This window comes from Eptesicus fuscus, chromosome 3 (genome assembly GCF_027574615.1).
Source record: "Eptesicus fuscus isolate TK198812 chromosome 3, DD_ASM_mEF_20220401, whole genome shotgun sequence".
Taxonomy (NCBI): Eukaryota; Metazoa; Chordata; class Mammalia; order Chiroptera; family Vespertilionidae; genus Eptesicus; species Eptesicus fuscus.
Genome location: NC_072475.1, coordinates 49,092,404 through 49,380,761, shown reverse-complemented (window position 1 = coordinate 49,380,761; position 288,358 = coordinate 49,092,404). Strand labels below are relative to the sequence as shown.

General features: G+C 38.8%; 2 protein-coding genes, 1 long non-coding RNA gene and 1 pseudogene across 4 annotated transcripts; all 4 read right to left on the bottom strand.

Annotated features, from left to right (window-relative positions):
* Positions 1 to 115,140: 115,140 nt before the first annotated feature.
* CCDC50 (coiled-coil domain containing 50) lies at positions 115,141 to 188,545 on the bottom strand. 2 transcript variants are annotated; one of them, XM_028160702.2, is made up of 12 exons: positions 188,161 to 188,545; positions 159,544 to 159,606; positions 157,937 to 158,063; positions 153,093 to 153,183; positions 143,703 to 143,820; positions 139,167 to 139,685; positions 128,521 to 128,636; positions 125,985 to 126,029; positions 125,781 to 125,879; positions 122,890 to 122,969; positions 119,053 to 119,141; positions 115,141 to 115,319 (listed from the first exon to the last, which is right to left on the bottom strand). In XM_028160702.2, exons 1-12 carry the CDS (start codon positions 188,207 to 188,209, stop codon positions 115,300 to 115,302), a joined length of 1,416 nt encoding a protein of 471 aa, XP_028016503.2. In that variant the 5' UTR covers positions 188,210 to 188,545; the 3' UTR covers positions 115,141 to 115,299. The 2 variants fall into 2 exon arrangements, with proteins under 2 accessions (XP_028016503.2, XP_028016506.1); XM_028160705.2 differs by lacking the exon at positions 139,167 to 139,685 and having other exon boundaries at positions 188,161 to 188,525.
* Positions 168,762 to 175,993, bottom strand: LOC129148570 (uncharacterized). The gene is made up of 3 exons (XR_008555556.1): positions 175,825 to 175,993; positions 169,182 to 169,278; positions 168,762 to 169,084 (listed from the first exon to the last, which is right to left on the bottom strand). It is a non-coding gene; the product is annotated as an uncharacterized LOC129148570 (long non-coding RNA).
* A 13,909-nt stretch (positions 188,546 to 202,454) lies between the features above and the next one.
* LOC103295170 (phagosome assembly factor 1-like) lies at positions 202,455 to 215,717 on the bottom strand (annotated as a pseudogene).
* A 24,492-nt stretch (positions 215,718 to 240,209) lies between these two features.
* Positions 240,210 to 284,122, bottom strand: OSTN (osteocrin). Its single transcript, XM_054711580.1, has 5 exons — positions 284,059 to 284,122; positions 266,591 to 266,689; positions 265,049 to 265,263; positions 243,828 to 243,924; positions 240,210 to 240,390 (listed from the first exon to the last, which is right to left on the bottom strand). The coding sequence occupies exons 2-4, from the start codon at positions 266,687 to 266,689 to the stop codon at positions 243,840 to 243,842; spliced, it is 399 nt and encodes a 132-aa protein (XP_054567555.1). The 5' UTR covers positions 284,059 to 284,122; the 3' UTR covers positions 240,210 to 240,390; positions 243,828 to 243,839.
* Between the last annotated feature and the right edge of the window lie 4,236 nt (positions 284,123 to 288,358).

The window sequence follows — 288,358 nt, the reverse complement described above, 5'->3', positions numbered from 1 at the left end:
ATTAGCATAAGTAACTTCATGCATTTGGAATTAAATTCCAGGTTCATTTAAAGGTTAACAGTCGATGTGTATTTTGTGGTGGTTTTTTGTTTTTGTTTTGCCAAACCATCTTATTTTTATATGATTTTTTCTATCCTTCTTTATTTACTTCTCACTTTCTAACAGTTTCTACTTATATTCTCCAGCCCATCAATCAAGAAAAACATTGATAACATTCCCCAGATACAACCCTGCAAGTATATAGGGACCCTACAGAGCACTTAGTTGCAAAGTAGTTTGATTTGGTTCCTATTCTCAAAGCTGTATCTGTACCCCTCCTTTCAGCTCCCAAATTCAGGATTCCATATACGCTCTAGCCCTAGGCAGCCATGGGTAATTGTTATGTTCTGCCTTCTTAGATAAGGAAAGAATAACACACTCCATCTCTGTTTCCAAGTAGCAAGATTGGCTCCAGTTCCCAATTTGTGTAGAACACTCCTATTCCTTTTTACCATTCAGGAGCCAAGCCTATTTGCTTTTAAATCAAGACCACAACATTCATTATAGTTTGTCTGCTTCTAACCAATTTGCCTCTCTCTGTCTCTGATCCACTGAGATGGATTAGCTGTTTTTATTACTCTGGCTATCTTTTGTGTATCTTACTTGCTATATTCTCTCTGTCTCTCTATTATGTCTTCTCTGTATCTATCTATCTATCATCTATCCATCTTTTTATTTTCTGTCTACTATATACAATTTAATTGCTAAATATTTGGAGCCAAAGAGGTTTGAATAATGAACATACTGAACCTTTTGACCTGAAGACACCATGATTTCTTAAAATCCAGAAATTATTTAGAAGGAATTTGTATTATTTGTTTATTTAACTTCTGGTATCTTTGTTACCTATGACATTAACAAAAATTGTTTTTGTTTTACTTCATTTAGTTTTTATTTGGACAATTTATACAGGGTCCCCCCCCCCCCAAATGTATATACACTTTAACAGCTGATAGTTCAATTTTGAAAATGAAATATATTTTAATAAACACTGCCTTTATAATGATTCAAAGTGTTTGTATACATTTGGGGGGGACACCCTATATTATTCTTGCCTAGGATTTTTATTTGGTTCATTCACAAATTTATTAAGTTTAGTCTCTATTTGAAATCGTGTTTTTGATTCATGGGTTTTCTTCTTTTTTTTTATTTTTCAACATTTAAACATAACTAAAGTTCCTGTCAGTTCAGTCCACATCTCTGGTCCTTTGGGCATCAGTTTACTTATATGTCACTAGAGGCCCAGTGCACAGATTCGTGCACCGGTGGGGTCCCTCTGCCTGGCCTGAGCCCTCTCACCCTCCGGGACCCCTCAGGGGATGTCAGACTGCCAGTTTCAGCCTGATCCCTAAACCGGCAGCCCAACATCCCCCAAAAGATGTAGTAATGTGCAAAGTGGCAGGCGATCGGGGAGAAGCCTGAGCCCAGGCCGGGCACCGTGCCACTCATCCCGGCCCTGCTGTGTCTGCAACCACCGCTGCTTGGTAAGTTCGCTGAGCAGCGTTCCCACTGTCAGAGCACACTGACCACCAGGAGGAAGCTCCTGCATTGAGTGTCTGCCCCCTGGTGGTCAGTGTGCATCATAGCAATTGATCAAATGGTCGACCGGTCAAACGCTTGACTGGTCACTTAGGGTTTTATATATACAGATATTCATCGATTGCTTTACATAACTGTGTATTGTCTTCCATGTGGTAAAATGTTCATCTACAATGCTATCTTTAGAGGTCTTTCTCTTCCACCATGAAATGTGGTTTTGCAGTTATCTTTACATATCCTTACTGGGCTCACTGGTTCCATTACATTTTTTTTAAGTTTTCAATTTTTATTTTTCTGTATTGTTCTGCATCTTCATTTAGTACAAGCTTGAGCTTCCAAATGTCCCTTAAAGAATTATTATTATTATATCCAAAGACAGGGGCGGGTAAATATATCCTTAGTCTTTTGGGGCTGCATTTTTCTAGTACTGGTAAATAAACAACAAACAAACAAATAGTATCTCTTGCAGATTTCTGTTTTATAAAGGGACCCTAATATGAAACTTTCTAGTTGGCATGACCCTAGTCTCTGTGTGGACTTTAAAATGCTCAAAGACACAATGGCTTTGATCTTGCATACTATGTGAAATGAGGCTACCACTCCCACTCACTTTAGAGCTATACACTCAATCTTCATCTTTGACATCTGAAATTTTCCCTTTCTTACTTGGCTCACAGTATCATTTTGAACAGAAGCACAATATTTTATTTTTATTGCTTCTAAGTATCTGGAGGTAAGAAGTAGTTGAATAAGTGAAAGAGAACTTTGTGCCATTTAAAGCTGTCTAATAGTGAACCTGTTCTACAAAATAGCAAGTTTCCCTTTACTGTTTGTGATAAATCATAGGGTAGATGGTTATCTACCAAGGGTGCCTAAAGAAAATTCTTTTTTTGTAAGAAGTTAGATGATGCTACTTAAATTCTTAAGTTAAATGATCTAAAGGTGTATATGTTCCATAAAGACATTCAGGAAGCTGAATAAGGTGTCCTCAGAGGCTCAGCTCTCTCACCTATAAGCTATATGACTTTGAGTAAGTCACTTTACTTCCAAGGGTCTTAGTTTCATCATCTAGAGACAGATAAAATATCTCTAAGCTTTAAAATTCTTAGGATTCTATGACTATCACTTTTCTTCATATTGCTTTATTTAAAGAATATTTTTAACAGAAGTTTGACTCTTGAACTGCTGACTGAAATACTTTTATGACTCTTCAAGCCCATAAAGTACATTAAACTGCTAGGAGAAATGGTTTTATCTGACCACGGGATTATATGTTACACTCATTTAGTGCTAATATAAATTCAGAATTTCTATATAGCTTCTCAGTTAGAAAGTTTAGACTGCTGTTATACTGTTGGCCAGAAAAGCAGATATTTTCATTATCCTAATGATCAGCTTATGTTGGCAAAAATACATGAAGTTGGTGGCTAAAAGCAAGATGCTTGTTGTCAACAAACCACTTAAGCACACTCTATCACATGAATTCTAATGATGTTTTCTTCTCTGTGCTTTCAACTAGATTGCAAGATACTTGAGGACAGTAGTTGTGATTTATGCACCACTATGTCCCTAGCAACTGATACAATAGACATACTAGCTATGTGGCATCATGCTGATTTGCTCACATGGATTATCTTATTTAAGATAACATCTTAAATATTATCAGGATTATCTGGCAACCACCTTTTAGAGAGGTACAAATGCTATTCCAGTGTTACAGATGAAAAATTAAGGAAATGAAAGACAACAATTTATTCAATCTATTTAAGTGGTAGAGATAAGATTCTTATTTTATGTTATCTGACTCCAAAAACTGAGCTCTTTTTTGGGGGGGTATTTTAAGTAGCTCATAAGACTTTATTTTACTTGAGTTCTTTTGGAAATATTATATTCTGTGGATGCTAGGTTAAATGCAACTCTGCCACCATCAGTAAAGAAATGAAGTTCTCCACTGCAGCAACTCTATAGCCACACCCAAATCCTGAGCTCTTAACAATCATATGACACTGTCTTTAATGGTCAGTCCAATATGTTTACTTACATTCTTAACCTATTAAATGAATCATCAATTAAGTTGAAAATTTGGAAAAATTTATTTAGAATGTCATTCAATTTAATAAAATAAAATAAAATAAAATAAAATGTTAGAGCACCTGCCAGGAGCCAGATGCTCTGCTAGTCAATTGGGATGGAATAGAGAGAAGTAGAAGACAGTTTCTGCATTTAGAGTTCAGGGTCTAGAGGAGTGAATGAAGTTGAACATAAATGACTTTAATATAAGCCAGAGAGATTAGAGAGTACATGAAAGGCACCAAGACCAAGTACTTTGGAGGCTGATATGAAAGGAGTTTGAATCCCAATCAGAATAGATACTAAGAGGAGATGACATTTGAGAATGTCTTAAAGATAGATAAGAGTTTGATAAGAAATAAATATTATGGGAGTGAAGAAAGAAAATGGCATAAATCATCATCAAAAATAGTGTATAAGTAATAGATTGGCTCAAGCACAGGGTGACTACACAAAAGTAAGTGGATAGTCAGCCTTAAGAAAGGTAGCTAAGGAATTCAAATGTTGTTTTCTTCCTCTTCATCCAACTCAGAGCTTTATTGGTGCCCATTAGTGTTTGGGCAGGAGTATCAAACAATGTCAGCTAAAGTTCTGTTCTAGTTGTATCATCTTTAGAATTAGGATGTGGTCTTTGCAGTCCAAGAGAGTATTATATGTCATTAGCATTGACAAATAATGTTGTCCATAAACTATATTGTTTTCTGAAAGATTTCCTTTCTTGAAGATTTGGCAAGAAAAAAATCTGCTTCTACCCACATCCTAGTATTCTATTAGCTCTCAAACTCACAGACTTATAGCAATGGAGGAGGCCTCAAGCAATCATAGCCACTCAAGGTTGAAAGCTGCTTTGCATATCTTCTAACTAGTTCTATTTCCCCATCTTCCAGGGATTTTTCTGTGGCTAAGTTAAAAGGCTGCATAGTCTCTTCTTCTAGCTTTCCAGAGGAAAAAACTCTCTAAGGCATCTCTAGGTCATATGGTCTTTCTTCTTCAAGTAATAAGAAATGGTCCTATTGCCCTGATTTAGAGTCATGCATTAATGCTTCCCTCTACCAAGAAGGGCCAAGTGACACCAAGGGTATCAAGAAGGATGGATTGCAACCTTGAGATTTGTGACAAATAGAGCATGCTATTTAGAATGGCAGAAGATATAAAGGGTGAATGAGAACTTAAGGCCTAAATATCAAGAACTTTTCTTCTCTTCATTAATAATAGAGCCAAGTCACTCAATTTGTTAGTGCCTGAATTTTTCCAGTCCCAAAAATGGAAAGGTTGGTTCTATATCATAAAATTCTTTGAAATCTTTCCATAAATGTGTCAATAATAAAAATGAAAATTAAGTAGCAATGAAATATAACTTATACACATATAATTCTACTATTTTATGTGGATCACAGTTTCCAAAATTAGTCCTCACTCTTGTTTGCTTACTTTTCATTACCCAATCCTATATAATAAAAGCCTAATATGCAAATTGCCCCCTCAGGCAGTCGTTCCACTGGGAGTTCCACCACTCGCTATGACGTGCACGGATCACCAGGGGGCAGTGCGAACATGTGGGCATCAGCAACACTGCACTGGCAGCGTGCGGCAGTGGAAGCACTGCAGGCCCTGATGGGCCCCGAGGAGAGCAGGACCACCGCGGGATAGTGGAACAGGTGAGCGGGTGGTGCCAGGCCAAGGCAGGTGTGAGCAGGGGCCTGATCATCCCACCGATCGCCCCATAGAAGTCTATTAGTGGCAGTGGCAAGGGGTGGGGCCACTACCCCCAAGCACTGAGGGAGCTGGGTGGGGGGCCCAGCCCCAATTGATCACCCAACAGGTGGGATGGTGGAGCAGGTGAGGGGGCAGCACCAGGCCAAGGCAAGATGCCAGGTGAGGCTGGGGGCACGAGCTGGGACCCAATCACTACAGGCCACCCTGAGGGATCCCGCCTGTGCATGAATTCATGCACTGGGCCTCTATAAGTTTCATGAGGGTGAATCCATACCTCTTGGAAGTCTGTTTCTTTCCAGCTTCCAGCACAAGCTTTAGCCCACTCAAAAAACATTTTAATAAATGGAAGCTTTGCATTTTTTATCTTGCCAGAATTGCCATTTAGAATTATTGTATTAAATCTGCAGTTACTTTATTTGTCTTTTCTTCGTTTTTACTGTAATCACAATGATTACATCACTACTTGGCTATACAAATCATGATTTAATTGGAGAATAAATTTCCTACATTTTGTCTACTTGCAAATAACTAAAAACAAAAGATTTTATCCCCAAGATTTTTTTAGAAATTTGCTGGAAGCTAAAGTAAAAATAATTTTATTAGAACTCTACACACACACACACACACACACACACACACACACACACACAATTTACTCCTTAGGATGAAACAATATCTCCTTGAAAAAAAGGTCGTATAATAAACCAGTAAAAGGCAATGTGTGAATCAGAAATATCAAACTTCAGTAAAGAAAACTGATTTGTAATATTTAGGCCAAATGCATTTCTAGGATGCCAAGTGATTTTGGCTTTTGAAAACAATACATTCCGCCCCCCCCCCCCTTTTTATATGCTTATGCAATTATGCATATTTGCATTACTAGTATAATCATTATCTTCTAAGGTACAAAAAAGAATATTAAAGAACATAATAAATTCTCATTTGTGTAGAATTCATCATGAATTCTATAGAATTTTATGATTATAAATATAATTTTGGGAGTGTCACCAGCTCTGAAGTACCAACCCTCACCTGCCTGCATCCTAGGTAATGGTTGGAGGTGGGCCAGGTACATAGGAAACTCCATCTGTTTAGAGGTGAGCACTCATTTAAAAAGAACCATTTCAATCCATATATTTTCAGCATGCCACAGAGGCCAGAGCATGCCCAGTGCTGTGCTAAGGTAATAGGAATTAAGCCGTCAAACAATAGCCCTTTGTTTTATAGGGCCCAAAGTATTCTGAGGCAACCCCACCCCTGGACATATTGAACATCCAATGGAACTTCAAACATTATATTACATGGCTGCTGAAACGCATAACAGAATATTTTCGTGTCATTTGATTTGCTATTGAACAACAACAATCAATATCCATATTATTAACAGTGATTATCTCTGGGTGGTAAGATCTGAAATGAACTTTATGTTCTTTGTGTGTTTTTTTGTTTTGTTTTGTTTGTGTGTGTCTTTTGAAAATGCTCCAGCAAAGAAAAAAGATGAAACAGCTTTTTTTTTAAGAGACAGGAGGGCATAGTGAGGAGGATCATGGACAGCGGAGCCAGACCACATGGTTCAAATTCTAGTTTAAGCCCTTGCCAGCTGTGTGACCTTCAGCAAGTTACATATCCTCTGTGGCAGGAATTTCCTTACTTGCAAAGTATGAATAATGGTGATGGTAACTACCATAAATTGTTGTAAGGGTCAATAAGTTAAAATAGGTAAAGCAATTAAAATAATGTTGTCATAAAATAAGCACTTTGTAACAGATAATAATTATTTTTAAAGACACATCTTCAACACTGATTCTGCTTATACATAGCATGATATGGTATTATCTTTCCTCTAGATAGCCACCTAGCCATCTTTAGCTTCTGTATAAAAACAAAACAAAACAAAACAAAAACTCTCCAATTTTGATAAGCGATTGAATCATTCTTTTAATTCTCAATATTGATCTATTTCTAAGAAAAGGGCAATGTGAACACTAGACACAACACATGAAGTAGAGGCTTGAAAATTTCAGGTGAATAGGGTAAAAGATCAAAGAACATTAACACTGGAATGAGGGAACCTTATTGTTAGTGTCAATTCCATTACTATCTTTGGGGGCAACCTCAGGCAAGTTACTTCCTTCCTCTGGGCCTTCTCAGTTTCTTTATCTGCCAGTGTTGTCTATTCCAGTAGTTCTCTCTTATTCATCACCTCTATTCCTCTATCCTTAAAATGGAGAAAAAAGTACTGACCTACTGAGTAAACAGTAGCAATAAAATATTCAAAATAACAGTATTTCCATGCAAAATATTTTAGAGTCTTGCACTATACAAGCTGATCCTTACAATGTTTCTGTGATGAGAGTGATACCTCCTGCATACCTTAGAAGTTAAGTAAGCAACACATTGGCAGGTTATATTTAGACACCATGCTACTCTCATCAAAGTCAGAGGACAAAGGGGAGCAACTGAGCATCTGCTAAAGTGGATGTGGAATTGTGTTGTCTTCCCTGGAGAGAATTTAAATGATTTATCTTTGCCTTGTAGTCTAGCACTATATATCCCCATTCTTCATCACTCTTGATTTTTTCTAGGTAAGGGGATTGTCTAATATGACAATAAGAAGAGATTCTTGCACCAAGTTGGTTATCTTTAATGATTACATAACAATACTAAAAGAGAAACATTCAGAGATGGCCCTGCCCTTGAGGAACTTGGCATCCTGAAAAATGGGTAGGTAGGTACACTAAATACCAAACTACAAAAGGCAAACATGGAAGGTGCCATATGACATTCCAGGCTCTGGGGAGCCTGAAAGACTATAATAAGAAATGACTGTACTTCAATTTATATGAACTCCAAATGACTTTGGTTCATTGTTATTATCTTCTAGAATAGTGCTTCTGAATGGATCTATAGAGAAGCCAAAAGTTTTTAAAGTTTCTCATGAATCAAAGACAGATAGTTTTGTAAAATATAATACTAATGATTTCCTATAAATAAAAGGAAAGAAAACAAAGACATATAAAAAAAATATTCATCATATGACTATCTGTGTTTCCAAACTGGGTGGCTATCCTATAGAATGCCAGGGATTCAAGGAATCTTGAAATATTCACTTCCAATTAAGCCATTTGATACATATGGGCCCTAAGAATTAGAGATGTAAAGGGAATTTACACCAAACTCTGATGTTTGCCATTCTATGTGAAGAATTTGGGAATTCCTATTATATCCCCTATGCAGCTGCTTTTGTTCTATATACTCTAATCTTCTCTTCAGAGAAGTGGATGCTAACGGATGCTCTCTTCTAGCCCTAGCTGCTTTGGCTCAGTGGCTAGAGAATTGGCCTGCAGAATGAAGGGTCCCGGGTTTGATTCTGGTCAAGGGTACATGTCTGGTTGCAGCTTGATCTCCAATAGGAGGCAGCTGATCAATTATTCTCTCTCATCATTGATGTTTCTAACTCTCTTTCCCTTTCCTTTCCTCTCTGAAATCAATAGAAATATATTAAAAGATGCTCTCCTCTGAATTTCCTGTTAAAAATATGCTCTACTTTATATAAAAGCATATTCTTAACTTATTGAAAAAATACTGTTTTTTTTTAAGCTACCTACCTTAATCTTCATTGTGATCACTTACTAATGTTGGTTTATCTTCCTTTGTACTTCAGCTAAATCCATAGTAAATATATATAAAGATAAAATTGCAAAGACATGGCTGTACCCTCAGAAGTCCAGCCTCTGAACTATATTACTATCTATCCAGGTTCCTTGCTTGTTTTTTCTTTTGATATTCAGGTCTTAACTTTAATTTAGAACATAGATGAGTAACAATCCTCTTATAAGATCAAGGGTATGTCATCTAATCATTCAAACCGGTATGGTCATTATCACCTGACAATTCTAGTTGATCTAAAATGCAGAATGCTTATAATATTTATAACACTAAGGCAAAGAGATAGGGGGATCTATTTTTAATCCCAGACATTCTGTCAACTCTTAATGACTATAGCAAATTCATAACTGTGATACTTTTTAAATGATAAGGACCCCAAATGAAACTATAGGCCTTCAATATCAAAGTTAAGCTACTTCTTACCTGTTACATCAACACATGTTTCTAAGACCTTCTGAATAATGGGCTCAACATGGAAGGATAATACTAAATATAATCCTTTGTATTCTTTAATTTAGATAAAGAATTCTCAAAATTTCTGAAGAAAATAATCTTTCTATTTCTACCAGTTATGGGAATGTCTATGAGGAAAGCACAAACCATACACTGCTTTCACTCTTGTCCACACTTCTCTGAGAATCTTGGAAAACCAGGAGGGAAGAAAGGAGAATCATAGTAGGGATGACACAGGGTCTACTGGATGACTCTTCAGAGCAAGCAATGGGAAACTTTCCATAACCTGTTTCTTTATTTTTAAAAAAAAATCCTTATGTGTGTTAGAGAAGTCAACATCTGACTATTTGGAAATTACAAAATACAAAATTAGAACTCTACTCAATTCCCAACACACCACACTCCTTTATGGTCACTAAATGCCAGAGCCAACACAAAACCTCTCAGTTAACTTTCAAGCTTTAGCAATAAATGGAATAAATTAATTTATGGTCCTTCCCTTTTCTGAACATTAGCCATTATGTTTTTAGTTGTAGCGTGCTTTTTTGTTTTTCAAGTCTCTATATTGCATCTTCAATTTATTTCTATGTAACCTATATTAAAAATCTTTGAACTAACCAGGCAGAAATACACTAAACTATAGCCCCAGAAATAGGTGAAATGAAATCAGTGTTACTAAATCTGCATGTAGTGATTATAGATGGAAAAATTTCATCGTTGCCATGACAATACCACATATGCCTTAGACTTTTTTAACAGAACAACAAAATGTACATTTAATAGAGATATGTAATTGTCTTTTACCCTGGTTTTTGCTCACCAACATAGCAACATACTTTTTGCTAAACATCACAGTATTGAAGTTGCTCCTTCTCCAGTCGACATTAGTATATTTTGTATGCATGCTTTGTATAAATTCTGGAAAATGTGTTCAGTTTAGCTTCCCAACAATGCATTTAATTTATATTTAATGAGACAGAGGAATGCTAAGCAAGTTGAATTAATTGGCATAAAGTAGATATAGTGTTGTTTATTAACCTAACAGTAGGTAATTTCATTGACTATCTCCTGAAGTTGTTAAACCATAATACCTAAACAATTTTCTTCATGAGGTTCAAAGGTAAATTTAAGCACAGACAGATTAAGATAACCCGGGGACTATCTTTGTCTTGATATTAAAGTCTTGTGAATAGCCCAGTTTCTTCAAGCAATTTATGAAAAGGTCCTTAGGAGTCTGTTGATCCTTTTTCTACTAAAAATACAACTTTCTTTTACAGCCAAACCAGTAAATGGTTATGTTTAGCCACCTTGACAAAATGAGTCAATATTTCCTTAGGCATTTCATTCCAAGTTTGGAAAGCTCTGATAGTTAGAAAAGTCTCCACTCAATAAAACCATGATTTGTTAGATGCAAATCGTACTATTAGTCTTAAATTGTGACACTGATATAATAAAGCTTTATGTGTTTAACACAGCTCTCAGGTCCCTCATAAAACTATTCTTCTTTTAACAAATCAGTCTCAGGTATGGATAACACTCATATGAACAAGTATCTATTTAATCCTGCTATCTCTGTACATCAGTTTCTTCCTTAAATAAAGGACCTAATGTCCATTTATAGAAGGATCAGCCATAATTCAGTAATATTTATGTATTACATTCCAGTCACTCCAACCCACATATTTTCCCCAACTTCCAATAATAGGAGCTGCAATGAAGTGTTTTAAGTTTTGATCTGGTTTTCATTTTCATTAACTTTGATTTCTTTTAGGTACCTGGATTAGGCAATGGTTTCTGGTATGGCTGATATTTGGTGAAAGTACTTACCAGCTATCAGACTGCTCTAGGGAAGATACTTTTATGGCAAGGTCTTCTTGGCATTTCAAAAACATACCTCTTGAGATGAAATTCTGAAAAATTAACATAGATACAATAGAAGCCTGGCTAAAAAAAACAATATTCTATTGGGAGTCTGTGGGACTTCCAACTGAGGATTATAAATATATTATGAAATAAATGGAGAAAGACATTATATGTAGTGAACTCCTTTTAAGAATTTTGGTTCATACACTTATTTTCCTTAATTTTCTCATAGTCACACCATACCTAAGTAGAAGATAATAGATTCACTCCAGTGCATGACTTGAAAAGACTATGCACTTTTATTAAGCCCAGTTTCATTAGTACTGAGACCTGCCTGAAGGGTAGAATAGACAATGAACTCCACTACCAAGAAATTTTCTCACTATATTTACCACATGTGCTATAGTAGGAACTAACCCAAGGACATGGGAACATATCATTAAAACATACCAATGCCTATTTTAAATTACTTACTCAGCAGAAGGGATCTCAGGACAGGATGGCACACCAGCAAGTTATCAGAAGTCTTTATGTTTTGTAGTCCTACCATTTTGCCTTCAAATTAGCACCTTCTTATGATTCCTCCATTTCTGTAGTGAATGTCACCATTTCTCTCCTCCCTGGCTAATTACCATAAATTGAGCAACCTGATCCATTCACCTTTAGATTCCTAGCCTAGCACCGCAGTATCACCCAAGTCAAACACTGCATGTGGTTTCACTGTCCCTGTTCCGGCTGCTTCATTTCTAGAGTAGCCTGCAGAGTTTACTAAATTAATCTATTTAGAATTACCTCTGAACACATAAGCTACCCACTCAAAAACTTCTGGATTACCCATTATCTATTAGGTAGTTATTTCCTTACCATTTAAAAAAACACCACAATATCTAATTTCTATCTTTCTACTTTCATCTCATATAACCCTGAACTGATAACATACATTTAAGCCAAACTGCCCTATTTAATTTTCTGAACATGCACTAAATTCTCTAATCGTTAGGCCATTGCCTTAGGGCTAAAATAACTTTCCAAACCCAGGGTTATCCTATTTAACTTCAGTGAATCATTCAAGACCCACCTCAAATAGATCTACCACCCTGAAACTGATTCTTATTTTGCAGCCACCACCATATTGTGATCATATGAGATCGTACCTCTTTAAAATTCCTCATAGGACATTACTTAAAATATTGTTCTCTCTCTCTCTCTCTCTCTCTCTCTCTCTCTCTCTCTCTCTCTCTATGTGTGTGTGTGTGTATGTGTGTGTGTGTGTAAAAGAGAGAGAAAGATATATCTTTCTCTCTCTTTTACACACACACACACATACACACACATACACACACACACACACACACACATACACACACACACACACACTGCCCATCCTTTTTAGATGCAATTATTCATCCCTACATCCCTCATAGCATAGGGTCTTTATAACAAGTGCTGCTTCAAAGAAATTAAAGTAACATAAGCACCCTCTATAAAACATGGAAAGGATGTCCCAGTGTTTTCATATCAATATGCTTAGGAGTGAACACCACAGTGCTTTTCTACAGTAGTAAAACTGCCTGCCTTCATTAATGCAAGGTCAGAATATGGGCAGCTTGGTGAAGTAAGTACTTCCCTATCAACCTCACTCCCACCCATCATACACCTAGGGACAGTTGGGTTGTGTGTGTGTTGTTGTTGTTGTTTTTTCATGTGTGTGTGTTTTGTTTTGTTTTGTGTTTTTGTGTTTTTTTTCTGAGTCACAGATGGCACAGGAGAGAAAATGGAAGAACAGCTGGTAGTCTCACAAAGGTACCTTGGGCTCTCTCAGAAACTCAGTTCAAAATGTCCCCATAGCCTGAACAAAGCAGTGAAAGAAGCAAAATTGCCCTGCAATAAAGCACTTTATTTCACTTAGATTGCTCGAATAATAGCCTCTACCTCTATTTAGCTTTAACTTAGGTGACCTGGCAGGTACAATTGCAGTGTGGGCTCCTCAATAACAGCAACAAAGGCACAGTCCCTGAAAGCTGCCAGAAGTGTTAGCCTCTGGGTGTCACTGGCCAGTGGAGCACAGGCTGGGAGAAGAAAATACAAAGATGAAAGGAAGAAGGGGAGTCAGAGAGATGGGAGAGGGCAACCGGGGTAGAATAGAGCATCACTTCCCCACTGGTAGGTAAAACAGTCTTATTTGTGAAATCAGTAATGATTCCTTTAAAGATTTACTATATGTCCTATTTGAACAGACTGTATAGTTTATATCTCAAGCAGAAGAAAATAAAATAATGAGAAGACTAAGTGGAAAATGTATTTTCTACTAAAGTAGTATATTCATCAGAAAAAGGGGATTTCTGTCCCAGAGCTGGGGTTTGGATGAATAATTCCCTAAATACATGTAATTCTAGATTCAATATATAAAATAAGGCTTTTTCTCTTTTTGGAAGCCTCTTTGGCTGGAGCTTTATTCTCAAAATGTCACCTCCTAATTGAAACTGTCCCCCACCCTCCTATGAAAAATGTATATATTTATAAAGTAAACATAAAGTGCTTACAATGTGCCAAGCAATACTTTAAACACTGGGGATATAACTGTCAATACCAGATGCATTTTCCTCAGATTGCTTGGACTTTATAATTTAGTACAGGGAGCAGGGACCAGTGTGTATAGTGGGGGAGGAGAGGGAACAAATGGATAAACAGAAATTAACCAGATAATTTCAGAGAATGTTAAGTGTTCTAAAGAAGACACAATAAAGATATGCGATAGGGCATGGTCAAATTTGGGGGATACTGTTATTAAGGTAATCATGGAAGAGTTCTCTGGAAAAAGGAGATTTGAGTTTTGACCTAAATGACAAAATTAAGCTGAGAGATAGAGATGATGATAAAGATAGAGAGAGAGAGAGAGACATAGAGATATAGACATAGATAGAGATATAGATAGAATAAACATGACCCCAGAGCATTCCAAGCCAAAGGTTCAGAATGTTTCTGGCACAGAGGCCCTAAGAAGGAAATTAGTACAAAGAAAGCCAATACGTGTATGGCAGTAGGACAGTGAACGGAGTGGAAGGTGATCACCTGAAAGGCTGGAATAATAGGCAGAGGCCAAATGTTGTAGGGGATTGTGGGCTCTGGCACGGGGTTGAATTTGATTCTAGGTTCAGTCATGGGAAGCCTTTTGAGGATTTTAAATAGAGGACTTACATGATCTAATTTCCAGTTTTTGTGAGGAGAATGACTGTGCAGAGCCAGGTAGCAAAGAAGGGAAAGGAAATAGAAAGTGAGGATAGTAGCTCAGGGGAAAGCTGTTGGTGGCTGGAATCAGAACGAATAGGAGCAGTGCTAGCTTCACTGTGCTGCTGCAATACTCTGGATGAGCCAACCACAGAATCATCACACTCTATATACCCTACTTTTATATGTCTGTTGCCTACACTAGACAATAAGCCATTTGAAAAATGAGACTGTGTCTTCTTCATCTTCCTCATCCCCACTATGCAATGCAAAGCATTGACTCAGTAAATGTTATGGCACGAATTACAATGATTTCCTGTGATCCTGAGAGGCAGCATTGATGTAGATGCCAACAGCCCAAGGGCCCAACCTTGGCCCCACTACTCACACCTCCTCACCTTGAGGAGATTATTTGACCAAACATCCCCCAAGCCTTGGTTTTATCACCTGCCAAAGTGTATGCCATCATTTATGCTCATAGTCTTACTAAAAGCAAAGTAGATCATGGACGAGGCAATAATGCCATATTATTTCTTATATAATACTAGAGGCCCGATGCACAAAGATTCGTGCAAGAATAGGCCTTCCTTCCCCTGGCTGCCGGCACCAGCTTCCCTCCAGGACCCGGGCCTTCGCTCTGGTCGCCACCTTCCGCCTTCGCTCCAGCCCTGCCGCCCTCCTGTAGCTTTCTCCTCACACACCAGGCGCCCCCCACCCCACCTCCCCCTCCTCATAGCAGGCTTCTGGCCCCGCCCTGGCTACTCTGCGCCTGTGCGAGCTGCCAGAGGCCCTGAGCTGCCTGGGCTGGGCAGAATGCCTGTGTCGTCGCCATGGTGATGACACAAGCGAGTCCCAGCCCAGCAGCCGCCATCTTTGTCATGTCAATTTGCATCTTCAGTCTTTATTAGATAGGATGGCATCATTGCCCATTTTTCTCTTCTCCTTTTAAACACTTGCCTTTCTTATGAGAGAAAAAATTTCCCCCCAAATTAGAACTCATTAGAAGTCTCTTTGAAAATCTTAGGAGATCTACTGATAATTTAGGAATTCAAAATAATCATTTGATTATCACAAACTTCTGTTGTGGGTAGGTGGTTTCAAAAGTAAAGATAAGTTCTATCCCTTTGTCAATTTCCCAAGCATCCTAACTCTTATCCCCTGCAGAAGACTGGCCTCTACCAGTGGATAAAAAGCAGATACATAATGTGTCTTATAAGGGCAGGGAGGTGTAGAGAAAAGATCACCACAGTTATAGTCAGGAGGCCTGGGTCACTTGCTGGTTTTGCTACCTTCCAGTGTAGTTTGCTGCATAATTTTAGGTAGATCACTTACCATGTCTCAGTTTTAAACTTCTCATCAGTATTGAGAAGATTGGAAAAAAATAATTATTCCAACAACAAATAATTCTGCAACACCAACTGAATGCCCTACAATTCAACTCAGTTCTGATACTACCTGTTCAGAGTTAGTACAGATTCCAAGATGAATGGCTCAGACCCACAAAACTGCCTCCAGTTCAGATGCCAGCCACAGAGGAGGTCTTCAACCTACTTGTACTTCAGCCAATTATAAATTCAGGGGAGGGGGGGTCACAATGTACCTCTCAGGTTAAAAAAAAATTGTTAGAATGCCTCATAAGTCTCAGGAAAGCATTATACTTGCAAATACAGTTTTGTTATAAAGATTTTAAGGCACGCCCAGCCAAATGGAAGAGATGCGTAAGGCAAGTACTAGGGGAGTGGGGATGTGCAGAGTTTTCATGCCCTCTTTGGGCATACCCTCCTCCCAGCACATCAGTGTGTTCACCAATCTGGAAGTTCCCCTAGCAAAGTTGTTTCAGAGTTTTTATCAAAATTTATTCCATAGATAAGATTGATTACATTATTGACACCAGTGATTAAACTCAATCTTCAGCCCCTCTACCCTCCTAGGAGTTTGGGAGTCAGGGGTAAAAATTCTAATCCTCTAATCATGTTTTTATTTTGGCAACTGGCCTCTTTCTCCCCCTATCTTCTTTCCCCCAGTTATCTCGTTAGCATAAACTCAGCTATGGTCAAGAGAGGCTCATTATGAGTGACAAACACACTTTTCACTCAGGAAATTCCAGTGGTTTTAAGGGCTCTGTGTCAGGAATCAGGGACAAAGTCCAAACATATATATTATTATATCATAACAGTCAATTAACTAGATTATTTCTAAGTCCCTTTCCAATCCTAAACATTCTGCTACTGCTTACATTTTATTTAAACTCCAGTTACTAAAGTCAAGTTCTGTATTATTGAGCACAACACCACATAGGTATAGATGTATGAGGACTCTATGAATATTAACACAAAAATGGGATGAAAATGATTAGTTTTTCATTCCTTACCACCACCACAAAAAGAAAAGATTCATAATGCTAATGAACATTTCCAAGATTAAGGTCAAAGAAAGTGAAATAGAAATAAAATAACAATTTTGGGTGTGGAGGAACAAAACAAGTTAATGAAATAAATCTTATTAATTCTGACTCCTTTCTAGATTTTATTATATCTTTGGTTACAAATAATAGCAAATGTTTTCCCACAGACAATTCAAATAAGTGGAATAAACATATTTTCTAAGAGGACTACTTCAAATGTATTTAAGGTAATTACATCAAATAATCTGAATTATAAATATATATTCATGAACAAAAAATATAAATACTCATACACTCGTCATAAAAATTTAACTAGTCATAAAAACACAAATTCCCTAAGTACCACATTAATCTAGATTTTTAGAGATCCAATACTATTAGCCTTCAGTTCCTATAGATTTCAGCATTTCTTTTAAATTATAGAATTCCAAATAGGAAAAGAAAAAGGAGAAAGAAAACTGGCCTTAGTTCTGATGAATCAAACATGGTGAGAATTTTCTGTTCTCGTGGGTTTTTGCCACACAGTTGTATCTGTGGGGATTCTAACTAGAGATTGGTCACTTCAGGATACATAGACAACTATGGAGTGAGGATTTCACTTACTGCCTTGGGAGCAAAATAGATTTCATTTTTTCTCCAGATTATTTCCCTATGCATTCTCTCATGATTAATAACAAGTGACCATAAAGTCACTAACACTTTATTGCTAACTGACAAGTAACCATAAAACAGAGTGTTTAGCCACTAAACTTAAAATTATTCCAAAATGTACTGTACCAAAGGTATCATATTCCAGTCAGTAAAGGAAAGTTACATTTATAGCACCACCTAGTGAAAGAATAAGGAACTGGCTTGCCAAAGTAACAAGCAAAGAGTAAGCCTTTCCAAGCTCATTAAAGGAGATTGTTTTAAAAATTCATTTATTTTTAGTTGTCTATTTGTTCTATCACAGTGTATATGTATGTTTATAGAAAATTCAATCTGGAAAATGTTTCTACTCATTTTCAATATATTCTCTAAACACAGTTAAATCATTTTGATATTAATCATTAGAGCCACCTGAAATAAACTCTACATGTAATAGTTAAATATAAGTTAATATTCAGAAAAAATAATTATCACCTTCTTTTTCTGTCTCTCAGTATTTTCTTTTTTAACTTATTTTCTTGTCTCTCCATAGATACGAAGACAATCAATTATTTTAAAAGAATGGACAAATTGAGGTCAGGGAGTTTATTTCTAATAGTGTTTTATAGCAGGGGATAAATCAGAGCAACATAAATTGTGTGTGTATTCCAATCAATACTTGCTCTACAAATTAAAAGTAGAAAATTTATGGATGCTATGTTGCTCATTATGAAGTTAGATCTCTGGACTTCAGAAATAACTCACCAATGCTTTACTCATTAAATTCTGCAAAATGTCATTTCTCTTTCTAATTATGTGCAATGTGTACAATTACCTAGTCCAGTGGTTTTCAGACTTTAGTGTGCATACGAAATATCTACAGTACTTGTTATTTGATACCAATCATATATCTACCCCTATTCTTAGGGTCTGGTTCCACAGAACTGAAGTTGAAACCCTATAACCTACATTCCAACCAACCCACAGTAATTCTAAAGTGGGTGAGCTATGACTCGCACTAAGTAACACTGGCCTGACTTTACACCATCTCATTTTACTATTTGGATCTGTTGGGCTCTTGTAGGACCCTTAACTTATGCTTATTCCCCTCTCCTCATTTAATCAATTAACTCTCCTCTTCTATCACATTTTCAATCTTGGTCCAGGATCTTCTGCTTTTCTATATGTATGTTGCTCAATCCTCTGAATTCCTATAAATCATATAGATTTATTTTCCAGCATCTGACTTTGGATAAGAGGACAGTCTGTTAATGTCTAGAACAAAGGGAACATGTAAAAGCACAACAATTAAGAACATCCTAATAAGATTTTGAGTTCCTGAAGGAATTGGATGTCCTATTCTACAATAGTGTTCCATGACTTAGTGTAATACCTATCACACAATAAGTCAATAAATATTTACTAAATAATTACTAAACATGTATTGGGGAAAAATTAGCTTGAAATAACAACAGAAATAGTTAGTTACATTGGCTCTTAAAATAATGAATGCCATCTTCCTCATTTTACAGACAGTTACACAGAGGCCCTCCTGAGGCACATGCTTTGTGCAAGCCAATTATGGAAATAGAAGTCTTCTGACTCCCAGTGAGATGCACCTCCCCCCCCCATTATAATAGCAGATTGTCCAGGTGTTTTCTTACTAAATAACACTATAGCAAGTCAGTTGTTGTTTTTAACTAATGTTCAATTCTAATCAGACTGCTTTTTCTAAAACACTTAGGATTTCTAAGGGCTGATATCTGTCCACTCCTGTTCTCTGACCTTTAACTTCCAAAATCTAATGATCTCTTACTTCAAAATCTGCTTGGGTAAAATCCTGAACCTGAAAGACCAGGCACAGCTGTACTATGAGCACAGTTCTATCTACTTCCATTGTTTTGAATTCTCTAATTACATTTCCAATAGTTGGGCATTTATAGAGTATGTTCAGTAGCTTTGTTTTCACCACATTCAAGGTGGATCAGGAGTTTGTGGAATAAGTGTGTATGTGTAAATATATGTATACATATGTATGTATGAGGTATGTATATATTATACAATGTGTACATTGTAAGTATATGCAAATATATAATATACAGGCCTATAAATAATGAAAAGAAAACCATTTGGTATGGTTGAGAGAACACTCAAGTGGTTATTAGCAACATGAATCTAAGTCTTGATTCTGCCATTAGCTTTTGCAGTATTTCCTTCCTTCTCTGGGCTCAGTCCCCATGTTTCAAATTAGGGTTTGAATTTCATTGTCTATGGAGGTCTAAGATTCGTTCTACTTATCTTAAAAATATTAAGGTGCAGAGTAGGCAAATTGCTCACTTTAAATGATATAGTCAGTACAGTCATACAGTCAGAAAGTGATCTGTACAGAAGGAGAGATTGGACCTTTATTCTACTGTCAGTTCATTTCTAGGCTTCACTGATAGGTCTGTCCTAGCAAAAGGATGTGGAACTAAGGCACTTGTTTCTGTCACTATTCACATAGGCTAAGTCTACCCTTGTCCTCCCACACTCCTCATTCTCAGCCTGAGTTGTAGGCCACTGTGTATGTTTCCAGAGCTGATCAAGTTCACAACCATCCATGTCATCTCTTGGCTTCATGGTAATCAGCACTCCCTAATAGAAAGATCCATTCTCTACCTTTAAGAACTCTGCTAGGAAGCCTTTTACAAAACCTTATTCTGAATTCTGGAACTGAACTTCCAAAGGTTCATGAGATGTTTAAAAAAGCACAGCTAGATAAAGAATCCTATCTCTGCTAGTTAAAATCTTTGAGACCTCTAATACACTCCTTAATTGTACTGAGCATCTTAAATGAATATTTTTAACACCCACATCACAAAATTGGTGTTGGTTATCAAAGATAATATTGTGCAAGCAATCTATCACAGAGCCTGGCCTACCACAGTGGCTAAAACTGTTAAAATGCCCAAGAGGCTCTTTCCATTCCTCACATTTCAAAGAGGTGTCTGAGAGATAAATCCCATTTTACATGATTTAGAGTCTATAAAAATATCATGTTATTGTCATCCTTTGAGAAACAAAGTTCAGTGCCGTGCAAAGAACACATAGAAAGCTGCCCACGCACATCCTGTCACTGTCATTTAGGAAGCAGTTTTAATTCTACAAAATAATGCATAGAGATGAAGCTATACAGCTGTACCTGATTTCTAGCTGATTTCTGACTTGATATGTGGGTAAATTGCTTGGCCTCTTGGGTTGTCTGGGGACCCCATCTGTGCAGTGTGGGATGGAGCTGGGCGACCTCTAATTGTCCTTCCTATACAGCAATTGCAGCAGTGCAGCCAGACAGCTGCTGGCTTGGTGCCTGAAGGACTCCCTCCTTCCTCCTCCCTCCTCCCTCCTCCCTCCTCCCTCGCCAGGGCTTCCCTTGCCTGCACTCAGGCAGGCTGGGCTCTCCCTAGCAACTCCTGGGAGACAAGGCCAGAGCTGTCTTCAGACCATCCATAATGCAATCTTTTGTCAGCAATACATTTCCTCCAAAATTAATGAAACAGCCCTTTTGAATTCTCATTTCACTGACTCATACAGCAGGAGCTGGGCTCACTCAATAAATATAAAAGCCAAATAAATTGCCCAGAGGCGATATCTAGGTTGCTGGGCCACAGTCTAATATCCTCAATTGCCTAAGGAAAAAAGAAGGATGGAAACCCAGGACCAATGTTTGGTCTCTACTGCAGAAGGCATTCACTCTATCACCCATGCTGGAGCCCACACAGGGGGTAGGTTTTGCTGACATCCACCTCCTAGTTCACTTTCACTTTACAGTAGTCTGCTGTGTGACCTAGAGGGTACCAGTAAGGAATATTAGAGCAGACGGACAGGTTAAGAAATCAGAGCCCAGAAGAAGAAACAAAAGCCCACAATCTGCTCTCTCGTGTCTTAGTATTCTAAATCAGTGCCTCTCAAATCTTAATGTGCATGTTTCAGTATGTCTGGGGTTGAGAGAGTATTTCTAGTATCAACTGTCCAGAAGGCCGTGAGCTCCAAGACAGAGCTAGACTTATTTTTTACTGTGTTCCCAGCACTTAACACATCAGGGCAGTAGGTTTCTTAGAAGGTTTATTGGATAGTTAATTGGTACATAAAAAAGGCAGCATTGCAGAGTGGTTAGAGATTTAGACTCTGGAGCTCTTCTAACTAGGCTCACATCCTGGCAATGCCACCAACAAGTTATGTACCATGGGCAAGTTACTTAACCTCTCTGTATTTCAGTTTTCTCAACTGTAACATTGCATTGCTAATAATATGTCTCATAAGGTTTTTGAGACAGAGGGAAATGAGCTAATAAAACAGTTCTCGGAAAGTGGTTTTATTATGAAAGTGTGACTTGTTTAAGGTCACACAGCTGCTTGGAAGATCTGGGCCTCTGCTTATATCTCTTGTCATTTTTCATTCAGCATCCACATGCAATGCCCAGTAGAAAAACATTCTACTTATTTAATTACAAAGGATGACAGTTCCACCCAACAAACCCTTCGAGTAAGGAAATGTGAATGTAAGTCCCATGAAAAGGTGTTCTCTGGTTGAAGGTAGCAAACAATTCAACATACACCTTCAAGCTAAGTAGCAACTCAAACACATATGACTTACTACTGAGAAGGAGCCCAGGTCATCCACATCCAAAGAGTGGAAAGGTGAGCCACTTAGTCTCTTGTATGATAATTGGCATGTGAATAAAATGGAGAGATATTTTACCTAATTTAGAGGGTTAACATGCAGAATAAATGAAATAATGTGTGGAAGGCATATAATGCTTCTTTACAAATAGCAAGAGCTTAAGAAAAAACAACCTGTAATGGTGGTGGCAGTAAAGCCATGACACATTTATAAGAGGCACAGATTTAAAAAGCAACTGACTGTTTTCCTGTGCTGCGTCAGCACAGCCAAGAGTAAACCTGAGGAGGGGCGGTGAAGGGTTAAAGAAGACAGACAAAGAGAATGCAGCTGGGGCTTGGAGGATCTCCCATGCCTGGATGAGGACATAGAAAGATCCAGCCTGCAAGCTGATGCTATATTTTAGAGACTCATTAAAACAAGGGCAGATTAACATGTATACAAATGTTCTTGTTTTGGCAACACTTGCTGCACCTCCCACAGCCCATTAGCTACTTAGGAAGGAATTAGGGAGGGTTATAAGGTCAGGCTTAATTATGCTAGGAGAGCTCTGCCCTCCGGGCTGGGACTTGCTTGTGACCTTGCCACAGATCAGTCCAAGGCTCAATCCTATAGCTGCTCCCTTCATTTTCCAAGTGCTGTCCTTACAGAAAGGGTTCCTGTACTCTCCCAAAGGGACTGGGAGATTGTTCAGGCTTTTTCCAGCTCTGCCTATACCATAATCTGATCCCCAAATAATAGAAAGTGGTAGCTTAGAGCCTGAATTGGAGGTTGTTTCAGGCCAGCAGAAAGCCTGATGGAGATATGGTGAGGGACCAGAATAGAGACCTGAAAGGTCTGGGTGGAACCAAACACTAGAGTAAAGTGATATGTTGTCATATGATTTTGAGTCCTAAGATGAGGATTTTGAATGATAGACTATTGCAACTCTCATTTTTAACTTGTGGAAACTGGCACACAGAAAGATTGTTTAAATGTGAATGAATCAGTAACCAGATCGATTGGCATAACCTGAAGCCTATGCCCACACTCAAATAGCAATCCCATAAGTCCATGCTCAAATGTTTAAAAAGTAACATAGAGAGAGAACTGCTGGGATCAGCTTTGATATGTAAAGCCATTAGAAATCATCAACAAGAAAAAGCTGGACAAACTGAAAATCAATAACATTTCTCCAATTTATCAGATAATTGAGGTTTCAGGGCAAACTGCTACCCCTAAAATCTGGAGAGATAGGCAAATCCAGAGAGTTACAGCAACCAAGGTCTACTTACTTGAATCCCAACCCATTGGAAACTTAAATGGGTAGGAGCACTTAAATGATGATTTTGATGAATTGCATGAGGCTGACAGAGGAAATCCTGGGGACTTTAGTCTCATGGCCAAAGGCTCCACATTTTCATGGGCTTTCACTCCAGAAATCCCAGCAAGTTGTCACTGGAGAATCTCAGAAAAATCTCAGCATGGGTCAAGACAGCATGGCTCAGTGGTTGAGCATTAACCTATGAACCAGGAGGTCACAATTCGATTCAGGGCACATGCCCAGGTTATGGGCTTGGTCCTGATCAATGATTCTCTCTCATCATTGATGTTTCTATCTCTCTCTTCCTCTCCCTTCCTTTCCTCTCTTAAATCAATAAAAAATATATTAAAAGAAAAATCCCATCATGGTTCTACAGCAGGAGGGGAAGAGGAAATTGTGAATTATACCCAGAGTTTTCTCTATAACCTCTAGGAAAAATGATTTTGCCTGAGCACAGTTTTGAAATCATACCCAAACTGGGGGGGGGAAAAATTCCTCTCCATTCAAGACCCCTCCAGAAATCCTTTCCCAATTAAGAGGCTTGGGGGGGGGGGGATGGGGAGCAATCAGTCCACAAGGATAGCTTTTTTGAGAAAACAGATTGAAAACTCTGCAACCAGGAAAAGGGGTAGAAGTCAGGAGAGAAAGAAAGTATATGGTTAAAATATTATTTATAAAGTTCACAACTAGGTACAGAGGCCTATTCAAAATGTGAGTCTAAGTTGTATTGTTATAGTGTTCTATAGTGTCCTCCACCCCCTTACTTTACCATCACACCAATAGGGCTCTAGTATAGAAATAGCACTTTATGGCAGAAAGACCTGTGAAACACAGACTTTCCCTGAGGATGAGTACACAGAAAAACCACAAAGTGAAAGGGTAAACTAATGCAAGGACACAAGAGGCATTTGAAGCCACTGGTACCTATCACAAAATCATTAAACACAGCTCAACTTCTAGCCAGTTTAAAATAAATCCTCCCACTATGCAGTGAGCAAATCCTTACAGATTCATTTGAGTCTTGTTTACCTCACTTTCTATTGCAAAATATAACATACTTGGCTTCTACCATAAAAATTAGAAGACATACCAAAAGCAAAAAATAATATACCCAATTTGATCTGTAGGCTCAATGCAACCCCAATAAAAATCCTTGCAAGTTGTTTTATAGATATCAACAAACTGATTCTAAAGTTTATATGGAGAGGCAAAGGAACCAGAATAGTCAACACAATATTGAAGAACAAAGTTGGAGGACTGATACTACCTGACTTTAAGACTTATTATAAAGCTAGAGTAATCAAAATAGTGTTGGCAAAAGAACAGACAAATAGATCAATGGAACAGAATAGAGAGTCCAGATATAGACCTCCATAGAGTCAACTGAACTTTGAGGAGGGAACAAAAGCAATTACAATGTAGAAAGACAGTCTCTTCAACAAATGGAGCTGGAACAAGAGGACATCCACATGCAAATAATAATAATAATAATAATAATAATAATAATAATAATAAATGTATATATAGACCTTATACCTTTTATAAAAATCAAGTCTAAATGGATATCAGATTTATTGTAAAATATAAAACTGTAAAACTTAGGGAGGATAACATAGAACAATTAGATGACCTTGTTATGGAAATGACTTTTTAGATACAATACCAAAGGCGTAATTCATGAAAGAAAAGTTAACAAACTAGACTTCATTAAAATTTAAAATCCTGCTCTATGAAAGGCAATGAGAAAACATTTCTCAAGGGAATAAGAAAACTTGCCAGAGACTGGGAGGAAATATTTGCAAAAAACAAAACAAAACAAAAAACAAAAAAACCACAACCCATCTGATAGAGAACTGTTATCCAAAATATACAAACAACTTTTAAAACTCAACAGTAAGGTAACCAACAAGTCAATTTAAAAAATGGGTAAAAACATGTATGATACTGTAATGGTGGTTACACAGTGTTATGCCTTTATTAAACACCCAGAGGTGCACAGTATAAAACATGAATATTAATGTATGAAATTTAAGAAAAAGCATTTATGAGTTTGGGAAATCCTGAGGATAGAGTGCATACTGACTAAAATCTAACTGTACTATAAATTTATGAAATAACCTCATTGAAGTGGACTGGGGAAAGGTGCTAAACTGAAATAACTTTGGAAATGAGTATAATCTGTAAGAATAAAGTCTAAAAGAACTGTATATAACCACTCTATTTCTAAAGTTATTTCCCATATGGGTTGGACTAGCAGCTCTGAAACCACTGTGTATATATATTGCAATTGAACAATTAAATAAATGAATGACAGATGGTAAGAGCAAATGTCTCACTCTTAACAGATAACCAAGGCCAGAATAATCCATATGATAATAGATTAGAGTTGGAAAAAAAAAAGTACAAACTGATATTAGTTTAATATAGCCACAGATGGCTACAAATAGTAAAACTTTTAGATATGTATATATACACAGGTTAATATATCCTAGTAGCAATGGTACAGACACTTTATAAGTCAGTTTAGATATCTGGATAACTGATACACAGATCTTGGTTTTAAATACCAAGTTTTAAATGTTTAAATGATTTTAAGTACCATTTAAATGGCAAATTTAAATGGTTTTAAATACCATTTTAAAACACACTTTCCTAATAAAGGACACCTTCAAGGGATGGTTGATTCTGGGACTAGGGAAGGAAATACACAAGTTAAAGTTGAAGCATCTGGTATTGCCAGAAATTAAGGAAATTCTCAAAATACACAATGATGGGAACATATTAAATGCACACAAGGGCCAACTGAAAGAACTCCCAACAGCCAATGCTGTAACAATATAAGAAGAAAAAAAGGTTGAATTTTACCCCAAGAATCCATGCTGCTATAAATAAATGACTGAAAAATAAATTGATGTGGGTGAATAAACAAATCTGCTGTGCAAAAGTATTATGAATAACGTATGAAGAAGATGAAAATTAACCCCCACTCTTTAAATGTGGGGTGCACATACTGACTTCCTTCCAAAGAGTACTGCATGAAAACCTGACAAACTACTCCAGCTAAGTGATAAAGTTTAACATCAACAGTTATAAATAAGATTATCCTTGCCATGATGTGATGATAATGGCACTATCCCTTTCCAGTCTTCCTCCCCAAAACCCATAATTCCAGGCTAATTGTGAGAAAAATATCATAACAAATACCAATTGAGTGACATTTTTAAAAATACCTGACCACTTATCTTAAAGTGGTAAGGCCATTAAAAACAAAGTCTAAGAAATTCTCTTAGCCTAAAAGAACCTAAGAAGACATGATAAATAAATGTAAGGAGTTATCCTGAGTAGAATTTTGGAACAGAACAAGGAAATTAGGCAAAAATGAAGCAAATCTGAATAAAGCATAAGCATTAGTTAATAACAACATATCAATATTGATTCTATTCATTGTGATCAATATGAATATCAATATAATTATGTTAACAATAGGGGGAGTGGATGTGGAGTATATGCACTCTCTACTATCTTCATAATATTTCTGTGAATATAAAACCTTTCTAAAATAAAAGTTTATTAAGACAATAACTGAGGGTCTCTTGAGTATTTATGAAACTACAAATGCTTTATAGAAGGGATACTCTTTATCTGTTACAAGCCACTTACATGGTAGTAAGCAGAGACGAGTGTGAGCAAATACTGGCATGAACTTTGCAGAAAAGAAAAGAAAGAGTACTGTGGTTCTTGAATGTAAATAGGTAAAAAGAACTAATATATGTGGGGTATGCAAGGTGCATGAAAATAATTTTTAAATTTATGTCCATGTCATAGAAAAGGCAGGTACCATGAGTTCCAGGATGTTTTGGGATAGAGTGGAAAGAGCAAATGACCTTTCTTGTGTTATCTTGGTCAAGTGATTTCCTAATTTTTGGATTACAATGTTTCTGTATACTTAAATCACAAAATTGGATGAGAACAATTAAAGGGTCATCCAGCTCCAGTCTTATATGATGACATAGGTATGGTTCTATCATGGGTTAAATGACAAAGAAAATTAACATGAAGCAGAAAGTTTTAGTTAAATTAATTCAATTTAACTTTTGTGAGTGTCATATCCACATTCAAGGAAAATGACCTCTTGCATATTTTTATTTGACACATTATTACCTACTTTAAAAAATGAGGGAATAAAATGAACCTCAATGCTATCTCATTCATCTTTTGGTAATGAAAAATTTACCTTTTAAGCAGAAAATCTGCATTTGACCAGAAAGGGAACACACAGTTGGCTTATTCCTTTGGCTTGGTTATACTTCACAGAAACAGACTCATAGGGTAATATCTGCATGTCACAGATGCCAGAGAATTATTTATGGCATAAGAGAATAGAAGCATATGTCTATTTAGACAAAACAACATAAAAATTACACTTTCCACTTTCTATACAGATTGCCATTTCATGAAATCTCTCAGATGTGACATCATCAAACCATGCTGCATTGCCAGAATTCCATAAAGAGATCACATTTTTTAAATGCACATTTTTAGAAACAGATTAATGATATAAAAGTTAATGGTACAAGCATGTTTCATTTAGTGGAGAAAGCATAATTAATGAAAGAATAAACAAACTGCCGAAAATGAAGAATTGTTTTAACCCAATTTATAGTTGTGTCAGAGAAGCAGAATGCCTACTCAAAATGTAATCTATAATAAACAAAACCAATAGAAGAAGAAAATGCATTTATAGCAATTTAATCTTAAATTTTTATCCTATTTTGCCGATAGTACTGATATTTCATGCTTGCACATTGAAAGTCATTGTGATTGATAATGGGAACACTTGGCACCTTTGACTGCTATAGCCAGAATAAATCTTAGAGAACATCAATTCAACCACCATATTTTGCAATTGAGAAGACTGAAACTTGAGAGACATGATATATCTAACCTAGAGTCCACGGTAAGTTTATGCTAGGACCAGAACAGAATCCCACATCATGAGATTCCCATTTTAGTGCTGCTTTACTCATTGAAATAGACACAAAATTAGACAGTGATATGTTGGCACAGGCTTGTAATTGCTTGTAAAAGCCAACTGTTAAATATTCAGGAATTTTGTGAGTCAGATGTTAAGGCTTTGGCAACTTGAAATTTACTGTGGCGGGAGTATTTATACCATGGAAATGGGCAATCATGACAATTGTGGCTTTGTAAAAATGTCTTTCTCTTTTTACAGGGAGCTGGTTTACCAATACACCACTGCCCCCAGGCTTTAAGTTGCAATCATATACAGTAGTTAGTGGTTTCACAAAAATAAAACTGTTTAATAAAGACTAAGAACATTTATATCGTTAGGTCCATACTTAGCATCCCTAGGTTATGGTGTACTCTCCCAATGTAGGAAAATCTTAAAAATAGCATTCCATATTTTAATGATTTACACTTGAAAATATGTGAAATTTGTATAACCATATTTGATAGAGTATGTCAATCCACAGTAAAGGGGATTGAGGGTTTCAATTCTAGTTGTGCTTCTCTTGTATTAATTTTTTTTACCAAATTAGAAATAGGCATAGTTACTTTACAAAAGCAGATTATTTATTTAATATTTTTATTGATTTTTAGAGAGAGAGGGAATATCGATGTGAAAGGAAAACGTTGATCTGCTGCCTCCTACACACCCCCTACAAGGGATCAAGCCACAACCTTGGCATGTGCCCTGACCAGGAATGAAACAGCAACTTTTCAGTGCAGGGACAATGTTCAACCACTGAGCCATACTGGCCAGGGTAAAGGCAGGTTTATTTTTATGGTGATGTTATAAAGACATGGTGACTAGTTAATTTAGCCAAAAATGAAGTGGTCATAACCTGCAGAAGAGCATGACTAGAATTGGAAGTGCTGAGGGACCAAGGGAAGAACAAAATAAAATAAATCAATTCCCAAACAAATATAAACCTGATACAGAAAACACAAGTTCATGGGCCAGCTGCTTCAAGTCCTTGCTCCCCGATTTTTTGTGGTGATTACATGAAGAAATGACTCAATTATTTCTTGTATAACCTAACTTCATTATAGAAACTATCACAGTTAATAAATACATATTATCAAGGTTTAACCATACTGGACACTGTCAAAAATTCTTTTTTTTATTAAGTAGAATTTGAGGCATTTATGAGGTACTCAAATAAAGAAGACCAATCAGCAGCTTCACATCTGGATCTGTAGCAGGGTTTCTCAATCTCAGCACTACTGACAAAATTCCATAGAGAAGTTTGTACTGGATCACTCTTTGTTGGGAGTAGTGGGGAAAAGGGAGAGTATCCTGTGCGTTCAGGGATATTTATCAACATCCTTGCCCTTAACTCACTAGATTCCAATAGCATATCCCTCCCCTGCCCATCAAAAATGTCTTTAGACATTGCCAAGTGTCCCCTGGGTGGGAGCAAAATGACTCCTAGCTGAGAACCATAGGTCTATAGCGTAGGAATAAAGTATGGAATCAAGAAATAGATTGGGAAATCACCTCTTAGGTATTTTTCAAATCCTAAATAGTGGTGGAAATCTCCCAGAAACATGTTTAAAGTAAAAGAAAGAAAAAAGAAAAAAGAAGGAAGGAAGGAAGGAAGGAAGGAAGGAAGGAAGGAAGGAAGGAAGGAAGGAAGGAAGGAAGGAAGACAAAAATAAGGATCCAAAGACAGTGGATAAATTAGAACTCTTTCTGTTAAACATGATAGTTACTAACTCAAACTAAAGAAATTGGGAATTTATTGGATCTCTAGAAATGAGATCCTGTTAACAACAACATTTAAGGAGCCAGTGAATTATGTGTTCATGATGGAGAAGAAAGAACAGGCAATGATGTTAACGACAATGGCCTAATAAAAGCCAAGAAATTGTCTTCTCTACTCAACTCTTACTCTGAGCTCCCTGTTCTTTAAGGCACAGTTCAACTCTCAGGTTTTCTTTGTAGCAATTTTTAACTCTTAGTCATTATTGTCATTCCTGTCTCTGATTCCTTTTCTTAGCCACTATGCCAAATAAACTTAAAATTAAGTGGATATTTTTTCAGTAGCATTTGTTGTTGTTTTATAAATTTCATTCTTTCCCCTTCAAGCTACATTTTAATTTTCTGGAGTATGAGGACCTGTCATGCTCTAGTAATCTAATCCCCGAGAGCCTTTGACTGGGCTCAGTGTAGTTATAAGTCAATGGCTATTTCAGTATTAACTATTGAATGGTCCCTTCGAGTGTTTTAGAAGAGAATCATTTCAATTACATTAGTGAGAACTCTCATGCAGCGTGCTTTGTTTTAGGCACACTATGAAAAGTAAAGATGCTGCATGTGGTCAGAGCAATAGCAGCCCAATATCACGCTCCGATAGTGCCCGATTTCCATCATCTAACGACATGCTAATTACTACCCATCTAAAAGGGAGGTAAATCTGATGTGTTTATTCTCCCAAAAATCATACCTAGTTTTTCATTTAAACATTCTAAGAGATGCTTGTAATTGCCATCCTTTAACTCAACCTGTGCTTCCAATAAGAAATAGTAGAAATAGTAGGAAATAGGAAGACATTTCTATTCTTACATTACCACAAACTTTTACTATGAAATTTCATGAAAGTATTGCTTTTTCTGGCCTTCAGTTTCCCACTCTAGAAAATGAGGTGGTTCGATAAATGATTTCTAAGTGCCTTCTAATTCTGACATAGAATTTAGTGATTTCGCCAAGTAAGTCTTTCTACTTAATGTTTGACTGCAGTATCTGGGAAGTTAAATGCATTGCAGGTGATAGCAATACATACATATATTTTGATGACTACAAAAAGTTAATTTAGTAAAAGCACCAAGTGAGTATGTAGCTTTATAATAAGTCACCCCAATTGACAACATTTTTTTTTTTTTGCAGCAAAGAAGTCTAGTTCATCTTGGCAATAAGATAGAAGTGGATAGACCTATGGATACTATTGCAACTAATTCTGCTTCCAGCTACCTTGAGAGAATGCTGAGGTTAGCAAGACAATGAGGTGGGCAATAAATTGCTTTCCGGATAGATGGATATATTTTACTTTCTATCATAAGACTGCCTAATAAGGGAGTCCCTGGAGCACAAGTTGGCTTCTACCAAATGTTATTTAATCTTTGCAGTTCATCACTTTAATTTAAATGATATCCTATATTTCACTTCTTCTACAGATAGCCAAGCTTTGTCATCACAATACCCTGCTAAAAATTCTGCCCTTCCTATAAAATGGGTACTTATTAGATGAGTCTTGGCTCTGGGTAGGGACACCTTGCTCATATACTTTATGCCTCCCTTCAAATGCTAATAATTGTGAGAAAAGAAAAGAGAACTTGTGTCCATGTCTTTGTTTTGCAGGGTTCCTATAAATTAAATAGTGTATATAATGAGCACCAAGTTTAATGTGCAAGTTATTTGTATTTTTAAACTACTTATATGCATCTCAAACCCTCATATCTGCAAAATGTAACCATCCACAAACCACTTTCATGCATTTCTAACTTCTGTACACATAATAATCATCAGGAAAGAAAAGAACTAACAGGAATGCTTCCACCTAAAATTGCCTATTTATAAATGTTGTGGTTGGTATTTCCTTCCAGCCTTTTCTCATGTGCAAACATAATTTACAAAGCTGAAGTTACAGCTCAGATATAATTTTACATTTGGCTTTTTTACACTGCATAATAGGAAGCATTTCTCATCCTGCCTCATAGTCATTATAATGTAAAATGGCTGCTTAACATTCAATTGCTCATGCTCAAACTAAGCCAAATGGTATGTCTTTGCCATTTCTTATACCCAGGCCATGATTTTTGGCCTCAGAACCTTTGCATGTACTGTTCTTGTGGCTTAAAATGTAGGCCCATCTTTGCGTGTTCAAATTCTACACATTCTTAAAGATTAAGTCCTAAAAGTAGGACTTCTAAAAATGAAAGTGTTAGCTGTGCATAAGATGCATCTCTGCTGACTAACTACAAGATCCTTGGGGAGAAAACCCCTATCTGATTCTTTATTGTTTCTCTACAGCAATTGGTGCATATTGGAAATAAATAAATGCTAATAGAATGAGTTATATGCATTCTGTATTCATTTTCTTTAGCTGCTTTATCAAATTACTGAAAAATTGGTCATGTGAAACAACTCAAATATATGATCATACAGATCAATAGATTAGAAATCTAACTCAGGTCTCCCTGAGCTAAAGTCAAGCTGTCAGTGGGGTTATATTCCTTCCTGTAGGGTTTTCTAGGTGAGGATCTGCTTCCTTGCCTGTGCCTTTCTTCTGTGATCACATCTTCTTCTCACTCTGACTCAGTGGGAAAAGGTGCTCTGATTTTAAGGATTCATGAGATTAAATTGGGCCCTTCTGGATAATGCTGGATAATATCCCCAACCCAAAGTCTTTAGTCACATCTATAAAGTTACTTTTTCCATGTAAAGTACATATGCACAGGTTCTGGGGATTAAGATATGGATATCTTGGGGCACCATTATTCTGCCTACTACAGATGCTCACATTAGAGTTAAAATAGAATTGAACAGAGTGTATTCTAAAAATGACTGGGAATGTCCCTACTTATGCAGAGAAGGAAACTGATATCCAGAAAGGTCAAATAATATCTTGCCCCAAACTCTAAATATAATAAATGGAAAGTTTAGATCCTGACTCACTGTGCAGTCATATTCCCATTTAATTACATCTGTTCCCCATAACACAGTTCCTTATTAGAAACAGAAAATAATTTATTTTACAAGATGTATAAAGCTCAGAGTGGCAAAGGTATTTGCTCAAAACCACACAGTAAAAAGAGAAAGAGCCAGGCTTAAGTTCTTCATCTTTATGAATTCTATTCTAGTTCTTTTCCTTCTATACCACGCTGGTAACCAACTCCACATAAGTCTAATAAACACATATTTTTAAACAATTCAAATAATGATTTACAATAACAAAAATTAATCTATTTTTTAAATTCTCAACAATAATAAAAGGTTTGTTAATAAATCGAAGTTGTCTAGATTCACTTAGGGGTTGAAAGTAGGGGGTCTAAAATTATATCCATCTGTCCATGACAGTCTGGATAGTAAGGTAATATAGTCCTTTCTAAGGACCTTCAAGTATATCCTCTTTTTTTTAATTTAATTTTTTTTATTGTTTAAAGTATTACATATAGTAGTACATATATCTCCTTTTTTCCCCCCCATTGACCTTCCCCCAGCCTCACCTACCACCTGAGGCATGCCCTCATCCCACCTCCACCCCCAGAGTCTTGTATCCATTTGTTATGCTTATATGCATGCAAACAAGTCCTTTGGTTGATCTCTTTCCTCCCCTCCCCAACACTCTCCAGCCTTCCTGCTGTAATTTGACAGTCTGTTTGGTGCTTTACTGCCTCTGTATCTATCTTTTTGTTCATCAGGTTATAATGTTCTTTATTTTCCATAAATGAGTGATATCATTTAATTGCCCTTGGAAAGAGTCAAACTACTGAAGAGACCTTTAGCCTCAGGGCTGGCCAAGCCAGCCAATTATGTTGTGAGGAGAATGAGGACTCTACTTATCTCACCGCTTCACCAGCCAGGGATAGGAAGGCTTGTCTGAGCCCCAGATGTTCGAGAACTTTCCAAAGAAAAAAATTTCTGAAATTACGTTAGTCTATAGAATGAAAATGAACAGTTCTATAGCCCATTAGAGTTTATGTAAGACTTTCACAGCTCTCCATCTAGGTCTTACAATACTTTGTGAGAAGGGGGCTTTTCTTATTCCCAATTATAGATTGAAATATTAGGCTCTGATCACCTTAGAGGGACTTGTGTAAGACTTATGTAAGATCTTTTGCACATAGTTCCTCTGAGCAAATTGTTCCCGTGATGTCATATTGCTGTAGCAAAATGTCTTCATATAAATACAAGTTAAAATATTTACCTTTATCAAGTGTCTATATAAAAGACAACAAATAAGTATAACTGATTTTTCCTCTTTTCTAATTATGTCTTCAGGGAGATCGCATGAAGAAGCTGGTCACCTTCCATATAAAATCCACCATTTTTTATTTTTTCTTCTAAACTGATGTCCCTTTTCTGGGACTACTGCATCTGGTACAAGCATTTTCTGTGTGGGTTGCCATTTCTCCCAGCATGAATTGTTTTCAGTAGGTGCTACAGCTCTTTCTGGGCACTAACACCTTTGCTGGATCCACATCTGCTTCTTCTTGATGCCTACATGCCCATTGCATAGATTCTGCTGTGATCCAGGTGCCCTTATATACTGTATGTCCACCCAACCCCACAACCTCCATTAGGCTCTATTGACGATATCATTAAGAATCATTAAGGTCCTGGGCATTTCACTTTGGGCAGAGTCTATAAATATTCCTCTTACTATTTTTGTATTTTATTCCATTATCAGCATATCAAATTATCAAAGCAATGATTCCTTAAGTGCCCTTGATAATTTTTAATAAAAATAATTATCTTTGATTTTTCTAATGGGAGCCAGACACAAGTCTAAGGGAGACCTCTTGGCTCTGACAGTTAAAGCCTTGTTCAAACAGTCCTGACCTAGTCTCTCTTCCCTTAGACATTCCCTCCAAAGGCTCCCCAGTCTCTGAGGCAGATTTCTGAAAGGCTCATTTCCTCATGGTCCAGGCATGAATTGATCTATAATATGGCATGACTTTGAACAATTAATAGACTGTAAGAAATGAATTCATTTGACCTTGCCTTGCAGAAAATTCTCTGTAGAGTGACTCATTTATTAATGTTTTAGGAATACATTTTCTTTTATCTCCTGATCCAATTATACAGCTTGGTTCTACAGTGAATGATATTTACATAATTCTAATAATGTAAACACTGTTTGAGTTTTATTTTTCACAATTTTGAAACATAGCATAGAATTCTCAAGTCTATAAAGCATGGAAATGTTAAAATTGTGGGAAAATTCTTAGAAACTGGGAGATAAAAGGAGGGAAGAAGAGACTGTGGTAGTTTATACATGAGCAAAGTACATCCTTTGTTTTTGCAATCAACTGCTACTGCTAAAAGTTGATGAATAAAGAAATACAGTTATTATGTTTTTCTTTTTAAACATATGGGCAGTGGAGTGGGGAGTTAACAGGTATCCACCAGCAAAATGTCAATCAGAGAGAGGTAAAAGTGATTGTCTCATGCTGTGGACCTGCAGTGAGGAGGTGGGGTGGGAGACTTTTAATTTTTATTTTATGCTCTGCCATAGTAAGAGAATATTGTTGGGATCAAGTAAGCCTTTGTGCTTACTTGAATAAATGTTTTTAATGTTCACATGGACTGCACCTAGTCTAGCTAATATCCACGAAGTACAGGGGGAAGAAAACCAGCCTATTCTAACAGAGTAGGGACTCCCAGAAGGTTTCTCATTCCAGCTCTTTTCCAGGTAAGAAAGACCAGTCACTGGACACCGTGAGAAGTCCCAAAGATCAGGGAATCAAATCTTCACCTGACCCTTCCTCCTCATCACCGCAGTTTTCCTTAAGGCACACTGTAGGACAGACACCCATGCTAGGCCCAATGAAAAAGGCCCTGGGACTTCTAAACACTAACGTTTCTCAATTATTTATAAATGTGCTTTCACAATAAAGGCCAAATCCCATGCTTTCCACATACATTTTATAATTCAGGTGAGCAGAAAAAGAACACAAGCGTGATAACGTAACATGGAAACACCACATATGAAGAAAGGGTGCTGTCATCAGCCATTTTCCAGCGACTTGCTTTCAGTCCTGCTCTGCCTGATCCCTGCTGAATGAACAGACTTGTCACTTAGAAGAATGACGTACACTGGACCAACTTTTTGCTTCCAAAAGTCATGCACATATAAATAAGAAGTATAAAAAAGAAAACTAACTCTCTCCCAAAATCTTTAGGCAAATGTTTGTTAACCAAATAGTAACTGTAAAATTTTTATATTATAACATCTAGGAGGCCCTAAAAAAACATTTGTTGAAAGCAAAAATTATAAATATTTCATAAAAATGGTAATCTGTATCACAATAGAGATAAATATTTTTCCCTAAGATCATGAGAATGGAAAAAGAAGGTAGGAGTCCAGTTGCCCATCAGACTTTTAACATCCTCTTTGGAAGGTAGGCGTATAGAAAACATTTTTTCTATATCCAAATTACAATCCATATGTACAATATAAGTTACAATACCTATTAAGAAATAGGACATTTTATATATTACAAATAACTGCTCATAAACCTTTCTTTAAGTCTGAAATTGAATGTTAGTTTTCCTGTTGGAAGAATTTTTAAAATAATCTGGACCATCTAAAGCTTATAAAACAGCAAACTGTTATTTTCTATTATTTCTTTCATCCTGTGAAATAATTCTCTCAGCAGTTAGAAAGCATTTGGGTGCCTCGCTGATTTATAGCCTGCAATGATTTTTTTTTTAAATATAACCATAAACACTAAACTTTGGATGGCCCATCTAGTGCGTGATACTGATTCTAAGATAGTGAGGGATTAAATGAATTTCAAAACTGCAACTCACCAGAAGAGGTCCAGAGATTATATCGACCCATCTGTGTTTAAACCGCAGAATCATTCAAGAAAAAATTGCTACCATAGCGCCAAGCCTGGAAGTGATCCCTGATCATCTTTGACATTTTCAAAAACTGAAAATTATTTGGCTTTATTTTAAATGTCACTCCTCTGCAGGTGAAAAAGTTATTCATTTAGGGGAGTACAGGATGGAATAAACTGTGCTGATGCATACTGACTACAGAAAGTTTAATAGAATTGACTACATTCTTGTGAAATAGAATTAGAGTATTTGCTGAATCATGTAGAGGCACTGCTCAAAAGACAAGCTCTTACTTAATTTCCAGAAGCAATAGTGTGTAGAGGGAAGAATCATGGTCTAACAGTCAGAATGAAGGATTTGAGTTCCAACTTCATAAATTACTAGCTCCAAATCTTTGGGCCAGTTCAACCACTTCCACGGGTATCTGCTTCTGCATCTGTACAGTAAAGATGTACTAGTCCTCTGGTCTCTTCAAAAGCCTTTGACTCCCCAGAAAGTTATGTAATACCAATTCTCAGTCTCCTCATCTGAAAAATAGAAATACATTTATTTCTATGCCCTGATAATAACAAAAGCTATGAGAATGCAATTGAGAATGTGGATATGAATCCATTTTGAAAACCAAAAGAAGCTACCAAAATATATGTTTTAGTAATTCATACAGTTATAAAATAATGATATATTGAAGAGAAACTATTGCCTCTATTTGATTAAAAACTTATTTTTAAAAATTCTAACCAAGTATTAAAATTAGGAGTGATGGCTATAACCTAGTTTGTTTGGATTGGTTGGCTATTTCTAATTTCTTTACTCATCTGGACATGTTATCTCTCAGGAACAGACATGGCATTTTCTTGCTGGACAAGAGCATGAATGGTTCAGCATTTGCACCCATCATCCTCTAAGTCTATATCATAAGCCTGTAGTTTGGGGCATTAGAAATAAAGAAAAGGTGGCAAGATGCAATTACAGTTGTCAGAGTCAGCACCTTTTCATTTTCCTTTGAAGCAATGTCCACTGGTATCGTCTGAGGAAAGCAGTGATATTTCTTTTGCAGCGGAAAGAAAGCTCACAGCCTTCTAAAGCAGCTTCATGTTTTCTTATGTGGACTCTTTACTAGTATTTCTCTGCCCTTCTGACATTCTTTATGGTTATAAATTTGGCATCGATTGAAAGAACTTCTTTGATGAATATGCTTTACAAAGACATCCGCTCTGACATTTCTTTAGCCATACAAAACCCTTCCCTACAATCTTTACCACTAACCCAATCAAACTAAATTTCTCACTATTTGCACCATGTCCTACTTCTGCTCATGCTGTCCCTTCACTCGGGGGTGCTTTCCCTCCATGGGTGCATGGTGAGATCTTCCCCATTTTTCAAGACCATCTGAAATGCCAACTAGTGGATGAAGATTTCTATGATGTCGCTGAGTTCTTAAATATCTCCATCGTCTTGGATTCCATGGACTTTTATCCACATCTTAGAAGGTACTTATCATTTTAGCTCTTATTGTTGATCCACCTTTGTTGTCTGTCCTTTTAGATCAAAACGACTTGAGAACAAGATGTGATCATTGAAGTATTTTCCAAAGGGCCTGGCACATACTAGAGAATATATGTTAAATAAATGGGTATGGGTTATTAAATTTAAATGCTACCAATTGCCTTATTTTTCACCAAGCTACTAGTAAAACCAATGTTTAATTGCATTAATAACTGAATCTTGTTAGTTCTGAGTCTCCAATATCTATGGGAAATTCCGTCCCCTGCAGAGAATCCTTTTCACTTGGAAATTTCTGATTATCACCCAAGAAGTCTGCTCAGGTTTTGCTTAAAATTGTTCATAATATGCCATAACTCTTATCAGCTAATCTGTCCCGGTACCTTTAATGAAAGCACAATTAATACAGTTAAAGGTAGCTTCTCCACTTCCTCCCTAGTAGTTTACCAGAATGTCATTGTAACTGAACTCATACCTGAATGTCTTATACCTGTATCTGTTATGCACACTCTACTCTCTGCTGGTTGTCATGCCTGCATGTCAAAATCTTAGCTATCCTTAAAAATGTTGGATCAAGTGCCCTATGGATGCGATCCCTAATCCCTTCACAGGATTTTATTCTACTTTTCTTTGAACTTTGATTAACAATTTGTATTAACTTACTTCCCTCAGGAATAAAGTTAACCTCATCCCTATTACCACTAACAACTCTCTTTTCTAAACCTCTGCTACACCTCTAACTCCTTCAGCCCTCTATAGACACAATATTTAGTCTCTCTGGGGGCAAAATCCAAGTGTATTTCATCTTTATATCTCATGGTACCTGATATATTACTATGTTACATAGTTGTGGATCAGTAAACATTGATAAATCTAAACTACATCAATGAATTTTGGCATTTGTCTTCCAATTACTCTATCCTGATTGGGTAAACAGTCTGGTAGCATTATACAGAAATACGGTACAAAAGCTAAGCACTCCAGAATCCTGGCCCAGGCTACTACTAGATGTATAGCTATATCAAAGCATCAATATTAAAACTGCAAAATGTAAATAAGGACTGACTACATAATCTAGAAGGCTGGTGGAAAAATCCAAATTCAGGGTTCCCAGGAGTGAGGGAGGGGCTGGTCAGTGCCCTCTTCCCATGGGCTTGCCACCCAATCCATAGTGAATGGGTGATACCCAGAGGAACTGAAACTTTTGCACTGAAATGAGTTTAATATCTGGATTATAGGTGGATGAGAGGCCTGTGCCAAGTTGGTTGCCCAATACTACATGCGCAGAGAACAATGGTGGCATTGTCACCTCCCTCAGCAAAGGACTCCAGTTTGTCTCAGGGCAGAAGGAAGCAGCCAAGAACCCATCCCAGAGAGGTAGGGAGGTGGTGAGAGGCAGGACAATGTATGTACTTAGATGCCAATCCTACTGCATATACTCCACTGTCCCTTCAGATTTAGCTTATAACTTTCAAACCATAAATTTAAGTATTAAATTATTAAGGATTTCAAAACAGAACATTAAATATTAGTGCAGGGCCCCTTGTGGATGCAGTACTTGCAGGCCCATGAAACCACCTAAAAATAATATAAAATAAAAATAAGCTATATTTACATGTGTTGAATAGTTAAAAGGATATTTAAAACTTTAAGATTTAATTTGTTCTTTATACTGAATTACTGGACATCAAACTATAAATATGGAGCTAGCTTGAATCAGAATATTCCTCCCTTCTTATCCCAAACCCTTTATTAAGAAAATGAGCCCGGCCAGCATGGACCAGTGGTTTGAGTGTCAAGGCACATGCCCAAGTTGTGGGCTCAATTCCCAGTGAGGGGCATGCTGGAGGCATCCCATCAATGATTCGCTCTCATCCTTGATGTTTCTGTCTCTTTCTCCCTCTCCCTTCCTCTCTGAAATCAATTTAAAAATATATATTTTTTTAAAGAAAATTATAGCAAGAAAGAGAGAAAGGGAGGAAAGAAGGGAAGAAGAAAAACAAATTCCATTTTTGCTTAACTAGGACACAGAAAAAATATTCAGATTCAAAAATATTGTCTAAAGCAGCTGAAACTGAACTTAGCTCCATGGGACACAATGGAATCAAAAGTAGTGGTGCGTCATAGAGAAAGAATTTCAAGGGAGGCTAAAAATAGTAGAAAGATCCCTACCTCCTAAAAAACAAACAAGAAAACCCAAACAAACAAAAACAAACAACCAACAAAAGACATGTGTTTCCTGGAGGTCAGGAGCACAGGGGACAGAAAATCTGGATAGGTAAGTGTTTTGAATAAGGATGAGTTGAAATAATTGAAATAGACTAAGATCAGACTGAACCTGCATATGGGGTAAAATGTAGTGATAAAATGGAAAAAATGTCAAGGGGTGAGGGAATTCAGCCTTTATAAATTCAGAAAAATCCATAAAAGCACAGCTTCTGACATTAAGAGGATCAGCCATGTCCCTTAGACAAGAACTGTGTACCTTGGTTGCATTAACCAAAAAGTGAGCTGGAGAGCCCAGGACAGGAAGAAGCCCTCCACACCCCGTTTGCTTGAGAGAAATGAAGGTGGTATATCCTCACAGAGGAGTCCATAGAGGGGCTCTATCTGAAGAAAACACTTGGTGTCATTTGAGAGACAAATCCTGGAAGGCTACAGAAATCCTTGTTCCCTCTCCCCCCTTCACAAATCTTGAAAAAAGCTATGTTAGGAAAATTCAGCTCATTCAATCATATATTATAAGTAGAGAAACTGACACAGCCTTGATAAAAGATACTATTAAAAAGGTGAAAGAGAGATACAAAACTTACTATCAGAAAAAAACATGAACAACAAATACATATCTATCAACAAGTGAATCCAAAAATCAAGTGAATTAAAAATCTGAGGAACAGAATAAACTGATAAACTTATTAGAATCAGAGGCATAGAATGGGAGTGGATTGATAATTCTCAGGGGGAAAGGGGTGTCTGTGTGGGGAGTATGGGAAGAGACTGGACAAAAATCATACACCTATGGATAAGGACAGCGGGGGGGGGGGGAGGTAAGGGCAGAGGGGGGGTGGGAACTGGGTGGTGGGGAGATATGTGGGGAAAAAGGAGAAACAATTGTAATCTGAACAATAAAGATTCATTTAAAAAAAAAAAAAAAGAAAGAAAGAATATATGCACCGCTATATTCATAGCAGTGTTATTTACAATAGCTAAGATCTGGAAATAGCCCAAGTACCCATCAGTAGATGAGTGGATAAAAATGCTGTGGTACATTTACACCATGGAACATTATGTATTGGTAAAAAAGAAGGATCTCTTACTCTTTGAGACAGTATGGAGGGGCCTGGAGAGTATTAAGATAAGCAAAATAAGCCAGTCAGAGAAAGACAAATATCCACATGATCTCACTCATATGTGTATTCTAAAGAACAAAATAAACTGATGAACAAAATAGATCCAGAGACAGAAAAGCAGGAACAGACTGACGAATCTCAGAGGGATGGTGGGGAGGGGGTTGTGGGATTGTGGGGGGGTGAAATTAACCAGGGAACTTATACGTATGTATGCATAGCCCATGGACATAGACAATAGTGTGGTGAAGGCCTGGGATGGGTGGTTGTGGGGTCAGGGGGGTCAATAGGGAAGGAAAAGGGGAGATCTGTAATACTTTCAACAATAAAGGTAAATTTTAAAAATAGTGAAAATTATGAAACATTATGAAAATAGAATAAAGAAACATGAAAAGAGTAAAAGTGACAGATATATAAGACTGGAAAAGCCAATAAAATATAAACATAAGGTAGTCTCTGAAGAAAAAAGAACAAATAATGAGACAAAAATCTTTTAAAATATAACTGATGGAAAGTTTTGTGGCTTATAGGCTTAAATTTACACTAGAGGCCCAGTGCACGAAATTCATGCATGGCGGGGGGCGGGGGGGGTGTCCCTCAGCCCAGCCTCCTGCACCCTCTCCAATCTGGAACCCCTCGAGGGAGGTCCGACTGCCCATTTAAGCCTGATCCCAGTGGGTAGGGCCTAAACAGGCAGTCAGACATCCCTCTCACAATCCAGGACTGCTGGCTCCCAACCACTCGCCTGCCTGCCTGATTGCCCCTAACCGCTTCTGCCTGCCAGCCTGATCACCCCCTAACCACTACTCTACCAGCCTGATGGATGCCTAACTGCCCTCCCCTGCTGATCTGGTCACCCTTAATTGCCCTCCCCTGCAGGCCTGGTCGCCCCCAACTGCCCTCCCCTGCCAGCTCGGTCACCCCTAACAGCCCTCCCCTGCCAGCCTGGTCACCCCTAGCTGTCCTTCCCTGCAGGCCTGGTCACCCCCAACTGCCCTCCTCTGCTGGCCTGATCGCCCACAACTGCCCTCCCCTGCTGGCCATCTTGTGGCTGCCATCTTGTGTCCACATGGGAGCAGCCATCTTGTGTGTTGGAGTGATGGTCAATTTGCATATTGCCTCTTAATTATATCGGATATTAAAAGAGTAAGTTATGCATCAGGGAAAAGTAACTCAGACCAGTCAATATTCAGCTGTTTCCTATTAAATCTAAAGTTACTTGACATTGAACAAAGGATCATTTGTAAGGTGACCAGAAGTCCCGCTTTTGGCAGGACAGTCCTGATTTTTAACAATTTGTCCCACGTCCCGCGGCGTTTTAAAAAAGTCCCAATTTTTGGAAAGAATGTACAACAAGCTAGGGAACGGCAGGAGAATGGAAAGGGAATATACGGTTTTTGGCGGCCATGTGGCTATTTAGCCAGGATATGAGTTTTATATTATTTTTGTTAATTTTATAATGTTAAACTTTAATAATAACAAATAATTGTTGAGAACTGTTTATCAAGAACTGCTTATCAAAGTTCGCATTGTTGATCAGTTGTTAGAATTCGACCACCATTGTTTGGACTTAATGAACAATGGCATTTTTGGGGATTGGCAATGACGAAAACATTTTGTAACTGTCTCTCAGATGATACACATCGTACTGCATGCTAGTAAGCTAGTTAAACAAGTGATGTCATTACAAATCAGCTATTCAGATAATTTAGGTAAGTAATTTATTTATTTATTTCATAAATACATAAATTTTCTTGAATTTAGCAGACAGTACTCATATTATTTATATTTTATAGTGGCAGCAAAAAGTCTAGCGCCGGCCTTGAAAGTGACACTTATGACTTACATTATGGCAAATTCAGAGGAAAAATAATACAAGTTAGTATTGTTATTATTTAGAAAGAAATATAGGATTAAAATAATTTTTAAAATATACTTTATAACAATCAAATTAATTTAATTTATAAAATAACAATAAAATATGTTCATGTAATTATATACCTACTTACTGTGTTTTTAAGCAATATGTATATAATAATTTATAATTTAATTTTAAATTTTTTTTTTAGATTTTTAACACAATGAGTAAGAAAAGAGGATGCAAATTCAACGATGATCTAAGAAGTGAATTTCCTTTTATTAAAAACACAAAAGTGATTATAATATAGGCCAAATTTTTAATCAAGAGCACCCCCCCGGGCCAAAACCGGTTTGGCTCAGTGGATAGAGCGTGGGCCTGCAGACTCAAGGGTTCCAGGTTCAATTCCGGTCAAGGGCATGTACCTTGGTTTCGGGCACATCCCCAGTGGGGGGTGGGGAGGGGAGTGTGCAGGAGGCAGCTGATCGATGTTTCTATCTCATCGATGTTTCTAACTCTCTATCCCTCTCTCTTCCTCTCTGTAAAATATCAATAAAATATATTTTTTTTAAAAAGACACCCCCTCCTCCCCCCGGTCAGTGGTGTCCCGCTTTACCAATGTTAAAATCTGGTCACCTTAATCATTTGGGAAGTCAGGCAAAAAGTTCAAATTATGTTGTGAAAAACTTAAAAGTCATGTTGGTCTCAGATTACTCCACAGCAATGTTCAATGGCAGAAGATGATGAAGTAACATATCTTATTTAAGAAAATAAAATGTAGTCCAAAGAATTTCCATCAAACCAACCTGAGTTTTAAGTATAAAGAAGACAAACCACAGCTTATCACAAGAGACTGTCTGGGGGGGAAAAGAACAAAAGCAATTGGAGAACTTTAGTGAACCAAGAGATGATTCGAAAAATGTAAAAGAATTGGCAGTAAAGATAGAATATATTTGATTGCAAAACCAAGACTTTTAAAAAAATTAGGACTAGGTGGCCAGCTAGAATGTAATTATAAGAGCTGATGATGTCAAAGAATAAAATTAACATGAGAGGGAAAAAGTGGGAAAGAAGAACAAAATTGAAGAAATCTAGGAGATGGCTTCTCCAACATTAACTCTGACTCAAGGGATAACATCTAAAGTGACAAGAAAAGCAACCATCAACAAAACAACAAGAAAGCCCACTGTATGGGAGAACATATTAGCCAATGTTATCTCTGATAAGGGTTTAATCTCCAACATTTACAGAGAACTCATACAACTTAACAAAAGGAAAATAAACATTTCAATCAAAAAAATGGGCAAAGGACCTAAATAGACACTTTTCAAAAGAGGACATACAGAAGGCCAAGAGACATGAAAACATGCTCAAAGTCACTAATCATCCAAGAGATGCAAATCAAAACAACAATGAGGTACCATCTCACACCTGTCAGAATGGCTATCATCAACAAATCAACAAATGACAACTGCTGGCAAGGCTGTGGGAAAAAAGGAATCCTCGTGCACTGCTGATGGGAATGCAGACTGGTGCAGCCACTGTGGAGAACAGTATGGAGTTTCCTCAAAAAGTTAAAAGTGGAACTCCCATTTGACCCAGTAATCCCACTGCTAGGAATATATCCCAAGAAATCAGAAACACCAATCAAAAAGGATATATGCACCCCTATGTTGATAGCAGCACAATTTACAATAGCTAAGATTTAGAAACAGCCTCAGTGCCCATCAGCAGATGAGTGGATTAAAAAACAGTGGTAAATCTACACAATGGAATACTATGCTGCTATAAAAAAGAAGGAACTTTTACCATTTGCAACAGCATGGATGGAACTGAGAGCATTATTCTAAGTGAAATAAGCCAGTCAGAGAAAGATAAATATCACATAATCTCACTCATACATGGGATATAACGAACAACATAAACTGATGAACAAAAATAGATCCAGAGACAAAGAAACACTGAACAGACCATTCAACTTCAGAGAGAAGGCAGCGGGAAGAGGGGTAAGAGATCAACCAAAGGACTCGTATGCATGCATATTAGCATAACCAATGGACACGGACACTGGGGCAGTGGGGGGCTTGTACTGAGGGGTGGCAGTTGCTGGGGAGGGGTCAATTAGGGAAAAAGGGGACATATGTAATACTTTAAACAGTAAAAAAAAGAAAAGCAACAGAAAAATAGTCATTGTTATAATACAAAGGTAGATATTATGAAAGTTAATAGTATTGACTAAATTGGGTGAGAAGAGAAAGAGGATACAAACTATAATAGATACTATGTAGAGGCTCAGAGAACTATGCATATTATACAGTGGTATATTGTAAATATATATACTATATATATATATATATATATATATATATATATATATTCTCATAAAGGTAATTATGAGAAAAACATAATAGCCATCTTAGATATCAGAAGAATTACAAATAAATAAATATAGAAAAGAGTTTATAAAATTTAAAAATGTGTAATGAAAAATTTAACGTAAAATTATTGCAAAACTGAAACCAAATAAATATGTAACATCAATGAATGTAAAGCTTATTCACCATTTCAGCCCTAGCCAGTGTGGCTCAGTTGGTTGAGCATTGCCACATGCACTAAAAGTTGCCTGTATTTTAAAAAAGAAAAAGATTTCACTTTGAAGTCCAAAGTAGCATGTGAGCATGTAAGCATACAAAGTCACTTAAAGTGATTCAGAAAAGTTTTTTTAAAAGGATGGGCAACAGTATCATATATAATAAAAGCCTAATATGCAAATTGTTTGACTGGGAGTTCCACCAGGAGTTCGACCATTCACTATGACATGCACTGACCACCAAGGGGCGGCGCGAACATGGCAGGCGTCAGTAACGCAGCCCTGGCAGCAGGTAGCAGTGGAGGCGCTGCCAGCCCCGATGGGCCCTGATGAGAGCTGGACCATGGTGGGATGGTGGAGCAGGTGAGCGGGAGGTGCCAGGCCAAGGCAGATATGAGTGTGGGCCCGATCCCATTGCCCCACCGGTTGCCCTGCAGATGGCAACCAGCAGGGGGCGGGGCCACTGCCAGGCTCCCAGGCGCTGAGGGAGCTGGGCAGGAGGTCCAGCCCCAATCAATCACCTCACAGGCAGGATGGTGGAGCAGGTAAGGGGGCAGTGCCAAGTCATGGCGGGGTGCCAGGCGGGGCTACGAGGCTGCAAGGTTGGGGGTGCCAGCTGGGGCTGCGAGCCTGGGGGCATGAGCTGGGGTCAGATATCCACAGGCCACCCCGAGGGACCCCACCCATGCACAAATTCGTGCACCAGGTCTCTAGTATTAAATAAATGCAGAGCAGAAAAGCATGGGTCATAATCTATATATCAGAAAAAGTCAAAGACTAGGAAACTATTCACAAAGAACTGCTTATAATGCTAAAGAATGCAAATCACTATGAACAGTTATGAATATTCATAAACTAAATAAATTACTGTAACTTTCATAAAACAGAAATTAAGATGATACAGAGGAATTGCATCAAAATACATTAACAATGGGATACTTTACTTCCTCTAATCCAAGACAGAACAATGTTTAAAAACTAAACAATATAATAAAAAAGTATGTGATTAATATATCTTAAATTCTGTGCCTAGATACTTGCAAATAATATTATATTCCTTAAACTTTACCCTTAATTTCTCAGGAAACTAATAAAATATATAGAAAAATCTCAATAATTACTCAAAGTAGAAATAATACAGAACAAATATTATAATTTCAATGCAATAATTCTAGACCTTAGCAAAGAAAACAAATAAAATGCATTTTATAATTACCCATATATTAAAAAATAACACATTGTTATCAAATGGGGTTTATTCCAGAAATGTAAGGATGTTATAATACCATATCATGTTGATGGATCTAAGGAGAAATATTATTTGATGACATCCAGTTAAACATTTGAACTCTTTATAATGAACTTGTGGATACTAATATAATAAAAAGTAATTTAACATAACATAATGTAAGATAACCATATTTGTGAGGGACATATGTTTTAGCACAAAATCTAGCATCATGCTTAAGTGTGACACAAGAAAGAAATTTGCCTTTAACTTTTTAATATAAAAAAGAAAAAGAAATTATAAGTCTATAAATTGGAAATCAGCACATACGTTGGTTCACAAACTGGCCCCTATACAGGGAAGACAAGGAGAGACCAAGGAAAGATGCAGACCACGCTATAGATGGTAGATGACAGTTATAATAAGTAAGGGAACTTACATACAAGGCTGGACTCGGGAGGCTGCAAGATGCTTATATCTTTGCAGCCACCCACTAGAATCTTAAAAGTTAATATAGAGGCCTTTACATATTCAGTCCACGGGGGGTCTCAAAATGCCTATTCCCTAGGGAATTTTCTCAAAACAGCTCCTACTAGGGGAATGGTGGCCAGAACATACATTCCAAGGACAAGGAAGGGGGTAAGGTGCCTCCAATTGCCCAGTTCAAACAGTGGTCACGTCTTCTTGACAACCTCGCAACAACATAGATGACACTTGCAAATGATATGATTACATTCCTTGACCCAAGTAACTAACTAAAAGCCTAATGCAGTTAGAGAAGTGAGTAGAGTACCAATCAACAAATTATAAATCAAATGGTTAAATGTATATAGAAAATAGGCTAGAGGATTAAATGAAGGAAAATATTTATAACAGCAGGAAAAAAAATAAATAAGATACCATTCTTGGAAAGAAACTCAAGAAGTATTCATGTTTTACATAAGAAAACTTTAGGGCACTACTAAAAGTCTCAAAGAATGGAATTAAAAGTTAGACCTTCCTCTTAAGTAGGAAGAATCAAGATCAGAAGGATGTCAATGCCACCTGTGTTTACTTATAATGTAACATGCTGTTTAAAAAATAACTATCAGCCTCTGTTGTTTTTATCTTGTGAGGCCGATGCATGAAGATTCGTGCAAGAATAGGCCTTCCTTTCCCTGGCTGCTGACACTGCCTTTGCTCCAGCCAGAGCCGCCTTCCACCTCTCGCCTTGTTGCATCAATTTGCATATTCCCTACCTTATTGGCTGTGGACGCCGCCATCTTTGTCGCAGAGTTACAGCAATTTGTATATTCCATCTATATTAGATAGGATAAGGGGATCTAATGTTTGTTTGTGTTTTTGTTTGTGAACTGGAATTAGAAAGCTGATTTTAAAGTTCATAAATAAAAAATAAACAATCAAGACTAACCAGAAAGGCACCTTTAAAAAAAATAAAAAGGGTATTTTTGTTGACAGATAGCCTATATAATAAAAGGCTAATATGCATATTATCCCATTGGGAGTTTGACCAACTGGGAGTTCAACTGCTCACTATGACATGTGCTGACCACCAGGGGGTGGCGCAGAACAAAGGAAGGCCCTGGCTGGCAGCTGGAAGCTGGGGAAGAGAGGCCCTGATTGGCCCTGATCACTGGCCAGGCTTAGAGGCCCTACCCATGCATGAATTTTATGCACCGGCCTCTAGTTAAAATATATTTATATAGCTTGTAAGTTTAAAATGCTATGATATTGGTGCATGAAGAGATAGGCAGACCAATGGTATAGGATAGAAAGTCAAGAAATAAAGCCAAGTATATTACTAAGTTTATTATATAATGAAAATAACATTTCAGATCTGAGATTTATAATGAGGAGTTCTGCTACCATTGGCTGGTTGCCTAAAAAAAAATACTGGATTCATACTGCAGACTTTTGTTAGGGAAAATACTAAATAGATTAAAGATTTAAAGGCAAAATTTACAGCTTAACCATAAATTAACTAGGAGTAAACAAAGGGGAATTATTTTATTGCCTTGGAGTGGGAAAGGATTTTCTATGACTCTAATCTAGAAGCCATAAAAGTAGCAATAGATTAGTACACCTACATAAAATTACAGGCTTTTGCCTATGGGGAAAAACATAAACAAAGTCAAAAGACATGACAAGGAACAAAATTTGCAGCTCATATCCAGATAAGAATAATCTCCCAAGTATAAAAGAATTAATGAGAAAAGAAAAAAAAGTCATGGGTATGAATAAGTAGTTCAAATAGAAATATTACTGCTACTCAAACATCTGAAAAGATGCTAACTAGTCGTTGTTTTGCATTTTAACAGCTGTATTTAACATAATTCATAAGCCACACAATCCAGACATTTAAAGCATACAATTTGATCATTTTTAGCTTATTCACAGATATGTACAACCACCACTACAGTTGATTTTGGAATATTTTATCGTCTCACAGAGAAACCATATGCTTTAGCTACCATCCCTGTCTGCCAACCTCCTCCTTAGTCCTAAGCTACCACTAATCCACTCTCTGATTATATATTTAGCCATTCTGGACTTCCATATAAATGGAGTATTATACAATGCGATGTACTATACGTAGAATAAGTAGTCTCTCATGACCAGTTTTTTTTTCCTTAGTATAATACTTTCAAGGTTCATCCATGTTGTAGCACATATCCTACCTAATAAAAGGGAAGTATGCAAATAACCATCACTCCGCTACACCCACGATTGGGCTGGTGGGAGGCTGGGGGCGGGACTCGGGGTGGCTGATCGCGCTGGCGGGAGGCGCTCCGATCGGCGGGTGGCCAGAGGAAAACTGGTGCTGGCGGAAAACTGGTGCCAGCAGCCAGGTGAAGGAAGGTCTATTACACGAAACTTCGTGCAACGGGCTTCTAGTCAATACTATGTTCATTTTTATTGCCATATGATATTCCATTGTATGGATATACCACTGTTTGTTTTTCCATTTGTTTACTGATGGACATTGAGTTGTTTCCACCCTTTAGCTATTATAAATAACTGTGCTATGAACATTTGCATTATATGTTATTATTTCTCTTGGGCATATATATAGAAGTAGAATAATGGGTAAGATGATAACACTATGTATAAACATTTGAAGAACTGCCATTCTGTTTTCCAAAATGTCTGTACCATGTCACATTTCCTCTACCAGCATGTGAATGTTCTAATTTCTCCACATCTTTGCCAACACTTGCTATTATATGACTTTTTTATCCTAGTTGTCCTAGTAGGTATGAAGCAGTATCTTATGGTGGCCTCAGTTTACATTTTCCTGGTAACTAATGATGTTGACCATCTTTTCATGTTCGAATAAGTATATATTTACATGTATTATTTGAAGAACTGTCTCTTCAGAACACTTCCCCGTTTTTAATTGGGTTACTTGCCTTTTTATTATTAAGTTGCAAGTATTCTTTATACACATATTCTAGATACAATTCTCTTATTTATACACACACACACACACACACACACACACACACACACACATATATATATATATATATATATATATATATATATATATATATATATGATTTGAAAATATATTCTCCCATTCTGTAGATTGCCTTTTCACTTTATTGGTGGTGTCCTTTGAAGCAGTTTTAAAATAAAAGTAAAACCTTTTAATTTTGATGAAATCCAATATATCTTTTTTTTACTCAATGCTTGTGCTTTCATTGTCATATCTAAGAATGCTTTGTCAAGTCAAAGGATGTGAAGATATTTCCCTATGCTTTCTTCTAAGAGTTTTATAGTTACAGCTCTCATATTTATGTCTTAATCCATTTTGAGTTAGTTTTTATATGTTGTGTGAGGTAGATATGCAACTTTTGCATGTGAAAATCTACTTGTGTTAGCTCCACTTGTTGAAAATTATTTTTATCCATTGCATTGCCCAGGCACCTTTGCTGAAGATCAGCTGACCATGGTTATATGAGTTTATTTCTTCATTTTCAATTCTATTCCATTATATGTCTATCTTTGTGTCAGTACCATTCCATTTTGATTACTGCTGTTTTGTAGTTTTGAAATAAAAAAAGGATGAGTTCTAGTTTGTTAATATTTTTCATGATTGTGTTGGCCTTTGCAATTCTAGGTCCTTTGCAATTCTGAATCAATTTTAGAATTAGCGTGTCAATTTCTACATAGAAAGTAGCTGGTTCTATGTCTCTAGATCTATTTTTGTTCATCACAGACTGACAAGCCCAGGAGTCCTCAAACTTTTTAAACAGGAGACCAGTTCACTGTCCCTCAGACCGTTGAAGGGCCAGACTATAGTTTAAAAAAAAAGTATGAACAAATTCCTATGCACACTGCTAAGTCGGCTGCTAAGCAGGACAGACAGCAGTGGCAAAAACACCTGGTGGGCCGGATAAATGTCCTCGGTGCGCCGCATGTGGCCTGGGCCGTAGTTTGAGGACCCCTGGACAAGCCTCAGAGGGAAGCCAGGGGAAGATGGAGGATAAGAGATCAACCAAAGAACTTGTATGCATATAAGTATAAACAATGGACACAGACAATAGGGGGTGAAGGCATGGGCTGGAGGCAGGGATGGGCTAGGAGAGAACAATGGGGGGAAAAGGTGACATATATAATACTTTCAAAAATAAAGAATTAAAAAAAAAACAGAAGTAGAAATTAGCAGGTACATAATAGTCATGAGGATGTAAAGTACAGCATAGGAAATATAGTCAATAATCTATCCTATCTAATAAAGAGGGAATATGCAAATTGACTACCACACCATCACAAAGATGGTGGTGCCCATAGCCACAAGATGGCGGTGCCCAGTCCCCTCAGCCCTGCTGGAGTCCCCCAGTCCTTTCAGCCCTGCCTGGTGTGGGGGTGCCCTCTGCCCCCCAGCCGCCCAGGGCTGGCCCGAGGTGCAGTTAAGCCTCGGATGGCAGCTGCCCAGCCGCCCAGGGCCACCCGAGGCTCTGGTAATCAGGGCCGGCCAAGGCTTGCGCTGCTGGCAGTGGCAGCAGCAGATGTGTGATGGGGGCGTTGCCTTCCTCTGATCACTGGGTCACCTACTGTCTCTGAGGGCTCCCAGACTGTGAGAGGGGGCAGGCCAGGCTGAGGGGCCCCCCTACAGTGCATGAATTTTTCATGCAACGGGCCTCTAGTATATATATAAAAGCCTAAGCAACTGTTACGACCGAAAATCTGGTCAACCAGTGGCTATGACTCGCACTGACCACCAGGGGGCAGATGCTCAATGCAGGAGTTGCCCCCTTATGGTCAGTGCACTCCCACAGCCAACCTCCCATAGTACCTCCCCCCAGCCGGCCAACCTCCCATGGTCCCTCCTCCCCACCCAGCTGGCTGGCCCCAATCGGCCCCTCCCCCCCACCAGCCAACCTCCCACGCTCACTTCCCCCCAGTCGGCTGGCCCTAATCAACCCGATAGAAACTGGGTGAGATGACCCTGATTGCCCTGATCACTGGCCAGGCCAAGGGACCCCACTTGTGCATGAATTTGTGCACCGGGCCTTTAGTCTATATATATATAAAAGCCTAAACAACCGGCCGACCAACTGACTGGCTGACTGGCTGACCGTTTGGTAACTATGACATGCACTGACCACCAGAGGTCAGAAGCTCAATGCAGGCTTGGAAACCACAGGCATGGAAACATGAAACAGACTGATGAATCTCAGAGGGAAGGGGGAGGGGAGAGGACAAGAAGAGATTAACCAAAGATCTTATATGTATACTGGAGGTCTGGTGCATAGATTCGTGCACCAGTGGGGTCCCCCAGCCTGGCCTGTGGGGATTAGGCTGAAACCAGCTCTCCAACATCCCCTGAGGGATCCCAGATTGTGAGAGGGTACAGGCCAGGCCAAGGGACTCCACCAGGGCACAAATCCATGCACTGAGCCAATTTCAGCCCAACCCCCACAGGCCAGGCCAAGGGACCCCGCTCGTTTACAAATTTGTCCACTGGGACTCTAGTATTAAAATAACTATGTATGGTGTTACATGGTACTAGATTTATTGGAATGATCACTTTGTAAGTTATATAAATGTCCAATCACTGGGTTGTGTACCTGAAATTATACTGTACCTCAACTCTAATTGAAAAATGAAAAAAATGTATTTTTTTAAAAAGAAAGTAAACTGGTATTCTGCTAGTGGTTGTGTTGACCTATAGATTGGTGTAGGGATTAGTACCACCTTAGCAATATTAAGCCTTCCAATTGATGAACATGGATTATATTTTTTCACTTATTTAAATTTTTAATATTTCTTAACAATGTTCTGTAGTTTTCATAGTAAAACTTTTGTACTTCTTTTGTTATTCCTCAGTATTATATTCTTTTTGATACAATTGTGAATGGAATTTTTTTTTTTTTGAACTAGAAGCCCAGTGCTTAAAATTGTATACTGGAGGGGGAGGGGGTCCCTCAGCCTGGCCTGCACCATCTCACAGTCTGGGAGCCCTCATGGGATGTCTGACTGCCAGCTTAAGCCTGGAAATCGGAACTCCTTAGCGCTGCCTTGAAGGCTGTAGAGGCTCCCGCCACTGCCGCTGCGCTCACCAGACGAGAGCCTGGCTTCTGGCTGAGCAGCGCTGCCCCAGTGGGAGTGCACTGACCACCAGGGGGCAGCTCCTGTGTTGAGTGTCTCCCTCCTGGTGGTCAGTGTGCATCATAGCAACCGGTCGTTCCGCTGTTTGGTTGATTTGCACATTCGCCTTTTATTATATAGGATTGTTCATTTCAAGTGTATAGAAATAAAACTGTTTTTTATGAATTGATTTTGTGTCCTGAAACTTTGCTAAACTCAGTTGTTACTTCTAATAGCTTTTTAGTGGATTCCTTAGGGTTTCCTATACAGGAGATCATGTCATCTGCAAATAGACATAGTTTTACTTCTTTCATTCTAATCTGGATGCCATTTATTTCTATTTCTTGATTCATTGCCCTGGTTAGAACCTCCAATATAATGTTGTATTTAAATAGTGAGAGCAGACATCCTTGCCATGATTCTTATCTTATGGAGAAAAGATCCAGTTTTTCTACATTAACTCTGATGTTAGGTGTGGGGTTTTCACAGATGACCTTTACCAGGTGAGTAAGTTCCCTTCTATTCCTAGTTTGTTGGATATTTTTATCATGAAAGGGTGTTTGATTTTGTCAAGTTATTTTTCTGTACTTATTGAAATATTCATGTCATTTTTAATTTTTAGTTATTGATATAATGAATTATATTGATTGATTTTTAGATGTTAAACCAACCATGCATTCCTGAGATAAATCCCACTTGATCATATAAATTATGTTTTATATTACTGAATTCAGTTTGCTAGCACATTCTGGAAAAATTTTTTGGCAATAGTAAAAAGAGATATTGGTCTGTAGTTTTCTTGTGATGTCTTTGTTTGGTTTTGATATCAGGATAATATTGGCCTCATAAAAAAGACTGGGGAGTGTCTTTCTTCCTTTTATTTTTTTTGGAAGATTTTATGAATAATTGTCATGAATTCTTCTTAAAATGCTTGGTGGAATTCAGTAATAAAGCAATCTGGGCCTGAGCTTTTCTTTGTGAGTAGTTTTAAATTACAAATTCAATTTCTTCACATTATGGATCTACACAGATTGTCTATTCTTGAATCAGTTTCAATCATTGTGTCATGTGAGGAACTTGTTCATTTTATGTAAGTTTATCTAAATTGGTGTCATAATTTTTCAGACATGATTGCTTTATGATCATTTTACCTTTGAAAGGTGTATAGTCATATCCTCCCCCTCACTTTGATTTTAGTAATTTGAATCTTTTCTTCTTTTCCTTGGTCAACCTCGTTAAAGATGTATAAATTACATTGATCTTTTCAAATCAGCTTTTGGTTTTATTGATTTTTTTTCTCTATTTTTCTATTTTATTAATATCCACCATAATATTCATTGTTCTCTTCTTTTTACTTGATTTCAGTTAAGCTTGCTCTTGTTTTTCCAGTGTCTTAAGATGGAAGATTACATTATTGATTTGAGATTTATTTTTAATGTTGGCATTTCAGCTACCAATTTTCCTTTAAGCAGTGCTTTATCTGCATTCTCTAAATTTTATTATGTTGTGTCTTCATTTTTATTCATGTCAAAGTATTTTCTTAAATCCTTTGAAAGAGAGAGAGGCAAAGAGACAGAGACAGAAAGAGAGACAGAAATTGAGATTTATTATAAGGGACTCGCTGATGTGATTATGGAGACTGAAACCCATAGGACAGGCCATCAGGACAGAAACTGAGGTAAGAGTTGATTTTGTTATATTGACCCTGAATTTTCTAAGACAGCAGTGGAAACTTTCCTGTTTTATGCACGCCACATAATTTTACTAGTAAATACAGCGACTCTGAGTACTGGTTCCTCCTCTGTGGAACTTGACTAGTGACTGACTGGATTACTTTGGTGAAGTCTATTCCTTGCCCTTCTCTCCTCACCGGTTTAAGTCTCTGATGTTGTGCCTCAGGGAGGCCCAGCTTTGAGTATGCCCACAGTCACCCTGGAACAACAGTGGTGTTGGTAAGACTCTTTTCCTCTATCTCTGACCATACCCAGCTATTAAACTCCATCAATTGCCCACTAATGGCACTGTTGTTTTCAACAATGCCCATGGTGCATAAATTGCTCCACAAACTAATCCAATCAAATTGTTCCTTTGAAGGGCTGCTTTCTGAGGCCAGTGTTTGATATTTGTTCTGACCTCAGGATTCCTTCCAGGTGTCTTATTTTCTGGTTTCACTGCAAACGAGCTAACTTTCCGTCCAGGTTGATTCTTCATTAAATCCGCATATCTACCAATTTCCTTTCACAACTCCACTGTTCTTGAGAGTGCCCTTAGGCTTGAACTTCTCCATGCTCTATTGCAAACTAATTCGACTCCTATGAAAATTGATTAGGAGCTATCTATTACATAATCTGCTTCTGTTCCTAGGCATAACCTCTGTGTGGGGGCTCTAGAAATGGAGGTAGGCACAATGGCAAAAGACTGTCTGAGTAAAAATCCCACAATAGGAACTGAGCCCCCTGGTGGATGAGTGAGGGAGCAGCCAGCAGCCTGGAATCCTCTCGACTTGCCTCTTCTGGCATGTAACAGTTGCCTCACAAGTCAGGGCAGGGACAATCAGGGTCCCAGTGTTCTTAGCACATTGCATCCAAGACAGAACTTTTGTTTCACAAGTGGGAACTGAACAGAAAATGAGAACCCTCACCTCTCAAGCAGGCTTGCCCAGGACTTAGCTTCAACAATAGGTATGGAGGCAGAATGAGAACTGCTGCTCCTTCCAGGAATAAAGCCTTCTGATTGTGATCTGGGGGAGAACCTGTGTTTTTGGCTGTAGTAGTCTGAAGTGAATTCTCCATCTCACTGACCTGTAGGTCATTCACTGTAGAGAGGGAGTTCAAATACCACAGATTCTGGCCTTTCTTACTGAATGTTTGTAGATTACTTTTTCATTTGCTGATTGCCTTTAGGACCATTTCCAGAGGCTTTAAATGGTTGCTTTTTATAATATTCGTGGTTTTGCTGGGAAGCAAGTCAACAGAGTTCATCATTGTGACATGACAGTAGTCAATCTACTAAACATTCATTCTTAACAAGAAATTGAAATGGAAAATGTGCCAAAACAACATTTTAATCTTTCTGATTAGCAAAATCTAAGTGTGTTTTAAAACACTTTGTGAGACTGTGAAAAAACAGGCCCTCCTACACTATTGAAGTTGAGTATAAATTTGTATGATCCCTAGAGAAAGCCATTATGAAAAATATAACTTACAAAAGTATTTACCCTTTGACCTGGAAGTTGTACTTCCCGTTTTTATGTTACAGATGCATAAATATGCATAACATTATTTCTAGGAGCAAAATATTAGAAATAACGGAATACTAGTTGCCAAATAAAGAATCAAACAACAATTTATCTAGTGATATGAAGAGTTCCACAATATATTCAGCAGGGCATTTGCTAACTTCTGTGTGAGAAATTGAAAGGAAGACAAATACATACTATATTCACTTGAATTTTCATATAGCACTGGAAAGATATAAAAGAAATCAATAAAACTGAAGATCAGTACAGAACATGTAGATGTGAACAGGGGAGAGATGAAGTTTTATAGTGTTCCTTTGATATTATTTTGCATTTGGAACCATGCAAGTGTATTTCTTATATTAAAAAGGTTAAAATTAACAAAGAATCAAACATAGAAGTTCTAGTAGGATAAAGTAATTGGGCTGGAAGTGGCCTTTGTTATCATCATTTTTAAATATTTTACAGATGAAAATGAAAGTCAAGTTAGGGAAAGGATTTGCCTGGGACACATGGCAAGTGTTTGACAGATTTGGGTTTAGGACTCAAATGTTCTGATTCTAAATCAGGTCTGTGCCCAATTATGCATATATGCTTTTAATATTATGGAATCCTGCATTTGACCTTTACTATGCATTATGGGAAGGAAACATCATGCTGGAAACTAATATACTCTGAGCCCTTCCTGCCCTGTAGTGCCCTAGGGCCACCTAGAATGTGTGACCTGCTTGTTAGCATTCTCCACACCACTCCTAATGAAAGAATGACCACTCTATGTGCCAAGAGCCCTTATTAAAAAGTCACAAAAGCAGGCCCAAAATAGCCACCTTCTGCAGCATTTTCTTCTTGAAATCACTTTATGGTTTTCCTCTTTTTGGCCATCTTAGGAATGCTCTCTATACAAAACAGTCACAGGGATGTAAAATACGGTATATGGAATATAGTCATAATATTACAGTAACTAGGTATAGTGCCAGATGGATACTAGACTTATTGGGGGATCACCAAAAAAAGAAATCCTCTCTATGTATCTGTTCACCTTGATGATAGCATGGGCACTCTAATCTCATTCACATCCCTGGTAATGCTGCAAAAGAGCCTGCTGTTCTGAAGATAATAGGAATAGTGTCTAAGTTATTAATTACTAAATCACAGATAAAAGCTATAGAGAACAATACATCATTGAGCCAAGTTTAAGCACTTTCTACTGATATTTCTTAATACTACATTGCATCTGGCTACTTCTCAACTATTTCTCTGCAGAGTCTCTCCTCATGAATCTCTCCTCCCACCCATTCTCAGTCCCTGAGGTTCAAGGATTGCTGCATATACCAGCTATAGTACTGGACATCTGATCCAGATGTGCCAAACAGAATACTCCATTCCCCGTACCACAGTGGTTGGATCAGGGAAAGACATAATTCATCCTGGGCCAAAGAGAACACATGGGGTTTTTCTGGCATCATCAAGAAAAGCCTCACCCTTCTCTTGGGGCTGCTAAACTGAAAAAAATATAAGTCTAGAGATTCCAGTAGTCAATTTCATTCTCACACCAAAGGAGTTCTAATGCAAACCAGCATAGATAAATCAAACTCAGAGAAAGACTCCTAATGACAGTGATTAAGTACTTGAATCCAGGTATGTATGCCTGAAAATTTATCTCTAGAACTTCTCAGTTGTATGAAAAGGAAAAAAATAAGATTTCTTTTTGGGTGGTAATTTAGGATAGATTTGAGTATCTTTCTCTTGCAGCTCAAAATCCAAACAGAGAAACTTTACTATTTAATTATGAGATGTAGAGACATTTTCTTAGTTTTAATGCTCTCCGAAGTATAGAGGACATTGTTTATTCTTTCCAATATAATCTCTATGAAAATATTATAATGAAGGAAGCAAATATTCAATATGCTATGTTATCTACTTTAATCCCAAATTCTCTAGAAGACTTACAAGTTTCTCAGTGTACTAGTAAGAACAATATTCAGAGAAAAAAAATATATATATATAAACACTAGAAATAATAATTCTTTTAAAATTCTTTCTTGTTTAAAGTATTACATGATTCTCCTTTTTCCCCCATTGACTTCTCCCCTGCCACCCCCTCCCCCAAGTACAAGCCCTCACCACCCCCTACTGTCTGTGTCCATTCATTTTTAATTATTATACTCTTTCTTACAAGTTATAAAGCACCATCAGAATACTAATCACTTCATCCTTCTACTCCCATATCAAGCTTTTAAAGTGGATGGATTGTTAATAACCTCATTTTGAAAATGAACTAAGTTCCAAAAGCCATAACTTATCCAAAATCACAGAGCTAAGGAATGGAGAAGGAATTGAACACAAGTATCCCAATTTACCCTTTGTGTATCCATTATACCACATTGACTTAGATGAGAACAAAAACGAAATCTGACTAAATTGCAGAATTTTATCTAAATTGCAACTTTCATTTTCACTTGGGTTCATATGGATTTCCTCTTTTACATTTGCAGAACAGTAAATATTTCTATTCCATTTTTCCTCTACCAACTCTGTTCAGAAAATCTATGTCTGTATTATATAGAGATATTGATTTTACTCACCAATTTAAAAGAAATAATATTTTTCAAGTATTATTTATGAAGAGCGTAGGGGAAAACCTTTTTCATTTATAAGAGGAAAGTAAACAATTCTTACAGAGCTGCCTGAGGCTGTTTCAAGCTAATTTAATTTGACTCAAAACCCATTTACAGAGTTGATGCACTTGTAAACCCTGTGAAAAGATGCTAGCTGTTATGCAGAATAAAGACGAAAATGAGCAAGAGGAATAAGATACAGACCAGACACTGGGAGACCAAGGTTATTGTAGAGCTGGTAGGGCCCAAAAGTATCTTTTTCAAGATTTAGAATTACAAACCACAAAATTTCTTCCATTAAAAAAAAATCTGCTTTACACGTTAGGTGGGTCAAAATAAGCCTCAGATATTAGGCTGATTCTATCCACCTTATATCTGAGGCAGATAGAATCAGAGTTGGATGTGTGCAACCAAGAATGAAGCCCATAGACTGTTTCTGCATACTCTACAGTTACTACCAATAGGGACCTGCATTAGAGCTCCCCTGGACACTAGATGCCAGAACCTCTAATACTGCTGTCACCAAAGACCGGACACCTCTGCCACCAGGCTTGCTGGAAAATAGCTCCCATGGGGATGATTGCTTCCGCACATTGCTTTCTTGTGAGGATATCTGTATGGAGGGTCTGTGCTCCTGCTGCAAGGAAGGATGGGAGGACAAACTTCTGGATTCTGAATTGATAATAGGAATATGCAATTAAATTGAGGAAAATTTCTCAAATATGGGAAGGATATTAAAAGGCTGCTGACATTTTCTAGGCATATACATCTCTACAAAATAGATTAGGGAAAATATAAGGTCAGTTTTTAGCTTGAAATATTGCACCTTGTTTTAACAGGAAAGCTCTTTCTGATGGAAGAAGTGGGAGAGAGACGTGGAGGTAATGACTTTGAGAAAGATTATACGTGAAGCAGAGGTTTGGCAGCAAAGGTTAATCGCCCAGCTCCCCAATTATTCTGATCCCTTTACAAGGGCTCAGGCATCCACTCCCTAGATATCGTAGATAAAGTAATTATGTACTAAAGATGATCTATAAGCTTTCAAAATAGTTTTATAGAGACAACTAGAGGCCTGGTGCATGAAAATTCATGCACTGGAGGGGGGTCCCTCAGCACTGCTCCCTCTCACAGTTCGGGAGCCCTCAGGGGCGGGAGGTGACCCAGAGATCAGGGGAAGGCGACGCAGTGCAACCTTGCCCAGCCCTGGTTACCTAAGCCTTGGGCGGCCCTGGGTGGCTGGGCAGCAGCCATCTGAGGCTTGCCTGAGCCTCAGGCCGGCCCTGGGTGGCTGGGGGGCTGAGGGCGGATCCAGCCACACCATACACCTGCCACCGCCCCCGGCTGGGCTAAAAGGACTGAGGGACTGCGGGGGACTGAGGGGACTGGGCACCACCATCTTGTGGCTACGGGCACTGCCACCTTTGTGATGGTGTGACAGTCAATTAGCATATCCCTTCTTTATTAGATAGGATAATATTAAAATGTAAGTTGTTCCCACCAAGGTCTCAAACTTCAGACTCATAGATTTAGGTTCTTAGCTGAATTCAAGTATACTGAAATAATTTGGCAATATTTAAAACACGAATGCCAAAATGTAAAATTAATATCTAAAATTTAATGATGAGGCAAGCAAGAAAGTTCACATTCAACATGTTGAAGGAATTTTTAACATGCTGGATTATGATAGCGTTGAACTGGCAGAGAGCTGGTTCTGAGGAAATCTTTCATGTCTGCTCTCAATGTGTAACAAGCAGAGCCATAGAGAAAAAGGCTGGCTTGTACCAAAGGGGAATAAGGTTTAATGATTACAATGTCCTCCAGGGAGGTATAGGACACCAAATCACAGGACAAAACCCCTCACTGTGTCTTCCCAAAGGAATGACTAACTTCCAGGTGGACTATTTACCAGGCTGGCTCCTAGTGCATTTAAACGTGTTTATATTTGGGTTTAAAAGAGACAAGAGGAAAACAGACCATCCTCTTGCTTTCCCATATGTCATACATACCTCATTTACATAACTTTATTTTATGAAATTCATTCAGTTAAAAATAATATCAGGTATTAACTATTTAAAATTAAATACTATGTAATAATTACAATTATGCCCATGAAGAAGTTCAGGATACAAAATATATCAGTTACATTTTAGAAAGCAAAGAAAAAATGTCTGGAAAAATACGCCAAATTTTAGCAATGATTGTATTTATGTGTTTGGATTTTTTTGTTGTTGTTGTTCATTCGATATTTAGTCTCTATTTCTTTATACCTTCTTAAATAATCTACAAAGCACATTTATTACACTCATAAGAAAAGTAATAGTGAAGGTTTAGTTTAGGTATCAAAGTCACAGTCACTTGAGTACAATGTGAAATACCTGATAATTTATTAATGTCTTAAATCTATATAATACCCAGAAACTTATTTTCTAAATGTTAATTTTTAAATAAATTGTTTGGGAAGTTGAACTTTCTAAATGGGACTACTCCTTTATGAATAAAGAAATATTAAGAATAAGAAGCAGTAGTTTTTGTTTTCTCAAGGCTTCAAATCAACATCATAGGCACCCACTCTTCTAACAGTGTTTATTGCAAAACAATGTGTCCAGACTGTGAACTGGCTTGCTTGCCTCATCATTACACTTTTAGATATTAATATTATATTTTGGAGTTTTTGCTTTAAATATTTGCCACATTTTTTCAGTATACTTGGATTCAGCTGAGAATTTGCATCTTTGAGTTAGATGTTTGAGACCTCGGTGGAACAATTTACATATTATGTATTGGTCTGTGTTTCTGTGAGGTTCTATAGCTGTAATCCTTGCTCCCTAATGCCAGCATTGCTCTCTTTGCCCTCACTCTCTATTCTTCAGTAGAAGCATGAGTAGGAAGAACATGTAAGTGGCATCATAAAGCCTGCATTTAAATACAGATTTACTAGTGTTCATGATCTAACCTTTCAATAGATGAGAACCTCAGTTTCCTCATCTGTAAAGTGGGCATGGGGTTAAATAATAGTACCTAATAAATGAGCAATTTTCAACTTTTTTCATCTCATGGTACACATAAACTAATTACTAAAATTCGGCAGCACACCACCTGATGATGTCTTGTAACTGCTGTCACCAGGTGGCTTTGGGGATGTGCTCATTGTCTGTCCAGGCAAAAGCATCAAAAGCACCATCCTCAACCCTTACAAAATGGACGTCTGGGGCTTGGAAGGAAATCCCAGGATAAAGGATGAAGAACACTGAAGCAATGCTGTGGCATTAATTCTCCTAATGGTACAGGAGATGATATTATGAGAAATGACATAGATGTGGATGGCTGTGAGTCCAAATGCCATTCAGAAGAGTTAGACTCTGAATGTGGAAGAGCTTCAGAAAAATTAAACCAATTTTGATTTACGTTTTCATTTTTAGGTAGGTAGGTACAAAGAATTTGTAATTTTACGAACTGCCACAAATATCTTAAAAAGCTCTATCAATAAATGTAAGATAAGATGAAAAGTGATATGAAAGCATCTATTGTATTTATTGATAGCATTTTTCTCTCTTGGTTATTAACAATGGTGCACCTTACCATCAATGTCATCTTGGATACAATAAAAAAGAGTAAATGTTCAGTTATTCAGGTTTTTTATTCCCTTGTTAACCTGAATACTTCAGCATGCTCTTTTAGGAATAAGGACACTTTCCTATAAAATTGTGATGTGATTATTACATCCCAGAAAATGAACAATTCTTCCATAATAACATCTAAATTCCAATCCATATTCAAACTTCTCTAATTGTCAAAAAATGTCTCTCATAGTTTGTTTTAAACCAGCATCCAATCAAGATTCATGCATTTAATTTGACTAAAATTGTTAGTAGTATTAGCACTGTGTAACAACTACTCTCAGTAGGGAAAAAAGTTATTTTGTGTCACTCTGTTTTTATCTTTATTTTTGCGTCATCTGTTTTAAGACAAAAATACTCAGCAGCCCCATGAAAAGATGTGCCTATCTGGAATCTATATTGTTGTTTCTTAACCTTTTAGAGGAAAAATAAATAGACATTCATTTCTGAACTTAACTTTTGAATTATAGCGGGACTAGGTTGCTGTTAATGAACTAACTAAATTATTCTCGGGAGTAATACATATATACACCGGAAGTCCCAGATATCTGGGGAAGCATTGCTTCTTAAAGGTTCATTGTAATGTTCCCTGAGTGTTTGGGGTTGACTAATTGTGAGTAATCTCTTCATTTTGCTGAAATATTCAAATCTTCCTATTGCCACATTGAAAATAGTTTTCTTAATACTTCCTTTCAATGAGATTTAGGGCTTTGAACATGAGGTTCACACCTTGGAAAGATTAGAATCTCTTGATGAATGAAAATGTTACTTTTCAACAAAGAACTTTGTATTCCATTATTGTATAAAATGATTTAATGCTGGTGTTTAAAAAATGTATAGACGTGAGGAAGTTTATGGATGAAAGAGCAAAATTAAATGTTCAAAATAGTAGGAAATTAACACTGCATACTTCTTATTATGCTTCTCATTTATGTTAAAGCAAAATAATGAGGCTTTTGGGTGGGAGGGGAATGGACACTAAAAGCCATATAATCTAATAGCCACTATAAGGTACAACGGAGATTATCAAATTTGACATGTTACTTAATTTTGGTTGAATTGTTTTCTATCAAGTGTGTCAGAATAGTTAACAAATTATTTGGCAACCCTAGTGATTAAAGTGGGTTGTATATTCCTCTTCTAAGTTGTTTAGGATGAATAGTTTGTCTGCTACTAGCTCTCAGTAGGGTTTTTCGCCAGTAAGGTATTGAGCCAGATTTCTGCATGAGTAGAGTTTTTCTGCTTATAAAAATTATTCCTTATTCAGTTGTTAGTGAACTATTAGCTAACCCAGAAATGTGCAATATATAGTGATGTCTAATCATTGATTTAGCATAATACCTCTAATTAGATTAATTATATGGACTTTGTTAACTAGTTTCCCAATGAATTAGTCTTAATTTCCATTCAACTGATATATTATTAAATAAATGGACAAACTCTGTCAATCAACCTTATTTTCCTCAATTTCTACTATACTCCCGAAATAGTAATTTTTTTTTAAATCCAAATATATGATTCTGGAATGAAAGCTTACTTAGTTATGCTTCTAAGAGCCATCATTATGGTCTAAGCATCAGGATATCTCATTGGGCAAGTAAAGTCAAGGCCATTTCTATTTTCTGAGGTTCCCAGCTGCAGAATTTAGAAATGCCAAAATGTAGCTATAAAACTGATGTACAGCCGGCCCTCCAATAACATCGTTTCGTTCTACGTCATTTCACTATAACATTGATGAGATGTCATAGAACTTAACTCTTGTTTATAACAATTATTCTATGGTAAAATTGGTCCTGTTATATGTTGCTTCACTTAGAGTTGTAGAACCTAATAATGACATTAAGTGATGACTGACTGTACGTTAAAGGTTCACATTTAACAAATTAATTTTGTTGATGCTCTAGAAAATTCAACCCTGTATATGTGACATCTTGAAGATAACATTGAAAATATGTTCAAGTCCCAACCTTTGGAGAGACCCAAGACTTTTCAGTCACTCTGCAATTCCCCTATTATCTTCAAATCCTATAAACTATTTTCAATTATTTAATGTAGCTCTCTTGTCATATGAGTAGGTAAATATTTGTCATGCTAAGGCACCAAACATTGACATCTGCAGCAATAAAAGAAAAATTATTTAAAAAGTTTACCAGTATCTTGCTCCATACAACTTGTTTTGTAAACCTTTTTTAAACAAAAAGGATATGTTTTTGTTTGGGGGGCTTTGTTTGTTTGTTTTTGTGTTTTGTTTTGTTTTTTGTTTGTTTAGAAAGAGAGAGAGAGACAGACATCAATGTGAAAGAGAAACATCGATCGGTTGCCTCCCACATGCACCCAAACTGAGGATTGAACCCATAACCTGGGCATGTACCCTGACCAAGAATCAAACCAGTGACCGTTTGATGCACAGACAACACTAAACCAAATGAGCCACACTAGCCAGATCAACCCACATAACTTTTAATAGGATAAATCACTATATATTTTTAGTATACCACTTCAATTTCATGTACATCATCAGAATGCATGTGAAAAATAAATGAGTTTGAAAATCCACAGAAATATTGACATTTCATCCTTTTTAAAAAATTCACAGAGATTTTTTCTACTTTACAAGGTATAGGTCATCATTTAATTTCCTGCTTTACCCCACCCCTGCCCATCTATAAATAGCTGTACCCCCACTTGCTCTTATTATCTCTCTCCAGTCTCACAAGCAAGTTTATCTTATATTAAATCTAAACATAATCCTTCAAACTGTACCTTAAATTATACTCTCCTTCCTTAAAAATCTTAAAACATCTTTCTTTTCTCTATCACAACAGCTCTCTCTACTGCCTCCTTTCTCTTCATGCATGAATAAATATACATCCCTATTTAAAATAAATGTTCTGATTTTTTTAGGGTCTTCTAGCTATTATCTATTCTCCCTGATTTTCTCTGCAACCAAATTCTTTTTAAGTATTTTTCCTACATTTTCTCCTTCCTATTCTGTCCGCACCACACATGATTTGTAGCCCAATCACTCCAGGGAAATTTTTCTCACAAGAAAGATCTATTACCTCAATATTCCTAATACAAAACACATTTTTGCCTAATCTTACTTTATTTCTCTGAAATATGTAGAAGTCTGGATCAAATTTTTATTGAAATGGCATCCTGGAAGGCTTCTAAGATAAAATTCTTATCTATTTTTCCATCTACATCATTGGCCTCTTGTCAACCTCTGACATGGATTCCATTTCTTTAGGCTACCCCTTAAGAGATAGTATTTTTCAGAATTCACCTTTGGTCTTTTTTTCTTACTGTATTTGATCTCCCTGGGTGGCATCATTCACACTTTTCATATCAATGAACACTGTGTTGATAAAGCACAGATCTATTCTTTCAACCTAGATGTCTTCCAAGGTACCTGACCCCACCAAATGCCCATGCACTTATCTGTCTAACTTTTCAAGGACCACCTTAAGCTCCATAGGATCACTCAATACTTTCATTATCTTCCCAAAACTCTTCCTTATTCAATCAATGGAAACATCATCTTACCTAATTCAGAACACGAGAATTATGCTTGATGCTTTCCTCTGCCTACACCTCACAAAAAATTGGTAACCAAGTCCTGCTGAGTGGAACTGCAGGTCTCTGGGTTCTGTCCAATGCTACTCCCCTGCATAACTCCTGATGCTTCAGACCCTTGCTTTTATTGTTATGTGCTTAGCTCTTCTCCCTGCCAGCAATTTATTCACCTTCAATATTTCCCCATGATATTACAGAATGATCTTTCTAAATGCAGAGCTGACCAAGCTATTTCTCATTGGATTCCTACAGCTGCCTAAATAAAATATCAACTATTTAGCATGGACCTCCAGAGTCTGGCACTGACAATCTCTGTGGCCTTGTCTCTTACCACATTTGCCTTGCAGCCTACATTTTAGTCATTCTGAAGTGTATATACCAAATACTGACATTTCAGTCATATTGAAAGCAATGCTCTGAATGAGTCCGTGTAAAGCATGCTCTTTCAACCATTTGTTCCTCTGTACATCCTCCTCTTTTGACTCAGTTTGAACATCACCAAGGAAGCTTCATTTGTTCTCTCCTAAGAGACTGGGGAAATTCTTCTGCTGCGCATTCTCATAGCTTATTAACAAATCTTAGCTATAAGATTGTCTTATTGATTCATGATATTCAATGTATTTACCTGTATAGTCTCTAGGTAGGTAAATTTATTGTCGTTTAAGGGCATGGATCCAGCCTTCCTCTTCATATCCCCATTGTCTTTCTCAATAGTTGGCACATGCCATTTACTCCATCAATGTTGAGTGAATGAATGAATGCCAAGTACTACTTACTAATACTCCTTTGTGGTTAGTCATCTGCTAAAAGCATAGGGTCTAATTTAAACTTCAAAATGTTTACCTTTGTCTAAATGTATAAATAGATGAATAACCCAAAAATAAGGCAGGAATTAATTGATTGGTCTTTCCTATTGTAGACATTACCATCTTTGCCATAATTATCCATGCATGCCCCCACATAAACATATGTTCACAAAAGTTTCTCATTCTGTACTAATGGCTCAGTGAATAAAATTCGTGCATGGAGGGGGGTGTCCCTCAGCCCAGCCTGCACCCTCTACAATCAGGGACCCCTTGGGGGATGACCAACTGCCAGTTTAGGCGGGATCAGGCCTAAACCGGCAGCCAGACATCCCTCTCACAATCTGGGACCACTGGCTCCTAACCACTCACCTGCCTTCCTGCCTGATCGCTCCTAACTGCTTCTGCCTGCCTGCCTGATTGCCCATAACCCCTATACCTGCCTGCCTGATCGCCCCTAACCTCTCTGCCTGCCTGCCTGATCACCCCTAACTGCTTCTGCCTGCCTGCCTGATCTCGTCCCCAAATGCCCTCCCCTGCTGGCCTGATCTTGCCCCCAACTGCCCTCTCTGCCTTGGCCCCAACCACCATGGCTTTGTCCAGAAGGAAGTCAGATGTCTGGAAGATGGCCGGTCTACCTGGTCTAATTAGCATATTATCCTTTTATTAGTATAGATAGATGATATAGGATAGGATTGCTTAATTGGGGGAAAGCCTTTTTCAGCAAGAGGAGATGCTCTTGGCAGACAAAAATACATAATCCCTATATCTGGACTAATAGCCAGCCATATACACTATGCTGCCAAACAAGTCATTAAAAAATTGAACTGCTTTCTTACAACTTACACCAAACAGCTGTTTACCTTAAAACCCCACTTCAACCCCCACCTTAGGTTCTGCCTTTGCAATTCACCCAGATTAGGTTCTGATTGGTTGGTTTCTATGCCAGTCAGTGTCAAAAGCTCTGCCTCCTGGGCAGCCATTGGCTCCTCACACTTTACCCAGATTTGGTTCTGATTGGTCTGTTTCTCCGGGCCTATCTCTGGGCCTGATCAGAGAGGTGGGGCTGATCAGCAGCCCCCACGAAGGCCTGGAGAGAAACAGAGGCATGGCTTCTGACCAGGCCCGGAGAGAAAGAGAGAGACAAGAGCTGATCAACAGCTGCCATGGAGGCTATGGATCAGACCCTGCTTCTCTGTCTAGGCCTCTCTCTGGGCCTGATGCACAGCCCCCTGGCCACGGCAACCCAGCACTGACTGCAGGACTGAATTCTGGTCGGTCGAGCCTTCGAACCTTCAGTTGTTATGGACCCTAGGTTTTTATATATTAGGATAGGCAGGATAAATGGTGATGGAAGGAGACTTGACTTGGGGTGGTAAACAAGTGATACAATGTACAGATAATGTATTATAAATTGTATACCTGAAACCTATATAATTTTATTAACCAATGTCACCCCAATAAATTCAATAAAAGGGAAAAAAGAAGTTTCTCATTCTGTAGAAATACAAAATATTTTAAGGAACATTGGCAAATAAAATTATTTAAAATCCTTCTATAAATGGGAAGGACTGTTATTGTAATGAGGTGCATGTAACTGGAACATCAGATGAAAAAGTATTATGTAAATAAAAGGTATTTCATTTAAAATTTTTATATTCTAATTCTATTTTAAATATTATTCTTTTAAAGAGAAATATTATATATGGGTCTCTTTAAGACATTATTTTAAAAATCAAATACATCTAGGAGGATGCAAAGAATATTAGAAATAACATTGAGATTCAATGAAACATACCTTGTATAAAATCACACAGCATATAAAAAGAAAAGTTACAGGATGATGGGTCTTTATATAATTTTATAACTAATATCACCCCAATAAATTCAATGAAATTTTTAAAGAATTAAGTACAGCAGATCCTTGAATAATATCTTTTCCTTCAATGTCATTTCATTATTACATTGATGAGATGCCGTAGGAACTTCACTCTTGTTATATCAATTAGCTTAAGGTATAATTCATTTTGTTATATGTCATTTTGCTTCAAATCACAGAACATTAAGTGAGAACTTACTGTACATATTTATTGGAAATGAAAGGTTTAATTTAAAATGTGTATCCTCTAGGGTTTTTTATGTAATTATAAAGCATTATTTAGACTCTTCAGACAAAAATGAAAATAATAGTGATTCTATGTGGTTCCCACTAGAATGAGACTCTTTTATATGAGTGTAAACGGTACCACAGGGTAGTTAACACTTTATCTGCTTCCAGGATTAAACGCTTGTCAAGCAGAACCCTTGGGAATACAACTTATGTGCCATTAAACCATCAAGTTCCCTTAATAAAGTAGAAATCTATAGTTAGATAATGTCAGCCATAGGTCAAGAATTCTGAGGAGACTAAACCACCAGGTCACAAGCAAAAGTACCCAGAAAATGAAAGGCTCCCTTCCACATCCAACCCCACCACTATCAGGGCTCTTGACCCCCAGTAACTTGGTGAGACCACATCAGACATATAGAAGCAGGCCAAGTGGTGGTAAGAAGATGACACAGATGTGTCTATAAGACTATTGTCACTCTAACCACATTATGGTCCTTTAACTGGTATCAATTCAACACAAATTAAATTTTATCTCACTTTTGATTTTTTTAAATGATAAAGTATACAATAAGCAATACATGAAGCATTCTAGATAAAGTTCCCTGGCTCAGGTCATGTATTCTTTATTTCTCTGAAATGTTTCATATTCCAAGAGAAATGTGATGCTCATGTTTAAATATGATTACATATTCTAAGGATTCTTATTCATTCATGATAATAAAAGTGGCTTCTATAAGTTAACTAATGCAATATGTACTCCATAAAATGCCCCCATATATATTTCATTGATCTTCCTAGTCATAAACGTTTTATTTTACTGAGCTGTATTAGGCTAAAGGGTGTTACATTAATTTAGAGTTCAATACATACTAGCTGGTAGATCTTAATATTGATCCCAGGTCTTTGAACTCCAAGTCCAATGTTTTCTCAACTACATAATTCTGCAGTGTTGTTGAAGACATAACATTATAAAAAGAGTGATGCATTTTTTCTTCAGCAAAATTATTCAGAGTAAGTAAACCAGTTTCAGGTTTCAATTGTATTTGCTTTGTCAAGATATGCTTCCACAAGAAAATAATACCTAAACTTTTGATTCTCTAAATAAAAAGTAGAAACTACTATTAAAGGATAAAAAACTGAAATGATAGGAAGGAAGAAAGGAAAGAAGGAAGAAAGGAAGGAAGGAAGGAAGGAAGGAAGGAAGGAAGGAAGGAAGGAAGGAAGGAAGGAAGGAAGGAAGGAAGGAAAAAGAGAGAGAGGAGGGAAAAGGGAAAGCAAAAGGGAAGGAAAGGAAGCAAAATATAGGTATTTTATTTTCAAGAAAAAATGGTGCATCAAATGTCTAAAACACTTCACCTTTACAACTCTATAGCTTTTCTTAGCAAATTCTATGTAAAATTATTGTATGTAAATATGTGTTCTGGGGAAAAGAGTGCAGGCTTCCCTCCACAGTCATCCATTGCAGTGTCACCAGATGAGCTCATCACCTTCAGTAAGTACTATTTTTGTAGAAGGCAGAAAGTAACAGGCAAAGTGTTCTAGGAGTAAAGAAGAAGCAACTTAATAAAGCAAAGGGAATCTTAGAGAGAGTTTATGAAACAGAGGGAATTTGAATTGGGTCTTAAAAGAGGTTAAATTTCAACAGGAAGGAAAAAAAAGAAGAAGGGGCATTTCCTGCTAAAAGAAAAGTAGGAACCAAGACACAGAAGAAAAGTGTATGGGAAAATACAGATGCTGCAACATAACTGGAACCTAGATTGTGTGTAAGGGTTCGGGAGTGGATGAAGAAACATTGATCAGAAGGCAAATAGGTTTGCCTCTTTGAAAGCAGTTTCTGTAACCCCTGGTGATAAGAACAACAACAGAGTCTCTGAGTTACAATAGATTGTTTTCTCTGCTTTATTTTACAGAGTAGAAATTTAAGCCCTAAGCCGGGTGTCCAGTTCTCTACTTTCTCTTAGTTCTTATGCATAAACTAGAGGCCCAGTGCATAAATTTATGCACAGATGGGGTCCCTCGGCCTGGCAGGTGATAGGGGCCAATCGGGGCCTATCAGGGCCGTCTCACCCAGTCCAGATCAGGGCTGATGGGGCCAGCTGGCCGGGGGAAGGGACCATGGGAGATTGGCTGTGGGAGCGCACTGACCACCAGGGGGCAGCTCCTGCATTGAGCATCTGCCCGCTGATGGTCAGTGCACATCATAGCTACCAGCCGGTTGTCTGGTCATCCAGTCATCTGGTTGTAACAGTCACTTAGGCTTTTATATACAGATGACAAGCCATAGTTATATTCCATCCCAGAAAGTTTCAATAGCTGCTTGCAACACTATGTGTATTTCTTACTTCACTGTCTATACAATACGGTAATTTCTTCCACTGAAAAAATCAAATATTTTCCTCTAAGTACTATATAGACAGAACATACCTCAAAGCATATTTGCCTTTTGTTTAGTGTGGATTATAATTGTAACTCTTTTGAACAAGCTGAATTAACATTCCAATCTAGTTCCTTCTCATTCCCTTTGAGTGACTTTTACACTCCTTCATCCACCTGAAACATTTCCAATTCATATAGTTCAAGAAAACTGGGTTAAAAAGTCATGTGTGTCCAGAATAAATGTATTTGATCTTTTTTCATTACTGTCTCAGTCCAGCACTTAAGTCTTGAAGGAAAGAATTGACCATCATGTGGAAATAACTTTAGAAAAGTAAGGTTCATTTATTAAATGAGCTGCAAAGTCCCCCTCTAAAAATTCCATTTTATGTTCTCAAATTCTTTTCTTTACAGGGAAATATTTTTTTTATATATTTGCTTCTTTTCAACTTGCTTTATTGTGCTTGAAATCATATCCTAGATTATCCAATACTGTGCAATTGCACCTAATATAGAAATTATGTTCTAAGATTAGCACAGGTGAAAATCCATCTTCCTAAACTGCCTCTATGTGTTTATATGTTTGTATACATATTCATATGTAAAATATACTATTGAAATTTAAAATAGTGCTTACCAAAGTTACTAAGAAACAGAAACTCATGAATCCTAATATATAAAAACCCAGGGTCCATAACATCCAAAACGACCGAAGGCTCGACTGAACGCCAGGCTAGGGAGCTGAGGGGGCGTGGCCAGCCTTCAAACCGCGGGAGGCCCTAGCCTAAGCCGGCCAGCACCCCAGAGGAGATCCCCACCACGATTGGGGAGCATGGCCAGCCTTTAGACCGCTGGACACCTAGCCAAGGACACCGGAGTCTGTTCTGGATCTCGGGCCATGCTCTCCCCACAAGTGACTCAGAAGCCACCAGTGTCTAACTGCCATCTCTGGGAGGTTGGAGTGTGTCCACCGTCCACCAAAAAGTAGGACCATCAAACCGTTCACAGTCTCAGTACAGGCACCAGTCAGTGGCTGACGGGGTGGAGGCCAGACCAAAACAAAACAGCAGAAACACGCTGCTCACCTCAGCAGGTGCAGCTGCAGTCCACACAGGCCTGGGAAGTGCTACCTTCTCCTGGGTCCTGTGCTGGCACCTCCACCTCGCTCACTCTCAAGGCCCCCTGAGTCCTGACAGCGAAGTGTGTAGGGTATCCTGCAGGAGTTGTGCTGTTCTGGGTGCTTTTGCCCAAAGACACCCTTTGGGATGGATTCAGAGCCACATATCACTTCCCATGAGACCGGAAGAACCATGTAAAAGGAATTCGGCAAAAGCTTTCCACATCTCTGTTTATTCTTTTGAATCCATAAAACGACCTTAAAAAAAGCATTTGGGCCACCTAAGAGAGAATGCACTTTCTGGCCAGAGCATGCAGGATTCTTTTTCCCAACAGGTTAAAAGAAGCAGAGAGCTGGCACAGTGGAAATGGCCCTGGTGCCCTATGAGGAGACTGGGGGATGGGGTTGCAGAAATTCCACAACCCTCTTGCCACCTTCTCCTTTGCAAACCACACCATCCAGATCCACCAGGACTGGAGGCAACTGTGAGTCGTAGCTGTGGTTTGGGACATGGTAAGCAAATCCTGGGGGCCTCTAAAAACATCTGCAAATGATTATAAGACTGGTCTTTACTTTAAAAAAAATAAAAGAACAGCTTTGTTGAGATATAATTCATATACTGTACATGTCACCTAAAATGTACAATGAACTGGTTTTTTAAAGTAAATTCAGAGTGGCACAACCATCACCATGCTCAAATTTTAAATATTTTCACGACCCCATCCCCTCCAAAAAAAAACTTCTACCCTCTAGAATCACTTTCCTGATCATCTTCCCCAAAATAGATTGCATTTTAAGGGTGGGTAAAGGAAAGTTCAGGGAAGTTAAAATACTGCACAAAGGATATTGTAAAATGACAAAGCCCAAAGTGAAGATCATGTGTTTTCTTTTTTCTTTTCTTAATTTTTTTTTATTGATTTCAGAGAGAAAGGGAGAGGGAGAGAGAGGTAGAAACATCAATGATAAGAATCACTGATCAGCTGCCTCCCATAGGCCCCCTACTGGGGACCGAGCCCTCAACCTAGGCATGTGCCCCTGACCAGAATCAAACCTGGGACCCTTCAGTCCACAAGCTGAGGCTCTCTCCATTAAGCCAAAGCAGCCAGGGCCATGTCTTTTCTTTAAGTTCTGCGTGGTTGTAATGGTCCCCAAATCTACACTAATAAAAAGGTAATATGCTAATTAGAGTGGAAGTCTTCCAGACGTCCTTCCAGACAAAGCAGCAGTGGCTGTGAGGGCCAAGGCTCAGGCAGCCGTGGGCTGCTGCGAAGGGCTGAGGCTCAGGCTGGCAGTGGCAGCAGCAGCAGGGTAATGGGGGCAGTGCCTTCCCCTGATCCACCAGGTCACCTCCTGCAGAGGGTGGCCAGACTGGGGGCTGAGGCAGAGGTGGTTAGGGGCGATCAGGCCAGCAGGGGGGCAAGGTAGGGGCGATAAGGCTGGCAGGCAGAGGGGTTAGGAGCAATCTGGCAGGCAGGCAAAGGGATTAGGAGCCAGTGGTCCCAGATTGCGAGAGGGATGTCCCAGATTGGAGAGGGTGCAGGCCAGGCTGAGGAGCAATTTTTGTGCACTGGGCCTCTAGTTATAGAATAAAAACTGTATGGAGTTGAAAAGTAGGAAATTATAGTGCCATTGGATGAAACTTCGTTATATATTTAATTACAGGACCCTACAGTGATGGTAGTATAATAATAGGATCAAAAGCACACTGAGAAAATATTCTTTTTGTATTAAAAATTATTGTGATTATGCTGATTTGTTCTCCATTTGCTCATACCTCCAAATTCACTCTACACTTTACTGTGAGATGCTGGGGCTCAAAAATACACAGTCCCCCATGCCAGCTGGCTGACTGTGAAGTTTTGCCAAAAGGCAGCATCCTTGCTGATACTGGGAGGTGGGAAACCAGGAGAAGGAACTTCTTCCTGCCTCACCTCCTACCCCTTTACCTGCTGGGGTAGTGACATCTGGTCAAGCCTGGGGCTTTTTTATTCCCAAACCAGGCTCACTGTTTCCCTTATCTTCACTGTTTCAGCTTCATCCCAGGCTCTTCCTGGAGCAATTATTCTAGGTTACCAGTGTTCCCTTTTTGCTATTTAATGACTTTGTAATGATATCCCAAGTCAAATCTACTCTATTTTAAGTGACTTAACATGGTTTCCATTTTCCCAACGGGATTCTGACTGATGCTATAAAGGATTGCCAGTTGAGTGTCAGTCTGTTTGTGCTTAACTATCTCCCAGATGACTATGGAATGGGTATGATGAGAAGATTTTTAAAAAAATTAAAAAGCCAATTATGGCATTCTGCCCTTTGGAGCCAGAAAATATTACAGGCACAAATATGTGCTGAATCCAGTGAGCAAACGATGTAGTTTCTGAAGTTGCCCAAATGAAAGTAAAATTCCCTACACAGCCATCACTCAGAAGAGAGAGCAATTTTAAGAGAGCTTTCCACTAGAAAATGGAACAAAAAGGGTGGTGGTGGTGAGGAATAATTTTATCTTCACTTCGAGACCTTCAACATTATTTTATGCTTCAAAAATTGCCTTGTTCATAAAAATTGAAGTAATTTAGGTATTTTCTACACAATGAATTTCTTAGTTCAGGGGTTTTCTTTATTAGTAAACAATTTTTGGTTCATCTCAAAAGGCATGATAGAAACTTGGTCTCATTCAGCGATCACACCCTCATTTAGTGAAGAATTATAGAAAACAGAACAGCATCATTTTAATGTAACCTTGGGGATAAAAGCAATGCTATTTTATTTTTATTTTTTATCATCTTATTCTGCTTTATTATCCAGATGACTGGCTTGAATTTTTAAAAACAGAAAATAAAATTCTGCTCATGTTTCATGTCAGAGTGCTTCTTGAAAACACTCTGTGATTCCACATTGCAATTCTGGTGTATTTAAATTCTTCAATAGATTACAATATGATTTTAATGCTATTAACCCTATTCACTTTTCATTTCTTAAAAGTCCTTACTATCACACTCCCATGTGTCAGTTCCTGCTATTTTAAATGTTAAATACTTTCATTCCAGAAAACATCATAGCACTTAAAGGTCTTTAGAATAAAGGAAGTAAATAGCACTGATAGGCCATCCATAAGTCACACTTGAGATGTAATTTTATAGCTACACCCAACTTAATCCTTTGGTATGTGAATCATAACAGAATTGTTCTGAGGATTACAATAAGCACAGTTATATTGAACCACTGTGCTGCCAGCAGAAATAATACACAGGGTGAGCAAAAGCTGATTTATAGTTGTGAGTATACAAAACAGAGTTCATTCTTATATTAGTATTTATTAATTATTATATTACTAGTGGCCCAGTGCATGAAATTTGTGCATGGAGGAGGGGTTCCCTCAGCCCAGCCTGCACCCTCTCCAATCGGGGACTCCTTGGGGGATGTCCAACTGACAGTTTAGGCCCAATACCAAGGATTGGGCCTAAACCAGCAGTCGGACATCCCTCTCACAATCTGGGACCCCTGGCTCCTAACTGCTCACCTGCCTGTCTGCCTGATCACCCCTAACTGCCTCTGCCTGCCTGCCTGATCACCCCTAACCTCTCTGCCTGCCTGATCACACCTAATTGCCCTCCCCTGATGGCCTGATCTCACCCCCAACTGCCTCTGCCTGCCTGATCACCCCTAACTGCCCTCCCCTGCCAGCCTGATCTCACCCCCAACTGCTCTCCTCTGCTGGCCTGATTGCCTCTAACTGCCTCTGCCTACCTGATCACCCCTAACTGCCCTCCCTGCCGGCCAATTTGGCTCCTCACGATTCACACAGATTTGGTTCTGATTGGTTGGTTTCTATGCCAGTCAGCGTCAAAAGCTCCACCTCCTAGGCAGCCATTGGCTCCTCACAGTTCACCCAGACTTGGTTCTGATTGGTCAGTTTCTATGCCAGTCAGCGTCTCCAGGCTTATCTCTGGGCCTGATCAGAGAGGCGGGGCTGATCAGCAGCCCCTGGGTAGGCCCAGAAAGAAAGAGAGGCATGGTTGCTGGCAAAGCCTGGAAAGAGAGAGGCAATGCTGATCAATAGCTGTCACTGAGGCTGCGGATCATACCCTGCCTCTCTATTCGGGCCTCTCTCTGGGCCTGATCCACAGCCCCCTCGGCAGTCAGGGCTGAGTTGCTGTGGCAACCCAGCACTGACTGCTGGACCGACTTCTGTTCGGTCGAGGCTTTGGTCGTTTTGGATGTTACAGAGCCTGGGTTTTTATACATTAGGATTTCCCATACAAACAATTGTAAACCTACTGCCCCACCCTGTATAATCAATTGAAAGTAACCAATAATCTTCAAGACTTCTGAAACAGGGAGACATGGGTAGCCCACAGGTGTTGTGAACAACTTGAGCTTTCCTACCCATCTATGAGTAGGGCAGCAGAACTGTTAGTTCATCATATCACTGTTTCCAGAGGCACTATCTTAGCAAAAGTATTTTGCCCTTGCTCATCCTAGACTTCAAAACACAATGGTGAAATTTCATATTTTTAGAAGAATGGTCAAATCCTTTTCACATCTCTTATCTAACATGATCCACACAGAAGCATAGATGTCTTGACAGATGAAAATTGTGAATGCTCATGGAGGTGCTTTGGCCTGAGCATACAGCTATGAACAGAAAGCTGGGACCACACACTCAGAATCACCAGAAAGCTGGGCAGTGTGGTCTTCAATATTCCCAAACACAGAGGGTATATTAGGGTTTTAAATTTTATTTTTTCAAAAGAAAAAAAAATGTTTGATTTCAAACAAGTTTCAGAGATGTCAGAGTATTAGGGGCAGAAATAGAATATTGGGTACTAGTTAGTAGTTATAAGAAAGAATTGTAAAAAATATTAATCATGCTCTGTTAACCATGATTGTTTTGTTCTGATTTAAGAAAGCCATATTCTGACTTGGCTGGTAGTTGTATGTGGGACCTGAGAGCTCACCTGGAAATATTGCCCATCCTCCCCATCCAGGAGCTTCCTATCATCATGGAAAGATTAACAACTTTGTTGAAGAAAGGAAACAATTGAGTCCTGGATGCTCCCTGCCCTTTGCAAACATCCAACCCACACTGCCCCCATTGCCTGTAATCAGTAACCATAATACCCATTCTTATTGCTTTTGCTCACTTCCCCATGTAATCTGTGTCCTTTTATCCCATATAAGCAGCTGACTTCTGGAAGGTGAGTGGGGGGAGCAGAGCAGATTTTTGTGGATGACCTGCTGCTCTCCCATACTGCCGGCATTATTGGAATAAACTCTCATATATGATTCAACCCTGTCTCTGCTGAATTGGCTCAAGTAGTGACAGGCAGCCTGGACCCATTGCTGTCCAGTTTCAAAAGGATAAATTATTTCATCCAGTCACAGCAAGATTTTACCTATATTTATAGGGATATAAAAACAAATTATTGAGTTACATACATTCCTTTGGAGGTTAAGTATTTCTTTTGAAAGAGAAAATCCAAAGAATGAAAACTTCAGTCTAACGAGCTAGAACTATCTTTGGAATACTCACATGTGTATTAAGATTCAAAAGATGCTGATGGCTCTCTAAAGAGCAATATAAACTTCTAAAGCACAGCTATAGTAGATGTGAGTTTCCAAAATCTCAGCATAGTCTAGACTGGTAATTCTCAAAATACAGTCCTTGGACCAGCAGTATCAACATCACCAAAAGACTTGTTAGAAAAGCCAATTCTTGGGCGCCACCAAATCATAAACTCTGGGGCTGGAGATGGCCTTTGTACAAATCTGCCTGTTACAAATGACTCCAGGTAATTCTGATGCATGTTAAAGTTTTAGAACCTCAGGGCTAATGAAAATTAAATTGAAGGTCAAATTTGAATTTGTAAATAGACTCAACTGTCTGCTAGGTAATCTAGGGTAAGTGATTTAATTTGTCATAGCCTAAATTTCTTCTCCAGAGAAATGAAAGTAACACCTCCTTGTCTATTTTTTTAGATTTTGAATTCACAGCAGTCAGTGCCCTCATGCTGAAAACTTAACCCAGACATATGCTAATAAGAGAAGAGAATCAAACAATTGTTGCTCTAGTAAGTTAGTACTAAAATAAAATCCCAGGGACACCTGCTCCACTTTGAGCAATCCTTGGGCCATAACAGTTTAAAAACCACAGAGTTTGCCAAAGACTCCACACAGAGAACACCATTCTATAAGAATGCTGAGCATGGTTTATGCATTAAAGCAGAACTCAGGCATCATCCATATTGCATTACTCCTTTGAAGAGTAAATGTACAAGATTTCAGGCAATAAATAATTTACATAAATACCGCAGGATCTTCTAAGTATTAAAGTGGTGCTTTTAAATAGGCCAAAACCTATGAAAACTTGCCAAAAATAGGCAGTCATAATGAACAGCAAACACTGGTTCATTAATGAGAGCCAGGGCCAGGAATGGAATGGCAGTCATTCCTGGGCTAATGTCATCCTTGGAAACTGGGGACTTTTTTCATCGTCTTCCCTTCTTAAGTCTGAAGGGTCTCAGAAGCTCACCATGGGTCTTCCCAGTTGCTTCCAGAAAAAGTCTAGTCTAGCTAGTGTCCAGCTTCAGAAAGCTAACTATCCAGAATCTCACACAATAATTCCAACTGATCTCCCTCAGACTCCAGGGTTGGGTTTAAATGTTTCTTCTTACCATAGTGGGAGGTGCGAATATAGTTACTCTTCCTGGACTGGGGACCTCTATGTAGGCTTAATGGCTACCAGGAGGTCCAGTTGCTGGGAGATGGAGCCTCTTCCTCTTCTAAGAAGATTCCATTGGTTTCTCAATTGTAAACACTCTCCTTTATTTGGAGCCCCCAAACCATAAGACTATCCTTCCAGACTTAGGGCTATAGAATCTAGTCATAGTGTTCCCTAGAATCTGGAAATTTGCTTGGAAGTCCCTCAAACTAGCTCAGAAAAGCTCCAAAAGTAATGAAATTCTAGATAATGTGTGAACCTGAAAGAACCCCAGAACTGTTTTTGTAGCTCACAGTAGGTGTGCAAACATTCAAGATTTACCCTAGACACTTCTGTGGAAATCAGGTTGGCCAGGAACCTTAGGAATTCCCTCCCCAAACTCACAATGGTATATGTTCCCCTGGAAGCAGAATCTTAGTGCCTAAACTACCTCTAGGTCCAATGAAGATGCTCAGGTTGCCCCTTGAGCTGACTGTGCCTTATAATCCCCAGGAATCTCTTTCCTGGCACTCTCATGAGGCAAACCCCCAGGGGAAACATGGTCCTAGAAGCCACTGGGAGCATTGGAACCCATGATAAAGATCCCAAAGACTCTCCTAGATCTTCTGTGGCAGGCAGAAGCTGTTGTTTGGCCTCTCAGTTTAAAGCAAAAGCAGCAGTCATTAGTCAGTATTGTTGTCAAAATGAAGCCTGTTAAAATCCACCAGAGCTGTCCATGAAGGTCTCAAGGTCAGCAGAAGGGGCCACAATGCTGGTGAGGATTATGCCATCAAGAACTGGAATTATACTGATGAGGAAAATAAGACATTTTTGGAGGGGAGACCAGCAGCCTGACTCTGTACCTAGTCAGTATTCCTAATGCACATTCTTGTTAGCCTATAATCAAGTCACAGCCCCTTCCTTAATTAGCTGGTCTTGCAAAACCTATTTACCTAAACACTCACATTTTACAGAGGCCATAAATCATGAACAATACATAACCCTGTGAGGGGGTTATCAGCTCTGGCACTAGGCCAGGCTTTTAGGTGTAGTGTCATGGCCTCCATCCCAACACATGGGGCTTTTTGCAAAGCCTGTGAAAGGTCCAGGAGTCTGATCCATATCTGGGGGACAAAGAAACCAAAGGGTATAAAGAAAAAGCTTCCTCTATATTGGCTTGCTCAGGATTTGAAAACAGGCTCCCCTGATTCATGGTACTAGTACATCTGGAAATAAATGTGTTTTTTTTTTCTGTATCTCTGGGTACGCCTGTGTATTTTTTGGTCGCCTGGTAAATTCTGTAATAATACCTATAATTACAGATCATGTTCTGGCCACATACAAAGGACCTCAATTCTGAGACCCCAGGACACTTATTCTAGGCGTGGACAGTTAATATTACTAGACCAGAGAAGTCTTCTGGAGGAACTTAACTAGATTCATGTCGACTTCATGTGAAGACACATGATATGACTGAATATCTCACACAGCTTCTTGCTAGAGATTTTTGTTAGAGATTTTTTACTATAAACAAATAGGCTAATCCAAGTACTTAGGGGCCCAGCTGCCAGGGAAATCTAACAGTTACTAGAAAACCTCATTCTCCCTGCAGTGCAGACATCATAGAAGAAATAACTCAGCAAGGCACAGAAACTCCCTAATGGTACCTATGGCCTTTATTTAGTAAGATCCCAATGTCCTCTAAGAAGTTGAGACTCTGCTGAGCCATCCTGCAGTCAGTTTTACAGGTCAGATTAAATATTTGCTGATGCTGTTATTTCCTTTACAAAAGTCCCTGAAACCAACATGTTTGTTTGTAATTTAAATAAAGCTCAAAATTAACACATTTGCTATAACAATTTAAAGAAAAATAAAATTGTTTATAAAGTAAAATTAAGTTTCTTTTTTCCACTTTCTCTGGAACAATCTGGCATATATTTATTTATACTCTTTCCATATATATACATATATATACACACACATATGCACATATCTATATGTATTTGACTGTTCATTAAATCCTTCTTATGAAACTAACAATAAGAATTGTACCTATCACAGATCCATGATAAATGATAAGCAGCTTGAAGGTTGTGTACTGAACCAACCACCTACACATTGTTATTAAGATGATCTTTTAATTAATAATTAAGTGATATTTGATGAGATGCTGCCATTCCAAGACAGTGGTACAATTATCAAGGTATCCAAAACTGTGGACCATCCAGGGCTGATGGATTCCAAAAGCTCAGCGTTGCACTTTGTCCCTGTGAACACATATGTTCCGAGTGTGCAGTGATTTGGGGATATTGCAAGCTGTGCCTAATAGTCAAAAGACTCCACTCTCTTGGTATCATTAATGAATTGTTGATGCCTTTCACTTATCCTATCTAATAGAGAGGGAATATGCTACTGGACCGTCATGCCCTCACAACAATGGCAGCACCCACAGCCAATAAGGAGGGAATATGCTAATTGACTGTCACACCCTCAAAATGGCAGTACCCACAGCCACAGGATGGCGGTGCCCTGTCCCTCAGCTGCCCAGGGCTGGCCCGAGGCGCAGGCAAGCCTCGGATGTCAGCTGCCCAGCCGCCCAGGGCTGGCCCGAGGGATGACCAAACGATTGAACAAGCAGGCTGCGTGGAGCGACCAGGCCGGCAGGGGGGTTAGTGAGGGATGACCACATGACTGAACAGCAGGCTGCATAGGGTGACCAGGCTGGCAGGGGTGGGGGGAGGTTAGTGAGGGATGACCAAATGACTGAACAAGCAGGCTGCATGGGACAACCAGGCCAGCAGAGGTCCATGAGGGGCAACCAGGCCGGCAGGGGGCAGTTGGGGATGACCAGGCTGGTGGGGCAGGGGCAGTTAGGAGCGACCAGGCTGGCAGGGAGGGGGCAGTTGGGGGTGACCTGGCCGGCAGCGGGGGGGGCAGTTAGGGGTGACCAGGCAGGCAGGCAGGTGAGTGATTAGGAGCCAGCGGTCCAGGATTGTGAGAGGTATGTCCTACTGCTGGTCTAGACCAGCAGTTGGACATCCCCCGAGGGGTCCCAGATTGGAGAGGGTGCAGGCTGGGCTGAGGGAACCCCCCCCATGCACGAATTTCATGCACCAGGCCTCTAGTCCTTTCATAAAGTAAAATAAATTTGGTGCTAACTAAAGTCTATCTTCCATGAGTTTCTTGATTCAAACCAAAGATCAATGCCACCGATGAAGCAGAGTGGGCACTGCAATCCTGCCTACCCAACTGCATTTCTTCTCCAAAGCATCTCTTTATAGTTTTTAAACTTTTTTATGGGTTGTTTGTGTTTGTTAGGGGATTTTTTATATTAGGTACAGTAACCCTATATCAATAAGGGTTATACTGTTTTCTCATTGTTTTGTTTGTGATTTAGTTTTCAGTACCTTTGGCAGTGCAGTTTTTATTTGTATATGGTTAAATTAGTCCTCTTGTTGTGGTGATTTGGGTCTTCTGGATTTTCCTAAGATTTACACACACAAAATTCTTTATTTTCTTCTGACAGTTATTTTAATTTATCACTATAATATATTTGAATTATTTTGTTTAGACAACAATGTACCATTGTATATCATATGCCTATCTTGGTTTCTTTCAAAGCAAATTCAGTTGTTCCTTTACCATTTCTTTTTCTTCTGAAATGAAATGCAGACTATTCAGATACTAGGAAAAGATATACTTACATTTATATTTAATTCTGTTTTCACTCTCTAGGCTTATCTACTGAAATATTTTTTTATTCCTATTTTTTTTTTTAATCATAGTAGCATTAAAGGAAGTTTTACTCTCTGATATGCAGGTCTTCTGCCATTATTATTTGTCAAAATCTTCTTTAGGTTCAATTGGATAATGATGAAAGTGTTTACGCTGGATTTACAAAAAAATATATAAGTTAGCGCAAGTCACTTTCCCTCTCTGGATTCATTTAGGAAATTAAATGAGTTTCACTGTGTGCTATGGCAGTTCGCATACCTACACTCTATTTCCAGTTCTTTCTTAGTGTTCCTGGAGACTTCCTACTTTCCTGCAAACCCAGTTGTACCTCTAACAGGACATCCATTACATTGCATCCAGTATCCCAGGTAATTATGTGTGTGTGTGTGTGTGTGTGTGCATGTGGGTGTGGGTGTGGGAATGGGTGTTGTAGGGGCAGGTTTCTGCTTGTACTGTGTGCCATACAGGTAGCTATAATAGAAGTCCTCACATCTTTAAATCTCAAGTAATTTGTCTCTAAAATAAGGGACTTCAGCCAGATTATATCCCTCAAATGTTTCCCAGAGCCACAGCATGGGCATCCCTTGGGAGAGTATTAGAAATGCAGAACCTAGCGCCCTCCCCCAAGAACTGCATTTACCCAGGGCCTCGGGTGATTAACTTGCATATTGGAATACTAGAGGCCCAGTGCACAAAATTCGTGCACGGAGGGGCTTGTCCCTCAGCCCAGCCTGTACCCTCTCCAATCTGGGACCCCTCGAGGGATGTCCAACTACCCGTTGAGGGATGTCCAACTGCCCACTGGGATCGGGCCTAAACGGGCAGTAGGACATCCCTCTCACAATCCAGGACTGCTGGCTCCCAACTACTTGCCTGCCTACCTTCCTGATTGCCCCTAACCACTTCTGCCTGCCAGCCTGGTCACCCCCTAACCACTCTGCTGCCGGCCTGTTTGCCCCCAACTTCCCTCCTCTGCCGGCCTGGTCTCCCCTAACTGCCCTCTCCTGCAGGGTTGATCACCTCCAACTGCCCTCCCTTGCAAGCCTGGTCCCTCTCAACTGCCCTCCCTTGCAGGCCTGATCCTTCTCAACTGCCCTCCCTTGCAGGCAGGGTGCCTCCCAACTGCCCTCCCCTGCTGGCCATCTTGTGGTGGCCATTTTGTGTCCACATGGGGGCAGAATCTTTGACCACATGGGGGCAGCTATTTTGTGTGTTGCAGTGATGATCAATCTGCAAATTACTCTTTTATTAGATAGGATAGAGGCCTGGTACAGGGGTGGGAGCCAGCTGGTTTGCCCTGGAGGGTGTCCCGGATCAGGTGGGGGTTCCCTTGGGGTGTGGGGTGGCCTGAGCGATGGGCCTGTGGTGGTTTGCAGGCTGGCCATGACCCCTGGCAACCCAAGCAGAGGCCCTGGTATCTGGAATTTATTTTCCTTCTACAATTGAAACTTTGTAGCCTGGAGCGGACCCAAGCCTAGGGCTCCCTCCGAGGCCCACAGCCATTTGTGTTGGGGTTATAATAGAAATTTTGTAGCCTTAAGCAGGTGGGCCAGGCCAGGGTGTGTGGAAAGCTTTGCTTCCCCTGTTGCCAGCAGCAACCCTGGCCTGCTCTCTCAAGCTCCATTCTGCCGCCATTTGTTTGAATTTGTTTACCTTCTATAATTGAAACTTTGTAGCTTGAGTGGAGGCTTAGGCCTGGCAAGGGCAGGCGGAAAGCTTGGCTTCCTCTGTTACCTAGGAAACCTTGCTCTCTGTGGCTGTAGCCATCTTGGTTTGGGTTAATTTGCATACGCCCTCTGATTGGATGGTGGGCGTGACTTGTGGGTGTGTTGGAGTTATGGTCAATTTGCATATTTGTCTATTATTAGATAGGATTGGAGTTTAAGAATCACTGAACTGGGTGTCCTCTTATATCCCTGCAACTCGCAAGCATTACAGAAGTCAATGACTAAATTCTAATCTTGGATTTCCTAATTTTTCCTACATGTCAGACTGAATTAAATCTGAGAACATGCTCCAAGGTTTAAGACTTCTCTGAGTTAGTAAGAGGGAGGGGAAAAAAGCAGTATATTAGGCTTTCTTCTAAACTTCCTGGCCCATGATAAATACAGATGTTGTCTCTGCTCACTTAGGTGATTACATGTCTTCTACCAGATCTTCTTGCCTCCAGTCGTTTCTCCCTTCCATTCTTTCTGCAAATGTCCACTCCCCTGCTAAAAAAAAAATTTAGCTGGTACTTGTTCTACTGTCAAAGCCCTGCTTCTGCCTATACAGCCACCCCTTTTACATTTAGAATTTCCTAAGACTTTGTTTGAAAATTGGTTTTCTAGTTAAAAAAAAAAAAAAGAAAACAAGAACTCATCCATCTCTAGTATTCTTATCTTATGGAATTAATTAGAAAATGAAATATCACCTCATACCTGTCAGAATGGCTATCATCAATAAATCAACAAACAGCAAGTGTTGGCCAGATGTGGGAAAAAAAGGAAACCCTTGTGCACTATTGGTGGGAATGCAGATTGGTAAAGCCAGTTTGGAAAATATTATGGAGGGTCCTCCAAAATTTAAAAATGCAACTGCCTTATACCTAGGGATTCCAATTCTGAAAGAATATATGCACCTCTATATTCACTGTAGCATTATTTATAATAGCCAAGATTTGGAAGCAGCCAAAATGCCCATCAGTAGATGAGTGGATAAAAAGCTATGGTATATTTACACAATGGAACTCTACTCAGCTGTTGTATGTGTATAAAGAAGGACATCTTAATTTTTGCAACAGCATGAATGGACCTGGAGTATATTATGCTAAGTGAGATTTGTCCGAGAAAGACAAATCCCATATTATTTTTATATGTGGAGTCTAATGAACAAAATAAATTAAAAAAACAAAAAAGAAACAGATGCATGGATACAGAGAACAGACTGACAGCTATCAGAGGGGAGGGGTGTTGGGGGACTAGGTATAAAAGGTGAAGGGATTAAGAAAATAAAAAAGACTCATAGACTCAGACAACAGTGTGGTGACCACCAAAGGGAAAAGTGGATAAAGGAGGTAGAAGAGGGTAAAGGATGATGAACACACAACACAATATACAGATGGTGTATTATAAACCTATATAATTTTATTAACCAATGTCACCCCAATTAATTCAATAAAAAATTTTATAAAGAAAGTAAAAGATAATTTACATAAGAAATATAAATAGCCAATAAGCATAGGGAAAAGGTTACTCTCTTTGGAAATCAAGAAAATGTGACTTAGGACAAATAGTATTTTTCAACTCTGAAATTGAAAGGATTAAAAATAATGTCCAGGATTACACAGGATAAATATGATTCTCAAAATGGTGTATAGAACATTGTCCCCAAATTGAAGGAAGAAATTTGCATCAAAATTATTTTTAAAATTCATAGTAAGCACATTTCCTGGAGTTTGTCCCCCCAAAATATATAAAAGATACACAGAAATTAAGCTACAGATTAAGCAGCATCTCTGTTAGGAGAGGGGAAAAAAAAAACTTGAAATGACAAATAAATATAGACTAGTTTCAATTGCTCATGGTAAAATCATAGTGGAACATTTACATGGAAAAATATTCACAATGTATTAATTTAAAGGATGTGTCACAAAATAATATGATCCTATTTTGGTGAAATAAGTATGTGGTGTGCATGTGAGAATAGCTTGAGAAGAGGTAAATGAGTGCTCACCTATGGCTCTGGGTTTATAAGACAATTTCCTTTCTTCTCTTTACTGTGTTTTCTAACTTACCTTTTATATTCATGGCTTCTAACCAAAACTATATACGAAAAAAGTATTGGTGACTTATAAAAATCACAGTCTTTCTCTCCAGTCTGATAATAAAAGAAGAGGGGAGAGGGGAGATATAAGGAAAAAATCACCTTGCCTGTTTTAATTCTCTAATTTTCATTGTTTTTAGATGAAAACTCCATATTAGCAAAATGTCTTTTCACTCACAATGACTATCCTAATGTAGCCAAACTAAAATTAGATTATTTGGGGATTGACTATTCATTAAATAAATATGTAATTACTCTCTGGTCCTTAAAGAGAAACAGGAGATTTTCTCTGTGACTGACCTTGGTTCTTTCTGGCACCTTTTAGCACCTTTATCACTGGGTTCAAGCAAACACACACACACACACACACACACACACACACACACACACTTATCCAAACCACTCAGTTTGTCAATTTTCAGAAGCTACCATTAAAATTCAAGTACTTAAATTAGGTGAGGACTATTGATTAAAGTTTGAAAAAGAACAAGATTTTTTTCCCCATTTCAACAACTAAGAAAACTCAAATACAAGGGAAACCACTAAACTCATTTCAGTAAGGGCAAAACAGGCACTAACATTTTGCAAAGTAAGAAGCAAAATAAATCTGTGACTTATAATGTAAATTTATAAACAAGAAGGAATAAAATCTGAATTTTCAAGCATAATAATTTTACCATTTCTCATTTTAACAAATAATAGTCATTTAAGTAGATTAAGAAAAAATAGAGAAGCAAAAGAAAGAATGTATTAAAATTACCCATATCCCTCTGCTAAGGACTGATTGTCATCACTGTATAAGCCTCCATTTTACTCAAAAAAAAGTTGTGAGGCTACATCATGAATTGCTATTTTATAACAAATGTCATGGCAATATAATGACAAGCTGACAAAAATTATTTTATTTTTTATTTTGAATTTTAGACACACAAAATAGGTATTGTCATAGCACAAAGAAATTCTGAAATCCTTTCACCCCAATTTCCTAAATGTTAAAGTTCTCCTGCATGTGTTTATGTGGATGCCTCTCTCTCTCTCTCTCTCTCTCTCTCTCTCTCTCTCTCTCTCTCTCTCTGTGTATTATACTTTTTTTTCTGAGCCATTTAAGAAACTGATGTCCCATCACCTCTAAATATTTGTGTACAACTTTCTAAAATAAAGGATACTTTTTTCCTGAATCCAGTACCATTATTAAAATCAGAAAATTAATATTGATGGGATAATTCTGATATATAAACTTTATTCAAATTTTTCAAATTGCCCATTAATGTAATCCTACCTAATAAGACAGTAATTTGAAAATTGACCGTATCTTTGCTACACCCATAAGCCACACCCACCAGCCACGCCCACCAGCCAATCAGGAGCAAATATACACATTAAACCAGCAAAGATGGTGGGGGAAGGGGGCAGCGCCCACCGCCGGTGGGATCCAAGCCATGATGGTGGACTGGAGCAGGCAGTTAGCGCCCGCAGCCGCCTGACCAGGTCCGTAATAGAAACTTGGAGTCTAGCATAACAAAAAGAATATTCAGCAAAAGCAGGAGACAAGGTTTCATAAGTTCTCCCCCAGGTCACCACTGTACTCTTATACATTTTAATTATCCCAGACTTTGCCTGATGGGATTTGACTTGAATTATGCCTGATAGAGATTACATGGCATGAATTGTAGGCTCATTCTTTTTGTGGTTGCCTGACTGAGAAAGGCCTTGGAATGAAAGAAGGTACTTTTATTTTCCTTTTTCATTCTATAGAGACTGAGGAATTACAGTTATATGAAGAAGTTAGTGAGAGAATGAAAGTCTCATGCTGTATTTTTCTGTAAGTTTTATCATGTGGACATCAAAAACTTGGTGGGATCCTTTTCAAGAGGTGTTACAAAAATTTTATGTTGGAATTAACATTCAAGAGTAAAAGGAGAGAAGTGAGTGGTGGGTAAAGGAAAGAACTTTGTCCTAGAAACCAAATAGAAGCCACATAAACCTTCAGATTCTTACTCATTGTGCTTTGGAAGTATTAAAGGATAATTTTTTAAAAAGGTAAAATCATGACTCATAATCTGTATAGACAAAAGGCTAAGTGACCGGCATTTGTCCATCCGTCCGACCAACCGGTACATATGATGCACACTGGAAATTTAAAAATAAACTTTGACTCGCACACTTGCCATACATATAAAGCTCTCGCTGGCGCTAATTTGAATGTTGCATTTGGTGGGAAAGTTCTTTTCAGAGGGGATTTTTGTGCTGCCATGCTATATGATTAGCCATAGTACAAATAAGTTTAAAGTACTGTAGTGTTTGGGGATGTTTCAGACAGTTGTCTCTTAAAACAAATATGAGATCAGAGGATTCTGCTTATAGTGAATGGTTAGTAAAACTTGGAGATGGCAAACTTGATAGCAGTTTTCATTTAGGAATGGATATTATTGAAATTCCCCATGAAATGATTTTTAATGGATCTATTATTAAAGCCACCTTTGGAAATAGTATATCTATAGATAATATTAAAAATATATCTAAACTTGCAATCCTTTGTTCAAAAAATGAGCACGTTCAAAAATTAAATGAAGAAATTTTTGATATACTTGATGGAGATTTTCACACCTATTTGAGTGATGATTCCAGTGACTCAACAGATGATGGTGAAAATAAAAATTTTCCTATTGAATTTCTTAATAGTATTACTCCTTCTGGAATGCCGTGTCCTAAATTAAAGTTGAAAGTGGGTGCAATCATCATGCTATTGAGAAATCTTAATAGTAAATGGGGTCTTTGTAATGGTACCAGATTTATTATCAAAAGATTGCGACCTAACATTATCAAAGCTGAAATATTAACAGGATCTGCAGAGGGAGAGATTGTTCTGATTCCAAGAATTGATTTGTCCCCATCTGACACTGGCCACCCATTTAAATTAATTCGAAGATAGTTTCCCGTTATGCCAGCATTTGTGATGACAATTAATAAATCACAAGGACAAACTCTAGAGTAGGACTATTCCTATCTGAACCCATTTTTGGACATAGTCAGTTATATGTTGCTTTCTCTCTCTCTCTCTCTTTTTTTTTAAAGTATTTTTAAAAAATATTTTATTGATTTTTTTTACAGAGAAGAAGGGAGAGGGATAGAGAGTTTGAAACACCGATCAGCTGCCTCCTGCACACCTCCTACGGGGGATGTGCCCGCAACCAAGGTACATGCCCTTGACTGGAATCGAACCTGGGACCTTTCAGTCCACAGGGCGACGCTCTATCCACTGAGCCAAACCAGTTACAGCTGTTGCTTTCTCTTGAGTTCAAAGAGCATGTTACGTTAAAGTTAAAATTGTAAATACTTTATCTCAAGGGAAATTAGTCAAGCACTCTGAAAGTGTTTTTACTCTTAATGTGGTATACAGGGAGATATTAGAATAAGTTTAATCACTTTATCAGTCATTATTTGCATCAATGTTGTTTTTATATTACGAGTTTGTTGTTGTTATATCATTTTGTTATTGTTTAGTTATTAATAAAATTATGTATTATTTTCATATACATTGTACTCATTTCCTTTTATATCTCACACTTTTATTATAGACAAAGGGCAAATAGCAATATTAAAATATTTCATCTAATTAATTCCCTTTCAATGTGCACGAATTTCATGCACCAGGCTACTAGTTTATAGAATAAGTATCATCTATCTCTCACCCAAGACCCAATCATTGCATTAGTGAATTGGGTAAGAGTCAAATCACAGTGGACATTAAGATGTAGGTCTATTAAAAACTTTTTACTTAATCTTATAAAAAGCATAGATATCACGGGTTTAAGCAGGGGGTAAGATTCTCAGATCTGGTTTAGTTCTATTTTTTAAAAGGCATTTCTGTTGTCATTACAGAAAATAGTTTTGAAGAATAAGGTGCTTCCTAGAAAGTGAGAGGCCAGAGGGCAAGGTAGACACTGTCTGGATAGTGAGGGAAAATAAAGGAAGACTCAAAATGCAGTGCACACAGGTAACCCCGGCTCCTACAGGAATAAAACAGTTTTAGTTTGTGATGCCAGACCTTCTCTCATCACTGATATGAAAATTTACATATAAGATTCCCTGGCCGGTATTGTTCAGTGGTTGAAGTGTCTGCCAGCACACTGAAGAGTCAGTGGTTCAATTCCTGGTCAAGGGCATGCACCTAGGTTGCAGGTTCATCTCTGGCCCAGGCAGGGCACATGTGGGAGGCAACCAATTAATATATCTCTCTCACATGGATGTTTCTCTCCACCCCTCCCACCCCCATTTCACTCTCTCTAAAAATCAATGGGGAAAAAATATCCTTGGGTGAGAATTATCAGGAATGGAAAGAGGGAGGGAGGGAGGGAGGGAGGGAGGGAGGGAGGGAGGGAGGGAGGAAAGGAGGGAGGGAGGAAGGGGAGAGACAAGAAATAGTTCCTGCTTTTAATTTACATTTGCAAAGGATACTTTAAGATTGAGTCTGCAAGGAATTGCTTGTATCTCAGTGCAAGGGAATAGCCCAGTTTCACACCAAAAGTCTGTTTTCTACTGCCACAGGCCCCTATCATTAGACACCAAATTAGGAGAGGTAAAAAGGCTGAATTTCAGCCCCAAAAGTCTTTCCTTTATCCAATAATTAATTTAATGTTAGAAATCACTCCTAGCCTTGTACTTGATTGTAAACAATCATCTCTTTAGTCATTGATACTAATCAACTTTTGTCATGCAACAAGCTAAAGTAAAGAATAAGCAATAGCCTTATGGGTTGAAATGAAAACATATGCACAATATATTGTTTTACAATCCTTATAAAACCTAAAGAGCCACCCAATCAAAACACACCCATCAAAGAAAGTCAAAGTCTCCCAGAGAAGTTACTGCACTGCTCCTTTCAATTAGCACACGAGTCTTCTGGGAACCGAGTTAAAATGCAGATTCTGATTCTATTGGTTTTGGGAGGTATCTAAGATTCTACATCTTAACATTCTTCCTGGAGTATACCAGATGAATAAGAAGAATGTACAAATCATTGATTGCGTGTCACCAGGTAACAGATTTTTACCTGAAAATGGAAGTGGGACCGCGGGTTGGAGAGAGCACAAGTGGGGTCGGGATAGGGCACCAAGACCTGTGTGCCATCCACAACTGGGTGACATGGGACAGACCTCCTGATTGCTGGGGGCCTCATTTCCACAGTGAACATCAGCAATAGAAGAGTGAAATGTTTTTCTAGGAGATATGGTATGTTTTTAATACAATTTTAAACAAAATTCAAACCTTCAGAATGAACGAGCTATAGTTGGTTTAACTGCAGCGAACATACTTATTTAAAAACGGCAAATGTTTTCCTGCTGAGAGTGCAATTTCAAATAGTTACCATGTGATTATAAAGAAAATGAAAAACTGAATTCCCTCTATGAGAAAGTGACCCTTTCTCTTTATGAAGTCACAGGCTGAATGAAACAGTCAAGAAGGAACGTAGCCTAAGAACCATGATTCGGGAGATTAAAATATTTCTTCCCATATAGAAATGGATATACAACTTTCTGCCTCAGGGATGGCTTTTAGCAAAATATACATTTATTTTTTGAATTTGGAATGGAGCAGTTTTTCATTTCATTACAGCTAACTCTGAACCGATGGGAGGAAAAGAAGCCCCAAGTATTTTCTCCTGTTTGAAGAAGAGTTCAGATCAGTAGTGTCAGAATTCCCCAACTGATAATGAGGTCCAGTTGGAACACCCCAACCCAAAATTATAGACGGTGTATAGAATATTATTTCTTAATCATTTTCATATGGTAAACTGGAAAGGATTAAGAGCTCAAAAGAAAGGGTAACACACAGATACACAGAGAGAGAGAGAGAGAGAGGGGAGAGAGAGAGAGAAAGAGAGAGAGAGAGAGAGAGAGAGAGAGAGAGAGAGAGAGAGAGAGATCATTTGATTTGACTTGGGAGAATCCTATTGTGAGCACTCATGCACTCATTTACTTTCTCACAGTCTTTGGGATTAACTGGGTTTTTGAAGCTGCTCAGTAACCGGGGGTCACCTTTTGCCAGCTCCCTGAGTCCTGTTGCTTTTGATCACTTTTTCTGACAGATGTGATGTGATTCTTTGTGCCAGCCGGCTCCTCTACATCTGTGAACTTGGAGCGCCTGGATCTCCTCTCTCATCTCACTAGCAGGTCTGCTTCTAGGTGAAAGCACTTACTCCTGCCAAAGGCCACTCCCCTGTCATCTCCTGACATACCAGATGCTCATGGCAGACGCAGCTCTCCCCCTGGCCTTGGTGTCAGATTCAAAGGCCTGACCAGCTTCCATCAGCAGAAGCTGCCTCTTAATTGCTATAGATCAAGAAGCGCTGAATATGTCAATGAAAATAGAGTGGGAGAGGGCAGAGCCGGAGAGCAAAGATCTGGCCTACCCCAAGATAACCCATTTCATGCTGAACTGCTGTCTTTCTTCACGCCTCCTGGTCCTACCTGATGACTGGGCAGGTCACTTCCCCACCAACACCAGGAACACAGCAACCGATTCTGATGTCTGTCTGTCTTACCCTACTCTCCCTGACTTTTCTCTGTCCTATGATTCGTTTTCTTCCTTAGCAAAAGGGTTTGTCCCTAAACTACCACGTATTTTTATCAGAGAAAAAACTCCAAACTACACACACAAGTTCATTTCTTTTTATTCACCTATTGAGTCCTTTGTTCTTTCTTATTACATTCTATAGACATGGCTAAAAACTTGATTTTTGGAGCTGGAAGAGGGGTTCATTAAATAGAGTCTAACAGATGAGTGAACTGAGGCCCAGGGAGCTAAACCAACTTGCGCAGGGTGTCCCAGAAGCTCTACTTGCCACCTTCCGCTCACATGAGCTGGTTAAAAGGCAAGCCTGCTGTGTCACATTGGCCCTGGGCTTACTAGCTTCCTTGTCTGTAAGGTGGGAATTCATAGCTGGCCCTGCCACATGGAGTTGCTGTGAGCATTAAGACTGTCAGTATTAGTACAGCTCTGCTGTCTTATCACACAGCAAGGTCTAGTTTATAGACTATTTCCTAAGTGTAAAAAGTATTCACAGGGAGTTCATGGGTTCAAGGACATACTATCCACTACACCAAAGTATGGGGTGCCCTGGGATATTGGCAACATACTTTGGGCTAGTGTTGAAACAGCAAGGTCGCTGTGACCTCCCCTTCTTCACCCTTCTCTGAAACAGGTCAAAAGGTCCCATGTGAAAGGTGCCCTCCCTGTTCCAGGAAGAAGGAAGACATTCTTATCACCAGAGATGAGAATTTGGGGCAAAGAAATCTATACAAACAAACCTGATTGAACCAACCCTTATCTTACCATTTTTTCACCATTTAGTACCCCTAGGCCAAATTCCTCTGTCTTGCCCATTTTCCACAAATGTATAGTTTCTTTGTCTAAAATGTATATAAAAGCTTCCTGCTTTGGTCATTTCTTCTGGTCTTTATTCTTCTATGAAGGCTCCCATGTACATGTAAAAATTTAATAACATTTGCATGCCTTTTTTTCTCCTGTTAAATCTGTCTTTGTCACATTAATGTTCAGACCCAGCCAGGGACCATAAGAGGATAGAGAAAAACGTGTTCCTTCCTTACAAAATGAAGCATGTATTGTTCACTCAACTTATTTACTGTATCTAAATAAGTTAGAGGCTAATAGTCTCTAATTTGATACATCAGCAGATTGAGAAAGGTTACTTTTCCAAGTAAGCAAATTAAAAAATCCACTTACTCGCACATCTATCTTGTAAACTGAAAAACAAACAAAACACTTACATTCAAAGTGGTGGAAAGAGTATAACTTGGAAAGTAAAAATAGCTCTTCTAAAAAGGAATAATACTTATGGCTTCTGATGAGAAAAATGTTGTCATGGACCAAGGACAATACAGACTCTGGAGTATGGAAGCCCTTTGCCTCCAACTCCTCTTCTCTAGGGAAAAGCCAGAGCCCGTGTGCAGCCCCCTCCCCACCAGCTTCCCATGTGGTCCAGGGAGAGAGAAGGCTCAGGGCCTTTGACTGGGAAGGTGTTTTCCAGGGTCCTAAAGGAAGCAGCCGCCAATCACCCAAGCCTTAGCCAGTGTTCTTCACATCTACACATAAATCCAATTTGTCAGAATCAGAATCCAGAAAAAAGGTCATGAAAGGTAGAACAATAGGCAAATCTATAAAATGAAGTGTAACCTAGAAAAAGAGCAAGTCCTTCCCCCCCCCCTTTTTTTTTTTATGCAAAACACATCTGTACTTCTAGGGAAGACCATGAGAGCAGTGAATGGAAAACAGATGGAAAGCTTCATAAAAGATCAATGTTGGCTTTAACTGCATGAAATGTCCCAAACATAGGATGGTGAAAGCCCTATTCAGTTTTGTGGAATTCAGGTCACGTCTGGAGGTAAGGTGCCAACAGGGACAGAGACAGACAAAAACAGGCAAAATGGCAATCTCGGTGCAAAGACCCTGGGCTGTGTCATTAAAGGACACTGACAACCCAGGGATGTCAATGCCAGAAAGAGGAACGTCCGGGGAGACACAGTCACTGTCTTCAAATGTCGGAAGAGCTGTCAGTGAAGAGAAAATAGGACTGCTGGAGGACATAAGAAGGTCAAGTGATTGGAAATAAAGGAAAAAAGATTTATGCTGCATAAAGAAAAAAACTCACAGCTGTCAAAAGACAAGAAAAGAATAAAAAAAAAAAACATTGAGCAGTTTTCATGAGCAGTAGTGATTTCCCTGCACTGGAAAATATTCAAAGAAAAGGTAGGTAAAGTTTCTTTAGTAAAGAATGCCCTGTGAACGAAAGAAGCCACCTGCTAACCTGACAAGCTCAGGGGAGGCCTGTGTGGCAGTCTTGAAAACTCAGAGACCTAAAATAACCACAAAAGATGGTCTGAAAATTAAATATTTAACTACAAACAGGTTATAGTGGGCAGTCATTCCTAAGCTGATATCTTCCCTGACAAAGATCAACTTAGATCTTCTATACTGAGCCATTTGCCTTTTTGCCTCTAAGATAACATATCTGTGAGATGTCTGGGTAACTTGTAACTTCCTTCTTTTGCTGGAGCCCCTGAGGCACAACCAAATGTGGTGGGCGCCAGGACAGAAACTTCAAATTCCTTCATTATCATGTTAATTGTTCCTGTACCCACCTAAGTATGTGTCCATCATTTTACTTTTTATCCAATCCCAGGGGTTTCCCACCGTTTGACTTTATCCCACCTCCTTAATCCGTCACCAATGAATTTCATGTAGCCCACCTATGTCCCTCCTTTGATGGCAATGTATAAATACAGATGTAACCCGCCATTCCTTGGAGCATTATCTCAATTCATTGAGGTTCTGCTTCCCAGCATATGTCGACAGTTTGGCTCAAATAAACTCACTAAAATTCTTTACAGGTTTCAATAGTTTTTTTCCGTTAACAGCCCGAACTAAGATGAAGTTCGGTCACCTAGTCTAACAGAAAGAAAGAAGCTGATACTCTGGTTCTGGCTGGGGGTTAGGGATCTTGATAACCCTGCCATATGATCTTGAACATCTCTTGGCTTCTTTCTCTGTTTGCTTTGCTGACTATATGATGAAATTGGAGCATCCTTCCCGTTGGAATATGTTCTGGCTATATTAATAAGCATATCGGGTTTGACTGCTTTCCTTAGATTCTGGCAAATATCACTTGTTGAATAATAAATATTGAAAAAGTTTCTGTAAGATTTTAAAGTATATTATATTATTATCCCCATTTAATAGATAGGGAAACTAAGTTTCAGAGTTGATATGTAATTTGCCCAAGCCACACAGCTAGCAAAGGAGTAAAAAATATCTTTTAACCCAAATCTCTCTGATGCTCTTAAGTCCCATGGTGCATGGCCTAAAAGCAGTTCACATTTATTATCTTGAATGTATTCTCATTTTGCTCTCACAGCCTTTGTTTCATTGCCAAGTCCTATGGCTAGAAATTGACACAACTTAACTCCAAGGATTACCTTGGAGATCAGCATCATGAAATTACTGTTCTTCCCAGAACTGTTTCCTTGCTATTATTGCAAGCCTTTATGGCAATGCCTTCTTTTACATTCTGGGACTCAATGCCTATGCAAATGACAATTTAGACAACCTTGGGATCAATGTCCTTGACCCCAAACTACAGTCATCTCTCTTTACACTCCAATTTTTCATTCCTTGGGCTTATGTTCTTTTCCATATATAAAATATCCTCTTTCTGATCAAAATGTTTCATCCTTTATCCTCACTCCCTCCTTTCCTGACCCTTACACTCTGATCACTGTGATCTCTGGGAGAACTATTCCCTCTTCTCCAAGAAACTCACTTCCCTGCCCCTCAGCCTCACCCCAAGATTTCATGGTGCCCCACCTCAACCTCTGTCTTTTCAGCCTTTGACTCTACTACCCATGTCCATCTAAACCTCAACAATGGATCACTTAAAGCCATTTATATCTTCTGATTCTACATATGGGTTGTGATGCAGCTGCCAAAACCCAAGCAGCCATGAAGATTGATGCCGCCATAAATGTATAGAAGCCAATCACAGCTGCTCTCTCAATCTACAGTGCTCAGCAGTTCCTCATCGTCCCCTCCATCATTTCCCCCAGCCATTATTCCAAACTGTCATCATTCTTCACAAGTTTCTAAATCTCACTTTTCTGTTGTAGAATATGACACTTCTCAAACTTCCAACTTTACCCTTTCATCCTCAGCACAGGGAATTCCCTTCCACCACACATAAGAAAATATAAAGAAAGGAAAGGAAGAAAGAAAGATCAAAGAAAGAAACTCCATCTAGTTCCTACCACCAAATCTATGTCACCTGCACTCCTTTTACTCCTGCTGTCATATTATACATAATCTGTACTATAATGTGATCTACAAGGTCAAACCCTTATATAGAGTCTATATTATACATAGATAATGTGTATGACTAAGTGAATCTGCTCCTCACTTTATCATAAGTTTTATTCTATCAGCAGTTCCATTTCTCTCTCTAATAGCAGTGCAAGTTCTTCACTATAATTGATTATTCCCATCAGCTTTTAAACATGCTCAAATATTCCCGAACTCTAACTCCCCTTAACATGACTGTAATTACAAGGAATTACATCCTATGCCCAGAAAAGAGCCTGGTACAAACTATAGTAAAAAATTGTGTTTGTCTTTCAGTGGGAGTATTGGTGATACATTAGATTCTATTTATCAATATTTTAACATTTTTATAATTAACAGATAATACTTTTATAAAGTATTGTTTTGCATTGGTTTTTACACTCAGCCCATCCAGTTGAAAGGGTGCCAAGATGCTGAGAACTTGAAGGTTTATGCTGTTTTGCCAGCTTAGCACTCCCTCTGCTGGCAAAATGTCGGTACAAGTCAAAAATACGGTTTGACAGTTTGGTGAAGGTTTTAACCATTGCATATTTATCAATCAATTTGCAGTTTATAAAATTATAAAATAATAAATTAAAAATAGTAATTACTAATTATTATACTCATTACTTGTTGATAATATTTTGGATGCATTGGGTTAATAAAATACCTTATGAAAATTAATTTTACCTCTTCATTTACCACTTTTATAATATGGTTACTAAAATACTTAAAATTAATATCTGACTTGCATTGTATTTCCACTTTACAACATGCCATAGATGCTAAATTCTAAAGTTAGAGTATTATGCATAAATGTCAAAGTAGATGCTAAAAATGGTTGGGTAACTCCTAAAATCCTCAAGTATGTTAAGGACATAAAAAGACTGGGAAAGTAAAGATTCATTTTTAAATTGCATTGAGACAGTTGTTGATGTGTTAAGTACCAAGAACAGCCCCCTCCCTCGCTCAGACAGGGGAGAGGGTAGAATGTGCCCATGCCCCACTCCAGCCTATGAGGGACATTAGTGGTGCCCTGAGAGAGCTTGCCAAGAGGTGGCCGCCAGCCTGTGGAAGCAGAATGAAGGGGCTGTGATTAGGAAAATAACCGCACTCCCAGACTTTGGGTAAAGAATGCCTTTCCACAGGTTTGACATGGACCAACTGTGTAATAGTCACAGTGCCTTCCTTTTTCATGAGCTCTCAGAGGGCCACCTTGCGGAGTTGAGAGGATGACAGCAGAGTGAAATGGGAGGTGGACTCCTGAACACTGGGAAGTACAAAAGACTCTGGGGATTCAATGTGAGTGACCCACAGTGATGGGGTTGAAGGGGAGAGGGGAGCAGACATGCCATGTGAAATCAGTGACCCTGTGAGTTGGCCAGCTCTCCCCGACTCCCTGCCTTAGCAAAAACTGCAAAGAAAAGTCAGAGACTTTTTCACAAATCTCTGAACCTAAGATGTGTGGCATTCATTTAAAATGTTCACTTCTATAAATATAATCCATAAACAACTGGTGGGTTAAAAACACACCATCCATTTCCAGGTGGCTTTCTCTGATCCTCTCTAATGTTCATTAATTCATTAATCAGGTCTTTACTAAAACTTTTGTTGAAATAACATTCTAGGCCCAAGATGGAGCTGCTCCTGCTCAGGGTGCCACATCGGCAAACAGAAACTAAGATAACTTTTGTATGCCTATAATGGCTCCCCTTGACCAGAAGTGCAGTATATATCCTGTCAGCCAATCCCCAAACCCCAACATTGGGCTCTATACTTAGTTCCTTGTTCCTTCTCACTCCAAACAAGGTTGACTATGTGGCCCCAACCGATCATCTGATATTTTCTATTTTTCTCTTCCTTGTTCTTTATTCTTTATCCTATAAATGCTTCCTGGCTTCTACCCCATTTTGAAGTTCCTCAAAAAGGGACTGTCCATTTCATGAAGTGTTCTTGTTCATATCACTTAATTGTTTTTTTGTGGGGTTTTTTAGTCATTTTTGAACACTGCATAGTAAGTGGGGATCCTGAGAATGTCAGGGCTGGAGGGGGTTTTAGGAGTCCTTTTGTTTCCATCTATCCATTTATTCAACATAGAAACTTTCACACTGAGCTCCAGTGTGCCAGGCACTACGCCAGGTAACAAGAATAAGATGTAATCTAGCCAAGTGTGCTTTTGGTGAGAAATCACTGTCCCCTGATTTTGTTCAGATCTATGCATAGACTTAGAAAAGAGACTGCATGCTGGAGAAAGTGAGAGTCGAGTGTTTAGAGAACAGTAGGGGAGATAACTTGCTACTTCCTAGGGCAGCTCCACCTGAATAGTTTTGACTGTGAGGAAGTTCATTTGCCACTTTGTGAAAATCATCCCGGTGAGGTGAAGTTTTCACATTTACAAAATGTTTCTCTTTTTCTCTAGTAATATTTTTAATTAAGATTGTCTTTTTCTGATATGTATCACAGCTTTCTCTTGATTAGTGTTTCTATGGAACATCTTTTGCCTTATTTTGCTTTCAACATTTCTGTATCATATATTTCAAGTATCCTATCTAATAAAGAGGGAATATGCACATTGACCATCACTCCATCACAAAGATGGCTGCACCCACAGCTGAGGCCAAGTTCTCATAAGGAGCCTTAATTAACAAGCAATTAGCAAGGACCTGAGGCTACACCCTTCCCCGCCCCGTGGGGCTTGACAGGGGACCTCAGGCCGCGTCCCCCACCTGGCAGGGCTTGACAGGGGACCTCAAGATGTGCTTCCCATTCTGGTGCTGGGCTAGGGGACCTCAGGCTGCTCCCCCCACCCCAGTGCCAGGCTGGGGGACCTCAGGCTGCGCCCCCGACCAGGTGGGGCTTGACAGGGTACCTCAGGCCGTGCCCTCCATCAGGTGGGGCTTGACAGGGGACTTCAGGCTGCGCCCCCCGAGCCCAGCACCAGGCCGGGGAATCTCAGACTGCACCCCCCACCTGGCAAGGTTTGACAGGGGACCTCATGCCGTGCCCCCCCTGCCCCAGCACTGGGCCAGGGGACTGAGGCTGTGCCCCCCTGCCTAGCTGGGCTTGACAGGGGACCTCAGGCTGTGCCCCCCCAACCAGCAGGGCTTGACAGGAGACCTCAAGATGCACCCCCAGTGCTGAGTCTGGGGAACTCAGGCCGCGCCCCCCGCCCAGCGGGACTTGATGGGGGATCTGAGGCTGCGCCCCCCTGCCCAATGAGGCTTGACAGGGGATCTCAGGCCATGTCCCCCACCTGGCGGGGCTTGACAGAGGACCTCAAGGCACGCCCCCCACCCCAGTCTGGGCTGGGGACCTCAGGCCACGCCCCCCATCCTGGTGCCGGGCCAGGGGACCTGAGGCTATACCCCCTGCCCAGCAGGGCTTGACAAGGGTGAGACTGGCCAGGTCTGGATCTAGCCCAATGGGGAGAGGGGGGCGGCCGGGTCTGGGTCTCACGCAATTTTGAGGTGCATGTGGGTGGGCAGGGACTTGACTCTGGGTCCTGTGGTGAGCCCCAGACTCTGACAGGAGGAAGGTTTTCATATAAATTTTACTAATTTTCTTTCATCTCTAACATTTGAATTATAGAGAAAGGGCAAATAGCAATATTAAATTATTTCCTCTAATTAATACCCTTTTAATGTGCCCAAATTTTATGCACCAGGTCACTAGTTCTTTTATAAGCAGCATATCATTGAGTTTTATCAGACTGACGATCACGTGTCTTTTAATTGGAGCATTTAGCCCACAAATGTAATATAACTACTGAAATATATTTATTTGAACTTGCCATCTAACTGCTAGCCTTCTACTAACTTCACCTTTTCTACCTTGCAGATTTATTGTATTTTATTTTTCTATTTTCCTAGTATCTAGGTAGTTTTATTTACATTCTTTTTCAATCATTTTTGTTGTTATAATGAAGATGACAGCAAGAATACTTGACATACCAAAGTCTAATAAAAGTTAGTACTTTTTCTTCTTCTAAGGTATTGCAGGGACTTTTCCTTGCTATTCAGTGTATTCTCAGCCCAGCAGCATAAAAATAATCAAGGAGCTTGTTAAAAATGCAAATTTCCAGAGCCACCCCAAACCTTTTGATCAAAATCTACAATTTAAAAAAGATTCCCAGTTTGAGAAATTCTGCTTTAAAGAACTTTAAGTTTATTTACTTTTTAATAAACTTATAAGATGAAGCAACAGCAGTACTCAGGGGGAAATTTATAGCTATAAATGCTCATATTAAAAATAGAGATTTCATGTCAATAACCTAACTTTACATCTTGTGAAGTTAAAAAATAAAACACAGATACTACTCTGCAAGCAGTAAAAAGGAAGTAAAGATTGGTGTGAAGATAAATTATATAGAGACTAGAAAGAAAATAGAATCAACAAAACAAAAATTGGTACTTTAAGAAGATCAACAAAACTGACATTTAGCTAGACTGACAAAAAATATAGAGAGAATAAGCAAATAACTAAAATTAGCAATAAGTGTGGGCAGTACTACCAACCTTACAGAAAAAAAATAGTAACATTAGAGAATACTATGAACTACACCAAAATAATTAGATGAAAATGACCAATTCCTAGAAATAGACAAATTACCTAAACCAATTCAAGAAGAAATAGATCATCTCAACAGACCTACAACAAGTAAAGGGATTGAACCAGTAAGTAATGGACTCTCATTTAAGATTAATCTTTCCCAACTCTTCCAAAAAGCAAAAGAGGGGGTATTAATTGCTAACTCATTCTATAAAGTCAGCATTACTCTAACACTAAAACTAGATAAAGATATCACAAGAAATGAAATTATAAACCAATATCCCTATGAGTATAGATGTCAAAATCTTCAACAAAATACTAGCAAACAAAATCTAACAGCATGACTAAGTGGAACTTATCCTAGGAATGCAAGGGTGGTTCAACTTAAGAAAATCAATCAATGTGTATACCATATTAATAGAATAAAGGAAATACACACACAATTGATTATCTCAATTGACAAAAGATTTGTACTTAACAAATTCTAACACCCTTTTATGGTAAAAACACTCAGAAATCTACGAATACAAGGAAACTTCCATGACAAGCCACAAGGCACACATGAAAAACCTACAGCTAACATTTTACTCAATGTTGAAGGACTGAAAGCTTTCCCCCTAAGATAGGAACTAGCCAAGGATGCTCACTTTTACTGCTGTTATTCAACATTGTGCTGGAAATTCTAGCCAGAGGGCAATAAAAAAAGAAATAAAGGTATCCAAATTGGCAAGAAAGAATGAAAACTATTTCTGTGTTCCTATGCTATAAGCCTATACATTGAAAATCCCAAAGAAACCATGAGATAGCTACTAGACTTAATAGAAGAAGTTAACAAAATTGCAGCTTACAAGATCAACACATAAAAATCAATTTGTCTCCAGAAGACCCACCCTAGCTAAAAGAAAATAAAAAGTTTCTGAACAGAAAAGAATTGGTAAAAGAAGGAATCCTAAAATTTCAGGAAGGAAGAACTGAAAGAGTAAAAGTATGGATAGGTACAATACAAGTCCCTTCTACTGAGTTTCCTAAATGATTTGATGGCTGAATAAAAACACACACACACACACACCAAAAACAATAACAAAAAAACACACACACCAAACAAACAAACAAGCAAAGCATAACACTGTTGAGGCAATTCAAAATGTATGTACAGGAAATACTGAAGACAATTTTAAATGGAGAGGGACATAAAGGGAGGTAAGGTTTCCACACTTGAACTGGTAAAATGACACTTGTAGGCAGTATAAGTTTTGTGTATTCAATGTAATACCTACAGCAACTACTAAAAATGTAATAGAAAAAGATGCACTCAAAAATTACAATAAATCAAAATTGAATTATAAAAATTGTTCAAGAAATACTCAGAAAACTGAGAAATGAAAAGCAAAAAAAAAAAAAAAAAACAAACAAACAAAAAATAAAATGGCCAACTTAAGTTTTTATAGAGAATTAATTATATTAACTGTAAATGGTCTAAATATACCAACAAAAGATAGATATGGTAGGTTGTATGCTTAAAATATATAACTGCAGCCCAGCCAGTGTGGCTCAGTGGTTGAGCACCAATCTATGAACTAGGAGGTCACAGTTCGATTATCAGTCAGGGCACATGCCAGGGCTGTGGGCTCAATCTCCAGTGGGGGTGTGCAGGAGGCAGCCTATCGATGATTCTCTCTTATCATTGATATTTCTCTCTCTGCCTCTCCCTGCCCCTCCCTCTCTGAAATCAATAAAAATATATTTTAAAATATATAATTGCATACTTTCTATTATAGACTCACTTCAAATGTAATGATATAGGCGCTTAAAATTAATTAGAAAAAGATATATCATGCAAACTTTAATAAAAAATAGGCAGAAGTCCCTATATCAGCACCAGATAAAGTATATATTCAAAGCAAAGAAAATTATCAGACAGAAACAGAAAAGGGCATTATTATATAACTAGAGGCTTGGTACACGAAATTCGTGCACTGGGCAGGGGTCCCCCAGCCTGGCCTGTGCCCTCTCACAGTACGGGAGTCCCGTGATCAATCGCCCCAAAGAGGTAGGCCCTACCCACCCATCCGGGGCTCCTCGATGGATTGCCCCAAAGAGGTAGGTCGGAGCCAGGGTTCCCGTGGCAGGACCCCCAGGCCTCACCGCATGGAGCGGCCACCAGGCCCCACCTCCGCAGCACACAGGGCCACAGCACCCTCAGGCCTGGCCACGTGAAGCGGCTGCTGGGCTCCGCCTCCACGCCACGCACGCAGTGTCAAGTCCCTGCCCACCCATGCATGCACACTGCACATGCAGCCTCCTGGTGATGGATTGTGGGATTGTGACAGCATGAGGGCATCACGGCATGAGAGCATGATGACCACCTAGGCTATTATTAGTATAGATGATAAAATGGTCACTCCACAAGAAGACACAGTAATCTTAAATATATATGTGAAACAAGAGAGATGCAAAACAAAAGAGTAATTTACAATTATAGTTGAAGACTTTTAACACCTTTCTCTTGGGGATTGATAGAATGACTATATAGGAAATCAGTCAGTATATAGAAATACTCAACAATGTAATAAATCAACAAGATCTAATCAACATTTCTAGAATGTTCCACCACCAACAAAAAATACACATTCTTGTCCATACTCCTGGGACATATACTAAGGGAAATAAAACAAACCTCAACAAATTTAACAGAAGTAAAATCATTCAGAGTGTGTCCTCTAACCACAATAGAATCCAAACTAGAAATTAATGATAACAGGAAAATCTCCAAAAACTTGGAAACTAAACAGAACACTTCTAAATTATCCATGGATCAGAGTGAATCTCAAGGGAGATTTTAAAAAAATATATCACACTGAACAAAAATGAAAATACCACATATTAAAATTTGTGGGACTGCTAACGCAGTGCAATTTAATTTAATAAAGCATAGAAAATCCTATCACTAAATGCTTGTAATAGAAAAAAAGAAAAAGTCTTAAATTAATAATCTAAGCTCTTACCTCAAGAATCTAGAAGGTCAAATAAACCCAAAGCAAGCTGAAGGAAATAATAAAGAACAGAAATTAAAGAAAGTGAAAACAGAGAAATAGGAAAATTTCTTCTTAAGACTTGACACCTTTTGGATACCTTTTGCATGATCCATAAAGGGAAAAAACTGATATATACCACTTCATACTCACCTCTCCAGGCCAGAAAAATCCATTGTCATTTATACACACATCTTTAAAGCCAATGTTAGATATACCTGCAGACTTATACACTTACACACACACTCTGATATCCCTAGTTGTGTGTGTGAGAATCCCCAACTTCTGGTGGGGGACTTGAGGGCAGGAGGCTGGCAGGTCAGCAGGAAGGGCTTCCTCAAAGCGAGGCAGGCACTGAGAGCATCGCTCAGAAGGGCACAGATCAGGTAAGTCATGACATCAAATAAGCAAGTGCGGCAGGCTTAATTAAGGCATGTCATGATTAACCTGACCCAACGTGCATAATTAGGCACAGGAATTGGTAAGAAACATGTGTTTTGAGAGTATGAAAGCAAAATATAGTAATTGGAGGTACAAGAGTTCACAAGAACATCCAAAGACCTTTTGATGAAGGAGGCTCACATTTGAAGCTTGGGAACAGACAAATATTGATTAACAGAACATGTATAACTTATGGGCAATATGCTGGGTGTGGAGCTAGGAATAGCAGAATAAGTGTAGTCAGGAACAAAAGAGCAACAAACGGTACAAAACTTTCAGTTATAAGACGAGTAAGTTTTTTTTAAACTAAAGTACAGCACAGTGTCTGTAGTTATAATAATGCATTCATTATAAACTTTACATTTGCTGAGAGTGGATCTCGTGTTGTCACATACACACACAAAGAGGAAACTAAGCAGTTTTTGGTAACCATTTCACAATGTATACATACACCAAAGCATCACAATTTTTTTGTCAAAAATAAACAAAATGTTTATAGAATGCAAGGTCAGAAATTATATCTTACAAATAAATGCCTAGGAAGTCTTTGGGACTTTCCAGGCCCCAGGAGTGTCTGAGGCTGTTCTCTTTCCAGAGCATCTTAAAAAACCTAGCAGCCCTTGGGAGCAGGAATCCTAGAACGTTAGAGCTGGAGTTAGGGACCACCAGCTCTCCCTGCAGTGTGTGTTTAGGTAAAAGAACCCAGGTAAGAGGTTAAGGGGTGTTCCAAGGTCCTAAAGCAAGTTTATAGCAAAGCCCAGACATCCTTAATTCAAGCAAACTCCTTTAGCACGTGGAATTAGGTGGTCTTTAGTTTATATGCTAGAAATAATTAAAACAAGTGGTTTTCCTGCCCTTGGAATGGGGTGGAATTGTCTTCAAACCCCTACACTACGACTTGCAGTGGTAGTCCAAAGTGTGCTTAAAGATTTCTCCAAATTTCCAAAGTTTAGGTGGGTGTCTAATGCTCTCCTGGCTGCCTTTTCTAAGGAGAAGCTTTCTAGGGTGCTACCTTTCCACACTTACAACTCCCCAGTACTCACAACATCCATCCATCATATTAGGCGCCTCCTCCCACAGATTCAAGGGAGCTACCTTAATTACATATTTAATTTTTTAATTGGTTTCTAGATATGTCAACTTTTATCACTGGTAACTTTCATCTAGTAATTGTTTAGAAACTAAAGGCTGACATTATTAACACACAAACTTTAACTACATAAAATAACCCTTGCACATCATGGGTGTCCCTTGGGCATCTGGCTGTGATGTATGGTATAGACAGATCATAGAGATCAGTTACATTCCCTGTAACACTGGCCAGAGAAGAGAAGCCTGGAGGATCTGGAACTAATGAGTGACCGCTTTAAAAATCAGTTTAATGGTCACTGAAAATAGTATCTTATTTTTAAGTAACCTGCTAAATTTCTGCAGAATCAGCTTCCACATCATGGTTATTCTCTCAAGCCATATAAATAAACAATCCTTATAAGGTAATATTAAATGGCAGTTGTTATTAATATCCATTTTTAAAAACATATATTTTATTGATTTTTTACAGAGAGAAGGAAGAGGGATAGAGAGGTAGAAACATCAATGAGAGAGAAACATCGACCAGCTGCCTCCTGCACGCCCCCTACCAGGGATGTGCCCGCAACCAATGTACACGCCCCTGACCAGAATCGAACCTGGGACCCCCTCAGTCTGCAGACCGACGCTCTATCCACTGAGCCAAACCGGCTTTGGCAATATCTATTTTTAAAATCCATGAATGTCATGTACGATGCAGACTAAGTTGTTGCACTCATGGTGTCCTTGGTTGTTTGGATTATTATATGAACATCCACATATTTGGTCTGCCCCCCATCCACCCCAAATATATCAGCTAAGCCACTACCACTACCACTTTTCTAACCAATTTTAGACTTGGATGTATTTGTTGAGAATTACAATGTATTGCACATCAGTACCATGTTATATAGGTGGTTACAGAAAGTGGATGGCTCTGGAGTAAGATAATCATTTACTAGAATTAAACAAAGATATATTAGAAAGGAAACAAATAATAATCACAGAACTTCCTAAGTCCTTGAAGGCAATAAAGAAAACATGAGTCAGAGACCATTGACTTAACAAATGGATGACTTTATTCAGAGAAAAGGACAATAATGGTATTTACTTCAGACCATCCAGGAAAACAAGCACGCAGACTTATACAATACTTTGGCTTAAAAATTATTCATAATATTGATGTTAATCCTGATGTTTAAAGAATCAGATGGGACATAGATGTCAAAAACAAACCATAAAAATACAAGCTTGCATAGATGAGTTAATGTAGACATGTAAGTGGCATTTAAGGGAGGCTTGAGCACTGGAGAGTCCAAAATGACATTCCCACCTCAACCTCCCAAAACACATGGAAGTCACCAGCACCATGTTTCTCGTTTTCCTTGATGAGGTCATGAGCAGGAACGACTTGTGCTGTGTGAAGGTGAATTAAAATAGAATGTTTCCATCAGCCTAGTCCAGACGGGTGAATACATACCCACCAGTTCCCAACATCAGTCACCTTTAAGGCATTCACAGAAGAGTCCCTCACAGTTTTACTGAATCTCTAGATAGGCATGTGGTTTGAGGTGGCCTCAGGCAACTGTCTTTCCTCAAGGTTCCGTTCAGCTCCATGGAACAACAATTTTAAAGCTGATGTTCCCTCTGGGGCTTGGATACAAACTGACCAGCACTTGGGATAACTTCACGAGTTTAAACATATTTACATTGCAAATGTCAAAAGGTTTCTTACCAATGAATCTGAAAATGCCTTGGTACCGGGCAGGCTCTCTCTCAAAAGAGCACTCTTCCAAATTGTAAGACAAAGGACAGCACCACCTCACATTTCCTGAGCAACTTGATTTATATGAGCTCTCCTGTACTTTATAATTCAGCACCTTTCAAAATATACTATTGTGCTGGGATGGATTCTTCGTAAGGAAAACACCATTCCAGAGAATTCTCATTTTGGATCATCACTTTTATATGCTATCTTCCCACTATACCTCATCCTTATTTACAATACTTCATGAAATAAATACTGGGTTGCCCTGAAGAGGCAGGTGAAAAATACAGCTATTTTTGAGGAAGGGCATTGGACTTTCGGTTTATAGCAAGAGTTGAAGTTACAACCTGCAGGGACTTCAGAGACTAATTCAACCAGAAATTCTAAAAGTATCCTGACATCAAAAACCCTCTTACTAAATTTAACAGCTAGAAGCTGGTTGGAAATTCAGTGCAACAAAAACATATCCCAAGCATATGATGAGCAACAGGATATTCTCAACTTCTTTGCTGTTCTTAATCATTCCTCTTTTGTGAAGGAACTGTCACTCAAACTATCTTTCAATTCTTCTATTCTTTACACATGAACCTCAGCAATAAGTAATGGGGCACTGAGTTGTACAATAAATTCTGTCCTTATCTGAAATGTTAAAACCAGTATAGTGCTGGCTCCTTATGCAATGAAGAGGTATTCAAAAGGAAAGGAACATTTCTAGTTTGCTGAAAATACACAAATGCATATTAAATCTATTAGGAATGTGTTTCTAGGCAGTTTTCACTAATTTTTAAGGGAAAGAGTGGTTTTTAGGACTAGGTATTTCCACAAACCAACATGATTATTTAGATGATTACGTGTTTGTGGTATCAGAAATAACCTTTAAAAAAAGTCTGGTGTCTTCCCTACGATAGCAGAAGTCTTCCTGGTAAATTTTCTGTTAAAAGTAATAAACCAGAAGATTCTTCACACCAATATATCTCCAATTTCAAGTAAAGGTCTCTGTTTTGTTCAGTTTTCTCTTTTTGTTGTTAACGGTATGCATTTCAATACATAGAAGTGTTGATGAAATTCTTATAAAACAATAATGAGTTGATTTTAATGCATAATAGAACCTTTAGAAATACCTTCTACATAGTCATAATGGGAAAAGACAGTCAACTCCCAATTATTCAGGAAGTGATAACCTGAAGGATCTCGTCAGGAACTTCTCCATCTCCTACCAGCCTTTTTTATCATGCCACTGCTCATCCATAGACAGAGGCAACTTGAAATGAAATGATGTATCTACTTGTCAGTGTATAGGTTACCCTAGCTCAGTGGAAGGAGGTCCAAAGCTCCTGATGGCAAGAGTGTTTGGGGATCACCTGTGAATTTTATATCTCAATGGAGAATTGACAGTCATTTATATGCTAAGAAGTACAATACTCTGACCTCGATTGGAATCAAATTAATTTAAGGCAATACTGCTCCTCAGACATTGCTGACATAAAGTGCAGGTCTCATCAGAAAAGTGACTGTAGAAGTGATTGTCCCAGTTTACCTCTTCCTTCTTGACTTCTCCACAATCAAATTTCAACATTTCCAACAACAGTTTAATGGCAAGCGCAACAACAGCCTTGACCCTTCCCTGTAATGATCAGGGAGCAAAGGTTCTTCCACCAGGAGTTTGGATGACTCTGTGCCCCATGCAGCTTTATCAGGACAGTCTCAAGTTTGCTTCTCCTTGCCAATATTACCTATTATGGGCTAAGGGGAAAACAGGATTCTATCAACAGGAAGATAAGCAGTTATGGCTTTAAGACTCACAGGCACCACCAAATGTGAGGAGAAAATGGGACCATTTATCTAGTCACTTCTCTGACTAAGAGCAGTAAGTAATGAACAAAGTACTTTAAAAATCTGTTTTTTCCTTTTTGCTAAAAGAACAGGTTTTTATTTTTTATGACTGTTTCTAAAAAGCCAACGCTATTAGAATATGGCACACTATGTACAGGGGAGTCTACCTGATCAGTGTTCGCCTCCCACATGACCATTCCCTACACAACTGCTATTTTCCCAAAAGGGAAAGAAACCTTTTGAATGCAAGTTCTATTCTGTTCTGGTCCCTCCAAAAGCTGATTACTCAGCGGTCTTGTTCCTTTACTTGGCTGAAGATCTTACAGCTAACCACCACAGTTACCTTTTAAGGAAATTACCACTGAATAAATAAATAATCTTGATATTCCCCAAAGTAATTTTTATACAAAGGCAACACTCATTAAAAATCAAGGCTCTAAAATGTTAACCACTTACGTGGTAAACTGAATGCACCATATTATAACAGATGTTTCCAAAGAACAAGTTGGCACAAGACAAATTTAAAGAATATTTGACAGTATTAAAGAAAAATAATTATCAGTTAAAAGTTAATTATTTTTAAACCAGAAAATCCTCATATTGAGGGAAAGGTATGGTCAAAGTCAGCAATGCATATTCATCATCCAAGTTTGACTTCAGGCCACAGTAGAGAAGAAAAGGGAAAATGAGTCCAGTTCATAATTTTCTTTGTAAGTTCTATTGAACACAGGCCAAATATCACCCATTTTGGAATATGTTGATCTAGATCCAAATGACCACTGCCATTCTGAGAAGGTTTTCCTCCTAGGAGCAACTATCCATTATCTTTCTCTTCTAATTCACGTGTTTCTATGATCAGAAGCCATACAGTCTTTCTTGCCACTCATTAGACTGTTCATTGCTGGTTATTGTAAAGACATTTGAAAAAGAAATTCAATGGTATGCAAAGTGCCTTTCTAACAATCTCAGTGTTCTCTTAAAGTGAGTGTAGCAACTGTCTAGTCTCCCAATAAAATAATATGGCTGACGATGGTTTGACACTAGAATAAAAATTTTTTTTCAACTCAGACCATTTAAGCTGACCGTATCTCACTTTGCCATTAGGCAATGACTTACAACAAGTTAGGCTGGGGTTAGGGGCTGTTATCTGTCCAGTATAAGGCTCCTTAACACATTGTGCTCATTCAGCAATGCTGGTGCTAACAGAGCCTGGCCTCCAGAGAACAGAGGTATAGAAAGAGAAAGATTTTCCAAGGCCAGAAGCATTTGTTTACATCACAACATTAAAGCATAATACATTGTGGGCCTAAAAATTAAAATTGTGTGTGTTCCAGCAGTAGGAACAGGAAAAAATAAATGCTTCCACATTTATATAGAAACCACAAAGTGAAAAGCAGAGAACACAGTGAAGAATGTTTGGCAGTTCCTTAAAAATACCATTGTTAGTTGCTTTTATAGTCTCAAAGCTAATTACATTATTTGAATGAGAATAAGAGGATTTAGCTGGTTGAGTTTGATTTCTGTCTCCTTATTCACAGGGAAGGAATTACTCTGATATGCTTTAAAGAGTATTTGCTTTACAAAAAAAATTAAGTTAAATTATTCTAAAATACTAATCATTTAAAAACCTTAAAAAAATCAAATTTTCAATACAGATGTTGAATTGGGTGTCACAAAGGAAATACCACCTTTGGTCACTCACTGAAACAGTTGAAATACTAACATTCTGGTTAAGTGTTAAGTGGCCTGACAGTTTTGAAGGAAATATAGCCAGTTAGCATTTCATAATAATAAATACAATTGAATAAAGTACATGAGAAGTGAGAGGAATGCAGAATTTAAAAAGTAAAACTGATCGTTGCATGATATAAAAATAAACATTTATAAAATAAAAATATGGCAAATGATATTGCTCATTTGCTTAATTATCAAATAAAAAAACACTGTTTTTTTTTTTTCTTTAAAGCTACCATAAAAACTTTTAAAAACATGAAGCAAAATCACAGGGCAGACAAAAAAAACATGTAAGTCAACAAGGCCTAAGCTTTGGATATTGAAACCACCCTCTCTGCAACTGGACTTAAGGCCAGGACCCCATTTTGTTTGCCATTGGCTAAATGAAGGCTTTTTATTCATGCATTTCATCATGGCCATTCAAAGTCCTGTTATTTTGCCTTTCCCAGTTTTTCTGAACTACCTCCCTTAGGGTTTTGTTTCTTTATCATTCTCCTCAAAGTTAACTCTTAGATACATTTTGCCCAAATTCCTACAATCCAAACACTTTCTGAAACTAAAGACCCTTCTCAAAATGAAACACCCACATCCACTCTCAAAACTACTCTTAATCGCTTCCTGAATATTGCCTGACATTAAAGTCTATCTGGAAAGATAAGGCAAACTGAAGGCATTTCCCAATGGGAAAAGAATGGATTATGAACTTTTTTTCTAGTCACCTACACATTTCTTTCCTAAACAAAAACTGTACTATAATGCAAAAAACGTCAGATTCATACAGTGAAAAATTTTAGGCAGTCAAGTTGAAAGGATATTATATATATATATATATATATATATATATATATATATATGGTGTGTGATTGACATTTGTGTTAACTATCTAGTATAGGAAAATAAGCATTTCCATAAGGTTTGAAGTTAAACAAAGACTATTTCTTAAAGAGGAGTTTAAAGGTCTTATATAAAGGATCAAATGACCATATATCATTAATGATGTGTAGAACTAAATATATGCATAAAGAAGTACTTTATTAATTTTGACTTGATATTTAAAATTTATTTATTGAGAAATACATAAAATATTTTTGAAGTTGTCAACAAATATTGCTATGTGTTTTAAGCAAGAGGAAAACTTCTATCTATGGCCAGAGAGAATGATGAAATCATCATTTATAAACACCTCTTCCCAATTCCACTTGCCTTGGCTATATAAAATAATGTAAAAATAAGAGAAGGGATAGAAAGTTTTCATTTTTAGTTGACTTTACACAGACCTGAGTTAGGATATTATAAAATTAATTTTTTCCAATTAATACTAATCAATGGGCAATGCCCGGAGGCTTCAGAATTCTTGACCTATTGATGAAGCAATAGCAAGAAAGTGTTAGAGGAGGACATCTAGGTCAATTTTCCCTGGAGGGTGTATATAAGAATCTGCAAAACTTCTATAGTCCTGATAGTCAGAGTAACACATTTCAATTGTACCAGGTATGGTCTTTTGAAAATACTTTATGGTTGTGATATTTTTTTTCCTTTTCCTAAAGAGTACACAAAGCAAAAGGCTTTTTCAATATATCATATACTAATGAACCCCAAAACAACTGTTTCTTACACTCTTCTATTCTGCATTTCATCCAAACATTGTTTTATTTACCTTGATCATTATCTTCACTAAATTCTAATTGCCAAATAAAGCGTATCCCTAGATACCAATATTGCATACCTAAGAAAAAATGGCATTTTATAGATCTCTTAGATACTATATCCATGAAAGTATATGCAGTGTAAAGGTGGTCAATATTCAGAAGCTAGAGTTTCTTGTACTGCCCAAGTGATCAGAAATAACCAAAATATTTTAAATGCATTAAAATTATTTATGGTCAGAAAAACACTTGAGGATAAATCCCAGGAGTACAAACATAGGAGGAAAAAATAAATGTGGAGTGCATTCTGCATCATCCAGTAATATTTGCTACAGTGAGTCCGTTTTCAAGGCAGATTCCTAGGTTTTTACTGCTTATAATGGAAACCTGGGGAAGAGAGAAAAAAAAGAAGAAACAACATTAAGAAAAAAAATCTTTGAAAATAAGCAAGGGGTGGGGGCAGGCGGGGAGAGGTCAAGGGGGGGAAATGAAAAAAAAAGTGTGAATATATTTGATCTGTAACAATATCTTATGAAAAACCACAGTAGTTTAAATAAGTAGTGTTTACAGATAATTTAATAATGTTATAATGTAATTCTTAGTATTTGATTCATTGCTCAGTGATTTTACCATTGTGCAATCAATAAACATAGCTTTGTGGAAAAAATAAAAATAAAATAAGTAATTTACAGATTCAATGCAATCCCTATCAAAATACCAATGGCATTTTTCACAGAACTAGATTAAAGAATCCTAATATTTATATGGAACCACAAAATATCCCAAATAGCTGCAGCAAACTCTTATTAGAGAAAAAGGACAAAGTTAGAGGTAGCATACTACCAGATATCAAACATGTTACAGGGCTATAGTAATCAAAACATTATGGTACTGCATAAAAACAGACTTATGGATCAATGTGACAGAATAGAGACCCCAGAAATAAATCCATGGCTATGTGGTCAATTCCTCTATAACAATATTGGCAAGAATATATATTGGAGTAAAGACAATCTCTTCAATAAATGGTGTTGGGAGAACTGGACAGATAAATGAAAAAGAATGAAACGACATCACTTTCTTATACCATATACAAGAATAACTTCAAAATGGATTGACGACTTAAATGTAAGACTGGAGACCATAAAACTCCTAAAAGAAAACATAGGCAGTAAATTCTTTGATACCATTCTTAGCAATATTTCTTTTGGATATGTGTCCTTTAGCAAAGGAAACAAAAGAAAAAAATAAACAAATGGGACTACATCATAGTAAAAAGGTTTTGCACAATGAAGGTAACCATCAACAAAAAGAAAAAGACAACCTACTGAATGAAGAGAAGATCTTTGCCAATGATGCATTTCATAAGGGGTTAACATTCAAAATATATAATATGAAAGTCAAACAACTTAAAACCATGAAAACAACTAATCCAATTTAAAAATGGGCAGAGGACCTGGACACTTCTCCAAAGAGGTCATATAGATGGCAAATAGATATCTGAAAAGATGCTCAATATCACTAATCATAAGAGAAATGCAATTTAAAACCACAATAAGATACCATCACATACACTTGTTAGAATGGCTATCATCAATAAATTATCAAACAAGTGTTGGCGAAGAGGGGAAGAAAAGAGAACCCTCATGCACTGTTGTTGGGAATGCAGATTGGTGCAGCCACTATGGAAAATGACATGGAGATTCCTCAAAAAGTTAACTACCACAGATCGAGCAATTACATTTTGGGGTATTTATCCAAAGAAATCAAACCATCAATTCGAAAAGATATATATAACCTTATATTCACTGCAGCATTATTTACAATAGTCAAGATATGAAAGCAAACGAAGTGTACATCTATAGACAAGTAGATTGAAAAGCTGTAGTACATATATACAATTCAATAAGAAATCTCGCCATTTGGGACAACATGAGTGGACCTAGAGGGTGTTGTGCTAAGTGAAATAAATCTGGCAGAGAAAAACAAATACTATATGATTTCACTTTATGTGGAATCTAAAAAACAAAGTGAAGTAGAAACAAACTCAGAGATCCAGAGAACAAACTGATGATTGCAAGATGGGAGGCGGGTTGGGAGATTGGGTGAAAAAGGTAAAAGGATTAAGATGTACAAATGGGCAGTTATAAAAAATAGCCACAAGGATTAAAGTACAGTATAGGAAATATAGTCAATAATATTTTAATAACTCTTCATAGTGTCAGATGGGAACTATACTTATTGAGGTGATCACTTAGTAAGTTCAATAAATGTCTAATCACTATGTAGTACACCTGATACTAATATAGCATTGTATGTTAACTATAATTAAAAATACTTTAAAAAGTAAAAAATTATAAATCTTGAAACTCAGTTTTTCTCCCTGCTTGGGCAAAATTATTTATCTTTATTTCTATGCATTTCAAGTGAATCACATTTTCTTTGTTCTTGATTATAAAATATTTACATAAGGAATCAATGTGGTAGCCCGGCCCATGTGGCTCAGTGGTTGACAGTCAACCTATGAACCCGGAGGTCACAGTTCTATTTGTGGTCAGGTTGCAGTCTTAATCCCCAGTGTGGGGCAAATGCAAGAGGCAGCTGGTCAATGTTTTTCTCTCATCATTGATGTTTCTGTCTCTCCCTCTCCCTTCCTCTTTGAAATCAATAAAAATATTATTTTTTAAGAAAGAATCAATGTATTGTTTTAATATTATGTACTAAATATATGTCAAGAACAGAAAGACACCCCTTAAAAAGTAATGCAGGTTTATAGTTTAAGGAAAAAAGAAATCATGAGCTACTTCCCATTAAACCAAGTATAGTAAAAAGGCCACCAAAGAATGGGATTGTAATTTATACGTTGTTTTGATAAAGTCCAACTAATCCCATCTTTTAAATAATGTTTTTTGTCTTATTTTCAACATTAGATGATTATCAGAATGGAGGGGTTGGGGGCAAAAGAGCTTTAAAAAATACCAATGACTAGCAACCTCCCTCCCCTTGAAATTCTGATGTAATTAGTTTAGAGTGGCACCTATACATTGATATTTTGTAATGACTGCAAAATAAAAAAAAAGTTAAAGATGTTTGGGAAAGTTAGATTTGGAAAAGGATAATAAAAACATTACCTAATAAATCTCTGAAGAAATCATAAGAAATAATAAACATCAATATCTAGCAAGTCGCCGAAACCGGTTTGGCTCAGTGGATAGAGCGTCGGCTTGTGGACTGAAGGGTCCCAGGTTCAATTCTGGTCAAGGGCAAGTACCTTGGTTTCAGGCACAGCCCCAGTGCGCGGGTGTGTGTGTGTGTGTGTGTGTGTGTGTGTGTGTGTGTGTGCAGGAGGCAGCTGATCGATGTTTCTATCTCATCGATGTTTCTAACTCTCTATCCCTCTCCCTGCCTCTCTGTAAAAAAAATCAATAAAATATATTTTTAAAAAAATATCTTGCAAGTCAACTGCAATCTGCTTTCCATATTTTACTTATATGACTCTGACAACACAAATACTATTAAAATCACCTCCATTTTTAGATGAGGAAATTAATGTAAGAAAGTACTTATTTATCTCGTTTTATGACTATCTTAAAAATACACTTTAGTGAATGCATATGCTTTAAAGAACTACATTCAACCCTTTCAACCATTCCTTTCATTTTAAAGATCTGGTCCAACTTAAATCTCATATTCTTTCCTCATTTTCTTTGTCCCATTTTTCTTTTGCATAAGTGTTTTATGTGCTATATGTATACATGTATGTACTTTTAACTCCAATAACTAGAGTTTTGGGCCGATGGGAATAAAAGCTAAAAGAGACAAATCCCAGGAAATCTAAATGGTGGCCACAATTACCCTTTGAGAATCTGATGAAAGCAATTAAATCTCTCTGCAGGAGAATGAAAATACATAAGAAAACCTTGATTCAATTTAAGGTGTTTTGTTTCTGTATTTTTAAAAATTATTTTTAATAAATGAAGAATATTATAATGCTCTGCAGAGAGGAAGGATAACTAATTTTTCCACTTTAGTGATCTATAACCCAGCATTTGATTTTTCCAGTATACCACAAGGATTACTTAAAAAAGATCCTACACTTGACCATATATATTTTTCTTACCTTTATGAGAGGACTCTGATTTTGAGAAATGACGTGTGGAATAAGTGTAATCCAAATCCTCAGCATCTGTCATGGCAGGTGGTGGCGGCCTGGAGGAAGGTCTGTATTTAGAGATATTCTAAGCACTGGTGACTACAATTCTACTGCTCATTGGATCACATGGTAAAAACATTTTTGGTACAAACGCAAAGTCAGAATGTTTGAGAATTCTCACTTTAGTTCCTGTCCAGTTGCATGATCTTGGATAAATTATTTTATCTTATTGTTCCTTTGCTTTTATGCATATAGTTCAATAAAAATGCGTATTTTTGAATACCCAATATGTGTGAGGCATTGTGCTAAGGACGAGAGAAACAAAGATTAATGTGATGTGACCACTGTCCCCAATGAAAAATTTATTTTGTTTTGGTAGGTTTTACAAAGAAAAAGAGGAAGACAGAAAAGAATAGAAATGAAGAAAGTAATAACGAAAGATAAGGAAGGACCAGGGAGAGGGGAAGAGAGGGGACATTATTTAACACACAAAATTTACTGCAAAATTCTTTAATCCACTAGGTGGCAAAGTAGAGCTTAGAGAAGGAAAAGGCAGTCATATATTGGCAACTTTTCAAGTCAAAAGAAAACATTGGAAAAAACATTGGAAAATTTGTACTGCTCTAAACTTTTTCTTATTTTAATCATGTAACACAGATTTCTGCAAACATTTGGCTTTATGAAGATGAAGAATAGAATCTCTTATTTTCCGTTGTTTCCCAAAAGTATACTCAAACGTTGCATTAAAGCATGGAACTACATAAGGTTAAGATTTGTCAACATATAACCATGTTGTAGGGATTTTGTGAACTAAATATACAATCTGGAAGGCATAAGTAGTCTGAAGTTTGGAAAGTTACAGATATATAGGTACAATGGGCTCTTATCATATAAAAATAAAGACAAGTGTTTTCAAATGTCTCACCCTGTCCCCAAATGGTAGGCCTCACCTGTATATTCAGTATCTACAAGAAGTCAGTATGGGATGTAAACTTATATATATAGTAAGGACTCCACTATGGATTTTATATGAATATATCTCAATTAACTTTTAAGCTAAGCCTGCATAGTAGTTGTCATACACTTATTTTTGAGTTAGATTAGGTAAGATGAGGTAAATGATCTGTCCAAGTTCACACAACTGTGAAGTGGCTGAGACAGGGCTCAAACTCACATGGACTTCAAAATCAGTGCTCTTAACCACTACACTATGCTCTGCCACAGAGGTGTGTATTATCAGTGGCTGTGTCTTCATTCAAAACTACAGAGAAAAATAAAATACCGAGTAGTATTACCACTATAAAATCTTGTAGTTAAAAGAATTTGGAACTTGGGTTGAAACTTTTTCCAATTACAAAGTGGTATAATTCATTCAGATTTCCAACTGGTTCCCTATTTCTTTAGAAAGAGTAGAAAATCTTAGACAAAGAAATTGACTTTTGACCAAAAAATGCTGCAAGTTCTGAGACTCTGCTACTCTCATTGCTGCACTGAAGTAAGCATCTTGACCTAGGCAGATCCACGTTTTTCAATCCTTGAAACCATTCCTTTCTATACAAATGGCTAAACTTCTTTACTATGACTAATTTTTTTTAATCCACTCCTGAGGACATATTTTTATTGATTTAGAGAGAGAAGAAGGGAAAGAGAGGAAGAGAGGAAGGGAGGGAGGAAGGGAGGGAGGAAGGGAGGAAGGGAGGGAGGAAGGGAGAGAGGAAGGGAGGGAGGAAGGGAGGAAGGGAGGGAGGAAGGGAGAGAGGAAGGGAGAGAGGAAGGGAGGGAGGAAGGGAGGGAGGAAGGGAGAGAGGAAGGGAGGGAGGAAGGGAGGGAGGAAGGGAGAGAGGAAGGGAGGGAGGAAGGGAGGGAGGAAGGGAGAGAGGAAGGGAGGGAGGAAGGGAGGGAGGAAGGGAGAGAGGAAGGGAGAGAGGAAGGGAGGGAGGAAGGGAGGAAGGGAGGGAGGAAGGGAGAGAGGGAGGGAGGAAGGGAGGGAGGAAGCAGGGAGAGAGGGAGACCAGTGTGAAAGAGAAACATCGATTGGTTACCTCCTTTATATGCCTCAACTGGCCATCAAACCTGAAACCTTTTGGTGTACAGGACAACACTTGAACCAAATGAGCAACCCAGCCAGGAATACCATAATTAATTTTGAAAGAGGAATCCACAGATTCTAACCAGAAAGCATGCACTCTGATATTAGTTGCACAGGTAGTGCTAAGATAATAGTGCTAAGATAATAGGCTTTAATTTTTAACTGGGAACATACAGGTTATATACAATTCTTCATTTTTGTTTTGTCATATATATATATATATATATATATATATATATATATATATATATATATATATAATCTTTGTGTAAATGATATTTAAAGATAAATGTTCCTCTCAGGTCAAATAAGATTTCAGTTTGACTAGTCTTATGTAACTTTTCACTTATTTATAAGAGCCATTTTTAATAGATGTTCATTTGATTATTTATTCTTACAATATGCCAAATATTTTTAAGTGTCTACTACAGTCCAAAAACTTGTTTTCAACTTTAATAAACCTCCTTAATGGCCATTCCTGATTGTTCTACATTATCTGCTATAAAGTTATTACTGTTCTAAAGAGCCCCTGGACTTTCAAGATGGCAAAATAACCCTAAAGATTTTAATTCACTTGACTAAAAAAGCATAACAAACCACATCTAAGGACCTACTGAGAACAGATTAGTTAGCTGTTATTTTACTTGGATATTTTGTGGATGTAAATAAAACTAAACCATGTAGTACTAAAATCTGCTTAAAACATTGTTTGGCATGTGCTTAAAAGCTACAAGAATAACTTATTTTGCATGATTAAACTACACTACTGTTGCACTAAGAGCTTTACAAACCTGATAACATTTTCTAAAGGGTATTTATCTTCGGAAGGCCTTGAGTTTAAAAATAGAAGATGGCTTTTAAAGGTCACTAAATACATTCACTTTAAGGAAATTAACCGAACAGTTTGTGGGCAACAACAGTGTATGTTTTCAGTGTAATAACTCTTACATTTTAAAAATAAATATATTATTAAAAATCAGCACCAAAATTCAAGGTTCTAATAATTAAAAGTTCTCAAAATTTCACATTTAGTGTTATTGTCTTTTTATATTTCATGTTCTCTACTCCTATTCCAATCATATTTTCTTTTGAAAAGCAACAGAAAAAAGAAAAGGTTGCTTCCCCAGAGACCTAGAGGCTGACAACTTGAGGTGGAAAGACAGCAGCTGGTCCATTATTCTGACCTAAGACTGCTTGAGAGAAGTCAGAAAGTACATATCCCACAGCCACAGTCATTTGACCTGGTGGGATTTAGAACAGTGTGCAATGACTCAAGGAGTATTTGCCTAGGATGCCGAGACTCAACACAAAAATGAATTTAAGCATGTGTAAATGTCAGGGCCCCACCAATGTGATCATGAACCTCAGTAAAAAATTAAAACCTGAGATTTTACTTAGGCAACAGTTTAACCTCGTCTCTTCTTAGCTGAGGGCATCAGTTCAGTGAAGACAGAGGCAAGAACTGGTCCTAACAAAAAGCACATCCTTCCTTTCTATGCCCCAGCTTTGGTGAAATTCCCTGTCTTTCTGATTTGATTTGTTCAAACTCAATTTAAAAGACTGGAAAAAAAAGTCTGAGAATACCCCCGCAAGACTTGATATCACCTCAGATCCCGGATCTCCTCTCCAAAGAACAAACACGCCCCTCAGGCAACAACATCTCCTTACTCATGGAAAAGTCAGGTGCTCTCTCACGGCTGCGGGTATCAACTTACCGTGCAGGCCTGTCATTCTTGGAGCGGTGAGGTTCCTCACTGTCTTTTGTCTTTGAGTGTGCTGATTTAGCTGTTTTGGGCTATAAAAAAGAAAGAAAAAGAAGAACACATCCCATAAACAAAGAAAGAAAAAAGATTAGGTTTAGATAATATCTAAATTATGTCACACTACTCTCCTTTAATGATTTCAGGTTAGTACTTACATTCAATAGAAGAACGTAAAATATTTTAAATACAATCACTCAGAGATTAAAACAAAAAGTTATAGTCACAAAGGTATGTTGGAGGCTATCAATGTAGTCAGGTGAGTGGGCTAACTAACCTCAGGTGAACATGCTCCCCTATGGCTGTGCCTGGCCACCCATTATTAACAGTATAGCTACACAGCAGCTGACAAGAACTGGAGGGCTCCCACTCTATGGAAACTAGGTTTGTGCTCTTACCCTTATTTCTGAACACCTGACTTAGGGATGAGATTCCCAAGCCATAAAACGAAGGCCCATTTCATGGCATTTTTTCCCAGAAGGAGAACTGTACCAGTGCCAGTTAAAAAATCTAGACAGCACAGTTCTGATACTTGATAGAAAAGTGGCCTGCTTCTTACTTTCCTGATTTATAATCCTTAAAAATACCTACTCCTTCACAGTCAGGTTAACAAAGAAATGGAATAATTCCTGGGCAATTATTTGTGGCTTAATTAAAGGACAAGCATGTGGGAAGCTTTCTACTAAAAATGAAATAGGTTAGGAAAAATCCTGAATTCCAAAGAGGGTAAAAGAGGGAGATAAATATAAATAATTAACATGGAAATAATCCTGTCACTTGCTTTTAGATTGACAACTGGGTAACTGAGCAACAGGAAATAAAGCCATACTATTATCATGTTTTCTATATCTTCTTTTCCTCAAGGCCAAGAATCAGACAGGACCTGAGAACCAGGGGAGGAATTTGTGAGAGAGAACAGGTGGATACACACCCTCACTGCATCCTTCTGTCTAGTACAAACTCCCTCCCTAGAAAGACTTTACCAAATGAACTCTCCCCCTCCTCCTTTGTTCTTCCATTATGCTTTCATCAGCCAGCATGACCTTGTATTTGTTAGCTGTCTACAGTCTGTCTCCCTGTCCACATTCTACATTATCGTGAGGAAATATATGACTCTGTCTTTCCCTTTAAGTCCAAAGGGATACTTTGCACACAGTAACAAATTTGTAAAGTCCATTAAATTGAATTTGCAACCACCATATTCAACAATTAGATTACTTTATAATAGGATGAACTGAGGTCACTGACTATTTTGCCTCCTAGTTCTGAATTAACAAGGGGAAGGTAACAGCTCAAGCTCATGCTAGGCAGCTCTTGCACTGTGACATAAGCAATGATTGCTGGTGATGTCTGTCATCAGAGGAAGGGAAACAATCCACACTAATAAAAGGGTAATATGCTAATGAGACCAGACATCTTCCGGACGTCCTTCCGGACAAAGCCACAGTGGCAGGGGCCGAGGCAGAGGCAGTTAGGGGCAATCAGGCCTGCAGGGGAGAGCAGTTAGGGGGCAAACAGGCCAGCAGGGGAGGGCAGTTAGGGGGCGATCGGGCCAGCATGGGAGGGCAGTTAGGGGGCAATTGGGCCGGCAGGGAAGGACAGTTAGGGGCAATTGGGCTGGCAGGGTAGGGCAGTTAGGGGTGATCAGGCCAGCAGGGGAGCACTTACGGGGCAATCAGGATGGCAGGGGAGCAATTAGGGGGCGATCAGGCTGGCAGGGGAGAGCAGTTAGGGGGCAATCAGACTGGCAGGGGAGGACAGTTAGGGGGCAATCAGACTGGCAGGGGAGCAGTTAGGGGGCATCAGGCAGGCAGGCAGGCAAGCGGTTAGGAGCCAGTGGTCCCGGATTGCGAGAGGGATGTCCGACTGCAGGATTAGGCCTAAATATCCCCCTCAAGGGGTCCCGGATTGGAGAGGATGCAGGCCAGGCTGAGGGACCCACGCCCAATGTATGAATTCCATGCACCGGGCCTCTAGTGGGTACATAACCAGAGATGAAGCACAATATTAGTACAGCAGAGGCCAGGTGCATGGATTCATGCACCAAAGGGGTCCCTCTCGCAATCTACCCCTCAGGGGATGTCGGACTACTTGTTTCAGCCCGATCCCTACAGGCCTGACCTACGGGGATAAGGCCAAAACCGGCAGTCTGACATCACCTGAGAGATGTAGCAGTGCATGAAGCAGCAGGTGGCCAGGGAGGAGCCCAAGCCGGGGCTGCTGCGCCACTCCTGTTCATCCAGGCCCCACTGTGCCTGCCGTCACCGCTCAGCAGCGCTGCTGCAGAGGCGGGAGAGGCTCCCGCTGCTGCCACTGCGCTCGCCAGCCGTGAGCCCAGCTTCTGGCTGAGCAGCGCTCCTGCTGTGGGAGCACACTGACCACCAGAGGGCAGCTCCTGCATTGATCGTCTGCCCCCTAATGGTCAGTGCGTGTCATAGCGACTGATCACAATGGTCGCTTAGGCTTTTTATATATATAGATAGGGAAAGAACAGAGAGGAAGAAAAGGCCATCTGAAAGTACATGAAAACGCTATGCTCTCCTGTAAAGTAAGTATAGTAAAACTAAGATTGCTCATGACCAGAGGGCACTCGCACTTTGGTTGGTCTTAAAATGAATGAAATGAGTTTTTCAATCTTAGCAGTAGCTTTTTAAATAGTTACTTTCAAGAATTTAGAATGATTTTTTATAGTAAAATAACTTTCACTAGTCAGATGCACATGTGATATAGATAATCTGTTTACCTAAATATATTTGCAGAGCTTACCCTAAAAGCAGAGTCCCCGTCATAGTTCTAATTTAACTTCTCATTTAAAAAACAGACAAACAGACAAAAACAGACCCTACCTTCCAATCGGGGTCATGTTTTCGTTTCTCCAATGATGATTTCTCCTTGGCTTTCTTGTAAGCTTTCTTTTCTTCAGCCATTAAAAGTCTAGCAATTTCCTAAACAAATCGAGTGCATACTGTCATTGATTACGGAGATGCAGGTAGAAAATTACTTTCCAAAGAATATTGGCTAAACAAAGTCATTAACTACCATGAACTCACCTCGTCCTGGGCCACTTGAGCTGCTCTCAGATCCACCTGGGTAGCCTATAGTACAGAAAATACAAACAAAAAATGTAATTGGATTCTACGCTGTCCATTTTTTAAAATCCTACATAAAAACAAACTGGTATTTAAAACTAGCTGTGATTAACATCTTTCAAGTTGGTAAGAGTTGGTATACATTTGCCAGCTAGAGCAGGGTCTATTTTTAACCAAATTCTGCAGCAGATTATTAGAGAACTAGAGGCCCGGTGCACGAAATTCGTGCACTGGGGAGGGTGTCCCTCAGCCCAGCTTGCACCCTCTCTAATATGGGACCCCTCGGGGGATGTCCAACTGCAGGATTAGGCCCAGTTCCACAGTTGGACATCCTTCTCACAATCCGGGACTGCTGGCTCCTAACCGCTCACCTACCTACCTGATTGCCCCCTAACTGCTTCCTTGCTGGCCTGATTGACCCCTAACTGCTCCTCTGCGGGCCTGATTGCCCCCAAATACCCTCCCCTGCTGGCCTGATCACCCCCAAGGCTTTTATTAGTATAGATATGACCCTGCACAGAAAATTTTACTAACCCTGCTGTATAATAAGGGCTTGACGATTGAATCATTAGGACCAGACACCAAGATTTCCTTTCTTTGAATAGTGGAGGGAATACTTATCTTGTCTTTAAGTTGCCCGGAAATTAAAATGAGATAATAACTTAGAAAAGTATAAAAGCACCATATAAAGCACCCAGAATCACAACTGTCTTTTTAATGAAGTGGCAAAATGAAAAACACTTTTTATTCTCCCCTTCCTTCCTTTACAGCTTTTATTTCAACTTTGAAATTTATAAAAATTTCACTCCAATTTTCATTTCTTTACATTCAACATTATTTTGTATTGGTTTCAGGTTTTATATTAGTTACAGAATAGTGGTTAGACAATCATATACTTTACAAAGTGTTCCCCGATATTTCTAGTACGTACCTGGCATCATACCATCATTACAACACTATTGACTATATTCCCTATTTAAGTGACAATGGGTTTACAGGTTCCTTTCAATCTTTCTTTTGTCTTTTTTATCCTTCCTTTTATTTCTCACTTCTTCCCTCATTTTCTTTATATAGTATCTCAATTGGCCATCAAAGCTCAGTGAAGGCACTGGGACACGCTTCATCCATTTTACAGACCAGGAAACTGAGGCCAATTCCAGTTGGCTGTGGAACTTGACTCAGGAAGCCCTCAGAGCACACAGGAAGCCCTCAGAGCCATGCTCTTTGCGCTTCCTAAGGGGCAGCGGCCCAGCAAACAGAACAAACCTTCCAGTCAGGCTTCCGAGCCTCTTTCTCAAGCACCTCTTCATTGCGGATGCTCCACATTCTTTCCTCTCCCCCCATTCTTTACTGCCCCCCCTTCTCCGAAGCAGGTGGAAGGCTTCCCACTCACTGCCTAGGCATGCTCTGCTATGGGGCAGGGTGTAGCGAGCTTGCTTTTGGGTGAAGGCAGGAGCAGTAGTCACTGCCTCTGAAGTGTGAAGACCTCCTGAGCGAGGCCCATTAGCACTGGGAGCTTCTCTGAATCACCTCAGTCAGTCCAGTACCCTGCAGTGCAGCACCCCTTCACTGAGGTGGCTCCACCCCTCAACCCCCGCCTCAGGGGTGAGGGTCCTTGCCCCTCTGCCAGGAGTCCTTCCATGCCCTGTGATCCCTGGCAGGGCCCACCCACATCTTGGGGGCACTGCAGAACCTCTGTCTCTCTGCAGATAAGGCAGATCCCTGCCCTAGGTCTTGGCAAAGCTATGAATCTGTGGCCAGAGGCTTGGTCTGGGTCTCAGCAACCACATGCCTGCAATGTTCCCAGGGACCCTGGGAGGGGCGGGGCGAGTCCTGCCAAGCCCCCCACAGGGTGGCCATCGCCGCCCGGGACCCCCGGGCGCACCAGGTTTGGCCTGGACACGCCCCCCAAGGGTGGCGATCGCCGCCCGGGACCCCCGGGAGCGCCAGGCTCGGCCCGGACACGCCCCCCAAGGGTGGCGATCGCCGCCTCGACCCCCGGGAGCACCAGGCTCAGCCCGGATATGCCGCCCCGGGTGGTGATTGCCGCCCCAGACCCCCGGGAGCGCCAGGCTCGGCCCGGACACGCCCCCCCAGTGGCGATCGCCGCCCAGGCCCCCCCGGAACTAAGAGTATTGGTCGCCGCCATCTTGGTCTTCTCAACGGCCGGATAGGCCACCCGGAGTCCTGCCCCCAGCCTCTCGCAGGCCCAATCATGGGCATAGCGGAGGTGCGGTCAATTTGCATGTTTCTCTATTATAAGGTAGGATGATCAGAACTCAATAATGGAGAGATATGGGTATAAAATTCTATTGCTAACACTTGCTCAGTACATAAAACACTCTAATCCTGTTGTTTTGATTTTTTCCACTGATAATAAAAAGGGTATTAGCTTCTTAACTGATAAAGGGTTATAATGCCTATTATATAATCTCAAGAATGACTTAATTCACAAAAAACCTTATTCACCCGAACTTCTGCATTAAAATTTACTCACCAAAATTTCTTCTTCCTGCAGTTTTCTGGCAATTTCAGCATCATACCATTCCTGATTTCTGGGGGTAACTCGTGACGGAGTAGAGACTGATTCTTTCATGCCCCTCGGCTTCATTCCTAGAAAAAACTCAATACAGTAAGGCAACCACGTTTGTTTTCTAAAAATTTGCAAAATTTAAGGTAAAAACAAACAAACAAAAAAACACAACCTTTACCTTAAAGTTTACCTTTCTTTGCTATCTAACACTGACAATACTGCTGTCACTCTAAAATTCAGTGCAGGGTGCACTGAAAATAATTCTTCCCCTAAAACATGGAAGTGGTGATGCAGACAATCCACATAAAGTTACCCACACAACATTGCCTCGTAAAACTTCCCCCCTCACATAGTTTTTTCAAGAATAGGAAATCAAGCAAGAAACTGTGAGGCTTTTGCAAAACAGAAAGTAAAAAAAAAAAAAAAAAGACCCTAGCCCGGTTGGCTCAGTGGATAGAGCATCGGACTGTGGACTGAAGGGTCCCAGGTTTGATTCCAGTCAAGGGCACATGTCTGGGTTGTGGGCTGGATCCCCAGTGGGGTGGGGGGTGTGCAGGAGGCAGCCAATTGATGATTCTCTCTCATCACTGATGTTTCTCTCTCTCTCTCATTCCTCTCTGAAATCAATAAGAATTCATTAAAAAACCAACCTCTTAAATTAAAAAAAAAAAATGTTAAGTCAATGAAATAGAATTTAGAGAAAAGTACAGAGCTTTAATGAAGGTTTCAGAGGTTTTAATGAAGCTAAACTGTCAAGACTGAAGGAAATGAGAGGCTTCCCTCTATTTGCCTCAGCCTTGCACACCTTCCCTCTGAGAGAACAGAACAGCATCACAGGGGAGTTATGTGACCGAGTACCTGTTAGCACCCAGTGGTCCTGCCGTGGCTTCTGCTCTGATGGCCAACAAGCCCACTTGCTTTTCTTATCTCCCCTATAGCTCTGATCAGTGTACTGTTGTTGTGAAATTTTATGGAGGGTATAACATAAAGAAAACAGATCACAATGACTCTAGAGTTCTATTCCTCTGAGAAAGAATCAGGCAGGGACGAGGGGGTATTTTGGCTTTTTATTTTGAAATTTTAAATGCCACATATATTTATTTTGTAACTTTTAATGGATTGGTAAATGCTAATGGTCATTTCAAAATTGTGGATATTTCCCTCTTTGTGCCCTTTCTAAATTACAACTATTCAACAATGTGAATATGTTATACTCCGAAATAATAAAAATGTTGAATTCAGTGAATGGGATTAACTATCTGAAATAGTGACTTCAGTAAATGGATTGCTGACAGTAGAAAGAAAATACACTCCTAACTGCCTATTTCTTTATACCAGTGGTTCTCAACCATGGCTGTGTACTAGAATCACTTGTGGTGCTTTTTAAAGAAACATAAAAACTTGACCCAAATCCCAGGGATTCCAATTTAAGTAGCCTGGAAAGATCTTGCCTTTAGTATTTTGTTTTTAAAAAATCCTTAACAGTTGATTCTTATTCGCAATTAGCATTAGAACTATCAGTTTAGTGTACTATGTCCATCAAAATAACCACACATTAAGATGGTTTTTAACAAAATGCCTCACCACATTTGATTTGCTTGCTTTAAATGAAAAAAGAAGAAAAAAAAAGAAAGACAAGAAACTACAACTAAATTCTGGGCAGATGAAGAGAGTTTAAGTTTTCTGGTGAAGCCTTTCTTAGTAGAGCTTTGAACCTAGCTTTGCGGTAAATCCTAAAGCCACACACTCATCTGCCCTTCCCACACAAAATAAGACTATTAAACGTGGTTTTCTTAGCTTCAGGCCAATTAGTATATGATTGCCCAGAAGAGAATCCACTTCAACTTCCCATCGTTTCTAGAGCTACCGACTCTTATACAGGCGGGCCTGGTTTTAATCCAGATTTCTGAGTGGTTTGGGACAATCACAAAACAGTAGCACACTCCCAAGAGTGGACTATATTTAAGTGGTATATAAACCTCCCTGAGTTATGATTAGTGTGGTCATAGCTAGAAAGGAATATTTTAGATAAAATAAATAAAATTATATAAGGAAGTTCGTATTGGGCAGTCAGTGGACAAGGTAGATTGCTGTATCATATTCCTATCTATAGAAAAATGACACATTGAGCAGCCCAAGGCCTACTTGAGGGCAATAGGAAAGACTACCCTTATGCCTTGCCCCTTCAATTTTGCCATCCATATTGAAAGAAACAATATAGTGGGATATATTCAACTTTGTCCACTATTATGCTTCTGACTCTACATCACAGAATTAACTGAGAAAATGTTTTAATACCTATCAAAGACACTTGGAAGGTATTCAAATGCAATAGTCTTAATTGGCTTAACACTTTGAGAAGACTGTAATCTCTTGGCAGTTAAAGAGAGAATGATACATAGATCAATGGAACAGAAAGCCCAGAAAAAAAAAAAAACCTTTAACGTATGATCCTTTATAACAAATGAACCAAAAATATATAAGAGGGAAAGAACAGTCTCTTCAATAAATGGGTGTTGAGAAAAACTAGACAGCCACATGTAAAAGAATGAAACTGGACCACTATCTTCCACCATATGCAAATATTAGCTCAAAATGGATTAAATAATTAAGCATAATACCCAAAACCATAAAACTCCTAGGCAAAACATAGCCAGTCAGATCCTTAACATTGGTCTTGGAGATGATTTTTTGGTTTTGACACCAAAAGCAAAGGCAACAAAAGAAAAAATACCAAGTGGGACCAATCACTCTAAAAAGCTTCCACAAAGCAAAAGAAATCATTAACAAAACCAATGGCAACCTACTACATGGAAGGAAGTATTTGCAAATCACATAGCTAATAAGGGGTAATTTCCAAAATATATAAAGAACTCATACAACACAATCTAGCTATATAATAGAGGAATATACAAATTAGCCAGGATACCATAATGTCACGACCGAACAGCAGGGACTGAGGCTGCATGGCGCCTGGCCGGGGCGAGGGATATCAGGCTATGCCCCCCACCCTGCAGGGCTTGACAGGGGACCTCAGGCTGCGACCACTGCCCGGATGGGCATGACAGGGGTGGGGCTGGCCAGGTCTGGGTCTCCTGCGTTTTTGAAGCATGTGCGGGTAGTGGGCAGGGACTTGACTCTAGGTCCCACGGCATGCCCCAAACTCTGACAGGAGGGAGATTTTCATATACATTTTATTAATTTTCATTCATCTGTGACACTTCTATTATGGAGAAAGGGCAAATAGCAATATTAAAATATTTCCTCTAATTAATTCCCTTTTAATGTGCATGAATTTCATGCACCAGGCTACTAGTAGCTATATATGATTAAAAATGGACAGAGGATCTGCATAGACATTTTTTTCAAAGAAGACATACAGATGGTCAATAGGTACATGAAAAGATGCTCAAAATCACTAATTAACAGGAAAATGCAAATTAAAAAAACTTGTTAGAATAGCTATTATAAAAAAATAAGTGTTAGTGAGAATGTGGAGAAAAGGTAACCATTATGAACAGTTGGTGGGATGTAAATTGAATTAGTGCAACCATTATCAAAACCAATTTAGATATTCCTTGAAAAATTAAAAATAGAACTACTATATTAACCCTCAATTCTCATTCTGGATATTTATCTGAAGGAATGAAAACACTAACTGGAAAAGGTATATGCACCCTTGTTAATTGAAGCATTGTTTACAACAGCTAAGACATGGAAATAACCTAAGAGCCCACTGGTGGATAAATGATTAAAGGAGCTGAGGAATATAGTCATGTGCTGCTTAACAAGGATGATAGTTCTGAGAAATGCATTGGTAGGCGGCTTTATCACTGTGGGAACATCATAGAGTACACATACGCAAACCTAGATGGTACAACCTGCACACCAGGCTATACGGTATAGCCTATTCCTCCTAGGCTACACGCCTGCATAGCATGTTACTGTACAAAACAACATGAGATCAAATCTTAGAGACAATGATGCAATCAAAAGAGTAAACACGAGATGTAGGAAGCTGTTGATGGCATAATGAGATACACTGTTTTACAGCAAAGTCTTTTTTTTAATAGATAAAAAGAGTGCACTCCAAAACAACTAGAAGTATAGTAGATACATTAAGCCAGTAACAGTTGTTTATTATCAAGTATTATGTACTATACATAATGGTACGTGCTATCCTATATAATAAAAGGCTAACATGCAAATTGACTGAACTGCGGAACCACTGGTCGCTATGACACGCATTGACCACCAGGGGGCAGAACCTCAATGCAGGAGCTGCCCCTGGTGGTCAGTGCGCTCCCACAGGGGAGCGCCACTCAGCCAGAAGCCAGGCTCATGGCTTGCCAGCGCAGCAGCGGTGGCAGGAGCTTCTCCCGCCTCTGCACCAGTGCTAAGGATGTCCGACTAACAGCTTAGGCCCACTCCCCATCAGTTGGACATCCCAAGAGCTCCCAGGACCCCGCCCCTCCCAATGCATAAATTTCATGCACCAGGCCTCTAGTACTTTTATAAGATTGGCAGCTCAGGTTTGTTTACACCAACATCACCACAAACAGGTGCCTTGTGGCTCTGACACTGAGATGGCTATGATGTCACTAGCCAATAGGGAATTTTCAGCTCCATTGTATTCTAATAGGACCATCATCATATATATAGCCTGTGACCAAAATGTCATTTTTGGCTCATGTCTATCCTATAAAATAAAGAGGTAATATGCAAATTGACCATCACTGTAACACACAAGATGGCCCCCCCATGTGGTCAAAGATGGCCACCACAAGATGGCCAGCAGGGAAGGGCAGTTGTGGGTGATCAGGCCAGCAGGGGAGGGCAGTTGGGAGGAACCTAGGCCTGCAGGGGAGGGCAGTTGGGGGTGACCAGGCCTGCAGGGGAGGGCAGTTGTGGGGGCCCAGGCCTGCAGGGGAGGGCAGTTGGGGGCGACCAGCCCTGCAGGGGAGGGCAGTTGAGGGGAACCAGGCCTGCAAGGGAGGGAAGTTAGGGGTGACCATGCTGGCAGGAGAGGGCAGTTAGGGGCAATCAGGCCGGCAAGGGAGCAGTTAGGCGTTGATTAGGCTGGCAGGGGAGTGGTTAGGGGGTGATCAGGCTGGCAGGCAGAAGCAGTTAGGGGCAATCACGCAGGCAGGCAGGCGATCAGTTGGGAGCCAGCAGTCCTGGATTGTGAGAGGGATGTCTGACTGCCCGTTTAGGGGATCGGGCACCCTCGAGGTGTCCCAGATTGGAGAGGGTGCAGACTGGGCTGAGGGACACACACACTCCCCACCCCCATGCATGAATTTCATGCATTGGGCCTCTAGTGTGTAATGGAATATTACTGAGCCATAAAAAATGAAATCTTATTTGCAACAACACCAATAGGCTTTGAGGGCATCATGCTAACTGAAACAAGTCAGAGAGAGACAAACACCATATGATTTCATTTTTATGTAAAAACTAAGGAAAAAAAATGTGCTCATAGATACAAAATACTTATTGGTGGTTGCCAGAGGTGGGGATGGGGTTAGGGGCAAAAGAGGCAATCTCATGAGGGGGTCAAAAGGTACAGATTTCCAGTTATAAAAAAAACTAAGTCATAGAAATTTAATATACAGCATGTTGATTACAGTTAATAATACTATCCTATATAATAAAAGGCTAATATGCAAACAGACTGAACGGCGGAACAACTGAACAACTGAACAACCAGTCACAGGGGGTGCACGCGGAACATGGCGGGCGTCGGCAGCAGGCAGCAGAGAGTGGAACATGGTGGGCATCGGCTGCGGCAGGATGGTGGAGCAGGTGAGTGGGGGTGCCAGACCAAGGCAGGATGCTGGTCGCTGTCATGAGGGCGAGCCTCTGGTGTTTACTGAAAAATCTTTGCTCTTGCACACCGCAGTCCTGCCCGGCGCTTGCACCTGCTGCCAGGGCCGGCCCCGCTTGCACCTGCTGCTGGCGCCAGCCCAATTGCTCTGCGCCGTCAGTGGGTGTGAGCGGGGCCAGCGCTATCAGTACATGGGAGCAGTGGTGGTGGGAGTGGGGCTGCCGGCAGACAGGGGACCAGGGGCCATGGTGGGAGGGGCCGGGCAGGGGCACGGAGAATGGGCGGAGACCCGCCCCGTGCCCACTGCAGTCTTGCGACCCACAGTTCCTTTCAAGGTGCACGAATTCCTGCACTGGGCCCCTAGTATTGCATATTAGAAAGTTGCTAAGTGAGCAGATCTTAAAAGTTCTTATCACACTCAGAAAAAATTGTAGCTGTATGTGTTGATAGATGTTAACTAGACTTCTGTGGTAACCATTTCACAATATATACAAATATCAAATCATTATGTTGTACATCTGAAACTAGTATAATGTTATATGTCAACTATACCTCAATAAAAATAGTTAGAATTTGAGGTGATATCTCCCTAAGCACCAAATATATAGTGGGAAAGAGTTTATTTGATCTCTTGCTATACACTGGAACTTGCATGTCTCATTAGTAGAAAATTTCCATAGCCCAGAATAATTTCTGGAACTTCAGCCAGTGCAGTCTAAGGCTGTCATTACAGAAAACAGGAACGCTTTAAAAAATTTAAAAGCACAGTTAATTGAAGAAAACTAACAGAAAGGCTGTCCTCATTTTAGTAGCCTAAATGTATTTTGAAAACTCACTTTCAATAGTTCCACATTCATTTCTTAATTTAATTTTGCTTGTTTTTTGTTTGTTTTCTGTTTATCATTCTCCAGTATCCTACCTAATAAAACAGTAATATGCAAATTGACCGCACCTTTGCTACGCCCAAGCCACGCCCACCAGCCACACCACACCCACCATCCAATCAGAGCAAGTATGCAAATAAACCCGACCAAGATGGCGGTTAATTTGCATACATAGGCACCCTGAGCTGACCCCCTGTGACGGATTGCAGGGAGCTGGGGTCCGCTCTGGCACCAGACCGAAAGTTTCCGCCGGAGGCTTTTGGCCTGAAGCTGGAGCAGACACCCAGCTCCCAGTTTTGGATGGATGGTGGGCGTGGCAGACACCCAGCTCCTCGCTCTGATTGGATGGTAGGCGTGGCAAGCGGACCCCCTGCCATCGAAATCAGGGCCAGCTCCCCTGCCATTGAAAGCGGGGAGCTGGGTGTACGCTCTGGCTCCAGGCCAAAAGCCTCCGCCGGGGGCTTTTGGCCGGGTGCACAAGCGGACACCCAGCTCCCCTGCCATCGAAAGCCGGGAGCTGGGTGTCCACTCCGGCACCAGGCCAAAAAGCCCCCACCGGAGGCTTTTGGCCTGGTGCACGAGCGGACCCTCTGCTATTGATTGCAGGGAGCTGGGGGTTGCTTCGGCCTGGTACACCAGCGGACCCCCTGCAATTTGATCACCTGGGCAGGGAGCCTGGGGTCTGCTTTTAGCCTGGGCAGGAGCGGACCCCCAGCTCCCTACAATCAATCGCAGGGGGTCCGCTCCTGCCCAAGAGGCTTTCGGGCAGGCCTGGGCAGGGGCTGAACCGGTTGATCAGAGGGAGCTAGAGAGGCCTGCCCAGGCCTAAAGATTCGGCCAGAGGCTTTAGGCCTGGGCAGGGCCCAGCTCTCCATTGGTGTGAACTATAGAGGAAACACCTTTTCCGACTGCACATTGGCTAAACTTCCTGTATGCCACTGGTAATATTCTTAGTAACCTGGGTAATAAGAATCCAAAAAGGTGGTCTAGGGTTTTTCCACCACTTCTGGAGAAAAAAATGAAGGTCCACTGCTGGAGGGCTAAGAAATGTCATATATCCTGCCCTAGCCAGTTTGACTCAGTGGATAATGCCTCAGCCTGCAGACAGCAGGGTCTGGGTTTGATTCTGATCAAAGGAATGTACCTAGGTTGCAGGCTCCTCTCTGGCCGGGGCCCAGATCAGGGCTTATGCAGGAGGCAACCAATCAAAGTGTTTCTCTCTGTCTTTCCCTTTCTCTTCCACATTCTCTAAAAGTCAATGGAAACATACCCTCAGGTGAGGATAAAAAATAAAGAAATCCATATCCTATGAAAGACACATCTTGAAAATGCCTAAAGAAAGTTGTCATTTTTTCTTGGTGAAGGGACTGGAGTCGTGTTGATGAAAACACCTTGGTGGCTGCGGTGACTGGCAGTGGCTGCAGCAGTGGGGTGATGGGTCTGGTGCCTTCCCCTGACCAGCCCGGTTGCCTCCCACAAAGGGAGGCCAGACTGCGGCTTAGGTACGCTCTCTGTGGGGCGCGGGCCTAAGCCGTCAGTAGAACATCCCCTGAGGGCTCCCAGTATGTGAGAGGGGGCAGGTTGGGCTGAGGGACCCCCGGCCCCCAGTGCACAAATTTCGTGCACTGGGCCCCTAGTAAAGACATAAGACCCTTTCTTAGTAAACAAAAATAAAACTTTAAATAAATTCTGCTAGGAACAAGGTAAACCAATGATGACAGATTCTTTAATATAATGCAAGAATATTTTGTAATAAGCCAGTCTGACACTTGGGGAATGTCATAGCAGAAAGGTGCAGAATTTTATGACCCTGAGAGGTTGAAGGTTAACCTGCAGAAAATTAACAGGCTGACATGATTTTAACAGCTAAATGGAAAAGTTACCCTGCTAGCCTTGAGAAGGTTAACCCATTTTATATTTAATTTAGCAATTTTATTTTGCATTCCCTTTTCAACCGACTCTGTAAAATCTGGTCCTGCAAATGCTTACTTAGAACAAGCTATTTGTCATGCTGCTAGTTTCCTCATTATTAATTATGAGGAAAGTTATTAATGCTAATAACTAAGAATAGACACCTGTGCCTAGTAACTATATTTTAATGTAATCCTCTGACCTATTCCAGAGGATTTGGAAAAACTAGCCTAGAGGGTAAAATCTGTAAATTAAATTGAATACAAAATGACAGACACAGCACCTATGTTAGTAGCCATGTTAGTACCTGCCCAGCCATATTGATTTTTAAACCCCTGTGCTGGCAAAATAAAAAAAATAAATAAAAATAAACATTTACCTATAACTCCAATAGTTGGGTCTGTGATTCAGTGTCTAGGTTTATATCAGTTTCACCTTTCCTAAGTCTGTTTAACATATCCTCAAGTATAACTAAACACCATAAAAGTTAACCAGCCCTCGGAGCACACTTATAAGGTCAGATTCATAGAATCAAAAATATAGGGTTGGTGTAATCACCGCTCCTCCCCCAAACCTTTAGGACTCCAACATGTCTTTCTAAATCTTCACTCATAAAGCCTACTCCAGATAGAATATATCACTTCCTCCTCTATGCTCCCCATAGCTCACTGTTCAAAGTATATCTAATTTGCAATTGCTGTTTACAAAGCCATAGTTTTGCCTTCATTATTAACCCTCCAATACTCAGATCTAAGCATAAGCCCCCAAACACAAAGCCTGAGGCAAGAATATCTGTGACAGGTATCAGTATGGCTTGCTGAACTGAATTTTCATTTTCTTTTTGACCAAGTACTTTAACAACTTAAAGGATTAACCTGATAGAAAGCAGCAACTAAATCAACCTGAATCTGCAACATCAAAACCAGTTTCCAGATCAGAAGTAGAGGTTGGCTGGGCAAACGCTAAAGAAGAAAACAAGAAGAGATGCCTCCTTGGTACTCCTTTCCCAATAACCCTAGCATTTCTAAAAAACTTCAGTAAGAGTAAAATAGATCCAGGGAGGTTAGCATGGTCTACTACCAGATAGAGCAGTGCTATGACTTACAGTGTTGTAGCCGCAAGGTTTACAGACATAAATAAAGAGAACCTTCACTGTATCAATGATGGACTTAAGAGTAAAATCTCAGAGATGCCAGAAATGGAAAGCTTAAATCTAACATTCTCTTCATTCCTATAAAAGTGCATGTGTGCCTTGGAGATATTGCAGATTTGGTTCTGGACCCCACAATAGAGCGAGTGTGGCAATATAGTGAGTCATAACCGTTTTGCTGGAGGAGGGTCTTGCCTTCAATTTGTAAAAAATGCAACATCTGTGAAGTGCAATAAAGTGAAGCACCTGCACCAGGAACTTACCTGATATTGGCACCTCAGAACAACTATAGAGTTAGGGTTGAAGAACATTAGGCGTAGAAAGGAACCTAAGGCAAGGATTTTCAAATTTTAAGTACACAATTGTCTCCAGTGTCATAAGAGACTGCCTATCCAATCTCTCGCTTTACAGATGGGAAAGGTAAGGGCAAGAAAATCTAGAACCTCCAGCCCCATTGGCCTTATAGTTAGGCAAATGTTATGAAGGCAATGGCACCAGATCTTCTGGGTTCACCGAAGTAAAACCAGAAATTCGGGAGCTTTGCTTTGGTATCTGAATCTCGGATGTAGGATCTTGTCAAGGGAGGAACTGTATCTGGCTGGGATGGGCACCTCCATTGCAGTCTGGAAGGACCGGGTAACTCTCTCAGTAACCGAAGACAGAAACGGAAAGTCACCAATATTTTTCTTCTTCCTGCTTACTTGAGATTAAGGAAATACCTTATGTAAAATCTGGCTCCAGGTTTATTTCATAAGAATAGGTTGCTTGATATGCTTATTAAATACATCAGCTTATACGTATACACAATACCAGGCCTTGCCACAATGTCCTTTATTACCTGTGTCATGGAGGTGGAGCTGCTCCTCACTCTCTGAGAAGGGAGGAGTCCTGGGCCTGTGCTTCCGCTCTCTGCGCTCCCCTTGCCCACGCTCCCTCCCGTAAGCAGCCTCCTTGCAGTGAACCCCTGATTTTGGAGAAGACTTTGGTGAAAGCCTGTCTTTGTGTCTGGAATGTTTTTCCCAGTTCCGAGTCCGATGGCTACTGCTAGCCTCCTGGTCATCAGATTCCGTGCTCAGAAACACTTCACCGCTGATCTTGGGAAGAAGAGGTCTCCGGGGCCTCTCATGGCCAGACCATTTCCTTTCACACAGCTCAGTGATAATTTGGGGATCATCCCTCACTTTGCATGAGCTAGAGGACAGAGACTTCTCAGATACACGATGCTCTTCCAGTTCTTCCCAGTTCTCCGGTGGATGTCTGGGTTTCTCCTTTCTCACAGTCTTTTCATCACTTTGGAGTTTATAGGACCTTGAGAATCCAGAACCCAATTCCCTTGCCCTCCTTGACCGTGGCTGGTCTGAGTGGAGGTAGAGGAATGTGGAAACAGAAATGCAGGTTAACTTAATCAGATTATGAACTCACTGTACAGGTGAGACAGGATCCAAACCTAACCTGTTTTAAAATGGAGAGGACCACTTTTTCAACTTAACAAACTGAAAGTAGGGGATGGGCATCTACTGGAAGGATTCTGGGTATATAGCCAAAGAGGTAAAATAAATAAAGTAATTAATTAATTAAATCAAGTAAAATAAATCTGAAAGATCTTGATCATGATTAGGAAGAGTTAACAAAGTACTTTAATATTTGCCAAAAACAGAAATTACAGCCATTAAATGTTAAATTATACTTATAAAACTAATTTGGAACTGTATTTGGGGGGAAATGGGAGTTGAGGAAATCTCATAAAACAGAAAAAACTAAGCTGCGTGATTCCAGTCAGAAGCTTTCAAATATTCTTCTTGGAAATAACAATAAATCAAGATCAGAATGTTGATAGTTTCCATGTAGTTCAGAGAAATGATCCATGGATTTTAGTATTCCTCTATCCTTTCCCCTTAGGTGGCCAAAGCAAACATTCCCAGACATAGAGTTCACTGTGAAAGAGGATGAAGTAGAAGAAAATTTTAAGTGATTCAATGACCCTGTTATCTTTGGATAATTCTGCTGCCAATCTACTTGAATTACGGCAGAGAAAAAAATTAAAAAGAGATGCCATCATGGAATACACAAAAAAATAGTAATTTCCTAAATTCATTTTTAAAACTTTATGATTCTATATTATTCATATAAAAATACAGTATGTGCTAAACATACAAGTCCCTAAGTTTAACACCATGTTTAAAAGCAGCAAAATAGATAGGTGTTTTTGTTGGGTCTCACTTAGGCACAAGTATAGTATAGAAACAAAGGAAGTATATTAATATGCACTTTGCAAGAGTGTATTTATTTTAACATTTCTAAGCCAATAATACATTTTCAAAATAATAAAAGGAGATCCTAATTCCATGGAAAATTGCAAAGAGAGCTGGAATTAGCCATTTGCTGAATTGCATTTGAAACAGCTATCCTAAGTTGACAGGATATAAAGGAAATAAAGAACTATACATTTTTTAGTTTCTAGGTTTTATTGTGTTTTTGGTGGGGGTTTTTTATTGTTGTTGTTGTTGTTGTTTTTTTTAGGTTTGTTATTGTTAATCTAATAAAGGAATAGAGGAAGGAAAGATATATGGTAAATGCATCATTGATGCCATAAGCTTCTCAAACATTTCGAACTACTTCTTGAACTTAAGAAGAAAATTTGCTTCAAAGATGACATCTAAATTAAGATCTTTTGAAAAGTCAGTAAAAGTACTTATCTTCAGAATTTATAGTTAAATTTATTTTTTACATAACAGCAAAAGTGAAACAGAACAATTACTCTGTAATTAAAAAAAAAAAATAGTACCTACTCTTTTAACCAAACACTTATTTTAAGTGTATCTTGACAACTGAGAAAGAACCAATTGACTATTGCTGTGAATTAATATAATACAGACAGCTATTTGAATGATGACCACATCCAGGGAACAATGACTTGCAGTGTTAATACCAGTGTTTCCAAAGACAGCTGCATGAGTGAAGTCCGCCTTTAAGGCCAAAAGAAACAAGAAGGGTTTTGTTTTCAACATGGATTTTTGAGGCTATGACTATTTTGTTGTTGGTGTTTTTAAGTTCTTTCTCAAACGTTAAATGATATTAGTAGTTTTACTAATTAGTAGGGAAATGTGTTACAAGAAGGAAAGCAGAACAGTCACTACATTTTCAGAGTTGATGGGATAAAAATATTTATTGCTTAATTTGCTGTGACGTCTTTAAATATGGGGGGGGGAAAAAAGACAGGGGTTGAGGAATCTGGATCCTTTAAAAACCCATCCAGTTAAGGACTGAGACTTGTATATTTCTTAAGACCAAGTTATTTGGCAAATATAATTAACTTCCTTATATCTAATATATACATATACATGCATATGTATATATATATATATATATATACACACACACACACACACACATTTTTGGTGTCTCCATGTTTGTCTTTCAAAATAAGATATTTGTCTAGATATAAGAAGTACTTTGTTATACACACATAACTATATAAACAATAGTACTTGAGAGTTTGTCTTCACCAAAATTGCATTATTTGATCTTCTCAACATCCATGAGAAGAATGTACTATTATAATCCTTTTACAAATGATAAAAAGGCTTAGAGTGATTATAATAGATAACTTCCTTAGATCGTATGATTCCAAAGACCATAACTTAAAAAATATCACTAATATTCCTGCAATACTAGTAAGTAAGTGGCTTTGAAAGAAAAACATGGATTCACAATAAGATATACCATTTCAGTTGATATAAATCTGACAGATATTGGTATAATTATAAATTTGCATAAAATTTATAAATGATCATTTTTAAAAGATTCATTTATTAAATTTTAAGTAAAATACAGCTGAAAGCTTTTGTAATAATATACTGTGATTATTATGTAAGTAAGGCAAAAATTATATACACAAAGACAGAGAAGTACAATGAAAGAATTATCTCTTATGTGTTGGGAAAGGACCACTGCAAAGAACATAAGGACCACTTAGTAAATACAAACTGAATTGTAATGTGATTTCTCTGATTTCAACTTGGGTCTAACTCAGAGGCATATAAATAAGGATCACATGCTCAGCAATACATAATCTCTCAACAACAACACAACTGAAGACGAATTCCAACATTTACAAGCATATGCTAAGGAGGTCACTACTTCACATTCCCAATCCCCCAAGTGGCATATATGCCACTCTCTATAAGTTTACAAAAGCACTTAAGGTACATATAGGATAGTGTTTTTTGTTGTTTATTTAACTTTTAGATATCCCTGAAAATCCACTGAATTCTTAACATCTGATATGAATCAGGATGAGGGTACTGTGATCAAAACAACCAGGTTTGAGTTCCAATTCAAGTTAGTATAAGGTTTTAAGAGAGAGACTAAAATTAATATTTTAGTATACTCATTGCCATCCTAATTGTTTTTATAGACTTAAAAGTTTAAAGTAGTTATTTTTATTTGCAGTGCACATGCCTCCAGAGTAGAATTAAAAGTAAAAACAAAATAAAAACACATTCCTAAGATTTTAATTAAGTCTAAAGAGTAACTCTTTACCTCTGGTCTCTAGTATAGCACAACATGGGCCATAATGTTTCTTTTTAAATGATGTACTACATGTCTGCATTAGAAAAATCAGTGTAAGAAAAATGGGTATCCTAAAAGAGCTGGGCACTTTACATATGGAAGAAGAACACAGCAAGCAATAAATGGAGAATCAACCTGCTTACTAATTACGCCATAGGGCTGAGCTCTACTGATTATGATCAATCTAGAGGAACAATGTGACTGAGCAAGATGCACCTAAACTGTGATAATTCCATCATCTGCATATACATTCCTTTCATTCTACTCATCAAAAGCAAACACCCACTTACCTTTCTTAATGAAATTATAGAGAAGCAACTGATAATTAATTTGCAAGGGTCTTTAAAACCATCAAACTTAAATCTTTACTCCTAGAAGCAGCCTTTAGATTTTATTATTTGTTATCCTAAGTATGGCCTCTGAGCTGAACTACAATAAACACTCATACTAGAAGCTATAGGAAATATCTTTCCTTTGACAGATCTTTAAAAAGGACTGAGCAATAACCTGCAAATACTCGTTTCCCAACACACTGAAGGTGAAGAGCCACCACCACCGAAACTGCCCACCACCACACTGCAAACACAGGCACTAGAAAGAGAAACTTCGAAGGGACTTCCTTCCCCCAGAAAGTTTTCTATGTGGTAATCGAATAGCAAAGAAAGCATCAAGAGCAAAAGAATGAACAGAGAATCATAAATTTTAATTTGTCACCATTGGCTTATGTTTAAAAGACAAGAGGAATGGGGGAAAAAAGCTTTGAATCTAAGGATAGAGTAGGTCATGATGTAGGCAATGTTACCTCCATCTTCATAATAGTAACTCTCTCCATAAGCATTGGCTCCAGAGGATTCTGGGAAGTGTTTCTTTCGCTTTTTCTCTTCCTGTAACTCCTTTTCTTGCAAATGGCGAGCTATGTCCTGCAAATACAGAGAGAATGAAAATAAATATTAGCAAAGCATGAATGAACTCCATACAATGACCCCACAGGTCAATGATTCCACACTCCACTGCTAAGCTTTTGTAGGTGGGCTCTGTCTATAGTTCTGCAGACTCTCTGGTGTTAAACTCAAGCAATTTAAATAGCACAGATGAATGCTCAACAGGAGAGACACAAGATCCAGATAACAGAGAAAGGTATTTTTTTAAATTAAAATTTAAACTTAATCTGAAGATATTCAAAGCTAGTATACCAAAAGTTGGCTATACAACAAAAATTCATATTTGTGAGCCCTTTTCCCAAGACAATGATTCAGCAAGTCTGGGTGGGGAATGATGTAGTAACCTATAAAACTTTATCAATTGTATTTATAATTTAATGTTCAGAGTTTTTGGCTGATCCTGATTGAGCTCTGCATTCGAGTACCGCTGCCTTAACTGAAGAAGAGAAAACAGTCTTCCTCCTGTCTCCCCTCTACTTCATCTCCAGGCAAGATTTAAGCAATTACTGGATGATGAACAACATTCTAACCCTGTCCCCAAAATATTACCATCTCCCTAAAAAAGAAAGGTGTATACAAATAACTACAATACAAGTAAATTATAAAACCTCAAAAGAAGGATAAAAATATAAGACCATCGGAAAACACAGATATTTTACATTACGATTCATTAACAGTAGCAAAATTACAGTTATAAAGTAGCAACAAAAATAATTTTTATGGTTGGGGGTCACCACAACATGAGGAACTGTATTAAAGGGTCGTGGCATTAAAAAGGTTGAGAACCACTGCCTTAAAGGAATTAGTGCAAGTCTTTGCATCTGTGTTTAGTTTTGAACAAAGAACTGGATTCCAATAGGCAAAGTAATAAGAGAGAGCATTATCAGCAAAATTATAAATGTCTTAATGGATATTATTCTACAGAATGATCAATAGTCCCATTAGAATGTGGAGTGTTGCAGAGAAAGGTAAGGCTAGAAAAAATAGTCTGAGGCTGAATCACAGGCATTCCTTGCAGACAATCTTAAGAAGTCTGGAGTAGATAACGTAATAAATGAAGGGTTACTAAATGTTTTGAGCTGAAAAGTGACAGTGTTCTGAATCTGAAGATTATTTCTATGAAAGCCCTATAAAATAACCCATAAACTTTGGTGTGTATACTTTCTTGAAGAAAAGGTCCATAGCTGTCACCAGACTCTTAAAGGCTCATACAAATAGTAATAACAAGGGTAGTTTGAGGTGCTTATTTCTTTGTATTTATAAGAACAAATACAGAAGTGCCTAAATGTTAGTGTAAATTTTGAAGAATCAATTACTATTCTTCCTTTTGCAACTTTCTGAGAAAGTCAAAATGAAAAATATAGTAAGACTGGAAGACCCAAAAACATTCCATCTAAATAATTTTTTTTCACACATCAGTGTAGAAGTAAGTTGGATGCTGAGGCTAGATAAATTAGCAATGATTATCCAGATACTCAATATTTAATATTCACCAAAATAGGCTTATAAATCTGACTTTATATTAAATAATGCCTAAATTCAAAGTTATAAATACACTGTTAACATATTGCCTTTGAGTGCTACCTACTCTGGAAGATTCTCATAAATCTATATAAAAGTCCATGTTATAGTGTCAGACACTTGAGTGTGCACTCACAAAATGTTGCTACTCAGAGTGAGAGGTAAAAACCACAATCCTACTTACACATAATTTTCATGTAAAGAAATCTGAATTTCTAACACTTTGATGGAAAATGCTCCCTAAGTCTGAAAGTTAAGATGATTTCCTTTTTCCTTCCAGTTCAAGCCAGAGATGTTCCAGAGATACTGTGAAAGAAATACTAACTACTAATATGAGTTTCTTTGGGCTTCTTTATCTATACAATGAAGAGCTTGAACTACTCAATCTTAAAGTCAAATATCTTGAATTCTTTAGGTATCATTTTAATAAATCTCTGAGTATTACCAGGTACCAGCTGCCGTGCCAGGTTTATTACATTTGATGCCTTACAAAGCAATATGTCAATCAGGACAATACAGTGGTGGGACAGACAACTTGTTCTCCCCAAATTAGTATGTGTTATAGAATTTCCAAAATCCCTAAACTTTTTGCTTCAGAAGTAGGGAAAAATGCTAACAATTTCGTAAGTCGTCATGTTTATTAAGCACCCAACACTACATTTTCCTAAGTGGTTTACTTTACAGAAAACAAAAAATTTCTCTTGCTATAACCGAGTAAAAAATATAAAGAATAATTATCAGCTCCAAATGTCAGCATAAATTATTAAACTACATTCCACAGACAACTTATAATTGCTTTCCTACTAATGAACATAGTATAAATACATAGCAATAAATGCATAGCAATAAGCTGCTTTCTCAGTGTGAAAACTCAGGAGAGAAACAAGGATGATGCCCCTTTATCACAACACATTAGCTAGGCAAAAGAAGTGATGTTAATCAGGTAGAAAAAAAGTAATCATAATGTCTCATGCACCTTAGCACCCACACCTTTTCCTTTTTGAAGCTCTCAGCTCTCTGAGTAAGATTCTACCCAGTAAGAACAAAGATTACCTAAGCTTGTGGAGTGAAAGAATAAAAGTCAATGGAAAATAACTGCTTTAATATAACGGTGGTTTAGCTTAAGTCAATTCTCCCCGCTGCTTTCCAACATTATTACTGTGCAATGAGTTCAACTGGGTGATTTCAATATAAAAAATTTCCCCTGAAACAAGCTTACAATGGCAACTATTAGTCACAATGCTTGGATGCAGCTTAGTCACCGTGGACATCAATAACCTCCTTGGTCTTCAGCTTCTTCCTGTTAAAGGTTAATCTAGAACAGGATTTCCCAAGCTCTGTTCCTAAAAACAGAGGACTCAAAAGGATCTCCTAAAAAAAAACTCAAAGCATTCCATGGGAAGCAGGTATTATAGCTAACTCTTTAAAATGAGCATTAGGCCCTAACCGGTTTGGCTCAGTGGATAGAGCGTCGGCCTGTGGACTGAAGGGTCCCAGGTTCAGTTCCGGTCAAGGGCATGTACCTTGGTTGCAGGCACATCCCCAGTGGGGAGTGTGCAGGAGGCAGCTGATCGATGTTTGTTTCTCTCTCATCGATGTTTCTAACTCTCTATCCCTCTCCTTTCCTCTCTTTAAAAAAACAATAAAATAAATTTTTTTAAAAAGAACCATGTCTCAAAAAAAAAAAAAAATGAACATTAGGATATTTTAAAACTTTGATAAAAGAGACCTGTTATCTTCCTATAATTCATGAATTTCTAAATTTACTTGTGGCAGAAACCTTTTCTTTTTTTACATAAAAATATAAACCTTATAGAATTAGTGTTCCATAAAACATAACTTGGGAGAAAAGCTAAAATAACTCATAAGCCTTTCTGAAGTAATTTTCCATGATTTTTTAAAAATTATCTTTTTTGCTTGAAAGGATTACAGATGTCCCTTTTTGTTTCCCCACTGATCCCCTCCAACCCATACCCACTCTTCCCCAAGCCTTCATCATCCACCCTCCCACCCCTACCTTTCCTCTGAGATTCAACAGTTTGCTCCATGCTTCTATGTCTCTGGATCTATTTTGTTCATCAGTTTATTTTTTTAATTAATCATATTCATCAGGTAGACTTACTTTGGACTAACACATATAGAATAACTGTGATATAGAAGTCTTTCTGGCCAAGCCATTTATTGGAATGACAATTTACCATTATATCTCATCTCTCCCCTTTTTATTATCCAAGTCACCCAAATGGAAAATCTGAAGCTGTGAGCATAAGAAAGGGCATAGTAAAAAATATCTAGAATGTTAAGGAAAGTCATTTTAATGAAAACAAAGATTTGCTGAACACCTTCACTGGGCCAAACATGGTTAGAAGCCTGTAGAGAAACAAGACATGGTCACTATCCTGAAAGTCCTTATCTATCAAGTATTAGAAGCAAATAATTACATAATGTAAGATGTACAAAGATGAGTGCCCTAAGAGAGGCATTAATTCAAGCAGGGTGCGTTGGAGACCACAGGAGCCTGGCATATTTTTCTCAAGCACTTGACAAATTACTGAACCACGGTGTTGGATTCCTTAAGTATTTTTATGGTTTATATGATTTCATATCAGGGTTATTTCTCTCTGGGGAAATCTTGGGTATAACAACAACGTAAAGGGATCTAAAGTCATGACAGTCAAATGACTGTCAGAAAGAAGAAAGAAAAAAAAGAAAGCCATTCCATTAGATTGCTAAATTTTTTACCAACTAGCAATAACTTTACTATCTAACTCCGTAGGGACCTCATAGTAGGTATAATCCCAACAGGGTTACTATATAATACTAGGAAAAAAAGATCATTCCAATTCTATGGATGCAAAAATGTCAGTATAAATAGGATAAAAACAGAGAAGACTTTTTCTTAGCTAGAGTTTCCCATTCACTATCCCTTTCTTGCCATATATATATTAACTTATTTTTAGTACCAAAACATAGGAAACAATTTTAGTAACTAAAATGTATTACTATTTGAGCTATTCTCTAAATATCACCAACTTATATAAAAATTCTTCTAGAACATGGAATTCTAATCAGTTAAAAAATTCTATGAAAAAAAGTAGCATGGTTCACACTCAATTAATTTTAATGTAAATTAGTTACTAAGTTTATTCCTGAGCAGTCTATATTATAAATGATTTTAAATTGCTAGACTAGTGCCAGACTTTTCATAACATGGTTGGCTATGTTGTTTACTTAAGAAAAAAAAAGAAGTTTCTCTCTAATAGCCACATACATTTGGACTTGTTGGTTGTGAGAATGGCAACAGGTATTAGACCGGTTGGGTCAGACCAGACCTGGGTTCAGCAACCATGGTATTTGAGCTCTGGCTAGGAAAGAATTCAGAGCCAAGACTCAATAAGAGAAAGTTTATCTGGAAAGTCACAGAGGTGGAAGTGAGTGGTACAAGCAATGGTCTTAGGAAACCAGTTACAGAGGCAAAAGTACGGCATTTAGGCCTTAGGAATGCGAAGGATAAAGGTGACATGCCTGGGGTAGGAGAAAGAGGTGAAGAGAGGAGAAAGACTAGGGTATGCTCCTGGTGGGGGACAGTCATCTGGGTCCTCTGTCCTAAGGGCCTTTAAGGGCAGAGGTTTTATGAGAGGTCTCAGGGGAGGATCCCAACAGAATATTCATCAGCTTTCTAGGTGTGTCCTTTCAGGGTCATGGTCTCCACTCACTGGTTGGCACCAAGACAGGGTGTCATTATCCAGTGCAGCTGGTCCTGAGGTCAGCCTGTGGGGTCGCTTTCTGGTTTTGCTGCTTTTCTGGGCCTCGATCTGAAACACAACTGAGGTCTACATGTACTTGATGTGGGTCAGAACCTCACTGTCTTGGGGGCTTAATGATTAAGGGCTATTTTCCCATCCCCTTATTCCTCCTCTAAGGGGGTCTAACCCTCATAACTAGCAACATGCCAGGGAAGGAAAGGTCAGGGGGTTCCATACCGAATGACCAGCAATATGAAAGGTCAGTGGGACTAAACCAGATGACCAGCGATATGCTAGGGGAGGAAAGGTTACCCTGGGGGGTGAGGTCTTTGTTTTCCCAGTTTTGCTCATTGCTAGGCACCGGGGGCTTTCCATCCTGGTGACCTTCTATACCTGGCCCATCATCCTTGTTCTGCTCATGTCTGTCTAAGTACAAACCTAAGTTCAAAGACACACATATGTATTTCTATGGATAGTCTCTCTCTCTCTCTCTCTCTCTCTCTCTCTCTCTCTCATCTCACACATACACATACAGATAGATACACACACACTTTCTCTCTTACTTAAGAGTTTTACTTAAGAATAACTAAGTTAAATGAACTAAATACACACTCCTTAGTTTTATTAAAGGTCACTGACAAATGCTTATGTTGTGATCAAGAGAGGGATCCCAGTGAAATTAGTCCACTGTACTAATCACAAACTCATACAGTATGGTATTCCCAAAGGCTAGAAGCCCTTTCAACAGGGCACCTAGAAACACATGCGGATACTATATTTAAGACATTGTTAACAGTTTTTAAGAAAGGAAGAAAGAAGGAAAGTAGGGAGGGAGGGAGGAGTAAAGAGAGAAAAGAGGGGGCAAGGGAGAGGGAAGGAAAGAGGGGAGAGGCCACAGTGCTGATAAAAATACAAAAGATTTTTTTCCTTTCCTTTTTTTTTTTAAACTTTTCAACAGCTGTCTCCCTGAAAGGAAATGCTACTTTCCTTCATCTGTGATCTGTTAAAATCATAATAAAATTATATTGGAACAAAGCTAGACATGCTGATTCACCCACAAAGTTGTATAACTCTTAATTCTCCTACACAATGTTGTTCAGGAAAAAAAAAATCTGTATCAAGAGTAAAGGGGCTTTGAATTCCACATCTGGTTGTTTTAGGGGATTATAAAGTACCCAAGAAAGTTGACCCCCAAAATTCTAAAAGATATTTGGGTGAAAATCCAGAGAGGAATTTTCCACATCCCTGCTGTTGAATAAAAACTCATTAGCTAAGCAGACTCGACAGGGAAGTAAAAAAGGGGGGCGGGGGAGGGGAGAGACAGAGAGAGAGAGAGAGAGACAAATTAAGACAGTTCATGACTAACAGGCAAGGCTTTTGGAATATTTGGCAGGAAAATGAGCACTACTGTCTCAGTCTCCTGTGTGAGCCAGCTTGGATGAAAACAAACAAATTAGCATTATCATACATCTTTCAAGGACAAACTTTATTAATGCAAATTTTGTTCATTTAATATTAACAACATACCTGTAAGCTGAGAGTCATATTTTTCTACCATAAAAGAATATCTTTGCACAGTAACCTCCTTCTAATCTAAGGCACCAGTTGAAAACTCAAAAAGTCTGAATGGGGTTTTTAAAGGCCAGCCTCGCTAAATCTCCACAACTGGGTTTCTCATTTAACCTCTCCGCTGTCCAGGGGCAGGAGAAACATTTCAGTAGGTCAAATAGTGGGGAATGCAAGGTAGTGGTGAGAGGCCTTGAAGGGCAAGAAAACTCCTGAAGATACCTCAAACCTCAGCATGTTGGAATATACTAAGCCTATATATTTGTCCCACTCTCTTATCACATACCTCCACTAACTTATCACATATCCCTACAAGAGAAATCTGAGTTGTTATAAAGAGTAGAATTGTGAGAAAAACACCTTACAAGAAAGCAAAAAGAGCAATTATTAAGTTAGTATGTATCTTTGTACACGATCTCATTTAAACCTCGTAACAGCTCTTTAAATTATGCATAACTATCATGATTTCTCCAATATAGAACCTAAGTTTCTACACGTTTAAGAAAGATACTGAAACTCAAGGCTAAAAGCTAAACAGCTAAGATTCAAACGCAGGGCAGTTAACTTCAAAATCTACATGTTTTTTGTTATGTCACAATATAACTAAGTCAGAAGCTGTCAGTCAAATCTGTATTGTATGTACAACCATTTCTCTGGCACCTTATTATAGCGTGGGACCAGTCACTTTCTTCTTCAAGTCAACTTCTATATCTGAAAAATGGACTTTGTCACTATACTGCTTACTTTATATAGTATTACCACGGGGTTATTTATTGAGATTGCTACTTAGATTCTACATGCCTAAAAGAAAGTGTTTTGGTTTCTCCTTGTAATCATTTGTCCATGAATGAGGCAGGGGTGAGGAGGAAAATCACAGGACACCAGTAGCATTTATCAGGAGCCAACCATTACTCTGTTATTTTTAAAAAGAAGCTTTCCTGTCTACAAAATATAATAACTTCTTTCAGTTCCCAGTTTCATTCCCAAAGCAAAGTCTTGACTATAGAGAAGGAACACATTTTGCTGGAAGAAAGAGCTCCTGTGCTGATAACAGGAAGGATAGGAGGCAATCCCTAATTCCTACTTCCAGTTCGGATAACCACAGAATCGTGGTTTATTTCTTAAAGACACAGCTAAATACACTCAATACAGTGAGTGCCTCATACTCATCTGTCAATGAACAAACAGTTCTATGGGAACCAGGATGGCTCAGTGAGAGTAGCAGTGTGTACAGACTACTATACAGGTGACCCTGCCCATATCTACTTAATAGGGCAATCATATGTGCCAGTTAGCTGCGGACAATCCCAGTTTATGTAAATTATTAATAGTGCCCCCTTTTAACCCTACAAAGTATTTATAATTATATAATAAATCATATGACCATTATATTTTTAAAAATGATAAATCGTTTTCTTCCTTATTATAAATCAAGATAGTGGCCGAGAATAGTATAATAGGTATGAAAGAAGGCAGACACTCAATCAATACAAAGTGAAAAGAAACTAACAAATACAGAAAACAACACAAATGCAGGTAATAGTTGTATATTCAAATCTTAAAAACAAATACTATTGCTAATTTTAGTCATTTTTGACTTTAAAAACAATACAATTTAAAAATATATACAGAATCAAACAGATCAGTGCTTTGAGTCAGCGTGTCATAGGGAAGTGAAACAATTAACAAAAAAGAGAGAGCAATGACTGCTCCTGACCCCCGCTCAGGCCATACTTAAGTTCTGCTCACATTCAAGTTGTGGGAATACTATATAGACAGACATCCTGTATTGGGTTGAATAGAGTCCCCTAAAAGTTCATTTCTAACAAGGACCTCGTAATGTGACCTTATTTAGAAATAAGGTCTTTGCAGGTATAATTAGTTAAGAGGAGTCACATTTGCTTGGGGTAGGTCCTCAATCTAAAGACGATGTCCTTAAAAGAAAACAGGAGGACACAAAGATACAGGGAAGAAAGCCACATGACAATGGAGGGAGAGACTGAAGTGATGCAGCGACGAGCCGAGGAATGCCAAAGACTGTCAGGAGCCACCAGAAGCTAGAACATGCCAAAGAAAGATCTTTCCCAATAGCCAGCATAGCCCTGCCAACATCCTGATTTCAATTTCTAGCCTCCAAAACTGAGAGAGAATAAATTTTTGTTTTAAATCACCATGTCTGTGGTAATCTGTTATGCAGCCCTAGGAAACTAATTTATCATGTTTTCAGATTTCACCACATGCAACTGATCGGTGGGCAATAAACAATGGTCTACGGAGGCCAATGCTTGGACTATGCACCCAAAAGCGGAGAGTTCTGTTGCCCATGCAGCAGCCATATACTGAGCCCAGGAACACAGAAAGGAACTGGTCCAGAGCTGAGCAGTCCTTCCTCCATTGGGTGTAGGGGCATTAACCAACCTCATCCTTCTTCTCCTGAATGCGTCGTCTCTCTGCCTCAATAGCCAGCTTTTCCTGGATTTCCTGAGCAATTTCACAGTCCTGTTGTTCACTAAAAAACAAAAGTCAAAACAACATGAGTAAATAAAATACAAAACAATGTACTGACTACTCACTACGAGCCAGTGCCCATTTTTATCTCAATCCTCACAACAGTGTTGCAGAGCTTGATGTTGTCACCACTCACAGATGAAGAGCTTGAGGCCAGAGTAATGAAATTACCTCCCTAAGGTCACAGAGAAACTAAGTGAAAATTTGATCCCGACACTACAATGGAAAGCCCCACGCTTTTCCTACACTACCATATCACCTCACTCCACGGGGACCACCTACAGGGAGACAGGCATGTTTTCTGCAAAGGAGATGTACACTGTGAGATCAATCTCCACAAATGCGTACACAGAAAAACACTGAGAGTGAGATCACTCGATGTCAATAATACTGTGATCACCTAGAGGGGGTAGTATGACTTTGGTGTTTATAATTTTTTAATTATATATTTTTTTCAGTTTTGATAATGTTTTTAAAAAGAGAAAACATGTATATTCCCGAGCTTTGGTTCCCAGTAGAAACCTCTCTTGCTGATTCTAGCTTATTTAAAACTCTGGCTACTGACAAAACTGCTGTTACCACAGTTTTGTTTGTTTTGGCATGCGGGAATTCAACAAAGATTTAAACATACTATCTTCTATATGCAGATTCTATGCTCAACACTGAGGATACAAAAATGAGTAAGTCTTGCTCCTGTGCTCAAAAGCTGCTAATACACTTTTGGTGGGAGAAACAGATTCTTTAAAACAGCATCCATAAAAACAGCAGTTCCAACAGAAAATAGAGTTTGGATCTAAACGGCTACAAGTCTTCTGGCTTCAGGTTTCAAGAAAAATCAATGGGCAGCTTAAAACTCCAGAACAGGATAGATCCAGGGAGCCAACTTTTACACAGTGTTAGCTCGAAAAGATGAACACACATGCTTAGAGTTTACTATCTAAAAAGATGCTGAAATAATTACAATCGTGACTTATGTAAGTAGTTCATTTGCTAAACAAATATACCTTCTTAGTTCTCCCTCAGCCAGTTGAACTTAAAATACTCAAGGAATCTCAGTGTTGGCTGTATAATGTGGTTTTTAATTGAGTTTTTAGGAGTGACATTGATCAATAAAATTATATAGGTTTCAGGTGTACAATTCTATAATACATCACCTGTATATTGTATTGTGTGTTCACCACCGCAAGTCAAGTCTCCTTCCATCACCATTTATCCCCCCAAACCTTCTTTTACCTCCCACCCCCACTGCATAATTTGTTTAATGGCAGTCTTTTGTAATTGACAAATGCTGTGGGGATAGAGGAGCATGGCAATATCCTAACTTTTCTAAACAAAACTGAGGGATAAAATAATTAAAATTATTCTCATTTGCACAAGGAAACAGTCACTCTCAACACATTTAGAAATAGGTAGATGTAGGTGAAAATAGATGTGTGCACACACAGGGGTGATTAGGCACACATGACAGAAAGTGAGGCAGAGAATACAAGACAGAGAGCACAGATCAGAGATGCAAGTCTTTTTCAGTATCAGGAGGAAAAGCACTGGACAAGATGTCTTCAGACCAGATTTCTGGTCCTCCCAGTGACACATGCCCACTCATGTCACCTTATCAGCTATAAAAGATTTTGGACTTAATAACTTCATATTTCTGGCCTAATATTCTAGGATTTATAATCTTCCAAACCAAAAAAATAAAAATAAAATCTATTCAGAATGATTTTTACTTATACTTATAGCCTTTCATTCACTCACTTCTAGTAATTAAGAATCATACACAAAATCATAGTTTTCAAAGACTTTGCTACCTGAATCTTCCAAATTAACATAAAATCTGATTAGGAGTAAGCAACTATGACCTAAACATAAGGTGATAACAGATGAGAAGAAAGCAGGACACAGTAGAGAAGGCAAATCCAAATGAAGTGCTAAAGGTCACAAGGGTCAAAGAAGATGCATGTCCTAGTATAGAAAAGAAAGAAGTGAAGTTTAAGTTGAGCTTCATGGTTTTAAATCAGTTCTACTTTACTTAGCTAATTATATAGACTCCCGAGGAAGCAAAATCCAGTAAGAAAAGAGTAGTCAACACATAAACTGATGAACACAAACAGATTCAGAGACAGAGAAGCATCCATCAGATGCTCAAACTTTAGAGGGAAGATAGGGGAGGGTGGGGGCAAGGGGAAGACATCAACCAAAGGACTTGTATGCATGAATATAAGCATAACCAATGGACACAGACACCAGGGGGAGGGGTGAAGGCATGATCGGGAGGTGCGGGGGCAATGGGGGGATAAGGACACATATGTAATACCTTAATCAATAAAGAAAGAAAAAAGAGTAGTCAGCAATCTTCCCAAGCCTGAATTTGGACAGGAACCCTGGGATCCAGAATGAGTGCAAGATTTCAATTCCTTCAAATCTAAGTATGTAATCCTCCCTTGATGTTCAGCAGTCAAGACTGCCAGGATATGAAAAATCGAAAAACTTCCTTTCTAACTTACTTATTACAGCTAGGAATACCTCCAAACTCCTAAAGTCCCAGACAGGAATATAATACCCGGTTCTCCTCTCATTTAGGACCTATAATCCATCACTCACCAGATTTGATTTATATTTTACAGTGGTTTGTCTCAATCATCTCTCAATAACCTTGTTATACTCACCATCATTACCCTCATTCAGGATCTTAAACTTCCGTATCAACATCAGAACTGGCTTTTATAACAGAGAATTGTGAATAATGTAAAAGGCAATGATTTATTCTTGAATATTCTAGCTCTAGCTCTCACCTTTACTGGGTTTGTGACACCAAACCTCCATACATCTCAAATCTCTCTCTTCTAACTCCATTAACATTCAGGCTCCATGATATCATTTCTCTCTGCATCTGTATTGCCCACTGTCCTCCATTCAAGTCTCACCATCTCTTATTTATTTATTTACTTACTTACTTACTTACTTTATCGATTAAGGTATTTCATATGTGTCCTTATCCCCCGATTGCCCCCCCCCCACCTCCCCGCTCATGCCCTCAGCCCCCTAGTGTCTGTCTGTGTCCATTGGTTATGCTTATAAGAATGCATAGAAGTCCTTTGGTTGATCTCTCCCCCTTCCCCCCACCCTTGCGTGATTTCCCTCTGAGGTTTGACAGTCTGATCGATGCTTATGACCACTGCTGAATAGCTGCTCCCTTCAATCTTTTTTTTAAATTTTATTTTATTGATTAAGGTATTACATGTGTCCTTATCTCCCCATTGCCCCCCAACCTCCCCACTCATGCTTCAATCTTGCCGCCTCTATTCCTTTACCTTCGCAGTCCCCAGAGTAAGTCCCTAAATGAAAATTCAAAAACTCCAATAGTTAGTTCTCTATTACTTATAATATAAAATCTATGAAACCTGAATTCCTTAACATAACTTATGTGACCTTTTGGTCCAGCTTTTGAGTACTCTCCGGCCTCATCTCCTACCTAATCATACCCGCTACTGCAGCAATATTGATCATCTTGCAGCTACCATGTGATCCCAGGTCCTTTTATCTCTTACCTTTATGCATGCTTCCCCCTCTGGCTAGAATGGTTTTCCCCAATTATCACTATAAACTCCTGATTAACCATCAAGGTTCAGATTAAATATATCACCTATGTTGGGACAGGTTTCTCAATCTATTCTCTCTTCATAAGCATGAAATTGACTATTCAATTATATGTGCTTCATGCATGTACCTGTACATATAAAGTGTTCATAATATGTCCCTAAGGCCATTAAAGGCAGTGGTTATGTTTCTTCACATCTGTGATCTCCAGTGCCTTTCATGGTGTCAGGGATAGCAAGAGTCAGTAAAAATGTTAATTTACAAAAGATGGAAGCTGAACAAAAAAATGATGAATAAAGTCCTCTCCACCAATAATAAAATAGAAAGACAAACCCTTCCACAAAGGCAGCAAAAATAATAGGCTCTCTTGTTTATATGAACATGACAACTAAAAAAACTGAGGGGTCCCTTTGATTCTCCCTTTACCCCTTCCTCCTCAAAACAATAGCTAATGGTTAAATCCACCCTTAGAGAATTAGGTGTAAGGAACTACTCTCAAAGAAGAAATGTACCCTCGGAGTTTTAGGGCATTGAAAATGAAAAGTAATTGTTCCATAAGAGAACTTAGATATGACCTTTTCATATCTAACTGTAAAAGAAGAGACTGAAAAAAGAATGTTTGTCAGACACTGAAGCTATGGAGAGAACTGAGTGTACAATTCAGAGCTTTCCAGAAGATTCTGCCTGTATCTGAAAAGTAAGGGGTTTGAGGAAAATAAGAGCAGCAAACCCTGATAGGACACAGTAAAGGAACCCAATACAAGTCATGAAGTTCTATCATGTACAGTGTTTCACTGGATCCCCCAGCCAACCAACCTATGAGGCAGAGATCATCTTTTCCCATCTTGTATGGAAGGAAAATAGGTGGACCACATTTCTCAAAGTCATACAGTTAAAATGCTAAGAGTTCACACCAGAATGCACACATCCCAAAACCAAGTCAAGGTTCCAAAAACAAAGTTTTCAAATCAAAGAAATGGACAGACAGACACACACACACACACACACACACACACACAATTTTTTTAATCTAACAGTGACAGGAATGAGAGGAACAGAAGGAGAGTCTCCTCCTCCCCTGCCCTGGTTGCTGGTTCCACAGAAGAAACCAGTAAACCAGTCCTGGCATGATTCCCTCCACTCCCCAGAATCCTCACAGGTCTTTGTAGCGCTTCTGAAGCTGAGCCTGAGCTTTCAGATCTTCCTCTTGGAGTTGCTTAGCCACCCGGAGATCATGCTGGACCAAACGGTTCCGCTGAATGTTTGATGCCAAATGATGCTCAACTGGACAGAAAGATGGAGGAGAGGAATTACAATGCTTTGGCTTGTTAATAATAAACTTCCTAATAAACTTAAAAAAGCTTTTCCATTAAAGAGCTTCATACCCATCACTTTATTGTATGCTCTCAATAATGCCAGTTAATAGGCAGCACAGGAATTATTATCCCCATCTTTCCATTAAGTAAAAAGAGGGTCAGAAAGGTTAAGTCACTTCCCTTTGGTCACATGGCAAAACAGTGGCAGTGCCAGGACTTCTACACAAATATTAGAAAGCCAGGGCCAGTGTTCTCTCTGCTCCACAAGCTATCACTCTAGTTATAAACTACATTTTTCAATACTTACTTTTATATTGCCTCACCAATTAATGATTCACCAATTACATATTCATAAATATGTACTTTTGTACAACACATACAGCTTCGATTTATTTTTCATAATTATATACTTAAATATTCAGAAAAATCCACAGTCTAGATACCTTCATTGCCTGGAAAAAGACCTTTGCCCCTATCCCTAGGGGAAGAAATAGCTTCCTATGCCAGACTTCTACACACCCCAAATACAGGTGTGGACAAAAAAGGGGCCACATACTAAACCTGACATGCTCAGGGAGGGCCTGCATGGTGGAAGTAACCACAAAGGATGGTCTGCAACTGAATTCACGTTCTTAACTAAAAGTGAGTCATGACTGGTAGTCATGTCCTAGGCCAGTATCTTCCTTGACAAAGGTCAATCTTTACCTTAACTAAGCCTGTCTACTGACTTTTTGCATCTAAGATAATAGACCTTTGAAATGTCAGAGTAATCCCCCTTTACCAGACAAGAAGACCACAAAACCCCTGTGTTATCTTGTTCCCCTGCATACCATCTCTATGTGCTGCAAAGTTAATTAGTAACTATCCTGTACCCAGCAATGTAAAAGAAGTATGTGTGTCTCCATTTTACTCTTTATCTGATCTCAGAGATTTCCTTGATTTGCTTTCTCCTGCCTCCCTAAACTATCATCAATGGATTTCATGTAACCCTCCCTATGTTTCCTCCTTTGACTATAATATATAAAATAAACTGCAAAACTGCCATTCTCTGGAGCATTTTTTTTTTTTTTCAATCTGTTGAGATTTTGCTTCTGGGCAATTGTCGTCAGTTTGGCTCAAATAAACTCATAAAACTTCTCTACAGGTCTGGACGTTTCTCACGTTGATACATGTACAACCAGTCTCCCTCCTACAACACACTAAGGTTTTGAGCCCCTCTTTTCCTCCAATGTACCCACAGTCATCTAACACCGGGAAGCTGTCATACTTCAAAACACCCAGAATGTCATGCTTCTCCCAGGTGTCCTGGGCCTAGACAAATCGCTCGGAGGGATGGATGGTGCAGCCTGGTGACTGTGTTCCCTCCCTGACTCGCTCTAAGACACCTGCCTCAAGCTACCACTATAAAAAAGAAAACCGAGGGAGCAGGGATGAGGGTTATTACTCACTCTCCTGTTCCTGCAGGCTGTGGGCCAGGGTGTGGTCCTCCAGGACAGCAAAATCTCGACACACTGCAGAGGGTGAGAGGGAAAAGCAGATAGGAAGGCTCATTAGTAGTACTGCAACATAAAAAGAAAAGCTTTTTCTTTACTTCAAAAGTCAATTTTCATATTTAAGATGATCAACTTTATAACTTGCACTGCACAAAATAGTGAGTAGTTAGCATAGTCTTCTTTTACACAAAAAACCCACATAAGTACCTGCTCAGTGACAAGCACAAGATATCACAAAATAATGGTTAGCTCTGGTCCCTGGCCTAAAGATATTAACCACAGAATCAGAACCCCGATGTCAGGAAATTCCAATAGACAAGAATGTTTTGCATATTGCAGCTGACAGAAAACTAGTTGTCAAGTGGTCAGAGGAGTTAAATAAACCTGGCCAATGCTTCAGCCACCTGGGGTCCAGAGGATCCTCTCCCATAGACTTCTATCTATCCTGGTGTCATTAAGGAAAAACATACCTTCATCAGTCCCTCTGGTAGGAGCAGATCTCTACTTTAAGGATAATCACATTCTTTAATAGGTCCACACCCTTAGACATTAGTTAGAACTTGTCTAGATCTCTCTAAAGGTAGTTGTCTAAAAAGAATCTACAAACCAAAAGAAAATGGGAACCTCTGAGTATACCAGAATCCTGCCCCTAACTTTGCCTCCACCTGGAGATCCAGGCAAACCATTTGCTGACCTATTTTCTTAGAAGCAAATGAGAAGAGATAGTCTCCAAGGTCCATTCTACCCCAAATTGCAATTTGAACTCCTGCTTCTTAAAGCAAACATACAGACAGGACTCATGAAAAGTGATGTTCTTTCTGTTTGTTTTAAGGATGTGTAGTTTAGGTTGTATGTCCTTACTCTATTCCAAATGTGTAACTGACATTAAAAAAGAAAATTCCCCAAAGCCTCAGACTACTGTAATGTGTAGGACTTATGAAAATGTCCCCTAGGGCTTACCAGAGATTATAGATTTATTTCTACAGCTTTGGATTTGCCTGTAAGGACATTTAACTGAAATCAAGAAACACTCCTTTGCCATGCTTAGCACTATGTATGTGTACATTCATACAGCCTTGGCCCTTATTGCAACAAAAAAGTAGACAGAGCTTAGAGAAGTCAAGGTTAGTCTGAAATGGTTTTATGATGGAGGAATCATTTTTGCCCCAAAACCATATTAAATTGAATAGTACCTTAGCTTACCCCTTGCTCAAATGCAACTGCAAAACCAGTAATTCCAATAGGAAGTCCTGATTATATATATTCTCAGCAAACTCCAACTTGAGGCCCAGATGTGTTACCCGATACTTCATAGGATGAAAGTGCTTATAAGATAAGCTGGTTAACCCTCCAATTTAGTAGGTGAGAAAGATGAGGGCTAGAAGGAAGAAAGAGCTTATTAATGCTATAAAGTGTGTTGGTAATAGGACTGGGAGTCCTTTTCTGAGCCAACCAGCATTCTTTCCTTCCCTGACACATGACACCCTCCTGGACTCCAGGGAAACCATGGTGGGAATAGACTGAAAGAAGTTATTTTACACTGACCAACATGAATTCTCTAAAACATTTAGCTAATTAATATTCATTAATCAAATGGCTAGAATATGTATGGATTTAGTTCATAGAAAACAAATATTCAGAATGAATTAGCTAAAGTTACATCTTGTGCAAAAGAATGCTATTTTAATATATGGCCTTACTATTTGAAGCACTTTTATTACACAACAAAGGCTTATGTTTGTATACTATAGTCAGTATTAATTTTAGGTTAAATAAGATTATATTAATTTTAGAATAACCTTATTATTTTTTAAATAGGGCAGGAACCTATTATTAGGTCAGAAAATCAGTTTACTAAGTCTGGGACAAGGATTTAGAAATTGATAGGCTGGAAAATAGAGGATATCACACATCTACAGGAAACTACGGTTTGAAGAAACATTTTTAGTTGTATACACACATTTATATGAAATGTATTATGCCACAATGTAAAATATACATCACTGAAGATTACACTCAAATAGTTTAAAAGTCACTTCAATTTATGTTATTAGGGTAGAAAGTTACATCAGAAAAATGTATTTTATTTGTTTTTAATGTGTTGACTAAAATTATAAAATTACTGCAGTTTTCCATGGGATAACCATGTGAAGAACTGCAATAACTTATATTTATTTTAGTCAGCACAACATTAAAAACAATGTTGTGCAGTAGGCCTGGGGGGAGGGGAAGGGGACACGCGGGAGGGGGTCCGAGGAGGAAGAAAAGGAGGACATATGTAATACTTTGAACAATAAAGATCAATTATTTTAAAAATGATGATAATGTCATAAAAACATAATGTTTATGGATACACACACCTGAAGTAAAAATACGAATTTTTTAATATATGGCACTGACATAAACTGAATTTAGAATAGTGGTTACCTCTAGAGAAAAGCAAAGGGTCAGCAGTGCCTTCACTAGATATGGTATTCTACTGCTTTATAAATGAGGAGAGAAAGTTGAAGCAAATAAGGTAAAACAGTAACATCTATTAAATTTAGGCAATAGGTTCCTGGGTTTCTACATTTACTGTGCTTTTTGTAATGTTTTATATTTATACTAGAGGCCCGGTGCACAAAATTTGTGCATGGGGGAGGGTGTCTCTCAGCCTGGCCTGCGCCCTTTCACAATCCAAGACCCCTCGGGTAGAGTCCCTAGGCCTGGCTGGAGATCAGGGCCTATCGGAGCTTTCCTTCCCCAGCTGCCAGCAGCTGGCCCCGCCCCCACCACTGCCACTGCTTGCCATCTGTGTGGTGCTGCCCCCCCTACCCTGCCACCAGTTGCCTCCTTCTGCAGGCGACAGGCGTGGGGTGTGATTTCTTGGCTGGCCTGGGCCTCCCTCTGTGAGGCGATCGCTGGCCGGCTCCACACACCCACCACAGCGTCTCTGGCTGGTGGTCTGGGCCTCCCTCTGTGGGTCAATAGATCGCAGGGCCCCCAGATTGATTGCCCTGCAGAGGGAGGCCCCGCCCACCCACCGCAGTGCTGCCAGGCAGGTGGCTTGGGCCTCCCTCTTTGGGGCAATAGTGGAGGCCCTCCCCCCCCCATCAATTGCTCCACCAGCCAGTCAGTGGCCTGGGCCTCCTTCTTTGGGGCAATAATGGGGCGATGGCGGGGCCCCCTGACCAATCGCATCACACCCGCCTTGGCTGGTCTGGCGCCAGTGTGTATCATAGCATGGTTGTCCAGAAGGTTGTCCGGATGGTTGTTCTGTTGTTCAGTTGTTTGGTTGATTTGCATATTACGCTTTTATTATTACAGATACATCACATTTTAAATTATATAATTAAATATTAATTTTTTTAAACCACATATTTTATTTCATCATCAGCATATATTTAAGATGATTGACAAATCAGCAACAGGTTTAAGGAATTTATATATTACAAATTAACCGTAACAATAACTCTCCTTAATTTCCTAACATTTAAATATCAAGAGTAAAGTTATATTCAATTACTGTGATTTGACCCTGAATACAGCAGCAGTTGAACTGGTACCCACAAAATATGGGTAAGCCTAGGCTAGAAAGAAAGGTAGAAAATATTCAAAAGCTACATAGAAGCTTACACACTCACACAGAGTGCTACTGTTACTCCAGGGACTTAGCACTGCAGAGTAAATAAGAACTTCCAAATATATAATCTCATTTATACTGACATTTTATTTGTTGAATCTACAATTTCTTCTGTATGACTAGTTCCTTTTCAGATATACATTTGTATTCTCCTGCATCACTACTCTAACGTGAGCTGGAAAATAGTCACACATCCACCTACCTCTGTAAAACAGTAACCAGACTGGTAGTTACTGAACATATTTCACAGCCAGGCCAAGTTCAGACCCTGATGTTTACTTCTTTTCTAATCTACTCTACTTTGAAGTAAACAGTTTAAACAGCACTGAGGATAAATAGCATAAACTCATCGCGAAACCTAAGATAAACCACTGGGCCCTAAGCTTTCAACCTCCCACTTACCAAGCTTTCCCTCCTGTGTGCAATTCCTCTTACTCCAATCTCAGGCTGATCTTGCAATTAAGACAAATATATGTTAGATTCTTGGAAATTGAGGATGAAATGAAATTTAGGTAAGGGTGGTGCATGTGTTCAGAAGGTGGTTTCTAGATCCCAAAATAAAGCAATAAAAATGGGACACAGTTGACTTTGTCTCTCTACCTCCCAAGAATAGGCCTCTAGAAATCACAGCTGGCTTGTTTCCACTTCTGAAAACAACGGCAATAAAAAGTTCCTTTTATTTGCAGTGTTTCATAGGTGACCTACAAGAAAAACCCTAGCTAGTGACTGCAGTGGGAAATTCCAAAGAAAACCTCCCTTTGAGATCTAACAACCGCCATTGACTCTCCAAAATTCATTACTGCTCTCTTTCCAAAGGGAGGGAAACTCATTGATGACCAATATCAATCAGTTTCCCTCTCTTTGGAAAAACAACAGTAATGAATTTTAGGTGAAGTTATCTAAGAGATGTTAAGCCAATCTGAACTAGGAAATAACATAAGTAAACCCCATGCCTTTGTGTGCTGCCCTACAAAAGAAATGTCTCCCTAATTTATTAAAGAAGAGTTTCTTCTCTTTATCTAAAGCTCTAATAAAAATTGCCTCCATAGAAGAGAAAAAATGGGATGCAGGCAAACTGTGAATAGACTTCACCCTAATGTCCAATCTCCCACCTTCTCAGCCCCATGGTTAATACCAACCCCACTCCCATCACCATCACCATCAATGGCAAGAGCAATAGGTAGGGACTGCAGACACTCTCTTAACTGTCTGCCCCAATTATAAGCCCCCAAATAGCAAACATACCCGGTCCCTCTAGCAATAGAAATTTCTCTTTCAGACAGAATGTTGAAAACAATGAGAATGATATATAAGTAATGTTTGAGCAATTAATTTATGTGCCACATAAACATGTTTTGGGTTTTTATTTGAAAACTAGAGGGCCGGTGCACAAATTTGTGCACATTGGAAGGAAATTAATTAGAAGAAATATTTTAATATCGCTATTTGCCCTTCATAATAGAAGTGTTAACCAAATTCATGATCAACAATGAAAGATGGAAACACACACGTGATTGGCGCCAGCGAGAGCTTTATATATATTTTACCCTTTGTTCTCCCTTTGAAAGCAGGAATGATGCTTGCTTTTCTTTGTTCTGTACACATAAAAACACTCTCTATGAATGAGAAACATGTTCCAGACTCATATTTTGTCTTAAAAAGTTTGGTAATAGCTGGAAGCCACAACTGACATAAACAATGCACTCTGTAGATTACAATGCATTGTTACATTTATTCCTCCTAACCACCTGACCACCTGAAGATAAATGTTATATCAATATCTCATTTTATTTATGAGGAAACAAAGGCTCAGGGAAATAAAGTAGCTTTACTTCTTTTCAGTAGGGTCAAGTTTCTAAACTTTCTAAATCTCCGTTTTCTGGCTAATGAAAAGAAAATAGGATTCTACCGAGTCTCCTATCTACCTACTCCAGGACTTCTGTGAGGATCAAATGAGATGAGGCATGGGAAAATGCTTCACAGACATTAGGTTAAAGTGTAAAATGTTTGCACCTGGCTATAAAGCAAGTCGTGTTCCTGGGCTGAAGAAACTCCAAGGAAGCTAGTCGCTAGAGAGAGGAAACCGGGCATTGCTATGACATCATTACCCGACGCCCACAGCAACTGTTTCCAGGCTGGGCTGTGGGCCATATTTTGTGCCATGGGGTCTCGGGAGCATTGGCTGCAATTTGGTGGGCTGTAGCTCCAGGATGGTGCCGGGGCCTGTGTCCCACTTGGGGGAAGCCAAGTGTTGCTTTGTCAGCTCCAGGTCTGTGGTGCCGTTTCCTTGTAAATGGCCAGTGCACGTCACAGCAGCTCCTGCATTAAGCATCTGCCCCCTGGTGGTCAATGTGCGTCATAGCGACCGGTCAGATGGTTGGAGGGACAATTAGCATTTTAGCCTTTTATATATATAGGTATGTTTTTATTGGTATTTTAGAGAGAGAAAGGAAAGAAGAGCAGAGAGAGAGAGAGAGAGAGACATCAATGTGAGAGGAGAGAGAGAAACATCGATGTGAGAGAGAAACATTGATCAACTACCTCCTGCATGAACCTTGACTGAGGCTCGAGCCCACAACCAGGGCATGTGCCCTGACCTGGAATCAAGCCCGTGACTTTTCAGTGCATGGGATGATGCTCAACCAACTGAGCAACACTGGCCAGGGCATAAACACAGTTCAATAAATGACCCCATATACTATAGTGGTCCCATAAGATTATAATTAATTACAAGCAAAAGCTTTGTTTGAAATGTTGAAAGAAAAGCTTAACCCAATTACAATTTAAATTTACTGCTGGTTTAAATAGATAAGGAGGTTCAACATGCTGTCCACCCACCACAAAGATGACCAATCCTGTGGCTTAATGTAATGGCCAAGCATAAATAAAATCCTAAAGGTACTCTCCATGATCCTGGCAGATCCAGCACCAACTTTTAAGCCTATAGTGTACTTTGACTATAGTTGAAATACCTTTCAACTTAAATTTTATTTAGAAAATAGTAGAAAAGATAAACATCAAAATCCTAACACTGATTATGTACTCTATGATTACATTGTAGCTTAATTTTCATTTTTAAACATTACTCTATTTCCCAATTTATCTACCATGAAGGGGAATCTTATTATCTATAATCCTTTTCATAATATTTTTATAACAAAAAATAGATATATATTTTAAATCTTATTTAAGCATCTCAACATTGAAGCAACAAATATAGGGTGGACAAAAGTAGGTTTACATGCCTAGCCAGAGTGGCTCACTTGGTTGAGCGTTGTCTTGTGTACTGAAAGGTTGCCAGTTTGATCCTTGGGTGGAGCATTTATGGAAAGCAATCGATTGATGACTGATTCTCACATCAATGTCTGTCTCTCTCTCTCTCTCTCTTTCTCTCTCTCTCTCTCTCTCTCTCTCTCAATGTTCTCGGGTGAAGATTTTTTTAAAAAAGTAGGTTTACAGTTGCTTGTATAAAAAAAAAAATATGTGCAGGTTATGATTATTACAATAGCTTCATTAACTCTGTGTTTTATGTACTCACAAGTGTAAACCTATGTTTTGCCCACCCCTGTATGTACAAGGGAAAAAATGACTTATATAATATCACTGTTTTATTGATTCAATTTAACTATGCCATTTTCTTAAGGTTATAAAATGAAAAGGTTTTGTTTTTCAAACATGATTTTATTGATTTCAGAGAAAGAAAGGGAGAGAGGAATAGAAATATCGATGAGAGAGAGATCTATCAGCTGCCTCCTGCACTCCCCTGATTGGGGATGGAGCCCACAACCACTGCCCGCTATATGTGCTCTGAAGACCTGGAATCAATCCAGTGACCTCCTGGTGCTTGGGTTTAAGCTGAACCAACTAAGCCACACAAGCCAGGCTGTTTTGCTTTTTAAATGAAAAAAGTATGCTAACAAAAACAAAGTCTACATAAGGCTCCAAATTTGTGTCAGATCTTCCTGAGAAACAAAGCAAGCAGGGAAATATGAAAAGTTGCTCACTATCATAAAAGAGAAATAACACTAGTTCTTCACTGGAGAGAAGTGTTTTACTAGTAACAAACATGAAAGTAAGCTCAGTTATCATTCGGAAATTTGAAGAGAAATAAATTATATAAAGGTCATCATCAATAGTTTAAGCATTAGTTTTAAATGTGTGCCTATACATACATACACAAGTACACACACACACACACACACAAACACCCCTTCAACCAAAGCACAGGACTGAGCACAGCAAAGAGACATTTTTGAAAACAACTGATTTAATCCCAACATTTCAATCTGATGCAATTTATCAAAATAGGTTCCTGAGTGTGTTTTTTCTAATCCCCGAAATTCAACGTTAAATGAAAATCCTAGCAACCCAAACCACTTGTTTGGCAAGTAGATATATTATAGCTAACCACACACACACTAGGTTTGTAGGCAAGTGGGTTTTGAAAATGCTGAGATAATATAAGTTTTCAAATCAGAAGTACTACTTTAATATCATAGACCATCTACATCATTATCAGAGACCACAGAGTAACTGGGCAACTTATTGGAAAAGTGAAAATGGCTGAGTCAGAAATTTCCATCTGACAGGGTAAAAGACTGGGAGTGAGTGGAACAGTGAAAAGGGGGGTGAGGGAAGGTAGCAGGGTGGAAAAAGCAATTTTTACTCATGCTGGTAGAACTGTTGGATAGAGATTAGACTTCCCATAAGAAATATCTGACTCAAGTTATCATAAATGATAAAAAATATATATATATATCCACAAACACAATCAACCTCACAAGGTTCCTGTGTTGCAAGCATAAACTGTATGGAGTGCTGCTTTTGAAGCCAAACATTTCTGTACTGGCATTAACAAAACAAAAAAGCTACCCACGAAAAGTAACAGATCTTGTCTATTCTTAGAAAATGCAGACGCAGATATTAACACTCAAACAAATCAATATATTAATCACTCAAACCAAGCTTCATTTCTTCTCAAGAAATATCTCATAATCTCCAGGTCATTAAGTCTGAGTTCCCAGCAAATTGATGCTTGGGTTCTGCATTTGCATTTTCACCAAAGGGTCACTAGGCTTTCCTCAAAACACCAAGTAACCTTGCCTCCACATGGCCCAATGTTGGATAAAGCAGAAGTTAGAAAAGATTTCCTTAAACTGGACCAATCTGTATGTTCTATCGGACCATCACTATTCCACCTACCTAATCACCTACAAAAAATTGACACTGATATGGTAGCCACTAGTCACATGTAACTATTTCTTTAAATTAATTAAAATTAAATTTTTAAAAATTCAGTTCCTTAGTCTCACAGCCACATTTCTAGTGCTAAAATGTCTGATGGGACTGGTGCCTACCATTTGGACAGTGTGGAATAGAGAACACTTGGTAGCATTTAAAACCATCTTAACCGTGCGTGTGTGTGTATGTGTTGTACATGTGTGCTTATTTTTAACCAACAGATAAAATTCACTTTGCCAGTATGGACAACCAAATGTCTTGAATATATATAGGGAATCCCCAAAATATGTACATATACTTTGAATGATTATAAAGTCAGTGTTTATTAATATACAGTTCATTTTCAGAATTTAAAAGAATTTACAGAAATGAATACTTTTTTTTTTTGTCAATGCCTGTTTTCAAACTGATGACTTCTGGTCCAGGAACTGCTGTTAATGCAAAGCAATGGAATCACAAACATCTAGAATCATTTCGTTCAGTATTTGTGAGCCCTCAGTTTGTCAACTGTTGCCAGTTTTGTACATTATGCTTTATCTTTTACATATCCCCATAAAAAAGTTTAGTTCATAATTTTTTTGTTGTTGTTCAAAGCTTAGTCTGGCTTCACCCATTGTTTCAAATCAATTAAACCTGAAAAAGAGTGAAAATTAAGTGAGTTATCACCTGTTAAAGTGTGTATACATTTTAGGGGGAGGGCACACTGTGTCCCTAAAAAATATGTACACACGTTGAATAATTATACAGGCAGTGTTTGTACTTCAACTGCATTTTCAAACTTCCATGGCATTTTCGGATGAATTTCCTTTGTTCAAAGCTTAGTCTTGCTGAAAAGAAAGAAACATCAATAAAGTGTGCATATATGTTTTTGGGACACCCTGTATTATTGGTCTTGTGTTAGCCAATGATTTATCTCCAAAGTGTGCTTATATATTATTCTCCTATGCTCTTCTCCTTCAACAGCCCTAGAGGGATGTAGTTCAGCTAACCTCAACAGAGTGGAAAGATCAAGAGTTATTCTACATTTACCAAGCAAGCACTGTGTATACACAGTCACAGAAACCCAGTGATCAAACCTGCACTTGGAAAGGAAAGTGAACCGGTCTTCAATGCAGCTAAAGAAATTCAATTCTGGGAAATATAAACTGCTACTGAATAAGCCCAACAGATATCTAATAATTTAAACCAAGCCTTAAAGAAATGGACTCTGATTAGCAAATGTGTGAATTTGTGAATTTCAACTGGCCTTGAAAATTAAACTGATAGAGAAGCATTCTCTGAAATTTGCTGCCTGTGGTGCCTTCTTTAAAGAACAACTACATTTTACATGGATGCTCCACTTCAGAACAATTTAGGGATATATAAATTTACACAGAAGCTAAATAAGTAATTACTCTTAATGCCACAAAAATGATTAAAGGAAGCAAGTGTGCTTTAGAATAATTCAGCTTATTTTTAATGGATTTGTAAATTTTCATAATTAAACATTAAAAAAGTTACCAGAATTATACTTAGAAAAAGATGAAACTCATTCAGTTTTTTCTGTAGCACACTGCACAGAGCACTGGTAATATAAGATATTCAGTTACTACTTACTGCACAAGGATGCAATATGGTGTAACCAAGAGTACTCTTACTTTGAGTTTAATCCTGGCACTAACACTCACTAGGATGAATAATCTTCAACAAATTAATATCACTTATTTTTGCTCACCTATAATAGCCATTGTAAGTACTTGTGCACTGAAGAAAACCTGTACATAATTTTTAAAAGTACTCACAAATTAGCCTGGCCGGCGTGGCCCAGTGGTTGAGCATCAACCTATGAGCCAGGAGGTCATGGTTCAATTCCCAGTCAGGGCATATGCACAAGGCAGCCAATCAATGATTCTCTCTCAGTGTTTATGTTTCTATCTCTCTATCCCTCTCCCTTACTCTCTGAAATAAATATAATATATATATATTTTTTTTTAAAATAAAAGTACTCACAAATTATTCTGATAGAGGCAGACATTCTATGTAGAAAACAATAGACCACTGATAACCACATGGGGTCCTCAAAAGGGTAAATACCATTAAATAAGCAATAGCAGACATAATTTTTTTTTTCAAAGCAATTTTCCACTAAGAAAATCCAGATAGTAAGAATTTATGTCTTTTATTTTGATTCCATGTAACCCTAAAGAAACTCCAACCTTCTGTTGTTCCACTATTTGAATGGCACTTTTCCTGGCACTTAAACAAGCCCTCAAATGGTTTGGCAGTGCTCAAATGGTTTGGTTTCTCTGTTTGCCTTAACCTAGAAAGAAAAGCCACCCATCTCCTTAAACCTCTGCAGGATAAACCCAGTCATGCCCATTAAAACCCAAAAGATCACATCCAACCCAACTTAAGTACAAGTTTACACCAAGGGAAGAAAAACCATTTTGGTTTATTGACTTCATATTACCAGAGTTTCCTTAAGTACTAGCTACTGCAAATTCTATTTATCCTTGAGTCAGATATTTCCACTTTCAACTCATCTTCCATAAGGGGTATGATACTTTAGCTAGCACTTTCTTTCCTATTAGGATTAGTAAATTAATTACAATTTCAAAAAAAAACTGAGGTAATACTCAAAATCTCCCCCTACCCCCCCCCCCAAAAAAAAGAACTTTATTATAAAAAGTGGTCATGGGATAAGTAAGTGTGGTAAAATATTCTCTCAGGATCTTGCTCCCATCAAGCAAATTGCAACACTCACATCCCCACTCTGGTAACCATTTGTCAGACCTCTACACACATTTCCAGTAATCTTGGATTATGTGAATCTAAAGTATGAACAGAAAACAAATGGGTTAATCTTGAGATTTCTGGAATTCTACTCCAATATACTCAATAAGTGGTAATGTTTAGTGACTAGAAATATATTTTTTCTAAAAGGTATCTTGAGATCATGGGCACACTCCTAGAACAACTCAGTTTACACTAATCTAAGGGAATGCCTCCCAGAAGATCAGGAGACTTATCTTCCTAACTAGAGACCCAATGCACGAAATTCATGCATGGGTGGGGTCCCTAGGCCTGGCAGGTGATCAGGGCCGATCAGCAGGGCGACCAGTGGGGCGACTGCAGGGGAGTGGGCCCACTGGCACCCACCCTGGCTGGCCTGGGGCCTGCGGGCTTGGGGCAGCTCCTGTGTTGAGCGTCTGCTCTCTGGTGGTCAGTGTGCATCATAGTGACCGGTTGTTCCACCAATCATTCCGCCATTCAGTCGATTTGCATATTAGGCTTTTATTATATAGGATTATAATGCAAGGAGGCTTACATTAAAATCAGACTCCCTTGCAGAAGAAGGAAACAACCCAACAATAAATTGGAAGATGTCTCAAAGTACACCCAGAAAACTCCTATGCAAACAACAGGGAGTTGGGCATTAATCTTAAGAACCGATCCTGTCAATAACCACTGTGGCTCTCTATGTAGTTCACCAAATGGGGATATTTTATTTTTTTGATAAAGAAATCCGTATTCACTTTAGTGGTATTTAAGTTAAATACAAGCTTTGGATGGTTCTCTATTCCCAAAAAAGCTGGAAACTCAGCTGGTGCTATGGGAAGAGAAAAGCAAAAACCGAAGCTTAGTGGTAAACTGCATAAGGAGAAAACTGAGATGTCTTCAATACTACAAAATTTAACAGAATGTATAAAGTAGCAACTTGATTGTTTTGTATTTTGCCTGGTGTTTAAAGAGTGTTTTGGAGAAGAAAAACAACTTTACAGATCAAGATTCAAATACTGCTTACTTATAGGCTAAAAACCTTGGGCTAGTTATGTAATGTCTTTGAGCTTCCGGTTCCTCATCTATAAAATGAGATAAATATTGTGAGGATTAAATTAGGTAAGTGAAGGGCCAAAGAAAACATCTGTCATTCAATAAGAGGAAGTTCAATAAATGGAGCCTATTATATCAGCATCATCAGAGATAATGAATTCTTACAATTAGTTATAAGTGTTTCTACTAGTCAGGTCCCACTAAGTCACTGATTATCACAGTTCCAGTCACTTTTGTAGCATAAAATCTATACTGGAATATGCAATCACTACTTCCTCTTATGAATGTCTGGAAATGTTTCCTGGAAAGGAATTGCAACATAGTCAACAGGCCACTACATTTCTATAACTCTTCTAACCTCTTATGTCCAACTGAGGGTGAACAAGCTTCGTACAGACATGGGCCTGAGTGAAAGGGAAATCAGTTTGTCTAAATTGTTTAATAAGCTCCACCACTCCGAACTTCTTTCAGTTGAATGTCCAGGATTAGAAAGCAAAGTACAATTTTATGTGAAAGTCATGTAATTATAGTTTATGAAGATAGAAGAAACATCAAAGTATCACCATCAAGAAAGACAGGAGGGTATAATATTGAGTCAAAGGATAGCCAATCAAAATCTAAACAACATAGTAATATGAAGATTTAAAATATTGCATGCCTAAAACTAAACAATTTTCCTATTATTTGAGTCACTCTATTAAAAGCTTTCTGTCAAATCCACCTGTAAGAAAGGTGGATATTTCTTATCTAAATTATAGAAATGTTATAGCTTTAACGTTACATGTAAGGAACAAACAAGTTGAAGTACAAAGAACCCTATTTTAATCCTAGATACCTGTCAGAATTTTAGTTCTGGCTGTCATCAGCAGCTTACCAAGTGACCTTTAGTAAGTCACTTTCCAAATCAGAAACTCAATGCCTTGACTTGTAAAGAAATAGTCCAAATTTTATTTAAGAACACATCCAACTCAAATATAAAGTTGTATGAAATATAGCTGAGTATAAGTGACATACATTCCTCTCTTTGATAGAAGCATGTCATCTAAAATGTGATAGTCACAGCCTATATGAAAAACTATCCATATAGGATGACTGTTGTGTTAACTTTCTCCGGCACCAAATATTGCTTTCTTCATTGTTGCCGTTGATTTTTACTATTTCTAACACAAAAAATGGTTAACATCTGCTTTTATCCATCTGTCAGTAGCTTTAACCATCATAAATCTTAAAGTAACTTTTCATGTAATCTGATGTGTTATAAAAAGGTAGACTTTTCCTGTTTTCAATTAGCAGTTCTCACAGAGCCTTCTGTATCCGAGTAAAAGGAGACCATGTTATCAGTCACTTACTGTCTAATGAATACGAATGTAGCCTGTGCCATTTACTAAAAGGTTTACCTAGGGTCAGATGATGAGAGTACAACCAGGGAAGGTAAACAACTATATTCAGAAAGTTTCCTGAAGATTGCCAAATTATTTATGTTTAACTGGAATGTGTTCTAAATGCCTTGGATGTATGTTCTGTTACTGAAACTGGCTTCAGTACATCCTACAGTATACTTGGTTTTCATGTGAGTGCCCTGCAGAGGAAGTGAAAGAAAATCAGGAGCAGCCTGCATCTAAACAGGAAGACAAGCTGACCAAATACCTTTTTGCTCTGAGGATTCACTTGCCTCACTTTTTTTTAAAGAGTCAAAATTATTTTGATAATTTTTAAAAACTGCTATAATATCTACCAGGAAGTATATATTTTTCGTAGTGCTGCATGTTTTTAAAGCAGTGTTAACTTCTAATGCACTATGTGAAGCTACCAGTGAAAGAGGCTAGTTTGCCCTAATTTAGGAAGCAATTCTAAAATAAGTACAAATTAAATATATCCATCCACAAAGCAAAAACCTTTGAGCTCATGCTTTCCTATCCTCTTTTGATCATAAACCATTCCAAGTTTGCAATCTGTATATTCATCATTTTAGTTTCCAACTCAAAACTTCTGATTCTTCACAATTAGCACTCCTCATAATCAAGAACTTAAAAAATACATGTTATATTTTATCTGTTTAGTTTAAACTTTGTAAAAACCTTGCCCCTTAATCCAGAATACATAAACAAACAAACAAACCTAAAGGAGAAAAATAGGAAACATAAAAATTCTGAATGGATCCCAACACCATCAGAGAAAATAACCACATCCTCCAGGAACAGTGACAAAATGACACCATATCACTTTCTTTGGAAATGTGCACACGTTAAAGGGTTTTACATAATTAAAGTAGATCCATAAACAGGTAAGATCATTGTCTACAAAGGAAACTACTATGCATTTAAGTCCTGAGTCAAGGGTACCAATAAACCTCTTGCAGGAATTGGAGAAATAGGAAAAACTCATAAGAGAAAACGTGACTTGCCAAAACCGGTTTGGCTCAATGGATAGAGCGTCGGTCTGCGGACTGAAGGGTCCCAGGTTTGATTCCGGTCAAGGGCATGTACATTGGCTGCGGGCACATCCCTGGTAGGGGGTGTGCAGGAGGCAGCTGGTCGATGATTCTCTCTCATCGATGTTTCTAGCTCTCTATCCCTCTCCCTTCCTCTCTGTAAAAAATCAATAAAAATATAAAAGAGAAAACGTGACTTGCTAGTTCCTCTATTCCTACCCTAGTGAATTTATGCAAAGGACCATAGAACTTATTCTGGTATCCCATGTTCAGTTAGTTCAGGCCAGTCGGCCTACTGAGCACAAGCTGTCAAATAGTCTGACAAGTTTTCTGGAATACCTGCTATGTGTAAGGATCCCCAAGAAATACTGAGATCAGTCCACTAACAGTCTCTTGAGAGAGAGAGATAGTTGACCAATACAGAGACTAACATGTTACTTAATGAAGTACTTCAAAGTGGATTGAAGACACACATAGGAAAGAAGCAGGGTAGACTTAACAGAGAATCAGCATTTGAACTAGATCAGGGAAGGGTGGCATGGGAACAGATAGACAGAAATTCCAGGCAGAGGATGAGGGGTCACAGGAACAATGGTCTGGAAGAAGGAAAAGTAGGAATATTACAGGGCAACTTGAACAGTGATACCAAAAGAGACTGAATGTATAGCACAGTATTTTACAAAATGTTTTGATATCCATTTCTTGAGTTAACTCTCATCAGAAGCTCTTGTATTATTATCTCCAATAAACAGATTAAGAAACTGGAACTCAGAAATATTTAGTTTTCTCTAAGCCCTTAAACCTAGTAAGTGGTAAAAAGGAGATATGTAAAACCAGGTTTCACAAGTCTAGGTACAAGTTTTTCCCCTGCTGAAGTTCAATTGTATACTTCAAGCTTGGTTTCAACTTAAATATACTCTTTAATGTATCAGTAAACTAGAGCAAATATTATAAAATTATAGAAGGAACTCAATTACTGAAACAATGCATAGCAGACCAAAAAAGAGATGCACAGCAGAATATACAGGGAAAAAGGTAGCCTCTTTCTCTATTTAAAATAACAAAGAAAATGACAGTTATATACCACACTGCCAAGTAAGGAGGAAACAGAAGTACATGAATTTCTTACCTCCTTTCAATTGCACAAATCCTTTCAACATCTGCTCCCCACATTTGGGAGAATATATGAGGAGAAACCATAATTAGGGATCAAAAAGAAAACAAAATAAAAATAGAATTCTGATACCCAGACATAAATAGCTAAATAAAACCCTAGTGTCTGTTACACAGTCTGCAGGACAGATATCATGTTTCATTTAGTTATCAATTATTAAATAGAAAATAAATTAAGAACCTCAAGACAGTCTATGGGAGACAGGTGTCCTTTAGGTTCTAAGTGCCAATGAAAATTTTACATTACATATCCTGAAAGGTTTTATAACAAGGACCCCACTCAGTCATCATATCCAACTGCCCATAGTATTTCAGCAATGTCTCCTTCAGCTGTATGGTAATCAGTAAACACCTATTCTGGTGAAATTATTAGAATCACACCCTTTTCACTCACACAATGTTTGAGTTTGACCTACAAATTATTTAATAAATCTGCCACTAAGCCTTAGGAGTTAGCCTACTTTGGGAGCTTGAGAGCCTGTGAAACTAAGTTCCTGGAATTCAGAGAAGTTAAAAGCATGCTAAATGGATTCTATCAATAGCTCCTTAACCCTCTTCTAAACCCCCAGTCTGTATCCTCCAACATACACAGGGCCAAAATTATCTCTCAAAGATAACTTTGTGGAGCTTTAATGGGGTAACCATACAAAGAAAGGACAAGAAATGCTTTGTGGGTACACTAAAGCCTAATTTGAAATAATGAGGTCTGACCATGGAAACCTGGGAAAACAATAGAAGCAGACATGTCAAGTTAGACTCCAGCAATCACTGACAGGATAAGAAACGGTTTGTAGACAAAGCCAGAAAGTGATTTGTAATTGCAGACATTGAGCGTGAACAGTCCTTTCCAAAATAGCTGTTGGCCCACATGTTAGGCCAAACTCAAGATGCACAGATGGGAGGATGGGATTATTAATCAAGTTCCTTCTTTCTCTTTCTCTACTGCAGGTTTCACCTCTAGACAATGATTTTCTGACAGTATTTGCCAACCCTAACAGTCTATATTTTACAGAACCTCATAGTATGAAAAAGAAAGCTAGTATTTGAAAATATTTGGTAAGAAGGTGCTACTCAAAAGTTAATGAATATAATACTTAAAAATCATGGACTCCTCTATAGAGTCAACAAAGAAAACAAATTTTGTTGATGATGAGGGAGTGAAGAGGAAAAGATCTCCTTACAAGTCATTCACAGTTTTTACCACATGTAGTTAAAAGTCCTAGAGTCAAATTAATGGAAAGTGACTCAGCCTTTATGACTCATTAGAAAAATAAAAACCAAAAATGTCCAGTGGAGACTCCCCTGGTATTTGGTCACTGAGGAAGTGTATCAGGACTGAACTGAGCATTACACACAAGTCTCCAAAGTCTGGTGGTAAATACGCCTAGTTCCTTCTGATACAAGTTTCCAAAATGAAGTGACACTTCATTCATGCAAATGTCAATAACATGTTCTGAGAGACCTGGTAATAACTAACTAATAATAACAACTAAAAATCATAAGCAAACTTTTTTACAAAACAATCTGTTTACTCGTGCACATCACTCATGAAACTCCACAGTGTGGCACACTTTTACTTTACTAAGATTTCTACTCAGTTAATCAATTTTGAAGGCTCTAGAAGTTTATATAGAATATAATTTTTTTCTTCTTAAATAAATGTCTATACTTATAAGTCACTACAAAAATAAAATATACTATCATAAAAGTTCTATCAACAGTAGTCCCCACCAGCACCACTTTACTAAATAAAACATATAACTGATGCTCACACAGTGATAACTGAAATATAAAAAAGATTAAATAAGGAAGTTTTTTTTTTAATTTCATTGAAAATGGTTTAAAAGAAAACATATTTTGCCCAGACAGTGTGGCTCAATGGTTAAATGTCAACCTATGAACCAGGAAGACAAGGTTCAATTCCTGGTCAGGGCACTTGCCCTACTTGTGGGCTCCATCCCTAGTGGGGGGCATGCTGGAGGCAGCCAATGGATGTTTCTATCTTTCTCCCTCTCCCGCCCTCCCTCTGAAATCAATAAAAACATATTTTAAAAAGAAAGAAACCATATTTTTCTATAAAGCACCAGACAGTAAAAATTTAATCTTTGCTAGTCACAGGGTCTCTGCCACAATTACTCATCTAGTCTTTGTAGTATGAAAGCAGCCATAAGCAGTATATAAACAAATGACCACGGACATATTCCAATAAAACTTTACTTATAGGCACTGAAATTTCATATCATTTTCACATGTCACAAAACATTATTCTTCCTCTTTTCAACCATTAAAAAAAGTAAAGACTATTCGCAGCTCACCTGCCTACTTTACAAAAACAAGCAGTGGGTGAGCTGAATTGGACCAAGGGCCGTAATTTACAGATCCCTATTTTAGAGGAACAGTTTTCAATTACTAGAGGGGGGGGAAATGCCACCTTCTTTTTTTAAGCATTGCCACTGTAAAATGTTAATTTAAAGAAAAAGACCTCAACAATACAAAGCGTGGACAAGGATGCAGAGCCGCTGGAGCTCACATACATTGCTGGTGAGAATGCAAAACATTACAGCCACTTTGAAAAACAGTCTGGCAGATTCTTTTTTTATTTTTAATTTATCTTTATTGTTGAAAGTATTACAGATGTCCCCTTTGTTGTCTCACCCCCATTGACCCCCTCCCCCCTGCTCCCTCCCCCCCAGGCCTTCACCACACTATTGTCTATGTTCATAAATTACCTGGTTAATCTCCCTTCCTACCCGCTACCTTCCACTCCCCCATGTCCCATCCCAGCCTTCCCTCTGAAATTTGAGCTAAATGTACACTCACCCCTATATCCATGAATCCCACCCTAGGTACTTACCCAAGAGAAATGAAAATTATGTTCACGAAACAAACACAAAACGGTATGCAAATGTTTACATCAACCTTATAACCACCAAAATGTGCAAACAACCACTGAATGGATAAGCAAATTGGCAAACTGTGGTGCAGTCATACATTCAGCAATAAAAAGGAACAAAATTACTAATACAACATAGTATCAGATATATCACACTAAGTGAAAGGAGCCAAACTCAAAAAGCTACTTTTGTATGATCCCATTTATATGATATTTTTGCACAGGCAAAACTATAGAGCAGAAAACAAATTAGTGGCTGGCGGAGGTGGGGGGAAAAAAGTTTTGGGGTTATGTAACTGTTCTATATATTGATTGTTGTGGTGGTTACAAGACTATTCATTTGTCAACCCCCAAAACTATATACTAAGAAGGATGAATTTTTATTGTATGCAAATTATACCTCAATGAATTTGACTAAAAAAAAAAGCATTGATTTATAAATAATACTGGTTATACAGTGGTTCTAGTTTATAAGAAAGTTTTCACTGTTTTTATGAGTATACAGTTACCAACTAACTGTAATATGCATACCTACATACCATAATGTGTGTATATGTGTGTTTTTTAATGGAAACTAACATTTACTTAGTACCTACAATGTGCCAGACACTGGAATACTTATAAATCTCCCAATTTCCATTTAACAAATATAGAAAATTAAGGTTCACAGTAGTTAATAACTTGCCTAAAGTCACACAGCTAATAAGTGTGACTGAGCAGTAATGTCCATCAAGTTCTCTTGCCTCAAAATGCTCCCTTAAAATGAGTTTACTTTGAAATTAGCCCAAATCCTTGCCAGTTAGCTGTTGCTGCATAACAACACTCCCCCCAAAAAAAAAAAAAACAAAACAAAACAAAAAAAAAAAACTTAGTTTATGATGAACCCTCATGGTTCTGTGGGTCAACTAGGCTTAGCTGGGCGGTCCTCACACGGGGTCTCACATGTGGGCACTGGAACATGGCAGCTGAGGCCACAGTCACCTAGAGGCTCACATTACACATATTGCTAGCAGTTGGCACTGGCTGTTGGCAAAGAGCTCAGCGGGGCTGTCACCCACGGCACGTTCACGTGGGCTCTCCCCGGGGTTCTGGCTTCCCCTCGCGTGGCAGCTGGATTCCACGGGGGCTCGAGCCAAGAACATGTGTTCTGGAGACCCAGGCTGAAACCACAGGCTCCTGGTGACTGAGCCTCGGAAGTCATGCTGCATCACTTCTGCTTCGTCCTACTGGTCAAAAACAAGTTTCAGAGCCAGCCCACGTTCAAGGAGAGAGGCTATACAAAGGTGTGCACACTGGGACGCATGGCTCATTCGGACGTCCCCTCTGACCACCAGCTCCACCCCATAGTGCATTATGCATTATTTTAAAGTTCTTCCTTGTACTATTCTTAATTTTCTATAATATATGTATTATTTTGTAATAACAGAAATAAATTCTTTAAAACTTAAGTTTGTGGATTTTTCCAATTTATTTAAACTAAAAAACGAACAGTTCACCCATTTTTCACATCTCTGGCAACAACCAATCTGTTCTCTGTATCAATGAGTATGGTTATGTATATATGTATATATGTATGTGTGTATATATTAGATTCAAAGTATAATAAAGATCATACTTTGTCTTTCTCTGTCTGACTTAGTTCACTTACCATAATGCCCTCGAAGTCCATCCATGTTATTGCAAATTTTAATGTGTGTTTTTTAAATAAAATTAAGGCAATAATAGTTCGTGTGTGTGTGTGTGTGTGTGTGTGTGTGTGTGATGTCTTTTTAAAAGTAATATCAAGAAACCTCTTTATAATGGTTTTTAAATTCAAACATCTGGGAATAAATGGTCTAAACAATCCCCAAGGTCCTTCTGAATATAAAAACCAATTATCCTTTATAGGTCTTACCCAAGATCTAGGATATCCTAATTTTACAGTTTGAAGCACAGGGCATCTCTAAATGGGTTATCAGTTAAAAACATTAATCCCAAAGCCCTTTCATTGGCTACTTCTGAAATTGCAAATATGTGTGTTATAAGGTTTGCTTACCCTGTATAGGGAAGGGTAGTTCATTTTAAAATACGCTCCTGTACTTAAGAGAAGTAGAATATCAGGCAGAGTTTACTTAAGTTTTGTGATATCTCTGTTTTCTTCATGAACAATAGAGTATCACACTGCTTTTTGTTACTGAGGCAAAATTCATTTATCTCAATAAAAACTCCTATGATTTTATTGAAGTAAGAAGTGAGGAAAAACCACAGCCTATGACTCTTTGACTTGACTCCCCTAATATATTTCATCTCAAAGTGTCATAATCCTTAAACACTAGTCCCTTCAAGCTGAGTGTGCCAAAGAAGAAATGCATTTTGTAGAAAAAACACTGAGGCTGGAGTGTAAATCCCTGTAGTCGTCCCCCCCCCCCAGTAATTAATTTGCTGAATCAAAATAAAACATAAAGAATGTTTTTAATTAAAAATATAAAACCTATCTTAACTCATTAACCTTCATATCAAACATTATCCCTAAAATAATTTCAGAAATTCGTTATTTTCACTCTGTTGTTTCAAACATAAGAAACACGTCTGGAATGGTTCATCTGTATCTACAGACCAATCTAAAAGAAAGAGAAAAAGCAGGTGGATAGGGAGAGACAGGGAGAATGTGAGAAAGGAGGGTGAAAGTGAGAAAGGACAGAGAAGGTGGAAAAGGAAAGAGGTGGAAAGAATGAACTGTTGTTGTGAATATTCAGTTTTAAACTTTTCTAAGTCTAGGCCCCAATGTCCCAATTCCTAGCTCATTAGCCTTTGTGGTTTGGTACAACTCACTTCTCCAACCTGGCCTCAGATTTTCATCTGGAAAAGAAGGAGGTTGGCCTAGATCAGTGGATTTTAATGCTTTCTACTCTGAGATCCTTTCTAAAAATATCAATTAACTTTACAGTTTCCCACAACTGAGAAAATGTCCTTTAAATACCTGTTAGTTAAATAAACAGCCTGGCCAGTGTTGCCCAGTGGTTGAGCGTGCACCTATGAACCAGGAGAGCACAGTTTGATTCCCAGTCAGGGCACATGCCCAGGTTGCAAGCTCGATCCCCAGTGTGGGGCATGGAGAAGGCAGCCAATCAATGATTCTCTCTCATCACTGATGTTCCTATCTCTCTCTCCCTCTCCCTTCCTCTCTGAAATAAAAAAAAAAAAAGTACACACACACACACACATACACACACACACACATACATTTAAAAACAAACAAAAACAAAATGTTTAAAGGTTTCAGAAATGCTTATTTAAAGAATTTTTATTTTGCAAATAACAGCTATATCATTTTTTTTTTTTTTTTAATCACTGATTCTGCCCTAGCTGCTTTGGTTCAGTGGATAGAGCCTGAAGACCAAAAGGTTCTGGGTTCAATTCCGGTCAAGGCATGTACCTCAGTTGCAGGCTCCTCCCTGGCCTGGGCCATGGTCAGGGCTCATCCAGGAGGCAACCAATCGATGCGTTTCTCTCACATCAGATATTTCTCTCTGTCTTTCCCTCTCCCACTCTTTCTAAAAACCAATGGAAAAATATCCTTGAGGATAAAATTTTTTTTTTAAATCGCTGATTCATGTAATAAAGTAATGCATACCTACATATAGCAATAAGATGAACAATTTCTTTTCCCCTCATGTGAGAGGCATTTTGGATTCACGGACTCATTTACTGGGTTCTTTATATCGCCTTGAACTCTATATGACTGCCTCTCCACCACAGTGAAGATCATGTCCATGCACCACGGGGCATTTTTTTACTGTGAAAGTACCCTCTCTCAATAGATGGCATTCGACACATAAACTGTTTATATATATATCTAAGATTCTTTCTAGTTGCCAAATTGTGTAATGTTGCTTTACCCTTAATGAAATAAAGTAAACCTAAAATTCAAATAAAAATCAAAACCACAACAAACAGCATTTTAAAAATGTTTTTACTAAAATTTTGTCCTTAATAATGATTACTTCCAAGGCCAGAAGGAAGAGCATGGAATTACTTTTTTTTTTTTTTTTGACTTTCTGTTATACCTATCTATGTTGGATAAATTCTATTTATAATATGTACCTATGAGAAAATAAACATTATTAAAAAATTAAAAGTTTTTATAAGTGTGATATGCGATAACCATGATTAAAAGGCATTATCTCTGCCCTTCAAGAGCTTATACTCTGAGTAGGAATATGAAATAATTTTGCCAAAGATAAAATTCCTGGACTAACTGAGAGCATCTATTAATGTATTCATTCACTTATACATTCAAATATTTGATGAATATTTGCTAGCTAAAAAGATACCTAGAGCCAGATGGTAATAAAAAGCTAAGACACAAACTTCCAACTCAAGGAGATCCAGCCATGTTCTTATTAAGAAAACAACAACCAGCCCTGGCATCGGCCTGAGCAATGAAGAGTCCTGGGTTCGATTCCAAGTCAAGGGCCCATACCTGAGTTTCAGGTTCTCTCCAGGCCCCAATCAGGCAGGCACCTGCAAGGGGCAACCAACTGATGTGTCTCTCTCACATAGATGTTTCTTTGCCCTCTCTCTTCTTCACTCCCTCCCTCCCTCCCTTCCTGCCTCTCTAAAAATCAAATGGGGAAGGGAGGGAATAAAATCTGTTATAGAATTCTGAAGAAAAGAGAAAGGGAGTTTGCCCTGGAGCCAGATAATGTACATCTCACAGACTACCATCACATTCGATGCCTAGTGTGCATGTGATAAGCTTTAGATTCTCTGGGACTACTTGGTTAACTTATTGCACCAGACATGATTTTGTAACTTTCCCCTTAAAGTTCTAGATTTATGCCGTTAATTCAATTTGCACCATTATGCAACTGGAGTGTCCCGGACCTAAAATGAATCAGTGTTTCCTAGGTGTATTTCTGAAAAGATATTAACCTTTATCTTTCACTAAAGAAAAAAGGATTTGCTCTCAGTAAAGGTAGCTGGCTACCTTTAAGAAATAAGTCACTGCTAGGTGCATGGATTTCAGATTCTATGTGATTATGTATACATATACAGTTAACTTAGGAAATGGTGAAATCTTCCATCTGAAGAACAGTAAGAGTACTAAATCCTATTTAATAAAAGAGTAATATGCAAATTAACCATCACTCTGCTACACCTACAAGCCACGCCCACCAGCCAATCAGGAGTGGATATGCAAATTAACCCAACCAAGATGGCTGCAGCCACGGAGCAAGCCAGAGGCTTGGGTTTCCCCAGCAATGGAGGAAGCCAAGCTTTCCGCACACCCTGGCAGGCCCAAGCCTCCACTCAAGGCTACAAAGTTTCAATTATAGAAGATAAATAAATCCCAACAAAAATGGCTGCGGCCACGAAGCAAGCAGGAGGCTTGGCTCTGCTCAAGGCTACAAAGTTTCAATTATAGAAGATAAATAAATCCCAGATACCAGGGCCTCCGCTTGGGTTGCCAGGGGGTGTGACCGGCCTACAAACTACCACAGGCCCCTTGCCCAGGCCGCCCCAAGCCCCAAAGGAACCCACACCCTAATCCGGGACACCCTTCAGGGCAAACCACCCCACCCGTGCACCAGGCCTCTATCCTATCTAATAAAAAAGTAATATGGAAATTGACCATCACTCCAACACACAAGATGGCTGCCCCCATGTGGTCAAAGATGGCCACCACAAGATGGCCAGTAGGGGAGGGCAGTTGGGAGGGATCAGGCCTGCAAGGGAGGGCAGTTATGGGCGATCAGGCCAGCATGGGACGGCATTTGGGAGGGACCAGGCCTGCAAGGGAGAGCAGTTGGGGGGGGACCAGGTCTGCAGGAGAGGGCAGTTAGGGGTGACCAGGCCTTCAGGGGAGGGCAGTTAGAGGCAAACAGGCTGGCAGGGGAGCAGTTAGGCATCAATCAAGCTGGCAGGAGAGTGGTTAGGGGTGATCAGGCTGGCAGGCAGAAGCGGTTAGGGGCAACCAGGAAGGCAGGCAGGCGAGCAGTTGGGAGCCAGCAGTCCTGAATTGTGAGAGGGATGTCCGACTGCCTGTTTAGGCCCAATCCTGGGGTGTATCCTACCAGGATCGGGCCTAAACAGGCAATCGGACATCCCTCGAGGGGTCCCAGATTGGAGAGGGTGCAGGCTGGGCTGAGGGACACCACCCCCCAACCGTGCACAAAGTTCGTTCACCAGGCCTATAGTACATAATAAAATTCCTACTGCTGTAAGGAAAGAAAAATGAAGATTGGCACTGGGAGAGGATGGGAGGGTTAGAATTATAAGTGCTACATGGCTAAAAGTAGGAAAAAAAGCAAAGGAGTTAATGGTTCTAAAAATGGCTTTGATGAACATGCAAATGCTCTTAAACCAAAAAATGGGGGAAAGACAAGATTACAAGGAAACAATTCAAATTAGGTAGAGAGAGCAAAAAAGGAAAGTGGGGTTTCTAGATTGTTGTTTCAAAACAACAATTCAGCAAGGAAGCTAAAATTGACCACAAATCTAAGTTTGTTAACTGATGAAAAGTGCTCATTTTTAGAAAAATATGTTCCCAGCTCTTATCTAAACTAAGAAACTTCCATAATATTGTTGGAAACTGACTATACATTTGTCTAACATTCACACATTGCATGATGCATTTGAGTTATATATCTACTGATAAAAAAAAATATATAGCTGGGTTTCAAATCTTGTGGCATAGAACCTCAAATATTTCAGAAGAAATAAAGCATTATTCCTAAACACTGGCAACAGTATTTCTACAATAGAAAGTATGCAGACGTTCCAAAATGCTTTTAAACCAGGAATAATGATGTGTGCTGACACTTAGACTTAATCCTTTTCACTTACATATGAACTCAACTGTGTCCCTTTGTCTCCTATTTTAAGAGACTTCCCAAGATAATAACATTGCCCTAATATTTTTTTTAAGGTGTCCAAATGATGAATATCTTTGATTGCCTTAAAACCAAGTAAACAAGCTCTGGACTTTAACCTAGAAAAGAAAATTTTCAAATATTCCCTTCCCCTGATGTCAGTTGCTACCCATGACCTCTGTTGAGATGTTCACAACAAAGGTCACAGGGCTCCCCTTCCCCTCCTAAAGAATTAATGCCGTGGGAAAAGGGCAGACAGACACCCACTGCTTTATTATTCTCAATCTCTATTGTAAGCAACCCCATGATCCCAAATTGTAATTGTACATAAACCTACTAAAGGTTTAGATTGGAAAAAGAAAAATGGAGGAGATAGGGTTTTAAAAAGGGGGTTTAAAAATCTGTGCCAGCAAACTAAACTTCCTTTTCAAACTAAGTCGGAGTTTCAATATTAAGAACAGTCTCAATGTTTGTGTATGTTTTACCCAATCATAAAGCACAAGCTTCGTTCTCTTTAATTAGGGTTCAAATATATTGTTAGGGAGTAACTGGGCCATAATTAAGAGTTATATTAGAGAAAGATACATTTTATTAGACTTGAATACTTCCCAGATCAAAAACTACATCACCATTAGGACATTGCTAGTATATAATACATAATTTCCTTTGATGATCTTTGAACCAGAAAAGTCAGATGCTTACAAAGACAGTGATCTTCTCAACAATTTCTGACCACCTTCAAAATCAACCAATATTTAATTTTAGCTTAATAAAAAGCCACACTAAATTTCCTAACCACTTTACCATGTTCCGCAAACTGGGTTGACAAGCACCATATTATGTGTCTTGAAAGTCAATTCACATGTGTTAAATTCCAGGGTTTAGCAATAGAAAAACCTTGCAATTTTAGATGGAAGTGTTTGTTGAACCCCTTGAGAATGAATATAGTAGAATAAATAATTCATGTCTTGGTTAGAAACCAGAAGACCAAAGAGTGATATAAATGCATACTTATAAAGCGAGTTTCAAGTTCCTTCCAGGTCACTGATATGTAGTGTGTGGCACTATATAATACTTCACATGTTAAGGTTGTGTTGGGACTCCAACTGTCATTCTACTCATCACCCGCCCTCCTCAAGGAAGCACTGCACAATAAACAAGGGTCATTTTCCTCACAGCAACGACATAGGACACATACACACACACAACTCAGACCCAAAAGGCTGAAGACTAACAGAAAATCTCAAAGACCTTCAAAGTGTAGATTTGCCTTTCCTAATCACTCAGGCTTGTCAATGCAGTGAAAACTGCATTTCCATGTGAATGCCATAATCTTCACCAAAGCCAGCCTGGGAAGGAAAGGTTGAAAAATACTGCTGTTAAGATTTCAGGCCTAAGCTCTAATATCCTTCAGGAACAAGAAGACAGGCCCAGGCCCAGCCCCATTAAAAATTCCACATAAAACCAGCCACTGGGTCTCCTCGTGTTCGGATCTCTGGGAAACAAAACAGTCAAGCGTTCTTGGGATTTTGGAGTCTGACCTGAGCACCCACAAGACCATGTGAGTCAAGTCAAGTTGGCAAAGAAACACGCAGTTTCAGGGAAAGCAAAGGTTCTTCTTTTCAATTCCAAGTTCCCAAGACACCTCAGGCCACAGTGCTCCCTCGAAATAAATGACAGCCACAACAAAGGCCACCTTTGCCAACCCAGATAGCACTCTGGAACTTCGATGCTTCCTAGGGCCAAAGAACAGCCAAAACCCACTAAAGGTTAAGGTGACCCAGCACCCAAGATCTCAATTTTAAAAAATGCTAGGTGTTGGGGCAGGGGATGGAATCAAGGAAAGTCAAAGGGCTACTCTGCTGGTAGCCAGGCCAGACCGGTCCTAATCAAGCTTTATTTTCCTGGACCTCAGTATAGTGAGCCATTAAAAAACCAAGGTCACCAGTAGTAGGTACCCCGTTTCCCCTCGCTCAGTGCTTTTTGCAAGAAAATGCTTATAGCAGCTTCCCCTATGCCATGCCACGGTGGGCAGTGCCAAGCCTCAACTTTTAAACCTCGGGGAAGGTGGGAACGTCAGCCAGACGCTGGGCTAGGAAAAGTCAAGAGAAGGAGGGAAAAAGATCAAGTTTCAAAACAAAGGCTCCACTAACAACTGAATGTCAACCCTTTCCCAAGTCCTAGCCTTCAAGCCCACTAGGCTGGGCCTGGATTTTTTAAAAGAACTCAAGCAAGTCGGATAGACCCAGCTCCTGGCGACCCACGAGCAGATATCTGCACAACCACTTGATGAGGGTGGTGCTACCCACCCCGCCACCCCCACCTTCTTACACAGGAAAAGAGTGAGGCTTGGAACCTAAGTCATCTTGCCCAAGGTCCCAGGGCAGAGCCTAAAATTCAATTCCCTTCCCGGCCAGGGCAGGCCGGCACCAGGTGGGCGCCAGGCGAGGGCCGCGGGGGCCCAAAGGACGACGCCCCTGCCCGCAGGGAACCCGGGCGGCGGGAGGAGAGGGGCCCCGCGCTCGCTTCACGCCCCGGCCCCTACCTTCCTTGACTCCCGGCAGCTTGGACTGGTCGATGCTGACTTCAGCCATGTCGGGCCGGGGTCTCGGCCGCCCCTGGCCACCCGCTTCCCCGCCGCCGACGACCCGAGCGCGGCCCCGCGCGCACAAGCAGCGCCCGGACGCGGCGCAAAGTCCGGCCGGCAGCGCGCGCGGCCGGGAGGAGGGCGAGGGCCGGGCGGGAGCTGGCGACAAAGGCGGAGAGAGACGGGCCACCCCCCGCGACGCACCCGGCAGGCGGCCCAGCTGCCCCGCCGCAACCACCTGCTCCCACGCCCCCGGCCCGGATTTGTACTAAATGCCCGGCTCCCGGAAATGGACTCGGGCCGTCCAGTACGGCGGGAGAGAGGAGACAGAAAGGCGGGCGGGCGGGCCTGGGTGGGGAGGCGAGGGGAGGGGAGCTGCAGGTCTGAAACCGCAATTGCAAGTGGCTGGCGAGCGGAGATCGGCTCCCGCGGCCGCCTCCCTGCTGTCTCCTTTGTGCGGTGTGACGCGCCTGAGGCCGCCCCCCCCCCCCCCCCCTGCGCCCCCGGACCCGCCTCGCTCCCAACCGAGGGTCGCGTCTTTGGAGGGGGGCTCCGTGTCCTGGAGGCCTCAGCAGAGGGCCACACGGGTCATCAGAATAGAACCGTCACTGTCAGCGGTGTAGTCAGCATTCTGGGGCTGAGATTTCCACAGATGCTTCCTGGGTGCCTCTCTCCGCACTCTTTGCCTCCTGGGATTAGAGGAAAGATAATGCATGTGCATTTAAAATAAAAAAAAAAAAAAATCTCTAATACAACTAGAGGAGCAGCTGATAAAAATCTGGGCCAATTCACACCAGCTGGGGGAACTGAGTCATTCATTCATCAAAAAACGCAGGAATGTCTACCAAATGTGAAGTTAGGCACTGGGGCTGATAAACCCATGTGTCGGAAATCTCTCCCGTGGCATGTCACACATTGGACTACCATTGTGACTTTTGTCTCCCGGAAATAGGCAACATCTTCTGTCTGCCGTCTCCTGGCAACAGAATGCGCCCTCTCAATAGGAAACCGCCTCAGTGGTGGCTCCTCTCCCAAGCTTGTGTAATCATAGAACCTCTAGCCTCCACCACTCTTCCTTCCTCTCCCACCCACGCACTTTCAACTAAGGATGGGTGTGGGTGACCAAGACAGGTCAAGCAGAATACCTCCCTACGGTTGTTACATGAACTGGGACAGATAAGCATCTGTGGGGAAGGTTTGCCCTCCCTAATAGAAAGTGAAGCTAAAATGAAGACAGAAACGAAGATAAGAGAGAGATGAAGAGGACATGTTCTGATGATACCACAGTAGCTAGCCAGGAGGTCCCTGGAGCAGCTGGGGTTCCTGCAGTTCCTGGACTCTGGAATCTACAATTTAAACTAGTAATTTTACTATCTTAACAGGGTAAAAGATGATTTTTTTTTTTTTGTCACTCAGCTCAAGAGTCCCAATATGAGAGGCCACCTGGGAGAGATTTTATTTGGACCTGACATTGAAAAAATAAGCAGACCTTAAACTAGCAAAAATTTAGGAGAAGACTTTCTGAGTCAGAGGGTAGCAAACCATGGCCCACAGATCAAATCCACCCCATTGGATTTGAATGGCTGCTTTTTATGTGTTTAACTGGTCATATTTTAAGTGATTATATAGATAAAGCATAATAATTTCAATGTTGCCACTTAGGTCTCAAAGTCTACAATATGTTTTATTGGACGCTTTTCAGAAAAAGCTTAACAATCCCTGCACTAGACAGAAAGAACACCCAGTAAAATGTGTTAATAGGAAAGAGGTAACATTTTTAAAAGGTACTTTTATGGGGATAGTTAAGTCCCCTGCCTTCTAGTGACTATTTTTTTAAACTTCTTGTGGTCATAGAGAGTATTGTATTTTCTGTTTCCCTTCTCAAATCCATTGTCCACTTCTCTGTCATGCTTGTCCCTGGGAGGCTCACATTTATGAACACATGACCAGGGCCTCCTTGCTTTGTGGCTTCCTGTTGAGTTCCACCAAGGCAAAGCACTGGCAGAAGATCAAAACAAGGGAGGAGAGAAATGTCAACCTATGTATTCCATTCCCCTCCCCCTGATGCTAGGCTAAAAATTTGGCCATACAGTGTTTTTTTTAAATACAATGCCTGTCTAGAGGTCTCTTTTCCATGGTTCCAGCTCTCATGGGTCTCTAATATCATTTCCTTCCAGTGCCCTTTCAGGCCTAAAATGGTAATGACTTTTGACTCTCCCAGCTTCCCTTAACGGTACCCACACCCCTCTAAATAGTCCCTTCATTGTGTTCTTTTCAGTTAAATCATATGGAGTGTGGCTTCTATTTCCTGCCAAGACTCAGACTGATATCATAAGATATGTCAGAGTTGTTGCTTTGTTTTCCTAAAAGTTTGCCCTCATTTCTTATGCTCTCTGTAAGATCATAAGACATATTCACCTATTCATATGAAATCTACTTCTCACTCCCCTAAACCCATTCCAATCATACTTTTTGTCCTCACCCCAGTCCAAAGAGGTTGTTTTTATTGGCATTAACAATGACCTCCACGCTGCCAAATTCAGAGGTCAATTCTCAGCCCTTCTCTTACTGGCTAATTATTACCATGTAATAGATATGATCCTACAGGCCTTTTTGAAATGTTTCTTTTCTTTTTTTTTTATTGCTTATCTCATTTATCTCCCAAGATGATTCTATACCATTGGCTACATTGTTAAAAAGTACCTAAGCCAATGAAAGTTCAATTTGGGGATTTTCTGAACAGTGGTATCTGCCAATTTTTGAAGATATTTATAGACCAGCAATTCCACCCAAAATCTCCCTATCAGTTTATAAAGAAAGTAATCCTGAAACCAAATTCATATACATACACACACACACATATATATACATTTGTCAGCAAGTAGGTATAAAAAACGTTATGAAATGTGCTCTGAAAACTTAATGAAGTCTCAATATCTTATATTTTTATGGGCTCTGACTATATGGTTCATAAGAGAATCATGCAAACACAGACATTATTTTGGAATCATGCTTTGGGCACCATTACAAAAAATAACATATGACTGACGTCTAATCAAAACACAAATCAGAAAATAATAAAATTACAACTTTAAAGTAATAACAGTTTCATGGACACTGGCAGAAAACAAGATTCCTGGGTTAAAGACTAAAGTCCTTTATTACTCACAAAAACAGCAGTAGACAGAGTATCAACATTTTTACCAGTTCCCTAAGTCCCAAATCACACAGGATAATGCATACAGGGCCAGGTGATTCTTTCATACTTAATGAAGTGTGTTATAGGAGAGGAACCTGGTGCTTAGGGATCCCTCTTCTTGACCTTTGCCTGGATGGGAGATATTATCTTAAACTGAACTGTAAACAAATCTACCATTTGCTCTGAAGGGACATGTTTTCTCTGTCTTCCAAGGTTGTTTTCTAAATAAACATCCTTTGAAAGATAATCAGTCTAGAACAAAAGAAGTCAGTGCTCCTACTCACATGATATGCTGAAATGTGGGATACCCATTGAGAATTGACTCCCAGTACTGAATTGGACAAAAAGTAGTAGATTCTGAAAATATGACAAGGCAGAGGGATTTGGACAGGGTAGTTAATTGGATAGAGAAGTGGCTAGAAAGATACAAGTTAGTTTAACAAGGTTTATTTTTATATATTTCTCTCAGTCATAAGAATGTTACTTTTTCTCCTGGTATAGGGAGGACATCTTTCATTTGGGAGTTTGATCTCCTGCTTTCAAGGAGGAAAAAGGGGAGGTCAGAGAGTCTTTATTGCACCTGCTGTTTTTCAAGTGTCTTTAGCTCAAAAATCCTTACATCAAAGTAGCATATTTTGAGGTGGCATCTTCTGCCATGCTTTAATACCTTTCAATAAAGCATTGGCATGTAATTTTGCCTCTGGTTTCTTTTTTGCTAAAGGATATAGTGTACTAGATAGGATATGGAGTGCATGTGGGTACATGGTCAGCAAGAAGACTGTAGAGATAGGTTGAACAAATTTCCATGTCAAGCTAAGGATTCAGTGTAAGCTTAGGTTCCAAGAATCAATGTTTCTGTATTCACATAGTGTGGTAGGAACAGAAGTCTGCATCGATAACGTGACACAGTTCCTGTCCAGGCATTCATTAACTAATTAAACTGGGGAGCCAAGGATTCTGATTCTCTCTTTTCACATAGTTTCTATGAATCTCTTTCATTTAATTAGGTGGGTTGCACTCTCGTTCCTGTCAGGCCCATCTTTCATGTGCTGGGGAAGAAAGGTCTGCCAGAGGTGAACCAAAGTGTTTTCAGGGAATTGATTAATGAGAAATCCACAGCAAATTCAAGCCTGCAAATTTCCCCTTCTTAGCAGAGGAGACTAGTTAGTGCCCAAGCAGCTTAAGAATCCCCAAACAGCCCTAACCGGTTTGGCTCGGTGGATAGAGCGTCAGCCTGCGGACTCAAGGGCCCCAGGTTTGATTCTGGTCAAGGGCCATGTACCTTGGTTGCAGGCACATCCCCAGTAGGGAGTGTGCAGGAGGCAGCTGATCGATGTTGCTCTCTCATCAATGTTTCTAACTCTCTATCCCTCTCCCTTCCTCTCTGTAAAAAATCAATAAAATATATTTTTTAACAACAACAAAAAAAGAATCCCCAAACAGGTCTTCTGTACTATTATCAGTATCACTATGATGCTTTAGGCAAGTTATGAAACTAACATGGAATCTGGTTGCTATTGTATGTTTCTGACCATTTTTTTTTGGAGGGGGGAGTTTAAAACAAGAATAGATATCAACTAATAAAATACATGGCAAATAGATTATTTGCAAATTGTAAAATGTTCTATGTTCAATCATCATTATGCTCAATTTATAGATGAAATCAGTGAGAAAACTCAATATATCACTGAACTTAACTTGTGCTTTGTAGCTTTTAAAGCAATGCAGTCTTTTTTTATCTTATAGGGAAACTGAGGGAAAGTATAAGTGACATAAACATACCTATGTTTGGTGAGTTTCTTCTGTCCAATGGAGCTTTGAGATTATAAACAAGATGTGAGAATTATATTCACATGGTATTAGAGATGTCTTAATTTGCTTTCTGCAGAGGCACACCTTGAGACAAGGATTCAAGTACAAGTAGTTTATTTGGGAGGAAATACCAGAAGACATTGATGGGGAGGATAGAAGTGAGCCTGGGAAAGGAAACTAGCCAATAGAGTCTATCACCAAGCAAGTTACCACTGTGGGAAACTGGAGCATAAACTAAACTACTGGGGAACTTGGAGTGACAATGGAGAACACACTTCAGAGTTGTCCCAATCAAGGTCAAGGAATTCAGCACAGTTTTCAAATCCCTGTCTTTCATTGCATTATGGATGTTTTAGGGAGCTCTACTAGATTTCCTTTTAAATTCATCATCCAAGTTTCTCTTCTACAATACATTCTTCTCTAGTAAAGGATCTGCTACCGAGTTGGATCCAAATGAGTGTGCCCCATTCAATTCTATGTCTGGCTACTTAGAAAACTATAACCCTAAGTGACTTGGGTGTAGGTCAAAATCATGTATGTAATATTCCATGGGCAACTGCTTATTGTGCCATTAGCCTGAAATACCACCAAGAACACTGGCTGAGGAGGCAGTAAAGAAGTCAGGACTCACCAACCATCATGACATTCATGAGCAGAGCATCACAGATTGAATTTAGTTATTATAAATCCTAGTAATGGGCTCTTTTCATAATGGAGCCCAGCTTCTTGAATGTTATCCCTTGTATCACTTAGCTCACTGATAGTCACATGTTTGGGGATACATAGGTACTTGTGAATTAACTGTGAGATTTTGAAAAAGGAAATGGAAATGTGTTTCTAGACATAACTCTACAAATTCTTATCTCCAATTTTTCCTTCCCAGAGGAATCATTTGTTTAAAGGATGTAAGGGGTGCCTGATGGAGATGTCTCACACCAAAGCTATGTATGGAGTTGAATGAATCCCAGCAGCCAACAAAATTGATTATTCCTATACCTGTTAACAAAGCTCCCAGTGGTGCTAAAAAACTGAGTTCATCCTGTTATAATAGTTAAATGGACTCATGAAGAGCTGAGCTAAAAATTCATACCCAGGCAGGATAAAAGCTTCATAAATATTGACTCTGCCTAATGGCTTCTGTCAGAAGGGGGGGGGGGGGGGGGGGAGAATCTCATTAAGATAATGGTATCTCCCTAAAGAACAGCTCTTTGGACTGAGGATCTAGAGATGTATTAATATCACCAAGAATTTAGTTAATAAAACTAAAGTGTTCAATATCTAACTTCATTTATTACTTAATGTATTGATAACATTGAAGGTTTCTTACAGTGAAATCTTGAAAAATATTATGGTGAGGAATGAAGAAAAATTTGTGGAAAGCACAATAGCATTGTGAATCAACTAGAACTAAGCAAAAAGGATTACATGAAGCAAAGAATGATTGAGCAACTTTATTGTTTTTCTTTAAATCTTTAGGCCATCATATAGAATGAAAGGAATTTTCCTATTGGTTTGACTAAGGCTAATGTAGATTCTTAAATATGTTTGGCAGGGCAAAAAGACTTGCTGGAATCCACGTAAAGAAGAGAAAACAAACAAACAAACAAAACAGAAAATAAAAAGAGGAAACACTTCAATCAAGGAGAAGAAGGTAACATATTGTGGGTATGCAACAAGTCACTCCTATAAATGAAAGAAAAGGAAGTAAAAAACTAGAACGCATTAAAAAAAAGTTTACAGAGGTAAAAAAGGATAATAATTTAAGTTAAACAAAGGAGTGACTTTTTCAAAATTAAAATAAATTATTTTTTCCTGAGACTACTGTGAATCTGTTCTTGTACTAGATACTACGTTGGGTGTGGAAATGTATGACAAGAATTTTGAATTATCTTTTTTTTTTAATGATTATACATGCTACAATGAGAGAACAGTGAGTTATAAGAAAGTGTTCAACAGAATATTGCCATGGACTGTTCAAGGGAAAAGGATATCAGATATAATTAACCTCAACATCTTACACATTAGAGACAAAAATCCAGAGCTTGGCAGTCTGTTATATGGAAGAGACAGAAGGTGTTAATTTTTTTTTTTTAGTAGGTGACCAAAGAACATTTAACTTGGCTGAATAACAATGTAAACATTTCTTTAAGTGCATTATTATGATGAATAATGTTTTTAAAATTAATTGTTGTATCAATAAAAAGTGTTTAAATTAGGATAATCAATGGTGGAATAATTATTCACTTTAATGACACACAAACTATGTGGCAGATGCTAAGCTAAATTTTACATCTATTTTCTCATTATTTCTCGCCACAGACTGGAAAGTATATATTACAATGAAAAGTAAGAAATTACTATCCTTGTCCTCAATAACTCAAATTTAGTGGGAGACCCATACACTGACTTAATTAGTAACAAATATAATGCAACAAATGAAATAACACAAGTTATATAATGCTAGAAATATATGGAAGAAGAAGCAACTAATTCTGCACTTAGGATAAAATAAAGAAATTGTTATTTGAAGATATAATCTTGGACTTCTGACTTTTTAATGAGGTTTCTAGGCAGACTAAATGAAGGCTAGAAATCTTCTAGATGAGAGGAACTGTGTGAACAAAGAAATAGTCTTTTGAAAGTATTCTTCTATCTTCTCTGCTTAAGTGAGGCATGGTCTTACCCAGCTGCCAGGATAAGAGAAAGGGAAAAGCTGAACTTAGAGTCAAAGAAGAACAAAAGAACTCCAGAGGTTAGTTCCTAACAAGAGTAAAGTCGGGAAGATGGCCACACATAGATGTATTAATCTATTGGCTAGATACTCCCAAGGGAAAACTTTTAGATTAATTTGCAGTCCAAATCCAAAAGGCACACACAAGAAGAAAAGGCACAGAAGTTATAGGGATTACCACAGAAAAATGCTTTTGGCTCTTTGAGTTCCTCTGGAAGGAGCCTAAGTGAATCGGCAGGATGCTTGGCAGTTTACTTTTCTGACATCCCTTGGCTTCAGTACTGTTCTTCCTCACAGATACTGACATTCTTTCTCAAGCACAACAAGCATCTTTACAGTTTATTGCCTGATCTATACACACATTAAGGTGTTCATATATTAGTAGTTAATTTGCTTATTAAATCCAAGTCATTTGGTTTCCTCTTCACCTCACTTGCTCAATGCCAGTAAATTCCTCCACTTAGGAGGAAAAAAATATGCCAACTTTTGCTTTGTTTGTCCTTTTTTCTCTGGGCACCAAGACTCTGAATTAGAAATCTCAGTCCTGCCTGTTTTAGAGATACTTGTCTTTCCACTTTTCTTGAGAAGCCCTCTTCTGCATCTAGAATAGTCAGAAATCTTCTTCCCTTTAACGGGTAGAATTTGAATTGGTCACAATAATGGGAGGAACCCAAGCACAACCAGAAAAACAACTCTATCCTACTTATTTTTTCATTTGTTTAATCAGATATTTTGCAAGGGGCTGTTATGGTCCAGGGCCTCTTTTGGTTGATAGGGACATAGTTATGAACAAATCAACCATAAACCATTGCATATTGAACCTACTAGTGTAATGTAGACAGACGATGCATAAAAGCACACATAAGCAATTGACTTGAGATTTGGGACACGAGCTCTTCAGGAAATGTACAGGACAGTGATAGACCCACCCGTGTGAAAAAATCAGAAGAGATTTTGCTGAGGAAGTGACAATTTTAAGTGAGGCTTAAGATGGCGTGTGTGTGTGTGTGTGTGTGTGTGTGTGTGTGTGTGTAGAGTGGAGTGTGCCTCCCTACAGGTGCAAATTCCTTGGGGCAGAAAGTAGCTTGACATTTTTAAAGAACTGAAAGAAGGCAGTGTGGCTAAACTGTGGTCAGGGAAAGGTGGGTCTGGACAAAATTGAAGCTGTAGCTACAGTCAGATAACACAGGACCTTTTAAACCATTGTATGACTTTCAATCTTTATCCGAAGTGTAACAGAAAAGAGTTGAGGGGTTTTAAGTAGGAGTAAAGTGTAACAGAAAAGAGTTGAGGGGTTTTAAGTAAGAGTATTACAGACTAGTATGTGCAGTTACAAAAGATTACTGTTTATGGAAAACTAGAGGCCCGGTGCACGAAATTCGTGCACGAAGGGGGGTTGTCCCTCAGCCCAGCCTGTACCCTCTCCAATCTGGGACCCCTCAAGGGATGTCCGACTACCCGTTTAGGCCCTGGGATCGGGCCTAAACAGGCAGTCGGACATCCCTCTCACAATCCAGGACTGCTGACTCCCAACTGCTTGCCTGCCTGCCTTCCTGATTGCCCCTAACCGCTTCTGCCTGACAGCCTGATCACCCCCTAACCACTCTGCTGCCAGCCTGTTTGCCCCCAACTTCCCTCCTCTGCCAGCCTGATCACCCCTAACTGCCCTCTCCTGCAGGGTTGATCACCTCCAACTGCCCTCCCTTGCAGGCTTGGTCCCTCTCAACTGCCCTCCCTTGCAGGCCGGGTGCCTCCCAACTGCCCTCTCCTGCTGGCCATCTTGTGGTGGCCATCTTGTGTCCACATGGGGGCAGGATCTTTGACCACATGGGGGCAGCTATATTGTGTGTTGCAGTGATGATCAATCTGCATAGTTCTCTTTTATTAGATAGGATAGAGGCCTGGTGCACGGGTGGGGGCCAGCTGGTTTGCCCTGAAGGGTGTCCCTGATCAGGGTGGGGTTCCCTTGGGGCATGGGGCGGCCTGAGCAAGTGGCCTGTGGTGGTTTGCAGGCTGGCCATGCCCCCTGGCAATGCAAGCGGAGGCCCTGGTATCTGGAATTTATTTTCCTTCTACAATTGAAACTTTGTAGCCTGGAGCAGAGCCAAGCCTGGGGCTCCAGCAGCCATTTGTGTTGGGGTTATAATTGAAACTTTGTTGCCTTAAGCGGGTGGGCCAGGCCAGGGTGTGTGGAAAGCTTTTCTTCCCCTGTTGCCCTGTCTCTCAAGCTCCATTCTGCCGCCATTTGTTTGAATTTGTTTACCTTCTATAATTGAAACTTTGTAGCTTGAGTGGAGGCTTAGGCCTGCAACGGCTGGCAGAAAGCTTGGCTTCCTCTGTTACCTAGGAAACCTTGCTCTCTGTGGCTGTAGCCATCTTGGTGTGGGTTAATTTGCATACTCACTCTAATTGGATGATGGGCGTGGCTTGTGGGCATGGCTTGTGGCGTGTTGGAGGTATGGTCAATTTGCATATTTGTCTATTATTAGATAGGATAGCTTTAAGGGGAGCAACAGTGGGTAAAAAGAATCAGGGCATTTCGGTAGTGCAAGTGATAGCTTCTTGGTCTAGAGAAGTGGCAAGAAAGATAGAAGTGAAAAGATTTGAAAAATATTTGAGGATAATTGAAAGAAGTTTGCAATTGATTGGAAACAATGGGGAGTAAGAGAGAAAAGGGGTTTCTTGAATGAATAACTGGGTAAATGGCCATGTTACTTACTCAAGTAGTAAACATTGGAAGTGAAGTGAAACATTAGAGTGAAATGAGTGGTTCCATTTTGGATGTGGTTGAGAAGCTTATAAGAAATACTCAGAAGTTAAATACTCAGAAGAAGGGCGAGGACTTAGGGAGTCATTTGGGAGTCACTGGCATGCAGATAGTGATCACAGTCATGTATTTCCCAGAAAAGATTGAACATGATATGAAAAAAGAAACTAAAATCAAACCCTCAGAAAGTTCATCTTTTAAAGGTCAGAAGAGGAGGAAATTATAAAAAGAAAACTAAAAAAAAAAAAAAATGACTAACAAAATTGGAGGAAACCAGGGAGTTTTTAAATGAGAAGAGCATGGTCAACCAAAGTGATTCTGCAAAGATATCCACGAAAATGAGGACTGAAAATTACAGAACAATATCCCATATACATTTAGATGCAAAATTCCTCAACAAAATACTAACAAAATGAATTTAATAACTTATGCAAAGGATCATACACCATGACCAAATGAAATTTATCCCAGAAATACAAAGTTTGTTTAACATATAAAAATCAATGTAGTACATCCTATTAACAGAATAAAAAACAAAATAGTATTATCTCAATAGATGAAGAAAAGCATTTTATGAAATGTAACACTCTTTTATAATAAAAACACTCAACAAAGTAGGAATTGAAGGGGATTTTCTAAACTTGGTAAAGGGCATTTACAAAAAAATCCAGAACTAATATCACACCAAAAGGTGAAAGGCTGAAAGCTTTTTTTCCTAAGATCAGGAACAAGACAAGTAGATCTGCCCTCACCATTTCTATTCAACATTGTACTGAAGGTTACGGACAGAGCAATTAGGCTGAAAAGGCACCTAGACTAGAAAGGAAAGAGTAACATTATAGATGACATGGTCTTCCATATAGAAAATCCTAAAGAATCTGAATACGAACAAAAAACCTTGTTGGAGTTAATAAATGAATTTAGTGATGTTGTAAGATATAAGATCAATATAAAAATTGTTTTTCATATCCTATTAATGAATGCAAAATAAATTAAGAAAGCAATTCCATTTATTATAGCATAAAAGATAAAAACGTTTAGGAGTAAACTAAACAAAATTAGAGTAATGTTTGTTCACCAAAAACTACAAAAAAGTTTTGAAACAAATTAAATACTTAGGAAGGCATCCTTTGTTCATGAATAGGAAGAGTTAATATTTTGAATATGGTAGTATTTCCTAAACCCAGCTACAAAGTGAAAGCAATTCCCATCAAAATCCCAGCTGCCTCTTTTACCAGAAATTTGCAAGTTGATCCTTTTTTTTTATGAAAATGCAACAGACCCAAAAAAGCCAAAACAATATTGAAAAAGTAGGACAAAGTTAAAAGTCTCATATTTCCCAATTCCAAATCTTACTATAAAATTACATTAATCTAGACTGTGGTACAGTCAGAAAGATAGACAAACTGATCAATACAATAGAATTGAGAATCCAGAAATAAAGCCATATCAATTGAGTTATACAAACAAATGGTGCTGGGACACTAAATATCCCCATGTGAAAGAATAAAGTTGGACAACCACCTTATACCACATACAAAACTTCATGCAAAGTGGATCAAAGGTCTACATTTTAGAGCTAAAACAATAAAACTCTAAAAGAAAACATAGGCATAAATCTTCATGATTTTGCATTAGGAAATGGTTTCTTAGATATGGAAATAAAAATACATAAAACAAAAGACAAAATAGATAAATTGGACATGATCCAAATAAAAAACTTCTGTGCTTTAAGAAAGTGCAAATATAATCCAGTGCAAATACAATTCAAAGGTATGTATGAAAATTATATATCTGATAAGGAACTAGTATTCAGAATATAAAGAACTCTGACAACAATAAAAAAAACAAGTACCTTATTTATTAAAAATGTCAAGATCTTATATAATAAAAGCTTAATATGCAAATTGTCCCCTCGACCCGGAGTTGGACCGGGAGTTCAACCAGGAGTTCCACCAGGGGATGGGGCCAGCTGGTCCTGCCCCGGCTGGTGGTGGCAGCAAGTAGCCTGGGGGAAGAGAGGCCCTGGCCAGAAGCCAGCAGCCACCAGCCACTAGGGACCCTACCTGTGCATGAATTTCATACACTGGGCCTCTAGTATTTACATAAACATTTCTACTTTATTTTGACAAATAAAGATAATTCAGAATTCTTTTAAATGAAAAAAAAAATCTTGCTCTGGCTTGTCAGAATGCCAGAGCCTCTGCTTTTGGCTTCTTCCTTCTGCCTGCTACTTTCATACACTCATTTAACTATGTGTTAGGAATTTTACTGAGAATTAACAGGGTCAGAGAGAGGTCAAACTACAATTGCTCATTTTTTTATTTTTTTTTTATTTTTTTTTTTTAGTAAAAATATCCCAGCAATAGCACATGGTGAGCCTTTGCTGAGGGCATTGGTTTTTATTGGAGAAGAGGTGTGGGCAGGACATGAGGAAAGTTTCCCCATTCCAGGAGGATGAGATCAGTCCTGGCTGACCCAGTAGTGGGGCTGTGTGGGTTGGGGGTGAGGGTGTCTCTGACCAGGCCACAGTCTAAATGGGAAGACACCAGCCAATTACAAAGTCACGAGAGTGCCACACAAGCCTGGATATAGGCCCAGGAATCACATAGGAACCTGGGGCAGGTCCCCTGCACATTCATCATTAAATTATACAGGATGAGGCTGTTTATGAATTAACTACAAAAGAGTCATATTTACAAAAATCTGTACACACCTTTAAAAAACTCACAAAATTGTCATCTATGTATCACAAGTTGCTAGACCAAAATATTAAAAATGGGATAAAATTATACATTTCACTTCTCAATTCTTTTCAAAAGATTAATATTTTTAAAGCACATACCCTACTTTCCTTAGCAAGACCCATGAAGAAACTGAGAAGCCCAGCTTTTCTTGAGTCCCCACAGGCCTTGAGCCATGAATAGGCCCAGCCAGGGGACATGCTACGTGGGGCAAGGGAATCAGGCCACAGTGCAGAACAGAATGCTGAAACACAACAAAGGAGGAAGATGTCTTTGGCTAAAACCTTGGCATTAAATAAAAGAGGCAAATAGGATGGAAACATGCAACCCTGCCAGCCAGATTGGGACATAGCAAGGCAGAGGCAACGTTGAAGGCTGGCTCCAAGAAGGGTGGGAAACAGGCCTGGGCACATACCTGGATGGAAGCAAGCTGTGTTTCAACCAGTTGGGTGTGCCTACTGGGCCTGGCAGAGATCACGTGCAAAAAAGGAACAGGAAGGGCAGTTGAGCCACCTTGGCAATAGCCATCTCTAGTAACTGAAATGGATGTAATGCAAAAGTTGCAACCAAGTACTATAGACATACTACTTGCTTGCCTTAAAGGTCATGTGGCAATGTTGGGCCAAAGGCAGGACCTTGTCTTTGTCGTGAGTGCCTGTATCCTAAGCCAAATTTTCCAATGTGTGTGCCATAGAAGAGACAGAACCCTGCCTCCTTAAGTGTTGGTCGAAAGTTCCTGGGTCCAGATATCAAGGCTGAGAGTTTGTGCTTCTTTGTACAGTCTGTGTTCCCTGTTGGCACCGCCAGGCTAAAGATGGACAGAAGAATAGCTGGGTCTCTCACCCCATGGCAGAGCACCCAGCCTGAGCTCCATCTCAGAACATCACAACTGCCCGTCAACACCGGCAAGGTGTCCAAGAAAACCCACAGGTGTCACATGAAGGCCCCCTGAGCAGGATGCGATGCACAGTTCCACAGGAGAACTGGGTGGCGATGTCCCTAGGGGAGCTCTGCTGTTTTCAGATGGGCACCAGGCCTTGGGGGGCCATACAGGGTCACCGAGGCAATGTGGTTATTCTGTATAACCTCAACCTAACCATCAGCTGAAGACCAAAGCAGAATGTGGAGCCAAATGGGTTGGTGTTGTTTGGGGAGGAGGACCTGTGAAGGACAATAGGCTTCTCCTCAGGGTGACCCAGGAGCTCCTGGATATTGTCCCACTTGCTATAAGTTGTGCATGTTTCTGTCTGACCATCTGCATTTTCTTTCTTTATGGCTATTGGGATCTTGACCTCACAACAGTGATAAATGTTAAAATTATAATGCCCAGGGTACTTGGTGTGAAGGACAAACTTCTTTACTTTGTGAATATTTGAGTCAAAGAGGATGTCCACTCTGAGAGTGAAGTCATTTAAAATGTAGTCATAGCACTTGGATGGAACTTGTTTAAGAGGGGAAGGAGAATGAATGTTCATCTTGTCTTTTGAATTATAGAAGACCTTGTATGGAGAACCAAGCATCTTGTTCTAAGAACATCTTGTCAGAAATCACCAAAATACACTGAATGTTCAAATATCCACGTCTTGGCATCTGCTAACAGGCCAGGTCCACAACCTGCAACAAGTAGGCAAAGTCATAGGCCTGAGGGTCCAGTTCCATCTCAAAGAACATCTACACTCTCAGCATACACAATGTCCAGGAAACAGCTCGGGGTCATCACGGGAGCCTTGGTATCCTGTAGGCTGTTTCCACTGTAGATGTTCATTCATTTCACAGTTGCTCTATGGGGTATCTGGAGAGAAGCCAGACCATGGGCAAAATTGGGCTCATACTTGGGTGCCTTGGTCTGCGAGTCTAACTGAAAAGAGGAAAACAGTCCTCTGTAGTTGAAGTGGAAGAGTTGCTCAGTGGAGTTGTACACTCCAGGATGGGTTGTACCGAAAGACTGGTCAATCTGCTCCATGGTGGGAGCTATGGCCTGAGAGTTAAAATGTATTCCACACTATTTTAACTTTACTTTAGTCAAATAATATACTTCAATCACCTTAAGTCTCTGATTGAAAGCATCAAACAGTAGTTTGATCCTGTCCTGTGTCAGGTTAAGAATGAGGTCATGGCTTAGAGAAGACTGTTCACTGTAGAGAACCTGGACATTTTTGATGATGGGACAGTGCTTCTGAAGAATGGCTACTGCCTGAGCCAGAGAAATTCTCAGCATGAATTTCCATTGCTCGTTCTCCAGAGAGCCCTTGGGCACCACCTCCAGATCCAGCACTGGTTTGGCTTTCTGGCTGGGGCAGAGGGACCAGCGCTCACCTCACCAGCAGCCTCCTTAGTAGGGGCAGTGGCAGCAGTGGTAGCATCTCTCTCAATTTTTCTACTTACTAGAAGAAAACAGCCTAAGTGCTTAATAGATCGAGGAAGTAATTATTCAAATGTATTTAAGTCAGCATGGATTCACTGTATTAGTATATGGACCCAGGTTATCTGTGCTTTTCTTGTCACTCATTATGAGAGTTAAGATGTAACTGAATCTTAGTGCTATCTGCAAATCCTACCTAATAATAGACAAATATGCAAATTGAGTGCAACTTTGCTATGCCCAAGCCACGCCCACCAGCCAAGCTATGCCCACCAACCAATCAGGACGAGTATGCAAATTACTCCAACAAAGATGGTGGCAAATTTGCATATCAAGACAGCATAGAAAGAAGCCAAGAGCTGCAGAAGGGAGTAAAGCTGCGGAGAAGCAAGCAAGCCAGGGGGAGGAGAAGGGAGGAGTGGAGGCAGGGCCGAGGGAGAAGGGAGAAAAGCAGGCGGGCTGGTGGAGAAGACAGGGCGGGGGAGAAGAGAGGAGAGCAGGCAGGCTGGCAGAGAAGGCGGGGCGGGGGAGAAGGGAGAAAAGCAGGCAGGTTGGCGGAGAAGGCGGGACGGGGGAGAAGGAGGAGTGGAGGTGGGGCTGGGGGCAAGGAAGGAGAGCAGGTGGGCTGGCGGAGAAGGCGGGGTGGGGGAGAAGGGAGGAGTGGAGGCAGGGCCGGGGGAGAAGGGAAAAGCAGGCTGGCTGGTGAAGAAGGCGGGGCGGGGGAGAAGGGAGAAGCGCAGGCGGGGGCGGGGTAGAATGCAGCAGGAAACCCTATTGCAGGATTTTTCCTGCAACGAGAACGCTAGTCTATAGTAATAAAAGCGTAATATGCAAATCAACCAAAGACTGAACAGCGGAACAACTATCCGGACAACCTTCCAGATGACTATGCTATGACACACACTGGCGCCAGACCTGCCAAGGTGGGTGTGATGCAATTGGTCCGAGGGCCCGCCATCGCCTTATGATTGACCCACAGAGGGAGGCCCAGACCACCAGCCAGGGACGCTGTGATGAGTGTGCGGAGCCAGCCAGCAATCGCCCCAAAGAGGGAGGCCCAGGCCAGCCAAGCAATCACAACCCACGCCTGTCACCTGCAGAAGGAGACCAGTGGCAGGGTAGGGGGAGCAGCACCACACATATGACAAGCAGTGGCAGTGGCAGGGGTGGGGCCAGCTGCTGGCAACCAGGGAAGGAAAGCCCTGATAGGCCCTGATCTCCAGCCAGGCCTAGGGACTCTACCCGAGGGGTCCTGGATTGCGAGAGGGCGCAGGCGGGGCTGAGGGACACACCCAACCGCCCATACATGAATTTCGTGCTCTGGGCCTCTAGTTGTACTATAACTTGATATTGTCTTCTTTTACAAAATTAAAATCTTTATATGCTATAATTGGAATACAGATTAAGTGATCTAAAAGGATTGCTCTTTAATATGTGAAGTTAAAATATTTGTTGTAAATTTTCTTTACAACAAATTGGGGCATCTGTTATTGAGTCAATATTTTCCAACTCTGCTTTTCCCCAATTATGAGCAAAGACAACTTGGGTTAAAAGTGTGGCTCTACAATTGATTAGATCTAGTTTTCACTTTTGGCTCCACCAATTGCTTTTTTTGTGGTAAAAGGTTAAAAAAAAATACACACACACACACATACAAATTATAATTGTGAGGGACTGTTGTGAGAATTAAGTAAAATACTATATATAGAACAAGGTCTGGCATGGGATAACTGTGCAATAAAAGGTAATAATAACCTTGCTATATAATATTACCATGTATACTAAGGGCTCTAGAAACAAATAATCTAACTTCATTATCTGTCTAATATAACCAATACTGAAAATTTGTTTTTAGATGACAGTTTATTTGGTTATACACTCATGAGAAAAACTTGGTAAAACATTTTATTAAGAAGAGACAGATAAAAGATTTCATAAAAGGTCTTTGCATGCTTTTATCCAGAATGGAAATGGTCATGGATAAGGAATTTATTTTTCAACATTTTTCCAACATCAACTAAAATATAACAGAAAAATAATTCAAGACATTGCGTCAGATTTCCTGAAATAAAAGTTTGTGGAACAAAAGTCTTACATGTTATTTTGTTTGGAAATGAGTCATCAGTACCCAATCTTATCAGATAAGGCATCTGAATTATATTTTCCTCTTTTAAAATGCCAAATCCCATGAAAATTAGGGTTCTGTGTGCTGTTTAATATCAAAATAAAAAATTGAACAATCGTATTTGTATTTAAAAAATTTCTTTAAATTAAGGAACTATGAGCTTTAATGTTTTTAAATGTCTTAACTATTGGCTCATATTTAATATTACCATCTCATTGGGTAATGTATTCTCAGTTCTTTATTTTGGATTATTAGATTTATTATCAATATATTTTATATCTTAATTTTACATTTTCTTATAAAAATCTCATTTACCATTACACCAACAAAATTAAGATACCTAGGAATAAACTTAACTAAGGAGGTAAAAGACCTGTACTCGGAAAACTACAGAACACTGAAAAAAGATATAGAGGAAGACATAAGCAGATGGAAGAACATACCGTGTTCATGGATTCGTAGAATCAACATCATTAAAATGTCCATACTACCCGCAATCTATAGGTTCAATACACTCCTCATTAAAATACCAATAGCATTATTTCACAGACCTAGAATGAACTGTCCAAAAATTCATCTGGAATAAAAAAAGACCCCGGATAGCTGCAGCAATCCTGAGAAAGAAGAACAAAAGTAGGAAGGACCTCAATACCAGATATCAAGCTGTATTACAAAGCCACTGTTCTCAAAACTGCCTGGTACTGGTACAAGAACAGATAAATAGATCAATGGAATAGAATAGACAACCCAAAAATCAACCCAAACCACTATGCTCAATTCATATTTGACAAAGGGGACAAGAACATACAATGGAGTCAAGACAGTCTCTTCAATAAATGGTATTGAGAAAATTGGACAGATACATTAAAAAAAAATGAAAGTAGACAACCAACTTACACCATACACAGAAATTAACTCAAAATGGATAAAGGACTTAAACATAAGACAGGAAACCATAAAAATACTAGAGGAATCCACAGGCAGCAAAATCTCAGACATATGCTGAAGCAATTCTTCACCAATACAGCTCCTAGGGCAATGGAAACTAAAGAGAAAATAAACAAATGGGACTACATCAAAATAAAAAGCTTTTGCACAGCAAAAGAAACCATCAACAAAACAAGATAGCCCGCAGCATGGGAGAACATATTTGCCGATGTTATCACCGAAAAGGGTTTAATCTCCAACATTTACAGGGAACTCATACAACTTAACAAAAGAAAGATAAACAACCCAATCAAAAAATGGGCAACAGACCTAAATAGGTACTTTTGGAAAGAAGACAGAAGGAAGGCCAACAGACATATGAAAACATGCTCAAAGTCACTAATCATCTGAGAGGTGCAAATCAAAACAATAATGAGATACCATCTTACACCTATCAGAATGGCTATCATCAACAAATCAACAAATGACAAGTGCTGGTAAGGATGCGGAGAAAAAGGAACCCTTGTGCACTGCTGGTGGGAATGCAGACTGGTGCAGCCATTGTGGAGAACAGTATGATGTTTCCTCAAAAAACTGAAAACGGAATTCCCATTTGACCCAGTGATCCCACTTCTAGGAATATATCCCAAGAAACTAAAAACCCCAAACAGAAAGGATATATGCACCCCTATGTTCATAGCAGCACAATTTACCACAGCTAATATTTGGAAACAACCTAAGTGCCCATCAGCAGATGAGTGGATTAAAATACTGTGATACATCTACACAATGAAATACTACACTGAGGTAAAAAAGAAGGAATTCTTACCATTTGCAACAGCATGGATGGAACTGGAGAGCATTATGGTAAGTGAAATAAGCCAGTCAGAGAAAGATAAATATCACATGAACTCACAAATTTATGGAATATAATGATCAACATAAACTGATGAACAAAAACAGATCCAGAGACAGAGAAGCAACGATCAGACCATCAAACCTCAGAAGGAAGGTAGGGGAGGATGGGGATAAGGGGGACAGGTCAACCAAAAGACTTGTATGCATGCATATAAGCCTAACCAATGGACACAGACAACAGGGGGGTGAGAGCATGAGTGGGGGGTGGGAGGGGCAATGGGGCGATAAGGACATATATGTAATACCTTAATCAATAAAGAAAAAAATGAAAACAATTACATTTTCTTTAATATTTAACTTGTAATCATACTATTTTTCATCATATTTATACATTCTTTGTCCATCAAATGATACTGATTTGTCATTTTTCATACTAATAGAATTTTTAAAATAGATTTGAAAAAGCTAATCTAGCTCAGCTGGTGTTGCTCAATGGTTGAGCAATAGACCTGTGAACCAGTCAATTCCTAAGTCATGGCACATGCCCTGGTTGCAGGCTCGATCTCTAGTAGGGGGCATGCAGGAGGCAACTGATGGATGAGTCTCATCACTGATGTTTTTATCTCTCTCTCCCCCTCTCCCTTTCTCTCTGAAATCAATAAAAAATATATATATTTTAAAAAATCTAATCTAAACAACTTAGTAAATAAATAATAAGAGAGCATCAAGGTATATTTAAATGACAGAAGGTTTTGAAACACTGTAGTATGATAAACTTTGAAGATCAAGTTTCAATGACATTGTTTATTCTTGATTTTTTAAGGTCAATAAAAAATAGGAACTTAAAGAATTGCAATAATTCTTTCCACCCGTGCAGCTTTAAAACCAGATAACAAATTTAAGAACATTATCTCATTTTTCCCTTTAAATTACCAGAAATTTCAGTTACTATTTATTAAAAAATTAAATATGTTTTGTTTTTATTTCAAATCACTCTGATACTTTTCAATATTGACAGAAGTGACTATGACAATAATTACTCTCAAAGTATTTGAAATTTAATAGTGGAGGTAGAAGTACAAACACATACTGTAATGAAAGAAAGAGAGGAGAGAGAGAGAGAGAGAGAGAGAGAGAGAGAGAAATCTAGACGACTAAAAGGAGCTGGCAGCATTTGATTAGAGGCTTGAGGGTGAGAAGGTAAAATGCCGGTGTAATAAAGGAGTCCGAGTATACAGAGATATCTCACCAAAGTTCTGCTAGTGAAGAAAGTAAAGGATATATTTAGGAATTAACACCAAAAAAAAAAAAATCATCCATTTAAAAAAATGGACAGAAGACCCAAATAGATATTCTTCCAAAGCAGATATAGAGATGGCCAATCTACCTAATAAAAGAGTAACATGCTAATTGACTGTACCTTTGTGATGCCCACCAGCCAATCAGGAGTGAGTATGCAACTTAATCCAACAAATATGGTGGGTTAATTTGCATACGCAGGTGCCAAGCAGCCGGGGGCGGGGTGGAATGCAGGCGTTCTGCACAACCCCAGCTGCTCCAGGCCTCTGGGCAGTGTGGGAAGGCGGAAAGGCAACTCCGGGCCAGAGCAGAAAGGCTCTCCAGCCAGAGCAAAGGCAGTGCCAGCAGCCAGGGAAAGGAAGGCCCATTCTTTCATGAATCTTCATGCTTTGGGCTTCTAGTCTATATATAGAAAAGCCAAGCGACCAGAATGACCAGATCGACAGGTCGCTATGACACACACTGCAGTGGCCAACCGGCCCGATCAGGACCCTGATTGCCCCCCCCCAACCTCTCACGGCCTCTCCCCCTGCCAGCCTGGCCCCTAAACGGCCCCCCCAACTCTGACCAGGGGTGGAGCTGGCCGGCCAACTACCTGCAGCCCCTCCCCCCAGCTGGCCCAGCCTGATTGGCCCCCATTGGGGCTGGCCAGCCAGACCCCACCTGTGCACAAATTCATGCACCGGGCCTCTGGTAGACATATAAAAAGGTGCTCAATGTCACTAATCATAAGAGAAATGCAAATTAAAATCACCTCACACCTGTCAGAATCATCATCATCAATAAATCAACAAACATATGTGATTTGAGAATGTGGAGAAAAGGGAATCCATGTTAGTGGGATTATAAATTGGTTTAGCCACAGTGGAAAACAGTATGGAGTTTCCTCAAAAAAAATTACAGTAAATCTGCCATATGACTCAGCAATTCCAATTCTGGTTATTTATCCAATGAAACCCAAAATACAAACTCAAAAAGATATATGTACCCTTATGTTCATTGCAGCATTATTTACAACAGAAAATTTTTGGAAGCAATATATGTGTCCATCTATAGATAAATGGATTAAGATGAGGTAGTGCATATTTGCAATGGACTATTACTTAGCCATAAAAACAATGAAATCTTGGCATTTGCCACAACATGGGTGGACTAGAGGGTATTATGCCCAGTGAAATAAGTCAGAGAGAAGCAAATGCCATAGGGTTTCACTTATATGTAGAATAGAAAAACAAACAAACAAACAAACAAACAAAATACCAAATAGACAAACAAAATGGAAACAAACTCATAGATAACAGAGAACAAATTGATGGTTGGCAGATGGAAGGGCGGTTGAGGGGAATGGGTGAAAAGGGTGAAGGGGCCAACAAGTACAAACTGGTAGTTACAAAATAGTCACAAGGATGTGAAGTACAACATAAGGAGTATTGTCAGTAATATTGTAATAACTATAAATGGCTCCAGATGGACTTATTGGGGGTGATCACTTCATAAGTTATATAAATGTCTAATCACTGTGTTGTACACATGATCCTATATAATAATAGAGGAATATGCAAAGTATTCGGGTCGCCCTCACAGGTAAGGACCTGCAGGAGCCGGTGGGCGTGGCTGAGTGCAGCAGGAGGCCAGGACGTGAGGCTGCATCAAATAAAATAAAATGCGTTCACATGCCCTAAAGCACAAACATCCCAGCAGATAACTCAATGCAGGTTATTGTGTCATCACAGTGATCACACAATAAATTACTATTATTACACAATATTGATTGCACAATAAACTTATTTTCACCAAAAAAAAAATAATAATAATAATAACATCTTCATTTAAATATGCCCCAGTAAGGCTGCTGAGGCTTGCATCTGTTCCTTTCTACACTGAAGACAGGGTTCAAGGAGGAAGGGCTCCAGTTTCGTTTTCTCAACACCCAGCTAAGTGGCCTCCCTGGGGCGGCTCTCCCCTCCGAGCCCTGCACAGGACCCGGCCCAGGAGCTCCCAGGGGCGGCGGAGGGAAGGGCTTTCCCTCCAGGACCCTGCTCTCCCTGGGAGTCCAGCACGGAGGGCGCTCTCCCTGGGAACCCGGGAATCTGCCTCCCGGGGCGACTCCAGCAGCCAGGCCTGGCGAGCTGCGGAGAGGGCAACCTACCTATGCGGATGTGTATGCTGGCAGAGACCACGCAGCTGCCATAATTGAAGTTGTCCTCATGGAGGACCCAGGGTAGTGGGGATCGGAGTCGACCATGTCGGCAGTGGAACACCAGACTCCGCCAAATGACTAGAGCACACAGACCTCAAAGGTCCTTGGTCACTTCCTGAGCAGCAGTCAGCCCCCACTGGGGATCAAACCCAAAACCTAAGTAGGTGACCTGACAGAATGGAACCCAAACCTTTGCTGTGGCAGAGGAGCTCCGGCCCACAGCAGGGGCCAGGGCATCCCGAGGGGTTTTGTTGAAGGGCCCTGACAGGCAGCCCGCAGCGCAGTGGGTTAGAACCTCCTCCTGATACAGCAAAGTTTTGGGTTGGATCCCTGGTCAGGGCACAGACAAGAAGCAACCAAAGAGAGCATAGTAAGTGGAACAACACACTGGTGTTTCTCTTGCTCCCTTCCTCTCTCTAAAATAATCAATCAATAAAAATTAAAATAAAAAATAAACCCTCTGGCTTGCAGAGTTGCTAAAACAGTTAGAAAGCGAAGTCCCATCCCTTCCCGTTCATTCAACAAATACTTCATATGCTCCTTCAATAATTACACTGGGGATGGGTGTTTGTTTGTTTTTGTTAATACTTAAGGATATTTTTGCATTGATTTTTTTGTTTTTTTTTTTTACAGAGTGGAAGGGAGGGAGAAAGACACTAATGTGAGAGACATCAATTGGTTGCCTCTTGCTGAATCCCCAACCAGAGCCCCAGATTGAGCCTGCAACCCAGGTACATGCCCTTGATCAGAATCCAACCCGGTACCCTTCCGTCTGCCTGCAGAAGCACTATCCACTGAACCAAACCAGAATTTTTTTCTTGTTAAGTCCTCCTCTAAGGATATGTGTTTTTTTTTTTTTTATTGATTCTAGAGAGAGAGGAAGGGAGAGGGAAAGAGAAACATCGATCAGTTGCCCAAGCAATCCAACAAGGATGGAACCCACAACCTGTGTATGTGCCCTCACCTGGAATTGAACCCATGACCCTTTGGTGTGTGGGAGGACACTCTAACTACTGATCCACACCTTCCAGAGCCTGGAGGTATATTTAAATATTTTTTTTCAGATCTGCCCTGGCCAGGTAGCTCAATTGGTTGGAATCTCAACCTGTACACCAAAGGATTTCCTGTTGGATTCTAGGTTAGGGCACAAACTTAGGTTTAGGTTAGATCCCGGTGGGTCAGCAGGTGCAGAGGCAGCCTATTGGTATTTCCTGTCACATGGATGTTTCTCTCTCTAAAAATCAATTTTAAAAACACCCTCAAGTGAGAATTAAAAATATATATATATTAAAATATTTTCAGATCTAAAATTTTATTTGGTTCTTTTTTAAATTTTATTTTTCATTTACAATTCACATTCAATATCCTATCCCAGTGGTAGGCAAACTCATAAGTCAACAGAGCCAAATATCAACAGTACAACAATTGAAATTTCTTTTGAGAGCCAAAATTTTTAAACTTAAACTTCTTCTAACGCCACTTTTTCAAAATAGACTTGCCCAGAGCGTGGTATTCTGTGGAAGAGCCACACTCAAGGGGCCAAAGAGCTGCATGTGGCTCGCGAGCTGCAGTTTGCTGACGAAGGTCCTATCCTATAAAATAAATCGACTGAACGGTGGAATGACTGGTCGCTATGAACTGACCACCAGGGGGCAGACGCTCAATGTAGGAGCTGCCTCCTGGTGGTCAGTGCACTCCCACAGGGGGAGCACTGCTCAGCCAGAAGCCGGGCTCATGGCTGGCGAGTGCAGCGGCAGTGGCGGGAGCCTCCAAGGCAGCACTAAGGAGCAGTGAGCCAAGCGGTAGGGAGCAGTAAGCAGGCGGGCTGTAAGGAGCGAGGAGTCCCAGACTGCCAGATGGCATAGGTGGGCTGAGGAACCCCCCCCCCCCCCCCCCAGTGCACGAATTTCATGTTCCAGGCCTCTAGTACTAGTATAATATTTCATGTCAACCCCTAATTGGAAAATAAATTAATTTAAAAAGGAAGTCTAATGTGACTGGCCCACAATGACATGGAGTGAAAAATTGGCCTGCGAAGGAAAAACAAGCTTAAATAGCATGCTACGTAGTTTAGGTTTTATCCAGGGATTTTATTAAAGCAATGAGTTAGTGAAAAGTTTAGTCACTGCACCCTTTAACATCATCATGTGCTGCATTTGGAACCAAGACAGTGTTAGAACTAATGCATCTAAAATCTCTTGGGAGAAGAAGTAAATGCCAAGGCCAGAGGTCATTATCATATCTTCAGAGCCATGAAATTGGAATTGGAGATATACTGAAAGACTTTGACTAAAAAAGAAAACCATCATAATTAAAGTAAGTATTAAAGAGAATAATTGACTAGACATTTGCCAACTTTGAATGAATTAGATTTAGCCTTAATCTTTTAAAGTGCTGGTTGCAGCAAAATGAAGGCATCCTTCTCCAATATAGTGAGACATTAATGTTCCCATTATCATTCATTTCAAATCTGAGCTCTTCCCAACTCTAATCTATTTGTTTGTTTAAAATAAAGTGATGGTTGCAAATAACATCGCTTTCAGGAAGACCTCCATCTGGCTCTAAATTACTCAAATGAAAGGCATTTTACCTGCCTTGCATGCCCTCAGTCTTGGTTTGAGGTTAAATTACCGTATATTTCGGCATATAAGACGACTGGGCGTATAGGATTTTCCTGGGTTAAAAAGTCGTCTTATATGCCAGAAAATACGGTAACTCTGCTTTTCTGGTATATATACCATATATATAATATGTATATATGTTTATACTGTATTTAACCCAGGAAAATCTTATACGCCCAGTCGTCTTATATGCCGGAAAGTATGGTACTCTTAAAATCAGGAAGTTAAACAACAAATTATGAAAATCTAACCAAGTGATTCTACATTCCTAGCTATTGCTTTATGCTTGTGTACGTGTGCTGAGTGCATGGGCTTTTAGTGAAATGAGCAGGTATGATATATATAGATTAGGTTCTTCCTGTCATTAACTGAGTATCAAACTTCTCCCAGTAGAGAATCATGTTGACAGAATGCATTGTATTTTATAAGTTTCTGTTCTCTGTTCAGATCATTTGTAGTTGAAGCACACTTGCCACCATTTTAAAGAGCTCTGCAACATTCCCCAGCCATTCACATATTCATCCTGACCTGGATAACCGCACAGCAACTTCAGTCCTTTAATATGAAATGTTCTCCTTTTTCCCTTTTGATTCAAACTGTACCCATCCAGCACCCTGACTCACCTGCCTCCTTCTCCTTTGCATGTCTACTCCTTTAATCATTGAGGCCTCTGGACTCTGCATCAAATAATCTTAGGAACAAAGCTGTGGGACTGGTGACCACAGAGAAAGAGTTTTAGTCAAAGTGGAGATAATATCTAGGCCTCTGTTGTGTTTCAGCTCCAGACCCAGAAAAGCAGCAAAATCAGATGAAGTGACACTGTGGTTGACTCCGTGGCTGACATCAGGACCAGATGCAGTGATCAACAACTCCTACCCTACACACCATGGCTAATTCCCTGAGTCGCCATAATTAATGATGTTTACCCTATGTAACACATCGCCTGGAACATTGGGGAGCTCACCTGTATCAGGGTGGGAGGGGGCCCCTTCCAAAAATAAGCCATTATTTCTTAGTTGCAAACCTCTGTTAGTGTCTTATTGAGCTTTGGCACTCACAGGCAAATAGATCCCTTTAGACTAGTAATGATACTGGACACAACAGGTCCATTACTGCCTGTTGCCACTAAGCCAATAAGCAGAGACAAGGTTGAATCTTTTTTAAGCACTTATTTGAATTGCTGGCAATAGGAGAGAGCATCAGTTATGGCACCTTAAAAAATTGTTCTAACATTTCCCACCAGTTGACTTATTATATATGAACTAGGGGCCCAGTGCACGAATCTGTGCACCTTGAAAGGAACTGTGGGTCATGAGGCTGTGGTAGGCACAGGGGCGGGTCTCTGCCCATCCTCTGTGTGCCCACTCGGCCCCCCTCCCACTGCAGCCCCTGATCCTGCTGCTGCCGCTCTCACACACTGACAGCACCAGCGCCGCTTGCACCTGCTGGCGGCATGGAGCAGGCCAGCACCAGCAGTGGGTGTGAGCAGGGCCAGCACCACCAGTGGGTGCGAGCGACAAGTGACAGCTGCTGGACCGATCCCCCCTCAGGAGCTGGGGGAGGTGGAGAAGCCCTTAAGGGCGATTGGGGTCCACAGCCGCTGCTCACACCCGCTGATGGCGCCCAGTGATCAGGACAAGCGCCAGGCACCGTTAGCGGGTGTGAGCGGCAGCTCTGGCGCTGGCTGCAGGTGTGAGTGGGGCTGGCGCTGGCAGTGGGTGCAAGCGCCAGGTGGGACTGTGATGTGCAGGAGCAAAGAATTTTCAGTAACCACCAGAGGCTCGCCCTCATCACAGCAACCAGCGCCCTGCGTTGGTCTGACGCCCTCGCTCACCTGCTCCAACCTCCCGCCGTGGCCAATGCCCGTCATGTTCCACACATGCCCCCTGGTGTTCAGCACACATCATAGCGACCGGTTGTTTAGCTGTTCAGTTTTTTGGTCTATTTGCATATTAGCCTTTTATTATATAGGATAGGGAAGAAAAGCTACGTGCAGGGGGAAGGGTATAGCAGGATGAGGGCTGTGGGGTATGTGGTCAGTGTATCTGCTCGCAGAATCTTGAAGTCCAATGACAATCAAGGCTACCAGACTGCTGTACCGATTTTTCGGTAATTTCCAAATCTGCTGCTATACTACTTTACCTAATTTTCTGTACTTTGCCTAGTACCTATTTTCTACAATGTCTTCAAGTTCCATCTTATTCTAACCACTTGTTTGCATGTAACTAACATTTTTCTATATCATGTTGATTTTTTCTCTTTAATGCTCAGGAGCCCAGGTATAGGAGACAGTTAGGTTCAGGGCCTCAGGTCTGGTAGGGTTAATCTTTTTATAATGGCAAACAGCTTATCCCACTCCCAAAATCAGAGAATGGACTGCATTCCTGGGGCAAACTCCCAGAGGGAGTCAGCGCCACAACACAGCAACCAGGTCAGGTTGATCAAGACAGAACAGATGTGATTAATAATATCTATGAGCATTACTAGTGCCCTACTATTTGCAACCCCACCCCTATCAGCAACATATTAGCACAGAAGATTTTTAATAGGAACAAGATCCTTTCAACCACGCTTTGCTTTAGACTTCTAACTATTACTTGTAATGGTCATTTAGAATTGGCACATTGATGGCTATATCTTATCCAAGGTATACCTATATTAATTTAAAAATCTTACAGGTGTGCCTAGCTGGCATTGCTCAATGGTTATGGTTTGATTCCTTGGTCAGGGCACATGACCAGGTTGTGGGCTGGATCCCTAGTGTGGGGTATGTAGGAGGCAGCTGATCGATGATTCTCTCTCACATCGATGTTTCTATCTCTCTCTCCCTCTACCTTCCTCTCTGAAATCAATAAAAACAAATAAAAACATATTAAAAACATATTTAAACATATTTAAATATTTAAAACATATTTAAAAACATCATATTTACAGGTGAGTAAATTAATCCCGATTTTCATACTTGCATCACTTTGATTTTTCTGCCATTATTGCGGTAATGTTTTAAGGCATTAATATAATTCAATCATCAAACATCCCTTTAGTAATTGCTGTTTTCAATGAAAAGTAATCTGTGATGCTGTTCTTCTCAAGTAAATTAAATTTAACCAACATTGTACTTAATTACTTTTAACTACACTTTATTTTTTCTAATCAAATGGCAACTCTTTCTCATGCTTATTCCTGATGGGGGTTGTATAAATAGTAATATAGTCAATTATACAGTCTCTGCATATCCCAAAAGTACATCCTGGGAAAAGAAAAATGAAATTTTAATTCAATGAAATTATTAGTAAACTACTTGTGAAATAAGAGGGGCTCAGAGAAGAACACATCAAGATAGAAAGTTATGTTTGAAGAAATTTGAGGATAATAATACATGGGGAAATCTACCCAGTACATTCAGAAGGATGGTACTAACATCCACATTATGCATTGACTGTGTTTACCAGATTTCTAACATATTTAGGGGACTTATGTAAAATGAAATAATTTAGTCTGTAACATCTATCAATATATTCCTAGAGAGTTAGAGAAAATAAATTTCTGCTCTTATAATATTATAATTTGTATTTATCTTTCTTTAAAATTTTCAATACATTCTGTAGTGAAAATTACTCTTAATGTGAGAATCAAGGGAGCTAGATTTAATGCTGGCTTATTAGGAAAACAACTTAACTTCATTAAATTTTATGTATATGTTTTAAAAATAGTAACTTAAAATAGTACTCTCTGATATTCACTCCAGCTTGAACTTCTAGGGCTATCTATCATTTAACTGACTTCCTTGTCAGGAAGAGGGAGCTAACCTTTACTTTGGTCTTATTTGGAAGAACCAAGATAGAATGTAATATTGTTTATATGACACTGGGTTGGGGAAAAGGATCTAGTTTCTTGCTTTTGGATCTAATTCAACTTTACTAGACCATGTTGTCTCAAGTGTGGTTTTAAAAGTCAATGAAAATTAGAGCAGTTCTTTTGGCAATAGAAGTAAAGTTGTATAAACCCTGGTTATTTATTTGTAGGCATTTCCTATTGAGAAAAAAAATTGTCTGAAAAACCTAAATACAAGTCTTGAAATCAATCATTTTGGATTTTATCTAGGGCACTCACATTTTATCTTTGAACAGTCAAAATCATTGCATTTAGTAGGCCTCTATTGTTTTTTTTTTTTTTTTTTCAGTAAAATAATGAGACTTTTCAATGTTCTTAACACAGTGTAAATGTGTGAAGAAAAATGTGGCCATTCACAGAGAATTCTGCAAAATTGAGATATTGATTAATGGTAACATTAAATTCTGATTTTATGTGTATGGGAAATACAGAAAAATCCAACTCTAAAACATATTGGTAGGTTACAATTAAATTACACCTCTGACCGACCATAGAATGCCACACATTGAGATGCATACATCACTAGCAACATTCTAGAAAGGTTTCTTTCTGTCACCCCCTTGATTTCAGTTTCATTCTACGTACATAGAGAAGATTGAGTTATTAGGTTATTTTCTGATCTAAATTCGTCAAGCCTAGGGTGAACCTCTCTCCATGTACACTCATTTCAAAGCAACCAAATGTTTGACTGATTTCAATCGTTTAACACATTTTTTAAATACTAATTTGTCTATTGACAGACTACAAAGTTGGGGTCATTGTTCTTCTCTATGTTAGACTATATGCAAGACAAATGTACAGGCTGCCAACTTTTATTAGTCCAGGCCATAGAAATACATGCTTCAGTGAATAACCTTGAAAATGGGCAAATGCCTACCACAAAATGTGGAAGAGCAAATACCTTGACCAAGACAACTGTGGGACTTTTGTTTTGTGGTATATTATTGTTTGGGGGCTTTCTGGGTTTCTTTCTAGCAAAATTTATTGTCCATATCCAGTAAAATGCTTCATATTAGAATGACAGGCAAGGAGACAGCTACATCTCCAGTAGTAATGAATCATTTTTTTTTTTTCTGTGTGTATTTGCAAAAGCAATCACTCTTTGCATCGCTTGTTCTAAAGGTGAATCTAACTCAGGTATTTTTTTTTTATATATTCAAACACTAGGGACCTAGTGTGTGAAATCGCGTGAGACCCAGACCCACAGGAAATCGCATGAGACCCGGGACCCCAGACCTCGCCACGCTGCAGGACTCTCCCGAGTCCCGCCGTGCCGTAAGACCCAGAGTCAAGTCCCCGCCCACCTGCGTGTGCCTCACCACACACGCAGCCTCCTGGTGACCGGTCTTTGGTCATTACAGTGTTAGGGCCACTGGGTTTTTATAATATAGACTAGAGGCCTGGTGCATGAAATTTGTGCACTGGGGGGGGGTGCCCCTCAGCCCAGCCTGCACCCTCTCCAACCTCAGGGGATGTCCAGTTGCTGGATGTCCCATAGGGATCGGGCCTAAAACGGCAATCGGATATCCCTCTCACAATCCATGTCTGCTGGCTCCCAACCAATTGCCTGCCTGCCTGCCTGATTGCCACTAAATGCTTCTGCTTGTCAGCCTGATCACCCTCTAACCACTCCCCTGCCAGCCTGATTGATGCCTAACTGCTTCCCTTCCGGCCTGATAGCCCCGAACTGCCCTCCCCTGATAGCCCAATTGCCTCCAACTGCTCTCCCCTGCTGGCCTGGTCACCCATAACTGCCCTCCCATGCCAGCCTGGTCACCCCCAACTGCACTCCTCTGAAGGCCTCCCTCCCCAACTGCCCTCCCTCCCCTGCAGGCCCAGTCACCCCCAACTGTCCTTCCCTGCTGACCTGGTCACTTCCAACTGCCCTCCCCTGCTGGTCTGATAGCCCACAACTACCCTCCCCTGCCGGCCATCTTGTGGTGGCCATCTTTGACCACATGGGGCAGCCATCTTATGTGAGGGTGTGGGGGTCAATTTGCATATTACCTCTTTATTATATAGGATATCCTTTATCAATATTAACTTTTATTTAAAAGATAGAAACATATTTAAAGTACATCTGGTCTTTTATTTTTTTCAAAGCTGTATCTGTTTGAAAACTATCTCAGAGGGGAGAGAGGAGGGAGTGACAGAAAGAGATTAGTCAAAGAACATATATGCATATATTCATAATCCATGGATACATACAGTAGTGTTTGGAAGGCATGGGGTGGGGTGGGCACAGGGTGGATGGGGGGAAAGAGGGGAAAAGTGGGGGCATCTGTAATACTATCTGTAATAAAAAACCTAAAAGTGAAAACAAGAATAAAAATATTTATTTTCTATTACTTTTCTTAGCTAATATTTTACCTTAAAAATATATACTGATGTTATAAAACATATTTTATTGGATCATAATAAAGCAGCATATCTATGTGGGATCCTGTAAAATCCCCAATAGAATGTGAATGTTTTCATTTAAATGAAATATACTATTTATCTAAAATAGTTCAAACATTTTAAATGAATAAACGTCATGCTTGGTGAGAGAATGCAACCACTAAATGCTGACATTTTGGACTTAAAAAAAGAATAAAATTTTTTTTTCTTTAAATTTCTTGAAAATACTTTTCTTCAGAGATTCCTATAAAAGCTGGTTGTCTTAAAAAGTAGTGACAAGAATTTGTGAGGATAGTTATTTAGGTGTAATCACTAGAAACACAACTATAAAGAAAGGCAAATATATTAACTTGGTTTTTGAAAAATATTCTACTTAAATATGCAGAGAAGTAAACTGGAATTAAGTAAATAAAAGCTTCAAATCTGCACTTTCCTAATTATCCTTTTCCTAGTCTTATAAATTAAATTCAGGGCACTATATCTGTTTCTCTTATAGAAATTATTTTTCTAAAACAAATTCTCATTATTATCTGGCTATAAAATGTACCTTATCTTTTCAATGAAAATAGTTTATATTATTATTTAACATTTTAATATACAACTGCAATAAAATTACATTATTGCATAGTCATGTCTTTCTCTTAAAATAAACTGAAGATGTTTGTATAATTGATTTTAAGCAAAAGTTCCACTAATATTCTATTAACATTATAATTACACAACAGAAAAAAACAAATCCCAGAATTTCACAGATAATTTCTATTTCTACTAAGTAAAGGAAATTGAAGAACTGAGCAATAATTAAGTGTGTTTGGTAAATGTATAAAAATACTGTCCCCTTCCCCGAGTCATACATTTTCTTCTTTAACATTTTTATTACTTTATTAGCCACTTAAGTTCATTAACTGACATTTTGTAGACAAAAAGAAATGATTTAAAGGGAGAATCTAGTAAAGTTATGAGCTATTTCTCTAGTTGAAACCACAATATTCTCATTCCCAAACATCAATGTCACTCATCTAGAGTCTGCTCACACTCTAACAGTTGGTATAAGGAAGGAGGAAAGGAGAGGGAAGAACGATTATATAAAATCCTATCTAATAAAAGAGTAATATGCAAATTGACCATCACTCCAACACACAAGATGGCTGCCCCCATGTGGTCAAAGATGGCTGCCCCCATGTGGACACAAGATAGCTGCCACAAGATGGCAAGCAGGGGAGGGCCGTTGGGAGGGACCAGGCCTACAAGAGAGGGCAGTTGGGGGTGATCAAGCCTCCAGGGGAGGGCAGTTAGGGGTGACCAGGCTGGCAGAGGAGGGAAGTTGGGGGCAACCAGGCCTGCAGGGAAGGGCAGTTGGGGGGACCAGGCCTGAAGGGGAGGACAGTTAGGGGTGACCAGGCTGGCAGGGGAGGGCAGTTAGGGGCAATCAGGCTGGCAGGGGAGTGATTAGGTGGTGATCAGGCTGGCAGGCAGAAGTGGATAGGAGCAATCAGGAAGGCAGGCAGGCGAGTAATTGGGAGCCAGCAATCCTGGATTGTGAGAGGGATGTCCAACTGCCCGTTTAGGCCCAATCCTGGTAGGCCCTAAACGGACAGTCGGACATCCCTCGAGGGGTCCCAGATTGGAGAGGGTGCAGGCTGGGCTGAGGGATACCCCCACTCCCCATGCACGAATTTCATGCACTGGGCCTCTAGTTATGTAATAAAAAGTTTTGGTTCTTTTCAGGCCACCTCACAAAAGTTCATTTTGTTTGTAATAAACTATTATTTCAATTGAATTATTTGTTAACTAGAGGCCGGGTGCATGAAATTCATGCACTCGAAAGGTTCCCTCAGCCCGGCCTTTGCCCTCTCGCAGTCCAGGAGCCCTTGGGGGATGTCCAACTGTCAGCTTAGGCCCACTCCCCACATGCCTAAGCCAACAGTTGGACATCCTTAGAGCTGCCACGGAGGCAGGAGAGGCTCCCTCCACCGCCGCTGCACTTGCCAGCCATGAGCCCAGATCAGGGCTTCTGGCTGAGTGGTGCTCCCCCTGTGGGAGCATACTGACCACCAGGAGGCAGCTCCTGCATTGAGCGACTGCCCCCTGGTGGTCAGTGCGTGTCATAGAGACCAGTCATTCTGCTGTTCAGTCAATTTGCATATCAGCCTTTTATTACATAGGATAGATACCTTATTGAACATTCATGTTTTATAGCTTGAATAAAGTCTATTACCCTGATCTCTACTCCAGAATAAAAATGGTTAGGAAAATTTCAGTGATATTTCTTTTTTAGAGTGCTGAAAGAGTTTGGTATCTGATCAATTAATGGGTTGCAAGGTATATAGACCAAGATGGAAAATCTCAATTTGACAAAAGTACATATCCCATCTCTTCCACAAAGTTTCTTTACATGGTTTAAGAGCCATCTCCAGAAAACAAAACATCTCATTTAGACGTGCATTTCAAGTAAAATCTCAAAGTCTTATGTTATTTATCTTTTTCTTTTAAAAATAATTTTCAATTTATATTTTTTTATGTTAAATACAATAGTAGAGGATTTCAAAAACAGATGAAAAAGGAACAAAGTAAAATTTGCCTGCAATTTTACTATCACAGCTAAACTTTAAGATGCAACTTCAGCCATCCTCTCTCTCTCTCTCTCTCTCTCTCTCTCTCTCTCTCTCTCTCTCTCTTTCTCTCTCTCTCTTACAATCTCTCTTTGAGTGTTTATATACACTCAATGATCTTTAAAACAGCCCATTTCTTTACATTATGCATCTCTCTGTACACTTCTTTTATTTATGAGCGTGAAGATTGATAGTTACCTGTAAAACCTATTTCATTAGAAACAATTTCAGTGACACAGATTGAAAATGGAAGTTTCATTACATGAAGTTGAGCAATCATTACAGGAAATGAATTATTATTACTAGATAAATAAGACACAATCATGAAGAAGAACTATTGCTGACTCCACTGAATAAAATTTTTTATTTTCAAAGACTGTCCAACATTGGTGAGTTAAGAATAAAGTACATCTTTTATAAATTAAAAAATAATAGATCTTTTCTAGCTTCTGAGCTGCTCTTTTCTAAATGTTAACTTATATTAAATAAAATAATAACTACTTCTTTTATGCTTCATTTAAAGCTTATGTGTTTTTCATTTGTGCTAAAATACACTATTAAAAATATTAATGTCCTATTTTGTTCAGTTAGAAGGCCCTAATGAGATCAGAAATCATCAAGTTACAAAATAGTTATCTCTACTCATATTTTCTTCTCATATATAAAACTCACCACTGTACAGTTAATATTTATTTATTTATTTATTTATTTATTTATTTTTACTAAATTTTCCAAGAATATTACTAAATGCTTCAAATCTGTTTGTAAATTTCCACTAAAGATGTCACAAATTAACTGTAGTATTGTGACAGCTAAATGATCACCCTTTTAAATCAGCTTTTTTTTTTTTTCAGTTTTGGAAATTGTTGGATTAGAGCCCATTGATAAATGAGGGCTACATCAATTGATATATTTTTTTCTTTGAGGAAGAGGAAAATCCTATGTATAATTATGCATCAGACTGCTCTTCATGAAATGACAAATATTGTGGCTTATGACAATATATCACCTTTTCAGGAAATATCTGAATTATTATTTTTTAAATGTCTGTTCATGGGACAATGTACTGGCAAAATAATACCTAAAAAAATACTTTTTAAAAATACAGGGTTTTAAAACTTAAAGATATGCCCATTGAAGGAAATTAATGAAATTCTGAAAAAGAAAATTCACACTCAAATTGTACAATGCGGAGGGAGTTCCTATTAATATTTTTGGGCATTTCCTTCTTGATTAAATTATATCAATAAACTTTGTGGCCTGATTTTTCTATTTTTAATTTAATTTATTGGGGTGACATCCTATCTAATAAAAGGGTAGTATGCAAATTAACCGTCACTCCATCACAAAGATGGTGGTGCCCATAGCCACAAGATGGAGGCGCCCAGTCCTCTCAGCCCTGCCAGAGTCCCCCTGTCCCAGGGGGCGGCTGCTGAGAGCGGGCAGAGTGAGCTGCCTGGTGGAAAGCTTGCTTTGTCACCACGGCAATGAGGCAAGCGTTCTGTGCCCGGCTGTGACTAGGCCTCTGGCCAGGCCAGGGCGTGGAACCCTGGCGACAAGGCAAGTGTTCCGCGCCCAGCCGCTGATGGGCCTCTGGACCATGGAGAGCCTCTGGGCAGCGGGCGCGGAGTGGCCAGGCCCTGCAGAGAGCTACTGATACACAGATTCATGCGCAGGGCTACTAGTTGGTTAATAAAATCACATAGGTTTCAGGAGTATAGTTCTGTAATACATCATCAGTATATTGCATTGTCTCCTTCCAACACCATTTATCCCCTTTTACCTCTGGTAGTCACTATACTATTGTCTATGAGGGTTTTTTTTTTTTGTTTGTTTTTGTTGTTGTTTGGTTTTGCTTAATTCCTTCACAAGAATTTCCATGTTGTTTATTTTAGAAAATACTATGTTTAGTGTTGGAAATTAGATATTTTCTCATGACCTAAGTGATTACATTTCAATATTATAGACTTAGAAAAATTATTGGGGACTTTATATTATGGATCATATGAAATTGAACTTTCCCTTCCACATAAAATCCTGACTATGTGTTCTGCAATGAATTAACTATTACTTGCAATTTATATTTTCACATGACAAATGTATCTTGCAGATAGAGAATTGGCTAACAAATTGAAAGAACTTGACCAGGTGAGATGTGAAATACTTATGTATTCAGTTTTAATAATAACTATAAGGCAATTTCTTTTAACAGTTTTTAAAATTATCAATACTATAATGTAAAACTTATAGTTGAAATCATCATGGGATAAAATGTCTAGAAATCTGGATTCTAGTTCTACCTCTCCAATTACCTAACTATGAGACTGTGGCCAAATTAAAATTCTCTAGACCTAAGTACTATCCTCATTTGTAGAATAGGAGGTCAAAATTAGATTGGTGGTTTTCAAAAGTTATTATTTTAAAAATTGGAAATACATTTCCAAAACAAAATTTTATATGGTCCCAGAAAATGAAACGTATAAAAGGGAAGCTGTTTTGCTTGTAGCAGCTGGTTCAGGAGCCTGAATTTCTGCCTTCTTGACTTGCATTTGGCCTCCTGACAGGGATCCCTTTAGCAACCCTATTCCCCCACTCCTTGATAATGCTAAGAAGAAAATTTGAAAATCATTGGATTAGATTAGTTCCAAACTCTTTCAAATACAACTGCATGCAAATCCATTAATCTATAAACTGTGTGGCTGTTTGGGAGAAAGATTTATGGACCTCAGCAAGGACATAGTAGACCAGGCTGAACTCTCCTTTGTAGTTCCGTCATCAGGCCTTAGACAATCAGAGAGTTTACAAAAAATTCACATGGATTGCATTCTGGGTAGAAACTCTAAGACCTGAAAATATTATTCTCTTCCTATTAGAAAGGACAAATATTTGAGAAAAATCAAAGTATTCACATAACTCTTTGGAGCTCTTTGGAAAAGGACTGCTCATTATAAGTGACATAAAATCAAGTCCAGCTACACAAGCTGTGTTTACAGGCTCCCTGTTAATTAAACCTAGAGTGGACTTCTTTCACCCTCACCCTGTTGAGTCATGTACCTTTATCAGACAGTCTCTCAATACAAGTTTCCTCTTATATTTAATTCTTGTTTTTATTTTCTTGCCTTTTCAGTTTATATTTTTCTCCTTCCTTTCTTTCATATTTTCTTCTCTTTTTCCTGTCTTGCTATTTCCTTCCTCTCCTTCAATAGAAACAGCATGGTTTCTATTAAAGACTAATAATGATAATATTTGATTTTTAACAGCTGGAAAAGCTAAAGGAACAACTCATGGAGGCAAAGGTTGTTGAGATGTCCCATGCTATATCTAGTCTAGCTTCTTCCCATCCTAATAAACAAGGTAAGTTTTCATTTCAAAATTTAAAACTGACTTGTAAAGGATTACTTTTGCAATTATTTCCAAGAGTAAAGAAATTAAGCTGACATTTCTTAATCCTGATCAAGATCAAGGCTCATATTTTTTTTTTTTTTAAATTCCAATGAAGTGTTCCCCTATGAATGTATCTGAGCTTTGTCATGTTAACAACAGTGGGTGGCAAGGTCACACATTCCAGGTTAAAGCGGAAATAGACCCTTATTGTTTAAAAGTGTGGCCTACTCTTGCTACTTTGGCTTAAACACTGAAACTAGGAAGATTACAAATAGAAATCATACAGTTTTAAGTCAATTTGGAATTTTAGAGCATTTCATATAAATAAGGACAACCCTCATTGCTTAATGCTTGGACCAAGGTTTGATTCATGCTGAATGCCTATAACTTTTCATAACATTTCCTAGGAAATTCTTGTTTCTTACTGAATTAGTTCTTATGTTTGAAAAAGTGTATGTATGTTTCCTCTTTTCATGTGATGAAATGAGATTCCCTAAGGCACATTTTATTTTTACTCATTCTTCTCTTCCCAGATTTCACTTCTGTAAAAACTTAGTTTTACAAGGAAAGAGGATGAACTAATATTATTTAAACACAGCACATACCAGACATTTTATATTTTAACTAGAGGCCCGGTGCACAAAATTCGTGCACGGAGGGGGGTTGTCCCTCAGCCCAGCCTGTACCCTCTCCAATCCAGGACTGATGGCTCCTAACTGCTTGTGTGCCTGCCTTCCTGATTGCCCCTAACCACTTCTGCCTGGCAGCCTGATCACCCCCTAACCACTCTGCTGCCAGCCTGTTTGCCCCCAACTTCCCTCCTCTGCTGGCCTGGTCAACCCCAACTGCCCTCTCCTGCAGGGTTGATCATCTCCAACTTCCCTCCCTTGCAGGCCTGGTCCTTCTCAACTGCCCTCCCTTGCAGGCCGGGTGCCTCCCAACTGCCCTCTCCTGCTGGCCATCTTGTGGTGGCCATCTTGTGTCCACATGGGGGCAGGATCTTTGACCACATGGGGGCAGCTATATTGTGTGTTGCAGTGATGATCAATCTGCATATTACTCTTTTATTAGATAGGATAGAGGCCTGGTACAGGGATTGGGGCCAGCTGGTTTGCCCTGAAGGGTGAACCGGATCAGGTGGGGGTTCCCTTGGGGCATGGGGTGGCCTGAGTGAGGGGCCTGTGGTGGTTTGCAGGCCAGCCACGCCCCCTGGCAACCCAAGCGGAGGCCCTGGTATCTGGAATTTATTTTCCTTCTACAATTGAAACTTTGTAGCCTGGAGTGGAGCCAAGCCTGGGGCTCCCTCAGAAGCCAGCAGCCATTTGTGTTGGGGTTATAATTGAAACTTTGGTGCTTTAAGCGGGTGGGCCCGGCCAAGGTGTGCGGAAAGCTTTGCTTCCCCTGTTGCCGGCGGCAACCCTGGCCTGCTCTCTCAAGCTCCATTCTGCCGCCATTTGTTTGAATTTGTTTACTTTCTATAACTGAAACTTTGTAGATTGAGTGGAGGCTTAGACCTGGCAAGGGCAGGAGGAAAGCTTGGCTTCCTCTGTTACATAGGAAACCTTGTTCTCTGTGGCTGTAGCCATCTTGGTTTGGGTTAATTTGCATACTCTCTCTGATTGGATGGTGGGCGTGGCTTGTGGGCGTGGCTTGTTGGTGTGTGGGAGGTATGGTCAATTTTCATATTTGTCTATTATTAGGTAGGACTAGAGGCCCCGTGCACGAAATTTGTGCACGGAGGGGGGGTTGTCCCTCAGCCCAGCCTGCACCCTCTCCAATCTGGGACCCCTCGAGGGATTTCCGACTGCCTGTATATGCCCGATCCCATGAGGATCGGGCCTAAACGGGCAATCGGACATCCCTCTCACAATCCAGGACTGCTGGCTCCCAACTGCTCACCTGCCTGCCTTCCTGATTGCCCCTAACCGTTTCTGTCTGCCAGCCTGATTACCCCCTAACCCAGTGATGGGCAACCTTTTGAGCTTGGTGTGTCAAACTTCGCCAAAAAACTGAGCATAACTCGGGTAGTATGTCACTTTGAGGAAAAAACATTATTTCGCAAATGTTTCATCCTCAGGAGCAGCAAATGTTTCATCTTCGGCATGCGGCTGCCTCAGCGGCCACATGTCATCAGAAATGGCTACGCGTGTCAGTGCTGACACGCGTGTCATAGGTTCGCCATCACTGCCCTAACCACTCTGCTGCCAGCCTGATTGATGCCTAACTGCTCCTCTGCCAGCCTGTTTGCCCCCAACTTCCCTCCTCTGCCGGCCTGGTCACCCCTAATTGCCCTCCCCTGCAGGGTTGATCGCCTCCAACTGCCCTCCCTTGCAGGCCTGGTCCCTCTCAACTGCCCTTCCTTGCAGGCCTGGTGCCTCCCAACTGCCCTCCCCTGCTGGCCATCTTGTTGTCCACACGGGGGCAGGATCTTTGACCACATGGGAGCAGCCATATTGTGTGTTGGAGTGATGGTCAATTTGCATATTACTCTTTTATTAGATAGGATATTTTAAAATGTGATGACTAAGCATATAGGCTCTAGAGCCAGACTATCTGGGTTCAAATTTTAACAACTTTGCAATGTCCTACCTATGTGACCTTGGGCAATTATATACCTTCCTATGCTTCTTCTTTTTTGCTCCAAATTCAAATGATAATAATAATGTTCATGAGAGCACTGGGAGGATTTGATGAGTTAATATATGAAAGGCATTTAAACTAATATCTAGCATACTAGTACAGTAAGTAGTATGTAAGCTAAACCTTTTATTTTAATCATTATTACTATAATTATGATTTTATTCTCACCATAAATACCATAAGATAGCTATTACTAGGCTTATTTTATAGGTGGGAAAATTACATCTTAGAGGGGTTAAATTATATGCTGAAAATAACCCAACTACTAAGTCACTTAGCTAATGCTTGAAGGAGAGTGGTAGAAGATGAACTGGAAGTTGGAATGGAGGGAACCTTCAGGATTTTTAAAAACTTTAGCTTTTACTAGATATCATAGGGAATTTACTGGAAAGTTTACAGCAAGTGAATAATATGAAATAAATTTTGATAGAATCATTATTGATGCTTTGTGTATAATGTACTATAAAAGATGGGGAAAATGGATGTAGAAAAATCTTTAATGAGGCTACTTTAATAAACCAGATGATAAATGGTGGTAGTTTAGATTAGAGTGGCAGTAGTGAATTGATTGATATGTAGGGGTCAGATTCTGGATATGTTTTTGAACAAAAAGTCAACAAAATGTTCTTTAATATTACATAGAGTATTAAAAAAAAAAGGGCAGGTTTCAAAAATGACTCCAAAGTGTTTGTTCTGAGCAACTAGAAAAAAGGACAGTTTCTATTTATTGATCCATGTATAGCTGGAGGAAGAGACCTTTTGAGGGGGGTCAGAATAGAGATTTGTTGAACCTTTCCATAGTCAGTGTAGACACTATCAGAGGCCTAATATAATAAAGTCTAAACATAAAGTCCAATGCATGTAATACAACCTTCTATTTTGGTTATATCATCTGGAATGTTGCTATATCTTGCTTGCTCCAATCTTGCCAGGACAGAGGAGAGGGAGAGAGGACACATCCCAATTCTCAACTGCCTCAGTTCACAAATGATAGGCATCACTTCTACTGAAGTCCATTGGCCAGAATTAGTCACTTGGGCTGCCACCAAAATATTGGCAAGACAAGCTGGATGTCTAAATGTTAGGAAGTATATATGATACTTGGGAGCACTTCCTCAACCATAGTCAATCCTTTAATCTCCTCTTAAACATATAGGCCCTACTTAACCCATTCTTATTAGAGACAACCCTAAATCCCTTCCTCTGACTTCACCCAGAACAGAAGAGTAGCGCTTTCAGAGATACTGACTAGTCTTTATCAGATACAGTGTGACTCCTTTTCATTTACACACCTGTTAAAGTACACGTTATTCATCCTACACAAATCCAATAATTGGCAGAGGATCAGGGACAGGATAACCACAATCAATAATCCCATTCATAAATGAAAAGAACCAGAGACACACAACATCTAGAACGCTGACATTCAGCAGTTCTGAAATCTCACTGAGCAGATATTGTAAAGATCCCCTACCCTATGATGGAAAAAGGTTTCTTGATTAGGGCTGCTAATGTCTAGGAAGAGTCCTTGGCCCATTGTATTGTTTCTGCTGGCTCCACCCTTTCTGAAGGTTTTGCTTTTTCATCATTATTCCCAGACACAGTTTATGTACTATATGGGTAATAGTTCCTTCTTGAGAATTGCATGGTTTTCTCAGGTTGCATCCTACTCTTGCAAAGTTGAAGGTTAGGTTTATTTTGTCTCAAAGTGTCATAGACATTTTTCATCTAAGGTTTCTTTAGCAATGATGTAATTTCAAAATTTTAGAAAGCTTCCCAACTATTTGCTATCCTCCAAGATTAAAATACACACAAACAATTTTAGTTATTTTGCATCCTCATCCCCAACTTAGTAGCAGTTGCCTTGACACTACCTGGAAAATACCTTAAAGACTACAAAGTCTGATTTTTTGCCCTGTGTTCTTTATTCCAACTGATATTTACTAAGCCTATGTCACTTAGTCATTTTATAGTGTTTGGGTTCTAGAAACAGTTAGCTCTTTCAACAGTTCAAGGCCTTCTATTTTTGAAATCTATTCCCTTTTTATTTGTTTGCTAAGATACCATTTCCTTCCTACACTCATTAATTTCTTGCAATTCTTTGCTATATGTACCCAACATCAACATAAAAATACTGCCAATATTCTATTTTCCAACCTTTTCTTCCATGTGTTTAAGAGAAGCACAATCTGCCCCTGAATTGTGACAGATGTCAGTTGTACCACATATTTTGCTACTTTGTAAAATGTCTCTTCATTTTTCCAGCCAATTATATCCTTTTCTTTGTCTGCCATTAACCAATTGCTAAGACTGTGCCACAATTTAGGTTCTTCTTAGAGCAGCACCTTACTTCAGGTTATCAATTTGTATTTTGGCATAAATGAGGCAGAGTACATTAATAAAATAACTTTAAAATCTTAGTAATGTTATTTGCTTTAAGATTATTTTGTATTTACATGAAGCCTTATTTATGGTAGCCATTTTCCTTTTCTTTGTGCCTACACCATGTGTCCCTGGAACAGAATAAGAGAAATGGAGGCAAGCTCACTTTTAAATGCCAGAATGAGGCACATGATCTCAAACTAACTTAACGGGGTTAGGGAAATACCTGGGACATGTAGAGAAGCACAAGGATTAGTTGGAGTATCCTATCCCTACAACAGACATTTTGGGCTTATTTTGCCATCCTACCTAATAATAGACAAATATGCAAATTGACCGTACTTTTGCTATGCCTGCGATTGGCCAGGAGGCGCGGGGGGATGGGACTCGGGGTGGCCGGGGTGGCCGATTGGGCCGGCGGAATGCTGAGCTTGCGTCACTAGCGGCAGCTGGAGCTCAGCGTCTGCACCATGGCTGTGCTGTGGCACAGAAGGGGCCTCTGGGGCAGTGAGCTCACGTCCCACCGTGGACCATCAAAAGCAGGGGAGCTGGGTGCCTGTCCGCTCAGGCACCAGGCCTTTCAGAAGCCTCCGGCGGGGCGGAGGCTTCTGAAAGGCCTGGTGCACCAGCAGACAGGCACCCAGCTCCCCCGCAATCGAAAGCAAAAGTGTGGGAGCTGGGAGCCTGTCCACTCAGGCACCAGGCCTTTCAGAAGCCTCCGCCGTGCTGGAGGCTTCTGAAAGGCCTGGTGCACCAGCGATTAAAAGCAAAAGCGGACAGGCACCCAGCTCCCCCGTGATGGAAAGCGAAAGTGTGTAGGGGACCCTACACGTGCATGATTCAATCATGCACTGGGCCTCTAGTCTATATATATAAAACCCTAATATGCAAATAGACCAAACAGCAGAACAGCTGAACAACCGAACAACTGGTCACTATGACATGCGCTAACCACCAGGGGGTGCGCATGGAACATGGCAGGTGTTGGCAGCAGGCAGCAGAGTGCGGAACATGGAAGGCATTGGACATGGTGGGATGGTGGAGCAGGTGAGTGGGGCGCCAGACCAAGGTGGGATGCTGGTTGCTGTCATTGGGGTGAGCCTCTGGTGGTTACTGAAAATTCTTGGCTCCTGCGCGCCAGCTGGTGCTGGCCCTGCTCGCACCTGCTGCCGGTGCCTGAGCTGCCGCTTGCTCGGCGCCATAGTGGAGCGAGTGGTGGCTGCCGGCCCTGATCTCCCCTCAGGGCTTTTCCACCTGCCCCTATCCCTGAGGGGCGATTGGGGCAGCAGCTGCCTCTTGCACCTGCTGCTGGCGTCGGCCCCACTCACACCCACAGCTGGCGCCAGAGCCACTGCTTGCACCTGCTGCTGGCGCCCAGTGCCGGTCCTGATCACTTGGTGCTGTCAGCGGCTGCTGGCCCCTATTGCCCCTGAGGGCTTCTCCACCCTCCCCCCCGCTACTGAGGGGTGATTGGGGCAGCAGCTGCTGCTGTACCCACTGCTGGCGCTGGCACCAATCGCTTTGTGCCATCAGTGGGTGCGAGCACGCCTGGCATTGTCAGCACGTGGGAGTGGCAGCGGTGGGAGCGAGACTGCCTGCAGACAAGGGACTGGGGGCCACGAAGGGAGGAGTTGGGCGGGGGTGTGGAGGATGGGCCGAGACCAGCCCCTAGTGTGTAATAAAATCTTCCCAATAGTGAATTGAATAGACCTTTAAATACATAAGTTTGGAGTTTAGGGAAGCATCCAAGATTGGAAATATAAATTTGACAGTTATCAGCATATCAATATGATGAGACCACTTAGGGATTGACTCTAGATAAAAAAAAGAAGACATCTAAAGATGAGTCTCAGTTCACTCCACGTTTAAAGATTAGGAAGATAAGAATCAGCAAAGAAGACTGAGTAGGAACAGCTACCAAGAAAGGAGGTGACAAAGAAAGAGATGCCCCAGAAGTCAAATTTAAAAAAAACACACCTGTTTCTAGGAATAAATAGTTCAACTATATCTGAAGCTATGATAGATCCAGTGAGAGGAGATCTGAGACTTTCCATCTAAACATCAATGAAAAGGTTATTAATGGCTTTGAAAAGAATCGTTTGATGAACTTTTAGTTAAAAAGACATGGTAAAACAACAGGAACTACTGACAATAGACAGCTATTGTGAGGAATTTTGTTCTAAAGGCTAAAAAAAGGGATATTAGCTAAAGCAGTTTGAGGGGGAAAAGGAAGCATTTTGTTTGTTTTTAAGCAAGGAGATATTAAAACATATATGTGTGTAGTAGGAACAAAATAAATATTTATGGTTATAAACATGAGCTAGATGCCCAGATTAGGTCACTAAAACAGTCCACATCATATCTGAAGTGTGGTTCTATTGGCACAACTGGAAACTACCATAAGTAACAATGTATGAGGATTAAATGAAATCAAGCTTAAGGCAATAGTAACTTACACTTACTGTGAGATATCGTAATTTGCTTTAATTATTTAATACTAGTATATAGTTTATAAACACTTGTTAAATTCTTCCATTCATTAAAAATATACCTAACACCTAGTATTATGCTAAAAACAGGATGACGAATGACCAGACAGACATGATATGACACTGGAATGCTGGCTAGGCTTTTCTTCACATAAATGTAAATGATAGATAAGCATCAAGGAGCTGGCTCCAATGGTGATACCATTCAGGACAGCTCCCTTCAACCAGGTTTGAAAATTCTCCCAAACTGTATTCCATTGCATACTTAATTGAACTGCTCATGTCACTTAAGTCTTGGATATGATGAGCAGATCTACGTTTTTCTGCCAGACTGAAATATTCAAAGATATCCAAAGGGATGGAAAGCACACTATAAAAAGAAGGTTGTATTAAAGAGGCCAAGCTCTTCAGTTTAATGTTTAAAAATAAACTTTCCCTTTCATAGAATTCCAATGTGGTTTTGTTTAAAGAAATAAAATGGGTTGAGTGCCTCTTATAGGAATGAAAATAGACTCTGAGTACTGCCATAACACTGTGTGTGTAATGGTTATGAACACAAGGGTGGCAGTCCGCAGAGGGAGTTCGGGAGAGAGGGAACTCTGAAAAGGTAGATATTTATCATTTATTTCAGTGTATTAACTGTACTATGAGTTGTTTCTTTTTCAATTCTTTCATTGTGCATCCCATTAATTAATAGTGAATCAAAGACCCAACCCTCTGAGGTCTTAACTTCACAAACCATATAAATTGAAGCGACTGTATGTCAGGCTTGATTGGAATTAACCCACAGAAGATTTAACGTGATTTATTAATATATTTGAAGATTAAAGTATTGATAGGATTGGTTTGATTTTTCTGAAACATCATTTTATGACCAGAATGTGAAGACTCCATGCGAAAAATTACTTAAATATCACCCTGGCCGGTGTGGCTCAGTTGGTTGGGATATCGTCCTGTGCACCAAAAGACTGCAGGTCTGATTCCTGACCAGGGCACATACCCAGGTTTCAGGTTCTATCCTTGGTTGGGGCATGTGCTTGAGGCAACCAATTGATATTTCTCTCTGTCATTGATGTTTCTCTCTCTCAAAAATCAATTTTAAAAAGTGCAACATTTAAAAAAAATACTTAAAATCACTTGGTGGTTTGCAAAGAGAACTTTAAACTGTCTTCTTTCTTCTTTCCCTAATAAATAGGAACACATAAATCACTGCTTACTTATGTGACTTCCTTCTGGGATTTCAGTTACTCCCAACTATAAAATAGAGGGGTGCATAGAATAGGACAACCTGCTATATTCTCTGAACTGTTTTATATGCATTATAATACATATTACACTATCCTATATAATAAAAGGCTAATATGAAAATAGACCGAACAGCAGAACAACCAGAAAAACCAACCAACCAAACAACTGGTCGCTATGACGTGCACTGACCACAAGGGGGCGTGTGTGGAATATGGCGGGCATTGGCTGCGGCAGGATGTTGGAGCAGGTGAGGGGGGGGGGGGGGGGCAGACCAAGGCAGGGCACCGGTCGCTGTCATCAGGGTGAGCCTCTGGTGGTTACTGAAAATTCTTTGCTCCCGCGCACCGCGGTCCCGCCTGGTGCTCGCACCCACTTCCAGCACCAGCCCCACTTGCACCCACAGCTGGAGCCACCACTTGCACCAGCTGCTGGTGCCCGGCGCTGGTCCCAATCACTCAGCACCATCAGTGGGTGCGAGCAGCGGCTGCTGGCCCTGATTGCCCCTGAGGGCTTCTCCACCTCCCCCTGCTCCTGAGGGGTGATTGAGGCAGCAGCTGCCGTTCACACCTGCTGCTGGCACTGGCCCCAATCGCTCTGCGCTGTCAGCGGGTGTGAGTGGCGCCATCAGCATGTGGGAGTGGCAGTGGCAGGAGCTGGGCTGCCAGCAGACAGGGGACCAGGGGCTGTGGTGGGAGGGGCCGGGCGGGGGCGCAGAGGATGGGCCAAGACCTGCCCCTGTGCCCACTGCAGCCTCATGGCTCACAGTTCCTTTCAAGGTGCACGAATTTGTGCACTGGGCCCCTAGATTTAATATAATAGTGCTGTCCAATAGAACTGTATGTGATGATGAGACCATGCTCTAATTTGCACTGCCCATTCTGGCAGTCACTAGCTACAAATCACTATTGAGCTCTTGAAATATGGCAAAAGGATGGAGAGGTTGAATTTCCAAATTGTATTTAATTCTAATTAGTTGAAAGATCCACATGAGGCGAATAAGTACCAGATTGAATATCCTGAATATACTTTGCCATACTCAAGCACACATAAAATTATTTTATTAAAATCTAATGTTTTACCAAATATCCTCCTAATAGGTAATTTGTTGTTTTATATTTTAGCTAGCTTTTGGAGATACTGTGTCTAAAGTTTTTTCTCTGGATGCAAAAACATAAGGACACTAGAACAAGACATATCTCCTTACTCTATAGCTTAAAGACAGTAGTTATTTCAAGCATAAAGGAACGGTGGCATTTATTTTGTGTACTATATCCTTAAGATTTATGTTGTGAACAATGATAAATTAATTGCACTTTGAATGGCATGGGATTATCAAAATGGCTTTGTAGAGCTAAAATTGAGAGAGCTGTATCTATTGTATGCTTTCCATAAATTCATTGTCCACATATAGTTTTGTCCGGTGATGACTATATTATTAAACTATAGTCATAATATTTTAATATTAATTAATTAATTAAAATATTTAAAAAAAAATCTTGGGGCCCTAACCGGTTTGGCTCAGTGGCTAGAGCATTGGCCTACGGACTGAAGGGTCCCAGGTTTGATTCTGGTCAAGGGCATGTACCTTGGTTGCGGGCACATCCCCAGTATGTGCACGAGGCAGCTGATCGATGTTTCTCTCTCATGGATGTTTCTAACTCTCTATCCCTCTCCCTTCCTCTCTGTAAAAAAATTAATAAAATATATTTAAAAAAGAACAACAAAAAACATCTTGGGAAATGAAAATAATTTACATTGTCTCAATTTATGTGAAAAATATGCATTAGTGTCCTTTCTCTTTTTCATGATTGTGCTATCATCTCTTTCCTGTGAATTGGGACAGTTATCACTACAACTAAATTAATACATTACTAAGGAGCAGAAATGTATTGTTTATTGGACTCTGAAGAAAGTAGTATTAGATGTCTGAGGGACAGATATGAAGAAAACTTCCTTAAAGAACAATGCACTTTTTGGTTTCTTAATTCTCATATTTGCCTCCTTCATATCATCAGAAACTACTTGAGAGTCTCAGCATGTCTGTAAGAGACTAGACTCAGTGTGCTAAGAAACAACAAACAACAAAAACTCATTGGCTTTTCTTTGATTTCCCCTCACCCCACATTTATACATTAAACTGCTCTTGCTTATTTCATCAATGCAAGACTGGGAATTCAACTTTAATTTTGTCTGCCACTCATGGTGGCACAGAAACTTTATAATTAAAGAAACTTTATAATTAAACAATATTAATGACTACAATAGCTGGCCAGATGAGCCTATACATATCCCTTACTTCATAATATGGAAGACATGCAGTTTATCTATATAATATTAATTATTTGGTGCTTAAAGATAAAACTATCCCATAAGACAAAATAAACAAGTTGCTTAAAGTGAAAAAAAAAAAAAGCATAAAACAGACCAAGTTGAGTAATATGTTTGTAGTGCTATGTATACACGTGTTAGGAGCCACTCTAATGTACATAAGGATTACTTGCTCAATAATGCCTGAAATGTTCCCATTTATTTACACCAGTTGTGAACACATATGATCTTAAAGAAAGACAAGATATCTTGTTTTCATCATCTCATGTTTATTAACTTTAGAGCAGTTGAACAATATTCAAGCATTTTGAACCTTTTGGGATAATGTCATTCAAAAAGTATTTGACACTTCTTCCTTTCAGAAGCTTCCATTAGGTTATCTTTTAGTAATTGGTTTTAAGAAATTTAATTCCCTAAAGCTATCTGGAGATTAAAGGTCGAATTTGCTAAACTTTTATAGTGTCAGTAAATTTTAAGACAATGTAGCCAGGAATCAATATGCTGTCATTAAAAAATTGATCATGTAATTGATGCCAGAACTCAGAAATCTATATTCACAATTTGCTTTATGAAGCTTCACAAGGGAACAAAGAAAAAAAGGTACTTTTTTGAAACTAAATGAAAAGTCTTTTCTAGTGACTTTTCTGTGAAATATAACTGGATTTAGTAATATATAATACATTGGACAAATAAATGAGATGACTCGTCATATTCCTAACAGAAATTTTGTCTTAATTGCATGCCATGTTAAAAGAATGTCCTACTTTAAACTAGTATGCTGCTGATTTATTTTCTGGTCTGTATAAAGTAGTGGTAAAAATTAAAATTTGAAATAATATAGTTACAAGTGGAGAAAACATTTTTTTTCTTCATGGGAGTCTTGTGCATATAATATATTATGAGACAAGTGCATTACATATTAGAATAGAATATAAATCAATATATTGTGACTTCTTACTTTAATTAAATCAGATGCCATAAGCATAATTTTGAATTAAAAAATGAAAAAGATAGAAAATCAATGTACTTAATTCAACTTAAATCTTCACCATGAAAATGTTTAGGTTAAAATAGGTTTGAATACCTTTTGTCAAAGCATGAAGCAGTAGCACCCAGGTGGATAACAAGCTTACAAATACGCAAATGGGAGAAAAAGGAAAGAAAGAGCTTCCAAAGAACAGGAAACATTTTATAATTCATCAGAAGGTTAGGGAAAGGTGGGCAAGAGAAATTATAACTTCTTCTTAAATAATTCTTTCAAACAGCAATTCCTGCAGAATATCTGCCCATGTACCACTGCTAACTCTCATGCAATTTTATGAAAAACAGAATTGGTGAGCTTTCTCAAAATGTATCTTTCTTTGCTACAGCCCCTCTATCACAATTAAAAGAATAATTCATTCACTGTTTTTCTTAAACTTTAAATTTGACTTTTAGCAGTTGAAAATGTTTCTCTAAATCTAAGAAGTTATATACAAAACTATTCCATATTCTAAGTACATATGCTCATTTCTATGTTTCTCCGAGTTTATTTTAATCTTCGGATTGTACATTTATTCTTTTTAGTTAAGGAATTACCAACTACCCATTTCTCTCTTCTTCTTTCAATATAAATATACCTTTTCATAGCATTCTTCATTGTATGCTAAAGTAAAACGTTGCTCTTCTGGCCAATTTTTTTTTTTTTTTAATCAGGTCTGTTTGGCACTGATTACCAGGGTTTAAAGAAGCATTTTCCAGAGAATTTATAAATTTCTCCTAATATGCTAAATCTCTGGTCCATGAATAAGTTATATTTGTGTGGTTTTTTTTTGTTAAATATATTTTTATTGATTTTTTACAGAGAGGAAGGGAAAGGGATAGAGAGTTAGAAACATCCATGAGAGAGAACTATCAATCAGCTGCCTCCTGAACACCCCCTACTGGGGATGTGCCTGCAACCAAGGTACATGCCCTTGATGGGAATTGAACCTGGGACCCTTCAGTCCGAAGGCTGATGCTCTAGCCACTGAGCTAAACCAATTAGGGCTATATTTGTGTTTTGAAAGCATATCCAATGCACAAAGCTTAAATTACAGTAACATCACAGTTATTGCTGAGAATCAAACTTTCTAGAATATCAAACTTTATGCTTTGATAGGTCAATTAAAAATAATTTGGATCATTTTAAAGAAATCACTTTCCAATACTTATACTCTTTAATGCCTTATTAAACATAGTATATGAAACAGGTTAGGTGAGTCAGTAACATCAAAAAGATCGACTATTGTACTATTGTTAAAATTTACTGTGCTAAAATTATGTGTATTTAACAGGCCTCAGACTATACTGGTGGTCTACTACTTGATATTCTTTGACTTTCCCACACTTTCATCTATTACTTCTGTGAGTAGTTCTCATAATCAGCCACTGATGCTCTTAATTATCAGTTGTAATTGAGAGAAATGGAAAGTTATTAGGGGACACAGGATATCCAAGCTTGACAGATATCCTTCACTTCCTAACTACAAATCAATATGCTCTGACCTGCAGGTATTTTCTCAGTTCTCTGGAAGACTAAAATTTATGGGCTTCATTATTGCTGTTTTTTCTTTGCTCAGAGAATTTCTTTTGCTTATTTCTAGAACTGAGACTGAGTTTTATTTGATTGAAAATGACTGAAATTTGAATATAATATGAGAAGTCTAATTTTGTAATTATTACCCAAGAAGTCCATAGACAAAGGATAAGAAAAAGTGAAAGCATTAAAGAGAAAACACACAGCATTGTCTTTTTTTTGTTCCCCAATATTGACAGATTGCACCTAAATTTTACAGAAACAAATTAGTCTTCAGTTATGCTTCAACTGCATAAATGTAAAAGGTAAATGCATATAGAAAGCATTACACTATATCGTGTTGTTTGACTGTTTCTTAGAAAAATAAAGTTTGGGGCCAAGTAACCATTCCTGAACAACTAAAATGTAAATTTAAAAATATCCATGCATTGAAATGATCTGCATAATTTACTTGAGGCTGTAACAACACTGGGATGTGATGGACCTAAGTTCAAGCTTTGGAAATAATTGCAGAAGGTCAGTTCCTTCAAAGTTTAATCATTAAGGAGTGTGAAGAACATCTGAAGCATCTTCCATGTTTCTGTGACATTTCACCCAAGGAAGTCACATCTGCAAAAATGAAAGTTGAAATGGTTAAAGCTATGGAGAACTCTGAAGATAAGGGGAAATCCACCAACTGCAGCTGAGAAGAGCCAAAACTCTAATTACTTGGTGTTTCATTATGGCTTTTATTTATATGGCATATTTTTATTGCAAAAACAACATGCAAAATGGTAATTTCTGATTAAATGCATTACAAAGAGCATTTTTAATGTATAAATGAGGTACTTGTGCTCAAGCCATGCTTCCTTTGTTTGGGTACCTGCTATAATCTATTTCTTTTGAGATTTCAATCTTGGTTCAAAGGATGTTGCTGTGATAAACAAAAGAAAGATAAGAAAATCTGACTACTATCTTCTGTTTATTGTTATGATAACACATTAATATTTGTTGTACATTTTGTTCTATTTAAAGGAACCAACCATATAATGGCATTTAACATGATATTTTTGTTATTTGAGTTATATTAATTTGAATGATGGCATGTTAATATTGTTCTAAAATAAAAATTTCCAGTATAATACAGCAACATTTGCCTCACATTATTTAAAGTCTTAAAGCATGTGACGGCACAGGGGAGCACAACTAATGGTCATATTTCTACCAGATTTCATCAAGTAGGAGTCCTGATTTCAATGGCAGAGACTCAGAACTTGCTACTTGCATCTACAGAATTTATGAAACCTAGACAAAATACTTCTCTGAATTTGAGTTGCTTAGAGCTGGGATCTATTAAAATTTCAAACCTTTGGGCCAATACATTAATGATTTGAGGAGAATATTGAGTAAATATCAGGTTATTTTCTTTGCCTAACACATATCAGGGAAGAGATTAGCCATTTTTTCCTGAAAACTAGATAACACACATGAGATGTTTCTAGACTTGACCTTAAACCAAGCAAAACTTTCATGATTAGCACTAGTTTCACTTTTAGTGTGAAGACTTATAGTGAAACGCAGAAGGTAAAAACCCACAAAATAAACCTGCTGTAAAAGGGTATACATCTTCTCCCACAAAAGTGAAGCCAAGATTTTTACAAAGTCTGAGATACTGTGTTTGTTTTAGAATTGTATAATCAGTGGTGTTAGCATAGCAATGATAATTTAGCATCCACAAGACAATATAGATCATAAAGAGAATATTGGCCTAGAAGGCCAGTGACCTAGTTCTGGATCTTGCTGTATCTGAGGGTCTGTAAAATTTGGGGCAAATCAATTTCCTCTCATAGTCTCTGTGTTCTTATTTGTTTTGGTTTTTTTTTAAAAAAAGGACTAAACCAGACTTTATGTTCTTGAATTTCTATCGACTTAAATTCATGACTAAGTCATTACAGATTATTGTAATGACTCAAGTTATCTATTAAAAGATACATGCATTACATTTTCTATATAATCCAAAAGAACACTGTGACAAAAGAAAATAATATACCAAAAAATAATCTTAAAGTTGAATGGAAATTAGAAATATATATTTTATGTCTTTCATTTTCATGCACTATAAAAGATGAAACTTCACATGAGGAAGTCACAATATATCTGAGAAATCTTGGTGATAATGGTAGGAAATAAAGAATCTATATATATAAAAATCTAAGAGACCATTACGACTGGATGACCAGCCAATTGGATGACCAGCCAATTGGGTGACCGACCAGTTGCTATTACACGCATTGACCACCAGGGGGCAGACATTCAATGCAGGAGCTGCCCCCTAGTGGTCAGTGAGCTCCCACAGCCAACCTCCCCTGGTCCATCCCCCCGGCTGACCAGGCCGAGGGACCCCATCTGTGCACGAATTCGTGCACCAGGCCTCTAGTAGAAACATAATTGTTGAGCAGGTAAACCCACAATGGTTGATAAAAGGGAAAGATAGAATGTATGATATTCAATTCTTTACTAAACTTAATTTTTATGATATTACCATCTCAAGATTTTAATAAAAATGTGGTTGTCATAACATTCAACAGTCTGTTAAGTGAAGGATGCAATATACTAATTTGAAGTTTATCTCACAGTGATTCTGTAAAAAACATATTAATTCAAGTCCCTTCTCATAATTTAGTAGCTATCTGATGTTCTTATGGTCTAAAACTTCATATGAAAATTTATATTAAAAGTCAGAGTCTTATAATTTTTTATTATCATAACCTGTTTTGGTTGAATTTAGAAATACTAAAATGGATGATAATCAAGGTTGGCTAAGGTAATAGAATACATATTTAAACCAATCAAATGTAATTATTTTAATCACAGTGTAATAACATTCTCAATACATCAAGAAATTGGAGGATTGTGATTCTGATTTCAAGGAGTTACTTGATTTTTAATAGCAATTAGCTCCTACTCAAATGTAATGTGGTGATTTTCAACAACCCTGAAGAGTGACCATACTTGGTATATTGCTAGATACAAAGTTCATGTGAGATGTAATGATGGTGCTTTCTGAAAGCAGTGTTCTTGGCAGCATTCAGTAAGTCCTCCTGTATTTATAAATAGTGGAGGTAGTAATAGTACCTACTTTATGGAACAGGATGATTAAATGAAGCCATGCATATTTTATACTAAGTATAGGGCCTAGCACAGAGTAAATGTTCAGAACTGTATTAAAAGTTATTATCATGTACATGTATTGTTGGTCCAATACCTTCTAGCATCTAATTTAATCTTCACAATACCACTGTGTTATTATCTAAATATATAAGCTATCTCTCTCTATATAAAAGCCTAATATGCAAATTGTCCCTGCAGGAGTTCGATTGGGAGACCAATCACTCACTACGACATGCGTTGACCACCAGGGGGCGGCGTGGAATGAAGGAAGGCCCCGGCCAGTGTCCTGAAGGCCCCGATCAGTCCTAATTGCCGGCCAGTCCTAGGGACCCTACCCATGCATGACTTTTGTGCACCAGGCCTCTAGTAGAGAAATAAAGTATCTTGATGGAAACAAGATAATGAGTGATAGAAGCAGAATTTGGATTACATGTTCTGATTCCATGGCTAATACTCTTTCTGCTATACCATTCTCTCTCCTATGTTCCATGTGATCATAATTCTGGTATTGTTATTTGCAATAAAATGGTGTATGTCACTGGAAAGTATCTTTTTCATAATAGAGGGACAGCTACATTATGTCTATTTTTGAAGATAATTTATTATTCTAATTAGAATTTTAACCTTTGCTTGTATATTAATATTCAATAAGTATACAGGAGTCTGTGATAATACCTAAATCATTTTTAGGGTGAAGTAGGATATTCTTTGGATTCTTTAATGTCACTTAAATTTATTTAGCATCAATATGCTAATTGAGTACAGAAATGTTTGAAAATGAATTTACAAACTAGGAAATCAAAAGAGGAATTTATAAACTAGATAGATCAATTAGCCTATTGTGAAATATAAATCAAAAGTTTGCATGTATTGTTACATATTTAAATTGTACTCACAATTGGAATCAGTTAGCCTCTGGAATTTGAAAGCCGATTTCCACCAATCCGATCCATGGGGATGCCGAATCGCCTTTTTGGATGATCTACTACTTTCCTGAAACCAACCAAGGAGAACATTTTTAAGCTAAAGTCCAAGTGGTCAATTGTTACTTTTGTTCTTTTAGTTCCTGCAGATCGTGGGGCTTTCTTTGAGAGTTGGAATAACTATGATAGTTATCAATCGTCAGCACTCATTCTGTGCCAGACACCATCTCTTATCCTTTCGACATCTGTGGAAGTAGGTGTTATTACCTCCTTTTTACATCTGAAGAAACTGAGGCTTAGTGAAACTAAGTAAGTTACCCAAAGTCAAACAGCAGATGAAAAGCTAGGTCTTATCAGCAAACCAATTTGTTTGTTATTCATTCATTTATTATTATTATTATTTTACTTAATTCAGCCTTTTCTGTTGATTCACATTCATCTTCCTTTTTAGGTTGGCCTTTAGTTTTGCTAGTTAATGCAGATAACATTGTAAGTATGAACTTACACAATGGTCTTTTAGAGACTAGTTTGATCAGTGGACAATAAATCCAGGGGGGGCGGGGGGAATAGTGCTTATCCTTAACCTATCCATACCTCTGCCTCCATTCTTCAGAGTTCCAAAAGACACACCCTCTTAAGTGGTGCCTATTTATTGCACTTCTTGATTTCTTGACATTAAATTAACTATGTATTTTTCAACTTGATAATTTAATGGAAAACATGATCTGTAACAGCATAAAATTAGTGGTCAAGAGTTATAAGAAGATGTGCATACCAGTGTGCTTTAGGTCTTCTGATGTCATTATAAATAATGACTTGAAACAGAGTTTATTCTTGTATTATTATTTATTTTTATTGTATTACTTTTCATATAAGCAACTGTAAACCTACTTTTGCCCCACCCTGACTTTTTCCTTATTTTTACTCACATAAGTAAATTTACAGACTCTTAACTTAATCATTTCCTTGTGGTAGTCAGAATAATGCCCTCCCCTAAGGGACGTCCATGTTGTAATCCACAGAATCTTTAAATAATCTCTTTACATAGCTAAAGGGACATTGCAGGTAGAATTAATAAAGATCTTGAGATAAAAAGATTATCCTGGATGATCTAGGTGGGCTCAATCTAATCACAGGAGTCCTTAGAAGTGGAAAATGACTGAAGTGGGTGGGTCAGAGAGTGCAATCTGAGGACTTAATTCACCATTGCTGCCCTGGAAGAAGGAGGAAAGAATCAGGAATCAAGGATTACTGTGGCCTCTAAAAGTTCTTAAAAGAAAGTAGGGACCTCAGTCCTATAACCAAAAGAACTTGAATTCTGCCAATGACTGAGTGAGCAGGGAATTAAGCCCCCCTCGGCCTCGAAAAAGGAGCACAGGACCTCTGGACTCCTTCTGTACCCTGCTGGCAGACCAGGCAAAAGGGAGAGCAAAGAACTGCATGAAGGAGGAATTTTAGGGGCCACCCATTGGCAGGCAATCAATCACGTGGCTGTACCTAATTGAAAAGAAGACTGAAAAAAAGTTTTTTAGAATCATACACAGTGACTGGTGAGGATACATTGGACTTCTGACCTACACATTTGGGAGATAATACATTTCTGCTGTTTTAAATCCAGAGTTTTGTGGTAATTTATTGCCATAGCAATAAAAAATGAATCTATATGTCCGTATGATTTAGGGTTGATGGCTAAGTGCAATGTGGCTAATATGTAAAAAAATAAAAATAAACTGACGTGATTTGATGCTTTTAACCATTAAATTTCTGCACTAACTACCACCATTATAACTTCTGGAGAGGGTAAGATGGAAGCCACCCCAGGCTGGAGGAGAGTGCTCAGGGGAAGTCCCAGACAAGCAGAAAGAGGAAGTGGGAAACCAACCCCTTCCAGATGGTTAAGGGATGGACAAGAGAGGAAGGCAATGACACCTGGAAAAAAGGGTAGTGCTTCACTCCTGTTACAGGAACCTTCGGAGGTGGGTTCCTGTAACATGAGTGGTGCCACGAAAAACAATCTTTTTACTTTAAGAGAAATGTCATGGTCTCATGCACCATTGTAAATTCAAACAACATGTATTCGTCCATACTACCAGTGTGTTGTTGTTGTTGTTTTCAAACATGAAGGTATAATAAATGAAAATAGCATTATTTTTCTTTACTACAGTTGATCTTTTCCTACTCAAGTAAATGAGAGGTAGTTGTGGTATGGTGGAAAGCAAAATAAACTCTCTTTTCCCTTCCTTCTCTCTTTGTTCCATTCTTCCCTTTCCGTCTTTTCCCATATTTGGTCCAAAAAGTATTAGGAGACAGGAGATGGTAGACTTGGATTCTGTATGACTCTTCTACTTACTGACAGAGTACATGTTTATAAGTCTTTTATCATTCTGAGCTTCTCTTTTCTTTTTGTTAAATTCAGATAATACTTGCTCTACCTGTCTTCTGGAGCTGTTTATTCATTTAGCACGTTTGTTTGTTATTTTAATTGTTTTAAGCATAACCATGTGTAATTTGTCTTCTGCACTGCAGATACTGTGGTGAAGAAGACATATATTAGCTATGAGAGCTCAACATTTTACTTGAGAGATGCTAAAGAAGTAACACATCTGGAAACATTTTAACTGATTTTACTATTTTTTCCTGTCAATCTAGTCTAGTGGTTTTTGAACTATTGGTAGCTTACTATTTCTATGAATAAAAGCTTTATAAAAAACAGCAATATCTAAAAAGTTAAGTGAAGAATTGTCTCAGTGAAGTAGTACCCACATTCCCCAAATATGTGGCCCCTGAAAAAACTTCCAGGCACACTGAAGGATCCTGAGGGCAGAGTTTGAAAACCACTGGTCAAGTGGACAGAGACCCAGGTCATGAATGCTTTTGTTTTAGCAATAGATCTATAATTACTTTGATTCATTTTATCAAATTTGGATTGGTTGCAAATGCCCACAGTTATCTTCAACATAAATAAGAAAGGCAAATAAAACAGATATGAAAAATCCATTCAGTATTTAAAGTGTTCAGCACTAATAGAAAAATGAAAGCAATTATTGCCATAAAGCAGATACACAAAAAATAAAATGATCATAGTTCAGTAAGATAAATAATTTATCTGCAGCCTCCTACTCATTCAGAATTGAAATGGTAAACTAGTATTTTATCTTAACATTTTTGCTGATATGAAATATATATAGCATATATAGCATCACTACAGTCTATAACATATACACTGACAAGAATACACAGTGTTTAGAACATAAACATTAAGATAGAGAAATATTCTTAAGACCAAATGAGGAAACTACTTTCTGACTATATAGTCCCTCTTGTGACAAAATAATGGTATGACACTGCATATACATATGCACATTTAACCCAATCCACCCTTTCCATTCTAAGCTATTCTGAAAGTAGTTTAAGGATAAATAACATCAAACAAGTATAAAGAGAATGGACTGTTTATTTTAAATATAACTATAAACTTCACACTAAAATATAGACTTTCTATTCCTAATAGGATTTTCTTGACATTTATATTTTTTGATAATTCAATTTCTGAAAATGTTTTACATCCTAAAGCAAGTTAGAAAAATTGCACTTAAACCTTTTATTGAGAATCACTTCACACATACAAAAGAGTTTATAAATGTATCAATATTCAGTTTAAAGAAAAATAAAATGAACATCCCTATTGGTAGTACCAAATTAAGGAGCAGAATGCATCCAGTACTTTAGAAGTCTCCAATGCTCCCTTCCTCTCATGGCTCAGACCCAGAGGTAATTTGTAGACTGAATTTTGGTCTAGTAATTCCCTTGATTTTCCTTATAATCCATACATATTCTTCAAAACTCTCTAGCAGAGATGGTTCTAGAATTTGATTTAAAAGTTATGTATTTAGCCCTGCCAGCATTGCTCAGTGGTTGAGCATTGACCAGGAGGTCATGGTTAAATTCCCAGTCAGGGCACATGCCAGGGGATCCCCTGTAAGGGATAGACAGGAGGCAGCTGCTCAATGATTCTCTCTCATCATTGATGTTTCTATCTCTCCCTCTTCTCCCTTTGAAGTCAATAAAAATATATTTAAAAAATAAAAGGTATGTATTTAGAAGTCTACTTTTTTCAGCAAATAATATAGGTTTTGAGATTTGTCTACGTTAACATGCATAGTTGCTGTTGCTTTATTTTAATTGTGTAATATTTTATTGTATGAATATATAACAGCTTATTTATACATTCTACAGTGGATGAAATTTTGAGGTATTTTTTGTTTTTATTGTTATGTACTGTTCACCTGAAAATGTTGCTATACAACCTGTAGTGCAGACTTAAGGATTTCTTTATAGTATAATTTTTTAGTAGAATTGCTAGCTATGTCTATATGTAATTTTATTATATAGTGCCAGAACTTTTTTCCAAAGCTGTGCCAATTTACATGTCCAAGAGTAGTATACAAACATTCTTATTATTTCAAGTTTATGCCAATTCTTTTAATTTTGCCAGTCTCATGCTTTTGTAAGTGTACCTCCTTGTGGTTTTAGTTTGCCTTCCCTGAATACTAATGAAGTTGCTTACCTCTTCATTTGTGTATTCCCCATTTGAATTCCCTCTTTTGGAAGTGCCTGTTTGTCTGTAGCCTGTTTCTCTATTGGTTTGTTTATCTTTTAAATATTGATTTGTAGGAGGGTTTCATATACTGTGCAAATATCCTTCCCCATTTGTGGTTAGTCTTAATTGTATCTTTTATGAAAATGTTTAATGTTGTTATTTTATTTTATATTTTTAAAAATTGTATTGAATTTATTGCATTGACATTTGTTAATACAATTATATGTTTCAGCAGTACAATTCTGTAATACATCATCTAGATATTGTATTGTGTGTTCACCACTCCAAGTCAAGTCTCCTTCTAGCACCCATATATCCCCCCATACCCTTTACTACCTCCCACCACTCCCCTTTCCCTCTGGTAATCACCATACTTTTGTGTCTATGAGATACTTTTTGTTTGTTTTGTTTAATCCCTTCACTTCCCCCCTCCCAGCCTCCCAACTCTATCAATATTTTTACATTTTGTTTATTAAATCATCTCTACTTCAATGTTGTGAAAATGTTCTTCTATGTTACTCTAAAGTCTTTTTTAGGTTTGCCTTTCACATTTGCCTTCTTAATCCTTTTGAAATTATATTTTATTAATAGGATAAAATAGGGGTCATGTTCCTTTTTTCCTATATTTATACCTAGTTATTTATAAATTTTAGGTTGAATTTGTCAAATTTTATGGGAAATCCTTTTTGCGGTTTTACCTGCAATTGTATTGAATCTAAGGTATAAGTCAATTTGGAGAGAACTGAAACCTTTATGATATTAAACTTTACTATCCAAGATCATTTACTTAGGTTACCTTTGCCTTCTTATTTATTTTTATAATTTTCTCCATAAAGACCTTCCATATTTTTTGGATGTGTTGTGATATCAATTAATAATATATTTTAAGTTTTTTAAATAAGGGCCCCTTACTAGGTTAAAAAGAGTTCCCTTCTATTATTAGTTTACTGGTGATTTTTATCATTAGTAGATGTTTAATCTTACTGTTTTTTCTTGCATTTATTCAGATGATATGGCTCTATTTCTTTAATTTGTTACCTCTATTAATTTACTTTCTAAAGCAAGTCACTCTTACACTATATTTTTGTGATAAACCCAACATAATAGTGTATCATCTTTTTGATACATTACTGAATTGTTGTCCAGATAATGCTATCTTCAAAAAATTAGTTGAGATTGTACCTTCTTTTTTGATTATCCTTTTAATTATTTAAGTACATCATAGTCTGAGAACATGTTCTATATAATAGCCAAGCCTTTAAATATGTTAAGGCTTATTTGTGGTTAGGCACTTTATTAATTTTAATAGGTGTTTCATTTGAAGTTAAATACTTTTTCTCCCTTATTAATAGAAACATCATAACTTTTATTCATCTTGCTTTTGAGTTCCAAGAAAGAAAGGTAGAAATTAGGGTGTGGAGAGTATTCCCTAAAAAAAATAGTCTGTTTTGTTGCTGCATCTTAAAGGGGCAATAAAATGCTTCTTAGCTCCTTTCAAGAAAGGCATGCAGTTTCACCAACACTGAGTAATATGCAAAAGGGGAGGATATCCTCTCTAATAATAGACAAATATGCAAATTGACCATACCTCCGACACACCCACAAGCCATGCCCACAAGCCACGCCCACCATCCAATCAGAGCAAGCATGCAAATTAACCCAAACCAAGATGGCTATAGCCACAGAGAGCAAGGTTTCCTAGGTAACAGAGGAAGCCAAGCTTTCCACATGCCCTTGCCAGGCCTAAGCCTCCACTCAAGCTACAAAGTTTCAATTATAGAAGGTAAACAAATTCAAACAAATGGCGGCAGAATGGAGCTTGAGAGAGCAGGCCTGGGTTGCCGCTGGCAACAGGGGAAGCAAAACTTTTCGCATACCCTGGCCAGGCCCACCCACTTAAGGCAACAAAGTTTCAATTATAACCCCAACACAAATGGCTGCTGGCTGGCCTTCCAGGGAGGCCCAGACTTGGCTCCGCTCCAGGCTACAAAGTTTCAACTGTAGAAGGAAAATAAATTCCAGATACCAGGGCCTCCGCTTGGGTCGCCAGGGGGCGTGGCCGGCCTGCAAACCACCACAGGCCCCTTGCTCAGGCCACCCCACACCCCAAGGGAAACCCCACCTGATCCGGGACGCCCTTCAGGGCAAACCAGCTGGCCCCAACCCCTGTACCAGGCCTCTATCCTATCTAATAAAAGAGTAATATGCAGATTGATCATCACTGCAACACACAATATAGCTGCCCCCATGTGGTCAAAGATCCTGCCCCCATGTGGACACAAGATGGCCACCACAAGATGACCAGCAGGAGAGGGCAGTTGGGAGGCACCCGGCCTGCAAGGGAGGGCAGTTGAGAGGGACCAAGCCTGCAAGGGAGGGCAGTTGGAGGTGATCAACCCTGCAGGAGAGGGCAGTTAGAGGTGACCAGGCCGGCAGAGGAGGGAAGTTGGGGGCAAACAGGCTGGCAGCAGAGTGGTTTAGGGGGTGATCAGGCTGGCAGGCAGAAGCAGTTAGGGGCAATCAGGAAGGCAGGCAGGCGAGCAGTTGGGAGCCAGCAGTCCTGGATTGTGAGAGGGATGTCTGACTGCCCATTTAGGCTCGATCCCACCGGGATCGGGCCTAAACGGGCAGACGGACATCCCTCAAGGGGTCCCATATTGGAGAGGGTACAGGCTGGGCTGAGGGACAACCCCCCTCCGTGCACGAATTTCGTGCACCGGGCCTCTAGTGGTAATAATAATGAAAGATGTTCTTTTAAATAGTTTAGTGATTTAGATTAGTAAAATATGAAATTAAATTATTATTCTATAAAACTTAGATGAATATAGTGGTCAAGCTCCACAAATTCTATCATAATGCAGTCTCCTTTCACATTAACCAGGGCTGATCTCTGTAACCCACAGTAAATTGTGGAAATGACGATGTGTGACTTCCCAGCCTAAGCAATAAAAATACTGCAGCTTCTACCTTGCTTTGTGGGATCACTTACTCTAGGGGAAATCAGCTGCCATTTCCTAAAAACACTTTCACAGTCTTACAGAGTGGTTTATGGGGCAGTGAACTAAGGCCTCCTGCCAATAGCTAGTGAGGAACTGAGACTTCCTGTCTCAGCCTTGCAAGTGAGCCATTTTTCAAATGGATGTCCTCAGCCCAGAACAGCCTGCAGATGACTCTAGCCTTGGCTAACTTTTTCACTGCAACCTTGGGGGAGACCCTGAGTGAGAAGCACCTGGCAAGATTTTTTATGGATTCCTCATGCACACAAACTGTGTGAGGACATAAATGTTTATCATTGTCTTACCTTGCTAAGTTCTGGGCAACTTGTTTGCATAGCAATAGATATTGAATACAGTGAGATTTGAAATGCTCTGCGATTCCACAGAAGAGATTGCACTCAATTTGGGGGTTCCAGGAAAATCTTACAGAGCATGTGGAAACAATAAAACAAATAGTGACCCCTGAATCCTGCAATCTTGATTATCATAATTTAAAAATTAAATTATGGAATTAAGAAATGACTATAGGCCCTAGCCAGTTTGGCTTAGTGCATAGAGCGTCAGCTTGTGTATTGAAGAGTCCCTGGTTCGATTCCAGTCAAGGGCACATGTCCAGGTTTCCGGCTCCAACCCCAGTAGAAGGCATGCAGGAGGTAGCCAATCTGTGATTCTCACTCATCATTGATGTTTCTACATCTCTCTCCCTCTCCCTTCCTCTCTGAAATCAATAAAAATTAACAAAATAAAATAAATGACTATACGAAGACAGAATATATGAGCTTAGGAGGACTGATGGATGGCCGGACTGAAAAGAAGGACTCAGCGAGACCATGGAAAGAATGACAAAGTCCACAGAGTCATGCTTAAATTCTAATTCCAGAATGCTGGAACCACATTACATCTGAGTGATGATTTTTTTTTTAGGGGCCAATATATATTGTCTTTTGACCCCAAGTCCACATTGAGAAACAACAGAGAAATAAGATATGAATGATCAATGCATAGAAATCAGATTGTCATTTTGATCTGCATTTACAAAGACTTCCTCACATTTCCTCCCCGGATTAGACAGATTTACACAAGTATTCATAGTTATCCAATAAAAATGGGAAGAAAGCGGATGAGCTGGACATGCTCAACTCCTCCTCCTACACTGACCTATCATATAAATGAATAATTCTCCTCTGGGAAGGTGTGAATAAGAGGAACTTCAGTCTTTCCCTACCTGGAGTTCCTCTACATGGAAAATATGAGGCTAGGAAATATAAGATTTAATAAGTGGGATACATTTAGAATGATGAAAGAAAGTGCTACTTCATAAGGAGAAAGTTGACTTATGACTTTGGGAATTCTATCTCAAAAGTGGTAATTCAATTTTAAAAAGATTCTATTAAATGTATGATGATAGTGAAGATTAGGCATGACATCAGCTTCTAAAGTATTACTCCAAGGAGTGGGCCATATGAACAGGCATTCAGGAACAAACCATAAGCACTGGAATCAAATAATGAGATTTAAATGGTTTCATGTAAAATAACACAGGCATGGTTAATTTGAAAACTGCTGTAGGGCTGTAGTAGAAAGGAGAGGAAATCTTCATTTGGCTGTCTCATAAATCTCTTTGAGGGCCTAATGAAACTTCTTTCTAGCAAATGGATTTACACAAAAATGCCTTCTGGAATTTTTTTTTTTTTTTTTTTTTTTGAGAAAGAAAGAGGGTAATGCACACTTCAATAGTCTATATATGGAAATAATGATTATCCTTTTGGGGGAAAGTTTTAAACCTTTATATATGAGTCAGGGTAGGGAGAAAAGATAATGGGACTTTCTCATTCTGTTGTTGCACTGAGATGCAGAGAGGCAAGCAAGAGCTGCTATTGTGAAAAAAATGGCCTAAGCTCATTTTCCCCAAGTGAATTTCCTGTGGTACTGCCAGGCTTTTCAGCTAGGAGGAAGGAAGCATGGAAATAGGGCACCACACTCTAAATTCTTTTGCTGTGTTCATCACTCTGAAATGGGGCCCTTTTTGAACTAATCTCTTTGGGGATTATCAAATAAGACTTGGAAAGAAATATCAAAAATCATGAGATACCTACGCTGGCCTTGGCCTGCAGCATTGCTTTACAATGAGTCAGAAAGAAAAATGATATGTTAGGACTTTTAACTTTAATCTTTGGGGCTGTCATCAAGAAAGGCAATCATAAATTGACAAAATGACGTTAGAACTGCTATTCTCAACTTTAGTCTGAACTTCATGTCTGGCTTAGAATTGAAACCCATATATTTTCGCAAAGCTTTTTATTCAATGCATACATTGCAATGAACCTCACTGTTCCTGGATTTGGACAAGGGTCTTCTTCACATAGAACTTTACTTTCTTTATCAGAGCAGCTTATTTAAGTGTAAGTCATTGGACTTAAGAGTTAAGCAGCCTGATATTCTAGGGAGGGAAATAATATTATCTCCCTAAAAATATGCCAATAAAATGAGATAAGATCTTCTTAGGGTACTGAATGAATTAAATAAAAACTGTACCAGAATGTTAATGTCAGATTCTTTCTACCTCAGTTTTGGTAACTCAATTTTGGCTGTAGCCAAAAAAAGCTGAAGAGAAAGAAGAAGAAAAAAAAAATGGTATTGCCATTGCCTCTTGCATTCCAAAGTAAAGTTCTAGACTTATGCAATATTTGAACAGGAGGTTGCTACAAACTGGTTTTTCCAACTTTAATCCAATAAAAGAATTGATGTTAAATGGGTGAAGAAAGAAAATTTCTCTGGACCAAGTTATTGGAGAACAGCAGCATTTTCCCTCCTCTTTCATATAGAGGAATGGTTTCAAGGAAACCATTCAAAGAGCTTGACATATACCTGTTGAAGCAATGTAGACCTGATAGAACAGAGTCTATGACATGGAAAAGGCAAGAAGCTGTGAGAATTGGCTGTCTGCCAGAGTGAAGAGATGGTTACATAAAAAACAGCTTCACTTTCAGTGACCAGAGTCTAGGGTGTGGGTTTTCTGTGGAACAGATGCAAGGCGAGCATGTGGGTAGAGTTGGTTTAGGTTAATTATAAAATGAACCTTGCCCAAAGGGCTTTCTGCTAGGGGTTATGTGAAGCAATCTCAGCAGGATGCTGGTGGTGACAAATGAAGAAGTTAGATGCAGGATGAGGGTGAGAAGCAAAACTGAGCAGCTAAAAGAGAAGCATGGCTGGGGGCAAGTATATTTAATTTATATCAATGTTTCCAATAAAGTTATGCAATGGTCCTACAAAAACATCCCTTGGTAAGAAGTCAACATCGAGCATTTACTGAAGCCAGAGAGCACTAAAGCCAGGTCATGGTAGTATCAGTTAACTAAGACTTTTCTTTACCTCTCTGCTGCCAATCCCCAACATTGGAGGGGAGAGAAGCAGCTAGCTCACTGTGCTAGGGGAAGAGATGAGGATAAACTGACTGCAACCTCTTCCCACAGCAACTCTCTAGCTTGAAAAGGAGAAACTTTCATATTTGTGGTTTGGGCTAAGCCATAAGAATAATTATTTTAATTACTTAAATATGATTGCTTTTCTAATAAAAGTGACCAAAGGGTTATTTATTATTTCAGTGTGACCAGTAGAGCTATATAGTACTTGCCTTTGTTTGGATTCAAAAAATAGAAAACAACAACTTCTATTGAAAGGGGTTGAATTCATGTGGTTGGGGATAAAATTATTTTCTGATTATATCCTATGAAGTCCTCCTTCTCTCTCAATTTGGTGGTTATAATAACTATAGATCAAAGTGTTTATTGACCTGAATCTATAGAATGTGTCTATTTGTGCTGGGTATCTTCTATCAGCTCTTCAGAGCCACTCTCATCTTTTTCTCAGCCTATTTTCAGTCTGGGAAGCTAACCTCTCTAGGTCACAGAAAAGATCCTGTGCTTTCTGACTTGGTTTGGGGCAGGCAAATGATGACCTTGGCAGGAAAGACTGAAAGGAGAAAGGAAATGAGGTCAAAATCAATTTCACCTGGTTTCCTCTTTGCAAGGTTACTTCCCTCTGACTAAAGGTCACCACTCTGCTCACAGCATCTGACTCTTCAGACAAGCGCCATTCATTATGATTTGCCTGTACCCATGGTTTTTTTTTGTGTGTGTGTTTGGTTTGTTTTTTTTTTTTGGAAATAGTCTTGCTGTGAATAAACCCTCTCAAATGTCTCCATTTCAAACACACTGCCTGTTTCCTGCAGGAACCCTGACTGACACAATGACATTACCTGCTTTGCTGATCTCAAAATACTAATGAGAGAATTAAAGTAATAACAGTTGTGAAATGTTTATAGTAATTAAATTCAAGCTTGGCCAGTGTAGCTTAGTGGTTGAGTGTGAACCCATGAGCCAAGAGGAACCTGTTTCAATTCCCGATTCTCTTCAGGGCACATGCTCAGGTTTCAGGCTCTATCCCCAGTAGGGGGCATGCAGGAGGCAGCTAAACATCTCTCTCATAGATGTTTCTATCTCCCTCTCCCTCTCTCTTCTTCTCTCTAATAAAATAAATAAAAACATATAAAAATATTTAAAATTCAGAGATTTAAACAGATTTTGATAATTATTGTTAATGTGTTTATTGCTGCTCAGATTTTTTTTCTTTTATTTAGCCAGTGGGGACCTCTTCTAATTGGTTTTTTAATCCCTTTGACCCATCCTTAATTATAGCAAGCTCAGGTATGAAAATATATTCAAGCTCAATCTGTACATTTTCTGTCCCAAATATTTCTTGGAGGAGTAAGTGAGAGGGATACTGAGAGGTGCCAATCTGGACACTAAGCTTGTTCATTGGCCCTGAACTGGTGCTTGTTTAGCAGAACTTTCAATGTGATAGAATTTCAGAAACATGAGTTTATACTAATATGAATGTTTTATGGGCAATTTGAAAAATGGGACATTTAAGTACCAAGAGTTTTTATTTTAACATGTCCAATTCACAACCTTATCTCATTTTTATTCCATGATATAAATCCTAGTTTTCATTAGTACCAGGAATGACAACATTGGAACATCAAATAGATACTTATTTGCTTTCCTCACAAAACACAATAAAAAATCAGAATAGCAAGACCCATAGTACCACTAGCAATATAATTTCTCAAAAATAATTTTAAGGTTTGTTTCTTTCAAACCTTAAAATTATTTTTGAGAAATTATATTTTTCTCTCATATTTCTCACTAGGGATATACAGTGAAATTATTTTATTTCACCACTTGCTAAAAATCTTCATTGTGAAGTAATACTGTTAACTGGAAAATATATCTAAGGTATTTTGTTTTTATTATTTTATTTTTTTAAAATCTTTATTGTTAAAAGGATTACATATCTCCTCCTCTCCCCCATTGACCTTTCCCAGCCCACTCCTGCACCCCACCTCAGGCCTTCACCACCCTATTGTCTGTGTCCATGGGTTATGCATATATGCATACAAGTTCATTGGTTGATCTCTTTCCACCTACCCACCCCCCCCTCCCTCCCCTCTAAGGTTTGACAGTCTGTTTGATGCTTCTTTTTCTCTGGATCTATTTTTGTTTATCAGTTTATGTTCATTAGGTTCCACATATGAGTGAGATCATGTAATATTTATCTTTCTCCGACTGGTTTATTTTGCTTAGCATAATGCTCTCCAAGTCTATCCATGCTGTTGCAAATGGTAAGAGTTCTTTCTTATTTACAGTAGCATAATATTCCATTGTGTAGATGTACCACTGTTTTTTTAATCCACTCATCTGCTGATGGGCACTCAGGCTGTTTCCAAATCTTAGCTATTATAAATTGTGCTGCTATGAACATAGGGGTGCATAAGATATATCCTTTCTGATTTCTTAGTATATATTCCTAGAAGTGGGGGCACTGGGTCAAATGGCAGTTCCATTTTTAATTTTTTGAGGAAACTCCATACTATTTTCCACAGAAGCCTGAACAGTATGGTTCAGTTATTTTTTAATATTTAGGTATAACATGTTAATATTTGTTGTGATATCATAGGTAAAATATTTAAATGATTCCAAAGACAATACAAGGTACAGTCAAATAAGTCTAACTTTAACTTTTGATCCCTTTACTCTTGTTCTCTCATTATAGAGAACCATTTAAAAATATTTTATATTTATCCTTTTATTTTTCTAATCTAAGTATTCTCATATTTGTATTGCCATTTTTAAATAGTGATGTACTAAACTGACATTTATACATTTTTCTGTTATTAACAATGTCATGAATCTCACTTTATAGTAGTTTATAGAGATAGTCTTCATTTTTAATAGCTGATAGTAATAGTCCATTGTATGTCATAGTTTATTCAACCAATCTTCTTTTGATGTATGTATTTTGTTGTTACAAATACTTCCAAAATGAATAGCCTTATATATACACTCTTTTACACACATATTTGATATTTTTAGAAGCAGGAATGCTGGGCTAAAAGATATGTGCATATGTAATAATGCTGAATATTGCCATATTCACTTCTACGTTGGTTCCACTTTGCATTCTAATCAGCAACAGATGGAAGTGCCTTTTCTTCATAGCTTCACTATTTTTTTATGGAGTTTTGCCATTTTAACACATAAAAATCAGCATATCAGTATATTTTAATATATTTTCCTCATTATGAGAATGGTTGGCATCTTTGCATATGGCTGAGTCATTTGTATTTCTTTTTTCCATGAACTATTTTTTACTTCATTTTTAATAGCTTTGTTCTTTTTCTCCTCTATCTTTAAAAGTTCTTTGTATATTCAAGATATCAACACTGTCTTTTATATGAGTTGCAAATATTTCCCAATTTATTCTTTTAAAACAAATTCCTTTATGATATCATTTGCCATGGAAACTTCTTAAAATTTGCAGTTAAATTTAATTTTCCTTTTTTTTTTTCTGAATTATTCTGAAGTTTGCACCAGAATTTGGAAGACTTTACCTATCCCCTCTATATACAGAATTTCACCAATGTTTTTGTATAGTACCTATAAGGGTTCATCTTTTTTTCCTTTCACTTGGGTTTCTGATCCACTTTTGAGACTTGATCATTTTTATCCTTTTTTTCCCCATATCTCCAAATTGCTTATTCAAAACATATCCTTTTACTCACTAATATGATATGCTCCTTTTTAAATATCTTATAGTTAGATATATAATTGGGTTTATTTATTGAATTTCTCTTCTGTTTTGTTTTGGTTTATCCATGAGCTGGTAATATGCTATTGTAAAGAAAAGAAAATAATTTATTTTAAAGTATTTGCTAGGGCTCTTCTTTCTTATTTTTTTAGGGTTTTCCTGGGTATGCTATTTTTCAATTCTTCCAGATGATTTTTTATGATAACTTCTTAAATAAGGGTATGTTTATTGGAATCATGTTGTTTGTAATTTAACTTAGGAAGAGCTGAAGTGTTTCTGCTATTGAGTCTGAACAAAGATGTGTTTTCATTTGTTCAAGTCTATTTTTTGAACTTTAGAATTATTTTTATAGTTTTTTTTACATGTTCATTGGACATTCTTTGTTATTATTTGTATGTAGGTATTTTCCTATCTTTATGCTATTGTAAATGAGGTATTCTATCTTCTATCTGATTTCTTTAAAAAAATATTTTTTTATTGATTTCAGAGAGAGGAAGGGAGAGGGATAGATAGAAACATCAATGATGACAATCATGGATCAGCTGCTTCTTGCACACCCCTTACTGGGGATAGAGCCCATAACTCAGGCATGTATCCTGACGAGGAATCAAACCTTGACCTCTTGGTCCATGGGTCAATGCTTAACCACTGAACCATACAGGCAAGGCTGATTTCTTTTTGTATATAGAAGGGCTATTAGCTTTATATGTTTATGCACTTCTTTGTATCTGTATCCAAAGAGTTTGTCCTTATAGTTTCCATTGATTATCTTGGTTTTCCAACTTTTTATTTGTAAATAAACATAGTTTTAATTCTTACTTTTATAATTATGTGGAGTTTTTTTGTTGTCTAAATGCATTTCTAAATTATAGTGTATGTAATGGGCATTTCTTTTTGCTTCTTATTTAGTAAAGCTTCCAGTATATTTCACCATTGAGTAAAATGCTAACTTTTAAGCTGAGGCACACACACACACACACACACACACACACACACACACACACACATCATGTCAAGAAAGCATGTCATTTCTTATTTTGTTCACTTTTTAAAAAAATATGAATAAATGTTAGACTCCATCAAAAACGTTTTCTAACTCTATGGATATAATTACATGTTTTCCCCCTCCTGCCCCCTGTTGCTCTATTAATATGATGGATTACATGAAAGGAATTCCTAATATGAAATCACACAACTTTCCTGGTAGAAAATCCACTGGTTAAGACGTATCATATCTTTAAAGTGTTGTGGTATTCTGTTTGTTAACATCTTATCTATGATTTTGTGCATTGATATTATTATACGTATGTCTAAAGTTTCCTTTTAAAAATATAATAGTTTTGATATGAAGGTCAATATATTTTTTTCAAAAAATAAACTTGGGCCGAAACCGGTTTGGCTCAGTGGATAGAGCATCGGCCTGTGGACCGAAGGGTCCCAGTTTCGATTCCGGTCAAGGGCACGTACATTGGTTGCGGGCACATCCCCAGTGGGAGGTGTGCAGGAGGCAGCTGATCGATGTTTCTCTCTCATCGATGTTTCTAGCTCTCTATCCCTCTCCCTTCCTCTCTGTGAAAAATCAATAAAATATATTTTAAAAAAATAAATAAATAAACTTGGAAAGTTTACTTTTTATCATGGTCTAGAATTTAAAATAATATTGAGATTACCTGATGATTTAAGAGTTAGTAAAATTCGCCTGTGAATTTATCCATTATTTTCTAGGTATTCAGTTGAGCAAAGTAGTTTCCTATTTTTTTTTTAAGTTCTTCTGTTTTGATGGTTTATTATGGTTATTTCCGACTTGTCATTTCTAATTTTGTGAATTTGCATTCTAAGTTTTCTTAATTAGTTTAGGTAGTAGCTTGTCCTTCGGTTACTTTAAGAAAAATAGCTTTATTATATGCTGCAATTTGCTTTATAAACTTATTGATTTCAGCTTTTATCATTGTTCATTCCTATCTCCTGCTTTTTCTTTTTTTAACCTGCTTTTCCTGTTCTTACTTTTCTGTTCTTTCTAGATTTTTGCTGTGTAGTGTTACCTTTATTTTTATTACTATATTGGTGATTTTTATCTGATATTTGTTTTATCTGCCCATAATATTACACTATCATTATTATGATTTTCAATAATAGATGTAAATTATTTTGTATTCCTCTTTGACTCAATGGCTTATTTAATGACACGGTTTAAATGTCATTCTAGGTAAAAGTGCCCTCTTGTTTTATTATTAAGTTCTTCTTTCATTGCATTTCAGTTAGTGAATGCCTTTGTGATACATCTGCTCTTTAGAATTCCTTCAGGGTGTTTATCACATCAGATGTGATATATTTTGTGAATATCCCATATGCCCTTAAGAAAAAGATATATTTTCTGTTATTGAATTTCAGAGTTCCAGAAATATTTATAAGCTCTGTTTTATGAATTATGCTCTGTATATCTTCTATAAATTTTCAATAGGTAATCTGTCTTGAATTTTTAAAAATGAACCAAAGAAACCTATTATTAATATGTTTCTTTCAATTTCCTAGCATTCTCTTTGCAATATATTTTACACACTTTTTATTTTTAATTCTTTTTTTGTATAATTTGTACACTCTTTTATTGTCAACCTTTCTAAATCTCTTTATTTTTAGTTGTCTTTTATATACAAAAAAGTGTTAATTTTCTTTTGTCAGCCAATTTGAAAATACCTGTATTTTAACAGTATGTTACATCCATTTACATTTATTGATATGATCAATATTTTTGGACTTATATTTGAAAAGTAATATTTATATAGGTGAATATTTTGTATAAAGTTTTTCACTGTGTCCGATTTTATTGTTCTCATTCTTATAGAGAAGTTTTAACTTTTATTCTTATGGTTATTTTTATAGTAATATCTATACTAATAATAGAGGAATGTGCAAATTATCTGAGACACTGTCACATCATCACCGTTCAGCAGGGTGGTGGGGCTGTGGGGCGGTGGGGTGGGACTCTGGGTCTGGTGTGATTTCGTCCTGCCCAGGCAGACTCCCCTGTGGCTCCACAGCCAAATCCCAACGCGGACCTGGGATTTACTAAACTTTACTGGAGCTGCTCCCCACACCCCCACTCCCTGCCCCAGGACTGCGCTGCCCAAAGCAGGGCACCCCGGCAGCCTCCTGACAGGCAGGCGGTGGGGGAGAGCTGAGTGGGACAGGGGTGGCAGGGAGCCAAGTTCCCGGGGGTCTGAGGAGAGCGCCTGACAGGAGCCTGGACTGGAAAGAAGGAAGAGGAAGCAGCCACGGGTAGCTCTTCCAATCCCCCTGCACAGACACCCTACCACAGCCCCACACCCCCAGGGGGATGGGGAGGCTGACCAGACGCGGAGAAGACCCAGCCTTGGGGGTAGCTGCAGCCCACACCTCTGACTCCTGATCTCTTCCCCCCAACCCCCGCCAGGGGCACCCACAACAATAGCATGCTGGCGTCAACCCATCAGCACCCCCGAGGCACCCGGGGCCCATGGCCTGCTGCTGCCAGGCCCCTTCCACTGAGGCCAGGCATGCCTCTCCTCCCTACAACTCCAGACAGCCAGGTGGAGGCAGGCCCCCTAGGATCAGACCCAACAACCCTCCCCCCCCCCCTCCCCCCCCCACACACACAGCAGTGGTACCATCTCTGCAGTGGAAGCACACTGAACCTCGCCAGGGGCTGTAGCTAAATCCGCCCTCCTAGCCTGCCTGGCCCTGCCCTGGCCTGGCCCCAGCCCCACTCCAGGAGATTGGAGCCCCGCCCTGAGCACATACAGCTGTGAAAGGGACACGTACAATTTAAAGAATGGTGCCAAATGGGGAGGTTTGACAGTTACTCCCCCTTTGGCCTCACTGCCCCCCTAGTGCCCCCCTAGCATCCCTCTAGTACCCCCCTGGCCAGTGCTCCCAGGGACAACCACTGCTACAGGGCTGCTGGCCAGAGCCTGCCCCACCGAGGCCTGTGGAACCCTCTGCAAAGCTTTGATAGCTACAGTCCCAGGAAACAATCATGCCCTCCTCCCCTAATCAGCACCTGCTACCTGCAAGGGTACCCATGGGCTTAAAAATAACAGTCCCTTCCTATTTAGACATCACTTACTTGATGAAACATTTCTAGGTTTATTAGCTCAGAACCTCCTCATGACAACCCAGTGAGGTAGGCAGGGAAGAGATTACAGTTCCCATGGTATATGCATATGTATTCAGAAATGAAGCTAAGAGAGGAAAAGTGTCAAGCCCAGTGGTTCCCCAGGTGCAGCACAAGCCCCACAGGGGGGCAATTTGATATTAAGTGGGGGCAATTTGAGAATGAGTTAACAGTGAATTTTTTGCATTTCTTATGGTTCTAGGGGGCCTCAGCGTAGCCTATATAATAAAAGGCTAATATGCAGATGACCGAATGGTGGAATGACCGGTCACTATGATGTGCACTGACCACCAGGGGGCAGACACTCAACAAAGAAGCTGCCCCATGGTGATCAGTGTGATCCCACAGGGGGAGCGCAGCAGCAGTGGCGGGAGCCACTGTGGCAATGCTAAGGATGTCCGACTGACGGCTTAGTGGGTCTAAGCTGTCAGTTGGACATCCCCCCAGGGCTCCAGGACTGCGAGAGGGGGCAGGCCAGTCTGAGGGACCCCCCCCAAGTGCATGGATTTCGTGCACCGGGCCTCTAGTCCTATATAATAATCCAATATAATGAAGAGGTAATATGCAAATTGACCATCACTCCAACACACAAGATGGCTTCCCTCATGTGGTCAAAAATGGATGCCCCCATGTGACACAAGATGGCCACCACAAGATGGTCAGCAGGGAAGGTTAGTTTTGGGTGATCAGGTCTGCAGGGGAGGGCAGTTGGGGGCAACCAGGCCTGCAGGGGAGGACAGTTAGGGGTGACCAGGCTGGCAAGAGAGGGCAGTTAGGGGTGACCGGGCCAGCAGGGGAGGGTAGTTGAGGGCAACTAGGCCGGCAGGGGAGGACAGTTAGGGGTGATCAGGCTGGCAGGGGAGGACAGTTAGGGGCAATTGGGCTGGCAGGGGAGCAGGTAGGCATCAATCAGGCTGGCAGGGGAGTGGTTAGGGGGTGACCAGGCTGGCAGGCAGAAGTGGTTAGGGGCAATCAGGCAGGCAGGCAGATGAGCGGTTGCGAGCCAGTAGTCTTGGATTGTGAGAGAGCAGTCAGACAACCCTCAAGGGGTCCCAGATTGAAGAGGGTGCAGTCTGGGCTGAGGGACCCCAGCCCCCCGTGCATGAATTTTGTGCACCAGGCCTCTAATATTTATATAAAAACCTTGGTTGTCTCTTTTTCCATTTTTTGTCTTTTATTCTTTGGTAAAAGATCCATTAAATTTAATGGCTAATCTTTCTTTTGCTTCTTCTCCATGTCCCTAAGCATATATTTGTTGTAATATCCTTTTATTTCCAGTTAATAGCCATAAAGCAATCTCAAACTCATTTTAAATGTTATATGCTTTCACTATTGTCCCTGAATTATTTGATACTTTTTTGTATCTATGTTGTCAAATTGCACATAACACATGACACTCTTTTTCTTGCAACCATCATTTTGTTTTAATTCTAAAGTTATGCTCGCACCAGTTATTATAATAACATTTCTCCAGTTATTTTGGTTGCCTGAAGAAACTCATCTAGTAGTTTCCACAAGACATCTTCATGAGAAAAATATTCCCTAATTTTTATAATAGTTTGTTTTTAGTCTTTATATGTAAAAATTTGTTCAAATGGGTATTAAATTCTTGCTAATTTTCCTTTATATTTTCCATGCTGAGCTATGTTAAGTAGATAGAGTATATCTCTAATATAGTCTCTGTATATGACACTTCTTAAAGAAATGATTATGCTGAAACCTCATTGTAGATTATCTATATATATAAAAGCCTAAGCGACTGGACAACTGAATGACCAAATGACCGGTTGACTGGCAGGTAGTTATGATGTGCACTGACCACCAGGGGGCAGACGCTCAGTGCAGGAGCTGCCCCCTGGTGGTCAGTGCACTCCCAAGGTGGGAGCGCCGCTCAGCTGACCAATAGGTGCCAGACACAGGGCTCATGGCTAGCTGCCACAGCCTGGAGACCACAGCAGAGCAACAGTGAGCCTATCGAGCAGTGGAGGCGGCAGGTGCCAGGATAAGCAGAAATGGCAGGCAAGAGTGGCTGGTGATATTGGACTGCCAGTTTCATCCTGATCCTCACAGGCTATGCTGAGGGACCCCACTGGTGCATGAATCCGTGCACTAGGCCTCCAGTATGTATGTATGTATGTACATACTCGAGGCCCAGTGCACGGATAATAACTATAATCTTTATGCAATACATATTTTGTATATATGCATGTATGCTATTATAAATCCATACATAAATATTTACACATAACATTTATGTACTGACTTTCAAAATATTTAGTAGGTGCAAGTGTTCACTTACCTCTGTTTGCCTTTGTGATCCACAGAGCCAGCTGAGAGTCTGTCCAGGGGAGACCCAAAACCAGAGAAGCTCCTTTTCTTCTTTGTTTCAATCACATCGTTCTCCAGAGACACAAGTTCATCAAGAAGCATGAGTTTTGCTGCCAGATCAGCTGCTGATTTCTCTTCCCTGGCTGTGGATGGTGACTGCACATCTCTGATTCCAACATCAAAAGCCTATCAAGCAGGAAAGGTGATTCTATTCACCTCAAATATGTGTAATCATAGGCATTTGACTTTTGCTATATTTACCTGACATGCCTGTCATGAAACTTGATTTCTCATGGAGTTATGATCCAGAGAGACTTTTGAGGGCATAAACATATAGAGGTGAGGTATACCCAACAGAAATTAAAGAAAAACAACAACACACACACACACACACACACACACACACACACACACACCCCTAAACAAAGTTCCATGCCCGCCTCTCAAATTTAGTGTATTAGCAGATAATTCTTTTGGATTCTTTCCCTGTAACAAATGTATCCTTTATTATCATTCCCATAGCATTTTAGCTATACTTTGATTCTTACAGTCATTACATTTTCCTTTGTATTGGATTTATTACAATATATTTGTAATGCATATTTGAGGGTAAAGACTATGTCTAATTAGTCTTTTATTGGCTCTATTCAATGCCTACCCCACTATTTTTCTCATAGTTAGTACTCAATAAATTTTGCTCATAGTTAGTACTGATAAATTTTTATGGAATTAATTTGTAAAACTCTAAACTTCATGGTTTTTTCCCCACCACTCAGTCACCTCTTATTGATTCAAGCCCTAAGCATTCACTATGTACTGCATTAGGCCTAAGGGATACAAAAATGAACAAAATCTAGTAGTCTCTGCCCTCAGGGGACCTACACTTCCATCCATGTGCTTTATTAACAAACTAGAGGCCCAGTGCATGATTGAATCATGCACATGTAGGGTCCTCTACACGCTTTTGCTTTCGATCGCGGGGGGCCGGGTGCCTGTCCGCTGGTGCACCAGGCCTTTCAGAATTAGTGGAGGCTTCTGAAAGGCCTGGTGCACCAGTGAACAGGCACCTGGCTCCCCCGCTTTTGATGGTCCGCAGCTGGACGTGAGCTTGCTGCCCCAGAGGCCCCTTCTGTTCCATGGCACAGCCATGGCGCAGATGCTGAGCTTGCGCTGCCACTGGCGACGCGAGCTCAGCATCCCGCTGGCCCAATCGGCTACACCGGCCACCCCGAGTCCTGCCCCCTGCGCCTCCTGCTGGCCCAAATGTGGGCATAGTGGAGTGATGGTAATTTACATATTACCATTTTATTAGGTAGGATATTAATGAGTGTTTACAATGACTCAGAGTTTTCCCAATGACTTTGTTGCCCCATGTAAAATTTCCTGTTTGTTTATTTGTCTATTGCATATATTGCCCTTTTGTAGTTCATCCAAGTCATAAAAGTATGACATTAATAAAACTGGCTTATATTAATAGAAAATATATTTGGTCCCTTAAGCTAGTTCCCATTACCTCAGTTGCTACATCCACTGAGAGCACTTTTCCTGAGCTCCACAGCATCAATGTCACAGCCAGGATAAAATGTGCACTTGCCAACCTCCAGTCCAGCATCTAAGGGTCACATAAATCAGGGTTAACATTACTAGTTTGGCATGTAAAGATAGGAAACAAAACTCCTATAAAGCATATTACATACATGTGATAAATTAAATTATTCAGCTTCTACTTTGCAAAACTTAAATAACAGTTAATAGAAGCTGTCAATCTCTCAGAATGAATTCTATCATGGCTTCATTTTCATGGAAATGTAGATTGGACTTGTACAGCTATAATATTAATTTCATTCAAAGTAACCCCAGTCTGAGAAATCTAATTTGTATAATTTTATTCTTGACTGTCTAATCCTGGGATTACAGCCTCATGTACCTAAGGGGAAATGTGGAAAATGGTCAGGTATGAGCGAATGATCTGGTGAGGTTTGTGGTGAACCAAAGAGGATATGCTTTGTGTAAATCATTTAAATTAAAAATGTCACAGACCCAATATGAAAATATCTTTATGTCCTTGATATATATAAGGATTTCTTAAGCAACATATCAAAATTGAAAAATTCTGTATGATAAGATACAATAAACAAAATAAAAACAAATTAAAAGTGGAATATATTTTCAAAGCATATAAAAATCAGTTCCTGGAAAATTTAAATAACTCTGACTCATAAAATTCTACAACTAGACACAAAATTAAGTAACAATGGGCCCAAGTTTATACAGAGACATGTATCTGAAAGTTCATAGCCTCATTGTTTAGAATAGTAATAAATTAGAATCAAACTAGCAAGGACTATGTGGCTTAGTGGTTGAGTGTTGACCTATGAACCAGAAGGTCAGTGTTCTATTCCTGGTCAGGGCACATGCCCAGGTTGAGGGCTTGATCCCCAGTAGGGGGTGTGCAGGAGGCAGCCAATTGATGTTGATGTTTCTCCTTCATAGATGTTTCTATCTTTCTCTTCCTCTCCTTCCTTCTCTCTCTAAAAATCAATAAAAACATATTTAAAAAAATTAGAATCAACCACACTAACTTACTGAAGAGGAAATGGATTCATCAATTGAGATATATTCCTAGCATGGACTTAAAGCAAATGACTTAAACATGTATGTATCTGCTGTTAAATGACCTAAATATTACATGGATTTCAAAAATACGAGTTTTGGGGAAAATTAGATTTTATAGAACATTACATATAGCATACTACCATTTACCTAAACTGGACATACACAAAGTAATTCCACATGTTTAGACATCTATATATATATATATAATTAAAGTGTAAACCAACGGAATTTGATTCATGACTATGATTGCCTCTGGGGAGAGTGAGGAGCAAATAAGCTTATGGAGGAAACATAAGGAACTTAGCATACATGTGTGTGTATGTGTGAAAATATTACATTTGTTAATTCTGCATGGTAAGCACAAAGATGAGTCATTTATACATTTATGACTTTTTTACATCAAAAAACCATTACAACATCCAATTAAAGTATATCTATGGTCTATATCAGACCCACTGGCTGTCAGTTTGGCCACTGGTAATGGGAGAGGGAAGATCACGGGCTGCGAGTTACAACAGAATAGGTTTGCCTTGCCACCTAGTATGGCACTGCGAAGTCTCCTAGTCCACCTTTATGAATGGATCTCAGTAAACTCCTATTTCCCTTAAAAAATCATTTAGAGCAAAAAGAAAGGTGTTCTAGGATGGATCTGAACAATTGGATTTGTGTCTCATTTTTGCTTCAGTGTTAGTGTGACCTTGAGTGTGTACCATTTAACCTACTTGAGCTTTATTTTGCATACTTGTGAAATGAGGAGTAATTCTCACTTCAAAAGAGCTTTGAGAGAGTTGGATTCATTCATGTATAACCTCTTTACTTCAACATAGTATTTATAGTTTGTAAATGAAAGAACATGTATGAGATATTACTAAATATGTCTTTACTAACTACATTCTCTTTGGTATGACCCAAGATTTTCTTTATGACACTTCCTTAAAATATTGTTACTATGAAACCTCTGTAGATTTTAGTAATAAATGCTATGTTGGAGAAAATAGGCAAGTAAGTGTTTTATACAGACAGAGTAGCATCTGTATTAACCATGCATGTGTATATATATAAACTTAAAGCGAAGATAAAATACTTTAGCTTTGTCCTTAACACTTGTCAAAGATAATCTTAATTTTCATGTAATGCAATCTAAACTAGTTCTTCATTATATCTCCAATTGATCTATTTTTGAATCTTGTCACACAATGTTAGTCACAACTGCTTCTCTGTATTCTGCCCATTATGGAAACGGACAGTAAATTCTGTGTTCTCTTCCTAAAAAGTTGATATTTGAACTGAGTTTTATGGTAAGTATAAAAATAATAAATCATGATTATGTCCCTATATTTAAACACTAGAAAAATAACAAGAAAGAATGCAACAGATCTGGTAAAAATACCAACCAAAATATGCATTATCTATTTCTTTAAAAAAAATCAAGCACTGAATCAATTTTTTTCCTTCTGATTTTGTTATCTCTTTGGTTTTCCTGAATAAAAAGGAAGATATAGTAAAAACATGACTATTTTAAAAATTAGTTCATATTTCTGGATCTCTTTTTCTCTCTTTAAAATAGTTCTCTCATTCAATCAAAGATAAACCACAATTGTGATGTTTTCCTTCCTCATTTTTTATCATGTTAAAAACAGGTTACAAAGTATAAAATTGCCCAATTTTATAAGCCTTTCCATGTGGATTTCCTTTAACTATTTTTATGCACATTTTCCTAACCTGGTTTCTCCATTTCTGCGATCTTATAAATGGCACAGGATGACTGGTGTTTACCATATTGATGATTATGTCTGAGGCATATATTTTTGTGCTTGGGTATATATAGGAAAAAAGTCCCAATGTATCATCTTACAGATAACCACATCCTGATTATTTGGATAGGGAGATGTAAAAATAAATGCAGAGTTTAAATACACACATTTAATGGTTTAAAGCCATGCTTGTAGCCAGTTACCCAAAAGGCCAAGTTCCTAAATATGGCATTTGGTACACTAATGAAAACAAACACCCTGGCACCTGCCACACAAAAGACATTTGATTAACTAGTTGAAACTTGATTGCTACAAAATTAGAAACAGAGGAAATTATAGGGAGGGAAGGAAAAGACTAGGTTCAGCTCCATTTCCCTATTTTGTTGATAGTGGATAAATATAGCCCATGATTTAAAAATGTGCTCTGCCCCATGTATACTCCAGATCACAGAAAAAACACTCATAGGATGTTCATTGTGTGACTACAGCTAAGTGGACGTGTTTGCAATTTTTTCAGTACACCAATAATTTTTGAGTAATATTTGAATATTTCTTTGGGTATGAGGAGCTTTAAGAGATAGTGGGCATGAGATCTGCCTTAAGATTTGTTGTGTACTTCATTAATTTTTAGCTAATTGGTCTCTAATGTGCATGCATTTTCACTTTTTAGATAATACTGCTGAATAAACAAACATCTCACACTGTGTAACAACTTAACCTTTGTGTCAAAGACTCTGCACATTTAACAACTTATTATATTCTGAAGGGATCGTCTAATGTGTAACTGGAGTGGTACTGGAGGGAGCAAGGGGGTGAGGTGTGAAATTTGATCATTTAAGTTTGGGAAACAGCATATACTGAATATTCCTTTAGAACATTGATAGTGCATGGACATATAAAGTCTTTGAAAGTTTAGTAGTAAAGGAATTGATTTTATAGTATTTAAAACAGCATTACATGAGAATTCTGTTAAAATGAAGGAAGATTTATTATTATTATTATTTTTTAATATATTTTATTGATCTTTTACAGAGAGGAAGAGAGAGGGATAGAGAGTTAGAAACATCGATGAGAGAGAAACATCGATCAGCTGCCTCCTGCACACCCCCCACTGGGGACGTGCCCGCAACCAAGGTACATGCCCTTGACCGGAATCGAACCTGGGATTCCGCAGGCCGACGCTCTATCCACTGAGCCAAACCGGTTTTGGCGATTTTTTATTATTGAGAATCAGTTCTGCAGCGAGTCATTGTTACTGTAAAAAAATCTATTCAGTGAGTTGTAGTAGCTAAAGAAAAGATTGAGAATCACTGATCTAAAAACAAAAGAACTGGGATGAAAGGAGGTATTAGAGTAAGAGAGGATTGAGCTAAAAAAGAGAAGCAATATTAGCCAAATCTGATCTAATGAACTTTTTAACTAAAAACTTTTTTTTAACCCTCACCTGAAGACATGCTTTTTATTGATTTTAGAGAGGAAGAGAGAGAGAGAGAAACATCGATGTCAGAGTGAAACATCAATAAGATGCCTCCTATGCCCTCAATCTGGGTATGTGCCCTGACTGGGAATCGAACCAGCGAACTTTCAGTGTACGGGATGATACTTCAACCAACTGAGCCACACTGGCCAGGGCTTAACTAAAACCTTTTAAACTATCTACCTTTGAAGGCTAGTGTTGAAGAAAACAAAATTACTCAGGTGATTAAGGAAATTTATCTTCAATAGTATCTGACTTATAGATAGCAGATTTAACACAGAAACTCATAAGAAGACTAAATTTTGGAGTTAATCTTGATAAGTTTGGAATTATTTTCCCTATATTTTTATTGGAAATATTCAAAATATACTCTATTTGCCCCTATTTTCAACAAACCTAAAAATAAAGGGCTTAATGATAAAGTACTTAAAGGTAATTTAAATTACTTAACTTCTCTTCCCACTTTGACAGAGCATAGGCATTTAAGTGAGATATAACAGGACCTGCTATAAATGGTCCCAAGTTCAGATACTAGGCAATGACCATCTAGCCTGTCCACAGCACTGCCCACAATCTTGTTACTCTGAAAATGATGGTGGTCTTGCCCAGCTGGTGTGGCTAAGTGGTTGAGCATTGACCCATACACCAAGAGGTCACTTAGGTCAGGACACATGCCCCAGTTTTGGGCTCAATCCCCCTTTTACATATTTCAAAAATGAAGGCTTTCAGTCAATGAATAGGTATTCAATGTAAGAAAATTACGTCAGTAGAGTGCATGCAGGAGGCAGCTGAACGATGATTCTCATCATTGATGTTTCTATCTCTCTCTCTCTCTCTCCCTCTCCCTCTCCCTACCTCTCTGAAATCAATAAAAACATTAAAAATTAAAAGATCTTCTAGTTAAGGGGCAAATCGGCTTGGACCCTAAGTAAATCTGTAAAACAGAGTATGCTCTTCAGTACATCCTTTACCTTGTCACCCAGGCCTTTTTGATATAGAGAAAAGCAGTAGGAATAGTAGATAACAGAGTCTAATTTTTTATGTTAAAAGAGGGCTTAAAAGGGACTATGCTTAACACAAAGTCTGTATGGCTTGTGGTAATAGAAAGAGACCTGACTTAAGATTTCTGAGACTCAGGTACTGCCTTGGCTTGGGGACTATATCACTGTATGATCTTAAGTTTAAATTTCTTCCATAGACTGAGTAAAATAACTGACCTATAAAGTTGCTTCTAGCTTTTTTAGAGTCTGTTGGTAATCTGGCTCCTTTCTGTTCTAAGTGCGGACACTGTAGGTAATGATAAGAGTAGGTGAATGTTTAGCTAGAAAAACCTTTGTATTGTCCCTCAAGTCAGCCGTGTCTGTGTATAATATTGCATGTAGGTCTTGACATAAATATGTTCCTCTTGAATATTCTACCCAACGAGAGGACCTCCAAATTTTCATTGTAAGATATCATTTATGGTAAGCGATCCCATTTTATAAATGCATTTTAAGAAAGAAGAAATGCTACCAATTAAATTATGACATGCTATCAAGTATAAGGCATCCTAATTTCAGAAATGTTAAACATACATCAGAATGAATGAAATAGGGTATATCTACTTATTTTCAAATGTTTCTCTTTTTTTCACATTTTTTGTCATCATGCTTAAGTCAATTCCCCCACACTTTCAAAACAAAATTTGTTAGAGCTGAGGTGCCAGATTTCATAGTGTGCTGTTATATTCCTCAGAGAAAGAAAGGATAATATAACATTTAATGTATTACCAGATAAAAATTTTAAAATCATATAATTGATATTAAAAAATTTAAATATTTTATTGAATTCTTATTCTACTGCATTTAGAGTTAACAGTCTATTAAGGTAAAATGATCATTTAACTTTTTTCACAGTGATCCCAAATAATAGTATTAATGGATATAAAAATTAGTTGATACAAAATAGTTTTTGATAAAAGGAATTTTCAGCTATCTAAAGCCACCAACAAAATTGTATATACACCCATATTTTACACAATGTTACTCCAAAATTCTTTTTTAGGTGCACTAATAAGTACTTACAAATGAAAGTCAGTCAATGACTAGGTATTCAACATAAGAAAATTACTTCTGTGATGGTTAGGAAAAATCTCAGAATTGAGTTGAAGGATAGAGATATGTCCTTGTTGTGTTATTTATTGGCCTGGTAACCTTGAACAAGATGCATAAACTGTCAAAATTGTCTAATAAAACTCACTTTATGAATTCCCAAAATTTAAATTAATTATAGTTCATTTAAAATTACATAATTAATTTACAAATAGCATAAATTATGGTTTTGCCTTAGGCTTTCCAAATAAGAGCAATACAAATATTTAATTTATATTTAATATATTTACTAAAATATATAAAGATATACATCATCTGTATAAAAGCACTTCATCAGTTTTCTTCATATTGTATCACAGGTAAAAACTTTTCAGTGGGAACTCTGAATTGCGCATGAAAACATTCTGTAAACTTTAAGGTAATGTGGAAAGATTAATGACATGGTATAAAAATCATTATTACTGAGCTGAAGGCATGTCTTTGAAGCCAATTCCTTCCAGGGATCATAAAATGTATACTCAACAACCATCCAGGGAATTGGGGGCCGTTTATTGAGAATCTGAAAAACGTATGTTAAACAACCAAGAGGATGCAGTACAATTGGACATTATCCAGACAATCTTGGTATTTCAATGAATGATGTTTAAACAGGGTGTGAAAGAGAGTTGTTTCTAGTTCCCTTTGATGAGTGAAGCAACCAGGTGCTTGAGACACTAGCTGGAAAGCAGAGGCGAGGATTTTGCGGGCTCTTCTTTATTGGTGCTGCTATTCCACAGCTTTAGTGAAACCGGCTCCACCAACAAGGGAACTGAGTGTGGCTATGGCACTTAGAACTTTAGAAGTGGGGGATGAGTTTTAGATCCTTATAAACTCAAATAAGAAGTTCAAAATCACTGAGGATTTCATCCAAGAGCAATGTGCAGCACCTATATCAGCCTCACAAAAATACATCTGAGAAATACTCATGGGCTTAGCCCTTTATTTAAAAGTCTCTTTGTGAAATTTGTTCTTTTCTGTACATTGTGTGATGGTCATCTTGCTTTATGTGATGAGGATGATCCTGAAAGGAAGGTGCAGATTGACACTGACAAATTTAACATTTCCTGCTTTTATTTTTTAATTAAAATGTCAGGAATGAGTCCTTTCCCATTTCTCGTTGCTCTTCAATTGTCAGTCAGAAATTTTCCAAAGCCACAAAGTCATTTAGGAGAAGAGCCAGAATAACAATTTACGTTTTCAAACACCCAAGTATAAAGCATTTTTCCATCCCCAAAACAAATTGCTTATAGAGTAAAATGTCTATGGAGGAGGTGTTCCTAATGTGGAAGACACCTGTGTTTTAAAATGACTTTCCCTGAATGATACAAATCAGGAAAATGATAATTTATTATGATACATGTGTTAACTACTTTTATTCTCGTTGGCACAATTTTCATTCTTTTATAGACACTATTGCCTTGCAAAATTGTAAAATTTTGAGGTTTATTTCCCATTTGGAATTTTCAATAATTTAAGAAGGCAGAAACCTACAATGACACTTTAAAGGAAGATCTCATTATTTAAAAGCCCAGGTATGCATGTTTAGCAAAGTGTTTAGCTGTCAATGTCAACTCTTTCAGGATAAGAATGATGTCATGTTCACCAGTGTGTCTTAGCACCCAATAGCATGCCTGGTAAAGAGTCAACCTTATTTTGAATAAATGCATAGAGCAGCTCTATATGGTGGCAAACAAGAATGCAGGGCAGATATTAACATTCCTGTTTTATTGATATGGAAACTAAAGCTTAGAGGAGATTTGCCCAAGTTTTATACCTACAGCAGTATGTGAGAAAGTTCATGACAAAATCCCAGTATGTCAATCAATGTTTCACATGGCAGATTCTCATTCTAATGAAAGGGACTTGCATCAATATTCCACAATAATTATCCCAGTACAGTTTATGATTTCTCCTTATCAAACATCTATTTATGTTGAGATCCCTGAATTATTATTGTCACCTAGAAATAGAAAGGAATTTGTATGATTATATACAACCCTGGTAAGGGCATTTGTTGTTTAATTCTAATATTAAATAAAGGGGGGAAAAACATGAATCTTTAAAACTATGGACAGAAAAAGCTGGTAGAGCTGCACATGACATGCTGCTTGGCCATTTGATATGCAGGCAATTTTTATGCGGTAGTAAAAGGCTTTCAAATGGATAAGTTAGATGAATGCAGATAAATAAGGCATAGTAAGCCTCAGGATGATGTGGAATGTCACCACCTCCTTCACCCTTCTGCCCACTTTGTACTTAGATATAGTATTTAATTAAATATTGACGAATATTTTAATTACACTAAACTAATCAATATAATCCATGAAAAATACTCTTTAAAATGTAAATGAAGGGACAAAATATAAATTTTATAATAATAACAGGATGCATTTATTAGGTATACACTGTATATCAGATACCAGGGGCATAAAAGTGAGTAAGACACTCTTCCTGTTTCTCACAGCCTGGTGGGGATAGAAGCCCCCGATCATTGCCCTGCCAGGGATTTCCTCCTACAACAGCACACTCTTCCTGGAATGTTCCATTTCCTTCAAGCACAATTTTTGTATGTAATTTAAAAAAAAGCATTTGCAAGTATTCATCTATCTCCTTTTGTTCTCATAATAGTCATGTTCGATCTGTATGGAAAATATTCTAATTACATTGTTTTAATAAATTAACTGACACAACTTGGGTTACTTTAAAACTCTAGCTTCCTAACTTCAGGTAATATGTGGATACTTTCCAGTACAATACAGTGAATAGGTAGAAAGACGTTGGGTGATCCTTAAGGTACAAAGACCTGGGTCTGATTCCTGACTGCATTTCTTAGCTTCTCTGGTTTAATATCTTTATTGGGAAAATGGGGCAAAGACTTACTTTGTAGGTTTATTGTAAGGATTAGAAATAATATAGGCAAAGTGATGGGCACAAAGTAGTTTTTCAATAAATAATAGCTGCCATCCTGATACTGCTTTGTGAATATAACAGCTTTTCAAAAAATACATATTTTTATGGAAAAAAAAGAAAACGTTTGTTATCCATGTTCATTTTAAGGAACAAAGTTAGTCTTTGGAATCTAGAATTATAGTAAAGTGATAGAAAATTAGATTTAATATAGAAAATAATATTGAGTAGGGGAAGGAAATTTCACTAAAGAGACTTATAAGTGGCGATTATTCTATTTCACATTGCAGTATATTACACATTGTCATTAATTGCAGCCATAATTGTTCTGTTAAAATATTAGGATACAACCGAAACCGGTTTGGCTCAGTGGATAGAGCGTCGGTCTGTGGACTGAAAGGTCCCAGGTTCGATTCCGGTCAAGGGCACGTACCTTGGTTGCGGGCACATCCCCAGTAGGGGGTGTGCAGGAGGCAGCTGGTCGATGTTTCTCTCTCATCGATGTTTCTAGCTCTCTATCCCTCTCCCTTCCTCTCTGTAAAAAAATCAATAAAATATATTAAAAAAAATATTAGCATACAACTATAGAGAATATCATAATGGGAAGAAAACAAAGGGAAGAAATCTCAGTTACACCCAAAACATAATTATGCTTCAAGCTCTAATTAACAAAAGTGAATATTTAGTTGAATTTTAATATCATTTATATGAAATTTATTTTTATTCGATAATGCATAATATGTCTTTATTGATCTCACTTTTTAAAAGTCACTCATTATGTTGTGAGATTCATGATTTTTATATAGTTTCTGTAATCCTGAGCGTATAGCATAGTCAGGATTGTGTCAGGAAAGCAGAGCCGCCCTGAGTCTTATGGGAAATAAGGACCTTGCAACAGAAACTACACTTTACAAAGAAAGGGAGCAGCTAGGAAGGGATGGGCTGTGAAGAAAGTCAAGGAAGAGAGCACATCACTTTCCAATCTTCTTAGAGACCTGGCATGGATGGAAGGTCAGAGCTTGCAAGGAAATGCGACCACCAACACAGGGCCCCAAGAAGCCCCGGGAGAGGTCCACAGGAAGCCACAGCTATGACTCGTGGGTCAGCAGCCAGGGTGCGGTGGTGGGCTGGATGATATTTTAAAAATGTGTTTTTTTCACATGTTCAGAGACTTAGGTGTCATAGAAATACAGAAATTTAAAAAGGACGGGCGCACTCATTAGAAATTGTCAAGTTTAAACCCTCAATAGATGGAAAGAGTGAGGTTCAAAGACAATGAACTTGCCCAAGGGAGAGGATATGAGGGGAGATATAAAAGAGATATGAGGGTGAAGAAGAGGAGGGAGCAGATGCTTGGTGCTGAGGACGGAGCTGATGGGACATCCATAGGAAGAAAGTGTAAGGCTGGGCAACAGCTAGTTCAAGCCAATCAAGAAACTGGCAATTATTGGCAGGTGATGCTAACCACTGCTGCAGAGGTACCCTGGGAATTATTTGGAGAAAAGAGAGAAGGGCTCAGCCAAAAAATAAAATGCCTTTATTCAGAGAGATCTTCAAGCACCTGGGAGCTGGCCTGGGTAGAGGTGTGTCCAGGGCTAGGAGAGAACTTTTACTGAGGGAAAAGGGATCCCTAGGAAGTTGGACGAAAGCTGGGGAAGTCAGAACTGAGATTAGAAGTAACGTTTCCTAACCAAGGCTTGTGCTCCTCCCATGGCACCATTGAATCTAAACAATAGTTGTCTGGTGGGTAGGGATCAAAGAAGATGAACTATTGGCAAGGAGGTTAAATTAGATGATGTCTAAAGATTAGCCCCAAGATCCTGCTCTACTGGGTGCTCATTCTCTAATGTAGGGAAAATTGCTGATATGGGAGCTTCCCCAGAACATTATTCAGCCTCACTCTATGCTTAAGGCTTGCCTGAAGTTGCAAAACTGCATAGTGACAGTGCTGGGGTAATATTTTGGGACTGCTTACTTCGAGTTCTATTCCTTTAAGACAAGCTCAATTAATCTAATTTTATTATACAAATGTTAAAATCATGGAAAGAATTTGAACAAGAAGTTGAAATTATAGCCCCTGATGTCCCAAACAAACTCCACTAAACATATCTACTTCTCTTATTTCTGTGATTTGTTACAGAAGAATCAGTTCAAAACCCTGAAAAATGAGGAAGAGAACACAAATGTCAACCTTAAATACCTTAAATAATTTACTGAATGAAACCATGGTGCAATTAACTTACAAAAAGGAGACTTGAATTCATAACTACTGGAATCTCACCTTAACAATAATTCTATGATTGCTTCAGGGTAAGTGCCAAAATTAAGAGGAGACACAAAAAATGCCTGATGTTTTTGTGGAGACAATTAAGTATAATCCTATCAAATCTACAGCCTATAGGACATTAAAATCATTATAAATCATTGTTGAAATTTCTAGAAAAATAACTCAGAAACAAATAATCACATTTATAAATCTATAGAATCTATTAATGTAATTTGAGTGAACAGTAGTTTGCATTGCTAAACTGCATTTATAGAATGTACAATGTTTCCACAGAACAAACCCTGAAACAAAATTTTAACTTTATTCTTAAGCAGAACTCAAATATATGTTTCAGATTAACTTTCAATTCAATCATTTAATAGCCAAAGCACTTCAGCAAATACTGAAGAATAAACATGATCTGTCTACTCTAAACTGTTATTAATACCATACTTGTGTATTTGTGTTTCATAAGAAGAAAAACATAGGATAATTTAGGTTTAAAGAATGTAGAATTTAATTAATTTAGAGATGTTTCTTTGACTCCAATTTTGATAGAAATAAAGATAAGAACAGTTCTCTTTTATACATTAAAACATTTCCTAACACTGGACATATTTTATGGAAGCAAACTAATACTATTAACATACGTATAGAAACAACATTTTGAGTTTCCTTTTTCTTTGTCTTGAAATGGAATATAAACGCCAAAAAATCATGTAATAAATGTGAAATGTCTGAGCAAACAATTAACTCCACCCAAAGTTTGCATTACAAAATTATCTTAGATTTTCTACTCATTTTAGAGATGAAATATTACCCCAAAAAACATTTTTAATTTTAACAAAATCAAAATATAACCAAAACACTTAAAAGGATGTAAAATTTTAAAGTAGCTAAAAGGAGAAAAACCTTAAAATTTTATCAGCTTTTATGACTAACTTACCTTGTGAAAAGTCAGGAGATTCTAACTTTAGAGTCCTGCCTGTGCAGTTTCTCCCAAACTCAGCCCTGATGGTGAGTTTTCTCTCTGAGTTTTTATAGTCTCAGTTATACACCCCTTACTCCAATCCCTGCCTTTGCTTTCTCTTACATCATTTCTACAGATTTTCCACTGAACATTTCCCCAAGCCTCTTTTCAATCTCTCTCTCTCTCTCTTTCCTCCTCCTGTTCTTTCTCTTCATATTTATTATATCTATTGCTTTGATCATGGTATTTTAGTAAAAAAAAAAAAAAAAGGGAGTTGGGGCTCTGGAAAATTTAATATTGTGTATTCTGCCTTAGACCCATCACCTCTTCCTGAAGTTTTCATCCAGCTCAGATAATTACAAATCATATTTTGGAAATACCTTGCACTAAGATTTGTTTTTTAAAAATCGCTAGGGAATTTCAAACTAAGATTTTGGGAGATTATAATCAGAAACCCAAACTGGTTTATTGTTGTATGTTTTGGACCCTTAAACTAAAGGGTCATCTATGGAAATGGTGAGCAGTTTCAGCTCCGTCAGGTGAACAGCGCTGTGTCAGTGGGACTGAGAGCTACTTCGTAATTACCATGGCTATACTGGGAAGCTGTCACTAACAAACCTAAAAATACTGAACTGCGACATGTGGGCTATAAATGCAGACGCTGTGATCATTCTTATCTTGCTCTTGTTGTCTAGTATTTTAATTTCCTTTTAACCAAAACATTCCCTGCCTCTGTCTGAAACTTTTCTTCATTCCCGTTTCCTGCTAACCCTTTATGCAACTTCACATACACACATTGCAAAACAGTGTTACTAAGTCCTAAAGGTAGTATGCTAATGTGTTAGATCATTATAGCTCATTTGTCTCACCAGCAGGTCCCCATTTGACAGATAAAGAAACTGAGGCTCGATAAAACTAAGTGACTTTATGAGATCACACAGCTAGAAGTAGTAGCAGAGCCAGATTTCAAATACAGATCTTAATTCCGTATCCAGTTCTTTTCCCACAACTTCATTCTGTCTCACTATTTAAAAAGCTAGACGAGAGAATCCAAACCATATTATGTTTTTGCACAAATAGAAATAAATTTGTTCTTTTTGGTTTTGCTTAAAAAGCCATTTAAAATTCTACTCACCAGTATAGGAACTATTACATGGTTAATTTGGATCTCGATGGGGAACTGACCGGAGCACACTTGAATTGGTGGGACAGTAAAATGCTTCATTTTTATGAAGGGTTTCCAGGGATAACATATGTCTCAACAAGCTTGAAATCTGAGTAGTTGGCAGCGGTAGTTCACAAGTCAAGATAAAAATATAGCCTAATTGTGGACTCTTGTTTAGACATTACTGCCATAAAATGATTATGTTAGCTTGAATCCACATGATGGAAAACTCTCAATATAGATTTAACGGATGCATCATAATACTACCAGAAGCCAATATTCTTGACGTACCTTCCACCCTTATTTGAAACGCCTCCCTCAGCATGCTGACAAGTGATATCTGTGGCTGATTTATTCCAGAGCTGTCCCTGCTTAGACAGTCCAAAGATTCCACCCTATTTGTGGATTTTGTTGACCTAATTCAAAAGTTTGACTTAACTGTTCTGCAGCAGCAGAAATAGTAACAGTTTATTCCAGGAACAAAACCATGGTACATTTAAGCCATTTCTACAGAGTTCGGCACATTATACACCCCTATGTAAATTACTTGTGCATTTGTACATAATAGAAAAATTCTGTTATCTTAAAAAAGAGGGTAGAAATGGAACCATGTGAAAAAATAGAAACAACAGAGATGGATGGGAGAGACTGAAATGAGAAAGGGAAAAAATGTTAATGAAAAGTTTTTCAGTTAGTATAGCATTATTTCATTCCCCTAACAGCCTTGCCAAGAAGGTATCATTATTCATATGCAAGAGATGAGAAAATAAAAGCTCAAATATGTGAAATGACTAGCCTAAGTGCTCACAGCTTTAAAACGATAGGACCAGGAGTTGTTGCTCTTTCTATCAGTCAGGATTCTGGTAGGAAAGAAATGGTGCATTCAAATTCAGCAATTCAGGGAGAATTTAATGTGGACAGCATGTAGGGGAACCAGAAAAGGTTAAAGGTGATTACAGGGACCCAGAGACAGAGGAGTCTGTATAGAGAAAGTTGGCTGGCAGAAGCCTGACCTTTTCATCAAGAGCCATCTATAGGGGAAGAAACCTTTGAAGTAAACAACCGAGATTCCACTCTGCTTCCTGGATACAATCTCCCGTGGAGTTACCTTTGGTAAAAACCAACTGACAAAGGGATTGAGAGGGGGAGGTAAAAGACCCAGCACATTGTTTAACCTCAAAACTGTGCTAAGACCAATATGACTGCAAGTGCCATTACCTGCATTATTCTCTCATACTTCCTACCATTTTTTTTTTCAAGTCGGGTTTGTTGCAATATAATTTATGTCTATAAAATTTACCCTCTTAAGGTGTACAGTTTGATAAGTTTTGACAAATGTAGAAAGTATGTAGCCTCCACTACAATCAAGATATAGAACATGTCTATAATAACCCTCTCCACCCAAATTTCCTTCATGCCCATTTACAATCAAACCCCTACCCTACCCCCAGGTCCTGGTAACCACTGATCTGATTTCTGTCCCTATAATTTTGCCTTTTCTAGAAGGCTGGAGATCATATGGTATGCAGTCTTTAGTATCTGGATTCTTTTACTTAGAATAATGTATCTGAGGTCAATGCATGTGGCTAAATATATCAACACTTTGTTTCTTTTTAATGAGAGTGTTCTATTGAATGGATGTGCAACAACTTGCTTACTCATTCACCAGTTGGTGAACATTTTCTTTTCCCAGTTTTTTGGTCATTATGATTAAAGCTGACATAAACAACAATGTAGAGGTCTTTGAGTTGATATATGTTTTCATTCCATCTGGGAAAAATACATAGATTTGGGATCTCTTGATCATGTGCTAAGCTTATGTTGACTTAATAGGAAATAGAAAAAATTGATTTCTAAAATCGCTCTCCCATTTTGCATTCCCACCTGAAATGTGTGGGAGTTCAACATCCTTGCTAGCATTTGACATTCATTGTCATTTTCAAAAATTTAGCCATACTAATAGATGTATACCGGCATTTCACTGTGTTTTAATTTATATTTTCTTAATGATTAATGATGTTGAGAAACTTTTTGTGTACTTATTTCCCATTTCCTATATCTTTTGGTGAAGTGTTTGCTCAGATCCTTTGCTAATATTCAGTTCTGAGAGTTCTTTATATAGTCTAGATAGAAGACTTTTGAGACTTGTGTTTTACAAATTTTTTCCACTCTGTGGTGTCTTTTCATTTTCATAATAGTTTATTTCACAGAATAAGCATTTTTAATTTTGATGAAGTACAATTAGCCATTTAATAAAAAATAGATCATGTTTTTTGTGTCATAAGTAAAAAGTCAAAAAATAGTTTCCTCACAAAGTTTGCAAAATGTTCCCCTATGTTTTCTTTCTAGAAGTTTTTAAAAATTCTTTGGGCTATTTTAGGTCCTTTCATTTCCATATACATTTTAGGATCATCTTATCACTGTACACAAAAGAGCTTGCTGAGATTTTATTGAAATTTCTATAGACCTAGTCAGGGAACATTGACATCTTGACAGTACTGAGTCTTCTGATCTGAGAATATAAAATATTTATTTCTCTTATTTACTAGTAGATCTTTGATTTCTATTAACAATATTTTTATTTTCAAAAGCATACAAATCTTGCACATATTTTGTTAAAATTATCTTTAATTATTTTTATACTGTTATAGATGGTTGTTTTAAAATTTAAATTTCTGAACAAACATTCTGAGTCGATAAAAATAAATTTATCATTGTATATTGATCTTGTATTCTGTGATCTTGGTAAACTCATTCATTAGTTCTAGTCAGTTTTTGTAGATTACACAGTATTTTCTACATATGTAAAATCCTCTTATTTGGAATCAAAACTGTTTTGTATATTTTGTTTCAATTTGCATAGCTCTTATTTGTTTGTAATTGCTTAGTTCCATCAACAGGTTCTCTACTACAATACTGAATACAAGTGGAAAGTGAATATCCTTGCCTTGTTCTTGATCTTGGTGTGGGGAGGGCATTCATTTTATCACCATTAAATACAATAATGTAGTTTTTTGTTTTTTATATGTTTTTTATTGATTTTAGAGAGAGAGTATAAGAGAGGGATAGAGAGATAGAAACATTGATGAGAGAGCAACATCAATTAGCTGCCTACTGCATGGCCCCTGCCAGGGAATCAAACCTGTGATTTCCTGGTTCATGGGTTGATGCTCAACCACTAAGCAACATTGGCCCAACAATGTAGGTTTTTATAGATGTCTTTTATCAGGTAGAGGAAGTTCATTAATGCTTTTAAAAAATCATAAATAAACATTAAATTTGTAAATTTAAAAAATATTATTTCTGCATTTAGTGAGATGATTTTATTTTTAGTCTATTGACATGGTAAATTATAATCTTCTCTTCTAAGACAAAATCTACTTGATCATGATATATTTTCTTTTATATATTGTTATGAAGAACTAATACTTTTAAGGATCTTTATTTAAGTGGAATATAGGCCTTTTTCTTTGTTTAAAATATATTTTTCATATTTGGTATCAGGGTTATTCTGGTCTCATATAATGATGGGGAAGAATTAGACCCTTGTCTTAGTCCATTTAGGCTGCTATAACAAAAATACCATAGACTAAGTGGCTTAAACAACAAACATAGTATAGTAGTTCTCATATTCTGGAGGCTGGGCAGTCCAAGATCAAGGTGCCTACAGATTTGGTGAGTGATGGGGTCAACTTACTCGTTCAGAGATGGTGGTTTTCTCATTGTGTTCTCACAGACAGGAAAAGTGAGAGAGCTCTTTGGGGCCTACTGCATAAGGGCAGGAATCCAATTCACGAGAACTCCACCTTTGTGACTTAATCAACTCTCAAGACCCCCACCTCCTAGCACAATCACACTGGGGTGTGGGATTTCAACATATTAATTTGGGGGAGCACAAACATCCTATCTATTTTTTTTTCAAAGAATTTGTGTGGAATTTATATTATTTTCTCCTGGAATAGTTGGTAGAATTTACTAATGAAGACACCTATGCCATGAATTGCCTTAATGGGAAGATTTTTTAACTAAAACTTCAAATTCTTTTATAGATATAAGGTTAATCATTTTAGCTATTTTTTCAAGTGAATTCTCATAGCTTGCATCTTTCAAATAATAGTTCAATTTTATTAAACTACTAGAGGCCCAGTGCACGAAATTCGTGCATGGAGGGGAGTTGTCCCTCAGCCCAGCCTGTACCCTCTCCAATATGGGACCCCTTGAGGGATGTCCGACTGCCCGTTTAGGCCCGATCCCGGTGGGATCGGGCCTAAACGGGCAGTCAGAAATCCCTCTCACAATCCAGGACTGCTGGCTCCCAACTGCTTGCCTGCCTGCCTTCCTGATTGCCCCTAACCGCTTCTGCCTGCCAGCCTGATCACCTCCTAACCACTCTGCTGCCAGCCTGTTTGCCCCCAACTTCCCTCCTCTGCTGGGCTGGTAATACCTAACTGCCCTCTCCTGCAGGGTTGATCACCTCCAACTGCCCTCCCTTGCAGGCTTGGTCCCTCTCAGCTGCCCTCCCTTGCAGGCCGGGTGCCTCCCAACTGCCCTCTCCTGCTGGCCATCTTGTGGTGGCCATCTTGTGTCCACATAGGGGCAGGATCTTTGACCACATGGGGGCAACTATATTGTGTGTTGCAGTGATGATCAATCTGCATATTACTCTTTTATTAGATAGGATAGAGGCCTGGTACAGGGGTGGGGGCCAGCTGGTTTGCCCTGAAGGGTGTCTCGGATCAGGTGGGGGTTCCCTTGAGGCGTGAGGAGGCCTGAGTGAGGGGCCTGTGGTGGTTTGCAGGCCGGCCATGCCCCCTGGCAACCCAAGCGGAGGCCCTGGTATCTGGAATTTATTTTCCTTCTACAATTGAAACTTTGTAGCCTGGAGCGGAGTCAAGCCTGGGGCTCCCTCCGAGGCCAGCAGCCATTTGTGTTGGGGTTATAATTGAAACTTTGTTGCCTTAAGCAGGTGGGCCCGGCCAGGGTGTGCAGAAAGCTTTGTTTCCCCTGTTGCCAGCGGCAAACCTGGCCTGCTCTCTCAAGCTCCATTCTGCCGCCATTTGTTTGAATTTATTTACTTTCTATAATTGAAACTTTGTAGCTTGAGTGGAGGCTTAGGCCTGGCAAGGGCAGGCGGAAAGCTTGGCTTCCTCTGTTACCTGGGAAACCTTGCTCTCTGTGGCTGTAGCCATCTTGGTTTGGGTTAATTTGCATACTCTCTCTGATTGGGTGGTGGGCGTGGCTTGTGGGCGTGGTTTGTGGGTATGTCGGAGGTATGGTCAATTTGCATATTTGTCTATTATTAGATAGGATTGAATTAAAGTTATACTACTCTCTTTTCCTTTTAATATTTGTATGATCCTTAGTGACATTACCTATTTCATTACCAATTTTGGTATAATTTTCTTTAAACTTTTTTCTTTGATCAGTCATTCTAGGATTTTTATCAGTTTTAATTATCTATTCAAATAATTAGCATTTGGTTTCATTGATTTTTCTCTACTGTTTTCATCATTTTATTTTACTGATTTTTTCTTTCTATTGTTTCCTTATTTTTTTCTGATTTGGAATTAATTTGCTAACCTTTTGCAATGTTATTTTAACATATATGTTTAGATTATTAATTATAGACATTTATTTTCTTCTAATATAGGCATTTAGTGCTATATATTTTCCTCTAAGTACTGCTCTAGCTATATCTTATGCATTTTGATATGCTCTGTTTTCATGTTTTACACTGAGTGGCCAGATTCTTATGATCTCTGAACGCATAATAATCTGGCCACTCAGTGTGTGTGTGTGTGTGTGTGTATGTGTGTATATGTGTGTATATATATATATATTAGAGGCCTGGTGCATGAATTTGTGCATGGGTGGTCCGGCCAGCCTGGCCAGGGGGAGGGAACATGGGCAGTTGGCCAGTCTGCTGGCTGGTTGAACTCCTGGTTGAGGGCACAATTTGCATATTAGCCTTTTATTATATAGGATATACACTGAGTGGCCAGATTATTATGCGTTCAGCGATCATAATAATCTGGCCACTCAGTGTATATTCTTTAGAATATTTTATAATTTTCTTAAAAACTTTTGACTAAAGATCTAAAGATTATTTGGAAATGTCATTGAATTTTCAAATTTTGGGTAATTTTCTATGTATTTTGCTTTTATTGATTTCTAATTTAATTGCTTTATAGTTAGGAAACATATTTTGTATTTTTTCAGCTATTTTAAATCTGTCAGGATTTATTTTATAATCAACAAAATAGTTGCCTGCTTTGTTCATTTGGACTTTAAAAATAATGTGCATTCTATTTTTTAAAATGTATTTTATTGATTTTTTACAGAAAGAAAGGGAGAGGGATAGAGAGTTAGAAACATCAATGAGAGAGAAACATCCATCAGCTGCCTCCTGCACACCCCCTACTGGGGATATGCCTGAAACCAAGGTACATGCCCTTGACCAGAATCAAACCTGGGACTCTTCAGTCTGCAGGCCGATGCTCTATCTACTGAGTCAAACTGGTTAGGGATGCATTCTATTTTTTATTATGTGGAGTGTTCTATACATCTTAATGAAGTTAAATTGGCTGATAATGCTCAAATCTATATTTTAATGGTTTTTGTCTACTTGTTCTCCCAATTACTGAGGGATAACTGCAGATGTCTTTAAGAACAACTGTTAATTACTTTATTTCTGCTTTCAATTCTATTAGCATTTGCTTTATTAATGTTTAAGCTCTTATATAGCCCTTCATCATTATGCAATTTATCTTTTTATCCCTAATACAATTCCTTGTTTTGAAGTTCACCTTTTCTGATATTAATATGTTTATTATAGCTTCCTTTTGATTATTGTTATTGGCATGGTATATTCCCCCCCACACACACACATTGTTTTAGTTATAATTAATATATGCCATTATATTTAAAACTAGAGGGCCCGGTGCATGACATTTGTGCATTGGGGGTGGGTGTCCCTCAGTCTGGCCTGCACCCTCTCGCAGTCTGGGACCCCTTGGGGGATGTCCACCTGCTGGCTTAGGCCCATGGGAGCGGGCCTAAACCAGCAGGTGGACATCCCCCAAGGGATCCTTAGCACTGCCACAGAGGCGAGATAGGCTCCTGCCACTGCCAATGCGCTGGCCTGCCTTGAGCCCAGCTTCTGGCTGAGTGGTGCTCCCCCTGTGGGGCAGCTCTTGCATTGAGTGTCTGCCCCCTGGTGGTCAGTGTGTGTCATAGCGACTGATCGTTCTGCAGTTCAGTTGATTTGCATATTTGCCTTTTATTATATAGGATGGGCTCCTATGGAGATCATAGTATTGGTTTTTGCTTCTTCCCCCTAATCTGTTAACCTTAAATTTAAATTGGTGTATTTTGACCATTTGTATTTCATGCAATTATTGATATATTTAAAACTACCCTCTTAAAAAGTTTCTTTTTGTTCCATGTGTTCTCTGTTCTATTTCCTCCCATTCTGCCTTAGTTTGGATTATTATTTACTAGTAGCCCTGTGCATGAATCCATGCACCAGTAGCTCTCTGCGGGGCCTGGAAACTCCACGCCTGCTGCCCAGAGGCTCTCCACAGCCCAGAGGTCCATCTGCAGCCGGGGCACAGAATGCTTGGCTTGTCACTGTGGCGACGAAGCAAGCATTCTGCTAGGCCGCTCACGCTGCCTGCTCTCAGCAGCTGCCTGCTCCCCACCCCAGGGACTGGGGGACTCCAGCGGGGCTGAGAGGACTGGGCACCACCATATTTGTGATGGAGTGATGGTTAATTTGCATATTACCCTTTTATTAGATAGGATTTTTAAGGTCTTGCTACAGGTTTACAATATGCATTGTTAGATTGCTAATCTTCCTTTAAATCATATTTTCCCGCTTCACATATAATGTAACAATGTCTCAACCATTTATTTTTATTTTATTCCACTCATTTTTTATATTTAGATTATTATTGTCAGGTATTTAAATTTTACCTGTTATAAACCTCATAATTTTT

Excerpts from the sequence above, each read along its gene's own strand:
- OSTN (XM_054711580.1), bottom strand. The coding sequence starts at position 266,689 with ATGCTGGACTGGAGGTTGGCAAGTGCACATTTTATCCTGGCTGTGACA. Across the intron at positions 265,264-266,590 it reads CAGTGGATGTAGCAACTGAG|GCTTTTGATGTTGGAATCAG; the intron begins GTAATGGGAACT and ends CCTGCTTGATAG. Across the intron at positions 243,925-265,048 it reads GATCACAAAGGCAAACAGAG|GAAAGTAGTAGATCATCCAA; the intron begins GTAAGTGAACAC and ends GGTTGGTTTCAG.
- CCDC50 (XM_028160702.2), bottom strand. The coding sequence starts at position 188,209 with ATGGCTGAAGTCAGCATCGACCAGTCCAAGCTGCCGGGAGTCAAGGAA. Across the intron at positions 158,064-159,543 it reads CAGCCTGCAGGAACAGGAGA|TTGAGCATCATTTGGCATCA; the intron begins GTGAGTAATAAC and ends CTTTCTGTCCAG. Across the intron at positions 125,880-125,984 it reads CTCAAGTGGCCCAGGACGAG|GAAATTGCTAGACTTTTAAT; the intron begins GTGAGTTCATGG and ends CGATTTGTTTAG.